At 40.9% G+C, this 288,358-nt stretch overlaps 2 protein-coding genes across 9 annotated transcripts; both read left to right on the top strand.

The window, feature by feature from the left end:
• Positions 1 to 70,268: 70,268 nt before the first annotated feature.
• LRRC8D (leucine rich repeat containing 8 VRAC subunit D) lies at positions 70,269 to 205,572 on the top strand. Of its 6 annotated transcripts, none has more exons than XM_070467792.1 (3): positions 70,269 to 70,357; positions 90,563 to 90,720; positions 195,932 to 205,572. In XM_070467792.1, the coding sequence occupies exon 3, from the start codon at positions 195,934 to 195,936 to the stop codon at positions 198,508 to 198,510; it is 2,577 nt and encodes an 858-aa protein (XP_070323893.1). In that variant the 5' UTR covers positions 70,269 to 70,357; positions 90,563 to 90,720; positions 195,932 to 195,933; the 3' UTR covers positions 198,511 to 205,572. The 6 variants fall into 6 exon arrangements, with proteins under 6 accessions (XP_070323893.1, XP_070323894.1, XP_070323892.1 ...); XM_070467791.1 differs by lacking the exon at positions 70,269 to 70,357 and adding an exon at positions 70,696 to 70,785 and having other exon boundaries at positions 90,567 to 90,720; XM_020907430.2 differs by lacking the exon at positions 70,269 to 70,357 and adding an exon at positions 70,697 to 70,785.
• A 47,803-nt stretch (positions 205,573 to 253,375) lies between these two features.
• ZNF326 (zinc finger protein 326) lies at positions 253,376 to 287,946 on the top strand. Of its 3 annotated transcripts, XM_020907457.2 has the most exons (12): positions 253,376 to 253,771; positions 256,053 to 256,097; positions 263,567 to 263,602; positions 263,699 to 263,810; positions 265,909 to 266,314; positions 268,680 to 268,878; positions 274,563 to 274,674; positions 276,462 to 276,609; positions 277,775 to 277,874; positions 281,586 to 281,716; positions 282,786 to 282,881; positions 286,769 to 287,946. In XM_020907457.2, the coding sequence occupies exons 1-12, from the start codon at positions 253,756 to 253,758 to the stop codon at positions 287,105 to 287,107; spliced, it is 1,740 nt and encodes a 579-aa protein (XP_020763116.1). In that variant the 5' UTR covers positions 253,376 to 253,755; the 3' UTR covers positions 287,108 to 287,946. The 3 variants fall into 3 exon arrangements, with proteins under 3 accessions (XP_020763116.1, XP_020763122.1, XP_020763135.1); XM_020907463.2 differs by lacking the exons at positions 263,699 to 263,810; positions 265,909 to 266,314 and having other exon boundaries at positions 253,754 to 253,771; positions 263,567 to 263,656; XM_020907476.2 differs by lacking the exons at positions 253,376 to 253,771; positions 256,053 to 256,097; positions 263,567 to 263,602; positions 265,909 to 266,314 and having other exon boundaries at positions 263,720 to 263,810.
• The last annotated feature ends 412 nt before the right edge of the window (positions 287,947 to 288,358 follow it).

Genomic DNA, 288,358 nt, shown 5'->3' with positions numbered 1-288,358 from the left:
AAAACCTTTTAAGTTTCATTAGGTCCCATTTATTTTTGCTTTTGTTTCTAATATTCTGGGATGTGGGTCATAGAGGATCCTGCTGTAATTCATGTCGGAGAGTGTTTTGCCTATGTTCTCTAGGAATTTTATAGTTTCTGGTCTTACATTTAGATCTTTAATCCATTTTGAGTTTATTTTTGTGTATGGTGTTAGAAAGTGTTCTAGTTTCATTCTTTTACAGGTGGTTGACCAGTTTTCCCAGCACCACTTGTTAAAGAGGTTGTCTTTTTTCCATTGTATATCTTTGCCTCCTTTGTCAAAGATAAGGTGACCATAGGTTCGTGGATTTCTGGGCTTTCTACTCTGTTCCATTGATCTATATTTCTGTCTTTGTGCCAGTACCATACTGTCTTGATGACTGTGGCTTTGTAGTATAGTCTGAAGTCAGGCAGGTTGATTCCTCCAGTTCCATTCTTCTTTCTCAAGGTTACTTTGGCTATTCGAGGTTTTTTGTGTTTCCATACAAATTGTGAAATTATTTGTTCTAGTTCTGTGAAAAATACCGTTGGTAGCTTGATAGGGATTGCGAATCTATAGATTGCTTTGGGTAGTATAGCCATTTTGACGATATTGATTCTTCCAATCCATGAACACGGTATATTTCTCCATCTGTTTGTCTCCTCTTTGATTTCTTTTATCAGTGTTTTATAGTTTTCTATGTATAGGTCTTTTATTTCTTTAGGTAGATATACTCTTAAGTATTTTATACTTTTTGTTGCAATGGTGAATGGTATTGTTTCCTTAATTTCTCTTTCTGTTTTCTCATTGTTAGTGTATAGGAATGCAAGAGATTTCTGTGTGTTAATTTTATATCCTGCAACTTTACTGTATTCGTTGATTAGCTCTAGTAATTTTCTGGTGGAGTCTTTAGGGTTTTCTATGTAGAGGATCATGTCATCTGCAAACAGAGAGAGTTTCACTGCCTCTTTTCCTATCTGGATTCCTTCTACTTCTTTTTCTGCCCTGATTGCTGTGGCCAACACTTCCAAAACTATGTTAAATAATAGTGGTGAGAGTGGGCACCCTTGTCTTGTTCCTGATTTCAGGGGAAATGCTTTCAATTTTTCACCATTGAGGGTAATGCTTGCTGTGGGTTTGTCATATATAGCTTTTATTATGTTGAGGTATGTTCCTTCTATTCCTGCTTTCTGGAGAGTTTTAATCATAAATGGATGTTGAATTTTGTCAAAGGCTTTTTCTGCATCTATTGAGATAATCATATGGTTTTTATCTTTCAATTTGTTAATGTGGTGTATTACATTGATTGATTTGCGGATATTAAAGGATCCTTGCATTCCTGGGATAAAGCCCACTTGGTCATGGTGTATGATTTTTTTAATATGTTGTTGGATTCTGTTTGCTAGAATTTTGTTAAGGATTTTTGCATCTATGTTCATCAGTGATATTGGCCTGTAGTTTTCTTTTTTTGGGCATCTTTGTCTGGTTTTGGAATTAGGGTGATGATGGCCTCATAGAATGAATTTGGAAGTTTACCTTCTGCAATTTTCTGGAAGAGTTTGAATAAGATAGGTGTTAGCTCTTCTCTAAATTTTTGGTAGAATTCAGCTGTGAAGCCATCTGGTCCTGGGCTTTTGTTTGCTGGAAGATTTCTGATTCCAGTTTCGATTTCCTTGCTTGTGATCGGTTTGTTAAGCTCTTCTATTTCTTCCTGGTTCAGTTTTGGAAAGTTATACTTCTCTAAGAACTTGTCCATTTCTTTCAAGTTGTCCACTTTATTGGCATAGAGCTGCTGGTAGTAGTCTCTTATGATCCTTTCTATTTCAGTGTTGTCTGTTGTGATCTTTCCATTTTCGTTTCTAATTTTGTTAATTTGGTTCTTCTCCCTTTGTTTCTTAATGAGTCTTGCTAATGGTTTGTCAATTTTGTTTATTTTTTCAAAAAACCAGCTTTTAGCTTTGTTGATTTTTGCTATGTTCTCTTTAGTTTCTTTTGCATTTATTTCTGCCCTAATTTTTAAGATTTCTTTCCTTCTACTAACCCTGGGTTCTTCATTTCTTCCTTCTCTAGTTGCTTTAGATGTAGAGTTAGGTTATTTATGACTTTTTTCTTGTTTCGTGAGGTAGGCCTGTAATGCTATGAATCTTCCTCTTAGCACTGCTTTTACAGTGTCCCATAGGTTTTGGGTTGTTGTGTTTTCATTTTCATTCATTTCTATGCATATTTTGATTTCTTCTATGATTTGTTGATTATTCAGAAGCGTGTTGTTTAGCCTCCATATGTTTGAATTTTTAATATTTTTTTTCCTGTAATTGAGATCTAATCTTACTGCACTGTGGTCAGAAAAGATGACTAGAATGATTTCAATTTTTTTGAATTTACCAAGACTAGAGTTATGGCCCAGGATGTGATCTATTCTGGAGAAGGTTCCATGTGCACTTGAGAAAAAAGTGAAGTTGATTGTTTTGGGGTGAAACGTACTATAGATGTCAATTAGGTCTAGCTGGTCCATTGTGTCCTTTAAAGTTTGTGTTTCCTTGTTCATTTTCTGTTTAGTTGATCTATCCACAGTTGTGAGTGGGGTATTAAAGTCTCCTACTATTATTGTGTTACTATTAATTTCCTCTTTCATACTCGTTAGTGTTTGCCTTACATATTGCAGTGCTCCTATGTTGGGTGCGTATATATTTATAATTGTTATATCTTCTTCTTGGATTGATCCTTTGATCATTATGTAGTGTCCACCTTTGTCTCTTTTCACAGCCTTTATTTGAAAGTCTATTTTATCTGATATGAGTATTGTGACTCCTGCTTTCTTTTGGTCTCCGTTTGCGTGAATATTTTTTTCCAGCCCTTCACTTTTAGTCTGTATGTGTCCCTTGTTTTGAGGTGGGTCTCTTGTAGACAGCATATATAGGGGTCTTGCTTTTGTATCCATTCAGCCAGCCTTTGTCTTTTGGTTGGGGCATTCAACCCATTTACATTTAAGGTAATTATTGATAGGTATGGTCCCGTTGCCATTTATTTTGTTGTTTGGGGTTCACGTTTATACCACCTTTCTGTGTTTCCTGTCTAGAGAAGATCCTTTAGTATTTGTTGAAGAGCTGGTTTGGTGGTGCTGAATTCTCTCAGCTTTTGCTTATCTGTAAAGCTTTTGAGTTCTCCTTCATATCTGAATGAGATCCTTGCTGGGTAGAGTGATCTAGGCTGTAGGTTATTCTCTTTCATTACTTTAAGTATGTCCTGCCATTCCCTTCTGGCCTGAAGGGTTTCTATTGATAGATCAGCTGTTATCCTTATGGGAATCCCTTTGTGTGTTATTTGTTGTTTCTCCCTTGCTGCTTTTAATATTTGTTCTTTGTGTTTGATCTTTGTTAATTTGATTAATATGTGTCTTGGGGTGTTTCGCCTTGGGTTTATCCTGTTTGGGACTCTCTGGGTTTCTTGGACTTGGGTGGCTATTTCCTTCTCCATTTTAGGGAAGTTTTCAGCTATTATCTCCTCAAGTAACTTCTCATGGCCTTTATTTTTGTCTTCTTCTTCTGGGACTCCTATGATTCGAATGTTGGGGCGTTTCACATTGTCCCAGAGGTCCCTGATGTTGTCCTCATTTCTTTTGATTCTTTTTTCTTTTTTCCTCTCTGCTTCATTTATTTCCACCATTTCGTCTTCTACCTCACTTATCCTATCTTCTGTCTCCGTTATTCTACTCATGGTTCCCTCCAGAGTGTTTTTGATCTCATTTATTTCATTATTAATTTTTAATTGACTCTTTTTTATTTCTTCTAGGTCCTTGTTAAACATTTCTTGCATCTTCTCAATCTTTGTCTCCAGGCTATTTATTTGTAACTCCATTTTGTTTTCAATATTTTGGATCACTTTTATTATCATTATTTTAAATTCTTTTTCAGGTAGATTCCCTATTTCCTCCTCTTTTGTTTGACTTGGTGGGCATTTTTCATGTTCCTTTACCTGTTGGGTATTTTTCTGCCTTTTCATCTTGTTTAGATTGCTGTGTCTGGAGTGGGCTTTCTGTATTCTGGTGGTCTGTGGTTCCTTTTTATTGTGGAGGTTTCACCCAGTGGGTGGGTTGGACAATTGGTTTGTCAAGGTTTCCTGGTTAGGGAAGCTTGTGTCAGCGTTCTGGTGCATGGAACTGGATTTCTTCTCTCTGGAGTGCAATGGAGTGTCCAGTAATGAGTTTTGCGATGAGTCTATGTGTTAGGCGTGACTTTGGACAGCCTGTATGTTGACACTCACGTCTATGTTCCTGCGTTGCTAAAGAATTTGCATGGTATGTCTTGTTCTGGAGCTTATTGGCTCTTGGGTGGTGGTTGGTTTTGGTGTAGGTATGGAGGCTTTTGGATGGTCTCTTATTCCTTAATGTTCCATGTAGTCAGGAATTTTCTGGTATTCTCAGGTTTTGGGCTTAAGTCTCCTGCCTCTGGATTTCAGTTTTATTCTTCCAATAGTCTCAAGACTTCTCCAACTATACAGCACTGATAATAAAACTTCTAGGTTAATGGTGAAAAGATTCTCCACTGTGAGAGACAACCAGAGAGGTTCACAGAGTTACATGAAGAAGAGGAGAGGGAGGAAGGAGATAGAGGTGAGCAGGAGGAGAAAAAGGGGACTCAAGAGGAGAGAGACAGATCTACGCAGTTATCTGTTCCCAAAGTGTTCTCCGTAGCCCAGACACCCACAAAGATTCACAGAATTGGATTGGGAAGAGAAGGGGAAAGGAGGAAATAGAGGTGTTCTGAGGTAGAAAACAGAGAGTCAAAAGTGGGAGAGAGTAGTCACCACACTCCTGAATAGAAATGGGAACTGAATATTGGATTCTTAAATGTCCAAAATTTATATCACATACTGAAAAACAAAGATTAAAAATCTAGTGTAGAGGTTAGACTCTTTGAAATACAGTATTTAAAAACAAAAACAAAAACACACAAAAAAATTTAGACATGTATATGAAGTTTGGTTTAAAAATAGGGTTTCTCTCTCCCTCTCTTTTTTTTTTTTTGGCAAGGTTATAGTGAAATGAAAATGAAAATTAAGGAATAATAGAGGAGTATTAGAGGACTTTAAAAGGAAATAGGAGAGAAAAACAAGAAAAAGAAAAAAAAAATTTTTTCCCTAATTAAAAAAATCGTAAAAATATATGAAAATGAAAGTTGAGGAGTAATGGGGGAGTAATAGGGAATTTTAAAAGAAAATAAAAGAAAAAATTTTTTTAAAAAAAGGAAAGAAAAAAAATTTTTTTTAATTAAAAAAATATATACATATATATCTAGTAATTTCTCTGGAGTTATTGCAGTCAGTGTAGGTTCAGTTCAATTTCAGATAGCTCCTCTTTCCAGCTTACACTTCTCGATATCTATGGGCCCCTTCCGGTGTAGTCGGTGTTACCTTCAGGGATTTTAATCTGTTGTACCGGTCCTTTCTGAAGCCATTCCCTTTGTTTATCTGGCTTCTGTTTGCCGTCTCTTCGGTGTCTAATTTCCACCCTGACACAGGCGGGCGGAGGTGATCTCTTATTTAGGTTCGCTAGTTCAGTTCAGTCCTGCTACGGGGAGGGTGGGGCGCTGCAGACAGACATCGCTCTGTGTGGCTAGCACTCACCGTGTTCCGGTCACACTGGGTTTGCCCCGCTCACGGGTGTCAGTGCTTTCCCCGTCTACACTGCTCAGGCTCCCGGCTGCTCTATATGGAGCGGGCCCTGTGTTGAGTGCGGTTCCAGTTTTCGGGTACTCCACAAAAGCGCGGATTCGGTTGCGCCTGCGTTTTGTGTCTTCCCCGGCCTGAGCGGTTCAGGCAGCCAGAGGCTTGGGCGTACTCTCCCGGGTGCAGCACGCCTTTTCCCTCCGCGTCCAGCGGCCCAGGCAGCCAGGGGCTTGGGCTCACTCTCCCCGGGTACGGCGCGCCCCGCCGGCCGGGTCTCAGGAAGTCTTTAGATAGGAACCGGGGGCCTGGTTGCAGTGTGGGAGGGGGTGGCTTCTCAGGGGCTGAGTTTGCCCTTTTCCCCTCCCCCCTGCCTCCTACCTCCAGCAGGGATGGGCCTGCTCTTCTCAGGAGTTTCTCAGTCCCTTTGTTTTGCAAACTGCTGACAGTGTGTTCCAGCCGGTTAATTTTGTCCCTTGCTATCCCACAGTTTAAAAAAGTTCCCTCCGATTGCTCTCAGGGTCTTCGGGCCGGTCCTTCCCTAAGCAATGCCTCCCACTCCTCTCCGTTCCGCCGCCGCTTGTTGCTGGCGGGTGCGGGCGTCTGGGGTACTTTTCTGCTGGGAGTTGCTTTTAGGCACGTAATCTGTGGGCCTTATTTAATTTTTCTTCCCAGTTAGATGGCCGAAAACTTCCCCCAGTCCCACCAGTCCTCTATTAAGACTCCCTTCCCGGGACGGGTCTCCGTCCCTAGCTCTTTTGTCTCCCTTTTTATCTTTTATATTTTGTCCTACCTCCCTTCGAAGACAATGGGCTGCTTTTCTGGGCGCCTGATGTCCTCTGCTAGTGATCAGAAGTTGTTTTGTGAAATTTGCTCAGCGTTCAAATGTTCTTTTGATGAATTTGTAGGGGAGGAAGTGGTCTCCCCGTCCTATTCCTCCGCCATCTTGGCTCCTCCCCCTCATTTTGACAATTAAAAAGAGCTCCCATTGTTCCCTTTCGTTACTTCCTGCTTTAGGCTGTACATTCCTAGATTCTTTCAGCTGTTTTGGGATAGCATAATTTCAAGTTGAAAGGGGCTTCAGAAATTCAAGTCCAGATATCTCATTTACCCAGTCACTCAGTGGTAGCTGACTCTTTGCGGCCCCATGGCTCCTTTTGTCCATGAAATTTTCCAGGGAAGAAAATTGGAGCAGGTTGTCATTTCCTACTCCAGGCAATCTTCCTGACCCAGAGTTCGAACCCACATCTCTTGTGTCTCCTGCATTGGCAGGTGGATTATTTACCACTGGTGCCACCTGAGAAACCCTATATTTTATATATATATGTGTGTGTGTGTGTGTGTGTGTGTGTGTGTACACACAAATATACATACAAGAAAATATTGCTGTTCTGTCGCTAAGTTATGTCTGACTTTTAACAACCCCATGGACTGTGACACACCAGGCCTCCCTCTCCCTCACCATCTCCCAGAGTTTGCCCAACTTCATCTCCATTGAGTCAGTGATACTATCCAAACATCTCATCCTCTTCCACCCTCTTCTCCTTTTTCCTTCAATATTTCCCAGCATCAGGGTCTTTTCCAATAAGTCAGCTGCTTGCATCAATAGAGTATTACTCAGCCATAAAAAAGAATGAAATAATGCCATTTACAGCAACATGAATGGAGATAGAGCTTGTCAGACTAAGTAAGTCAGAAAGAGAAGGATGCATACCATATGATATCAATTACATGTGGAACCTAAAATATGACACAAATGAACCTACCTATGAAACAAAAGCACACTCATAGGCATAGAGAACGGGCACGTGGTTCTCAAAGGGGAGTGGGGGTGGAGGAGAGATGGAGTGGGAAGTTGGTGTTAGCAGATGCAGACTATTATATATAGAATGGATAAACAACAAGATACTACTATAAAGCACAGGGAAATATATTTAGTATTAGTGATAAACTGCAGTGGGAAAGAATATGAAAAAGAATGTATATATATGTATAAGTGAGTCACTTTTCTGTACAGCAGAAATTAACACAACACTGTAAATCAATTATACTTAAAAAAAAAAAAAAAACCTCCCCTTTTGTTTTCAGCTCTTCTCCTCAAAGATGACCTACAGTGATTTTTTTTCATTTTCCAAGGTTGTCATTGCTTTAGTGCAGGGATCTACAAACTACAGCCCAGCCCAAATCTGGCTAGCTGCCTGCTTTTATAAATAAAGTCTCATTAGAGCACAGCCACACCTATTCATTTCCAAATTATCAGTGGCTGCTTTCACACTACAAAAGCAGACTTGAGTAACTGCAACCATGACCACATGGCCCACAAAGCCTAAAATATCACCTTTACAGAAAACAATTTGCCAACTCCTGGTCTAGGGTAAATTTCTGAACTCAATTGAGACAGACTATGTGATTTCTTTCTGTCAGCTCATCTATATTTGGATATAGCTTCCTCTTTAGCCATCTTCTGCCTTTACAATTTGATATATATTCTTTCTATTAAAGAATTCAAAACAAAATAGCTGCCTATTATCAACGGTTGACATATATTTTCTGCCCCTTGCAGTGTCTCTTCCACATTTGGAATTTTAATAGTAAAGATCATTTACTTAAGGCAAAAATCACTATTTTTCTCATTTTTTAATTACTCATTTACGTTTTATTTTCTTTTCAGTTTTATTGTGATACATGGCATAGAACATTGTAGAAGTTTAAGGCACCCAACACAATAATTGGATATATGTCTATATAGTGAAATGATTACAGTAAGTTTAGTTACCATCCATCGCCTCTTTAACATTTGTTCTCCCTGCTCTACACCTGTGTAGCAAAGTTCACTGCATCACCTAAGGTTTTTTGGTAGGATACCTTTCACTTTCAGCTTCCTTTTGCAGGTTATATTATTAATTACGTATTCCTCTGCCAACGACCCTTTAAGATACGGACTTACCAAAGAGCTCTCTTTGCAGACACAATAATTCCTTCCTTCATGATTACCTCCACTTGTGTTACCAGAATTCTTTTTGAACATTATTTATCTATCCAGATTAGATCTCTTGATTATACTGTGAGTTTTTCTATTTTTTTCCTGGAAATTTTCGAATGTGATTTTGAGTTTTGAGAGCATGTCAAAGAGCTCTGATGTCCTTCCCAAACAATTCAGATGATTCCTACCCCCCTTCTACTCTTTATCATCCAGTTCCCACCTGATCAAGATTTTGGGTTGAATTATTATCTCTCAAAAAGATGTGTTGAAACCTTAACCGCCAGCACCTCAGAATGCAATCTTCTTTTTGGGTGGGGGGGGAAATAAGTTCTTTATGGAGGTAATCAATTTAAATTAATGTCATAATCCATAATAATGGTATCTTTATCTCCAACAAAGAGGAGAAATTTTGACCCAGAGACAGACACACCATAGAGAGAACACAAGGTGAATTTGCAAGCAGAGATGGGACAATGCATCGCAAGCCTGTAACATCAAAGACTGCAAGCAGAGACCCAGGATCCAAGACAAAGGCATGGGACCTGGTCTTCCTCCAAGCCCTTGGGAAGAACCACAGCTGCCCATAACTTGATCTCAGATTTCTAGCATCCAGAACCGCGAGACAACAAATTTCTATTGCGTAAGTCACCATGTTTGTGGGTCTTTGTTACAGCAGCCCTAGCAAATGAATACAGTCAGAATCAGTCCAAAGACGTGCGAGTTTGCAGGCTGATTCCATTCTGAGCTCCACCTCATTTCCCCTGGCTTTGCTGACTTTAGCTCCTCCTGTCAGAGTCTGGGGTCAGCCCAGGAAAGAGCTGCAAACTCGAGGCCTGACCTCCAGATTTGTTCATCTCAGTTACTCCAAGGTGGAGTCTCAGGTCTGACGCTTATGAAGCCGTAGAAATGATTTTGAGGCAGGAGTAGCAAGGAGGGCCTAACTCACTTTGTGACGTTTAGTCTCCTCCCTGGCCCCAGGGCCTTAGCACAACACCCGAGAATGGACAGAGTCACGTCCGCTGCTAACCCCAGACAGGATCCAGTGCTCCCAGTGGGCTACTGGGTTGCCTGGTGTTCCCAGGTGCCCCTTCCTTAAACAGATCTAGGTAAGAATCTGCTATTTCTTCACCCTTGTCAGTCCTTCTTCTGGAAGACCCCTAACTGCAGACCTTGGTCTGGTGGCTGGGCCACTAAGTTCTGAGGACAGGTATCCCAGAGGAGTGTCCCAAAGGATCCTCAGTTCCCACATGGGGAAACTGAGATATGTTAAGGTTAAGAACCCTGTCCAGGATCACAAAGCTAAGCGATTCCCCTGGGACTTGAACTCATGTAGTCTGCCTCCAGGAGCTACACTTTTCTCCCACTTTTCCAATAAAGGAAAAACAGCTTGCCCACCATGCCAGGCAAGTTTGAAACAGGTCCCTATCATCCACCACTCTATCTACCTGCTTCAAACAGATGGCTGCCAGTAAGTCCCTCTAGAGAAATCCTAGAATGCTCTTGGGGATACATCAGACAAAGGGAGAGAGTGTTGAGCACAGGTAGGGGTCAAGGACTCCCAACCCTGATCCTGTCCCACTAGTAGAGTCTTTCTCAGAAGAGAAGACGGACCAACAGATTACTAACATCAGTCATTTAAGGACACGTCCTCTGTCTAGTGAAGCATCCAAGGTGCCCTTAACGGGTCTGGGTGGATGTGATTTCCCTCAATCTCTCTGCCTTCACCTGCTATCTTCATCGCTCCAGTTTCTGTTCTGCTTGACTTAACCACCTTCACAAGCCACAAAAATAATTTCTTGTTATTGGCCTACAGTTTTTTAGGCGTTGTGAAGCAGCCTCTATAACCTGGTGTAGCTCAAGGCTTAGGCACAGAACACCTTGGCACAGCTCCACCACCCTTCCCCGACCTCTAACCATTCAAGGTGGTCCTGACAGGCAGCCTGTTAAGGAAAATGATTCCTGGCTGGAGTTAAATAATAGAAAGCTTCTAGAAATCTAGATCTGACACTGATAACTGAGAGATTTAAGACTAAGCATAAGACTGGGCGGGAAAGACTCTACTCCATTTTCTGGCATTTGAACTTGCTGTGATGTAACTATTGTCTGCGTGTGTGTTCAATCACTCAGTTGCGTCCAGCTCTTGCAACCCGGTGGACTGTAGCCAGGCTCCTCTGTCCGTGGGATTTCCCAGTCAAGAATACTGGAGTGGGTAGCCATTCCTTTCTCCAGGACATCTTCCTGACCCGTGGAGTAAGTCGGCATTTCTTGTGTCTTCTTCATTGATAGGCAGATGCTTTACCACTGCACAGCCTGAGAAGCCTTGTCTGGTCTAGCTTTTGATAAATGCTCCCTTAGCTGATAGTTTATACCTTCATACCAAAGGGATTATTAATCAGCACAACATGGCAGCTAACATGTAAAATGAATGGTAAAAAGGAAAGGCAATAATTTCCTCACTAAATGAAGAGATACGAATCTGAGAAACACAATCTGACACTGATTGGAAGGAAATTACCAGCTGATTAGTTGGCTGTATTACAGAGAGAGAAGCCTGAGCTTTATAAAGAGGAGGGAAATTATAGAGGGCACAGGCGGTGCTGAGCACAGACAGGGCTGTGCAAGAGGAACGGGAACAGCTCTGTCCCGCCGAGGTTACAGAAGCAGAGAGGAAATTACAGGAAGTGCTCTGCCAGTGGAGCCTGCATGAAAGGGTGGCACCTTAGCTCCCACTCTCTGAGCCCCACCGCCCTAGTGAGCCTGCAGGGGTGAAACTGTGGAACCCCTATCCTGCAGCAGTGAGGAGGGGTGGTTGTTATTGCAACACCAGAAGTATCAAGGATCTCAGTGCACAGGGGGAAACCTGTTTTAGTTTATACCCAATCTGAAAGCTTCTCCCTTCCCGCCAAAAAGTTAGGGATTTAAAACCACTCTCAACCCTGCAGCCTACAGGGACAGAGTCCATGCAGACCTCAGTGGGAGAAGTGAGTGCCCAGTCTCTCAATTGTGTCTGACTCTATGTGACTCCATGGACTGTAGCCCACCAGGCTCCTCTGTCCATGGGATTCTCCAGGCAAGAATACTCGATGGGGTTGTCATTTCCTCCTCCAGGGGATCGTCCCGGCTCAGGGATCAAACCCGTGTCTCCAATGTCTCCTGCATTGGCAGACAGATTCTCTAACACTAGGGCCCCCTGAGAAGCCCCTCAGTGGGAAATGCTATCCCCCAAATAGCAGCTGGGTCAATTTCTACAGAGAGCAGAACTGAAAGAAGGCACCCCTATGAACTGAGAACTCTCTATAGTCAGCAGAAGGAGTTTGGGGCAAGGAAGGACAGAGTAGTGTCACTATAAAACTCAGGACTCCTCTGTGCATCCCAACAGAGACTCCCTCTTCCTCTGGCAAGTCAGGTGAGAGAGTGTGATGTGGTGACTGGGCAGAAATGGTGGGAAAGAAGGATGACCATGGTTTTTGCTCCAGTGATGGAAGTGAGCATAGCAAAGAAGACAAGTGATGGCTAAGTCCCATTGGGTGTTATTGTTTCCATAGCCCCAAGCCCCGTCTCACAAGCATCTGTATCCCAAGCAAGGCAGCTGTGTGCTCTCATGGTCCAAGGAGAGAAAACAAAGAGGACACATAGCTGCTTGTTTAGCTCAGCAACACTCCATCTTTGTTTCCTTGAGTGCCAGCCCTCAGGCCCTGGACATGCCTTTCACCACAGGTAAACTCTTGGGGGACAATGAGCACAATGACCACATCAGCTACAGTCTGCATTCAGAAGGAGCCATTGCTATAGAACATGGCAGAGGACATGTGAGAGGTTGTGTAAGCAATACAGAATAAGGATGATGGGGGAAGGAGTGGGGAAAGAAGTCTTCTTTGAGTTCAGATCAAGTCATTTCTCTAGCCACATCTGATGAAGGCTGTCAAGGTTTCCCAGGTGGCTCAGCAGTAAAGAATCCACCTGCCAACGCAGGAGACATGGGTTCGATCCCTGGGTCGGGAACATCCTCTGGAGGAGAAAACAGCAACCTGTTTCAGTATTTTTGCCAGGATAATCCCATGGACAGAGAAGCCTGGCAGGCTACAGTCCATGGTGTCCCAAAGAGTCGGACACCACTGAGCACATACGCAAGCACCGTGAAGGCTGTCATTAATTCCCTAAGATGTAGGCATTTTAAGTTGCAAGGTACCTAATGCCACTTGAAGCTTACCGTGTTGATATCACATTTAAATGTTAACTGGCTGTTTAGTTAACTGAATACAGTTCTCATTTCACATTAGTTTTGTCATTCTCAACAAATCTTTTGATTGTTTATCTCTATAAAATTCAGAGTTAACACCTTAAAAGCATCTGGGGATGCCCCAAACTGTTGTCCATAGTCAGGATTCCCGCAATCTGTGGGCAAAGTTTGCACTAGTCATTGTTATCAAATGCTTCCCTAGCAATGCTTGCAGTGGTCTGATGTGATGCCCATCACAGACCCAGTATAAATAATGTCACTAAAGGAGCTCACAATACTCAGCCTTGTCCACAGTAAATTTAGAGATTATTTTTTTTAAACTAGTTTGGAATCAACTCATTGATGAAGACAGAAGGGAAACTGAGTTCATTTCATTTGGTGTTAACTAAAATGAAGGTTAGGAACTTCCTGGAGGTCCAAGGGTTAAGATTCCAATCTTCCAATGTAGGAAGTACAGGTTCAATTCCTGGTAAGGGAACTAAGATCCCACATGCTGCCAGGCCAAAAAACAAAACAGAAAAACTCTATGCCTGTTGTGATGGTTAGGCAACTCTGTAAATATATCAAAAGTCATTGATTTGTGCAAGTAAAAGCAAGTGAATTGTATGTAAGTAAGTTATAACAATAAAAATTTTAAAAATCAAATAAAATGAAGGTTAACATGCCATGTATCTGGGTCACTGACTAAAAATAAGATAACAGATTGGAGAACTAAAGTTGTGACAAGGAGGATGTGGTGAAACCCAAGTGAAGGGTATAAAGATAGGAGGATCTGATGCCAGAACTGGTTCCCTCATGGGTAAGAAGCATTAAGAGAATACAGGAGGAGAACAAGAGCGGTGATGGGAAGTTGGAAGGCCTTCAGCAAAATTTCCCTTGACTGCACTACCACCACTTCTTTTTTTTTTTCACCACCACTTCTTACCCTGCCTTCAGAATAGTTCCTGACTGTGCTGGTAAGTCCACACCATCTTCCTTCTCCATCAAAGTGGAGAGGAGAATCAATTCTGCTGAAGGAGACACTTGGTTCTCACAGACTCAAGAAGTATAACTTAAAAAAAAAAAAAAAAAGAAGTATAACTTACTTCTCTTAAGACACCTCTATTTTGTGTTCCTAAGACAATGTATGAATTAAGAAGCTACAATGGGCACGGAAGAAGCCAATTAGAAACACTGAGTCTGTTGAAGAGGAAGAAATCTTTCCTCTGCCCTTCTAGGTTCTTCTGGCTGGTCTAAGAATTAAATTGTCATGAGATATTAACAAAAGAAAATCAAACTTAATTTCATATGTGTGGGAACCCTACACACATGACAGGGTCAGAAACCACACATGCTTTGATTCAAAAACAAATAAAATGAGGTATGCATGCCATCCTGAGCTAAAGAATCGGATAAGGGCCTCTGGCTTCCAAGGGCAGGAGGGTTATTCACAGGACAAGAAGAGCAGATGTTTGGTAATTATATGTTTGTTCAGCCATACAGATGGAGCCATGTCAATAAAATTTATCTCTGGTAATGACTCTTTTCTGAAGAACATCCCCAATTCAAATTCCTCTAGGTAGCTAAGGGAGGAGCAGTAGTTTCTCTTGAACTCCCAGAGTCTCAATTGCCTTTAACTCAAAATAATTTTCACATAAAAGTGACATATTTGGGGGAGGCTTATTCTGAGCCCCTCTGGAGAAGGAAATGGCGGCCCACTGCAGTATTCTTGCCCGGGAAACCCCAGGTTAGGAAGTAAAAATATACCCTTAACTAGGTAAGACTTTAGGGCTGTTTTTTAAAAATCTGCTATAAGAAAAAAAAACCATTATCTTAAAAATGACTTATATTAATGTAATTCCCATCTAAATCTTAGCAAGTTTTCCTCTAGGCCTAGACAAGCTTCTAAAATTTATACAGGAAGAGAAAGGCCCTGGACCAGCCAAAGCCATTTTGAGAAACAAGAATAAAGTGGGAAAATCTCTCTTGTCAAAGTTAAGGTCTAGTATATAACTGCAATTTGAGACTTTGTGTTGCTGGTGAAGGGGACAGGCACATATATTAGTGGAACAGAATAGAGAACCCAGCTACAGATCCACACAAGCATCTCCAATTAATTTTTGGCAAAGGAGTAAAAGCAATCCAGTGGAGGACAAATAGCCTTTTTAGTAAGTGGTACTGGAATGATTGGACTTAAACCTGACACTACACACAAAATTAACTCAAAATGGGCCATGGTCTTAAATATAAAAACAAAACTATAAACCTTCTAGAAAAGAACCCAGGAGAATATCTTCCTGACTTAGGACTAGGAAGAATTTTTGGACTTGACATCATACCATTATCCATAATAGGAAAAGTGTATAAATTGTACTTAATAAAAATTTTAAACTTTTGCTCTGTGAAAGAGCCTGTACAAAGAGTGAAAAGACAAATTACAGCCTGTGGAAAAATCAAATCTGACAAAGGCTTTGGGTCTAGAATCGTAAAGAACTCTCAGAACTCAACATTAAAAATAAATACATCCTTTAGCACCGTATTTTACAGCATATGTTCTGTAGACCACCTGACTTAGGATCTTGGGAGTGGGAAGTGACAAGGGGAGGGCTTGGTAAAATGCAAATTCCTGTGTTGATTCTATAGATTTGGACAGGGCCTGAGAAATCTGCATTTAAAACAAGTTCTGCAGAAGATTTTTTTTTCCCCTTACTAAAATTTGAGAATTCCCACTGCTGTTCATCCTAGCAAACTGTAAAGGAAGAACCACATTAGAAAGAAAAACCAACTGGGACTGGGCCACATGTGCCCTGAAGGGGCAAATGAAGAACAGGGAATATTATTTCAAGATAAACAACAAATAGGAAGTGTTATGAATAAGTTCTAAGAAGAGGCAACTGCTCCCTAGATTTATCAGGGTGTGAACGAAAGGCTGACAGAGACCCTCCCTGACCCCCTTTCCCTTCCACACACGCTCAGGTATACAAGTACGAGGAGAACTTGCTCCGTAGGGAGAGATTTGGAAAACACTCTTGTAGTCCTGCTGCTCAAGGGGCCTGGTGCCCCCTGGTTGTGTTTCCAAGCGGTTATGAGGGTCCAGGAGAAGATCTGTTCTCTGAGGGTGGGGTGGGCCTTCTGCCAACTTGGAAAAGTGCAAGTGTTAGTCGTTCAGATGTGTCAACTCTTTGCCATCCCATGGACTGTAGCCAACCAGGCTCTTTGTTCCATGGGATTCTCCAGGCAAGAATACTGGAGTGGGTAGCCATTCTTCAGGGGAATCTTTCAACCCAGGGAACGAACCCAGGTCTACACTGCGGGCTGCTTCTTTGCCATCTGAGCCACCAGGGAGGCCCTTGCAGTTGCAAGCGAGACACTTACTCCCCAGCTGAACCCTTGTCTTTGAAGCCCATGTGAGTTGGGCCTGTGGGAAACCCACAGACGGGGCCCCAGCTATTGGTGATGGAGGAAGGCTTACCTGGGGGTGGGGGTGGGGGTCTGACATCACCTTCTACCACCATTTTCTCCACCCGTTTCACACAAATACATACGCAGGTCTAGAAATCAAGCAGCAGCCCCTTCTCACAACCCAACAAACAGTCCATGCTTCTGCCTCCACCGTTCTTCTCCCAAACCTCCACAGGGAGCAAAAGGAGAGCCTAAGGGCAGGGCAGCATGACTCAGTGCAGACCCAGGTTGGAGCCAGGGCCCTCTAAGCAACTGGCCAGTAAGAGGGGTGTGACCATACCTCTGGGAAACGTGGACGGGGGCCAGCCTAACAAACAGAAGGAAAAAACCACCCAGGGGAGGGTGAGCTGGGTACCTGTCAGACCATCAAGAAGTGAAACAGTGCTTAGTAAGATCAAAATCAGCCCAAAGAGATGCTGGGCTGGCCCACTCATCTGCACCGAGGGGCAGGAACGGTCACCTGCCTGACCAAGGCACCTGGGCTTCTGAGATGGCCTTGGTGCCCGAGGGGACTGCTGAGTGTCCTCCTGGCTCCCTGTACAACCCAGCTTCCTGGGTTTTCCATCCTTTGCTCATTTGCCACTATTGTCTATCCTCTTCGTCAAAACTGATAGCGGCTAATTAGTGCTGAAGCCCAGACTGGAGTTCACTTCCATTTGTCTCATTATTTGTTTCTCTTTTGGGCTGAAGCCAAGCAAAAAACATTAACATTCCCCCTGCATGGCAGGCACCCACAGACACATGCAAGCATGCTCACACGCACCCAATCTCACAAGCAGGCACACACATACACTAACACACCTGCACCCACATGTGTACACACAAGATCTCACCCACACACGTGCACACATATATGTACACATGTCTTCACTTACATAGGGGCTTCCCTGGTGGCTCAGTGGTAAAGAATCTGCCTGCAATGCAGGAGACCTGGATTCTATCCCTGGGTCGGGAAGATCTGGAGGAGGAAATGGCAACCCACTCCAGTATTCTCACCTGGAAAATCCCATGGATAGAGGAGCCTGGCAGGCTACAGTCCATGGGGTCACGAAAGAGCTGGACACAAGTTAGTGACTAAACAATGCTCACTTATATATACACCTTTATACATACGCATCCATACGTGTACACATTCACACACACTTCAAACCTGGGACAGAGAAAGGAATACAACCACCGCTGGCCCAGCTGAGTGACCATGGAAAGCAGATTCACAATCTCTGGAGTCTCAGGCCCCTGAGGCCAGGACCAGCTGCCTCTGGAGTTTTGCAGGCAGCTGTTTCCTCCTCCCCACCTCCTGGTCCCACACCTGCACTCCCGCCTGCATTCATCGCTTCATCTTAGACTCAGTTTCCAGTCATTGTCAATCAAGCGGGAGACCTTCTAAGTTTCCGTGTCAGTGAAGATCAACCGCTCTAAACCCCGGCTCCCCTGAAGCGTTCCAGGGCCAGCCTGACTTGGATTTTAAACAGCAGAGAAGCCCTCCCTGGGCGCGAGCAGGCGAGGCGCGGAAGCCCTCTAGTGGCCATGGCTGGTGTGACAATAGTCTTTGAAGGCTCAGGGGACTCTGTGCCCAGGTCGGTCAGCTCTCCTGGAAGACTCAGGAAGGAAAAGCACAGTAATAATATATTTAGAGCCTAACTCCTCCCTCTCCATAGCCCCCAGAGGACGCTGCGCACCAAGTCCTACCAATTTGCTCTCTCAACAACTCTCCTGCTGCCCCAGCCTAGCTCTGGCCTCATCACCCATGCTGAGTTATGCTGCCATAGTCTCTTTCCTGCTGCGCTGCCTCCATCTCTTGTGTCTAATCCTTTCCACACCTTGTTGCCAAATTTGTCTTCCAGACATTCATTCTTGCCTTCCTTGTTCGTTGTTTAAGAATCTTCCTTGCTTCCCCGTTACCGAAAATGCTGCTTCTCAAAAGGGAGGTGCCCTTCCTGAGAGGCATATCAGTGTCTCAGGACAAGTGAGCAGCGTGCCCACATGGATGCTGGCAGTATGGATGCTTTTCCCTCAAACCATGCTCATACTGAACCCCTCTTACTGAGGGTCAATTCCTCAAACCTAGAAAAGTGGTGAAAAGACGAAGAATCACAAGTTCTCTGGGTAAAAATTTCAAATATATCAGCCCTCCCAAATCTGACCTCAGATTTCCTTTCTAACATTAATGCTGCTGTGTAATGTCTAAGTTAGGGCTAGAATTAAGATTATCTGGGTTAGAGTCCCAGGTCTGAAGCTTATCAGCTTTGTAATTGTGTGGAAGTTTCTAAATTGTTAGTTTCTTTGCTGTTAAGAAACTAAGATATTTAATGAGCTGGCCCACAGATCAGATTTAGCCCAGTACTTGACACATTGTTCAGTTCAGTTCAGTCACTCAGTCACATATGACTGTTTGTGACCCCGTGGAGTGCAGCATGCCAGGTTTCACCGTCCATCACCAACTTCTGAAGCTTGCTCAAACTCATGTACATAGAGTTGGTGATGCCATCCAACCATCTCATCTTCTGTCATCCCCTTCTCCTTCTGCCTTCACCCTTTCCCAGCATCAGGATCTTTTCCAATGAGTCAGTTCTTCCCATCAGGTGGCCAAAGTATTGGAGTTTCAGCTTCAGCATCAGTCCTTCCAATGAATATTCAGCACTGATTTCCTTTAGGATTGACTGGTTTGATCTCCTTGCAGTCCAAGGGACTCTCAAGAGTCTTCCCTAACACCATAGTTCAAAAGCATCAATTCTTTAGTGCTCAGCTTTCTTTATGTGTGAGTCCAGCTCTCATATCCATACATGACTACTGGAAAAATCATAGCTTTGACTAGATGGACCTTTGTTGGCAAAGTAATGTCTCTGCTTTTTAATATGCTGTCTAGGTTTGTCATTGCCTTTCTTCCAAGGAGCAAGTGTCTTTTAATTTCATGGCTTCAGTCACCATCTGCAGTGATTTTGGAGCCCAAGAAAATGAAGTCTCTCACTGTTTCCACTGTCTCCCCATCTATTTGCCATGAAGTGATGGGACCAGATGCCATGATCTTAGTTTTCTGAATGCTGAGTTTTAAGCTAGCTTTTTCACTCTCCTCTTTCACTTTCATCAAGAGGCTCTTTAGTTCTTCTTCCTTTTCTGCCACAAGGGTGGTGTCATCTGCACATTGTAAGTGCTTAATTATCACTCCGCCATTACAGGTCTGGCACAGGCTTTGAACTTTTTAACTCTGGGCTTTGGCTCTTAACACTTGATTTGCCTGGAATGCCCTCTTCCTCCTCTCTGATATCAAGACTCCACTATTGTCTCAAACCCAGCTCAAATCTTAGGGATTAATATAAAAACATTGGTCCTGTAAATCTCACACAGTATGTATTGGGAGAGGAAACTTAAATACTTATTTCAGTGCACCATATAAATATATATATGGATGTTTAATAGATAAGTATGAATTTTTATTAACTGTATGATCATTTTGAAAAGCTAAATAAATCCTTTAATGCATACAGATGTGTTATGGAAATTAGTTATTTAAAATCTTTTACATTTTCCTTCTCTCCATAGGTAGACTATAAATGTCATGAAGATAAGAGCTCTGTTTTCTAATATAGTTTCCATAGATCATATCTAACATAATACCTTCACTATATTAGTTATTTAGTATACACCGCTTTCACTTAATTAAGTGACTGCATCTTTAACTTAGTGACTGCATCTCTAATTATAATATTAATGTATGTTCTTGTATCTTGAGGCAACTTTCCATTCATTGTCTCATGCCCTTTGATTATCTTCTATAACAACCCTGAAAGAAAAGCAAAGCTTAAGCCTATTTCATAAACAATTTCTTATTGGCCACAAAATCTTGCAAACAAGTTTTGCTATTTATATTTAAGTAACATCACAGTAACACAGTGCCCAAATGGCAAGATTATCTGGGTCAAAATTTGCAGGGGGTCAATTTTTAAGCACAAGTATGCTTATGCTATGTTTGGCCTCCCAGGTGGCGCTAGTGGTAAAGAACCCGCCTGTCAATGCAGGAAACATAAGAGCCCCGGACTAGATCCCTGGGTTGGAAAGATCCCCTGGAGGAGGGAATGGCAACCCACTTCAGTATTCTTGCCTGGAGAATCCCGTGGACAGAGGAATCTGGCAGGCTATAGTCCATAGGGTCACAAAGAATCAGACAAGACTAAAGTGACTTAGCACTCATGTACATACCATGTTTATTCACAATTTACTTGGAGTATGAATTAAATTCTGGAGCCTATGAATTAAATTCTGGAGCCTAAAACATTTTGCTATGAATTTCAAAAATAATTGGTATCCCATGCCTATTAGAATGGCTGAAACAAAAGATGAAGTTGGCCATGTCAAATGCTGACAAGGATGCAGAGCAACTGTAACTCTCATACAATGCTGGTGGACTTGCAAAGCGGTGCAGCTGTTTAGAAAACAGTTTGGTAGTTTCTTATAAAGTTAAACAAACAGTAAGCATATGAACCAACAAATCCATGCTTAGGTTTTTACTCTAGAAAGATGCACACTTATGTGTAACAAAGACCTGTGCACCATAATCTATACACAAAGAACAGATCAGTATTTACCAGGAATTAGGAGTGAGGATAGTATTTGACTAAAATGCAGCATAAGAGAATTTATGGGGAGGTTAATGAAGTATCCTATTGTGGTAGTGGTTGCACAAATCTATTCATGTGTTAAAACTCATAAAACTGTATATCAAAAATGTGAAATTTACTGTACAGAAATATAAAATAAAATGGTACTTTTTAAAAAGCCTCAGAAGCAAACATGTAGTTTAATCTCAGGAAGTACAGAAAAAAGTGAATGGTGTCATTAATTAATTCAATATAAAGATATTGATCACTTTTTATGTATAAGGCACTGAGCGGGCTTGGCAAAAAGGAAACCAGAATCCGGTGATAAAGCAGTTTTAAGAACTTTGAAATCTGCTAGAGCTAAGATTGATCCCCTGGATTATCTCTTATGAAATATGTGTCCTTAGGGATGTTGCTTAATGTCTTTGAGCTTTAGTTTATGAGGATAATAAAACAGAGATTATGGACATAGTAAGAGGGCTGAAAATGATTATTATTATTATCATAGCATTGCTAATACTAAAGCCGGTTATGCCAAGAATAAGGATGGCTCTCCATTAGAAATACATCCAGAATTAACTAGTTCTGACATGTCTCTGTCAACATCTGGCCCAGGCCATGATCACCTCCTGCAATAGTTTACGACACACACCCTGCAGTCCATTCTCAACCAAGAAACCAGAACTATCTTTTTCAAATGTAAGTCAGTTATGTCACTCAAGTGCTCAAAACCTTCTCATGGGTCCCCATTTCACTCAAGGTGAGAGCCAAAGTTCTCCCTGTGTCCTACAAGACCCCCTGCTCTGGCTCTATCTACCTCTTGTACGTAATCTTCTACTGCTTTCCCTCTCACTCCTTCGGCTTCTTCCACATTGACCTGTTTCTTTGACTTGAATGCATCAGGAATTTATCTACAGCCTTTGCACTGGCTCTTCCCTCTGCTCAGGACATTTTCCACATGCCTGCACTGATCACTCCCTTACCTCTTTTGTGACTTTTGTCAAATGTAACCTTCCCAAAGAGAAAAAAAGAAAGCTTATCCTAACCACTGTATTTAAAATTTCAACCTGCCCCACTTTCCTCCAGCATTAACAATTCCTTTTGTCTCGCCCAACTTTTCCTCTTACCACTTTCTATATAGCAAAATCAAATACTAACAAATGGTTGTCTCATAAATTGTGGGAGTATAACCTGGTATGACCACTTTGGAAATCCTTTAAAGATTTACTGAGTAGCTACTAAAGCTAAAAATACCCTATGCTACTCCTGGATGTAAACCCAACAGAAAGGAGGGCTTCTATCCACTAAAAGACACGTATTAAGAACATTAATAGCAACTTTATTCAGAATATCTCCAAACTGGAAACAGCCCAAATATCTACCTATGTGATTGCGCGCTAAGTCACTTCAGTTGTGTCCGACTCTTTGCGACGCTGTGGACTGTAGCCAGCCAGGCTCCTCTGTCCATGGGGATTCTCCAGGCAAGAATACTATAGTGGGTTGCTATGCCCTCCTCCAGGGAATTTTCCTAACCCAGGGATCCAACTCATGTCTCTTACATCTCCTGCACTGGGAGGCAGGTTCTTTACTACTAGTGCCATTTGGGAAGCCAAAACTATCTACAGTACAATGGATAAATAGTCATATTTTCAAATGATGGGATAACACATGGTGATAAAAATGAATTACTGATACTCTTTCAAACATGAATGAATCATAGACCTACTATTGAACAAGAAACAAAGGAGAACATTTTATATGATTTAATTCATTTAAAGTTCAAGAAAGGCAAAGACTTTAATGATATAAGACAAACAGAGCTACTTACTTCCTCAATGGGAAGGTAAACTAATCTCTCTGAAAATAATAATAATAATATTCATCTTGAAGGGCTGGGCTAATTGCAGATAGCGTATATCTAACAGCTAGCACCCAATCTGGCACAGAGTATTAAGTAAATAATTGATAGTTTGTATTCATATATATTCTCAATTCATGTCACTTTAATAATTGATAAGTAAAGGATAGTTTTATGATATTCAGTCCAAAAGTTCCAACTGCATGTGACATTAGCTTCTTCCAAATAGCCATTCTCATTTTCTTCCTGACCAGTAGAATCCATGTTTTTATTCAGAAAAATCTATGCTCAGCCCATAAAGATGAAGTATGACTAAGCCAAACCTAGAACTCCCATGACCCTTTGCCAGACCACTACTTTCCCAATTCCCTCTTCTCCTAGAGGTGCCCATGTGCCCAGTTTTGGCCAACGAGACCTACAGAGGAATTCTGATGGAAAACTGTTCAGAAGACTTTTCCTCCTCGCTAAAAGGAGATAGGCAAATACTCTCCCACTGCCTCCTGTTTTTGGCCTCTGGGTAAATGATTCATAGAGCTGTGACAACTGTCTTTTGACCATGAGAATCACAGAGACAAGGACCCAAAGTCCCAAAATAGCCGAATTATAAAGCTTCCTACCTTCAGATGTTTCATTCTAAGAGCTAACTAAGCATCTTGATTATTTAAGCTGCCATTGGTTGAGTATTCTGTTACTTCCAGCTCAAATTGTTCCTGACTATTCCCTTACAGAATATGTGTACAAAAGAGAGTCCTTAAACTGATCATTAAGGGATCTTCTCATGCTCTCTTTAATTTTCCCAATGTCTGAGTACAACCCACTCCTTCCATGAGCCTGCCCCTTGCTAGTTTACCAAATACCTTCATTTCCTAGGTCAAACACTTTCAATGGTATATGATCATCATAACGAGGTCAGTAACTTTCCTCAGGGCTTGAGGCTAGGAAATAAGATTTAGGAAAACACTCATCTGCTGACTCTTGTTGGAGGTTGGCCAACTGCTAAACATAACCTAACTGCTTTTGCCCACAAACACCCCGGTGTGCCAAACTTGTGAATATAAGTGTGATGTGAATAGATGGATCATGCAAACAGGGCTCTCCTTCCTGGTTAGCAAGGCAGATTGACCTTGAAGCTAATGACATCTAGGTCCCTCATGAGCACATGCCCCTTTCATGGCCCTGTTTAGGACCCAAGCATGTGTTCACACTATCATATGCTTTTCTAAAACGTGAAGGCTATTTTAGCCACAGTCAGCTAGGACCTCAGTCTCTTTCCTCTCCAACTTACCCTCTGTTAACACTTGCCTTTCTGTAGACTGGTGTTAGAAACCACAGGCTGCTTGGGATTCAGCTAAGGGGAAGCTGGGTTAAAGACCCACAGAGTTTATGTTAAGAAGGTTATATTTATGGTGTTCACTTTCACATCAAGGTAAGCTATTGTTAGCTATTCTGGTGCAGGAATGGCTTCCGGCAGTGTTCCCATTGTCTGCTTTGGCAATGCCAGAGGAAATGAATGTGACCTATTCACAAGGCATTGGAAGAATGTGGGTATTGAAGGAGAAACAAGTTTTCAAAAGTGTGAAACAGAAGCTGGTCTATGAAAGTTCTGCCAATCTTCAGGTATGTACTATTATAAGCAGGGCATTTGATTCTCACAAATGTCTAGTCAGAAGTTCAGTTCTGTCATGAATATATTTCATAAGCAGTTATAAAATATGTTTGCATATTTATATGCAATTATAAACCCACAATATATTTTTTCTTTTGGGGTGTAAATTGCATAAAATAGAATATATCATATTTCCTGAGTTTGTAAGGGACAAATCAGTACCAGTTCCATTGTGACTCTTACGGGAAGCACACTGATTGAAACCGCCCACCCTGGCCAGGCACCATAGTAACCATTTGCATGAGTTGTTTTATGACAGGAGATCCTGATAAGGAATACAGAACTAATAAGCCACCACCAACTGGAAGATTTTGGGAAAGGTCGAAAGGAGACGCCGTGTGTCCGTCCACTTCCCAGAATGCCTCTCGCTAGCATCCATCTGAGCGATGCGTGCGCCACCAGGAAAGAGTCTGAATTAGAATGATTGGCCAAAGACCACCCAGAAACTAATCCATCACCATAAAACCTGCCATGCGGCTGAGCAGTTCTCTTGGGTTCCCTTACCCCACTGCTCTCTGCCTGGGTGCCCTTACCAATAAAATTTCTTGCTTTGTCAGCACATGTGTCTCCTCAGACAATTCATTTCTGAGTGTTAGACAAGAGCCCAGTTTCGGGCCCTGGAAGGGGTCTCCCTTCCTGCAACATGACCAGGCCTATTTGTTTGGTTACATATTTTATACATCCAGCATGTTGTTGTTCAGTCACCACCAAGTCGTGTCCAACTCTGAGACCTCATGGACTGCAGCACATCAGGCTTCCCTGTCCTTCACCATCTCCTGGACTTTGCCCAAGTTCATGTCCATTGAATCGGTGATACCATCCAACCATCTCATCCATCCAACATAATGGATCACATTACGTGCTGAAGAAAATCAGCAGTTTTAGACAAAAAGATGAGAAGTTATCCATCAATGGAGCATAACAGCTTAAAGAGATAACCCAGGGAAAGAATCACTATACGTATTTATAAATAAATCAATGTATATAAAACCAATATGATTTTATAATTAATTAGCTTAATACAATGTAAGAGTGTTTTAACACATTTTAATTATTCCTGCACATGCCTTAATTTCAGATAATTTTCTATATTTATTCAGAATTCTTTTTTTTGTCATTTTATTTTATTTTTAAAAATTATTTATTTATTTTACTTTACAACATTGTATTGGTTTTGCCATACATTGACTTGAATCCGCCATGGGTGTACATGTGTTCCCCATCCTGAACCCCCCTCCCAACTCCCTCCCCATCCCATCCCTCTGGGTCATCCCAGTGCACCAGCCCCGAGCATCCTGTATCATGTATCGAACCTGGACTGGCAATTCATTTCATATATGATAATTTACAAGTTTCAATGCCATTCTCCCATATCATCCTGCCCTCACCCTCTCCCACAGAGTCCAAAAGACTGTTCTGTACATCTGTGTCTCTCTTGCTGTCTCACATATAGGGTTACTGTTACCATCTTTCTAAATTCCATATATATGTGTTAGTATACTGTATTGATGTTTTTCTTTCTGGCTTACTTCACTCTGTATAATAGGCTCCAGTTTCATCCACCTCATTAGAACTGATTCAAATGTATTCTTTTTAATGGCTGAGTAATAGTCCATTGTGAATATGTACCATAGCTTTCTTATCCATTTGTCTGCTGATGGGCATCTAGGTAGCTTCCATGTCCTGGCTATTATATATATATAATATATATATATATATATAATATATATATATATATATTATATATATATATATATATATATATATATATACAGTGCTGCAATGAACTTTGGGGCAGAATTCTTAAATTATATCAAAATTCAAAAGAAATTCTAGAAGTATATATATATATGACAATTTATTCACAAAACATGAAATTTTTTCTGGATTTTTTTATGTTTCTGGTATTAGCCTTTTAAAACTTGTAATTTGCTACAAATTTTCTTCTAAGTAAATATTTGCTTTCCTATCCAGTCTGTGTTCCTAATCCTGCATTTTTTTTCTTAAACAATGCTCCTCAAATTGTGAAATTTTCTACATAACCCAGAGCTGCCTCTGTTGGTCAGGCAGTGGATACAATCAACAGAGATGGCATTTTAAATTTGGACATATGTTAATAAATTACCTTCCAAAACTTTGCATTAGTGTTTACTTCCACTAACAGTTCGTGAAAATTTCTTCATATCTTCACTGTTTTATTCTACTTTTTAATATTTATTAACCTGTCAGATGAAAAGTGGAACCCTATTATGCTTTTAATTTTTATGCTTAATAGGTTAGTCAACTATGAATGAAAAAAGATTTCTACTATTATTTACCAATCTGTCTGGGAACTTTGGAAATTCTTTTAGCTTCAAGCTTTGAGAGGACATGAATATTAAGTGAGAGAAATTGAAGCTGCTATATAGAATGCCCTACTTAGAATTTCAGTGAGTATAACTTGATATTAAATAGAACATTTTTCACCTCAATATCTTCAGAAGGACTGATGTTACAGCTCTCACGTACCAAATATATGACATGGAGGGCCACGAGAGACACTTCAAAACAATCTGGAGGTTTCAAAGGTTTAGTTTCAAAACTCCAGGATATTTATGCAGGGACTTCTTTTGAATTCCAAAAGTATAACATGTTTTGACAGAATGGGAAGGATGTCAAACAATTCAAGAGAGAAGAACTTTTTTTGGAGAAATTTGTCCTAAGAACCTCAAAATCTCTCACCCCATGAGGAAATGAAGGCGGTCAAGGCTTAGAGGTGTTTAACATGGCCACTTTGAGAGTCTGGCAGGTGTTGCCCAGAGATTGGGAGTCATAATGAGCTGAGGGCTAACTCCTGCCCCAGAAAATGTGCCAGGTAGGAGAGAAGCTGTGTTGGAGGTGATGGAGTCAATGCAAGTAGCAGCTTTAAAGTCTGGAAAATTACTTCAAGCTCCTATGTCAGCAGGACACCAAATGTTTTTGCAGTACAGAGCCCCCAGTATCAAGGGTCTGCCATTCTGAGGCTGTTTTAGAATCCCCCTGAAAGTGCAATGGGATTCCAGCAGTGTCTGGGTAGAAGCTCAGAGAAGAGGTGGGGCTGCCAGCTAACAGAGAAGCATCAACAAAAACACTTCCAGAGAATCCCAGAAGTGATTCAAGGGCTCCCAAAAGTGCACTCGGGAAAATGTCAGCTTTAAACACGAGTCTAATGGTGCCCTGGTAAAGAATCCACCTCTCAGTGCCGGAGACACAAGAGACACATATTTGATCCCTGTGTTGGGAAGATCCCCTGGAGGAGGAAATGGCCACCCACTCCAGTATTCTTGCCTGGGAAATCCCATGGACAGAGAGGCCTGGCAGGCTACAGTCTGTGGAGTCCCAAAGAGTCAGACATGACTGAGCACATATGCACAATGGACTCATTCAACACAAAGCCAAGGAATGGCAAATAAAGCAGGAGTAAGATCATTTCATGCTCCCATTTTTCCTTTCTCTGTGAGGGAGGAGCAAAAAGCAATAGATAAGGAGAGATGTGGGGCCAGAGAAAGTGAGATTCGTCATTAAATGGAATTCAGGGTTTTAATTGTTTCCAGGGTTGTGTTTCAACGTGTCTTAGGCTGTGTTTGCAACTTAAAATGACTACAGGGCTGACCGTCCATTGTTGTTGTTGTTGCTGTCATGTCTGACTCTTTGCGACCCCGTGGACTGCAGCACACAGGCTTCCCTGTCCTTCGCCATCTCCTGGAGCTTGCTCAAACTCATGTCCATTGAGTCGGTGATGCCATCCAACCATCTCATCCTCTGTCACCCCTTTCTCCTCCTGCCTTCAATCTTTCCCAGCATTAGGGTCTTTTCCAATGAGTTGGCTCTTTGCATCAGGTGGCCAAAGTACTGCAGCTTCAGCTTCAGCATCAGTCCTTCCAGTGAATATTAAGGATTGATTTTCTTTAGAATTGACTGATTTGATCTCCTTGCAGTCCAAGGGATTCAGGCCACTACTTATGAGTGAATCATATTTATCCAGGACAAGCAAGGAGTGCCACACAAATCTCATCAATAAAAACAAAAATAGAGCTATGTCTTATCACATTGGTAAGTCAAATCTGTCTAATTATCTTGTATTAAGAATAAACAATTAGAACACTGTAAATAGCCTAAAGCTATGATAGTGATTGGATATTATTTTCTAATCTTCTTTTCTAAAATCTTTATGGAAATCCATATTCAGAAGTAGCCAAATTCATTTCTCTGTCTTGGTCTTGGGCTTCCCAGGTGGTGCTAATGGTAAAGAATCCGCCTGCCAATGCAGGAGACACAGAGACTCAGGTTCAGTCCCTGGGTAGAGCTTCCCTGGAGGAGGGCTTGGCAATCCACTCCAGTATTCTGGCCTGGACAATCTATGGACAGAGGAGCCTGGTGGGTTACAGTCCATAGAGTTGCATATGAATCATTCATGTCACTAATTCACTAAAAAAATATTTATTCAGCTTTTTAAATGCTACTTTGGTCCTGCCCCTTCCCTACTCAAGAATCTTCTGTAACTCCCCCTTGCAGTGATTTTTCAAGGGAGGAACACTCCTCTGGGGAATAAAATCACTAAGGTAGGCCCTCAAGCCACGCTCACCTTCTTCTCTTTTCACACGTTCAGAGACTTGCCTTTGGGGTGGGGCGGGGAATGCCCTTCCCTCCCTCTCCAACCCACCCTGCTCACCACCTTAAAAGCCACTGTGTGATATATCCCAGGACTCATTTAATTTGCTCTCTGCAGAGCCACTATCCTTTGTCCATTGAAATCACTTGGATAAAAAGCAGATAGAATTATATTTCATTTGGATTCAACTTCCATTTTCTTTTTTTTTCTATTAATAAACTGGGAATACAATATTCTCTGTTGGCAGCAGCCCAGTGATAATCATTTTAGCTCAAATCACTTCTCTAATGCTGTGTCCTAGGGAAGGAAAGCTTATGGGGCTTTCATGACAGTTTATCCCTGGAGACTCTGTGGTCTCTTGCCTCTTGCTCCTGGTCTGACAGAAGGTTTAGAGGCTTGGGGCAGGGGGTGTGGGTGGGGGGTCAATCAGTTTAGTTGGGAGGGGAAGGACTGGGACAGTAGGTATAAATGTCTGACCCGTACATAGCTGGTAAGGTATTTCTGTTAAGCCTTCATTTTTGTATTAAGCCTTCATACACTTAATATGTACACACTGCTATATTTAAAATGGATAACCAACAAGGACCTACTGTATAGCACAGGGAACTCTGTTCAATATTGTGTGGCAGCCTGGATGGGAGGGGAGTTTAGGGGAGAATGGATACATGTGTATGTATGGCTGAATCCCTTTGCTGTTCCCCTGAAACTATCACAACATTTTTAATAGACTGTAGTCCAATATAAAATTAAAAGTTTTAAAAAATAATATTTAAATGTTAAATTTAAATATTTTGAGACAGTATTCCTCTCTACTCTCCTCTGTGGTCTCCAGTCTATCCTGCTGGAGATGGCATTAAAATGAATTTTTTAAATTAAGTATGATTTATCCTGTTGCAGGTTCTTATTTATCACATTAAAAATGTTAAAAATAACTAATAATGAGAAACACATTCAAAATATAGGTATTAGGAAATAAGATGAATACTTGTATAAGTATACTTTTAAAAAATTACTTCTTTATTCTCAGTGTTTAAACTCAAGGCAACAATTACTTAGTACATGCTAAATAGTGAGGATTTAAGAAATCTAAAGAAAAGACTGGTGGTTGAGGGGGGTGGTCTGTGGTACCTGTAGGGGCAGCAGGAGTTGGCTTGACTCAGATTTTTAGCAGCCACCCCAAAGGCACCCAGTAACATGATGGTGATGATAGTAAATAAAAAGTGTGAAATCGAATGAAAATGTAATTTTTATTCATGTAAATAAAACTTGTAGTCTCAAAACATATACTTATAATTGGGCTTCCCCAGTGGCTCAGTCAGTAATGAATCCGTCTGCAATGCAGGAGACCTGGGTTCGATCCCTGGGTTGGGAAGATCCCCTGAAGGAAGGCATGGCAACCTACTCCAATATTCTTGCCTAGAGTATCCCCATGGACAGAGGAGCCTGGCAGGCTGCAGTCCATGGGGTCGCAAAGAGTCGGACACGACTGAGCAACAAAGTACACCCATGCTTATAATGAAAATACAGCTTCAAGCCAAGGCTGACCCCTTCTTGCTGTCAGCCGTTTTGTCAAAGAGATGCTTATGGTCTACTGGAGTGAGAGACTGATGTGCACACAATTAAACAAAGTACCAGAGGGTAAATGCTTTAATTGGGTATTGTGTTTTCTCAATGAACCTTTCCAGGGTGGGCCAAGAGTGACCATCTTCTTCTGGTAAATAGCCATCTGGCCCTGAGAGATAATCCTTACCCAAACACGCAATCAGCCACCATCAGCAGCTTGATAATTTCAGGAGATATCCTCCTGTGGTTTGACCTCCTGGATAAGGCTGTGAAGAAAGTTCTCCTTGCATCCCTGAACCTGTTGCCACTTTTTACTAAGCACCTTCCTAGAATATCTGCCATTTATGGAATGATGTCTAAAGATCACTGGAGACTGCTGTATTTTCTTCTACCTAGAACAAAAGAAAGAACTTTTTGCAGCGTCAGTTGGTTTTTCCATGAACTATTACTTTTGGAACATTTTCTGTATGCACACTGCTGTATACTGGACACAATATGATAAACAAGATGGATGTCCCTTACTAAGTTTCTCACAAGATAAATTGCCCTGGCATTTTAAGTTTTCATTTTCCTCCCTTACAGGGAAGACTAACACAGCTTTCTCCTCTAGAAGCTGCCCTAAAAAAGGCTGGTTCAGTGTTATTCTACACTTGCAGACAATTGCCCATTTACACATATCTCAGTGCATAAGAAATAACACGCTTTCGCCATAATTCTCTATCACAGAACTTATTAGCTGCCGTCCTAATACCTATAGTCCGAGGATATTTCATTAATCATTTCGTTCCCTTGTTCATGACTGTACCTTCTCCCTAGTACATAAAATCAAGAACCACTCTGTCATTCCCAGCTGAATAATTAATCCCTTGCACACTATTAAAAGTGAAAGGGTTAGTTGCTCAGTCACTTATGACTCTTTGTGACCCCGTGGAATGTAGCCCACCAAGCTCCTGGGTCCATGGAATTCTCCAGGCAAGAATACTGGAGTTGGTTGCCATTCCCTTCTCCAGGAAAGCTTCCCGACTGAGGGATCAAACCTGGGTCTCCTGCATTACAAGCAGATTCTGTACTGTCTAAACCACCAGGTGCTCAATAATAGCTACTGAATTAATAAATAAGTGGAAGGAAGGAGATAGATGGAAAAAAGAAAGAGAAAGTGATATAAAATGTTACTCCAGACCTAAGCAAAGATGGGGCATCTACTTTCCTGAGGACGTCACACATCCTTGAACCCATTCCATTTATAATGGGGTCACGAGTCTGGGGTATCACCTTGGCTGTGTCTAGAGATTTACAAGCAACTACCCCAGACAGTCTCTCAGGGCAAACAGTGAAGTACTTTGGGCCTCGCAGACCTTGGTCCCCCAGCTGAAAGTGATTATTATTACTATTCCTTTGTGTCACTGAGTAGAGAAGAGAAGGGGAACTCTTGGGCTCCAAGCAGCCAACCTTATCCGGTGGTTCAGATGTCACGCTGGAGCAGGACAAAAGCAAGACCCAGTAATGTTTTCCTTTAACCAAGGCACAAGTGCTAATAAAAATGTTCCTTATTTTTAGAAAACAACCTTTAAATATATTTTTTCTAATATCCTTAAATGTGTTTTTCTTGGTAGAGTTCACACAGAGTGGCAACAAGTCTCTTAAATTGACCAAACAAGGGTGTGTGTAGACATGAGGTCATTGCAAAGAAATGGGTGTGATCACAGAGGTATAATCCTTTAAAACCACAACCTAGACCTGGGTTAAGATTTTCAGGTACCTGAAGTCATTTGTTTTTTCCTATTTCATGCGTTTATTAAGCACTTACTGAGCACATATTGTACTTTCAGTGGATTAATCTATTCAATGACAAAAATGGAGGACAAAACTGAAACACACTGGTTGGTGAGCTATACCATGGTGGCATTGCTGGACATGCCTGGATGCTTAGCGGAGTTGTTCTGTGATGCTGGTATTAGAGGTAAAAAACGCAACACTTCTGCATTCACCTCTCCATCTACCTGGAGAGAAGTGTATCCCAGTTCACATTTTTGTGAGGTTAAAGTGCCTTTTGGTACTGCTGAAGATACAAAGATGTCACTTTTAAAAAATCTTACAGCAAAAGATGTAGTGAGTCTTGCTGCTTTTATTAGCAGCCCATTTACATGAAAATGCTGGTGAGGTTATTTCTTGGCTAAATCAGAGCAACTGCAAACACAGGTGCTTGTGTGGGTACTAAGTTGCTTCAGTGGTTTCTGACTCTTTGAGACACAACAGACTGTAGCCCACCAGGCTCTTCTGTCCATAGGATTCTCCAGACAAGCATACTGAAGTGGATTGCCATGCCCTCTTCCAGGGGATCTTCCCTATCCAGGGATTGAACCTATGTCTCATTGGTGGATGGATTCTTTACCACTAGCGCCACCTGCAAACACTGGTACACAACCCAACTTGTAGCCACACTGCATTGTGTGTGTAAGAGAATCACAGGGCCAGGCTGAGGTTATTCCTAGGTCTCTCAAGCTCACTTTTTTATTTTGAGATATAAAGCATCTGGTTAGGTTGGCCTACTTAACCTAGCCTTACATTGTAATTGAAGTATAGTTGATCCACAATATTGTGTTAATTTCTGTTGTACAGCAAAGTGATTCATTTATACATTTATATAACATGTATATAAAAATATAAATTATGTAAAACATATATGCAAATGTGTATAAAATGTTTTTTAAATATTCTTTTCTATAATGGTTTATCACAGGATATTGAATATAGTTCTCTGTGATATGGTGCTGCTAAGTCACTTCAGTCGTGTCCGACGCTGTGCGACCCCACAGACGGCAGCCCACCAGGCTCCCCCGTCTCTGGGATTCTCCAGGCAAGAGTGCTGGAGTGGGGTGCCATTGCCTCTCTGGTGTTATACGGTAGGCCCTTGTTATTTAGCCATTCTATATATAATGGTTTGAATCTACAATCCCAAACTCCCTCCCCACCCCTCCCCCAGCCCCCCCCACCATTGGCAACCACAGGTCTCTTCTCAGTGCCTGTCTCATACTCATTTTTTATGCTAGTGCCAGAATTCACATTTATCTGGGTTTCTGATTTGCCAGCAGGTACTCGGCACAGAGTCACCTGTGGATTACCCTGAGATGTAATGGTCCTGGCAGCCTTGCTTGTCGAGCAGCGAGAGCACAGCGGTCCTGTCCCCCAGCTGACCCACGTGGATCCTGTCTCTGGGCAGCCACTGTGGATCATTCTCTGACACTGATGGATCAGCTGCTTTCTGGTGATCCTACCTGGCCATTAGATACAGAATGCAGCTCACATGGGCCATGAAGCTGTGAGAACCCCAAAGTCCTTGACACAGAGGTCATTGTATTATTATTTGACTGTATTATTATTTGATTATTATTATTTGACTTGTATTATTTTTTGACTGATTTCATTATGGTCTCAAGAAGAATCCCTTGATTCTCACTCTCATCTGAAATAATCTTTCTCAAGCTAAATTCACAACACGTCAGCTGCACCGTTCATGACTTATTTTATTGTTGTATCTCTCCTGCTAATCTTTGAAGTCAAGAAGGTATTAATATGTGTGGTAAACAGAATAATGGCCTCCCAGAGATGACGATGTCCAAGTCCCTGGAATCTGTGACTATATGATAGGCTACATGGAAAGGGAGAATTTAAAGTTGCAGACGGAACTAAGGTTGTTAATCAGCTGTAGATATGGGGAGATTATCTGGATCACCCAGGCAGGCCCAATGTCATCACATAGGTCTATATAAATGAAAGAGGGAGGCAGGACAATCAAAGATAAAGAAGGCATAATAACAAAAGGGTTGAAGTGTTGTGATTGTTTTTCACTGAAGCTCAAGGTGTGGTCCTAAGCTAAGGAATGCAGATAGCTTCCAAGGAAATGGCAAGGGAACTGGTTCTTGACTAGAGCCTTCAGCAGGAACACAGCCCTGCTGTACCTTGATTTTTTTTTTCCAGTGAGACTCATTTTGAACTTCTGACCTTCAGGACTATAAGATAATAAATGAACATTGCTTAAGCCACTAACTTTGTGGCAATTTGTTACAACAGCAATAGGAAGCTAATACATTATGTCTGATTCATCTTTTTGTAAGTATCTAAGACTAATATTCTCCAATATTCAGTAAGTGTGTGTTGAATGATTGAATACCAAGGAAACACTGTTTATACTTACAGTTGGTTAATTTATTGTGGTAAAATATACATAATACATTATTTATCATTTTAACCATTTGTAAGTATACAGTTCAGTAGAGTTAAATTCATTCAGAATGTACAATATAACCACCCACCACTCTTTACACTCGAAAACTTTTAATCATCTCCCCACCCAAAACCTTTCTATTCATTAAACAGTAACTTATCCTTTCTTTCTAACCTATTAGAAGTTATTAGTAACCTCTAATAATACTTTTTGTCTCTATGAATTTGCCCATTCTAGGTACCTCATAAGGGGAATCAAACAATAGATGCCCTTCTGTGTCTGGCTTATTTCATTAATCATAATGTTTTCAAGTTTCATTCATGTTGTAGTATATGTGAAAAGTTAGTTCTTTTTATGGCTGAACAATATACCATTTTATGTATAACGCCGCATTTGTTTATTCATTTATCTGTTGATGGACACTTCAGTTATTTTCACCTTTTGCCTGTTGTCAATAATGCTCTTACTAACATCGTTGTACAGATATCTGTTCAAGTCTCTACTTTAAATTCTTTGGAACATTTACCTAGGACTGAAATTACTGGATCATATGATAGCTCTGTGTTCAAACTTTCTTAAGAAACTGCCACGGCATTTGCCACAGCTGCCACCCCATTTTACCTTTGTACCAGTAATGCATGAGGTTTCCAGTTTCTTCACATCCTGGCCAACATTTATTTTCCATTTTTTCCTTTTTTAATAAAATTATACTTATCCAAGTAATTCTGAAGTGGTATCTCATTAGGGTTTTGATTTGCATTGCTTTAGTGAATAATGATAGGGACTTCCCAGGTGGCTTAGTAGTAAAGAATCCACCTGCCAAGCAGGAGACAAGGGTTCAATCCCTGGGTGGGGAAGATCCCTGGAGAAGTAAATGGCAACCCACTCCAGTATTCTTGCCTGGGCAATCCCATGGACAGAGGAGCCTGGCCGGCTATAGTCCATGGGGTCAAAAAAGAGTTGGGCATGACTGAGTGACTAAACAAAACGTAACAACAATTACTAATGACACTCAACATTTCTCACGGGCTTGTTGGTCATTTCTATATCTTCTATGGGGAAACGTCTAGTCAAAAATTTTTGCTCATTTTTTAAAAATTCAGTTATTTATTTGTTGTTGTTTTCCATGCTCTTTATGTATTCTAGATAATAATCTCATCAGATAAGTGATGTGCTAATATTTTCTCCCATTCAGTAGGCTGTATTTTTGCTTTCTTGATTGTATCCTTTGGTGCACAAATCTCCATAAAACTGATAAAGTCCTATTGTACCTTTTTTTCTCTTTTGTTGCCTGTGCTCCTAGAGTTGATTTCAACCTGAATGACACATGGATTCTGAGTGTCTTACAGACACTAACAGAAAGTCTTACAGAAAGCATCCTAGGGTTCTTGATCTGGTTTTCTACTCAGTCTATCATGATATAAAGAATTGCCCGAATACCAGAATATTTGTGGAGCTACGACTTTATTTTACAGATGAAAATCTCTGACTAAGCAGTTTTATTCAAAATAGTCCAAAGTTATAAACAATCCAAACATCCATCATTAATAGAATGGAAAAATAAACTATGGAACATTGATAGAGTAAGACACAACAGTAGGGAAAAAAGGAGAAAGAAAGAATGTAGTCCCACTGCAAATGCAAACATAAATAATCTCACTGATATACTAATGAGGAAGAGGCCAGACATGGAAGTACACGTACTATGTGGCTCCATCATTATGAAGTTAGAGAACAGACAAAGCCAACCTATGCTGATGGAAGTCAGATTCCCAGTTAATGGGTGGGGAATTAACTGAGAAGAGGGAGAGCTAAAGAAGGCAAGAAAACCTTCTGGAATGTTGAAAATAATGAATGTCTTGATTTAGGCAGTGATTACATTGTGTGTGCGTGTGTGTGTATATAATTATCAAGTTTATACAAGATTTGTACACTTACTATTTATATGCTATAACAATAAAAAAAAATTGGAATCTCTGGCTAACAGTGAGGTTCACAGGATTCATATGAATACAAGATTTTGGTGGTGTTTTCCACCAGGACATGGTCTGAATTAACCCTCAAAAATGCTTGGCCTTCCTTTGGAAGCTTAAAAACAATAGCTGATGGAGTATTAGCAGCGAACAGAAGCTTCTTAAGCTGTCAGAGTCTTAGAAATATGCTTGCAACAGTAAGTGTTACCTTGAAGACGGAAAGGCAATAAATCATTAGCTTCTAGATTCATGTTAGATTCCTAAAATAAAAAGAGGTTGACTGGAAAACATCAACACATAACTAAGTAGGATGCTTTGAATGCTGTAGTTTTGGGAAACTATGCCCTTGATTGTTGCTTGAAGATGTTGCTAAGATACATTAGATTAGGTACCAAGAAACAAGACTGAAAAGGATGATGCAGAATTTTTGAAAACATACCAGTGTAAGTTCAAGCATGTGTCATGTTAATGCAGACTCAGAGGTGATCTTGAGAATGCAGGAAGTGAGAACACTTGACTGCAATTTGCCCACTGACATTTCCTTTCAACGAGGTATCTGAAGATTCAGACACAACCCTGTAATACATGATGTTTGAAGAAACTTATACTTAAAAAATCATTTTGATGAAGACTAAGGTGGCTAGAAATATCAGTCATCAATCCATGTCAACAGAGCAGGGACAAGGTGATCCATGATTACAAGGGTGAGGTGTGAAGGGCTGGCAGAATGAGTAGGCAGCTCTGGACAAGACTATCACACCTTAGAAGATTAGACTATTGTTCAAAATTAGGTTAATAATGTGGTCCACTAAAACAAAGATGAAATACATACAGGAAGAATGAAGGTATGAGGTTGAGTATTTGGTCCAATTCATCTTGTCCTAGGACAAAATGAAAAATAATAAAAGTGCAATGAAAGAAGAATTATGCCTTTCTAAGCAAAAACCTTACTTCAGTAATGTGTGTTATTTCAAAAGTTTTTAAGACAAGGATGGGACTTCCCTCATGGTCCAGTGGTTAAGAATCTGCCTGCCAGTGCAGGGGACGCAGGTTCAATCCCTGGTCCAGGAAGATCCCACATGCATCAGGGAAACTAAACCCACAAGCTACAACTACTGAGCCCACATGCTCCAATCACTGAAGCCCACACACCTAGAGCCCGTGCTCCACAACGAGAGAAGCCCTCACACAGCAACTAGAGAATAGCCCCTGTTCACCGCAACTAGAGAAAGTCTGTGCACAGCAACAAAGACTCAGCAAAGCCATACATAAATAAATGACTTTTTCTAAAGACACAGAAATGTGAGCTAGAGCTCATACTTCCCATCAGCAGAAATACGACAAAGACGTATATTATTCAAGACCTGAAACAAGTCCTCCTTGTATATGCTGTTGTCTATATTGTATTTTACTCATTGACTATTTAGAAGAGATATTTAAAGATGGGTTAATTCTTAAAGAAATTAGGGATTCAACATTTACAAAGCAAACACTGCATGATAGGCGTGGAAGCCTAGAGACCCTCTGACATGATCTGGGCACTACACAAGTTTCAGGAAAGCTCTTCCATCCCATCTCTTTAAAAGGAACTGTCAAAGAATTAGGAAATGACCTTACTTGGGGGAAAAAAAGTACAAGAGTTACTTCATATATATCTCAAGTATGCAACTTCCAGGATTAGCATCTGATTAGGGGCTACCATCATCAATTGGGGTCAAAACAGAACCGAGATTAAGTGTTATAAAGACATTCCAAGACATTCTAATTTGGGATGGAACCAGTAGCAGAAATTATCAATTCTATCTCAAAAGATCTTTGAAATAGGACAAACCCGGTCCTGTCCTTAACAGTTTGAAAGTGAAAGTGAAGTCGCTCAGTCGTGTCCGACTCTTTGCAACCCCATGGACTGTAGTCTACCAGGCTTCTCAGTCCATTGGATTTTCCAGGCAAGAGTACTGGAGTGGGTTGCCATTTCCTTCTCCACCTTAACAATTTAGGCATTATCTATATTTTGGAGTCAGGGACTCAATGATTTTAAGTACCTCATACACCAGAGCTTGTTTTCAAAAGCTCCCACAACCAACAGATGGCAGAATTGGCTATGCTGTTCTTCTATGATTTAATACAAATCTATATATGAAGCAGAACAGATATTTCTTAAAGATGCATGTGTATTTCCCTAGGAATCATGATATCTTACAAATTTACATGCATATACTCTTGCTCCTTCCCATCTCAAAGTACATTTCTGAGCCTCTTTCACCAGAACTTACGAAAAGATAGAACCTCGACTTTGGCTAGTATCCCAGGTCAATAGCACAGTCAATTCAAGAAAGGATAGTGCTCATGAACATGGATATGAAAGAGACCTCTAGACTTTTTCTTCACAGAAATCCCATTAAGACAGAACAGTCCTTCTAATAAATAAAGAGTTTAGACTCAGTATAAACTTCCATCAGAGGCTTCCCTGGCAGCTCAATGGTAAAGAATCCACCTACCAATGCAGGAGACATGGGTTCAATCCCTGGTCCAAGGAGATCCCACATGCCTCTGAGTGACTAAGGCCCTGGGCCACAACTGTTAAGCCTGTGCACTGGACCCTACACGCTGCAACTACTGAAGCCCAAGTACCCATGTCCCACAGCAAGAGAAGCCACCACAATGAGAAGCCTGTGCATTGCAACTAGAGAGTAGCCTGGCTCGCCACAACTAGAGAAAAGCCTGTACAGTGGCAGAGACCCAGCACAGTCAAAAATAAATAAATAAATGAAATTATAAAAACACGTAAATAAACTGCCATCGACCTTCCTGTCTCAGAATAACTGCTGAACTGTCACCATTTCCCAAAGAGGTCCTGGGATGAATCAGACCTGACCTCAAGCCAGACCAGACTTCTCCTAACCTCTGTTCCCTGGGCCCAGATTGCAATTCCCAAAAGAGTTCCAGCCCACATCCTTCTCTTGTGCCCTTGATCACCCCCTCAGTCCATGTGAGAGACTCAGACTTCTGCTTGTAAGTCTATTCTAAGGGGAATTCAGCTCATCCCTGAGGTTAGATCACACACATAAAAGCAAGGAAATGAGGGTCCTGATCTGATGTGCATGTGATTCATCTTCCTTTTCCTGCAGGATAATAGGGCCAAACACCAGTATACGTAGTCTCTGAAATGCCGGGAATTTCATGACCCCTTCTCCACGACCAAAGAGCAATAGTTCACACTCATTAAGTATGTGCTATGTGTCAGACACTAAATACTGCAACTGAATTTGTTTATTCATTTATTCATTGAACAAATTTTTATTGAGCAACCACTATTTTTCAGGCATAGTCCTAAGCACCGGGAATATAGCAGTAAATAAGCATCTTCATAGAGGGCATAATCTAGTGGAAGTACAAAAGCAATAAACAAAAATAAATAAATTATATAATATAATAGGAAGCTCTAGGGCCCATAGAGAAAATAATGCAGATGAGAGGGATAGGGAGTAGCAGTGTAGGATGAAGGACAATTGCTATTTTAAATAGAGTGATCGGGGACCCCACTGGAAAGGGGGCATTGAAAAGAGAAAAGAGAATGCAGAGGTCCCGGGGCAGGAGTTTGCATGGCAGGTTCAAGAAAAGCAAGAATACTGTGTATGGAGCAGAGATGAGGAAGGGGAGGTACCGGCAGGATGGCTGGGAAGATTATGAAAGGGCCTTTAGGTTAATTTAAGGAATTTGAACTCTGAATGAAAAGCAAAGTTTTGGCTGTTTTGATCTAAATTATACTTTCACAGAGTCACTGCGTCTACTATTAACATGTTGAGAAGAATCTGCAGAAAGTCCAGGGTATAGCATGGAAACAATTCAGGGCGCTATTCCAACAATTCAAGTGAGAGACTGCCTGTGTTTGGGTTCCCTGGCAATGAATTCTGAGATGGGAATTTGCATGCAGAAGGCTTTCGGGGCATGTGTTTGGAAATACACCTGTAAAGACATGAAGAAGGCAGATGAGGGCAGAGAGAAGCCAGCCTGCAAGATGGTAGCAACTGAGGCCTCAGCCACTCCTGGGGAAGCCCTTGGAGCTGGCATGGCCCTTCAGAGTTGTCCAAAATCACATGAATTTCCTGTGCCTGCTGTAACAAAATACCACAAACTTAGCGACTTAAGACAAACGTCTTGTCTCATAGCCTGCCGTCCTCCTGGAGGTTCTACAGGAAAATCCAATTCAGGGAATCCATCACTTCTAGCTGTATTCTCCTTTTCCCATCTCCTTCACTGACTTCTACCCCCTCTTTCATATATAGGGACCCTTGTGATCACATTCACTTGGTCCACCTTAATGATCAGGGTAAGCTCCCCATTTGAATGGCAGTTCACTTGCCACCAGGGTTCCCCCTTGCCATGTGTCCCTAACATGTTCACAGGGCTGCTCCTGTGAAGAGTGTGTACACTCTGAGTGAAGTAGGTTGTGCATTCAACACCCAATACCCAGCGGGTGTAGGATGGGAACACTGGGACATCTGCGAAAAACAGGCACAACATAACCACTGCAGAAATGAAGGTGCCATGAGCAGATGACAGCAGTGAATGTCCTACAAAGCAGTGAGATTCTGGAGATATTTTTAAGGTTAAATCCAACAGGATTTGCTGATGTGAGGAGTCAGGGGTACTACATGATTGGGGGCCAGAACAGTGGGAAGTTAGAACAGCCATTAGACAGGGAGCACTGTCAGTCCTGCAGCAAGTACTTTTATCAGATGCATAAGGCAACTGAGGCCAGAGTTATAAGGTAACAAAGCCAGGGTTTGAGCTGAGCCAGTCCCACTCAAAACACTCCATGTTTTATTATTTAAAAAAAGGAATAATGGGATCCCTTTTCCAAAATGTTTGTTTATGGACCCAGACATTGAACTTATATCATCTTACAGAAACTTGATCTCTCACCTGGGCTTAGAACGGTGACAGGCACACAGAAGAACATCCAAAAATATCTGTGGACCGACTACAGGATGATCCAGTAGCATTTACAGAACATTTGTATGCAGGCTTTTTAATATCATGTCCTTGCCCCAAACTCTTCGTTGTCTCCCACCTCTGTATTCATAAGTCCCAAACTCTTAATTACAAACCCATGATGTGGCCCAAGGCTCATCTCTCAGTGAGTCTCAGCCCTTTCCACACTGTTTCACACATCACCTTTTACCTTGCTCATCTTCAGGTACTAAAGAGATGTGTTAACCATGGTCTTCCCAGACCTGCTGGTTCCCCACCTTCCCCTGAACCCACTCTGTGGGTTCTGCTTCTGGTCATCCGGCCAGATGCACTCCATACTTGGTATGCTTCTCTTTTCCCAACCTAGCTGGATATGCCTGCCCTTCAAAGCTTACAAAAAGACTATTCCGTGAAGTTTTCTGCATAAGTTAAGATTTCGTTCAGTTACTTATAACAGGAACTTGACTGTATTACTTTAACCGTATAAAGGTTTATTTTTTCTCACACATCAGGAAGTCCAGAGGTCAGCAGTCCAGGATTGCTACAGCTGCTTAAAGAAATCATCAAGGACAAGGCTGCTTTTAACTTTCTTGTCTGCCATTCTTAGTGTTTGGCTTCAGTCCCTGTGGTTGTAGAATAGTTGCTCCACTCCAGGTATTGCGTCTGTGCATGTATGTTCAGTTGCTCAGTCGTGTCTGACTCTTTGTGACCCTTACAGACCATGGCCCACCAGGCTCCTCTGTCCATGGGATTCTCCAGGCAAGAATATTGGAGTGGGTTGCCTTTCCTCCTCCAGGGGATCTTTCCAACCTATGGATTAAACTCGCATCTCCTGCATTGCAAGCAGATTGTTTTACCACTGAGCCACTATTGTGTCTGGATCCCAGGTAAAAACAAAGGGCAAGGACAAGGGCAAAGGGTCAAAGGTACATGCCGACTGAATCTGTGCCTTTGTATTAGGAAAAGAATCGCTTTCCAGGAAGCCCCATCCAGCAGACTTCCTCTGTCATCTCCTTGGCCAGAACTTGATTGCATGGCCACCTCTTACTGGGCACATTGCTATCCTGAACAAAACTGGCATATGTTTAAAAGGAAGAGGAAGAGCCTGAAGATGACACAGACAACCATCAGTGTCTGCCGCACCTTCGGAGCCTGATTCAACTTTACCTTTCTCTGGGCAACTATTTAGTATTGTAGTTTGTGTGCAAATGAAGGGTAGCGTCCTTGTCTATATCTCCCTAATTGAGTGCCGAGGAAGTATACCTCTGCATTGTTATCACAAATGAAGAGGCAATATGGACTATCCCCTGGAGAAGGGAAAGGCTACCCACTCCAGTATTCTGGCCTGGAGAATTCCACGGACTGTACAGTCCAGAGGGTCACAAGGAGTCAGACATGACTGAGTGACTTTCACTTCACTTCACTTCAGGGGCAATATGGCATTGCAGGTAGCCTGGGTTTGAGTCCTGGCTCTGCCATTTACTATTCATTAGTTCTGCAACTTCAGTCAAGTCATTTCTCTGTTCTTCAGTTGTTTCATGGATAAAATGGAGGTGACATGGTAACGCATAGTTTACACAATTGTGATAAGGATTAAGTTAATTTTAACAGCATTTAGATTAGTAAGCACAATGCAAGTGTCTGTTTCATAAATACGTGGTTGCCACCTACGTTAAAATTTTACCTGAAAATGGGACACACAATTCAACAAGTTAGAACATTTTCATAAACTAAAGGAACAGAATAACTGAAGCCAAGACTGTTGAAGACAATTTGAATTCATGGTGATCACTGTGGTTAAGACACCAATTAGGAGGGTAGCAAGTTGCTCAGAGTTCAGGCTCTAAGGTCAGGTTGCCCAGCTGTTGTTGCATAGTCACTAAGTCATGTCCAGCTCTTTGCAACCCCATGGACTGTAGCCCACCAGGCTCCTCTGTCCATGGAATTCTCCAGGCAAGCATACTGAAGTGGGTAGCCATTCCCTTCTCCAGGAGATTGTCCCAACCCAGGGATCGAACCTGAGTCTCCTGCATTGACAGGCAAATTCTTTACTACTGAGCCACCTGGGAAGCCAGGCTGTCCAGATTGGTTACTATCTTTCCCCCACTTGTTACATGTGTACCCTTGGGCAAAAAACTGATCCATTTTGTCTATGATGTTGTCATTACATGACTGCAAAAACAAAATAAAATCCTAAATTGTTTATTTAAAAACTTGACTACATACTAAGTTGATTCTACATTAAGAAAATCTCCCTCAATTAGAATAACAGAGAAATCTTAGGTCAAAAATCACTAATGTCTATTCGTAGAATGAAAGCACACAATGTGGGAAATATTCTTTGTGAAGTGTTTTTAATACTTTTAGGTAAAATATGTATAATTTACATCAGCATAATGTAATAAATTAAATGAGATTAACTACATTACAAAAGTTACAGTTTAAAATAGAAGAGTATCAGGACCATACAATTATTTGAATAGAAGAAGTAATTGCTGATTCCCAAAACAGACTGCATAGTGAAAAACATAAGCTTTTTACCCATTGCTTTGAAAATAACAGAATGCTATGAATTTATAAATTAGTCTTGGAAAATACTCAGAAGAAATAACCTCAAAATTTTAAATTCAGTAAAATGTATTTGAACTACCATAGAATTTCAAGAAGTATTTACCAAGCACCTACTATTTGTATAAGTATACATGATAGCTCATTTACCACTAACTCTCCTATAAGCTGTATATATGACACAGACCCTTTCAAGAAGCCAGAGATCAAACATCTTAGCCAATATCACAGGGTGGGATTTTAATCTGTTTTCTAACTTTACATTTGTGATATTTCAAAACAATCTCCATTTTTATAAAATCAAACTTAGAACAGTCTGAATTACTGTGCATTTTCCATGTTCTCTAATGTAAAATCCCCCTCTTAAATAACTTAGGACATAATGTTGCAAACAAAAATAGATGGCCTGGATAGAAGATCAGAACCCTTCAATCTCATGCTCCCCTTGCTCCTAACCCTCTGAGAAATTCCGGAGGCCGACATGTATATGGAAGACTGTGCTGTGCCAAGGGAAACTTTGCAACTTGGGCTTTGGCCTCCAATGCCACTGTACTCCACTAGCAAGTAATGCTAAGCCAGTTAAAGTGGTCCAGAGCCTAGAAATAAAACTGGTCCCACAGCCTATTTAACCCTCCTAGTCTAGGCCCTACTCGTCTCGGCCCCTCATCCCAGCACTGGATGGCCGGGCAAAACCAAGTCAACGACAGTCAGGAATGGGGGCCAAGAAAAGAAAAGCAGTGAGCCTGTGTGAGTACTAGTCTCCAGGGCAGCCAAGCCCAGCCCTCAGATGAACTAGTCCTGCCTTTCTGATGTATCCAGAGAGATGGGAAAGAGGGCGAGGGAAGAAAGAATCATGAGATTCAAGAAAGAGAATCGTGAATTAGCCGGGACTCGGCCTTCTTCCTTCCCCTTGGGAGGAAAATCATCTGCAAGACGGAAGTCTTATTTAAGCTCCGCCTCCCATACCCCACGTCTTAGAAAGCATGAGTCAGCAATATCTCTGCACATCGAATGGGAACATGACCAATCTGTAGAAACATCCCTCCTCTTGGGATTGACCTCAGAGGTAGATGAGGGAAGTACCAGGAGCTTCCTTTCCCTAAAAGCCAACATATTTAGTTTCATAGTTTTGATTAAACATTTTAGAACTTCATAACCTTATACAGCATAAAATAATAAATTTGGGGTTTATGAAGAGCCTTGGAAATCCCCACCCAGCTATTGGGGATTTGCCATATTGTCTCCTAATTTTACCCTCAGAAGCAGAGATAATCCCTGTTCCTGAATGCATTTATAATGCAAAACCTTCAAAGAATGGAGTGTAAGTTTCATGTACTTCATTTATACAAAAGGGGAAGATTATTTGCAGGAAGGGATTTTGAAGATGTGAATACTAAGGGAGCAGTGCCATTATATGTATGTGAAACGGAAAAGTCTCCCCGTGTTTAGGAACTGATGCAGTGGACCAGAGCTGGTTTTAATTATGTAGAAGTGATTGGTTGCAGTAAAACTCAAACTGGAAAATTGCCTCAGAGTTAAAGTAAAGAATTCATAAGATTTTAGAGTTGGCAGAAACCAAAGTGATCATCTTATTCAGTGGTGTCCTACATTTGATTTAATCCAGTCAAACATATATTTACTGAACACCTATTATGTGCCAAGAACTGAAGTACAAATGTTCTTTTTAATGTTAAAAAAAAAAGTCACAGTCTCCTGTATGACAATAATTCTAGCCTTTAGGAAAGAAAAGTACCTAGTGGGATAAAATTATGTGTACAAACATAATATGTAGTATGTAAATATTACATTTTAATCATTACAATGGGCCTCCAGTCAGTAACCAGCTAGCAACTGAGGTGAGCATGGAAGTAAATCCACCTGTAAATCTCAGTTAGACCTCCAGGTGACTGCAGCCCTGGAAGACATCACGTCTGCCTCATGAGACATGACATGCGCCAGAATCACCTACAGAGTCACTTCCAGCTCCCTACCTATGGAAACTGAGATAATAAATGTTCGTTGCTTTGAGTTACTAAATTTGGGGTTTGCAGTCCAGATAACTGGTACACTCATTGGATATGTTAAGTGTGCTACCTTATACAGGGCTTGGGAGGTGCTATAGCATCCTAGAATAGTCAGCCTGTCTCTCCTGGTTAATAGGCTAATTCCATGGAAATTTGTTAATGCTCCCTAGTTTACTACAGGATTAGAGGTGATGATGCCTATAAACATATCTCTTCTTAGTGAATTTTGAATGTGTGATTTCTGGAGATGAGGGGAGAAATAGGTACTCTCACCAAGCATTACCCTAGACAAAAGAGGCAAATTGGCATCAAGCTTTACAACTGACTTACACTTAGATTTTTTTCCTGATATTTTAGTGAAATAAATTTATACATCTAGAAGGCAGTTCTCTCATTAATCATTTAAATGGTCGTCCAATGCATTGGGACTAATACCTGGCACGGTTTACAAAATAATTGTAATAGTCATGGATTGCACCCTTTCCCTCACTAAACATGCAGTCAGCACTCTGCCCAGTAGACACCAACTGCTGAATGTCCCAAGGTCCCTCCTGCTGTCTGAGGTCCAGGTTTTCCTGACACATTACTTTCCAAGGTTGGCGGGTGGTACCTTCCACCCGAGGACTCAAAGAGCATCCGAACTGAGCATGTCCCTTCCTGAAATAGTCACCATAATTTCTAAATTCCAAATCTGGAATATTTTGATTAGGAACTGTTCTAAAAATATCCAGGACTCGGGAAGGACCATCAACACAGAGAAATGGGCTGACCCGGCCACCAGCTTTCCTGGTCATTCCTTCCCCAGATGTTCCATGGACATCCATGTGGGCCAGACAGGCCACTGGCACCATGAAGGGGACGGGTCCACTCCCTGCCCTTGGGGCTCTTATAATCTAAATTTCAAAGCTGCTGCCCACCCTGCCCAGGGCTCCCTCAGCTTCTACCAAGCTGGAAGTGAGTGGAGTCACACAGTCTGTGCTTTCCTCCACCCCCTGGCATGGAGCTCTTTTGTACTGTTGCAGGGGTATGGGGTGGGGTGGGTAATATCAGGATGGTAGGCTTGCTGGGAAGCTGGACCTGTCATTCTCTGCTACGTCAAATTGCTGGAGAAGAACTCGAACAAAATTTTTTTTCAAACACCCGAGGAGCTTAGGGAGCAAGGGCTGCATTTTACTCTCAGTCAAAAGCAATTTTTGTGATTCCAAACCCTGCTTCCTTGTCCGTTAGTGTATCTAAGGCCACAGTGGCAGAGAATCCTGGGATGGCCTTTGAGGACACAGGACAGCAGGTGGCAAGTGCTCCCCTTTCCCAGAGTGGGCTGCTAGCTCTCTTTTGCAGGAATTGCAAAGGAGGAGCTAAGAATGGTTGGAAACCTTGGCTAACTATCCTGTCCCAGCCTAAGAGAGCTTGACGAGTCTGAGAGCTAGACTGGAAAATGCAGAAGAAAGAGCTGGTCAGTGGATGATGGGTGGTTCACCCCAAAACCTCACAATGCAGACCTTCTGAAGCAATTGAAATATGTCCCTCGAGGTGGGATGTGGACCATATCAGCCCCAGGCCTGAGAAACCTAAAGGTCAGGAGTCTGACTGAAGCAGCCTGTGACAACAGTGCAGAGAGTGTCAATTAGGAAGTAAGTTCACGCCACTGACAACGGAGCAAAGGTGCGTGTTTACCGTGAAACAGAAGCGCAGTTTGGGAGTGTGCAATGGTCAGTTGACCTGGAACCTCCTTAAAGAGATTTTGCCCCAAAGAGCCGTTCCTAAAGGAATTTCAACAGAGAGCGTTGAGCTCCCAAGAAGAGCGGCTAAAAGGGGCGTTTCAAGCAGCCAGTTTGTGAGTAGATCATGGAATTTGGGATGTGCAAGTGAGCGACCCCAGGGTCTGGGTGTCCAAAGAGTCTCAGAGCAGCCTGTGTGCGCAAGAGTCCACTCTGAACACTTGCCCATGGCAGAGAGCACTAGCCACTGCCCTGGAGGAGAAGGAACCCCAGCAGAGCATGGGGCTGAAATCACGGCGTGGGCTGGGTCAACCACAGCAAACAGGAATGTGAGGCAGTCTGGGCGCCAGTTCCTGACCCAGACCATCTGGATCTGGTGCACATTTTACAAGCTCGCCAGGCAGTTCCATGCACATTTGAGCAGCTCTGTTCTTGAATTCAGTGGGCTTCCCAGGTGGTACAGTGGTAAAAAATCCACCTACCAATGCAGAAGACATGGGTTTAATCCCTGGGCCAGGGAGATCCCCTGGAGAAGAGCATGGCAACCCACTCCAGTGTTCTCGCCTGGAGAATTCCATGGATGGAGGAGCCTGGCAGACTACCGTCTTTGGGGTCACAAGGGGTCAGACACAACTGAGCAACTGATCACGGCACTCTTCAGTTCAATAAACATAATTCAGCTGTGGCCTAGAAGGGACCCAGCGAGGTGATTATACACTTCTGGATTCTCTTTTCCTTTAGGTCTACAGGAGTCTGACTCACTGGGCTCCTGTTATATGGAGATAGATGTTATGTGGCATCACAGATGAGCCATCGGGCACACGGTCAGTCACATGTGGGTGGGCCCAGGATGCTGTGATGGTCTTGGAGAATCAGGCCCACCGTGTACCCTTTATGGAGGGCAGTTTGGTGGGGATAGTGTAGCCAAAGAGAACTGAAGCCATTTCCATGTATGGACAGATGAAATAAACGATTGAAAGTGAAAAGAAGGTGAAAGTGAAAGTCTCTCAGTCGTGTCTGACTCTTTGAGACCCCATGGACTATACAGTTCATGGAACTCTCCAGGCAAGAATACTGGAATGGGTAGCCTTTCCCTTCTTCGGGAGATCTTCCCAACCCAGGGATCAAACCCAGGTCTCCCGCATTACAGGCAGATTCTTAACCAGTTGAGCCACAGGGGAAGCTCAAATGATTGAAGGGAGTAGCCAAGACAAAACCCTAGATACCTTCCCATCAGTTTTGCTTATTTCATGCCAGACATCCCACACAGCTCTTGCCAGCAGATACTTGCTGGGTATGAACCAGCAGCCAGGCAGGCATGTCTAAATACCCCTTCTCATTGCCAGAGGCTTCGCATAAACCTTATCACATTTTAATTTTCATTCTTATAACCATTCTGAGCTAGATAGGGAAGATAGGGTACATTTTATTTATTTATAGCCCTTGAGGATAAGTGACTGAGTTGGGATTTAATCTAGGTTTTATGATTTCAGTCTGTCTCTGCAGAAAAGATGTACTTCCTTAATGAAGGGGCTTCTTTCTTATTCCTTAGACATAAGAGTTTGGCAGGCCCTGAATTGTTATAAAGTATTTGATTTCATAATTGTATGAGCAAGGGACTTAGAAATGCAGAGAGTGGACCCTTTCAGTGACAGTCTCCTTTTCCCCATTCTCCCCAACCCATCTCCTGGGATATTGCAAACAAAGTGAGGAGCGCTGCAGAAAGCAGACATGCCCACTTCAACTGCCTGATTTGGGGCAGTGTGCAAGGAAGCCCTGATTTCCTTTGTGGAGGGAGGTCACAGAAGAGGGTGAGGGAAACCTAGCCATGGCTTTTCTTGCTTCCTCACCCCACGGTGTCAGCTTTATAGCTGCGTGGTTATTAAACATTACTGTCACTGATTCTAAGATGAATGCCCATCATGCTAACTATGCTGCTGGCAGGAATCTTTTTAAAATAAGAGCAGGGAGGACGGAGCCGGCTCCCTCGGCACTCCCAGACTCTCCGCACCTGTCTGCCCACATGTTCCCTGCCCACTGCCCTCCTTGGTCCGTAGTCAGGGAGACTGGGCTCCAAAAGAAGTGGAGGGCGGCGCCTAGCCTCTTTTATCATTATTGTTTTGCAACCTGGCCTCTCCCTTTCAGTCACACAGCCTGAAAACAGAAATTGTTTTTCAAAAAACAGGGAAATATTGCTGATAGAAGCTGCCTCATTGTTGTGGAAGGGGCCTTTCTCCCTTCAGCCCTCAGAATACTGTTGACAAATAAGTCCAGCCAGCTCCCATGTGGTATTTTCCTAGACTGTTTACAAAAACCTTCTCTACTCAAGATGGCTGGAAGCATGATAGGGAAGCCTCTGGGTGAAGAAACTGTATCTTTGGTTCTATCTTCAACTCCTCAGTATTTGCTAAGAGATTTTGTTTTGAGTAGAAAATCCTTAATCCTTGATTGATGTTATAGCTATAAAATTACAAAGTAATTTTTCTTTGGTGTCAGTGTACAGCATTCTACTAAAGATGTATTTTTATGTAGGCTATATTAGGTTTTTTTAAAAAAATTATTTTATTGAAATATAGTTGATTTACAATGTTGTGTTAATTTCTACTGTACATGTAAATCACCTATACTCCAATAAAACTTAAAAAAACTTTTCTACTGTACAACAAAGTGATACAGTTATACATATACAGACATTTTTCATTCTTCCCTTTTATCACAGAAGATTGAATAGAGTTACCAGTGCAATACAGCGGGACTTTGTTGTTTATCCACTCTATACAGTAGTTTGTATCTGCGAAACTTAAACTCCTGATTTAAGTTGCTGTGCTGTGCTTAGTCGCTCAGCTGTGTCTGACTCTGTGACCCCATGGACTGCAGCCCCCCAGGCTCCTCTGTCCATGGGGATTCTCTAGGCAAGAATACTGGAGTGGGTTGCCATGCCCTCCTCCAGGGAATCTTCCCAACCCAGGTATCAAACCTAGGTCTCCCACGCTGCAGGCAGATTGTTTACCATTTGAGCCACCAGGGTTACATGAGCTTTAAAGAACAATTTCTTGTGAGATTAGAAAACCTGATCCTCAATTCCTAGACTGAATGAGTCATTACAGTATCTGGCACTAGAGGGTGCACCATGAGAAGGCTGGCTCCAGGGACTCCCAGGAAGCGCTGAGCAGCTAGACACAAGCATGCAGCAGACAAGAGAGATCGAGTTAACCTGCATGCATGCTCGGTAGCTTGGTTGTGTCTGACTCTTTGCAACCCCGCGGATTGGGGCCCACAAGGTTCCTCTGTCCATGGGATTTCCCAGGCAAGAATATTGGACTGGGTTTGCCATTTCCTCCTCCAAGGGATCTTCCCTACTCAGGGGTCGAACCCGTGTCCCCTGGACCTGCTACTTGGCAGGCGGATTCTTTACCACTGTGCCATCTGGGAAGTCCATAAACAGTGAACAGGTACACTCATTATCATGGGAGCAGATGTCACAAGTGACAACAATGTATTAAGAAAAGTTTGTATTTTGTTTTAGTTTTTGTTACTGTTTCAGTATACCGGTTGTCCAGAATAAATTTAACTTTTCACATGTATACCATTTAATCCTCACAAGTCTGAAAAGTAGGTATTATTATCTCCACTTTAAAGGTGAAGAAATCAAGTTGCAGTGAAAGTGAGATGTCCAAAGTCATAAATGCAAAAATATTCTATATTAACGACCTGTGAAGTAGCATTTCCACCACATAGGGTGTTTTCCTGCTGAAGACCGTTTAATAATGTCCTACATTCTAATTAAATATCTTTCATTTGTGGGATTCCTTAGGAATTGTTTAGCTAAATCTTGGTTACAATCTACAATCTCGCTCTTTCACTCCAGCCAGTCCAATATTTTTGCTGTTCCATGTACACATCTTTTTGGACTCTCTAGTGACTTTCTTCCAACCTCATCTACTCCATCCTCCCTTTTCTTTATTCAACTCTGAGACCACCATGCTTTCAGAGAATCTCCTCTGGCCCTTAGACCCCTGCTCTCTGATCCTGACTACTGGAGTTTGTTGAGGCCGTAGAGTTGCCCAGCAAATGCTGGTTCAGAGTCATTCTCAAACCTTAAGAGGCACCACGGTGCTTGCTGAACTTGCAGAGACCCCACCCCTACCTCAGACACTGTGACTCCTGAGGTCTGAGATGGTGTCCTTGCATAATTAACAAGCAGCCCAGGTGACTCCGATGCAGGCAGCCTGTGAATTTCACTTTGACAAAATGGCTCTTACTGTATTCTTCTGGATGAATTCACACTCATATATTCGTCATCGGATATGATTTGCCATATTTTGCTATTACTTTAGACATTTTCCCAGGTTGCCTCATTTCTATACCTTTTGTTTCTCAAGAGTAAAAGCTCTATTCTCCCCTTTCATACCCACTAGGTCCCTACTGGGTTTCCCAGCGCTTCTCCCTGCCAAAAACACTTCCCCTTGTTTCCCTTACCTGTGGCAGCACCCACTCCCCTGCAAGACTCAGTTCCCACTGCTTCTCAGGAACTGATCACAAGTCCAGGTGAGGTGCTCTGGCCACATATGCTCATGGCAGCCCATAGCTCTCACACCAGGGCATGGATACAGGACACACCTCTTTCTGTTTCAGGTACATGTTGTTATGTATTTCATTGCTAACTTTATTCCAACATCACCCACTGAGTACCTCCTGGATTCCTGTGTGAGGGCAGGAACTTTGGTTTTCTTGCCCATTATTATATCTCAGCACCAAGCTCAGAGCCTCATGTATACTAGGCACTTCATGATTATCTGTAGATAAGTGAATGAATAAACTGACAAGAATGACTAATGAGAAAGAAACATAGGAGAAGAAACTTAAATATATATATGTCTTACTTCACAATAGACTGAGAAATGTGGAGACAATAACCTTTGGGGTCAAACAGGGCACCTAGGGAATGGTCAAGGGGAGTTGTGACCCCCTAGTTACTTCACCAGCTTCATTTTCCCTCTGGATCCTAGTCAGTTCAACTCAGTACATATGGAGTAGGTGCCTTTGATGTGACAGGCACTCTGCTAAACCCCAGAGAAGCAAAAATGTGTGAGACACAGCTCCTGAACTTGCAGGTGTAATATTTAAAGTGAAATCATCTTGTGATCTATATGTCAGTGTGTTTAACTATTAATAGGAAACCAAAAATGACACTGTTCCACTCGCAAGAGAGTTCAAATGACTCTGAGTCTTATAATTGCCACAACATTTAAGAGAAGTCTTAAAAAGCAATGAGGCAGACTGGGAAAAAAGCCAAGCTTTAAAGTCCAGTGAGCCCAGGTTGGAGAGCCTTGGCTGCATGTATAAAATAGATCTGATAATAATAATGACACGCCTGGCAAATAATAACATTACAAAGCACTGTGTCAGGCACTCTGTTAAGCTCTTTGCATACACTGACTTATTTAATCTTCTCACTTATCTCGATGTTTTCATTAGTCACATTTTGCTACTTGAAACACTAGCCCAGAGAGGCTAAGTAGTTTGCCTAAAGTGACACCTAATAACAAATGGCCCAGTTGGGACTTGAATCTGGGACTGGCTGATGAATAAGTAAGATAATGTAGGTATAAGCCTGGTGTGGTTCCTGGCAGATGATAAGTCTTCAATCAAAGGCTTCCAATATACCTATTACACACTTGAGAAGTCTGGGCCCACAGAATTATTGCCTCCAGGGTGAATTAGTATGTGGACAGTTCAGCATTTAGGGAAGAGGCCTGGGTTCCTGAGTCCATGGCACAAACTGGAGACAAAAAAAGGTGCCAATTAGCCTCCCAGGGCTGCTGCAACTCCGGACTCAGGTGCCATCCCCATTCCTGGGGAGCCACTGCATCTTAGGATTACAAAGACCTCACGGGTCACCCAGTCAGGGTCCCCATCTGGTACATGCCTCCCCCTACCCCATCACTAAATGGCTGTCTCCACTTTCATCCCTGTCTCAGCCTTAACCCTCCTCTGAATGCCACCTTTTCATTCCTCTCCTGCAAGGATCACAGGGCACAGAGCCCCAGCACCAGAAGTCATTGCAGGACAACATTTCAGGATCTTCTAAGTCAACCCTGGGTGTCCTGCCTATGCCCTGCCTGGAGTGGGGACCAGTAGGGACAGAACCTTAAAGAGTTTAGAGCTCCCCGCTCCCTCCTGCGGGATGAGTCACGCTTTGCTGCCTCCCACTTCCGCCCTTGTCCCTCCAGGAGGCAGGGACCTCGTGTGTGCATGAGTCCAGATGAACGCTGGTCAGCAACAAGGTCCCACTGTCTAGTACAGGGGACTCCATTCGATATCCTGTGATAAGCCATAATGGAAAAGAATATAAACAATATATAGAGATATATAACTGAATCTTTTCATAGTAGAGCAGAAATTAGCACAACATTGTAAATCAGCTAGACTTCAATTTTTAAAATGGTACAGGCTAGAGAGTTCTTCAGTCCTTCAGTTCAAAGTCCCGGGAGGCTTTGGCAGAGGAGAGCGGCTCAGACTCCAATACTCAGAAGGGCAGGGCCACACCCCTGGGGGTGCTGGGTCCAGAAGCCAGCACGCACAGGCCCCTTTTAAAGCTGTTGGGCTTCCCTTCTCCAGGAGATCTTCCCAACCCAGGGATCAAACCCAGGTGCCCTGCATTGCAGGCGTTTTCTTTACCAGCTGAGCCCCCAGGGAAGCCCACAGAGTTCTCACTGACTACGTGAGTTTTCACTGAAAGGCTCTCCTCACCTTTCCTTTCACTGACAAGAAAGCCTGGGGAGGGTGGTGTCAGGACTGAATGTGCTGCCCCTGGAAGCCTCCTCACTCAGCTGTCAGCACCGGGGCTCATCAATGAGGGGCAGTAACTGAAACCCCACTTCTGGCCACACTCACCCACCACTTACCTGTTTGTCTGCCTGCTCTTGGCTCACGGTAGCCAAGGCTAGGCCTTGTCAGCCATTATGAATCAGGACAGCTGTCTTCCTCAAAGGGCTGGGGGCAGTCCTTCAGTTTTCCTGGTCCCAACTTTCTCACGAAAATGTACCAGGATCCTGACTTCAGAGACAGACATGAGTCAGGAACTTTGATTATTACCATTTGGTAACCTGTATGTTTACAGGTACTGGAAAATGTGAAATCGAATTAAATCTGAGAGTGAGCCTGGGCTTCCATGGTGGCTCAGATGGTAAAGAATCTGCCTGCAAGGCAGGAAACCCAGATATGATACTGGGGTCAGGAAGATCCACTGGAGACAGGAATGGCAATCCACTCCAGTATTCTTGCCTGGAGAATTCCATGGACAGAGGAGCCTAGCGGGCTACAGTCCATAGGGTCACAGAGTTGGGACACAAGTGAAGTGACTTAGCCTGCAAGCAAGTGAGCCAGGCCTCTCTCACTCAGCCCTCTAGCCTTTCCCTCCTGTGGGGTGGGGGCGCAGCCCCGGGGGAGATTTGAATTTCAAATGTGAAAACCTTCCCTGGACCTTATCACCAGTTCTTCCTAACAACCAAAGCTTTCATTGTCTCTGAGACTTGTTCTTAGGATATTTTTAACTTGTCCTTTTAAAAAAAAAAAAAAATTACACCAAGAGGAGCTTAATAAGCCCCATTTAGCTTTTTGTCGGAAAAGAAAATTTGCAGACATTAACCAGTGAGTGCTGCTGAACACCGTGGCTGGCTGGCCTGCCTCTTCAAACCAGCCTCTCCTCTCCTGAATACAGGAGTTTATTTTTGGACAGCAGCCTCCACATGACATCACAAACATGCCACACAGGGTTCATCATGAACTTAAAAGAAGTGGAGATTTGGGTGAGAGGTTCAGGAAAAGAACTCAGGGCTGCAGAGGATGGGCTGGGGGAAGGAGGGGAGAGTTCCTGATTAAACCTGCTTTCAGCACCTCTTGCTGACATGACTGCTTCTCACAGCCAGCAGTACAAAGGATAGGAAACACAGTGAGATTTCAGATCTTTGTTCACGAACATGTAAAACCAATACACACACATCTCCCTCACCACCGCCACCACCCCCAACTAGGGTTTCCCTAGCAGCTCAGTGGTAAAGAATCTGCCTGCCAATGCAGGAGACATGGGTTCGATCCTTGGTCCGGGAAGATCCCACATGCTGCAGCGCAACAAAGCCTGTGTATGATAACTCCTGAAGCTATGCTCGGAGCCTGCAACTACTGAAGCCTGTGTGCCGCAGCGACTGTGCTCCACGAGAGCAGCCACCACAATGGGAAGCCCTCACACTGTGACCAGAGGGAAAACAGCGCAGCAACAAAAGCCCGACACAGCCCAAAATAAATAAATACAACTATTTTTAAAAACAACCATTAAAACAACAAAAAAGAGCGCAGGTGTTCTTTCATAGCCTAAGATGCTATGGCAATAAACATCTCAGCTGTCCACCCACCTAAACCCAGGAGTCCATCTGGGTCAAAGCTGGTTTTTGGCAAAGGTTCTCAGCTGTTCTGCAGGATGAAAATAACAAATAACTGACAAATTACAGTGTTGCCCCCAGCAGGGTCAACAAAGTCAGGACATAGCCATTTGCTCTTTGGACTTTCAAGTTAAAGTATCATGGAGGCCTTTCCAGGCATGTGAGGACAGCTCCCATCTCCTGGATGCTCACACCTAGTCATGCAGTTGATCCAAAGTCCACTGATGACCCTCTCAGTTCCGGCACTTGCATTCTTAATTCGTTCAGCCATGGCTTTATTGAGTGGACTCACAGTAAGTGGCCTAGTGGCCGGAACTTTCTGTATGCTGTTATATGCATAATAAGTTGAGTCTGTAATTGCTGCTGGTGATTTGAAAGCATGGGCAGAAGAGAGGAAAATACTTGCCTCCAGCAGAGAAAGAACTCTCTCCTTGGATAAAGAGCCCACCTCCCTGAACTGTGTACAATGTACCAGTCTTTAGAATCCAGGTTATTTCAGGCATTCCATGGAATCTCAGAAGATAAAAGTGCTCACTCAGAGCTGGGTAAAGTTCTCTTGGACCATCTCAGCTAAGTGAAAAGATTTTTAGGATGCTGAGAAATAATGGAGAAATTTGTAGATAATGGGAGTCACTTTAAAATTTATTACTGAATGTTTGTAGTCGAAATGAACATAGACTATTTATTCATGCTGTATACAACATCAATTAATTAATCAAAAGCAGACAAGAGGAAAAGAGTACCTCTTTTGAGTTGCCACTCAAGTCTAGTGCTCATAATGAAAAAGGCTAAGAATCTCGTGTTTAGCCTTTAAATTGTGTGTTTAAAATTGATGAGCAATTTAAAAAACTCAACAGGCCCATCAGAAAAGCAATTGGCTGAGGACTTCAGTTGTATGTTTGCTAGTGAGGCTGAAGACTAAAGCCACAGATTCACTTCATGCATGGTATAAGAATAAATTTTGTGTTTTTTCTTATTCAAGGACTCCAACTTAGGTGTTGAAGGACTTGTCCTATTGCTACAGAATAGAGTGAAGATGAAGAGCACACCTCTGTCTATGCTCATACTATTCCCTCTGCCCGTGGAAGTCTCCCTGTCTATCAAGAGAACTTTTATCCATCCTTTGGGACCCAGCAAAATGATCACCTCTACTATGAAGCTTCCCTTGATACACTAGGCAGAGTAAAATGTTTCTGTTTGCATTTCTTTCTCTTCCCCATCAGACTGTGAGCTCTTCAGGGATTCAGAATATGTCCCATGTCCCACTGATGGATGAGCACAATGTTTGATTCATAGCTAATAAGTACTCAATAAATATTGTTATTATTTATAATGTATAAAAATGAATTCCTGTTGAAGGAATGCATGTCTGGCAGTGGCAAGAAGAACAGATAACAAAAAGGACTAATGATAGATAATAGTTTATAAATGAATAACCGTTAGCTCATCACTGTGCAAGACGGGGAGAGACTGAAGAAAAAGAAGACAGAGGCTAGATCCTGGTTGAGACTCAGAGAAACAAACTTGAAACAGCAGGGGAAATATGACACAATCTGTAATTTCATCTTTCAGTCAATGGTTCAGAGCGGTAGGAGGGGGGTTTCAGAGCTTGATAACATCAAGTTACTCCCGTACCCAAGAGAATTACCCCAGACCAATGTTTACAAGTCAAATAGCTGTCTGAGTCCCGTTTCTGGGTTGTTCCTGACCCCACTCTACACTCACACCTTGTTTTACTTTGCTTTTCTGAACAGTCCAGCCCCTTTCTCTTCTCCCCAGCCTCCACCCCACTTCCTGTTTTTGCCCTTGAATAGTCTGCAAGTCCAACCCCCCTCACCACCCCCTAGCCTGTGACTTCTCTCCTCCTTCCTTGCTTCCCTTGCTCAGACTGACACCCACCAGAACCCTCACTCTTGAGTCAGGGCAGACCCGAGGGGGTTGGCCCACTGGCTAGTGTGCAGCCTCTCCTCGGCACTAGAGGTCTTCTATGAGGACCAAAGTGGTTATGGAAGATCTTTGAAGAAGGAGCTGCCCCACCCCACCATGCCCTCTAGGTTCCACACCGGGAAAGGTTCTGCCTCAAGCCCAGAATTTGTAGACCTGGCACTTCAGTTGCTAATCATCACTTCATCCTTGCTCTCACTTTTCTTTTGTCCTTTTCTGGCTAGTTATTCCGCTTGATGCCCATAGCTTAATGCCACTGTTGGCTTAAGCGTGTGTTAGTTGCTCATTCATGTCTGACACTTTGTGACCACATGGACTGTAGTCCACCAGGCTCCTCTATCCAAGGGGATTGTCCAGACAAAAATGCTGGAGTAGGTGGCCATTCCCTTTTCCAGGGGATCTTCCCGACCCAGGGATTGAACCCAGGTCTCCCGCACTGTAGGCAGATTCTTCACTGTCTGGGCCACTAGGGAAGCCCTACTGTTGGCTTTCTGATGCTCAGTTCTGTGTCCCTGGCTTCTGACCCTAATTTGTCTCTGGAAATGTCTGAACATCCCCTTGCCTCCTTCATGCAGCCTTGGACTACAGCACTCCTGAGACAATTACCTTAGGGTTTCACCAGACCTCTGGCTCCACACTGCTATATTATGTCTCCCCAGGACTCTTTCCCAACATCTATTCAGGCAACCTGAGAATGCTGTTACCAAACTAAGGGCACTAGAGTGTGCAAAAACTGGCGCCAAGGCAGCAGCTAGAGTACAAGAAATGACAGAAACCACCTAAGTGTGAGCAAGTCGTTGGGCACTTTATTTACACATCTCTAAGAAACAAGTTGTGGATTCGGAAGCTTGCAACCTATGTGCAATCCCGAATAGCCAAACATTTAAGAGCTCTGTCTGATTAGTGTACCATCCATTTGGTATTAAGGGTCAGATTGTATGATCATACTATTGTGCATATTAGCAGAATATCTACCAGGTTCTAATTTCCTCCTGCCCTGCTCTAGAGAACTTGGACTAATTCAGCAATCTCTATCTTAAGCACATCTTTGGGGACCAAGTTGATACCAAGGAAAATGATAGTTCCAGTTAAGTGGCTCTAATTCAGTGAGAACTAGAAAATCTGTGAACAACCCCAGCAAGAGCCCTGGGAAAGCAGCTCTCAGTGTGTGGGGTCAAGCAAACGACTGCTCATGGAGGCTGTTATCATTTTCTTTCTCTGGCCACCCTGTGATAAACAACTTCAAACTCTCAAACAACAGCAGAGGTTGATTTCTTGCTCATGTTAGGTGAATATGTTACATAAACAGGAGTCTTCCAGTAAGTGTGCAATGCACTGCCCCAGGCTCAGCCTTCTGCTGGTGGTAACTCTGTACCATGTTTTTTTTTAGTTGAAGAGCCAGGCTGAAAGAGCAGCTCTAATCTGGCGTGTTAATATCCTCCAGAAAAAAACAAAAAGAGAGATGGTGAGCAGCCACAACAGCCATTAAACCTCTTGCTCAGAAACGGTCCACGTCACTTTCACTCACATTTCACTGGCAAAGCAAGTCAGGTGGCCAAGCCTGGGGTCGCTGGTTGGGAAAGCATAAATTTCCCACAGAGGAGAACAGCAGATATTGGAAACAATGTCACAGCTACCACAACCATAGACCTTGAACATCAGGCCAGTGGTTTCTAGCTAATGCATAGGAAACCACTGTAAGTTTCTGAGGCAGGCAATAGCACCAGAAAGCTGTGTTACAAGGCCATCTTCTTTGCTTGTAAATACAGATTCTTAGGGACTCAAGGAACAGAGAGTGCTATGTGAAGGCCTGAGCTGGAGACCGTTACAGTCATTCAAGAGTGAGTCAATGGATTTGGGTTAGGGATTGTGTAGAAAGAATAGAAAGAAACATTTTGGCATTTTAAAAGCAAAATAGACAGGACCATTCACCTGGATAGATATGGGCGCTGGAGGGGTATAAGTCAAAGATGATTCCAGGATTTTTCCTCACTTGTTGGGCTTGAGGCATTGAAACATGTTATTGAGTTGATGGTAAAGAGCATCCTAAAGACTTCTCACAATCAAAGCACATTGATCTTCAGTGGTGATGTGCAGGAGCCATGAGGCAGCAGCTGTAAAGAGCACTGAGTCTGCCTTACAAATCCGGGCTGGGCTCCTAGCACTTAGGAGCTGTGTGGTTAGGGAAAACCCCTTTACTTTTCTATGCCTTGGTTTTCGCATTTATTAAAAGGGGGATAGTGATTCATACTTCATGGAATTGCTTCAGGACCACATTCCTATGAAAAATTTCTACTTTCTTTATGACTATCAGAGATCTGGTTGAAAGCGTGTCCTCAGCCTAGCCACCCAATGAATACATACTGCCTTGGATTGTCTGGGGCTTAAGGCATGCCATCACCTCATTCTTGAATTCTATTTAGAGGTCTCCTAGTTGAATACCTGGGCGTATAGCCAGATAATGTAAACTATGGATCATAGCCTCGAGAGACTAGAGTAACCAGATAGGTACTTTAAATGTAGGTCTGGTATAAGGTACATGAAGCACTTTCGGAGAAAACAGTAAGATGTGGTACAGAGAACTTTGGGCTTTCCAGGTGGCACTAGCGGTAAAGCACCTGCCTGCCAATGCAAGAGACTCTGGTTCGATCCCTGGGTCAGGAAGATCCCCTAGAGGAGGGTATGGCAATCCATCCACTCCAGTATTCTTGCCTGGAGAATCCCATGGACAGGGGAGCCTGGTGGGCTACAGTCCATAGGGTCACAAAGAGTTGGACATGACTGAAGCAACTTAGCACGCACACACACACAGAGAACTTTCCCTCTGTTACAGAGAAAACAACATGCACCAAATAATAAAGGGCAACAGCACCCTTCCCCCTCTGCCCATCCCCACACCATCACCCAAGACCATCAGGAATGGCCTGGATGCTTGTGAACTGCAGAGTGAGGAGCAGCTGGAAGGGGACAGCAGCTCAGCCCAGCACAAGCTTGCTGTGTAGGAATTAAGCAAAGTTTGGTTGTTTGAGTTGTCAAAAGTGTTGGAAATCTGGATATTTATGTGACATTTCCTGATTATTAAATATTGGAAATTGAAAAAAAAATTTAGAAAACATTCTGCAGTTAAAATATCTGCATGCTATGGGTCCATAGGTTATCACCCAGGCATCACAAAAAGAGAAGGGGGACAAACATGGTTACACACAGAACTCTCACTGCATGAAAGAGAGATTTTAGGTGCTGGTGGTCGTTCAGTCACTAAGTCATGTCCAACTCCTCGAGACCCCATGGACTGTATTCCACCAGGCTCCTCTGTCCATGGGCTTTCTCAGGCAAGAATACTGGAGTGGGTTGTAATTTCCTCCTCCAGGGGATCTTCCCGACCCAGGGATGGAACCTGAGTCTCCTGCATTGCAAGTGGATTCTTTACTGTTAACCCACCAGGGAAGCCCAGAGATTTTAGGAGATGAGGCAAAAACCAGGGAGGGAAGTGGCGAGAGGAACTGTTAGCACCCTGGAGATAGACTTCCAGGGGAGATGAGGGAATGGGAGGTCCCTAGTCACCTAGTCTCAGGGATTCAGGCACAGATTTAGACTTAGGCTCAAGGTCTCAGCTTGTCTTTGACTCATGTGTCCTGCCTGGGTTGGGAGAGTGATCAGGACAGGAGCCAGGATGGTTGCCTCCTCTGCCGCACTGCCAGGGAGCCCCTCACCATAGGATAGAGGGGACTTTCAGTTTTGTGACTACCTGCATCCCCTACTTTAAGTCATCTCCGGGCCATACTGTTTTGAAGAGCTGTCAGATGAAGTTTCAGATGTAATCAGACATAATAACCTTTCAAACCCAGAATGTTAGCATTTCACCCTTGAGTAAGAAAACCCCCAAGCTGGCTTCTCTGTTCCTGAGCTCACATTCCTCTCTCCAGCCTGAGCCCTGCTCAGCCTCATCTTGACAGGTCAGGTCTCTTGCTATGTTCATTGTCTCTTCCTGCAGACACAGCTCTAAGCAGACATCCCGGGTGGGGGCAGGGTCCTGGTGGGGTAGTTTCGTGTGGGTTTTTAAACATTCAACTCACCACTTGGAATTAGCAATCATTCTTCCTTCCTCTTTTCAAATGACCATATAAATCAGTTTGCTCTGGGAACTGGTTCTGTTTTGTTTTTCAGTCTTGCCTGATTCCTTTTTACAGGGCTCTTTCTCAGGATTTTTGTGTCATTTCAACTTTCAACTGCCAGAACTGTCACGAAGGTCCCCACTTGTTAGTTTATGTCACATCAATGTTCTTTTCTTTCACTTAAACTTTTTCTTTTAGCCAGATTAGACTACACAGCCACTTTCCTACGGAACAGGATAGATTTGAAGTAATATGTTAGGAGGAAGTGAATGTTTAATCTTCTCTAATGTTCTTTTCACTACTGTGTTACTTCACTTAAATATTTTCCTTAGTAAGACTATAATTTAGGACTTTGGAATTATTATTTTGCAATTTTTTTTTGTTGTTGAATCAGATCAGCTTGTCTTCCTCTTCCTGTTTGCTAGAGAACTAACAAAAAGGTAATGTTTTCTACTAAGTTTCTTCTTTTGCCACACACACTACAAGGTTCAGTTTTAGTAAAAGATTTGGATTTGGAGACTCTGAATACTAATGCCTTTCATTAATATTAACAAATTAACAAATACTTAGAGAACAGCATGATATGAAAAGACTCTCTTCCTAGAAAAATTCTTCCCATACTTATATTGATTAAAAATCTGTAATAAATTCATTCATTTATTAAAACTACCTACTATGTGTCAGACACTATTCTAAATATCTGGGATATGTCAGTGAGCACGATAAATAAAATTTTCTGTCTTTAAAGGGCTTATATTCTAGGAAATTCCCTGGTGGTTCAGTGGTTAGGACTCCATGCTTTCATTGCAAGAGCAAAGGTTTAACCCCTGGTGGAAGAACTAAGATCACACATGCCATGAAGCATTGCCAACTAAAAATAAACTAGCAAATAAAGTTGACCATAAAAAGGGCTTATAGTCTAGAAGAGACAGACATTAAATATATATATAAATGTATATATAATATATATACATGATAAGTGCTCAGAGGAACATAATAAAGCAAGGGAAGAGGAATGAAGTAGGAAAGGAATTTTAATTTTTAGATGTGGTTGTGTTTAGGGGATGCAGATCAAGTAAGAACCTTGCAAAGCACTGCGAGGATTTGGGCTTTACTGTGAGTAAAATGGAGAGCTATCACAGGGCCTGGGCAGAGGAATGAGGTGACTAGACTTACATGTTAAAAGGATTACTTTGGCTGCCATGGAGAAGAGCCTGTAAGGGAGGGATGGGCCAGAAGAGTGAAATGGAAGCACTAAGACTAGTGAAGGGGCTCTTGAGTTAGACCAGGAGAGTGATGATGGTGGATGAAACCAAAGTGCAGCATTGAAGGCTGTGTATTCAGAAGGTAAAGTCAACAGGACTTCCTACACTTTTGATATTGTGAGAGATGAGTCAAAGATGACTTGGAGGCTTTTAGCCCGAGGAAGTGGAAAGGCGGACTTGCCATTTACTCAGAGTGGGAAATTTGTGTGGGTTTCACAGGTTCTAGGGGGAAATCAGAGTTTGGTTTTGAACTCAAATTTAAGCGCTATTAGAGGCCTAATGGGAAAGTCAAGTAAGCAGAAACACAATGTGGTGTGAAGGAGAGAAAACTAGGCTGGATGTGAAGTTCTTGGCATAGAGAGGGAATCCAAAGCTCTAAAACTAGATGAACTCCTTGGAGGGAGTGCAGTTTTCTGGGAGGAAGGAGGAGGCAGGTAACCAAAGAGGACGGAGTAGTCAATGGTGTCCACTGATGCTGAGACGTCAATTACGGACCAAGAATTGGTCACTGTATTTAGCAAAATGACAGTTGTCAGCGTCCTTTGCAAAATCAATTTCAATGATGCAATAATGGGAGTAAACTCCTGATTAGACTGAGCTGAAGAGAAAATGGAAAGAATTAGAGATAATAAGTATAAATAATTATTTTGAGATGTTTAGATGCAAAGGAGGAACAAGAATTGGAGTGGGGAAAGGGTCAAGAGAAATTTTATTCCTAATGATGGGAGAGATGGTGAGGGCAGTCATTCAGTAGCGAGAGAAAGTCAGTGCTACAGGAGACAGGGGTCAATTGCTACCATTATCATTTGAGATTGAATGAGATTTAGTGCAAAATGAAGGGACTGGCTTTTTGAAAGAACATGGGTAAACTCATCTGTAGCAGTAGTAGGCAGAAAGGCAGAGGATATGGGCGCAGATTCTCAAGTGGTTGATTTTGGTGTTTCTTTCTACTGGGATAACCGAGAGGGATGGGATGGGGAGGGAGGTGGGAGGGGGGTTCAGGTTGGAGAACACATGTACACCCATGGTGGATTCAAGCCAATGTATCGCAAAACCAATACAGTGTTGTAAAGTAAAATAAATTAATTAAATAATTAAAAAAAATTTTTTCCCCAGTGAAGGGAGCACTCAGTCCCGGGCTGCTAATTAAGAAACTGGCTTACCAGACAGGCAATCCTGATTCAATCTGCCTATGAGTGCATTTAAAAAGGCAGAGGTCCATTTCTTTCTTCTTATTGTGGTTGATTAAGACACGTACCCTTAGTTTTTCTAGCTTCAATTTCACCATGTTATTTCTAACTATAGCAGTCCGGCAATTCCCCTTCCCCTTTGGACCTTATGTTACGTCAGGACCCATGGAGAGTTACCCCACACACCCTAACTGGTTCCATTTTCTCTATACTGTTCTACACCCTTTACCTGCTGGTTTCTAGTCTGGTCTCCAGCATTTCTATTTCCTTAGCTGTGAAGAAGGGAGACAGTTTGCCTCCTACCTTCAAATAGGCTGACAGTTTAAATAATCCCAGAAGTGAAATGGTTTTAACCCATGTAAAACATAGAAGAGGATAGTGGGAGGTAGCACAGTAGAAGAAAGATGAGAAGTCTACTGCTTCTAATGTGCTTAGGTTGAGCACAGACTATGTATTTTTAAAATTTTACTTTATTTTTATTTTTTTCCTCCCCCCCCCCCCACTTTATTGTTATTTATTTGGTTACTTCAGGTTTTAGATGCCGCACATTGCATCATGCAGGATCTTTTGTTGCAGAGCATGGACCTTCTAGTCGTGGCCCTGTGGGCTTAGTTGCTCCCAGGCATGTGGGATTTGTTATCTGATCAGGGATGGAACCCAAATCCCCTGTAATGCAAGGAAGATTCTTAACCAGTGGACCATTAGGAATGTCCTCTATGTAATTTCTAAGCCTTATATGTATGTGAGCTTCCAGGTGTAATCACAGGTTATGTAAGCTGTAGTTTTTACAGAAATCACCATAGACTCAGAAATCTGATCACACTTACAGTGTGTGGACACACTTATAGTAGGTAACATCTGCTGAACAATGCCTGTGTTCTAAGCACTTGGCTAAGCCTTTTCCATATGTGAATGAATTCTTGGTCTCACACTATCTGGATATAGGTGTTATTATCTCCTTCAGAAACTAAGAGAGGCAAGAGAAAGACAGAGAGACTCACATAACTTGAAATTCCGTAGCTCTCCAGCGTTACTGCCACTTTCCAAGCAAATATATTCCCCATTTATTTGTGTATGGTTATACAGGTACAAGCAGATTTAGCTCTATCCCTTCAGGGCTATTCTTCACTCTATGAGGAATTCATCATGATATGATTCATAAGCTGCTCTGGTGTATTTGGGATCAATTTATAAAGGTTGATTTCTGCACAACGTTTCAAAAACATGTTTACAGATTACTGAAATTCATATCGCTTACCACATGTTGGGCACTCTACTAGGTGACACACACGGAAACAATGCAAAATCACTCCTCCAAGGAGTTCTAATTCTTCTTTAGTAGGAAACTCATTCATTCACTCATTCAATCAGTATTATTGAGTGCCTTAGGGCATTCCAAATACTGCTGCTACTGCTAAGTCACTTCAGTCATGTCCGACTCAGTGCGACCCCATCCCTGGGATTCTCTAGGCAAGAACACTGGAGTGGGTTGCCATTTCCTTCTCCAATGCATAAAAGTGAAAAGTGAAAGTGAAGTCGCTCAGTCATGTCTGACTCTTCTCCACCCAGTGGACTGTAGCCTACCAGGCTCCTCCGTCCGTGGAATTTTCCAGGCAAGAGTACTGGAGTGAGGTGCCATTGCCTTCTCTGTTCCAAATACTACTAAACTCAAATCAACTTAGAATTACATCACTTGGTAGAATAAGGCACACATATAAATACCTTTATCTTATGTGGTCTTCAGTATCGTGTTTGTATCTCTAGAGTCAGGCCAATGGGCTTAAAAATCTAGCAAGGTCACTTGAAGGCTGTGTGATCTCGAACTGCTTATAAACTCCTCCAGGCCTCTCTAAAAAATGAGGATGCGTGCTTCGTCGCTTCAGTTGTGTCGGACTCTATGGGGCCCTATGGGCTGTTCATGGGATTCTCCAGGCGAGAATACTAAAGTGGGTTGCTGTGCACTCCTCCAGGCGATCTTCCCAACCCAGGGATGGAACCCACATGTCTTATGTCTACCTGCATTGGCAGGCAGGTTCTTTACCACTAACGCCACCTGGGAAGTCCCCCTTCCTAGAGGAAAAAAAAAAAATGAGGATAGTATTTCTCTCATAAGGTTTCTGCAAGGACTAAAAGTGGACATATGCACAGTACTCAGAGCAGAGCCTGGCCCATCACAAGCACTATGTTGGCTGTAGTCATGATTTGTATGATTTGGATTTAACAAGTGTTGAAACAGTTGCCAATTTGTGACCATAACTCAACAAAGGACAGTAAGTGTTCTTAAGTCTCTGTTGACTAGAACTTCCTTGAAGCCTTATTATGTTTCTCCCACTTGATCCCTGTTGACAGGCCTTGAACAGCCTCAGATGCCTCTTCTATCATATTTCTTCATTTTCAATCCAAAGTCAAGTCAGTTAGCATCCTTTGCTGCGTCCTACTTGTTTTTCTTGGGGAGTAGGGGAAGTCAACACTTTTTGCTTCCTAGATCCTCAGAGTGATCCTTATTGTCATTGGTACAGCTCTTAGCAATTTTATCTTAATTTTTTTTATTATTTTCTTATTAGAGTAATAGGTACTCAACATAAAAACAATTCAAGCATGCAGAAACTTGTAACAGAAAGCAATGACCCTAATAATCTCACATCCAGAGAAAACCACTGTTAACTGCTTGTTATATATGCTTCCCGATTTTCCCTAAGCATACATTTAATAACATGTATATTTTTGACAAAATATGCTTATAAATGGTATCATACTATTCATATTGTTCTGCAACTTGCTTTTTTCATGTATAGATTTTGGGCATTCTTTCAGTTTAGTACAAATAGGTCTCCAATTTTTATAAAACAGGTTAAAACTGCTTAACCAGTCCCCTACTGGGATTTTGTTATTAAACTTACTCACCCTTCTATGTTTCCTGTCATAAACAATACTGCAATAAATACACCTGTACATACAACTTTCTACATGCTTGTAAATGCTTCTGCAATACATGGTTTTTGCACACATATGGCCAAAGCAGAAATTCCTAGAGGTGAAACTGCCTGGTCAAAAAAATCCCTCACATACTAATTCCATCCAAAATTGCTAAATTGTCCTCTAAATTGATTTACCCAATTAACACTCACATTCATGAGAACATGTGCCTGTTTCTCTACATTTGTTTTTTGAGTACTACTTTTTTCCTTTCTCAATTGATCCCATTCTTGAAATCACAGTTCTCTCAAGTCTAAAATCAAACTTTAAAACTCAGGGAAAATCAGAACGTGGAAAAGAGTTTTTACAAACAGCAAAACATTCCAAATTAATCATAGTAGTGAGGTGTTTTCCATCAAAATATCACACCACTAGATGTTAACAATTTTAAAACAGCACCAATCTCCCAGATCAGCGAATCTGGTACTGTAATTAGATCACGGGACACACAGCTCCTGCCTACACACCTCCTTCTTGGCTGGGTGTGTGGACAGGAGAGGCTGTTGGCACATAGGACAGAACAAGGGAAGTGAGCGAGCAAGAGGTGAGAAAGGCTCAAAATCTAGTGTCATCTTGTAAGTAGTCTAGGACTGTCTCTTGAGTGTGTGCTGGAACTCTGTTCACACTCAGCCTCAGGGCTGCTCTTCTTTACTTCCAGGGTCAGGGGAACAAGTGCTCACTCTCTGAGGGTCAGTTCTACTCCCTTGTCTCTGAAGTCTTCCCTGAAACTCTAAAAACGAATCTCTACTTTCTCACTGTATCTGAACCCACACCTTCCTGAGTACCTGTAACATTTTTGCAGCATGCTTATGAAGAACGTTTAGATGCTTAGCAAATGTTGATTGAATATTCACTGACAATGGAGATATCTTGGTAGAAGAGATGAGATTTCCCATTTTTCATGGGGCTCAGCCGGTAAAGAATCTGCCTGCAATGCGGGAGACACAGGTGTGATCCCTGGGTCAGGAAGATACCCTGGAGAAGGAAACGGCAATCCACTCCAGTATTCTTGCCTGTAGAAGCCCATAGACAGAGCCTGGTGGGCTACAGTCCGGTGTGTTGCACAGAGTCAAACACGACTGCGCAGACTCACGTTCATGGAAACCGGTAGATTCAGATAAAAGGAGATATTGTAACACTGGGCTGGAACTATCTGCCATGTTAAAAACCAACACTTCCAAACATCCCTTGTGACGTTATTTCTTGACTCCTGCTTCTCCCCACCCATGAAAAAAGACTTCAAATATACTTTGATCTTACAACAAAAACAAGAGGAAAAACTATCAGGTTGGGAAACACAGTTTAGTGAAGGACAAACTTTCATCTGCCTCTTCAGATACAAGACATTTTTGGCAAAAAAGAATGGGGTGGGGGGAGTCGGGGAGATCAGACTCAAGATAAAAAACAATAAGTGACTCTCTCTTGCATCTTCAATAGAAGAGACAGAACAAATTAGGCAGGAAAGCTATTCGAGCCAAGATTAAGTTGTGTGTGCCCTATATCCCAGGTAAGGACAGTTGGAAGCCGCTGAAATGACTTTTCAGCGAATTTCCCCCTATCATTTCATGGCATACCCCAGCCCCACACCCGTCTTACTATCAGAGGTCCAGCTGACAGGATAGCCCCAGGAAGGGTGAAGGTTCCTGAGATGGACTCTCGCCCGCTTGGCGACATTGGGCGCGGGCATCGTGCCCGGCCCAGGTGGGCATTTCACTGATGAGCAGCTGGGGGGACGGCGGGCTTCGGGGGCCGCCCCCACCCCGCCGGGTGCACCTGCGCGCGGCGCCGCGGCCTCCCGCCGCCAGTGCCCGACCCCGGGCCCCCGAACTCGCCGCCCCTCCCCTCCGGTCAGCCCGCCCGGCGGCGGAAGCGTCCCGACCCCCGGCAGGCACCGGAGAGCCGCGGGGGAAGAGAGCTCGCCATCACATGGAGGCCCGGGCCCGCCCCCATTGGCTGCGGCCGAGCCAGTGGCGGCGCTCGCCGGCTGCGGTTGGTCCCGAAGCTGCAGCGCCTGCACGGGCCCGGAGTCCATGTTACGCTTTGTCTAATTCCCCCCGTAACAGAGTCATGTGCTGCTGCTCCCGTCGCCGCCGCTGCCGCCGCCCGTGGTGCCCCGGCTCCTCCGCCGCGCTTCGAGGTGGCAGCCGCGGGCGGGGCCGCGGGAGCAGGGTGCAGGGCGCCGCGCGCCTCCGCCGCCCCGGCGCGTCCGGGAGCAGCAGTAGCCGCACGCCGCAGGTGATGCCGCCACCTCCCGCCTCCGCCTAAGCCGGGGCTAGGCGGCCAAAGCTGCCCGGGCTGCCCCCCAAGGTTGGTGCGCTCCTCTCCCGGGCAGGGGCCGGGGACTGTGCCGGTGGAGCCGCGCCGCAGCCGACACGCGCCACCCCGGCGCCGGCGACCTGCCCCGCGGCGCCGCGGCCCGAGCGGAGGCTGTGGCTGGGACCTCGCGGGCTGGGGGACGCGGGCGGCCAGCGGGCCGGGCCGAGCGCTAGCCTCGGTCCCCGAAGATCGTTCCGCTTTCGGCAATCTGAGCGGCGGGCTCCGGGGCCGCGGAGTGGGCCCCAAAGGAGGACCGTGCCGGCCTGCGACCGCCTCTGTCCGGCTCCCCGCCACGCGCGCTCCCTTCTCTCGCCTCCCTCCGCCCCATCGGAAGGGCGGGGAGACCCGGTTACGGCTCCGCTGATTCTTCCCGGAGGTGGGTGTTTGGTGTCTGGCCTCGCTGGCCCGCTGCCCAGAAGGTGAGCCCTTCAACTTCTCCAGAAACGCCTCCCCTCCCGCCTCCTTCCCGCGCGGGGTGGGCTGGGCTGGGAAGTGTTGGCGCGCCCCGCCCCCAGCGCGAGGGGGAGGGAGCCGGGGGCCCGCAGGTGCACCCAGCCCGCCGCGGGCCATCTCCGGGTTGGGTACCGGTATAATCCGCTTCTAGCTTGTTTGGAAGCGTGGGCAGTTGGGAGCCGGACTTCTGCGCGAATCCCTTGCAGGGGCTTGGAAAGGAGGAGGATTGGGGGTGGCTGCTCAGAGAAGCACACCTCCGCTGCCTGGAGGGTTCATAGGGGCCTTCCTGTTTCTCTCCCCCCTTTATTTGGGGGTATCCCTCGCGGATAAAGGGATGAGTTTTTTTAGTTTCTTAAAAAGCAAGCTGCAGTAAAGAAGAGCTGCCCCAGGTCGAGGGGAGGAGAGGTAGGTCCCTGCTGAAGTGGTGGGGTGTGCGGCCCCACTTGGATCCGCAGTTGGGGTGTCTGTGTCAGAAGGTGGGGAGGTGGGGTTTCAGGAAAGAAAAAGTGCAGAGGTGAGAGGTTGGAGTGCTCAGGAGCTGGGCAGAAGGAGGGCGAATAGGTGCTGGGGAGCCCTAGCCGACCATGAGGCCCAACTTGAGCCCCTTGGACTCATATATCCCTTCTGTTTCGCAGATTTCCTCCTTTCCTTCTCCTTGACTTAGGAAAAAAAATATATTTCTTGTTGGGCAAAGAAAGCTTTGAGGACATATTTTGAAAGAGATTCAGGAGTAAAGAGAGAGCTGACTTCTGGAAACTTTCTTTAGCAGCTTTGCTAGTCAGGCTGCCTTTATTGAGCACCTATTATGTGTTCTGTGCTGGAGGTTGGAAGTCTGGGCAGCCAGGGAATTCCCGTCTGCAGTTCTGGGGAGGGCTGTTTACCTCGTAAACAACCAAAGGGCGCTTCCAAGTGCCAAGAATGACTGTGATTCAGATCTTCCCCTCCTGGGCCATGGTACAGACCTGTGGGAAGAACTCTGCACCATACCCAATAAATGGGGTCTTCAGGCAGCATTTATTTTTACAGCTGGTTAATACTGACCAGACACCTCCCATCAGCTAGCGCAGGGTGAGAATCCTCTCTTTTCCTGCCTTCTACACCCACTGACTAAAACGCTGTTAGAATACAAGAACGAGATAGGAAAGATCTGGAGATAACCATCAGGTAGAATAAGGTGCCGACAAAGTGTTTGGTCTCTGTCGGCTAGTAAGGGAGCAGCCCATGAAATGATTAGGTAATCATGGAACTGGGAAAAAAGCAATCCAAAATCTTGAATTGGCATGGTTTATTTATATATCTGAACATTTTATCTTAGATTTGTCTCATTTTTATTGAGGGCGTCTGAGTGTATACTTTGTTGATTAAAACCTAACACATTAGAAAGTTGGAGAGGAAGCTGTCCTTACATGACCCAGTCCCCCGTTCTCTTAATGATCCTGTGGAGTGGTGTATGATGCAACAGTGAAAGTATTGAGCCATATTCCTATCTTTTTCTTTCAGCCAAGGTTTACAGAATTTTAAAAACTTGGTCAAAACTTGACCTTCTCCCCCTAGTTTTTACATTGTTCAGAACTTTTTTTGATTTTTAAAAAGTTTGCTGTGTCTTTAATATCCCAATAGTTAAATTATTTTGATAGCTGTATTTTGGAAGTCAGACTTGATTCAATCTCAGTACTGTAGGTATTAAATTGGTACTAACTGAAAACATGAAAGTTTTGTCAAACCCCTGTACTCCTGATCACATGTGTTCTTGAAATGGCAGTCGGTAAGGGATTTCATGTGTTTTCATGTATCATTGGAGCTGATATTGACATTCTGAAAAGTCCAGCCAATATTTATTGAGTACCAGCAGGAAGCAGAGAACCTGAGTGGGTGTTGGGGTGCCTTAGTCAAGGAGAGGATTCTTGTACTAATAGAAAGCAAGTAAGACGGTCCATGTGAGACCACCACCAGAAGCAAGGGATTGCATTTGTCTAGAAGGCCAAGGAATACAGAGATGGAAAGGATGTTTGGAGCCAGCTGGGAGTGTTTGTGTCTTCTGGAAGAGGGAGGGCACACGTGTTAGGGGAAGCTTTGAGGCGTGTCATGGGTCAAAAATAGGTTTGCCTGGCTGGAACAGAGAACATGTCTGATGAAGGGAGGTCGAGGGGATATAGTTAGTGGAAGACTTGAACCACAAGTCAGTGGTGTTAATTATTTGCTTCAAGAAGCATGGTTCTCGACACGGGGTTACTTTGCCTCCCAGCAGACATTTGGGATATCCAGACACAGTTGTATTTTTGCTTGTCCTAGCTAGGAGGCAAGCGTTACTGACACCTAGTGATCAGAGACTCTGAATCTTGCTAAACATCCTGCAGTGTGCAGGATGTTCCCCACTACAAGGAATGATCCCATCCAAAATGTCAGTAGTGCCAAAGCCGAGAAACTCTGCCTTGATAGGGAAGGTAGAAGCCACTGCGAAGTGAAGTTATATCTCAGAACAGGCCTCGGGGGAGGTGGTTTTGAAAGGTGAGGAAGGACTGTGAGTTGGGAAGCCAATCGAGGGGACTTCTGCTACACTCAGGCCTGAACGGATTAGGATCTGGGCAACTTCTATTCAGAGAAAAAGGCATTTTTGAGAGATCCTGGCAGATGGGGAAGTCTCAGAATTAGACTGGGCATTTTAGAGAAGTCTTGGTCTAACTTATTTAGTAAACTCTTATACTTGTGAGGCAGCATCTGTTTAAACACCCCCAGATACAGGGACCTCTCTACTTACAGACATGCCATCATGCCTTTGGACTGTGTGTATGATCATTAGCTGATGACTGCTTCCCTGAAACTTTGTTCTGTTGATTCTATTCCTTTGGAATGACCCACCTCCTCAGATAGTCCTGCGAAGGCGCAAAGACAGAATAATGTTTCCTTCTTGCCACTCCAGCCGATTAAATTTTCTCAAAGCAAAATAGTCCTAATTCTTTTCACAGTTCTACATGGGACATGGTTTCTGCCTCCTGAGTTTGTCAGCATCTTTTATGGAGAGTTATGGTGACTGAAATTGAATATAGTCATGGAGACCTGACCTGGTCCACAAAGAGTACAGTAGGACAGCTGTTTTCTGAGACCAAGGCACAAACATCTACTTTTTGCAGCTTAAGCTTACAGAACAGCCCAGCACAGACTAATGTTTAGGGTCTGGACAGTCAGAACTCCCAGGTATTTGTCATATTAGCTGTTGCATCCTGTGTTCATTGTGTGAGTGTGTGTGAGTGTGTGTGTGTGTGAGTGTGTGTGTGTGAGAGAGAGAGAGAGAGCTGAGTGGGTGTTTTTTGTTTTGTTTTTGTCCCTGTTCAGTACTGTCCTATTTATTTTGGTCCAGTCTTCCAGTCTTTTGAGATTTTAAAATCTTACTTCTGCTTTCTAATCATATGAGAGAGGAGTGGAGGATGACTTTGCCAAAAGCTTTGTAGTCACTTAATATTAATACTTCATGAAACCCAGTACTTTGTTTGGCGCTGCTTGTCCTATTTGAAAGCTGGGAGTTCTGGGTGATGGAGGGGAATTCCAGGGGTTGATGAACCCCGAGCTTAGGGCATCTGAGAAATTTGTGTTTGTGGGCAAGCTACAGTGAGTTCAGTTGTTGCTAATGTTTGCACCTGAAGTGCCCTTTCAATATTATTTGAGTCTGTTGCAAGCTTCTGAAATCCATACTCCATCCTCTGGGGTCTTTGTAATTCTATTTAGACATCTGGAAGAGAATTGCTAATGTTCTGTGCAAATCTGAAGCTTGCCAAATCAGAGTTGCTTTTGAAATTTGTGAAGAGGTAAATAGGGTAATAACTGGTATTAGCATAAACCATGTATGAGGTTTGTTCCCACTTAAGCTAAGTTTTTTTTTTCTTCTTCTTCTTTTTTTTTTTTTGCTAGAATGCCTGAAATACTTAATTAGTGACAGATTTACTTTTGGGGAAGGAGAGAGAGGTGGGGTCTTAGAGACAGGCCTTTCTCCTAGAAGTGAGCTTTAGTATGTCATCGGTGTGGTGTCACACTTACCAGATTTCACATATCTTCAACGAGAAGACGTTAGGAAACAACCATCCTTGGATGTCTTTTGAAGCAGATAGGACAGAAGTCCTTGGTAACTTAATGCTAGGTTATCCAAATGTTCTAGATCTGCCCAGCACACTAGATTTAAGTAAATTACTTGGTTCAGGTGGTCACCATCCAGTAGTGTTGAGAGGGCTAAAACAAAATTGCAGATTTCGTAGCCAACACACGTAACCTCCTTTGTTAGGAATGTCCATTGTGCCCAGTCCATTGCAGGCGTGTTGCCTGTCTGGATGGTGCAGTCTGCTTGCTCTCACTTCTGTGCGTGGCCGACATGGGAAACCTGTCTGTATTCTCTGGATGAAAATATTCCTGTAAAAACTGGTGTTTTGTGAATTTAAGAGATTTCGTGCATGGGGACATATTTGAAAATCCTTAGAAATTGTCCTTTTACACTTTCAAAGGCTGTATCAGAGTTGAAGTCACCTTGGAATTAAGTGTGCAGTGTATCAGTTTTGAGTAGAAGGAGAGAATTTTTAATAGATGGGAATGATCAGTGCTTGAATTTGGTAGAAGAGGAAATTGAGGCCTAAGGAGGTGATGTGGTTAGTGGCAGCTTACACACATAATCATAGAGCAGGCATTAGAATCTACCTGCATGAAAGACCACAGATACAGGCTAAAGATAAAGATTACTCTGCTTGAAGGTGAGTAAACACTAGGGTCCCTTAGGACTTATTTACATAATTGATCCAAAAGAAGGAATACACAGTGGAATTTCTAGGTTTACAGATGATAGTGCACTCTTCTGCATTATGAAATAGTTAACCAACGGGGATTTATTCCAGGGAAACTGCACCAGGATATGTTAGTCATCAGAAGATTTGCAGGTGTGTTTCTTTGTGGGCAAATATGAGGTCAGGTATTAGGGGGGGAATTACAGAGTTGTCATAAGATGGTTTTTGGTGGGAAAATCCAGGAAAGGGCTTCAAAAATATTTTTACAGTGTTTTCCCAACTTGTTGCAGATTAAAAAGGACAGGAAGTGCTAAGCTTCATCAAAAAGATTTTGGCAATAAAACAGAAAACATAGTCATAATTGAGTTTCTACTGTGCTTTGTTCAAAGCATGGGCACCTGACTTTAGGTGAGACACCAGAGCTGGAATGACCAATGTAATGTACCTAGAGAGGGTAGACAGTCCTGCCAGAATGTAAGCTCCATGAGGACAGAGCCTTGCCCATCTGTTTTTCTGATAAAAATATAGTTTCTAGTATCTGGAAAGAAGACAGCCAGGAGATGATTCTGACGCCCATGAAACCACTAGGATAGGGACAGAGGAAACTTGGATTGTTCTCCTTAGACCCATGTACCATTTCAGCCACCAGCTTCCTTGTCTGCCTGCTCCTGTGCCCTGTCAGTGTGGCGAAGGCAGAGATGTATCTATCTTCTAGGCCACTGATTTCCTGGTCTCCCCACCCCCCCCACAGCAGGCCCTGCGTTGATATTTGACACCTGAAGGCGTACATGAAGAGGTGCATTCCTTAAAGCCTTATAAAACATAAATTCAGGAAATAATGTAAATAGTTTTGCTTAGCCCTGGCTGGCATCAGAATCAGTCTGGGAAATGTTTTAAAGTTACATGAGCCTAGACCTTTCCCCGCATCTTTTGGGTCAGAGTCTCTGGGAGTGAAGTTTCATTTGGATAACCTGGCATTAAGTAACCTAGGATTTCTGTCCTATCGGCTTCAAAAGACATCTAAGAATGGTAATTTCTTAATGTCTTCTTGTTGAAGATATGTGAAATCTGCTAAGTGTGACACTACACCAATGACATACTCCAAATCACTCCAAAGTGATTCTGGTGTGTAGTCAAGACTGAGAGCCACCGTCTTGCATAGTTGTACCGAAAGGGTGGGTATTGACACCTTAGAGAAGTTTTGAAACATTAGTGGCTGACAACTCACACTTGGTAGTTAAGATTAACAAGGAGCTTTAAGGATACGTTTGTGTCCTTGGGAGATGATGACCAAGACAGCAGATGGTCCACTTTGTGACCCTTGGTGCTCCATGAGATACTGCATCCTGGACTGGATGGCGTGAGGGGACCATCCTGTGGTCCATTGTGAATGCATAGTGACAGTTACACCAGCCTGTGGAAAAGAATAAAGAGAATGCAGCAGGCTTTTCAGTTTTAATTTTAGTGCTAAGTTTATTCAATTGAAAGGATTTAAAAAAAAATCTTGGTTGGGATATCTTGCTTACTTTGATAGGTTATGAAATACTGGTGATGGTTTGTCTTTGGTAAGATTTCTTCTAAAATCTGGCAATATTATGACAGTCTTCTTTTGAAATTTTGCTAGTCTGTGATATCAAAAGTCTGGGAATTATTGCCTTCCTGAGATGTTTGAGATGTCCGTTTCCTCCTCTTGACACCTGCTGTTGGGAAAAGAGCACACATATTGATGTTCAGTTCTATCGTAAACATTTCTTTTCTTAAAAAGCTTTTTTTACTTTCCTTCTCGGCTTGCTGGTAATAGTTAGGAACTTTGCCAGAGAAGACTTCACTTCCACAGCAACCCATAAATCCCATTGCTAAATCTCAGCATCAACAGATCACCAAGACTGCAGTGAAGTCTACAAAGCAGGGAGGAGGAAGGAGAAGTGTAAGACGGCCCTTCCGTCAAGGGTGTCAGCCTCCAGGAAGCTGCCTCTGCCGAGCTCACTCAACGGAGACCAGACAGATTCATGCCCTTCACACTGGGCGTGAAGTACTATCAGTCACATTCTCTTTACAGGTTGTTCCCAATCCAGTTCTAAGAAATGTTTGAATATTCAAATTCTTTCGAAAATGACCCCCGTGATTCTTGCAATGCTACCCTACTTCATAAGCTTTTAAGATCAGTTTACTATCATCTATAACTAGTTTTTTAAACTTAGGTCAAGAAGTAATTGGACAGTTTATGGAATACTTATAGGTAATAACAGCCATCATTTATTAGGCATTTACTGATAATTCCAAACCCGTGCCCTGGAATTTACATATATTCTCATTTGATCTGCAAAACAGTCCTAAGTGGAAGATGGACTTATTTCCACTTTAGAGATGATGTAACTGAGGCCTGAGAGGTTATGTGATTTTCCAAAAAAAAAAAAATCACAAGGAAGTGGTGGAAGTGGAATTTGAAACTAGTCTTTATTTCAAAGCTCATTCTCTTATGTACAGCATTCCTCTCATTTCTCTTAGGTTTGTTTTTCTTCATTTTATAATACTATTAATGTTTCTGTTAAAAAAGAGAATCTGATTTTGAGTCGTAAAGAGACCTCACAGCTCGTCTGGTTCCTGCTCCTTGTTTACGAACCATATCTGAAGAATGGGCACACAGCTGAGAAGAGGGGAGCTGGGGGCCCCCGGCTCTGCAGGCCAGAGCTCTCATCAACGCAGTGGTTTAGAAATACCAGCCTGTCGGTAAAATCACTTGAATGCAAGTTGATCCTGGAATTGAGAGGGTAATTTAAAATCACGTGTTTTGGTGCTTTCTCTAGCCCTGTTCTCTTTTATCATCCATATTGGTGATAGAATGCCACTTGTAATAGCACACACTAAGTGCCCTCCTCCTAATTAGATCTGACTCTACAACACTACTGTGCATAAACATAAAAGGATGTGGCTACTGTTGGGAAAGTGTTTTGTGCAAATGTTTGCTGAATAAATGCTATCACAAGTATATGCAATTAAAGACAATCATACCTATATCCTCTGAGTTAATAATGAATCAATAAATATCCATATATTTATGTGATATATATAGTCTGTTTCATTTATAGATTTATTATGTTCAAGTATAGTCATTTCAGTGGAGTGAATTCACTCTGAGTTTCTACTTTAACGGTTTTATTTTTCATATTAATATTTAGCCAATGATAAATTACAAATTGTAAAATGGTCTGCAGTGTTACACAGCTTACCCAGTGAATCCTCTTCCTACATGCACACACCACACATACAGTCTTTCTTTTTAACTTGGTGCTTTACAAATATTTCTTTACTATGGGACATTTTCCTTTTTACTTAGTTGTAAGTTCTTTTCCTTATGAATTGTACCTGGAAAATTCTGTACCAAGGAGAAGCTTTCTGATTACCCCTGTAAGTTCTGCACTAACCAGAGAGAGAGTTGGAGTTGGATACTAGCCATGGTCTTAGGCATATGCCCAACACTGCGTGAAGTGGGCCTCACGTGTGGGGACTTATGGCACCTGGTACTCACCTCGGTAGAGTGATGGGGGTGGGGGGGTGGGGGGCAGGCCTGGACTCAACCAGAAAATGCAGGTCCTGTCAAGGGGGTCCTGTTCAGCCAGTCTATTCAGCCGCCAACTGTTGCCATATGGGAATGTGGGCCAGTCTTGACAGATCTTCACTGTAAGCCAGGAATCTGGATTACTTAAAAACCTCCTGATTTTGAAAGATGGGCTAAGCTCAACATTTGAAAAAGAACTTCCTGCAGACCAAATAAAATAGCTTTGTGGGTTGGATAGAGCCTGTGATCTTAGGCCTTAGAGATAGATAGCTCTTTAGTGGCTGGGTAAATGGAAGCAGAGCATTCAACAAAAAGCATAATAGACTTTGAGAACGTTGAAACAAATGAAAACGTGATGTCATTGCTTTGTGTAACCCCCCTCCCCTACAATACACACAGAAAACAACAAAGCAAACCAAAATCCCCATACTTGTCAATGTGGTAATTTCTGCTCTTTAAATCTGATTTATTATATCCAGAGTAGATGTATTTGACGGGGTTTTCCTTCCTAGGAGTAATGATTGAGGGAGAAATACGTAGAGTACGGGAGCGAAGCAGGTGGAAGATACGGCTGAGGGAGGCAAGTGGGCCCAGAAATACAGAACATGGGGTACGAGCCGCTGGAGGTGAAGAAAGATCATCTATCCCGGAAGCGAAGAGGGAGCTTTCTTTATATCTTAGAATTGATTCAGGGGGTAATAGGAGAGAAAGCAAAAAGAGGAGTCCTCACTGAGAAGGGAAAATTGTGATCTGATGCACATTTAGACGTAGAGCACAACCTCTGTGGGTGGGCGGAGGGCTGTTGTCTTGCCATCTCTGGTTTGCTGTCAGCGTGTGGCTTCTGCAGAAGAACTGGAGTGTGACAGGAAGGAGAAGACAGCAAAGGGAGGGCGGCGGAGCAGCTGGCGTCATCAAGTCAACCAGAAAAGCTGAACATGTCTCGTTGTACAAACCAAGACTCTTCCCCGCCCCTCTCCGGAGCACAGCATCGTATCGAGGGGGTATGCACGATGGCCTCCAGCTCCCAGATGGTTCTGGACACCAGCTTGCATTGCTCTGGGGCATCGGAGTGCTTGGCACCACTTGACGCTGCCCCCGCAACCCTTCCCTGTGAGGTTAGTGGCAGCGGGGGCCACGTCTGCTCCACCAGGCACGCTGCTTGAAGACCAGTGCGGGCTGACTTTTAGCCTCTCTCCCCGGCCGGGTGCCCCTGGGCAGGACACCACCCCAGCCCAGTGTTGTGACCCTTCCTTCTAGTGCTGCTGTCTTTAGTTTTATCTGCTCTTTTGGGGAAAAATCTTTCCACTGTTTAATCTGTTGTACATACACCCTCTCTGAAAGAGAAGAGAGGTGATTTTTAGCAGAGCTCTGTGTCAGTTGAGTCTAGACTTTTAGCCTGAGAGGGGATTTTTAAAAACCATTTTTTCTCTTAATCATCCCAGGGATAGCCCATTGTTCCTGGAATTCCAACATTTTATGGGGAAGATATCTTTTGATTCATCAGGTTTTATCCCAGTCCTTAGGATTGTCATCCCAACATGATCTGGACCATGTCTTTCTCAACTGGTATAACTTTAAATTTTTAACTCTTCAGTTGCTTTCAGATATAAAGTGAATTTAAAAATTTTCCCCTGCGTTAGTTAGCTTAATGCTATAAGTTTCTTGTTTTTTTTTTTCTCAGTGTGGAAGCCTGTTTGTAGTATTGAGAAAATGGGTGCAGATTTACTTGCACTGTTGCTGAGAAGAAGGAAAATTCTTCACATTCCACTGTTTGTTCTTCCAGGGACTCTAGTCCACAGATGGAAATCCTGGAGGATCCTGTCAGGAAGTGAAACTAAATCTTTGTGCTGTTTGGGGACATTATGGATTAACAACTTATCTAAGAAATCTTCTTTAACCTTCTAAAACACACTTAAAAAAAAGAACACAATCATGGAGACTAATCTGTTCTGGGAATAATAATAGGAAGCACTTGCTTTGTACTTACACGTGCCTGGCACTGTTGGAGCACTTTATGTGTTTTCAGCTCATGTACTGCTCACAACAGCCCATTTTCTAGCAGAGGACGGCAAGGCACCGTTCCCCATCTGGCTGCGCTTCCCCATCTCTGGGAGCAGCCAAGGGACTCAAGACCTCAGAGCTGGAGGTGGCAGAGCTGTGATTGGAACGCAGGCATTCGTGGTCTGAGGACTGCATTTCAGCCTCTTGTACTCTTCTCGTGGGCTTCCCTGGTAGTTCAGCTGGTAAAGAATCTGCCTGCAATGCAGGAGACCCCGGTTTGATCCCTGGGTCGGGAAGATCTGCTGGAGAAGGGACAGGCCACCCACTCCAGTATTCTTGGGCTTCCCTGGTGGCTCAGCTGGTACAGAATGCTCCTGCAATTGGGAGACCTGGGTTCAATCCCTGAGTTGGGAAGATTCCCTGGAGAAGGGAAAGGCTACCCACTCCAGTACTCTTCTCTCATCAAGGATCACAAATAGGCCTTAGAATCTTCTTTTGCTTTCCTCCTCACTTCACCTTTATCAAGACCAGGGTTTGATTTAGAAAAAAATTATACTCCTTCCCTAACACTTCACCCCCAAACCAAATGAACAAACAGCGTCGTCAGGAGACATTTTCCATCTCGTCACAGAACCTAGACTGTCTTCCTTCAGCACGGCCCTGAAACACCGGATTGATCCCTCTAAGGGCTGTAGGTGGGGCCTCCTTGCTGTGACAGTCCTCACTCTTTGCACCAGAATTGTTTTTAAGAGGACAAAAACTACCTTACCTTTACAACTTAGGGATTTGGTGAGCTTCTGAGAATGTTTTAAAAATTGTTTTTCAGACTTCATAAAGGACAGGGGGAAGGGCCAAGCCTTTGGAGCCTGGAGGACATGAATATTGGTCCTGTCACTCTTCTCTACTGACTTTGTGACTTTGAACTTCTCGAGACTTGGGTTTCATCCCCTGTAATTGGTGGAGAGGTTGATAACAGCAACAGGATTGATTGTGTGGGATAAGCTGCATACTACAGCTGATGATATTTTACTGACAACAGTGGCCGTGTGTGTTGGGCATTTGGGAACCAGTGTGTTCTTTGGAAGTCTCGGAGTCTCTCTCATGGGTGGGTGTTGATGAGCTGGATGCCTGGGAGTTACTGGGAAGGTTGGCATTGATCTGAGCTTCTCTCCTTTCCCGTTCCCTCCTTACCTGTGTTACAGAATGACGATAATGTGGGTGTCGACTCAGTTTCTGGCCCAAACTCCTTTTCCTTGGTTTTCCCCCCTCCTACTTTGGGCTCGCCTCCAGTTTGCCTACAAAGTGCTGTTTGTTGTGAGGGTGAAGCAGGCATTTCTCTGGGCAGCGACACTGGCTGCAGGCAGTTACTGTAGTTCAAAGCAGAAAGCCAAGCTGGAGTAGGAGGGACAGGCAGGGCTTGTTCGTTCGAATTTTGTACATTGATTTTTGAAGGAAAGAAAGGGGATTAAGAGATGACTTCTCAATAGAAATATTATGAAATGCCCTTCATAACAGAACAAAATTGGGCAAGGAGAAAGGGCTTTAAGAAATTTTAAGAAATCACTGTTTATCACTTTGAAAGCAAATGCTTTTTATTTATTTATTTTTGAGTGGGAGCACATGCTTTTGGAGCTCTTACTTCTGTGATGTGTCTGTGATGTATTCTCGTAGGGAGGGAAACAAAAGTTGATAGAGAACACTGACAGCTATCACCTTGGTACATTTTATGTGGTCTGCATTGGGCCGAACACATTTTCTGTTTTACGCTCAAATCAGTCATAAAGGTAGGGCTCCTTCTTTGTGGGTCCCATTTCAAAGATCATAAGATTGAGGCTCACAGTGTTTAAATAACCTCCTGAGGGTTACAGTGCTTATAACTGAGAAAGGACACTTTGAACCTGTCTGACTCTCATCCATGGTATGAGAAGTGAGAGACCGTGGCCCCGCGCTCTGGGGGAGACCGGTCCACAGCAGTTCAGTGTCATTCAGTGAGCACGCAGTATATGCTGTCATTTCTGCGTGAGCTCATTTTTTGGACATTTGCTCAGAGGAAGGGGAGACTGATTTTAGCTGGAAAGATCAGAAAAGGTTTCACAGAGAAAAATAACTTGAGCAGCCCAGACTTGAACGATGAGAAAGATGGTGACTGGTGGGGAAAGGGTGGGTGAGCTGAGGGAACGTTGGGGCAGTGAGTGCCAAAGACATAAAAGAAGCGTGTGATGTGTTTGGGGAATGGTGCAGTGACAGAGTGAGGGATGGGGGAGCCAAGGAGGGCAGAAAAGTAGTTTGGGACACATCATAGAGGGCCTCGAGTGTCCTGCTAAGGAATTTGGACTTCATTCCATTGCCTTTGAAGGTTATTCCATTAAAGGTTCTTGAGAAAGGAAATCATTTATTCTAGTCTCTGTCATGACTGGTTCTAGTGGCAGAGTCTAGAAGGGAGTGGAATGTCTGCAGCAAAAGTTCCCCAGCCAGACTGCAACATAGGGTCGCCTGCGAGTTTCTTAAATGTACAGATAATGGGAACACCGCATGCTACTGGCAATCCCCCCTGCCCAGACATAGTATTTAAAAGCCTGCAGGTGATTCTGAGTGCAGTCAGATAAGGGACCTCTAACCTTTAGCTATTCAGAGGCCAATTGGGAGTTTGTCATCATATCATCATATGTCATCAATCTGATTTTTAAACCTTAGGAGGGGGCCAGCAATCAAACCTTGGAGAAGATCTATTTCGGTTTCATCATTTGCTTGTTATTCTGTATATACATTAAATAATCTCAGACTATCATCATTTTCACATAAATTTCCCACCCATATCGAGAATGCACTATGGCTTTAATCTTTATGCCTTTGTGTTAAGTCCCCTACCCCACCCCACCCCACCCCTTTTTTTAATTTCGAAGGAAATGGATCATGCAGCATTTCCTTGGTGACTGTCCCTTCGTCAACAGTCTCTCATGAGCTGTGGAGTCCACTCTGTGGGGCATGGTTTCTACAGAGCTAATAGTTCAGTTCTTCAGTCTCTTAGGAGTTGAATGAAATGATGCTCACTTGTGCATTTCCTGGGACCTAGCCTGAATTAGACCTTTTTTTTTTTTTCCCCCAAATGTCTTGGACCTCTCCTACTTCCGTTTCTTGAGTTCTAAATCTACCGGGAAGGCAAACAGTTCTACCAAGGGAAAAGCAATGTCTCAACATTAAAAAAAATTAGAAATGATAATTTATGCTTAAAAAAATAATGTTAGTCCAAGTTTTTTGCTCTCTTCCCTCTTCCTTCTCTGCTGTTCTTTATCCTGCCGTGTGTTTGCAAACCATTCTCATGACCTTCTGCTGGAGCGGCATATTTGTAGCAGGGCCAGATTATACATACACTACTGACTTTTTCATCTGACCTCTGAATTCAGCCTCTGAGCCCCTTCATTTCTTTGAGTTTTGCTAACAAAGTCTTCTTGTTGAAAGGAATATCATTTCCCATGGAACTTTACTGATGGTCCATGCAATAATAGGATCATGCTTTTTGAAGTTCAGATGGAAGGTCCTAAAATCTTAAACATATCCAATACTTACTTTACTTAGTTCAGTCTTGGCATTTCAGGTTTAGAGGCGGTTACTACCCAATGGGCACTCTCAGCCCCTCCCTGAAAATTAAAGGGAGCACAAAAATAAAACCAAACTTCTTGTTTTTCTTCACCCCTCTGTTAATTTAACTGAGTCAGTTGGCTTGCCCTCATTTGCCCTTTTCACAGCTCCCAAATTAATGGTATGTGCAAATTTGATTATAACAGTGTGAACAATTCCTAAGTTACTTTTGAATACAAATTGAATACTGTTCTTTGTGGTTCTTTTCTACATCGCACTGGTAGATGTATCCGGTGTTTTTCTTTCCAGCCTGCTTAACTCCTGTGTGGATCTTGTAGCCACTTAAGTTTCAGTTGATTTGGGATCCTGCTTGTAGGGGACACTGCATCAAATGATTCATCAAGATCAAACCAGGGGGATCACACGACATTCCCTCCCCTTGCTCATTCAGTTGTGCTGGAGGCAGGCAATCCTGGAGCCTTAAAATCCAGGATTCTGGTCAAGGTAAGGAAGCAGCCCTTCTTCCCAACTTTACTGTTCTGCAAATATCTTTTCTTTCTTTCCAGGATTCATTTATTCAGCAACATGTAGCAGGTGCTCTATCCCTGACCCTGTATAACCAGCGGTTACATTCTTGCTGCAGAAAAGGAAACCTCTGAGCCTTTCACTTCTCTCCTTCTGCCTTATCATGGGAGTATTCCCCATGAACTTTAATGCTGAAAAAGGCAAGTTCAAGCCAGTTGTGTCTCCTTGGTAGTAAAACGTCTTAGTTAAAGGTAGATTCTCTGGCTGGCTAGACTGCCCATGGTCTGGTATTTGCTAGGTGGTATTACTTTATGCAAATGATTTAATAGCTCTGTGTCTGTTTCCTGGTTTGTAATATGGAGGTAATGGTAGTTCTTGCCCCAAAGTGGTGTTGTCAGGAATAATTGAGTCAGTACATGTAAAGTGGTCAGAATTTGTTTAGCTAGGTTTAGTTTAAAACTTGATGAATAATCTTTCAAAAGTTTATAATAACGTTTCTGGATTTTCCAGGCACTTTGTTTCTCTTTCCTGCTGTTGGCCTTAGTCACGCCACTACAGGCAAAGGAAGGGAAATGAAGATGAAACTGTCCAACTTTGCCACCTCCATTTTAATAGATAGTTGAGAATTGATATATCAGTAGACAGTGATGTGTGTGACTTCCCTGTCAACTCACCTAGTGCTACTTCCCAATGTGTAATTGTGCAGATATTTAGGTATTTTTAAAATCCTTTTAAGAACGTTGTTGTCTTAGTAATAAGTACTATATTCATTTGACCTCTTAAGACAAATTATTTTAAGTTGTTGGATTCTTTAATATATTATTTTTAAAGGATGCCCAAAGAGAATTTTTAAAATATTTTTTTAATAAGGAGGCAGAAATACCCACTCCAAAAGATGAATAGACAAAACATGCTTTTCAAAGAAAAATGTCTTACAGGACACTGTTTAGTCTACACAATACTCATCATCATCAACAGTCAGTAAATAACTCAAGGCTGTTCATGCCTGCAGTCTGTGTCAGGAGCAGTTTGACTACTTTAACTTACATACAAGTATTTGCATCTGAACTTAGCCTTCATGGTTCCTTGCTAATCTTTCATATTTACACTCACTAAATCACAGTACATCAGTCATTGTGACCCACTTTACATATATATTTGCATTCTAAAATTGGAAAAAATGTATGAAGATTTTGTCCATTACAATTTGACTGACCAGTGGATCTGTTTTATTATCTTATTAAACACTTGTCAGCTGCAACCCAAGATCAGATTCAACCTAATTTATATTGACATATTGCTAAAAATCAGTTGCCCATTGCAGAATACATTTATAGTTTACACTTTCAAAAAACTTGGCAAGGGGATGAAGTCACAGGATGTAGTTGAGAGAGAACATTCCACGTTGTGTTTTAAAAGTGAGAGTCTTCTGAGGAAAGGATGTGTAGCACAGAATAATAAATCCACAGCCAAAATGCACCTACTCATGTCTTCTCGAGAGGAAGAACAGACCCAGGGTGAATTTTAGCTCCATTACCTGCTGCTTTGAGAAAGTGACTTAACACCTATGAGCTCTGCTGCTTACAACGCAGTGGTAATGAGTCCTCCTTGCAAAGGCAGTTCTGAGAATCTAGTGAGGCAGTGCATCTGTGGGTCCTATGTAAATAGGACTAATTCTGCCCCAAACGTGTGTGTGTTGAACTACACTTACCAGCTCAGGCCTGTAGCCATCCTGGCCTGTGTTTCTGACTTGCAGCTGGGTCTCCCAAGTCAGGCTGCAGGCGTTCTAAGTAATGCTTTCCTTAGCTTTCTTAAAACCAGGGAACTCTGTGTCCAAAAGGGAGCCTAAACCATCTTGCAGGCAGACTTTTTTTTTTAAATGTGATTTGCATCCATCCCTTTGCTACATTTTTGCCATGGGAAATGATACTCTGGCTCCTTAAAAATGGCTAATAACCCTCTGTGGGTAAATACCAATCAAGCCAGCCAGTTGGCTCTGAAGACATCTTTCTTGAAAACCATGGTCTTGGTCTTGCAGAGGCCCGGAAGTGAGTGTGAGTGCCAGAGAACTCCTTCCCAGAAGAGCCTGTTCATGTGCTATCCTGGAGGTGGAGACACAGACAGGGATGCCACTGTGAAGGCTACTGGTGCAGAGAGGCAATCTCTTAGGTAACCAGATGGCTTGTCGCGTTTCTTTTTTTGTTTGCAGAAAATCCTGTAATAATGGCCAGGGATCCTCACACAGAGAAATTGCATGGCAGACATTTTTAATCGTCAAAGTAAGGAGTTTCTCTTTGAAGATGAAGAAAGATAAGGAACATCATTTTTGGATATGAGTTTATCATCTCCTCTTCCACACCCATTAGTCCTGAGGAAAGCGGTCTCTTGTCATTTAATTTGGAGCTTCAAAAATTGCTTTCACACCCTTGCTGTATTCATCCATGGATTGTGGTACTTAGGGAGTGGAGACTTGAAAAATTAACCTCCAGTAATCTTCCAGAATCAGTTTTATTTTTTGTGGTGTCATTTGTGCCTACCCAGGAGTAGGAGTAGTTTCCCTCTTTTTATGGGGTTGTCATTTTAATTTTTTTTTTCCTACTTAACAGTGGCAAGAAACAATTTCCATGAAATACAGAAGAGGCAGGAGAATAGCTGAGCCATGGGAATGTGTGATATGATGCTTAGGCCTTGTGATGGTTAGGATACATATATGTCAGGAACAGATGCAATCTTAGGAGTCTTGCATTATCCAGACTATGAACGTTAGGATCCATCCAGCTTAACTTGAGCATGTTTCCTTTGCTTTGTCTCAAGAATTTAATTTTTCTTTAGAGGTTTTTCCTTCAAGGCTCTTGGATTAATAAGTAACAGCAATGAAGGCAGGGATACCAAAAAGTATTTCAAAATAGAATTGTATCCAAAACATGGTAATTATCATTTTTTTTTCTAAATGAGAGAGAATTGAGAGAAATTTTGAGTTAACTGCTCTCTGTCCCCCTTCCCTCCCAGCGGGTACTTTGTGGGAAAGAAATGGCAGGGCTTTGGGACGAAGCATTAAGTTTGTGAAGAGAAATGGAAAGTGGACAGGTCCAGGATAAACAGGGGACTTCGAGAAGGAAAATGACAGCATCAGAGGCAGAGCGGGACCCTAGAAGGATGCTAAGCGACCCTAGAAGGATGCTAAGCGCCCCCAGGAGGTTTTTTAGTAATAAGCCCTCATGTCACCGTGCAGACCCGAAGGATGGGAATGCATTTGCTTCTGCTCAGCCCCGACTGGCGCACTTGAACTGCCCTTGCCCTTGACTTACCTGCTCTGGAGCTCCCAGAGGCTGTGCTGCTGAGTAAGGTGGCAGGGCAGGGCAAGTGAGACACAGTTCACGGGAGACAAGACATGAGCGCTCACATTCCCCCTCACTGTCCCCCTCGTTGCCATGATTCTTAATCTCCTTTCAATACATACTCTTTCTTGGCTTGTCAAGAGGCTAATAGCAGCATGCTATTGACAGGTGAGCGTGAACTAAGTGCTAAAACAGAAGGAAATGAAAAGTGAGAGAATTTCAAATTTCATCAAGAGAGGAGTCCATGCGTGTTTCGTTCATTTTGTGTGGGTGTGGTTTTTGTTTGTGTGTGTGTTTGTTTGCCTTCTTCTTAAAAGAGCCCAGTTAGAGTAAAGGAATTCAGGGAACAAATATTCGTCAGCAGATTAGGTTCTGAACTGAACAGACTTTGTACCTTGGCATATAAGTGGCTGTCCCATAACCTTCTGAACTTTTGCCACTGAGTGACTGAAAAGGCTGACAGAGCCAGTGGCAGATAATGGTAAAGAGCACGGTGTCCTCTGCTTGAGTCTCAAGGTACATATAATTCAGGTGGGTAAGGAGCCCAGCTAGTGTGATGGAGTGATAGTATGGAATTGCAGGCTCATTGGGAGACAAAGGGATGGATCACGGATAGTCACTGGGCTTGATTATTCCCTGAGAATTCATGATCGTTTTGAGAATTAGAGTGTAGAGGAAGTGGTGCAGACTTTATACTTAGAAAAGACCTCTCCACTTTACTTTTTAGCTAAGACATCGGGATAGATACTTAACTTTTCTGACCCAGTTTCCTCAATTGGGAATGTGAGAATAGGACTTTTGCAGACCTATTGGGAAATATTAAGATTTAAGGGAGTTTAAAATGAGATGCTAACACTGAGCAGGAGCTTAATGTCCATCAGTTTCTACTTCAGTCAAAATTGAACTTTTCATGTAGAATAATCATTCATTATATACTATTCTCCATGTTGAGTTTTGAAGCGGGAATAACTTTTATTTAAGCCATCACCTTGATGATAAAAGAAGCTGTTGATCAGAGACAGTGCTTTAAGTGCCTGGCAACCTGATAGATTCTTGGGCAAGGGCAGGCACAGTAGGGATGAAATTGTTCTCACTTGCAAGCCCAGAAACTGGGCACTGAACACTCCTAGAGCTGGTACACTCTGCTTATGGCAGATTTTTAAACCATTTGTTAGCAGGACCCTGAGGTTCACCTGAGTCGGACAGTGACAAAATGGACATAAACCCAGAATTTGGGAACTGTTGAGTGATTTGTACGCCCAGAGAAATACTTGTATTTTGGAAGAATGCACTATATGCATTCTTCAATCTTTCATGTGGAATTGGTATATATAAATATTAGGGCACTGTGCAGCTAAGGGTCTCAGTAGAGAGGGAGCCTAGGAACCCAGAATACTTTTTTTCTTCTTTTTCTGGCAGTTCGTGTCTGCCAGTTTCTGGCAGTTTGAGTCAGCCAGGCGCAAGACAAGTCTTTTCCCATCCTGAAGCTCTTTAGGCTGCTGAGCTGGAATGGGTATACGGGGATGTGGCTCTTAAACTTTAAAATTGTGCGTAAATCCAGCTTCCTCTTCCTTGGTAAGGATTGTCTAGTCTTTATATCGTCCCCTCGTCAGATTTCCACCCCCTCCCCACCCCCCGGGGGCGGGGAGGAGAGGAGAGGAAAGGAGGAACCCCTAGGCAGGCAGGCGGACAGCGTGGAGTTGACTTAGGTAGCGCGGGGAGGGGAACCCAGGCGGGGGCTGGAAACGGAAGGGCTGCCAGCGTGCCGCGGGCCAGGCGGCCGGCAGGGGGAGGCCGGGCCGCGGGGCGGCCACCTCGCGGGCCGCCGGGGTGGCGGGTCTCCCGCCGAGGAGAGTGCTGGGGGCCGCCGACCGTGGTTATGCAACCCGCAGCCCCCTCGGCCGCCCTCCCCGCCTGCCTGCCTCCGCTCGGCTGGCGCTCGATCTCTCCCGTTCTTTCTCTCCCCTGTGTGTTTCAGACAGGAAGTGCACGGCCGTCGGTAACGTGCTGCCGGGTCCCAGGATGGAAGAGTGAAGCCCCCGCCGCATCGCGCCGGTCCCAGCTCGCGGAGCCCGCCAGCAGCCAGTCCCCGGAGAGGAGAGCGCCCTGAGGGTGCAGGGTGGCCGCCTGGTCCAGGTGCGAGGCCGGGTGGTGAGCCCGCGGGCTGGGCGCTGGGCTGTCACTCAGCCGATCTGCAGCTCCGCGCTGCAGCCTCGCTCGCGTGCATTTTCTACCTTGCGCGCCCCTGGCTGCTTGCTTTCTCGGAGGGTCTCTCTAAACTCTGGATGTGCTGCCGGCGGGGTGCAATGGACCCGGGTGCAAACGCGCGCGGCGGCACGCGGCGCCCGGGGACCTGCCCTGCTTCCTCACCCACTCACTCTAGGCGGGAGCTTTCCAGGCAGGACTGACTGCCAGGGAGGCTGCCTGAGTCCTCAGCTGCCCTCTCCACCTTCGCCTGTCTTCCTCCTGCCGCCTGAAGCAGCGGCTCTTTGTTCTTCACTTTGTTCCCTGGGCCGGGGGTTATCTACAGAAATGGCTGGCTAGGGTGTTATTAACAGTGTTGTGGGGTGGGGTGGGGACCTCGGGGAGAAAGAGGAGTTGAGGGTGATGTGTAAGGTGGAAAAGGAAGCAAGAGCCCTGGTGTCCAGACTCAGAAATCCCACTTCTTCAGCCGGTGTAACAGAGGAGTCCAGGCTCTCTGCTTTCCGTTCTGGGAGAGGCAGACTGTCAGGGCCTGAGGGAATTGGTGATGCACACACACACACACACACCGGAAAGGTAGCGACCAGGAATGAGGGGCAGCTAGTTGTGAGATGTTTAGTCTGGTGTCTGGTTTGTTAACTCCAGTCGTGGTTTCTTAGCCAGGCTCCCTTACTGAGACAGAAGTACTTTTAAAGGTAGGAGCCTGACATCTTTATTCATTAAATGCCATTTTTCAGCAGAGTAAAACTGAGAATGAGTTTTCTCAAATTCACTAGGTAGATTACAATTCACATGCTTGCCTTGCTCCGTCTCAGAAGTGCAGAGGTGAAGAACAAAATGCTGGAGCAAAGGTTGGTTTTATGCACATACTTTCTGCTTCTTCATTTCTCTTGCAGCTCCTCTCTCTCCAGGGACTAAATCAGATGGACACTCCCCCCCCCCACCCGCCACCCCAACCAGTGAAAGCCCAACTTTGTTTTCCTGCTTTTATTTATCTGTCTGGTTGAATTCCAGCCTTGCAGAGGGACACCAGGGGAGGTGTGATGGTTGAGGAGAGTCAGTTTGGTAGGAAGATTATAGCCTCAAATTAAATGTTTGAATGATGCTAAGCCAGTGACATCGTCTTTCAGTTTCTTTTGGAAGAAGGGATCCAAACAAATGACTGGAGGGAGAAAAAGGAGATTCCGCAAATAGGGGTCTCTTTTTGTAATAGGGAGGGAAAATGCACAATTGCAGTACTGTGTACACTTAGCGCTTTCATCATATTGGGCACTTGTGATTCCTCGGGAAGCAGAGCCTAAATTCATGATGTTCTATGTTCATCATACCCACCCCCCCATGCTGAATTTTTTATAGTAAAATATATTTACTACATAATTGATTTTGCTTCGAAAGGAAAATCTTTGGTAGTTTCTCAGCCTGTTAAATTTGTACTTTCCCCTCCCTTCCCCTTTCTTTTACTTTCTAGCAGCATGGAGGTAATTTGAATTATAAGATCCCATTATTCCAATAATCCTTCAGAACTTTAATCTCTTAAAATGCAGCTGCTTTAAGCATTATGATATTATCAGTAATTGGTATAACTGTGTTAGCATTAAGTAACCAAGATACACTATGAGCACTGAGCAATTAATTTTCTAGATAGATGTGGACTTCTTAAATTTGATTTTCATATGTCTGTGTTTGTGCCTCTTCTTGCCAAATGCATCATGAGATTAAAAGTGAAACAAGTCATTAACAGAGACTCTTGAAAGGGAAGACCTGTTCAACTGTTTGCCTCTTTTTTTTTTTATACCCAAGTATACTCCTGGCCCTCTGGTTCATTAATTTACTTGAGGACTTTCCTCAGCATCTGTCATTCTGTTTCAGGTAAAATAGAACAGCCTCAAACTTATCCCCTACTTAGGAACAGGATTTATTCCCATTCTAGTGGAATTTAATAATAGCTAAATAATAACCCAGGAATATTAATACGTGACCTTTAGATCCTCATTTTCTGTTTGTTGTTGTTTAGTCAATAAGTCGTGTCCAGTTCTTGTGACCCCATGTACTGTAGCCCACCAGGTTCCTCTGTCCATGGGATTTCCCAGGCAAGAATACTGGAGTGGGTTACCATTTCCTCCAGGGGATCTTCCCCACCCAGGAATCAAACCTGGGTCTCTTGCATTGGCAGGTGGAGTCTTTACTGCTGAGTCACCAGGGAAGCCCCCTGTTTTCTGTTTACAGAGAGCATTTTCTCTATCTTATTTATAATGTATTTTTTTCTTTTGACAGTCTGAAACAGGATTCATTTTTTCCATTTGATGGAGAGAAAAAACTGAGGCTGATAAAATGTGACTTGTCAATGGTCATAGAAGTAAATGGACATGCTGGAACTTGAACAGGGGTATTAACAATTTATAATGCTTGGCTCTCTTGAAATCTGGAAAGTTGCTTAAGGCAGAGATGGCAGGGATGATTCAGATGACCTTTCACCTTTCTAAAGGAGAGCTGATAAACACTGACTTGAGATTAACTTTACCTAAATCTGTAGGTCTTTTCCCATTCCTCTCTACCCAGAGCTTAAGGGGTTTTATTGTTTTGTTTTTTTCCATCTTTTAAATTTACACTTCCTCTGTGTTAATAACTAGATTTAGCTGTGTTTACATCATGGTGACTTGTTTTCTGCTGCCAAAATTCTAATGGCATGTTTTAATTTACAGATATCTTGTCCGGTCCTAGTGAACAGTATTTTTGAAAGGTCAGATTAGCATATTTTAACTTCTTAGAATAAAAAAACACTTCTGGTTTACCCTTAGAACACAGTTTACATCCCAGAAAAGAAATGATAAATTAATAAACTATGTATATGACTCTCTCCACACCCCATTACCCTGCATACTATATGACCACCTCACATAGCCCCCCCAACTTCCCTATCCCAGTTCAGGATAAGTTACTGAAAAGCTTATATTATAGAAAGACATGGCCAAATCCATATACACTTTATATATTAAATATTTTTGTAATACTCCCTAGACAGAAATGTTTATTTTTCTTATTTTTGTAGTGTTTAATGTTGAGGCTGTCTTTAGCTAGGATATTTATGTTGTGCTGAGAAGAATATAAATTAAAATTTGGAGTACATTTTCATTGGGAAATGCTGGATAAAATATTTTTTTTTTCTCTTGAACATTTTGAGTATCTTTATAGAATTGTGTCAGAGCATCAGGAGAAGGAAGAGAAGGTGGAAGAGTGGGGAGAAGAAATAAACTGAGTGATCTTTTCTGTTTTAAAGGAGGAATGGAATGTTACATGTATATTTTCTTAATACACAATGCATTGCCATTTCTGTCTTTGAACGGTTGTAATGGCTTGTGAACTAAGAATGAAAGGGTAACTACCTTTGATGTTAAATGCCAAGGGAAAGTTTATGGTCAGGAGAGGACTGGGAATGGAGATAAATGTACATTAGGATTTTCAGTTTTTTGAAACCCTCTCTCTTTTTCTTTCATGTCTATTATAAATACAAACTGTCTTCAGTTAGAAATCGTGAACTTTAAAGCAGTGGTTCTCAACCCTTATAAAAATTGGGACAGTTTTATTTAATGCTAAAAGATTTCAAAGATTTTTGCTTCTTTAGAGTTTTCTTCTCATTTCTGATGATTGCTAATATTTAGTGACAAAGATACTATTTAGTATTACTTAACTGGATATGTATTATAAAGAATGACCACAGCATCTTCCATATTTGTAAAATAGTAGTCCATGTATGAGTGAGACAGGGTTCAGTATATAAACCTCTGCCGGAATCCTAGAGTCTATAGGTTGGGAACTGAGGACCACAGTGAAACAACTAGTCCAGGCTGAAAATGCCAAAATGGTGACATATACAGCATGTTAGCCATCAGGTTATAAAGATTCCAGAGTAGAATTCTTCCTCTTTGTTGAACGTTCAGTAGCTGATGTGTAAAATCCTGACTTTCGATCTGATCTTGTTTCCAGGTTAATTGTTTTCATGGTCAGGCTTTGAGGGTCTGCAGTTACTCAGTCATGGATAGCTAGAGTTCTTCTAAGCGTTCTCCTGCCATTGTCTGACATGTGCGTGTATGCTAGGTTGCTTCAGTCTTGTCTGACTCTGTGCAACTCCATGGAACTGTAGCCCGCCAGGCTCCTTTGTCCATGGGATGCTCCAGGCAGGAATACTGGAGTGGACGTCCTTGTGTTTGTGGAGTCAGGACTCTGACACCCGTCCCAGGGTCACGACTGTCATAACTGCCACCAGAAGCAGCCTTATATTCATTTCCCAGAAGCTAAAAGAGACTTCCTAACCTTAACCTTTCCAGTTTTCAGTAAGTATATGGAAGAAGAGAGATCATTTACCCTGTTCTGTAGTGGGAAAAACTGACATCTAAGTTCATATTGAGTCTGTCTCTGGTTTCCATGCCTGTTGCTGACGTTTTGGTGTTCTACGATGGATTAGGCAGGAACCACGATCTGTTAGGGTTAGTGCATGATGTATTTGTTTCTGGTTTAAAAAGGTCACTTTCTATTTATTGAATGCTTTACATGAATTATCTCTAATCATCCTAGTGTGGTGCAGGGTGGGTATTACTGATGTTTTATATGTAAAGAAACTGAGGCAAGTGGAGACTGTAACTTGCCCAGGTCTCATGGACAAGCTTAGGCCTGGCCTTGGATCCAGGTTTGTCCATGGGGTCACAAAGAGTTGGACATGACTGAGCAAGTCACACACAAACACATACACACGCTAAAACATCTGTGTCATTGGATCCGCTTCTTTCTCTGTCCTTAACCTCATCTGTGAAGAGAAATGAGAACATTTTAGTCTTACCTACCTTTTTAGCTGTAAAGAAAGCTGAGCGCTGAAGAATTGATGCTTTTGAACTATGGTGTTGGAGAAGACTCTTGAGAGTCACTTGGACTGCAAGGAGATCCAGTCAGTCCATCCTAAAGGAAATCAGTCCTGAATATTCATTGGAAGGATGTTGAAGCTGAAACTCCAATACTTGGCCACCTGATGTGAAGAACTGATTCATTTGAAAAGCCCCTGATAATGGGAAAGATTGAGCCAGGAGGAGAAGGGGACAACAGAGGATGAGATGGTTGGATGGCATCACTGACTTGAGGGGCATGAGTTTGAGTAAACTCCAGGAGTTGGTGATGGACAGGGAGGCCTGGTGTGCTGCAGTCCATGGGGTCTCAAAGAGTTGGACACAACTGAGCGACTGAACTGACTGACCTTTTTAGCAAAGGTTCCATTAAAATCCTACCACATATTCAGACTGTAGAAATAGGGACATGAAAGGGTCAGCATTTTTATAAGTGTTTTTGGCTTCCTTGCAGTATGTATGTGCTATTTTCCCCCCAAGGTACATAAGTATATTGAATCGATTGGTGACTGTTTCTTGAGGTAGTATTGTCCCCAAGGAGTATTAGGACATAAATGTACTGATTTTACAGCGAACTGCACAGAATATTGTCAGTTTTATATCTCCGCTGGTACTACATGTGATTCCTTTTTTTAAAATTAATTTCCTGAATTTGCTATCCATTAGCTGTTCATTGTGGCTCATGGTTCATTTCTGCCTTGTTTTGATTATAAGTGAGGTTGAGTATTCATTTACTTAATTTAATTTCCCTTTTCTGTGAATTGGGTCTCTTGCCCTTTTCTTGTAAGAAGTTCCTTGAAAGAATTCTTGTGGAGTTCCTTGTAGATTCTAGAAATGAATCCCTTGTTAGCTATGGATATTGTGAATACTTTTCTTCCAGTAAGTCACTTGTCTGATAACTTTGTCTGTGGTGCCCTTCATTAACATCGACTACAGAGTCTTTAATTATAATGTAGTTGAACTCAAATTTTTTTTTTCAAAATTTTTAATATTAATTGTGATTATACATTTTGAGTCATTTAAGAAACCCTTCCGTATTCTGGGCTCACATGGTATCTCTTCACTTTTTTAGCTTTATAGGTTTACTCTTGGGTTTTTAAATGATTTGGAGCTTAAGATATGAGGTGTAAATTCATTTAAAAAAAAATGTTCATACTGTGGGCTAGCCATCAACACTGCTTACCAAATAATCCACTCTTTCTCCACATTTTTGGTGCCACCTCTAGCATGAACATCAGTATTTATACCAATAACTTTCTGAGATCGCTATCTTGTTCAGGTGGCTTATTTGTGTGTTCCTGGGTCATTGATTTTTAAATTACTAGCGCTTTGAAATATGCCTTATCTTGTTATATGTACATTTATAACTTGATCTTAGTGTAATTGATATAACTTTAAAAGTTCAAAAGTAGTTGAGATTATTTTAGGTATCTTTCTTGTCTGTATTTGCATGTGTGTTACCCGGTGGCTCAGACAGTAAAGAATCTGCCTGTGGTGCAGGAGACCTGGGTTTGATCCCTGGATCAGAAGGATCCCCTGGAGAAGGGAATGGCTTCCCACTCCAGTATTCTTGGATGGAGAATCCCATGGACAGAGGAGCCTGGTGGGCTGCAGACCATGTGGTTGCAAAGACTTGGTACAGGACTGAGCGACTAACAAGTTCACTGTAACCCTTGACATCTACAGACATATTTTCTAGAAATATGTTTACTCTTTTGGAAACATTATTTAGTAACGATTTAATTTAGTCCTAACATTCCCAACATTCCAATTTCTTTTCAGTTTTATTATTATTGTTGTTTAGCACTCATGGCTCCCTTTCATGCTTGGGCATCTGTGTAGGGCAGTGGGTATCTCACTTCCAAGTCCCCTCTTTCTTCTTCAGTGCCCTGCACATGCTCATAGAGCTGGGATGTGCATTCCCGATATGGCTTTTGAATGAATGTTTTATGAGGTGTGATGCCGTAAGACATGGCTGAACACTCTTGAAAGCCCATTAATTATAGATGTTCCTTTATTATTGGGAAGACACTGCCAGTTGCAGCTCAGGTTTTTTCCAAGTTTACTTTACTTCACTCTGTTCCCAGTTCATGGGGTCTCATTCCTCCTCCAGTATCCTATATATGTCACACCAGATGCTAGGTTGCTTTGTTGGATAAGCGGGCATTTACATGCCTTTGAAGAGTACAGTGTACTTTTTCCTTAGTATACATGGGATGAAACCATGTTGTGCATACCACGGCTTATTATAAATAAGTTGGAAATTACTGTAAGGGACAAACTGTGGTCTCAAAATAGATAGTATATGACATGGTTCATCTAGGCCCTCTGGTCCACGAATGGGTGATAGGTGTATTTTATTTTTCTTTTGTCTGCTGTTCTTAAGGTGCTTTATGTATATAGGAGAGGGATACAGTCTTAACAACTGATATGTATTAGGCTTGCACAAAGTCTGATAAAATGATAATATAGAGTGTTCTAGAGTCCAAAAGCTGCTTATAAAATCAGTGTCCTTGGATTGTTGGACTTGTTCTCCTATTGTGCTTTAAGCCTGCTCTATTCACCTGAATTTGGTGATAACAGCCCCAGCAACTGACCTGACCTTACATCCTCAGGAGAGGCCTTCATCCAAGTGGACCTTTTCCGTTTCTCATTCAGGCTCCTCTGTGCTCACCTCACCAGCCGGCAGACCCACCTGTCTGCCTAGCCTCCTCGCTATTCAATTATCTGATACAGTTGACAGCTACACTGCTTCATTTGTTTAACAGACATTTGCTGAGCTCCAAACTATTACATCTTCGTTCCTTTACCTCTTTTCCTCCTTTCTTCTGTGTACCAGTTATCGTGCTAAAATCTTTTTTTTAAAAACTTTTCAATGTTTTAATTGGAGCATGATTGCTTTACAGTGTTGGGTTGGGTTCCGCTGGGCAGCAGTGTGAATCAGCCGGAAGAATACACATCCTCTCCCCCTTGAGACCCCTTCCTCACCCCACCCCACCCCTCTAGGTCATCACGGCTGAGCTGAGCCCCTTGCGCTTCGCGGCAGCTCCTCACTAGCCATCCTCTTCGCACATGGTGGTGGTCACACGTCAGGGTACACAGTGTATATATGTCACTCGGTCAGTTCGTCCCACCCTCTCCTTTCCCTCCGTGTCCACAAGTCTGTTCTCTGTGTCTCTATTTCTGCTCTGCAGATAGGTTACAATGTGAGTGTGACACAGTGCCTGACCTCAGAAAGATACACAAATCATTAATCAGAACTTAGAATATGAAACACTTTACAGTACTCCATTGTGATAAATAATCATGGAGAGTGGGGAAACAAGGCGGGAGTAATTTGTTCTCTCTCTCTGTTTTTGTTCTTTCTTGTTTGGGAGGAAAGAAATCATGCAGGAGGTGATTTTGGTGCTAAACATTGGAGGGACAGGATTGTTTACTAGGCTCAACAGGAGGGGAAAAAAACCAGAAGAAAGCCCAGGTTCCGAACCCAGAGCTCAGTTTGTGAGGAACACCCAGTGTGCGGGACTGAAATAGAGAGGTCACGGTGCAGAGGGGCGGAGAGCAGACGGTGCATCTTGGTTCAGATTCTCGGCCCAGCCCTGTCTAGGATCATACATACTGGCATTGTGGAATCCAAAGTGAAGTAAATGCAGAAATCAGTGTCCTAAGGTGTGTGAAAAGAAAGCAGAGAGAAGTCCCATGGCTGTTGAAATAGTCCAGGTAGAAATAATGAGGACCAGAACTCATAAGGTGATGATGGTGGGAAAGGAAAGGAGAGGATGGATTTGAGAATCATTTAGGAGAAAGAATTGGTTGCCAAGTTGGTGAAAAATTGAAGAGTAAGAGGAAAGAAGAAGAAAATAACTCAGTGTTTCTGGTTGGGAAAATTCACTGGCTCAACGTGTCATTCATCAGGATGGAAAACAGAAAGGAAGCAAGTTTGGAGAGAGAATAGTGAGTTCAGTTTGAAGTAAAGTTGGGGTGTCTCTGGGGTATTCAGCTGATCTTGAGAAGCCTAGACCCCTGGAGAGAAGTCAGGGCCAGAGATGTGTATTGGGGAGTGACTGGAACTGATGGTTCTAGCCATGCGTACAGTTGAGATCCCCATGCAAGGACCAAAGACTGAATAGATGAAAGAAGGGGAGAGAGAAAAAGGACTGGGAAAATTCACAAATACAGAAGATAGTAGTACTAAGCACCAGGGTTTTTTGGTGTAGTTTCCATATATTGTGTCAGAGAATCCTTCTAGTACCCCCTGAAATAATTATTGTTATTATCCTTTACAAATAAATTATCTTGAAAGCTCGGGTGAGCAGCTTGCCAAATCGCCCAGGTATTAAACAGGGAAAACTGTCAGGTGTGACCAAGGCCACAGGAAGGTCAGGTGAAGATTGAAAATGGGAGATTGGGTTTGGCGATCAGGTAATAGGTGGAGGTTCTAAAGTCTAAATCTAGATTGTCATGGATGAAGAAAGAGTAGGAGTTGAGAAGTGGGGGCACTGTGTGTGTGTATGTGTGCATGTGTGTCTGTGTGTACACATTTGTCCATGAGGAATATTTTTTGTGTGGCGTGGTAGCTAGAGCTTGTATTTTTGTTGAGAAGAGTGGAGAAGTGACTGAGGTAGAATGGAGTAAAGTTCCAGAAAAGATAGGGTGGCCCAGGGTCTGGAGCACAAGCTTGTCTCAGGAGGGAATAGGGACCTTCATACCTTGGAGACAGGAGAGGAAATGGGAAAGATACGCGCCACTATGGATGGGTGGGCACGTGGAGGCAGGGAGGAAGTTGAGAAAGTTCCTTCCTGATGGCTTAGGTGTTCGCAGAGAGGTAGGAGCAAATGAGATCTGCTGAATGAGGAGGCTTTGAGAAGACAGTTGAAAGTCAGTAACAGTTAACCTGGAAAAAGGAGCTCATTGATTTAGAACAAGTATGATAATAGTCCTGTATCACTGAGGGCCTTGTTGGGATTTTGTTAGTGGGGATTAAATGCCGGTAGTAAGTTTTGTTTTCTTTTTTCTTTTCTGGTTGATACCCTAAAATGAATACCATGAATGACCTTCACAAATAAAACACACAGGCCTTGCCTGAAATGTTAAGTTTAGGTGGTGATTTAAGGAAGCTTAAGGATGTTGTAGGGGGAAGGAAAAATAAGAGAGGGAACAAAAATTGAGTTTCAGGAACTTGTGTTCTAGTCTTCAGTTCTTCCATTAACAGAGGATGGGCTTAGGGAAGTCCGCTAATCCCTCTGAGCCTCAGTTTCCTCATCTTTCACTGGAGGAAGTTACTCTTCATGTCCCCCAAGTCTCTTGTAACTCTCAGAACTTCTGTGAGACTTGTACGTCATTGGACAAAATCAGAGTAGTTATCACTGATGAGTCCTTCTGATAACGGCTCTAATGCCTGTGCCTTTGGAGTACTGACAGCAGGAAACCAGGGCAGCTGCCAGGTGATCGGGCCCAGGCCTCTGCCTCTGGGCTGCACTTGACGATGGCAGAGAGGTAGCAAGTCAGGAAGTGGGGATCAGAGCCTGGGGGAGTTGGGCAAGGCTGGACAGGAAGGTGGGTTTGCTGTGGGCCACAGCTCCCTGAAACACGACAGGTCATCTCGTAAGGGTTGTCCTAGTCTCTGCATTCGTCTGTGTTATTTCTTTCCCTATATGATTGCATTTTATTTTCACTGCATTTGTTTCTCCTTCTTGAAAATGTTCTACGTAGGGGAGAATTCAACCGTTTCAGAAGGTTGAGCATTATTTGTAGCATCTTCGCTATACAGCCTGTCTCCTTTCCGTCTCCTTCACTGTACCTTGCTTGTCTTTGCCCGTAGAGAAGTCTGAAACAATTGGAAGCGTTTCATCATTCTCAGTTAGCTGTGTTCATCCCCTGAAAGATTTATTTTTCAAAGCCATGAACTGTTTCTGCCCCCTATTAAGAGCAGTGATGGTCTCCAAAAGCCCAGGAGTGTGTGGCTAGCATGAAAAGGTGAGTCCAGATGAGTTGAGTGACTCAGAGATTATTGTGATGCTTTCACAAGCCTAATAAGCAGGTGATAGGGCACTTTAAAATTAAGCCTCTAATTTCTTTATGCTATTACATATTTGAGAGAAACTTGAGCATTTCCTTTTTTCTTCTTTAAGCTATTGCACAACTTAATGCTTGGAAAATTCTTCACAGGAAGAAACAGGGTGTAACAGTTTGTGTGAGGCATTTTTTGAAAAGTCACTCTTTAGCTTAAGTTTCTAAGAATACTCTTCTCTCCACCGCCCACCCTCCCCCACCTCGCTTTAGCTTCTTTTTGAAAGTGTTAATATCTCCGCATAATTAAATATTCTTCAAAGTGAGACATAGTTAAAAAACTAAAACCATTGAAACATAAAGTTAAAACATAGTCTATAAATGTGTTCTTCCATTTCCTGAGAAACAGCAGGAAGGATTTGCTCTCTCAAAATAAACTAAGTAGCCTGACTGTGAACTCAGAGTAGTAATCAGAGATTCCAGCATCATCATACAATGGGAAATTTTCAGTCATTTTTTCTAACCTCAGAAAATCAAATCTAATACTTTTTGTTGAAACACAAGGAACCAAGATGAGTATGTACCATTTAGGAATATACCTTTGGCATACACAAAGTTGTGGTATCTAAAGTGACTATCCAATATGTCTCGGAGAGTCTATTTCCAAGATATATTTGGTTAGTATGGGTGTGTTAGACCTGCAACAATAGAAAGTATCCTTCAGCATTAAACTTAGAATAGACACCAACCAACTGAGTTTCTATATATCCATATAGCGTCTAAACTTGAACTTAAAACTTGCTCAGTCAGTGAATTATTTCATAGCTTTGCTAGTAAGAAAAGTTTAGCAGCTCATGTTGAACATGGAACTACACTGAAAAAGGAAGCTGCTAGTAATCTGAATTCTCAGGCAAGAATAGGGACATTTATTAGTATTTGTCTACTTCTCGAAACAAGGAATGGGAGCACGTTATAAAGAGAGGAAATTAGTTGTGTAATGTTGCCAGATTTTTCTTTCTGAGCTAATTGGAAAGGTTAGGAAAGCAAGATTAGGGAGAAATATATGTGTTAAGTATTCATCTACCATTCATTTCTGAGCTGATAGAATTTTATATTTCTCAAATAGTATAAAATAGGTCAACATTTTGAAATATTGAATAGTTTTTATATATATTGGAGAAATTATGTTTACATTGAGAACTTTATAGAATTTCTCAATAGACTAGTTTTTTTTTCCTTTGTCTTTCAAGAAAAAGTAGAAATCTACTCAGTACTCTGTAGCCTAAAAGAACCTAATAGAGTGGACATATGTATTTGTGTAACTGATTCACTGTGTTGTACACTTGAAACTAACACAGCATTGTAAGTCAACTATACTCCAAAAGAAAAATAGTAAAAAGGTAAATCTCAAAGTAGTAGACAGCCCATGATCTCAGTTTCTTTCTGTTTATTTTTAACCTAGGTCTTTACATTTACAGTGGATCTCTTATAGATAACAAATATGGGGTCTTTTTTAAAATCTCTGACAATCTGTCTTTTAGTTGGTATGTTTAGATGATTCACGTGATTATTGATAAAGTTGGATTAATGTCTGAAGAAGGAATGTCCAGCTGTTTTCTGTTCATTGTATTTGTTCTTTGTTTTTTTACCCTTCTTTTGCCTTCTGTGGTTTTAAGTAAACATTTTATATAGTTGTGTTTTATCTCCTCTTTAAGCATATATTTCCTTTATACAATTTTTTTAGTCCTGACCCTGGAGCTTACAATTGATCCCACTTTATTAAAAACAAAAACACAATAGCAACAACGAAACCCCCATTTTTGTGTGTATAGATAGGAAACAATTTGGAAACATCTATACCCAGACATTAAGCGTGGTTATCTCTGAGTGGTAGGCTTCCCCCGTGGTTCAGTGATTAAAAAAAATCCACCTGCAGGAGACACAGGTTTGATCCCTGCGTGGGGAAGATCCCCCGAAGGCGGAAATGGCTACCCACTCCAGTATTCTTGCCTGGGAAATCCCGTGAACATAGGAGCCTGGTGGGCTACAGTCCACGGGGTAGCAAAAAGTCAGACACGACTTAGCGACTAAATGACAACAACAATCTCTGAGAAGTAGGATTATAGATGATTTTCTTCTTTCTTTTTTAGAGTTTTGTGTATTATCTGATTTTCTTTTAAGTAACAAGTAGGTATTGTTATAATCAGAAACAACAGGGCTCTTTTCATTTTGAAGAAAAGGAAGAGGCAAATCACAGCAAAACAAGCTGAAAAATCTCCCATGGTTCTGAAATTTAAATCCTTTCTCTGCTTCTGACTTGAGGGAAGCACTCTGTCCCACTCCACCAGCACTCCTTGGGTAGGAAATGGGAAAGACCTTGCCCTGGGAAGGTCGTCAACTCCTGGTCTGTACCTTCTGTGCCTATACAGTGAGATCGAAGCCTCCAAATGCCTAAGCATCAGTTCCCCCTGTACTGTGACATAAGACAGGTTTCCATTTAATACACAATGAACCAAAAACCTCTGTTTCTACATAATTAGGTTTTCTTCTACTTGGAATGTCTTTATGCCTCTTAACTGTCTTTCTTTCAAAAAATAATGAGGGAGTAAGAGCACTCAAAAACTGGTTTAAAGTATAGCCTTCCATGTAAAACTTGTAAAATAGTTCTTTGGTTCTGGTATCTGTGGTAATAGGTGAAGATAGTGTAACAAATGTGAGGCTGTTGTTCTGTCTGGATTTGGGGGGGTCAGTCCCCCCTGTGAAGTTTTAGAGAAAATTATCATTACTGTTTTAAAAATGTTAATTACATCCTCTGAATTTACCTGTGCCTGTGAACCAAACCCAATTAAGGTTGCATGGCTCAGTGCAAACAGATGAAATGTAGATTTTTTTTTTTTTTTTAATGATTTTTAGTACTAAGTTACCTGCCGGGTGTTTTCAAGAAAGTCATAAATTTTGTAAATACTGCAGTTTGTTAGTCTGTGTAATTGAGACTGTTATCTTTTGCTGCTTGACTGCTGCATTCAAAAGACAAGTGAAGCTTTTCATGTCTTCTGAAAGAGAAGGGCCTAAAAAAACAAACACTTTTTTTTCTCTTTTTCCAAAAAAAGTGTAATTCTCCATTTTTATGTATTTTATTACTAGTCAGGAAATTTTATTTAAGGTTAGAAATGAAGTAGCAGTTGTATTTTGTTTAAAGCTAGTAGAATTATACATTTAGATATATACAGAAAATTAGAAACATTATGAAATAAGTGTAAAAAAATTCATTCACAGTACATTTATTATTGCAACTGTTAAAATATATACACATTTTAAAGGAAATGTAAAGATGAAGTATTGCTATTTGAGGAATTATGAGTAAAATTTAGCAAACTTTCTTTGTAATATTCTCATGTTAGATATTTTATAGGAAGTAGAGAAGTCAGAAGTCAAGTTTCTGGGGTGCTTACTAAGATTAGTTGGAAAAGTTACTGAGTTTTTATGTTTGCAGTATAAAGTATATTAGCAGACTATTTAATAGATGTGGGGAGTAGGGAAGTAATTTGCCTCTTTTTAAAATTCAGTTCTGAATGAAAGACTTGATACATGGAAATATTAGTGGAGGAACAACAATGACAAATCCAGGGCTTGCTACTACGTTAGCTCATTTATCTAAGCATTACCTGTGCTGGCTTGGTGCCTTTGACCTGCTGCTGCTGGTCCCTTCACTCTGGTGTTAATTTGTCAAAGTCTACGTTGTAACAGTCTCTCTGCCTTTTTGTTCCTGTGGTACAGCTGTGAAAATTACTTAAGTGAGAAATGGTTTGGGGGTAAGAACTGTGAATGGAAAAAAGAAATAATCCACTCATTATTTAAATACAAGGAAAGAGGATTATCTGCAATCCTGAGCTTTTACCCCAGAAGAACTGATAGTATAAATAGGTCGTCTTAGCTTTTATAAATGTAAACCATAATGCTTTAATAACTACTCTTAGGAAAAAGTCAAGAGGCACTAATTTTGAGGTACCTTTTCATCCTTTTACTTTATGATGATTCCTCTATATGATTCCTAAATTATTTGCTGTTTGAAAGAAGTATGAGGTTGTGATCAGCCCTGCCAGAGATGCCCAGTATGGGATCTAGACACTAGAGCAGTGCATTGACAAAGAGACTGACTCCCATTTTGTGCTTTTAGGAGGTGGTTGTAAACAGTGAAGTGAAAATGTAAAAATTGCAAAAATGACTGTGGCTGTAACTGGCAAAAATACTGAGCATTAAAATAATCCTTATATAATTGCCAGATTGATACACGCACATTTTATAAATACATATAGTGAATAAAATATATTAAAATATTTTATATATTTGCTAAAATGAAGTTACCTGCCTTTTTTAGTGTTTAATTCTAGATGAGTAATTCTTACATTTTAGGACACAGTAACAAAGCAGCATTTTTACAACAGTCTTAAAATACGATTTACCAAGTAGTATTCTCACTTATCGGATGGAACCTAAAAACCAAGCAGTAAGTTGAAGTTGAAGGTCACACAGTAGATGAGCTGTTCATTCCTAAGTAAGCTCTCATCAGTGCTGGGAAAGAGAGCTTATAAATCTCCAACTTAAGGAGTAAGTAGATTTATCTGAACCATTACAAAATTAAGGGAATGTACATTTTCAGCTTTTCTGGAAGAAATAAACACCACTGTACTCTGATCTCTTTCAAATTCATCATAGTTTAAGCTAAATATTATGCTAAAACTTAAAGCAACTGATTTCTTTCTTAACAGAAATAAATTTACATCTTCCTCTGTGAATGTGAAGATAACTAACCAAAGATAAGCCCACCTTCAACTGTCCGTAAGTTTACTTCTCTGTAGTAAGTTTACTAATCCCAGAGCTTGCTTAGTTCAGTTCAGTTCATTTCAGGTGCTCAGTCGTGTCCAACTCTTTGTGACCCCATGAATCGCAGCACGCCAGGCCTCCCTGTCCATCACCAACTCCCGGAGTTTACCCAAACTCTTGTCCATCGGGTTGGTGATGCCATCCAGCCATCTCATCCGATGTCGTCCCCTTCTCCTCCTGCACCCAATCCCTCCCAGCATCAGGGTCTTTTCCAATGAGTCAACTCTTTGCATGAGGTGGCCAAAGTATTGGAGTTTCAGCTTCAGCATCAGTCCTTCCAATGAACACCGAGGACTGATCTCCTTTAGGATGGACTGGTTGGATCTCCTTGCAGTCCAAGGGACTCTCAAGAGTCTTCTCCAACACCACAGTTCAAAAGCATCAATTCTTTGGCACTCAGCTTTCTTTACAGTCCATCTCTCACATCCATACATGACCACTGGAAAAACCATAGCCTTGACTAGACGGACCTTTGTTGGCAAAGTGATATCTCTGCTTTTTAATATGCTATCTAGGTACCATCAAGTGCTATTTTTAGAAAAAAATTATATATATTTTTGAGATTTTCCTTGAAAGTTTTCTAACATTTTCCCTCCCTCTGTTTAGTTATGGATGGGGGCTTTGACAGGCAGCCTCATCTCCTGGGAAAAAGACAGGTGGAAATTGGTGGGAGAGAGATTTCAGCTTAATATAAAGGACAGATCTCCTTTAAAGCCATCTCCTTTAAAGCCATGCAGAGCCAGACTCAACCCCTGGCACTGTTGAGGGCCCCGCCCTGAGGGCGCCTTGTAGAGTCTGTCCATCGTTGGCCGAGGGTGTAGAGAGACCTGAAGCCTCCCATGGGAGGCGGGAGATCAGAGATGTCCTCTGAGGTCGCAAAGTGCATCTTCAGTCAGAAGCTTTGTGCTGGAAGAACTTCGCTCAGGTACCAGCTCTGCTGTGGACTAGCTGTGCAACTCTAGGAAAGTAATCTAGATCACTTTCTCTAAGCCTCAGTTTGCCCTTAAAATGAGAACAAAATGATGTGAGGCTTATGTGAACCTAATGAGTGTAAAGCACTTGGTGTAGTTATTCCTTCCGATTCTATAGCTTTTCACTCTCTGCCCCTTTCCTGTTCTTTTCCTGCCCTCACATTCATTCTTTTGCAATCCCTGTTTCCTCTCCAGTTCTCTACCTGTGTCCTCGGGCCTGCCCACGGGCCAGGGATGCCCTGAGCTCCTTCGGCAGTCTTACCATCGTGTCTGATTCCTAGGCAGCTCAGTGAACACCTGGTGATCCTCTGTGTCCTTGAGATTTGGCATGAGGGACGGCACTGAAGATCTTAATGAAGCCAAGACACATTGCTGCGTTAGCTTTTACTGTGGCACGTGCAGCTTCACAGTTGATGGCCATGAAAGCACTGAATGGAGTTGGATGTGGACAGAGAAAAATGTTTCTATACAAAGTGTTATGAAAGTAAAAATGTGCTGGCAGCGTTTAATTTTTCCTCTATTTAAGTCTCTTTTGGGGGTTGTGCTCCTAATTGTGAGTATTATATTTTAGAGAGAAGAAGAATATCAGGACCACAGAGCCAGAAAGTGTTCTTTTTAACAGGAACATTTAACATAACCTTAGGGAATTGCTGTGGGTAGTTAAGAGGCCATATAAAAATTTTATTTATTACGTGCTATTTGAAGACCACTTGCTTGACAGAGTGATAGCCCTTAGAAATGTGGTGGAAACTCTTTAGTACATCTTGACTAAAAGAGATGTGGCTATACCCTTAAAAAAATACAGGTTACTAGGGCTGGAAAGCAACTTTGTGGACACTCAGTTCAATGATTTTCTCATAAATAATGAAATGGAGAATCAGAGACATAAAGTAACCTGTTCCTTGAAATATAACTCTTCATATTAAACAAAGGCACACTGGAAGATGTGGCCCCTATCACTGTAGTTATTTTCTTACATTCCCCTGCAGTATCATAACTCTGGCCTCTGGATCTAGGAGTAGTATCTCTGTGGCTCAAAGATGTTCTTTACTCTGTTAGCCCTGGTTGCTAAGTAATGAGATGATAAAAAGCTTCCCATGTTCTTACTCAGATTCTTTCTTTTGTTCATGTTTGATGATTTTATGAAATCTTTGATTTATTTGGGGATTCCCTGGTAGCTCAGCTGGTAAAGAATCCACCTGCAATGCAGGAGACCCTGGTTCAATCCCTGGGTTGGGAAGATGCCCTGGAGAAGGGAAAGGCTACCCACTCCAGTATTCTGACCTAGAGAATTCCATGGACTGTATAGTCCATGGTGTTGCAAAGAGTCAGACACAACTGAGCAACTTTCACTTTATTTGGTTTATTTGATTGCTCTGGCCCAGGAATAATCTACATAGGCAAATATCTGGACAGTTTAGTTTTCCTCTGTTAGACAATTTTTTGATCTCGTACTCCATGCCAGGTACATTTATATTTTTAAGTAGTTTACATGAGCTAACTCTGGCAGACAGGTATAGTTATCTATACTTAGTTATCAGATCAGAAAACTGAAGTTTACAGGGCTTAAGCATTTATTCCAGATTCTATAGTTTGCAAACTGGAACTAGGTCTCAGATCAGTTTTCTAGACCATGTGTTCATAATCGCTGCCTTGTCTACATTTTCTGCTGCCCTTCCTGCCTGTGTAATGGAAAACAGGGCATAGAATTGTGGCAGATGATCCAAAGAGGATCATCTGAACTAACCTCTTGGCTTCTGACAGATGAGGTGTGATTTCATGTATGAGATATTCAAAGCCTTGTTTTTATTTATTTTTTTGGTTTGATACTTCAAAGTAAAAATGACATTTTAGTTTCTCATTTGTATAAAAGTAGTAAATCTTCATTGCAGGGAAAATGTGAAAATATAAGAAATAAAGAAGAAAATTACAATAATCTCTATAGCTTTTTGTAGCTCAGATGATTAAAAGTGGATTCAGATCTCAGCTGTATCACTTACCTTGAGCAAATTTTATAGCTGATAATTCCATGCCTCAGTTCCCTGTGTGTAAAGCAGAAAAACTCAGGGTGCCTAACTTGTGCAGTAGTTACGATTAAGTAGGTTCTTATTTGTGAGGCATTTAGAATAGTACCTGACACATAATAAGTGTGATATAAGTGTTGATGAAATAAATGATCATCCATGTCAATAGTCTTCCCGTCTTTGGCCCCTGGAGAAAGAACTGGAGGCAGACACAGAATGTAGATCGTGCGTTGCAGTGAACAGATAATGGACTGAGGCGTGTGGAGACGGAGGCAGGGGACTCTCTGTGTCTATTTGCCTCCTTAATGATCCTAGAAATCCTTGAAAATCTCACCTTCAAGACTAAAATGATTCTGCTCTCTCTGCTCTTTGCTTTCAGGGAGCCCACAGAAACCAAGCCTGTTTATTTGAATTTCTTCTTTTGTAGGCTAGGCCAGATGTGAATTTCCTTTCATGTGATATTTTCTGTGGTCTGTGTTAGTTTAGTTTTTCCTTTGTTTTCTTGTGCTTTGGTGTGAAGAAGATGCCCTGTTTATAGAGCCTTGGTGTCTTTCATGTATAATGCATTCTTCAGCTAATTCTAGTTGTTCTGACCCTTTGAGAGTTTTAAATTGCTTTGTTCTAGATTCTAAGCATTTTTGAAATATTAAAAATGTTCATGAGGGAGTGGGTCATGGGAAAACTTTTCCCAGAGTTGTTTGTCCTTAGCAAATTGTGAATTTGCATGGAGTGGCTTAATGCTGGGTTAAATTCTGCCAGGTGCAATGGTCACTTGAACTTGAATTCCCATTTCTTTTGATATTTAAATCCCTGTTTCTCAGGCATGAAGTGGAGAGTGGGAGCCTCTTAAACCTAAGTGCCTGTGTTGAGCTGTTGCTCTTTGTCCCATCAAAGGAAGGTCTTAAGTAGTTCGGGTTTGCATTGAAGCACCGTGTCAATGGTAAGGATCAAAAGATTTGTCTGTTCTCAGATTTTGTCTTTGAACCAAGACTTTCCCAAAAGAACACAGGCTTGTTTTGGATATTGCCGCCTCTGGGTGTGAGTGATTATGCAAGTCAGTAGTATTTTTTAAAGATATTCATAATGGATGCAGAGGTATGAAATTGCAAGAAAAACAGAAGTATTTTTTTCCAACAACTTGTACAAAGCAGCCTTTGAATGCAGGTGGTCCTCAACTTACAAGGATTTGCGATTCTTCCTCCATCTGGTGAAAGACACCATCCACCAGTTACCACTTGGCCATTTTCCATAATATTGGGTTGGCCAAAAAGTTCATTCAGGTTTTTCTGTAACAGCTTACTGAAAAACCGGAGTGAACTTTTTGATCAACCCAATATATCCTTCTCATTTAACTCCCACCTGCACTGAGTTGTCAAGCTATCTCAATTCTGCCTTAAACTTAAGTTCCTAACTTTTATCCAATGCCTTAAAACTCTCCAGTATGCTGCTCTAGTGCAGGCTTCCCAGGTGGCCACCTTCCTGTCTTGCCCGGCCTGCTGAAGCTGCCTCTAGCCGTCCTTTCTTGACCTCCAGTGCTCTGTACACGTGAAGTCTGAGGGGTTTTTACAAAATAAAACTCAACGTGCGTGACGTGACCTGTGTAAAACCCTCCAGTGATTTCTCATCACCCTCAGAAGTCCTCCCTGAGGAGTTAAAAGTCAGACCCTTTAAGAAGTCTTCAGGACCTTGCAAGAGGAAGTCCCTGCCTCTATCTAGAATCAACAGCTCTTACCCTACCCCCACCACAGCCAGCCCCCCACCCCCACCGACATACACCAGACTCACACTCCACTTACAGCCTTGCAGGACTTCTTTCTGTTCCTCTAATCTGTGCTTTCCTGATAAGTCTGCAGGGTGTGTCTGATGCTCTCCCTCTCTGTGGCTTCACTTTTCTCTGAAGTTGTGTTAGTCACTCATTAGTGTCCGACTCTTTGTGACCCCATGGACTGTAGCCCACCAGGTTCCTCTGTCCATAGGATTCTCCAGACAAGAATACTGGAGTGGGTTGCCATCCCCTTTTCCAGGGAGTTCCCAACCTGGGGATTGAATCTGGGTCTCCTGTATTGCAGTCAGATTCTTTACTGTCTCAGCTACTACTAGCTCCTATTCCTTCTTTTTTTCTTAGCTTAAATGTAATTTAAGGGGGACTAAATAAAGTCCCCTTGCCATTTTTTTCTGTAATACTTCCTATCTCTTTGGCATTTCACTTGTTACATTTGCATGCCTTTTTAAATAAATTCTAAGCCCCAGGAAGGTATAGATGTGTCTGTCTTGTTCTACACTGTATTGTAATTACCAGGCCCACAGTAGGATCTTGATTGTTTTTTGAATGAACGAACATGTTCAAATCAACCCCATATTAGTGTTTGCCAGCCACACATGCATTTCAGCCATCCCCTTTTGTTGACTTAAATTAGCTTTGCTTAATTGTACTAACTATATATAAACATGAAATAAAATACATACTCTTTATGCTTATAGCTTTTATATAGCTGTTAAAACATTTTTAAAAATCACCAATAAATGCAAAAACTATTCAACAATTAAAATTTAAATTAATGAATGCTTTTTTGCTGAGTCTTAATTACTTATGTTTATTTATTTTAAATAATATAAAGTTGTTGCCTTGGGTCCTAATAAATACTTAATGCATAACTGCCTTTTGATTTTGATAATAGTAATTCAGAAAATACCTGTTGGCAATAAATATATTAGTCAAAATCACATTATGAACTTGAAGGCCTTGCTTGCTATCTCGGGCCCATCAGACTGCAGCTGTGTCAGTGAGCAGTCCTTGAATTACAGTTTTAATGATTTCCAATTTCTTTGCTAGTATACTTAGTGTCTTGTACATTCGAAGATAAGACTAGTATTCCAGAGGTACTGAAGTTGACATCAAACATACATCCAGTTCAATGATTACTAGAGTCAGGAAAAGGAGCACAATGTTTGTGAAATTTAGTTCTTACAGATTTTTACAGTTTCAGCATACAGCCAAGTGTCAGACTGTTGAAGGAAGTCAATAGATAGTGGAAATGACTCATTTACACTGTTTTGAAAACAACTGGAACCTAATAATTCCTTTTCTTATTATTGCTTTCTCTTTGTAAATTTTTGAACCACCAAAACAAAACCTTTGTTCTACAATACCTTCATGCCATTATGAAGATATTGTTATGAATGCCTTAGTGTCGTTTGATCTTCATTTGGTGTGATCCTATTGATTATGTATCCAGTCTGCCTCTGTCCTGCCCTTGTTCGGCTGTAGCAGTGAATATAGCACAGAACCTCAGTGCCTGTCATTCTGGTGTCAGGCAATCAAAGTCTTAGTGATCAATAAATGTCTTAAAATTGACCTTTGTCACTGTCATGTGCCTGCCTGCCTGCACACTGTGTGTTTGTGATGCAGATCACTCGGTACCAATGTAATAATGAATGTTCACCTGGGCACTGTGTTGGTAAAGGGGTGGTTAAAATGATCTGGTCTGGATTTATATCACTTTCTTTCAGATGAACACTCTGATGAAAATACAGAATTGAAAGATTGTTTTGGAGAAGTCACAGATTCTTGAGTGTATCTGTGTGTCTCTAGAGATCCTGAGACCCCCAACTGAGGATATTTGCTGAGAGCATTTGCAGCAGACCATGTACAAACCACAGCCAGATCACTGTGTTTATGAAAATATTCTGGTTCCTGGGGGTCATTCCCTTGGTTCTCTACCTCTCTTTAGCCTGTTAGCCTGACCCTGCATCTTCACAAAGCCCCTTCTTGATGAAGGATGGAGAAGCCTTATTTTCTGGTTTCTCCAAGGCCTCAGAGGCTCTCTGTTGGAGTCTCTCTCTGGCTCTTTGTGGTTCCCTAGGTAACTCTGCAGGCCTATCACTCAGAAGCACGGAGCACATGTTGAGCAGAGAGCATAGAAGAACATAGCAGGGCAGGTAGGGAAGGCAATGAGGATTTCAAGTATATCAGATTCTTACTCTTAATATGAAAGGGAAAAATTGATGCAGATCTTGCTGATACAGACCCCAAAGTTGAAGGCACTTTATTACATTATGGCTTTAGCCTAAGGACCTAGAAGTAACTTTTTTGCATATATAATTTTAATAGCATTATTGAGATACCATTTCATACACATACAGTTGGCCCAATAAAAGTGTACTATTCACTGGTGTTAAGTACATTCACGGATTTGTGCAAACCATCATCACAGTCAATTTTAGAATATTTCATCACCCCAAGAGAAACCCTGTACCCATTATAAGTCATTCGCATTCTTCCCAAGTCCCCTAGCCCCTGGCAACCATCTTTCTACTTTCTGTCTCTGTAGATTTTGCCTATTCTGGACCTTTAATATAAATAATATCATGTATTATGAGGTCCTTTGTTTCTGGCTTCTTTCATGGAGTATAATGTTTTCAAGGTCAGCCATGTTATAGCATGTGTCAGTATTTCATTTCTTTTTATCACCAAATATTTCATTATGTAGATTTGCCAGCAAAATTTCAAGTGTGTTGTTCAGTAGTGTTATAATCACATTGTTGTGAAACAGATATCCAGAAATTTTTCATCTTGCAAATCTGAAACTAGGTATACTTCATCATTTTATTTATCCATTCTCATTTGTTGATGGACATTAGAATTTTTTTCCACTTTGCCTATTTGTGTACAAGTTTTTGTGTGGACATATGTTTTCATTTTTCTTGGTGTATCCCTAGGAACAGAATTGATGTCATATTGTAATTCTGTATTTAATATTTTGAGGAAATGCCCAACTGTTTTCCAAAGTGGCTGCACCATTTTACATTTCCATCAGCAACATATGAAGATTCAAGCCCTCCACATTCTGGCCAACACTTGTTATTTTCTGTGTTTTGATTATAACCATCTTAGTAGGTGTGAAATAGTATCCCATTGTGATCTTTATTTGTATTTCTCCTATGATTAATGGTGTAGAACATCTTTTTATGTGAAGTTTAAAAAATTTAGTTAAAACATTTTTTTCTTAAAGTTTTCCTCTATTCCTGGGGTTACAATTTAAGAAGCAAGTACACCTTTGGGGATTGGAAGATTGAGAGAAAATAACTGCCCTTCGTGTTAAGGACTGACTATTCAGAACTTAAGTAGAAGCAGCTGAACCGTCACATTGTCAGGGACCTCCATGTGGAATCCTTGTCCATAACAGGCAAAGGAAGGAGAAGTTGTAAAATGGGCCCAAGTGTGGGAGAGTCCCTTTCAAGGTCCTAAGTTATCAACACAACCGAGCCAAAGAACGGCCTTCAAATTGTGGGAAAATACAGAAGTCATCTCTATATTCTCTAGTATCTTGTTTGGTGTTTGGTACAAAATATTTATTCTTGGCATTGGAGAAGGTTTATCCTTAAGTATAGCAGGCAGACAAAGAGTTTAGAATTATAAAATATGAGAAATGGAAGTTTTATACTGTGTAATGTAGGGTTGTGACTTGAAGTAACCATAGAGTAAATTCTACCAGGTCTCCTCAGATTATGCGGAAGATTCCTTCAAAAATACCTGCCTAATATCTTCCATGACTATTACCACACACACTTGAAAGTATTTATGGAGTCCATGATACCAGTGAGATTTGTGTATGTCTCTATGTCTCACTTTATTTCCCCCTCACGTAGACAGATCAATTCTTGCAGAAATAAAGAGCTAATAATAACCACGGTGCCAATAATAACCACGGTGCCTGGCATATTCTATGATCTCAGGGTATGCCAGGCACTGTGCTAAAACCACATACAGTCATTGTGCCATTTAATTGACACAGAACTTGAGTGAGGTCTGTCCTACTTTTATTCCTATATTATACAAAAAAAAAAGAAAAAAATTTAGGCTCAGCATCATTAAGTAACTTGACCAGTATCACACCAGCCCTAAAGAGACAGGCCAGGAGGATTGTAGGCTTCTGGCCAATGCTCTCAGTATGTTGTCAGTTCAGTCGCTTAGTCGTGTCCGACTTTGCAACCCCATGGACTGCAACATGCCAGGCCTCCCTGTCCATCACCAACTCCTGGAGTTTACTCAAACTCATGTCCATTGAGTTGGTGATGCCATCTAACAATCTCATCCTCTGTCGTCCCCGTCTCCTCCCGAGTTCAATCTTTCCCAGCATCAGGGTCTTTTCAAATGAGTCAGTTCTTCGAGTCAGGTGGCCAAAGTATTGGAGTTTCACCTTCATAAGTTCTTCCAATGAGCACCCAGGACTGATCTCCTTTAGGATTGACTGGTTGGATCTCCTTGCAGTCCAAGGGACTCTCAAGAGTCTTCTCCAACACCACAGTTCAAAAGCATCAATTTTTTAGCACACAGCTTTCTTAATAGTCCAACTCTCACATCCATACATGACTACTAGGAATACCATAGCCTTGACTAGATGGACCTTTGCTGGCAAAGTAATGTCTCTGCATTTTAGTATGCTGTCTAGGTTGGTCATAACTTTTCTTCCAAGGAGTAAGCGTCTTTTAATTTCATGGCTGCAGTCACCATCTGCAGTGATTTTGGAGTCCAAAAAATAAAGTCTGCCAGTGTTTCCCCATCTATTTGCCATGAAGTGATGGGACCGGATGCCAGGGTCTTAGTTTTCTGAATGTTGAGCTTTAACCCTACTTTTTCACTCTCCTCTTTCATTTTCATCAAGAGGCTCTTTAGTTCTTCTTCACTTTCTGCCATAAGGGTGGTGTCATCTGCATATCTGAGGTTATTAGTATTTCTCCCAGCAATCTTGATTCCAGCTTGTGCTTCATCCAGCTAAGCGTTTCTCATGATGTACTCTGCATATAAGTTAAATAATCACAGTGACAATATATGACCTTGATGTACTCCTTTACCTATTTGGAACCAGTCTGTTGTTCCATGTCCAGCTCTAACTGTTGCTTCCTGACCTGCATACAGATTTCTCAAGACGCAGGTCAGGGGTTCTGATATTCCCATCTCTTTCAGAATTTTCCACAGTTTATTGTGATCCACACAGTCAAAGGCTTTGGCATAGTCAATAAAGCAGAAATAGATGTTTTTCTGGAACTCTCTTGTTTTTTCAGTGATCCAGCAGATGTTGGCAATTTGCTCTCTGGTTCCTCTGCCTTTTCTAAAACCAACTTGAACATCTGGAAGTTCATGGTTCATATATTGTTGCAGCCTGGCTTGGAGAATTTTGAGCATTATTTTACTAGCGTGTGAGATGAGTGCAATTGTGCTGTAGTTTGAGCATTCTTTGGCATTGCCTTTCTTAGGTATTGGAATGAAAATTGACCTTTTCCAGTCCCGTGGCCACTGCTGAGTTTTCCAGATTTGCTGGTATACTTGTGTAGAACTTTCACAGCATCATCTTTCAGGATTTGAAATGGCTCAACTGGAATTCCATCACCTCTACTAGCTTTGTTCATAGTGATGCTTTCTAAGGCCCACTTGACTTCACATTCCAGGATGTCTGGCTCTAGGTGAGTGATCACACCATCGTGATTATCTGGGTCATGAAGATCTTTTTTGTATAGTTCTTCTGTGTATTCTTGCCACCTCTTCTTAATATCTTCTGCTTCTGTTAGGTCCATCCCATTTCTGTCCTTTATTGAGCCCATCTTTGCATGAAATGTTCCCTTGCTATCTCTAATTTTCTTGAAGAGATCTCTAGTCTTTCCTATTCTATTATTTTCCTCTGTTTCTTTGCACTGATCACTGTGGAAGGCTTTCTTATCTCTCCTTGCTATTCCTTGGAACTCTGCATTCAAACGGGCATATCTTTCCTTTTCTCCTTTGCTTTTTGCTTTTATTCTTTTCACAGCTATTTGTAAGGCCTCCTCAGACAACCATTTTGCCTTTTTGCATTTCTTTTTCTTGGGGATGGTCTTGATCCCTGTCTCCTGTACAACGTCATGAACCTCCATCCATAGTTCACCAGGCACTCTGTCTATCAGATCTAGTCCCTTAAATTTATTCATCACTTCCACTCTATAATCATAAGGGATTTGATTTAGGTCATACCTGAATGGTCAAGTGTTTTCCCTACTTTCTTCAATTTAAGACTGAATTTGGCAATAAGTAGTTTGTGATCTGAGCCATAGTCAGCTCCTGGTCTTGTTTTTGCTGACTGTGTAGAGCTTTTCCACCTTTGGCTGCGAAGAATATAATCAATCGATTTCAGGGTTGACCATCTGGTGATGTCCATGTGTAGAGTCTTCTCTTGTGTTGTTAGAAGAGGGTGTTTGCTATGACCAGTGCGTCCTCTTGGCAAAATATTAGCCTTTGCCCTGCTTCATTCTGTACTTCAACACCAAATTTGCCTGTTACTCTAGGTGTTTCTTGACTTCCTACTTTTGCATTCCAGTTCCCTATAATGAAAAGGACATCTTTTTTAGGTGTTAGTTCTAGAAGGTCTTGTAGGTCTTCACAGAACCATTCAGCTTCAGCTTCTTCAGCATTACTGGTCGGGGCATAGACTTGGATTACCATGATATGAATGGTTTGCCTTGTAAACAAATAGAGATCATTCTGTCATTTTTGAGATTGCATCCAAGAACTTCATTTCGGACTCTTGTAGACTATGATGCCTACTCCATTTCTTCTAAGGGATTCTTGCCCACAGTAGTAGATATAATGGTCATCTGAGTTAAATTCACCCATTCCAGTCCATTTTCGTTCACTGATTCCTAAAATGTTGACATTCACTCTTGCCATCTTCTGTTTGACCACTTCCAATGGACCTAACATTCCAGGTTCCTATGCAATATTTCTCTTTACAGCATTGGACCTTGCTTCTATCACCAATCATGTCCACAACTGGGTGTTGTTTTTGCTTTGGCTCCGTCTCTTCATTCTTTCTGGAGTTATTTCTCCACTGATATCCAGTAGCATATTGGGCACCTACCGACCTGGGGAGCTCATCTTTCAGTGTCCTATCTTTTTGCCTTTTCATACCATTCATGAGGTTCTCAAGGCAAGAATACTGAAGTGGTTTGCCATTCCCTTCTCCAGTGGACCACATTTTGTCTCCAGCATGACCCATCCGTCTTGGGTGGCCCTACACGGCATGGCTCAGTTTCATTGACTTAGACAAGTCTGTGGTCCATATGATTAGATTTGTTAGTTTTCTGTGATTGTGTTTCATTCTATTGCCCTCTGATGGAGAAGGATCAGAGGCTTATGGAAGCTTCCTGATGGGAGAGACTGACTCAAGGGGAAACTGGGTCTTATATTGATGGGCGGGGCCAGGCTCAGTAAATCTTTAATCCAGTTTTCTGTTGATGGGTGGAGCTGTGACCCCTCCCTGCTATTTACCTGGGGCCCAACTATGGTGGAGGTAATGAAGATAATGGCAGCCTCTTTCAAAAGATCCCATGTATGCACTGCTACACTCAGTGCCCCAACCCTGCAGCAGGCCACCACTGACCCACGCCTCTGCTGGAGACTCCTGGACCCTCACAGGCAAGTCTGGTATGTTCACAAGTCACAGTATGTTGAACTCCATACAAACGTCTTCCTTACTGAGTCTTTGCAGCAGGAATTGGGAAGATGTAGAATGAGAATTTTATGTACATACCTACGCCATGTTATTTGGAGGGATATTTGTCATTGCTTCCCTGGCCTGCTCACTGCAGGTGCAGTTGAGTGTGGCAGGAACCTTGCAGAGTGTGTGGCCATGGCTGCACCTGAAGCAGATAGTGAAGCTTTGTGCACACTTAAGAAGTTTGGATTTGGTTCTTGAGACAGCAGGGGATTTTTAACCTGGGAGAGTAATGATTAGGTTTCTCTTTTCTTTTCTAAAGAAATATAATTGGTGGTGTTGTGGAGGATAGGGTGAAGAAGGTGGAGATGAGTGGCGGGGACTTTGGGTTAAAGCTTAAATGTAGGCCGTGAGAAAGAAAGGACTAATGTGAAAGTCTTCTAAGGTGAAACCATTAGTACCTGGTAACCTTGTGGATGTGAGAGTTGAGAGATAGAGGACTTGAAGATGCTTCAAGAATTCTAGCTTAGAAAACCTGGGCAAGGTGCCATATAGATGCAGAATTGTAGGATTGGGTGATCGATGAGGTCAGGAATATCAAAGCCAGTGGTAGACTTAAGTTCAAGGCTCTACTCTTGATGGTCTGAGAACCTTTGTGGTTCTCTTGATCTTGGGTACTTTAGTCAACTTAATTAGAAGATAGAAGTTCAATTGTGTTTGTTTGCCTTTTAGTTTATCTAGAAAATTGATGAACATCAACATTTCTCCGGATATCAAATAGTTCTTTAAGTCAAGAAAAGCATTTAGTTAAGCTGTTAGTGCTCCTACTAAAGATTTTCCTAGTTTTTTGCAAAATTTTCTTTTAAGTAGAAGTATTTAGAAGGAAACTCAAGAAACAACTTTTTGTTACTAAGCTGGTTAAAGGCATTTTAAACTCTGCTCCACCCCAAAGGAATTCCATCTGATAATGAAGGTGTTTTCCCAGTTATCTGTCCCACATCCATCCCATCCTTAGCTACAAGATTCCTCAGATAAATCCTGAGTTTAAGGAAAATAGACCCTGTATGGAGCAGGGACAAGGTGGAACTAGGTACCCTTTCCAAATCAGCCTTATGAATATTTGATCATTTTTAAGTGAACCAGTAGTAATTGCAACCTTCTATTCTTAGTACAATTAAATTCAGACTTGTGCCTTCAGTTAAAGCAAAGAATTGAACCTTAATAGTTTGCTTCAAAATCTGTTTCTGAGATGAGATACTTGGTAATATTGCATTGTAGTGATAGATGATGAAGTTGCTTCTGGTGTTTAGTGCCTCAGAGTTGCAAAGTTATGTAAGGTGTTTATAGATAAAATAGTAGTAAAGAAAAGTTCATTTGCTCCTGCCAGAAGTACAGACCCCAAGCATTTAGTATGGTAAATGTCTGATCTTCTCTTGCAGCTGTCCTGTGTTTACAGAGTGAAATTATGTGTCTAGGCTTAAGTGTCAGTTTCATGGGTTATACAATAAAATGAAGTTTCTATTTTGTATTTTGTTTAAGAAAGTGAGTAGATGATTACCTGAGGTTGAGTTGGTATTTAGAGCCTCATTAATGATTAATTAAAAATACACAGAAAGTGTTAGTCACTCATTTGTGTCCGACTCTTGTGACCCCATGGACTGTATAGCCCACCAGGCTCCTCTGTTCATGGGATTCTCCAGGTAAGAATATTGGAGTGGGTTGCCATTTCCTTCTCCAGGGGATCTTCTCGACCCAGGAATCAAACCCAGGTCTCCTGCATTCCAGCCAGATTCCTTACCATCTTAGCCATCAGGGAAGCCCTAAAAATATGCAGAAGCACAATTTTTTTCTGAGTGCCTATACATAATGGTCTTTCAGTTCAGTTTAGTCGCTCAGTTGTGTCCAACTCTTTGCGACCCCATGAATCACAGCACGCCAGGCCTCCCTGTCCATCACCAACTCCCAGAATTAGGGGCTAAGATGTTCAGAAGCGATCCTCTTACCACTCCTAAAAAATAGACTGACTTTTAGACTTAAAATATATTTGAACAGAATTTAAAACTTAGAGTTAGGCTATTTGTATTAATTTACATAGGGCATAATTACCTTTAGTAATTTAAGTTTCTGACAGCACTGGAATTCTAGTTTTCACTAACACTCTTGCTTCTTTCTGCTACTTACAGGAATACTAATAAGATACCTTAACTATCATCTTGAGAACTAATGGTTTATGTCAGTTGGCTTCACTTTAAAGTTTTCTGGTGACTTGCAGTTGGAACATGTCAGTGATTCATAATATCTGGTTACCTGTGGCTTGGTACAGTTGGTGGGCAGATTTATTTCAGTACCCTCAGTGGCTCTTTTCTGTAGTAAAAGTCCATTGAAAACTATCATGAGTTTTTTTTTTTAATAGTTTCATTTAGTTATTTACCTTTGCTTATTTGTTTGGATGCTATCTCATATTTCTCCAGTTTTGCTCTTGGGCATCTATAGCTTTTGCATTCATTTGGCTTTGGGACTGTTATACCTCTGTTTATCTAGTATAGCTCAGTTCCTTGAGTGATCTCTTCCTCAGTATGTGACAATCTCTTGTAGAGTTTCAAACTTATGTTTTATAAATTAGAAGGTGGCTTTGGTAATCATAAACATAAGGTATACACAATCATTTTTCTAGGAGTATATTGTCTCTAGTTTAAATAATAACTGTTTAGTGACATCGACTCTAATTGAAATATAGATTACCACTGACAGCACCCAGTATGCTGCTAACTGTGTGGTACTTTCCTGGTAATATCTGGTTGAATGGAGTTGCCCTGAGTGCGCGATGGATGGCTTATTACCTGGAAGCAGAACATGGAATATTCTGTTAGCTGCTTTCAGAGATGTTGCATATCCTTACCAAACCAAATGATTCATCACTAAGACAGGAGGTCTGAAACTGCCCAGAGGCGGTCAGTCTCCTTTCTCTATTCTTTGTGGGGGTCCTTCTACAATAGTGATCAGAACTTTGTTCAGTTGTTTGTTATAGAAGAGGCAAGACATGAGCCAACCCAAACATATTCTGTACCAAACACATTCACAGTCTGTTCTCCTTTCCCCAGCTTTAATTTCTTCATTCCACATTTTCAAGATAATTTCTGTAAGGGTGGCCATATTGTTAGAAATTGATGTTCAAAGACCTCTCTGCTCGCCTTTGGAGGAAACTGGACGGTGTCTGTGTGTAACGATTGAAGTTTTCTCTGGGTTCTGTCTGCTTATTTAATACAACTGGGTTTCCCTGTAGTGAATACTGGTGTGTTTCGTCATCTTCCCCAACTGTGTGCCTCCCCTTCCAGGTGAACGTAAATAACTAAAGGCCCCATCACTCTCACTATGCCGGGTATATAATAAGTGCTTGTGATGCCTACTCAAAGCTTGCATGAATGAACACTTCAAGTGGCTTAACTCTTAAGTAACAATATTTTGCTTGTTAATTTCCACAGGTTGGGAGAGGATTAGTGTAGAGTTGAATTTGGGGTCAAATCTTGGAAATTCTAGGTGGAAATAGTTTGTGACCTTAGATGAATAAAGGTGTTTTTAAGCCATACTAAAACGAGGCTCCTAGTGCCGAAGATTGGCTTATTCTTTCCAGACTGTGAACAGTTGTCTTGTTCTCACCAAAGGCAATTTTGTTGAAGTGTTCTTAGAAACAGTGTGTACAGGCTTCTGTAATTGCATCATAGAGATGCAGGGAACATCAAGATACTGATTCAACCTGTCCTCTTTGGGGAATGTTTGACCCCTTCCCTCTAACTCAGCACCCCTGAAAGCTGTCAACACAAAGTTGCCAAATAAGGAAATAGAATCAGTTTGTGTATTACAACCTTCTGGAAGATGATGTTGGGGGGAAAAAAGTATAATTACACATATACCCTTTTTAGGTTTCTCTTGTATTTTTAATGATCTGATATCCGGAACATTTTTGATAAGTTTAGTTCTTGCAGAACTACCCCTCGTAATAGGCAGCTGAAGGCAGTGAAGGATTCAGTTGAAGCTCATGGTTCCTTTCCATGGCTTCTCCTTTGAACATCACCCCGTGTTTACATCCAGAATGGACTGACCGCGTTGTTATGTACCAAATATGCCAGATATAGCAGAAGAAGGATGTCACCATTATGTAAAATAGAACCCTCTATAAAGCTGAAACTGATGGTTGAACCACTAAAATATGAAATACATCTTTGTCATTGTGTAGGATTAAAAACTATTGAATTTATGGTGTGATTCTTACAGTCCTAAATTTTATAATCCTGTCTGTTAAGTTTGCTAATAAAGGCCAAATGTTTACCCTTACATTCTTAAAACTAATTTATGAGGACAGCATATCAGCTGTATCATAGCAGACTTAGAATACCTTTCAATGTCAGATGACCTAATCAGTTATTAATCTTTTCTATGGGGAACGTTTTTCCTTCATCAGCTGTCTAAAATATTTGGGCAACTATATCATGTGGGAGTTGCCATTCATTAGGAAATGCTTGTTCATAGATGCAAGCCAGACCACATGGAGCAGTAAATGTTACTTATCACTGTGGAAACCAAAAATCACAAATGGGTATAGCCTTAAAATCACAAACATTCTGCATCTTATGAGGATAAATCATATCCAGATTGGGTTCAGTTCACTCAAATATTTATAGGGCATTTAATGTTCAGAAAGTCTGGGGGACTTTGTTTCGTGACTAATTTTCCTCTGCACAAAACCTAAAAGATCATTCAAGCGGGAAATAAGAGGAAAAAGTCGAGTTTGTATGGATTATTGTAGATGTAAAAGTCTGGACTGGGAGTTAGGAGGCTAGGGTTTTAGCTATGGCTCTTTCAAAAAGTAGCTGTATGGGTTTAGACAACTTTCTTAACTTATTTGGATCTCTGTTTTCTTATCTATAACAAGATGAAATTGGGCCATATGCCCCTCAGTGATAAATCTGTTTTCTTTTGTTGTTCCTCTAGATGTACAAAACTTTTTTTTTTAATTGAGAAGAGGTGTTCTGCTTGGATGTGCCTCACTATGTCAAGAGGACTGAGGATTGTTGTTCCACAGCAGTGGCTTTATTACCTGAAAAACACTTTGTTCAGTCAGCACTGGGGCCACATGTCTACATGTTACCATTCGTTTATGGATCCTGCCTCCTCCTCCATTCAGCATGTACTGACGTGGGATGTCAGTATTGTCTAGTAGTGATGAAGTGTGCAAGTGTGATTTGTGGAAGTTTAATTTGTGGAATTTTGTGGAATCTGAATGTGGAAGTTTAATTTGTTTTACAGCCAAAAGGTGGCATTTAAAGAGTATCTATGAGGTCCACAGATAGACATAAGGATAATGCCTTAAGAAATAGGCTGAAGATGTTGAGAAGCTGGTAGTAGAGGAGGCTGGCTGAATTAGTTAATGAGAGTGTTTGTTCACATATCCATTTAATTCCTGGTTCTACTAAGACTTTGTCGTGACTGTCATTTCAGTAGTTTCCGTGAAACCACTGGGCTATCTCCTAAGTGGAATTTGAATCATTTGCTCTAATGACTCAGCAGAGGCTGTGAGGAGGAAAAGTTATCTTTGTTTCCAGCTCTGCTGCTGTTCTGGGTGTGTGTGACAAGGCAACTTCTCTTGGCTATTTTCCCATTATTAAGTGGTGGAAATATCTACCCCATCTTTATCCCTTCAGAATGTTACAAAGATAAACAAAATACCTAAATAAAGCTATAAACCAATGTCTGTTTGTGTGTTAAGTAACCAGGTAGAATCTTTTGGACTTGATTCGAAATTCAAACGTCCTTTTGGGTGTTGGTGGTGGTGGTCGTGGTTTAGTCTCTAGGTCGTCTCTGACTCTTGCGACCCCATGGACTGCCAGGCTCCTCTGTTCCTGGGATCCTCCAGGCAATAATACTGAAGTAGGTTGCCATTTCCTTCTCCATTTGAGTGTTAGATATTGCTATTTGATTTCTTTAATATGAGAGGAGTTTGCTAGATTATAATTTTTAAAATATGCTAGTGATTAAAAGTGAGACTCCAAGACATTTGAGTACCTGGCTTTTACAAAAAATACCATAATGTAAGAGTCCGTTAAGTGCTTCTCATATTCTTATTATTTCATGTCATAAATAGTTTTTGATCATCTGCTGAACACCACACACTGTTTTGGGGAGCTGAAGAAATGTAGTGAGGATAACAAAGTCCTGATCCTTCCAGGGACCGTAGAGTGTGGAAACCTGTTACATCTCCTCTAGTAAGTGCTGGCAAGAAAAATTAGGCGTGATAAAGGAGATAGAGAAGGGGGAGAAGTGGGTGCTGGTGGTCACGGAGGGCCCTTCTGTTTAGATGGCACTTGAGCAGACAGCTGGAGGAAGTGAAGGTACAAGCCAGGTGCGATGTCGGGAACATTCTGGTTAGAGGAAGCCCAGGTGTAGAAGCCGTCCAGCAGCTGTGTAGTTGGAGAAGGGCACCCTGGTGGCTGAGTCCACTACGGGGCGGAGAGAGGATGCAGTTCAGAGGGTGCAGGCCCGTGTGCAGGTGGTCTGAGGCCTTCTGGGCCACTGACTACACTCTTGACATTTAGGTGGTGCTGGTTTGTTTGTTAGAATAGTGATGAGATTTTTATTTTTCCATAAGATGACAAATTCTCATTTCCAGGAAGATAGCACATTATCACAAAATATACCAGTCACATAAATCTACATTGGAAATCATTACTAAAGAGTGTTTCTGAAACCATTTTATCCTGGAAACAAAATGGGAAGGCCGAACACTCAAGTTCCTTTTAAGGAAAAAAAGGCACCAATTTTCTGATTGATAGTATTTTTATATTGAGATATAATTGACATATGATATTAGTTTCACGTGTAAGACATTATGATTTGCTATTTCTGTATATTCAAACTTGTCACCTCAATAAGTTTAGTTAACATTCCTCACCACACAGAGTTACATTTGTTTTCCTTGTGATGAAAACTTTTAAGATCTTCTCTTAACAAATTTCAAATATGCATTAGTGTGTTATTAACTATATATAAAGAAGGCTAAGTGTCAAAGAATTGATGCTTTCAAATTGTGCTGGAGAAGACTCTTGAGACTCCCTTGGACTACAAGGAGATCAAACCAGTCAATCCTAAAGGAAATCAACCCTCAATATTCTTTGGAAGGACTGATGCTGAAGTTCTAATACTTTGGCCACCTAATGTGAAGAGCCAACTCATTGGAAAAGACCCTGATCCTGGGAAAGTTTGAAGGCAAGAGGCGAAGGGGACAGGAGAGGATGAGATGATTAGATAGCATCACTGACCCAATGGACATAAATTTAAACAAACTCCAGGAGACAGTGCAGGACAGGGAAGTCTGACTTGTTGCAATCCTTGGGATTGCAAAGAGTCAGACACAACGTAATGACTAAACAAAAGCAAATAGTTTTTTACATATATACACACACACACACACACACACACACACACTGTCTCAGATCACTAGCCTAACTCCTAGGCACATCTCTGGGCTCCATCCTCAGTGCATGAAATTCAGTCTTCCGCTTAGAAACTGGGTCTTCTCTTCCACCCCCAGTGCATCCTTCTGCTTCTGTGCAGCCCTAAACTATCCCAGTCGACTTCCTTTCCCCTGTCTCCTCACATTCTCTCCTTAATTTTCATTTGTGATGTTTCTACTACTGTGGTAAAAAAACACATGATGTGAATTTGCCAGTTTAATCCAGTGTACAGTGTAGCGCATGAGCGCTCAGTCCTGTGTCCCAATTCTTTGTGACATCATGGACTGGAGCCTGCCAGGCTCTTCTGTGCATGTGATTTTCCAGGCAAGAATATTGGAGTGGGTTGCCATTTCCTCCTCCAGGGGATCTTTCTGACCCAGGGGTCAAACCCACGTCTTCTGCAGGGCCTGCATTGGCAGGCAGATTCTTTAGCGTTGCGGCCCTGGGGGACGCCCCGAACTCCGTGCGGTGGTATAGCCGGGCTCCAGAACTGCATCTTTTCAGTCCGCACAGCCCTGTGTGCTTTATAAATGCGGTGTCCGACAGTGTTTCCACTTCCACCTCCTCTGAGGTGCTCTTTACTTGTGTATCTTTACATCTAACCCTACACCTGACACACAGGAGGTGATAATAAAATGTTAAATGGCATTTGTATTTCTTTAATGAACACTTATAAAGCCACTTAACTCTGTGCCAAGCCGTGTCCCAAGTGCTTTGCAAGTGTTGGTTCGTTTGATTTGCACAAGAACCCTTTGTATGCTTTGTTTCATTTTATGAGAAAACAGAGGCACCAAGATGTTGAGAAACTTGCACATGGTTGCAGCTAATAGTGAATGAATCCATTTATAAAGGAAGAAAAAATAAAGATAGGTTCTTGAAGATTACTTGTGCTGCCTCAGCGCTCCAGGAACACCAGACAGGGTGGGTCCCCAGCAGCTGGGAACATGGTGGCATGGAGCATGTCGGTGCCTGAGGTCCTTTTGAAGAGCTTCTTTGTCCCCTGCCTTCCACGCCCGGCAGACACCTGTCTTCCCCAGGCCTCCTCCTACCCCGAGCTCTTTCCTGCCAGAGATACTTGAGGCCTCCTTTGCCCTCTACTCTGACTCTTAGACACTCCTGGAACTTCTGAGGTTAAGTGATAGATTTCTCTCCGTGGTTGCGGGTTACACCTCCTGGAGGGGAATTTAGCAGCTAACTTCTGCATCCCTTCTCCCACCTAGTGTTTGAAAAACCAGCAGGGTTTTTCATATTGTGGCCCATAGACCACCAAGATTAAAACCACCGCGGGGGTCTCATTTAACATGCCATTCTCTGGACTCTACCTTCAGTTCAGTTCAGTTCAGTTCAGTCACTCAGTCATGTCTGACTCTTTGCGACCCCATGGACTGCAGCACTCCAGGCCTCCCTGTCCATCACCAACTCCTGGAGTCTACCCAAACTCATGTCCCTTGAGTCGGTGATGCCATCCAACCATCTCATCCTCTGTTGTCCCCTTCTCTGCCTGCCCTCAATCTTCCCAGCATCAGGGTCTTTTCAAATGAGTCAGTTCTTCACATCAGGTGGCCAAAGTAATGGAGTTTCAGCTTCAACATCAGTCCTTCCAATGAATATTCAGGACTGGTTTCCTTTAGGATGGACGTCAGTTCTTCACATCAGGTGGCCAAAGTAATGGAGTTTCAGCTTCAACATCAGTCCTTCCAATGAATATTCAGGACTGGTTTCCTTTAGGATGGACTGGTTGGATCTCCTTGCAGTCCAAGGGACTCTCAAGAGTCTTCTCCAACACCAGAGTTCAAAAGCATCAATTCTTCCGCGCTCAGCTTTCTTTAGAGTCCAACTCTCACATCCATACATGACTACTGGAAAAACCATAGCCTTGACGAGACAGACCTTTGTTGGCAGAGTAATGTCTCTGGTTTTTAATATGCTGGCTAGGTTGGTCATAACTTTCCTTCCAAGAAGTAAGCGTTTTTTAATTTCATGGCTGCAATCACCATCTGCAGTGATTTTGGAGTCCAAAAAAATAAAGTCAGTCACTGTTTCCACTGTTTCCCCATCTATTTGCCATGAAGTGATGGGACCGGATGCCATGATCTTAGTTTTCTGAATGTTGAGCTTTAAGCCAACTTTTCACTCTCCTCTTTCATCAAGAGGCTCCTTAGTTCTTCTTCACTTTCTGCCATAAGGGTGGTATCATCTGCATATCTGAGGTTATTGATATTTCTCCCAGCAATCTTGATTCCATCTTGTGCTTCCTCCAGCCCAGTGTTTATCATGATGGCCTCTGCATATAAGTTAAATAAGCATGGTGACAATATATGACCTTGACATACTGCTTTTCCTATTTGGAACCAGTCTGTTGTTCCATGTCCAGTTCTTTTGCTTCCTGACCTGCATACAGATTTCTCAAGATGCAGGTCAGGGGGTCTGATACTCCCATCTCTTTCAGAATTTTCCACAGTTTATTGTAATCCACACAGTCAAAGGCTTTGGCATAGTCAATAAAGCAGAAATAGATTTTTTCTGGAACTCTCTTGCTTTTTCGATGATCCAGAGGATGTTGGCAAATTGCTGTCTGGTTCCTCTGCCTTTTCTAAAACCAGCTTGAACATCTGGAAGTTCATGGCTCATGTATTGCTGAAGCCTGGCTTGGAGAATTTTGAGCATTACTTTGCTAGTGTGTGAGATGAGTGCAATTGTGTGGTAGTTTGAGCATTCTTTGGCATTGCCTTTCTTTGGGATTGGAATGAAAACTGACCTTTTCCAGTCCTGTGGGCACTGCTGAGTTTTCCAGATTTGCTGGTATACTGAGTGCAGCACTTTCACAGCATCATCTTTTAGGATTTGAAATCGCTCAACTGGAATTCCATTACCTTCACTAGCTTTGTTCATAGTGATGCTTTAAGGCCCACTTGACTTCACATTCCAGGATGTCTGGCTCTAGGTGAGTGATCACACCATCGTGATTATCTGGGTCATGAAGATCTTTCTTGTACAGTTCTTGTGTATTCTTGCCACCTCTTCTTAATATCTTCTGCTTCTGTTAGGTCCATCCCATTTCTGTCCTTTATTGAGCCCATCTTTGCATGAAATGTTCCCTTGCTATCTCTAATTTTCTTGAGGAGATCTCTAGTCTTTCCTGTTCTATCATTTCCCTCTATTTCTTTGCACTGATCGCTGTGGAAAGCTTTCTTATCTCTCCTTGCTATTCTTTGGAACTCTGCATTCAAATGGGCATATCCTTTTCTCCTTTGCTTTTGGCTTCTCTTCTTTTCACAGCTGTTTGTAAGACCTCCTCAGACAGCCATTTTCACCTTAAACCTGCTAAATCAACCTTCACAGATGGGGTCCCCAAATCTGATTTTCAGCTTCTTAAGAACTATTGGGCTGGAGAACGTGCAGTTGTACCTTGTGAGGGGAAAGAGATGAGATGACAAAGAGACAGTGTGATGCATGCTTTTCTCCACTGAGAGAGAAGGAGAATCTATAATCCTACTACCATTCTTTTTTCACTTGGTTAGGGAAGAGAAGTTGCAGATCAAAAAGGAGGGTGGGGTGGGAGAGAGATCCAAGAGGGAGGGGATATATGTGAATGTATAGCTTATTCAGTTCATTGTTCAGCAGAAACCAACAAAGCATTGTAATACATATATACTCCAATTAAAAAAAAAAACTAAGAGGAAATATACATGTATGCTCCAGTTAATCACAAGAAGGGTTGGTAAATTGTGACCCACGAGGCAGCTGTCTATTTGGAAAACATAGCCACGTTTATTTGTTTATGTTTTGTCTATGACTGCACTATACTGGTGGAATTGAGTAATTGCTACAAAGACTATATAGCCTGCAAAGCCTAAAATATTTACTATTTGGCCCTTTATGGAAAAAGTTTGTCAGGCAACTGAATACCCAGTAGAACTTCCTGAAAAAAATAGAAGCATTTTATCTGCTCTCCAGTAGGATTGCCACTAGAACTTAAAGAGTAGCTCATGTGATCAAGTAATGGAGATTTTCATTTTATTTAGTTTTAATTTAGCTAATAGCTACTGTAACAGATTTTGCAGGATGAGTGGGAAGATTTCAAACTGGAGTTGGCTGTGAGGTGTCTTAGATACTGTTTACTTCAAGCCCCTGGGAAGAGGGAGTCTGGAGAAAGGAACATGCCAAAAGAGTGCATTTTAGAACTTTTCATTTTTTTTCCATTGTCAGTTTTAAGTGTTAGCTGTGTGAGGATTCCCCTTTGCTGCTTATCAGTTTTTTGACCTTGGTCAAACCTTGGTCAAGTTTCTTAGCTTCTCTCTGTCTCAGTTTCTGCATTTGTAAATGGAGAGTGACAGTACCTACCTTGCAAGATTGTTGTGCAGTTTAAAGGCTTTAACAGTGCCTTGTATATAGTAAAAACATTGTAAATGTTTTCTGCTTTCACCAGTATTTCATACATTTTTACAGCTTAGTCTAGGAAAGTAATTTTTATTATCCCCCCCCATCCCCAGCCCGCCACCTTTTTTTTTTTGTTTAAGGAAAGTAGATTTTGAATTCCAGGATAACTTGACACTAACCTGGCTAGGATAGTCTGTTCCTAACCTGGGGAGACCAGCTCTGCTTCATGTCCTTCCATGTATCAGTAGTTTCACTACAGTTAACCTGATTGGGTCCAGCATGTGGCATATGTGACATGGTATTGCCAGAGTTTTACTGGTGGTCACTGCAGACGTTGAAAGATGGCCACATTATTTTGCAGAAACTTTTCACAAGTAAATGAGGAATACTTAATTAGAAGCAGGACGTTTCATAGTGTTGGTGCTTGTTCTAGGCTGAAGAAATCCTAGTGATATTTGAAAGGAAATATGTTTCCATTTTATCTTAAGACATGTGGGAGTCTCCTCACATGAGTAAGCTTGACATCACCCCTTTTATAGAAGTGTGAGCAGGGCTGGCAGGAACACATGGGGAGGTGGGAGTTGCTTTTGTGTAAATGACAACAGTAGCAGGAATCCAAAAGTGAAGAAAGTATTTAGAATGATAGCGCTGTAGGTTTTTAAATTGCATGTTCATTTGTTAACTTTCTCATCTTCAATGTCATCTATGTCATCAATGTCATCCAGCGCTGTGTACTTGCTATGACTAAACAATAACACTTTGTAAAACTTCTCAGAGACCAATGAATGTGGCCTCTTGAAAATCAAGTTTTAGGTTTTCTGAGACAGTAACAGTCCTTAGATCCATTCTCCAAGGCTGGAACAACAGAGTGTTCAGCGGATTTTATGTGCTCAGCAGTTGCTCCCCAAGGCTGCCTTTTTGATCTGTCAGGTCATGTTGCAACACCCCTCGATAAGCAAATAATATGAGAAGAAAGCTAGATCCAGACAGCAGGGGCTATTTCATTATGCACAGAGTATTAGCCCATAGTATTCTGCTTGTTTCCTATTTTCAAATTCTAGGTTGTGTTTGAATGTGTCTGAGATGCATTGAACCTACTGAGAGTTTTCCTGGGCTCACTGGACAGAACAGAAAGAATGAGAAAATGCTTATCTCTTAATATCCTCTAGCTTGTACAGCCTCAAACTGTGGTCAGTGTAGGATGGGAGGATTGGAAGCATGGAAGTCTGATGAGATGTGGCCCATAATGGGTTAGGTTGTCCAGTAAGCAATGAAAATTTTTCTTCTACTGTCCTAAGTTTGATAGTTTTTCTTCTCCTTTTGTTTGAACTGTAGAGAAAGGGTACAGCTTGCAATTTACAAGGCTATGGTTCCAATTATAGATTTCCTTGGGGTAGAAACCCTATTAATATAAACTGCAGAGCTAGAATTAATGAGTAGAAGTTATGAGAAGACTGACTTAAACTCAGCATAAGGGAACATTTGTTAAGCACTAGAGCTGACCAGCAGTCTGCTAGGATTCTGTTAGGATGTGCACACGGATAAGAAGCTGGATGAGATAGTGTTGTATGCTGTGATGTCATATATTTCAAAGATAGTTTAACAAAAATTGCGTTAAACCCTTGATGTTATTAATACTTTATTTATAATGTTGTGTTCAAAGAATTATTTCTTTTTTCCAAAGTTGTAGGTGAATGAGACTAGCTTACTGAATGTGGCACTAATAGATACATTTGTTTTAATTATGTGTGTTGTATAACCGTCTTCTGTGCAGATTTATTTTAAAATTAATTAGCCATCCACTAATGAGAGTATACATGAATAAATTCAACAGTTACTTACTTGGGACCGACTCTACCCATCACACTGTGCTAGCCTCATTGAGGATAAAAATATAAATGAGACACTGCCTTTGCATTCTAATTGGAGAAATAGGCTTGTGTACTTGAGTCAAGACATAAATTTCAAAACTGAGACTGTGAAGACTATTTAAATCACCAAAGTTGAAGAGAAAGCCATTAACTCTTCTGGGGTAATCCAGGGAGTTGAGGTGGACTGAACTTTAAAAGACAAGTAAAGTTGGAGGGGGTGGGTACAATTAATTAGCATGTATTTGGTATCTGCTGTATATGAGACATTATTCTATGTGCTTTGCTTGTCTCTATATTGCTTTGTGCTATTAACCCTCGTTTTACAGATGGAGAAATTGCTTAGGGGCAAGGAGAGAGTTATTTAGGGTCTGTGAAGGAGGAGATGTTGAGTAGCTGAAAGTAGGGTGTGTGGGGACAGAGAACTGGGTAAGAGAGAAAGTGAAAGTGAATGTCAGCCGTGTCCAACTCTTTGTGACCTCATGGAATATACAGTCCGTGGAATTCTCCAGGCCAGAATACTGGCGTGGGTAGGCTTTCCCTTCTCCAGGGGATCTTCTCAGCCTGGGGATTGAACCCAGGTCTTGTGCATTACAGGTGGATTCTTTACCAGCTGAGCCCAAGAATACTGGAGTGGGTAGCCTATCCCTTTCCCTGTGGTCCTTCCTGACCCAGGAATCAAACCGGGACCTCTGCATGCAGGCAGATTCTTTACCAGCTGAGCTGTCAGGGAAGCCCAGATAAGCGAGGGGAAAGGTATATTGGGTCAAAGTAACTAGTCCTAATGAAAAGCTGACTGACTCTCCAGAGTCATGTCTAGGACCTTATTAAGAGACAAAGTGTTCCAGGCTGACGTATTGACTTTGGAGTGAAGAGCATTAGATTCCAGTTCTAGATTGTATAATGCACAGAAATCTCATTAGGTTGAGCATTCATCATAAACCAAGAACACTGTAGTTAAGAGAGCTGGGTTTGATTTTTTTTTTTTCCCTCCCACTGCTTATTTGCTGAGTATCTTGTGAAGACTTAGTCTCTTCATCCATAATATGGAGGGCAGAAGTACTGTTCCTTGAGTATATGACGGTTCTGGCCTGGGTGTCATATGTGTATGTGTGCATGCTAAGTCACTTCAGTCGTGTCTGACTCTGTGTGACCCGCGGACTGTAGCCTGCCAGGCTCCTCTGTCCATGGGTTCTCCAGGCAAGAATACCAATGGAGTGGGTTGCCATTCCCTTCTCTAGGGGATCTTCCTGACCCAGGATCAAACCTGTGTGTCTTATGTTTGCTGCATTGGCCGGCGGGTTCTTTACCACTGGGGCCACCTGGGAAGCCTGTCATTTGTGTACAGGAGGAACTTCGTGTTAGTTGATTCTAAATATAAAATGGTATTTAAAGCAGCTGCTCTTGCCCAGTTAGCCACATACCCTGCATCTATTTCCTTTCTATCCTCCTCAACCTCCTGAGTTTAGCACCTTATTTTTTCTTGCATGGACTGTTGAAGTAGCCAGCAATAGCCTCTGAACCAAGTTCCACACTTGCTATCCTAAATGTAGAAGGTCAGATTCATGTTTTCAAGTATAATATATATCATGGTACTTTCCTGTTTAAAGGCCCTCAGTCACACTCCACATCCCTTAGAATGAAAAGCATGTTCTTACCTCCTGGCTCCAACTGTTCCAACATTATTCTCACCTTCTCACCTGCCTATCTTAGGCCTTTTCTCATTTCTGCCTCCAACTCTATCCCTAGTTCTGTTGGTTCAGTGGATTTCTTCTTCCTTTATTGCTCTTTATAATTTCTTGTGACATTTTTCCTTCAGTCGTCAATTCAGCCAGCATTTATTGAGCACCTGATAATGGTGACACACTCGGCGTTTTCATCACCTGGGGGATAAATAAGATGGAGTTACATCCCAATTTAATCACCTACTGATGTTACCAGGTGTGCATGCCACTCTTTCCAGACCATAAGCACCCTGAGAACTTGAACTACATATTTTTACATTTCTATATAGCACTAGGCACCTAACACTGCTGCTGCTGCTGCTAAGTCACTTCAGTCGTGTCCGACTCTGCGCAACCCCTTAGACAGCAGCCCACCAGACTCCCCCGTCCCTGGGATTCTCCAGGCAAGAACACTGGAGTGGGCTGCCATTTCCTTCTCCAGTGCATGAAAGTGGAAAGTGAAAGTGAAGTCGCTCAGTCGTGTCTGACTCTTCGTGACCCCATGGACTACAGCCTACCAGGCTCCTCCGTCCATGGGATTTTCCAGGCAAGAGTACTGGAGTGGGGTGCCATTGCCTTCTCCAAGGCACCTAACATTAGAGACATCTAAATATTGGTTGCATAAATTATTAAATATTAGTTTGACAAAATTATTCCAACTTCTTGTATAAAATTCTTGAGGCACTGTGGAATTTTTAATGGGACAATAGCTGCTTACTTTGTTTCTTTGTCTTAGCATTTATAAAATAAGTATATCATCCCTTCATAATTAAAAATATGGGTAATAAAGGAAATAGTTATTTCAAAAAAGTGATATTGATACATATTATATAACTCCATCTGTTAAAAGAGATAACATTTTAAGGTATCTGTTACTTTCTGTATACATTTTTCTGTTCTATATTTTTTAAGTTGTAACTTTTATAGAAGTCTAAACTACTTAGAAATTAAAACAGCACTATCAAGTAGAGAAGATTGTCTGAAACTATTTAACGAGGAAGTTAGGAATGAGTGGGGACTTGAAACAGGATGTGAACTCAAGTCTCAAGACCCAGTAGTCAGAAAATAACATGTGCCCTTAAGCTTTTTCTAGTTATTACATGTGTGTCAAAAGTGCCTATACTTTCTTAATTTTAAAATTTAGTTACACTGTTAAAACAGTAATATGATAGATTTGGGGAAATAAAAGAAAAAAGTAACCTTCACACAATCACTCTTAATATCTCCCTGTCTTTCCTTTTAGTGTTTCTAAAAACATTAAGTTGTGATATACAGAGCATTTGAGATACCTTTTTTCATATTAATATAGAGTTATTGCTATTCTATGACTGTATGTCACTATGGTTGAAAATCAGGTTGTTTGCAGTGTTTTACAGTAATGCCAAGTGCTATATAATCTATATTACTGATTGTTGTGTGCCTGTAGTATTTCCTAGATTTTGGCATAGTTCCTTAGGTGAGATTTCCAAAATGGCTCTTCTTGTCTTTCTAATATTAAAAGTAACCAGAACCATTTGATGGAATAGTTTTTCAAAGTACAGTGTGTGCTTGTTTTACTTGCCCTCTCCCTGGACATGAAGAAATCACAGCATCTTTTTAACCAAACATCAGTTTGAACATATTACACTGACCCCAGCTTTAAGTGATTTGGACAAAGGAAATTTCATACCTATAAAATTTTATGCTGACTGACTTTAGCCTCTGACGGATTATGCAGTAATCTTGAAAACACTGTTGACAAGCATATGATTGAATAGAGTTTTACGCTCAGTACATACTTGTATGTGGTTTAGTAAGTGGCAAGTTTATGCGTAACCCATCCCATCAGGATGTCTAAAGACTCACAGTGAATTATAGCTGTTTACCATTGGATGACGCACCTTAAGTGTTTCCTAGCAGTCTTCCCAGGCACCCATCCCAGAGGTGCAGACACGTTTCCCTGAGAAACGGACACTGCTAAAGAGGGTACCTTATGGACTTTGAATTATCAGACTCCAGATAACCCAAGGAGTATTCTGTGACCTCAGAATATCCACAGGTCTTATAGAATAAAAGCTTGCACACGTTGTCATATTGAAAACTTTAATAGCAAGAAAGCCAATGAGAGGGGAGTGAGATGGGTAACAGCTGAACAAATTTAGGATATGTCATGTGGCAGTAAGGGCTGTGGAGAAGAACAAAACCCAGGAAGGGGGGGTGGGTGGCTAAACAGTGTCAAGATGTGTGTGTGAGAGGGCCGCAGTCAAGAAAGCCTGGAGGAAGTGAACTCAGGAGCCGTGTGGCTACATCTGGAGCAGGAGTGCCAAGCAGAAGGCCAACCTGGGCCGAGCCTCTAGCGCAGAAGAATGTTTGGGGGCTGGGGAGCTCGCCTGATGTTTCTGGTGAAGTGGAAGAGATGAAAGCCTGATGAGATGGCTTTTACAGAGAGTAGGAATGAGTGGACAAACCTAGACACCATATTAAAAAGCAGAGATACTACTTTGGTGACAAAGGTCCATATAGTCAAAGTTATGGTTTTTCCAGTAATCATGCACAGATAAGAGAGTTGGACTGTAAAGAAGGCTGAGCACTGAAGAACTGATGCCTTCAAACTGTGTTGCTGGAGAAGACTCTGAGAGTAACTTGGATTGAAAGATTAAGCCAGTCAATCCTGAAGGAAATCAACCCTGAATATTCACTGGAAGGACTGATGCTGAAGCTGAAGCTCCAATACTTTGGCTATCTAATGCAAAGAGCCGACTTATTGGAAAAAAACCTGATGCTGGGAAAGATTAATGGCAGGAGGGGACAGAAAGGGGAGACAGAGGATAAGATGATTGGATGGCATCATGGACTCAATGAATATGAGTTTGAGCGAACTCCAGGAGATAGTGAAGGACAGGGAAGCCTGGCGTGCTGCAGTTCATGGGGTCTCAAAGAGTCAGACACGACTAAGCAACTGAACAGCAGCAAAGGAATGAGTGCAGTCATCTCTTTTGGGAGTTTTCCTACAAAGGGGATCAGAGGAGTAAAATAGAACCCAGAGGAAGATGGGGGGTGGTGGAAGGTTTTTGTTTGTTTGTTTGTTTAACATGAGCAAACTCTAGTGTGCCGTTTGCTGACAGGTAATACCCAGTGTCGAGGGGAAGCTGGGTGATGAAGGAGAGGAAGAGACAGCTGCTGGGGGGATGGTGCAGAAGTTAGACAAAGTGGGGTCTAGGAGACAGATGTAGGAGTTGCTGTAAATAGGGGCAGATAGTTCCTCCACAGAAACAGAAGGACTGAGAGTTGGGGCATCAGTGCAGGGAGGTTGGGGAAAGTGGAAATTCTCCTGTCACTTCTGTTCCTCGGTGAAACACAAAGCGCATGGTTTTTCAGCTGCGGATGGGCAGGAGACTACTAAAGAGAGGGCAGCATATGTATGGAGTAGTCACCTAGGGTGGGGAAGTGGGATGGACTGACACATCTCGTCAGATTGCTGAGGCTGACCCAAGGATCCACCTGAGATAAATGGTCATGAGTATAAAACAGATCGTGTTGGTCTCCGTGAGTATCTTTTTCTCCAGCCACATTTAGCAGCCTGGGTACAGGTGCAGAATGAGCAGAGATTAAGATTTGTCATGGGAGCTGTGGTTTTTCAGCTGGGCAGGATGAAGAAAGAGGGATGAGGGGAGCAGAGGTGGAAATGAGGAAGGAAGGCAGTGTTTATAAATAGCAGGTGTGTGGAAAGAGAGGCTATGAGCGGCTGAGTGACAGTGAGAAAGTGTAGGATCCATGGAATTTAGTCCCAGTGGCATTAACAGATTATTAGAGTGAAATCAAAGGGATTGCTTTGGAAAATTCAGTTTCAAAAGTGTCTAAAAAGCTGAGTAGAACTTTGTGATTGATACAATGTAGGGAGTGAGGGAAAGAGTGAAGTCAGAGATGATGCTCAGGGCTTAGCTTGGGTTGACTTGATAAATGTGGTTTCCAAGCTCAGGTGTTCACAACGCCAGGCAGGTAAGAATATAAAAAAATAAGGAGTGGATGGAGACTGTGGGCACCCGGCAGGCACGTGGTCCTTCTGAAGGGGGGCAGGTCAGCTGTAGTTATTATTACCCTGGGTGTGTGGATCCCAGACTACTAGACCTTTCAGTTTCGAAAAGGTAGAGTCAGGATTTTGCTCTGCCATTTCCCAATTTGTAAATGCTGACTGCTTTTTGTTGTTGTTGTTAACTAAACAACAGTGGCAAATTATATTTAGACCTCCAGACCACCACTTTTTCCCTTGAGGATATTCTTGTCAGAGAAATAAAGTTTTTACACATGGAATTGCATCTGTGCTTCACCTTATTCAAGAAAGAATTTGAAGCCACAGTGGGTGGAGGCAAATGAAGTACTGAGTTGTGCCCTGCAGGCCCCGGCCACTAGTGCAGTTCTGAGAAGGGGCCTGGAGAGGTTGCAGGGGGCTGACCCGCCTCTTGCTGATCTTGTGCTATCACCCCAGGCCACAGGCCTTGCCCTCAGGCATGAATTCTTTGTGGTTTCCATCCCATTAACCTTGAACAGTTCCTCTAAACATTATATTTAGCTTCTGCTTTTCATTTCCAGACTGATAACTGAGCAAAGTGGTCATTGGTCCTAATGAGCCTTAGCCAAGAGAGGCAAGGCCACGCAGGGGTAGCCGCAGCTGTGAACTGGCTCTGGTCACTTCAAGCCTCTCTACGAGCTGTTCTCAAGTCTTGGGCCGTGCCCTGCTTAGGTGGTGGAGTAATGTCGTGGGAGGGTTGGGTGCTAAGTTCTGCCCAGTGGAGCAGCTGCCAGGGAGGGCAAAGCGAGGCTAAGGTCTCACTCCCACTGGGAGTTGGGACCAGGACTTTTGTTTGCGATAGGAGAGAATAGAAACCCAACAGTTGGTTGAGAGACAGGTTCTTCGAGGATAGTGGAGGTGGTCATTGGCTCAGTGTGTGTTATATTCCCATGATGTGCCAAGCTCGGGCCTGAGCCCCAGGGACACAAAGGTGAACAGGGCAGACATCCCTGCTGGCACGGTGATTTGTCTCTTGCTTCTTTCTTTCCCTTCATTCATTCATCCTCAGAATTACTGAGTGACTGCTGCATGCCAGGCACTGAGTTGGCCTATTGGGAATGTAAAATATCAATGTCAGTCTGCTCAAGGGTAAGCAGACAAATGACAGTACATTTACATTTACTCTGTGCTTGAGATGGCTTGAGAGTTCTGTGCATCCACATATGGTGTTCAGTGATGAGGAAGGTGCTGAAGAGAAGGGCACATCCCCTGCCCTCAGGCAGTATACAATCAACTCAGGAGAAGAGAAGCCACTGTCTTGTACTTCCAAAAGCACATACTGCTATTTAAGTTGTTCAGTATTTGATCATTTGTATCTCAGACTCTAGGTATCTTTGTATTCCCAGCAGATTACCTGGTGCTCAAGTGCTAAATAAATGTTGGTTGAATTAACAAACAATGAAGTGTGTTGCAAGACAGAAATTAACGTCAGTTTAGCAGAGAACAGATTCATTTGACCCAGACCTGGGACAGTAGGTGACAGTTCCACAGGAGAAGAAAGGTGATGGTCAAAGGCATTCCAAGCACAAGAAATGGCCCAAGCCACTCACTAAACTGGGGAAACCACAGGGAATTCTGTTTGGTGATGAGCACCAGGCTTGTGGGGGAAATGTGTGGTTGTGAAAAAAGGTGGAGGGGCTATGTCAGCTGAATTTAGACTTCAGTTAGTAATCAACAGAGTTCTTAAAGAGAATTCTCTTTACGATGTTCCAGTGGGTACTTTCACAAATTACCTTTGATGGCAGTGGGATGGGTGGATTTGGGGGGGTTTATAGGACTTCCCTGGTGGCTCAGATGGTAAAGTGTCTGCCTACAATGCAGGAGACCTGGGTTCAATCCCTGGGTCAGGAAGATCTCCTGGAGAAGCAAATGGCAACCCACTCCAGTATTCTTGCTTAGAAAATCCCATGGACGGAGGAGCCTGGTGGGCTACAGCCTATGGGGTTGCAAAGAGTCAGACACGACTAAGCGACTTCACTTTCACGGGATCAAGATAGGGATTTTTTTTTTTTTCCAAGCGTCACTGAGATATGAGTTTTTTGTTGGTTGTTTTTTTTTTTTTTTTAAATAACAGAGAGACCCAAACATGACTGGAGTTTAGGGAAAAGGGACCAGTAGGAGAAGGGGGAGGCTTTCTGAGGTGCACGGTCACTCTGAGATGGTGAGACGAGTAGCATGTCTTTCGGAAACGTGGTCGGTGCGGGGGTGGGGCACCCGCAGCAAAGCCCCTGCTGGAGAGACGTGCTCCTGGAGGAACTGGCCAAGGCTGCAGATTCTGGGCCTTCCGGGCCACTGTTAAAATGGTTCCTTGGGGTTTCAGCTGGGCAGGGGGACAAGAGAGGAAAACCAGAAGAGCTCATGCTACCTTAACCTCCGTCCCCACCACCCTCCGCCCTTGTATGTTTCAGCGTCTTAACTTGTTGCACCAGTAGTGTAACTGGGGTACTGACAACTGAGCAGAAAATGTGGGACACTGAGCATTCATCTCTTAGGGCTTTAATTACCTCCTTTGTCAAATCAGCCCGTCAGATCCTGGTCAGCACTAGCAGTCTGTGAATCCATCATTGGAGACGTCAGGGACTCTGGAAGACCTGGGTGCTTTCTGAAAGCCGGGCCAGCCACCCTCCGCCAGCATCCGGCTCAGGGAGGACATCTGGGTCTGGCAGAGTGTGGCTACTTTGATCTATTGCTTGCTTACTCGTTGTTACTAATACTTCGCAGGTAAAGTTTATAGGGAAGCACGTCGGCTAGTGTAGAGTGTGTTTCATGCTAACCCTTTCCCCCCTGTCAGTGTTGAAGAAAGTAGGGCATGCTGTCTCAACAGCAGCTGGTCATGCTGCAGCCTGTACCTAATATTGCAGGTGGACTTTTCTGTAAGACTCCCAAACCCATGAATGCATATTCTTGTATGTTCTGTATATCTTGCTATAAAGGAAAATGATCTCACAGTAAGCCTTAATAAGTGAGTCTTCAGGGTGGGCTGTAGACGAGATAGACTATGTAATGGAACCCTTTCTATTTCCTGCCATTAGTCACTGAAGGAAAACACCCACATAATAATAAAAATAATACCTAACATCTGTTCAGCGCTTGAGAGCTCCCTGATGCTGTGTATATTCACATCCAAATATCAGAAATCATATACGTGATGTTCTACTGTAAACTGAAGAAAGAAAAGAGAGGAACTGGATATATAGGGGACTGTGTTAATTGAGGTAAGAATTTTGGTGGAGGGCAGGCTGCTTCTTTCGTCTTTTATTTTCCCCCAAGCCTTGACAGGGGAAGCAGTAGTGTGGATAAGAATCATGGAATTAGACAAACAAGGGTTCACTTCCCAAGCTACTGAGTGTCTCTAAATCCCAACTTCCTCTTGGTAAACTAGAATGAGAATTCCTCTCAGAGTTGGTATCACAGTGAAAAGGAAATGGGTTTATAAAGCTTGCAAACACAACCTGAGCCAGAGAGGTGCAGAGACTGATAATAAATACCAAGAACCCCTTACTTAGGTTGTATACTGCTAGAGCTGGGCGTCACTGAACATCCCTCACTTTGTCCTCTCTATTCAAACGGTCACAGTTCCCACCTACCTCCCTGGTCCCTCTCACTTATGTGCGCTTTCTGCCTGGGTCCCCTTGGTACTATCTTTGACCTCGTCTCCCCCTGAGTGATGGCAGGAACCTCCCAGCCTCTTGTTCTCCCCCTCCCCGCCCACCACGATGTGCTCACCACGTATCTCATGTACCATGGTGTGACTGCTTTCTAAAGCTCTGTTTCATGTTACTGTGAATTTGTGTTCTCTCTCCATTGCCTGCTAAGTAAAACCAAATTCCCTTTGGAATTCAGCATCCTTGGAAATCTAGCTCAACCATAACCTTTGACTTTATTTTGCATGACTGTTGAGTATGAGCTTTTTGCTATAGTCACATCAGGCAGCCTAAGCTTAGATGTTCGATGAACTCAGACCTACCATTGTGCCTTTGCTCAGGCCATTTCTCCTGCCTGAAAAGCTGCATACAGCATTGTCTGCATTTTAAAACACATGTGTATGTATGCATGTATCATTAGTCATGATAGAAACATGAGGGCTTAGAAACTCATCTTTCATCTAAAACCTCATGAGGAACTTCGTATCTTGACACACATCCCTCAGCTTTCCTTGGCCTTGATAATTTTCTGACAGCATTGGGATACATTAGCTTCATAATGGTATCACTACATCCTTATAAGGATGGTACGAAAGTATTGAACTGCAGAGGAAGAGGTCTTTGAGTTAGGGCATTGGAAAAACAAAAAGACAGTAAGTTTCTGGTTTATGTGCACTAAACAATATTTTTTCTCAGCTCCTCAGAGAATCCTTATTTTGCTGTTGTTGGTATTTACTGTCTCCCTTTATTTGTTGTTGTTTTTGTCTAGTCCCTAAGTTGTGCCCGACTCTTTTGCGACCCCGTGGACTGTAGCCCACCAGGATCCTCTGTCCATGCGATTCTCCAGGCAAGAATACTGGAGTAGCTTGCCATTGCCTCTCCAGGGAACCTTCCCTACCCAGGGATCGAACTCACATCTCCTGCATTGCAGGCAGATTCTTTATCACTGAGCCACCTGGGAAGACCTTTAACCCTTTTCTTAGATGGAATAAGCACATCGTTCTCAGACATCAGTGAAGACTGTGTGGGGCCCAGTGCAGGTCCTTGTCTTGTCTCTGCCAGGACCCTCAGCCACTCAAACCATAGCTTTCGACCACAACCTCTGGTGCTGAAATAGGTAAAAAGGCATTTAAGTTCACTCCCCAGGTTGCTTCCCCTCGTTTTTCTTTAGGCATAAACAGGTATTTCTTGGACATATAGACAAGTGCTATTTTGCTTGGTCTTTACGATTGAAATTATTCTGGTTTGTTGGGACACTTAACCTCACTTTATAAGGAGAAGCTGAGAGGGGCATTAATGGGAGAATCTCTCCCATGTCACACCTCATCCGTGATGAATTCCATTAATCTTTGAAATCTTTGAAAGTCCCATCTTCTAGAGTCTAGTTGCCTCATCCATGGCAGGTGATAGGAACTTAAATACCCAAGATTTTTTCCTTTTGCCGATTCATTTCATCTGTTAAGAGTGGAAGAGACACACTAAGATGGAAAACACTGTTCTTAAGAGGCACAGGCCAAGTAATAATTTGTAGCTACCTAAGAGATAGCAGTCGCAGTTAGAATTTTCTTTTTTTTGGTCCAGATTTCTTCTTAAAGGTATATGAAATGGGGTAGGATCTGGTAGCTCTTGTAGTGTAGCCCACTCAGTAAAATTGCCTCTTGTCTAGTTAGATAAGTGCCCTTAAGTCATAGTAACAATTAAGAGACTGCCTTCATTTCTAAGGACATCTCTTTTGAAACCGTAAAGTCATCACTTGGTAATAAGTGATTTAAAATGGGGCGTAGGAGGAAACATTTTCTCTAGTTTTTATCTCAGAACATATGGTATATTCACAGCCCATAAATTCACAGTAACACAGCTCATTTAGTAAAAGGGAAAATGCTGATCAGGTTAACCAGGTCAAATACAAATATGCATATACAGTATAGCTTCAGTGTAAAATGAAAACCATACTTGTATTTATAGTAAAAAGCAGAGGGGAACACCACAGATGTATATAGTGATCAGAAAATTATCTGATTTCTTTTACTTCTTTTTCTGTGTCTATATTGTCTAGCTTCTCTTTGGTGAGTGTTATTAACTTTATAAAGTCACTTTTTAAAGGTTATGCCAAGTAATGACAGCTATGTACCAATTTGGTGTTTAATTAAATTTTTTTAAAAGAAGAAAAATGAAGGGAAACGTGACATAAAATGTGGAAGAATAAGGGATTAAATACAACCTGTTGGATATAGTGGTTGTTCACGGGGACAGATTTAGAAGCCTCAGTTACCTGGACAAGTTACCAAGAAGCAAAGTCAGTCATCTGGGTAAATTAATTAATATATAAAAAGTGCTTAGAGCAATTCTTGGAGTATGGTTGTTTTCACTGTTGTTATTTTCATCATGATCACCCCTGAACATTAGCACATCTTATAACAACTCGAATAAGTTGTTGTCATCGTTGTTTAGTCGCTAAGTCGTATCTGACTCGTTTGTGACTCCATGGACTGTAGGCTACCAGGCTTCTCTGTCCATGGGATTTCCCAAGCAAGAATATTGGTGTGGATTGCCATTTCCTTCTCCAGGAGATCTTCCCAACCCAGGGATCAAACCCACATCTTCTGCATTGCAGGTGGATTTTTTTACCACTGAGCTACCAGGGAAGCCCTTGAATAAGTCACTGTTCCCGTGCTTAGTTGCTCAGTCATGTCTGACTCTTTGCAACCCCATGGACTGTAGCCTGCCAGGCTACTCTGTCCATAGGATTCTCCAGGCAAGAATACTAGCTGCTGCTGCTGCTAAGTCACTTAAGTTGTGTCTGACTCTGTGCGACCCCATAGATGGCAGCCCACCAGGCTCCTCTGTCCCTGGGATTCTCCAGGCAAGAACATTGGAGTGGGTTGTCATTTCCTTCTCCAATGCACGAAAGTGAAAAGTGAAAGTGAAGTCTCAGTTGTGTCCGACTCTTAGCAACCCCATGGACTAAAGCCTACCAGGCTCCTCCATCCGTGGTATTTTCTAGGCAAAAGAGTACTGGAGTGGGGTGCCATTGCCTTCTGTAGGGAATCTTCCCGCCCCAGGGGTCGAACCCAGGTCTCCTGCATTGCTGGTGGATTCTTTACTGTCTGAGCCACCAGTACTCACTAAATGATCATTGGGTTAATCTTCCAAGACCTTTCACAACCCTGGCTCATCTAATAGTTTTGCCAATTTGGCAGAACACGGCATGGGAGATGTGATCTGACAAGTGCAAAGATTAGAGGAACCATATCCTCCTCTGTCCTAATCATTGTCCTTCTGGTAATGTTTGTTTGGGGCCATGTCTCATCTTTGCTCATTTTGAGCCCATTTATGAAAATATCACAGTGCTTCTCATGGATGCAGTAGCTATTAAACCAGTTCTCTAACCTTAATCTATGCTCTTCAATTACTTGAATTAAATATTTAACTTGATCCCTGCTAAATCTAACCTATTTTGTTTTGACCCAAGGTTCAGACTGTTGATATGTTTTTGTTGCTAATTCTTTTTCTGTTCTGTTCTCTGTCCTCTTTAGCTTTGTGCAATCAAAACTTTCTCTGCAACTATATTATTGATTTAAAATGTGAGACAGGACAGAAACAGGACATAGAGCCCTGGGCACTGGCATTCAAGACTTCCCTGTAGAAAAAGTATAGGTTGGCATAGATGGACATCTAAGCCTCTCATTCTCTGCTGTCTTTTTCTTGTATTGTTTTTAATGCTAACAGAATTCATCTATTTGATTTTTTGGCTAATGACAGATAAGGAGTCACAAGTTGAAGAGGGAGAGAGAGTTCTTAGAGATGAGTGGGCTGACCATAGCCAGAAATAGTGGTCTGATGCCTCCAGAGGAGACAGAAAGATGAGGCCTGAGGGATACATGACATTTAGGGGGTTGGAGGATCTCAGGATGGAATATAAACTATGACAGAAGGATCCAACTGTGTTACACATTACGCAGTGAAGTCACTGAAGGGAGTAGATGATAAGGGGACTGATCTACACTGATTGGGATCTGAGTGGAGACTGCAAGACTAAAGGCAAAGGAAATGCACGAAAGCACTTCATCAACTCAACTTGAAGAACATTTCCCATGAGGGTGAGGGTACAGGTTAATGAATCTGAAACCACTCTCTATATATTATATATACATATGTATATGCAGAGGGATGTGGTAGGCGCTCAATCATGTCCAATGCTTTGTGGCCCCATGGACTGTAGCCCACCAGACTCCTCTGTCTGTGAGATTTTTCCAAGCAAGAATGCTGGAGTGGGTAGATGTTCTCCACCCTCAAGGAGGTGGGTCATCCTTGCCACTCCCCTAGTGTGGGATTTGCAGGGTAGCATCCACCAAAGAGTACAGTGTGGGAAAGAGGGAAAGAACTGACCAACACCATCTGAGCCAGCTGGGCACGCTTGATAACGACACAGTGACAAGTCACTGTAGTAATTCTACTGGATACAGCATGACGAAGATGGCACTTTACCTCTGGGGTGTTCCTCCCCCAAACCCACAATTCCAGTGCAATCCCGTAATCCCGAGAAAAATGAGACAAATCCCAACTGAGGGATGTTCTACAAATCTGTGACCAGCACTCCTCAAAACTATCTAGGTCATCAAAAACCAGAGGAGTCTGAGCAACAGTTACCACCAAGAGGAGCCTAAGGAGACAATGCTACTATCCAGGATCAGAGAAAGAACATGATGTGAAAAACAGGAAATCTGCAAAAAGCATAGCCTTTAATGAATAATAATGTATTAATGTTGGTTCATTCGTTGTGACAAATATAATACTAATGTAAGATATTTAAGTGTGAGTTATATTCTCACTCTTGGTAGTAGCCTCACAACATTTCTGTAAATCTGAAACTATTTTAAAATAAAGGGTTTATTTAAAGAAAGAAAAAGGTGGCAGGACTGCAGAAGCATTGCAAGAGTTCTTGCACGCCACACCCCATGAGCCTTGGGGCCTTCCTGTTACAAAATCCCTGTGTTGATTGATGTTCTTTAGGTTAGAGCTGAGTCACCAAGCAGAGGGTTCAACTGTTCTCCACACACCACTGTAACTCAGAGTGGTTCTCACTACATTTTCTTGGTCAGAGCCAACGTTTTGATATTTCTAGCCCTGGGCTCTGTATGCAGTCTGTCATCCATTCAATCTTCCTGTGATGATGTTTGGCCTAGTAGTCCCAAAGTCAAAATTCAGGTCTTTGGGAGCCTTTCCTCACTCCTTTTACCTCCTGGCAGAATCTCTGGCTTATCCACTTTTTCTTAACATTTTATTGTGAAGTATTTTTAGAGTTAAGAGACTCACAGGGACTTCCCTGGCGGTCCAGTGGTTAGGACTCTGAGCTTCCATTGCAGGGGGCGTGGGCTCCATCCCTGATTAGGGAACTAGGATCCCACATGCCGCACGGTACGGCCAAGAAATTAAAAAAAAAAGAAAAGGTCACAAAAACAATACAGAAATTTCCCAAATACCCTGTACCCAACTTCCCCTAATGTCAGTCTTATGGAATGCAGAACAATTGAAGAAGCCAGGAAATTAGCACTTATGCCGTACGATTAACCTATAGACCTTACTTGAATGTTGCCAGTTTTTCTGTTGATGTTCTTTCTCTATTTCAGGATCTAACCCTGTATCCCACATGGCACTCCTCACCCTCCTTCTGTGATAGCTTCTCAGTTTTCCTTTGTCTTTCATGACCTTGACACTTTTGAAGCATATCAGCTGTGTTATTTTGTATGTTATCCTTCAGTTGGGTTTTCAGCTCTTATGATTGGATTGAAGTTATGCATTGTTGGCCAGAAAATCACAGGAGTGTGTGCTTCTCAGCCCATCATACCCAGGGGCTATGTGATGTTGACACATCTCATCACTGCAAATGTTAACTTCAATCTCTTGGTCAGAGTGGTGTCTACCAGGACTCTCCACTATAAAATTACTACTTTTCTGTTTGTAATAAGCATCTTATAGATACTTTGACACCATGCAGATATTCCGTTCCTCATCATACTTTTGCATATTTGCCATCCAGTCCATGATCCTTGCCTGCAACTGTTAATTAGGTGGGGTTAGTCACAGTGCCCAGCCTTCTTGTTATGAACTGCTATATGCCTGGTGCTGTGCTACGCTCTTGAGTTCACCTTTTCACAATACCCTCTGAATTAGATAGTTTGTCCCCAAGTGTTGTCTTTTCTGCTGAATCTTATCCAGCCTCTCTGTGTAGACTGACTAACTCTCTTTTTCCTATAACTTAACAGTTTGCCCATCTGCCACCATCCTTCCCCACCCTCTCTGCTAATTCTGGGCTTTCTCTCTCTTGCACTAGACCCTTGGTCTCTTATCCCTGCATCCCCAGTTGTGTAATGCGTGTAATACCAGTCACATTGTAAGTGCTCAGAAACTTGAATGAAATAATATGGTTTTAGAGCCTTTATAACTCTGGTTCATCCTCCCTGGCATGTTACATTGTTCTGTTTCACATCCTTGTAGTGACTTGTTTAGTAGCTAAGCCATATAAAGTTCACAATCGATTAAAAACTGGACCTTTTTTTACAGGCACTGCTGCTGTTAAGCCAGGTATACTGAACTCCATCGTGCTACTCTTGAATTTTTAAATTAAGTTCAAGGCTTTGGGCTGATCCCTATAAATACCATCTTGTTTGTTTAGCCTGTCTTTTCACCACTGGAGATCTTTCTGATACCTGATTCTGTTCTCCAGCCCATTTGCTATCTTTTCAGCTTTGTGCAGTCTAAGCATTTTTCTCCTTCTGAATGATTGATAGCAGTGTGAGATGAGATCGGACCAAGTATACAGAGATATTGACATAGCACTCTTCAGGTACACTGGAAGACTTCTCTGAAAATAAAGTAGACTGTCTCTGGTGTTCCTTACTACAGAAAGGTAAAATTTGATGAGACAAAGTTGATTTTAAGTACATGTCTTTTATGATCTTTCCATGATGTCTATTTAATTTTTTCTTTCATTCATTCATTAATGAAACATATACTTATTGAATATCTACTATATGACAGACACTGCTCTAACTTATAAGCCTTTGATGTGAACAAAATATATGAGTTCCTGGTTTATGGATAAAAAGCAAACAAAAATGTAAGCAAGAACACATTTCAAATAGTTATCAAAGCTATGAAGATGATAAAGTAGGCTGGGACCTAGTCAGGAAAGGCCTCAGTGTAGAGCTGATAGTTGAACCAGGATCTAAATGGTAAGAAAGGAGCTATGAGAAGATCTGGGGGAAAAATAGTTTTGTAGAGGGAAGAGCAAGTGCAGAAGTCCTGAGGCATGTGTGATTTTGTCCTACTCAAAGAACAGGTCAGTCAGTAAGCTAGAACAATGTTATAACTTCCAGTTACTTGACTCCTCTCCCCCCCCCCCCCCCCCGAAATCATCTAATTGTATGCTTAAAATTTGATCTTGTTTGCTCAGCTAGACCGGAAAAAAGTTCGAACAGAATTGCAAGAAGAGAATTAGTGCCTTTCCCCAGGAACAGAGTATCATCTGAAAATAAAAACACAACAAAATGTTGGAAATTATAGATGTTTGAGAGTTGGGAAGAATGCTCCTATCTCTGTAAGTGTACATTTCTCCCTAGGGTAGATACAATGACATTTCCTAAACAGAAAACCCACTGGACTATAATGGGTTGTTGTTTTAGATGTATTAATATCTGTTGTAAAATACTGCCTAGAAATATGCACTTGGCTTTTAGACTGGATGTTTTGATGATTGCAGACTTGATAAAAATCAGGCAATATAAGTTGTTTTCTTAGTCTTTTCAGTAGAACATAATGGAAAAAAAATTTTTATTGGATATATATCTGGAATAATTTCTTGGTTTGGATTGTTGTGTTTTGATATTTGCAAATAATCAGTTTTTTGAGTTTTTGATAAATTCTTTCCAAATGAACTTCAGATTAATATGTGCTTAATGTTCCTTCATAACTCTCAGCAGAGCAGTATATGCGGGGAGCAGAGGGTTCCGTATCTTCGTGTCATCTCACCACTTACCTGCTCTCTGTCCCAGAGTAAGCCAAGTATATAGCATTCTCAGCACTGACGGCTCAAGAGTATGAGAGGAAGCCCTGAGACAATGAATGGGGTGTGGGGTCCAAAATGTCTGGGTCTTGTTTATCTCTGAGTGTTAACTTTCAGAACATAGGAAATTCAGATCGTCCCTTATCTTGAACATTCTTTTAGATAGAAATTTAAAGAGATGTAAGTTAAATGCTTTTAGTCAGTTGGACAGAGTCAGATTCTTTGGGGTTCAGAGGTAGTTAGTACAATTAATGATGCTTCCCTGGTAGCTCAGTAAAGAATCCACCTGCAGTGTGGGAGACCCAGGTTCAATCCCTGGGTTGGGAAGATCCACTGGAGAAGAAAATGGCAATCCACTCCAGTATTCTCACCTGGAGAATCCTCAGGACAGAGGAGCCTGGTGGGCTATAGCCCATGGGGGTCACAAAGAGTAGGACACTACTGAGCAACTAAGCACATGGCATAGATGGGCTGAAAGTGAATTGAAAACAAGGTAAACCAAGTCAAAAAAGTTCATCTACATCATCAGTACAATATTAAGTAAGCTAAATGAGAGAAACATTGTTTACACTTAATCATTATTTGGATGCGAGTGACTTAAGTGTATTTTCACAAAGGCAGTCACAAGTCACTGCTTAAATAGTTGTCTCTTACCTTCCTCGAGGATACAAGGTGTTCTGTGTATTATAGCTGAGGAAGCTCTTTGGTTACATGTTAGGGAAGGTTCTGTTGAGCTCAGAAAGAACCCTGCAAGGACTTCCCTGGTGGTCCAGTGGTTTAAGACAGCATGCTTCCAATGCAGGGAACGTGGGTTTGATCCCTGATCCATGAACTAAGATCCCATATGCTGCATAGCACAACAAAAAAAAAGAACCCTGCAGTTGGCAAAAACAGCAGCCTTGCTCTCTGCTACAAGCTCAGGTTCTTTCTCTGTGAGCCCCAGGACCCAAATATGTCCTCCTCGCTGCCCACCCATCCTCGGTGAGCGCATCGGTGAGTGTTTCGGTGAAGAGTGTCAACTGACTCCTGCACCTGCTTTGTCTGAGGACAGATAGGCATGCTGCATAATTAATAGCTCCATGTGTGATAGTACAGTGAAAATGTTTAAGGAACCAAATTATTGCATATATTGACAAGAGTTTTAAATCTGTTTGTTTACCTGCTTGACAGACTTGGTATATTTTCTTCAAGTGATTATTACAGGCAGACAGCTTAGAAAAAATTCATGGCCACATGGTTGTATCCCAGATATCTTTTAAATTTTGAAGGCAGCTTAGGTTAGCCATGAGCAAGCTCAGAAGACTATATATAAATATATGATTATATAGAAAGTTTTTTTATGTAGTACATGTAACTTCTAAGAAGCATATATGCTGGCTTGAAATTTTTATGTAAAGCTGTATCTCTTCATTGTTTCATTGACTTATTTTTAGTTTCTATCTTTTATTTTACTTTGATGTGAACAGGTTTGAACTGCATAGTCTTAGATCAGGTTGTCTAATGCCATCATTAGAAGGGAAAGCAGAGATCTAAAAGATTTGTGTGACTAGCCTGAGTCACATGGCTAGTGGCCGAGCAGGACCTAAAGTCCAGGTCTCCTGATTCCCCTCTTGCTTCATGCAGGCTGATAGGAAAGTCACACCCTGGGGCTTGGAGAGAGAGCTATGAAAAAGGACACGGGGTGGGGGAAGCTCCTGTATGAGGATCAGGTTTTACCTCTCCAGGAGGCCAGAGATGGCAGGAACTAAGCAGAGTGGTCAAGACCCTCACGAGGTATTAATAGATTAGCATATAGGACTGAGTCCAGTCTAAGAATGGAAAATTGCCATACCACGGTAGTGGTGATAATAATTACTCTTTTACTTTTTGGATATCTGTTATGCACTGTTGGGCTGTGCTTTTTATTGTAACATATTATTTAATTTTCATAGTAACTTCTGTAGAAAGGCACTATGTTCCCGTTTTCACAGAGGAGGGTGCTGATACTCCGAGTTAAATGACATGTGCAAGGTCACATAACTTGTCTGAGAGAGAATGCCATGATTTGAACCTGTCAACCTTAGCCAGATCACTTGGATTTCTGCAGTTTAATTCTGCTAAGCCAGAATCACAAATAAAAAAGGGCTGGGTGGGGCTTCCCCGATGGCTCAGTGGGAAAGAATCCTCCTGCCTGTGCAGGAGACGCAGGTTCGATCCCTGATCTGGGAGGATCCCACGTGCGGCGGAGCAGCCGAGCCCCTGTCTCACAGCTGTTGAGCCTGTGCTCCAGAGCCTGGAGCCGCAACTGCTGAGCCCATGTGTTGCTGCTGAAGCCCTTATGCCCCAGAGCCAGAGCTCTGCAACAAGAGAAGCCACTGCAACGAGAAGCCTACACACCACAACTAGAAAGAGTAGCCCCCACTCGCCACAACTAGAGAAAAACCTGGCAGCAAAGAAGACCCAGCACAGCCAAAAATAAATAACTAAATGATTTTCTTAAAAGGGGCTTGGCAAATGTGACAGGTTAGACATGGAGTCAGTACAGTGTGGTGTGTGCCCAGGCCTGAAGGCTTACTGCAAAGGAAAAGCATTTCTGGGGTGGATGTCATAAATGAAGGTCACCTCTGCTTGCATGGTGGCTAACAGAAGGAATTCCTACCTAGGTCTCACACTTACCCTGAGGAGCTAAATAAAAATGACTCATTGCCTCTGAAGTGTGACTGAACCTCTGTATATGGTTTAGTGCCCATAGGCAACTGTCCATTGGGAGGGAAAATCTTGGGCTCCTGAAACTCGTAAAACATTTCACATGAGCCAGTAAGCAGTTGATGGTTTGCCACATTCACTGTACCATAATCCACTGGTGCTATGGAAGTGAGGTGACCACAAGCATTGCCAAATTTTAAATTGTTCAGAGGAGGAGAGCTGAGATGGTGAAGAATGGAAAAACCATACCCTGATGAGGACTCACTAAATATTTGTGGGTTACTAAATCTCATGGATGTTTAGCCTGAAAAAGGAGAATTTGGGGGGAAGACCTGTAGTCTCCTTTTATGGGGAAGGGAAGGAAAGAATTCACTGAGCATCTTACAGTGATCCAGATATTAGGTGCTTTCTGATCCTCACCAGTCCCACAAAGGTAACACTCCCATTTCCTATTAATAAGGAAATTGAAGCTTGGAGGGAGATCATTTGCTGTGGGTCACCTAGCTAGTTGCTATTGTTGTTTAGTCGCTAAGTCATATCTGACTCTTTTATGATGCTAGGACTGTAGCCCACCAGGCTCCTCTGTCCATGAGATTTCCCAGGTGGGAATACTGGAATGGGTTGCCATTTCTTTCTCCAGGAGATCTTCCCGACCCAGGGATCGAACCTGCATCTCCCGCATTGCAGGCAGTTCTTTACCACTGAGCCACCTAGGAAGCCCCACTCAGCTAGTAATGAATTCAAACCCTGTTATCTTTGAATCCAAAGTCAAGCAGAAGAGGTGTGTGTACATGCTAAGTCACTTCAGTCGTGTCCAGCTCTTTGCGACCCTATGGACCATAGTCCTCCAGACTCCTCTGTCCATGGGCGTCTCCAGGCAAGAATACTGGAGTGGGTTGCCATTTCCTCCTCCAAATGAAAGAGGAGTTAGACTAAACCTGAGTGGCCTCAGTAACAAAACTAGAACTAGTAGGTGTATACCATAATGTGGTCAATTTTGTGGGCTTCCCAGGTGGTGCTAATGGCAAAGAATCCACTTGCTCATGCTGGAGATGCCAGAGATGTGGGTTTGATTCATGAGTTGGGAAGAACCCCTGGAGGAGGGCATGGCAACCCACTCCAGTATTCTTGCCTGGAGAATCAAGCCTGGAGGGCTATAGTCTATGGGGTCACCAAGAGTCAGACACAACTGAAGCAACTTGGCATGCACGGATGAGGTTAATTTCACAGGTTAATCCAAAACACTTTCTCATAACAAGCACTGTTCCTTCCCAAAATAAAACAAAGTGCCTTAAACACACACACACAAAAGAACTTTACTGAGATATAATTTATGAACTATAACATTCACATATTCTAAGTATACAATTCCTAAGTGCCTTTTAAGGTTGCCAGTTTCCTGTTGGAACTGCGTGAGTAGAAGAGACTGGGAAATCTCTTAGTCAAGGATAGAGTAAGAGGAACGTCCTGCTTTCATCTCTAGAAAAGTTGGTTTTAAATAACTTAAAAGTGGTGCCGCTACCCCCAGAGTCCTGAGCAGCTGTTCACTTAGGTGTTTTAAACTTTGATGAACACATGTCAGTGAAAGGGCCCAGAAGATGCTCCAGCTGCGCCTGTCACTGTAACTTTGGCTGCATGCTAGAATTACAGGGAGGTTTTGAACATTCCAGGTGCAAATTGGAGGGCCACACCCCAGGGCCAGCTAAGTGAGCACCTCCGGGGTGTGGCCCGGCGTCGGATACCTGCTAGAGGCAGCTGTGCTGAAAGCTGCTTTCCTCAGCGAGAGGCTCAAGCGCTCCCAGAGGGTCATGAAGTCAAAGAGCCAAACCAACCCCATCCTGCCAGCTGCCCCCGGTCTCTGCATGTTGTTCCTTCTCTGTGCCCTGATGGTGAATCAGCCACATCCGAGTCACTTCTTGTTGGGCAACAGCTGCTGCTGTCCCACGTCCAGCTCTTTCAAGACATCCAAGGCAGTGTTGGCAGTTTAACCGGAGACAGTCTGTTTCATGACCTGTCACCAGCCCAGCGAAACCTTTGTTTGTATCTAAAGTCATGTCCACAGACATTTCTGCAGAGCTTTAGGATGGAAAGGTCCTTGAGAAAAGAATCAGTGTCAGCTGCATCCCCAAACCTGATCAGGGGCCCTGCTTTCAGAACAGTGGTTTTTACCTATATTTGAAAGCTTTTGTGTATCTTTTCTTCAGTTGCTTATGACCCCATATATGTGGGTCACTACATATATGCCTCTATCAGAACATCAGTACTTTCTGTTTTATCTTTATATGGAGCTTGTATAGTTAACTGATTATAATGTGGTCCACTGAAAATCTAGTCGGAGCCAGATGGTATGGAAATTGGTGGCCTTGGAGAGCCTTAACACCCCTCCGAGCCTCGTTGTAAAATGAGACTGATAGTTCCTGCCTATGTGTCCCTTTAAGAAGCCACTTGAGAAACGTGTGTGATCATGCCTTACAACTTATATTTGTTGCACTCCTGCTGTGTGCCAAGTGTTGTACTGACCCTGGGGAAACTTGACATGAATAAGTTTTGATTCCTGCTCTGGAGAACTTTACAGCTTAGTGAAAGAATAGGCTCAAAACCAGGTGGCTGTTTAAAAAGAGTGTGGAGGGGCAGAAATGCCCAGGATATTCCAGGGGCATTAAGGAAGGACTAGAGGGACTGGGTTATTGAGATGGGGATTTCAGGAAGGGCTTCCCATGGATGCTAGTGGAGGACAAAGTGAAGGTTAACAGGGCGAATTAGAGAACGAGGGAACACAGTGGGCACAAGCTTGTGGGTAAGAACACCGAAGGAGGGATATTGTGATGCTCGTGCTAAGAGGTGTTTTATTCAATGTTCGCTTGCTTTCCCTTGAGAGAAATGACTTCTCATTCAGTAGGGTGCATTGGCAAGTATTCAGAGAAGGAAAGGCAAGGGTTGTAGGTTAAAACAGTCATCTGTTTTCCTCTTCATTTGCCTGATTTTGTGTAGGCGTTAGGGATATGGAACAGGAAGGAGGCTGAGTGATTTATATACATCGCCAAAATCCCATGATTAAAAAGAACACTTCACTCAGGTCAGGCTTAGTATATGTTGAACACTTGAGGGAAGCAATGAAGCTTAGTGGACTGGAAGACTTTCTTTTATAAAAAAAGCCTTTATAGCTCAGGAGATCTTAATTGTAATTAAACCCAGAGATGGTCCCCAAACCATGCAGAGCACTGAGCCGGGGCTTCTGTTGAGTAATACCATGTCTGCCCTGATTTTACAGCCAGCAAAATCGCGGTGTCATCCCCTCAAGAGTGCTCTTAAAGTAGCCGCCTCGGTTAGTTACGTGTCTTATCCCCAGCCTTTGTGTTCTCCACAGTTGTGATCTCTTCAGAATCAAGAAATCACAGAAAGCAAGAAAGTCAGCCACCCGGGGGTGATTTCTTTTCTCCTGCAACCGTCAGTGGGGGGAAGAGGGGGGCAGGGAAGGTAAGAGGTAGGTAATTCTTGTACGCTTTCATGCCACAAACCATCAAGCCTGATCCAGCCAGACTTCCTCCTGCCTGGGAAACAGACTGTCCCCATGCATTTCTAGTCCAGTGACTCCTCCGAGAAGGCCAAATGGCTTCATCAAAAGCAGTGTGGTGACGAGGGGCCTAATCTCTCCCATCTCTTCTGTTGACTCTGCCAGCGTGTGGTGTTGAGGTTGGGGAGGCTGCAAGGGCTTTTTCATGGCTACTTGAATTCTGAGCTATCTGCATGAACCCTGGTCTCCCCAGGCCCTGGGAGTGTAAAGCAGGGATGTGCTGAGTAGAAAGAGCTCTGAGCGGGCAGTCACGAGACCCAGATTTCAGTTCTGGCCTCAGAGCAGCAGTTTGGCCTTGAGTGAGTCATCATCCATGAGTTATAATTTCTCCCCTGTGAAAGGAGGAGATTGGGTTTAGATCATCTCTGAACTTCCCTCTGGACTTAAGCTGGCAGGAATCAAAGGCACTAACCTTACTCCAACTGCGTCACTGCCTGGCCTCCATCTCTCCTCATCTTGGCCCCTGCCCTTGGTTCCCACCACCTCCTTCACTCTTCACTCTCCACCTGCTGCCCCCTCCTGACTCCGTTCTTTCATGCTTGCCTGTTTCTACCTAGAGGGAATCCTTTGGTGCCCAAGTAGGGCTAGATTACCAGATAGACAGACCAAATGTGTGCTTAGGGCACCTGCAAAGCAAAGCCACCCCAAGAAAATGGTTTCAGGAGAATTCATTCTTCACTGCTTTAGAAAATATCCAAGCAATCATCATGGGGGGAAAAAATTGCAGACTTTTAATGGACTTCCTTATTATTTTGTGGTTTGTTAATTTAATTTCTGTTCGGAGGAATTGTATCAACTAGTCAGTACTTGGGGCTGCCCAAGGCTTCATCTTCTACTTATAAACTTCTTGGACTCTGCCCTTTCATTACAGCCTCATAGAGACATGGACAAGCACATTGCTTTGCTTTGCGCCCTCTTCTCTGTACAAGCCAAGTGTGCTTATTTTAGTACAGTGGTGTGTATTAATATTCTATAGCCCTGGCTTACTCAGAGCTTTCCATTTGATTGTGTACTTTCTGGTTGAACCTTTCCATGGGGGGAGTTCAGCTTTGGGACAGAGAGGGGCCAGGAAGAGAGACATCTGACAGTAAGATGCGCCCTCCAAAATTTTCCATCAAATTGAGACATAAGTTATTCTCTGCAACAATTAAATGCTGCACATGCTTGTAAATATTTGAAGGAGTGCTACAGAAATTCAAAGGCAGAGCAGTTTTTGAAAGATGTTCCCTGCTGGAGGGATCTTGAAGGAAAAGTGGTGGAGAGTTTTACCATAATACCAACATGTGCGTATCTGAATGGCCTGTTACTTTATTTCTAAATTCTGAATCCCATGATTGTGGACTGTTGGCTGCTACCCATTCTCAGAACTGCTCCAAACTGGTTTCTCCCAGACTCGGACTGTCTGTCCCTTCATCATATCTCTCCTGGCCTTTCTTTGGTCCTTTGAGCCTGTCCCTTGAGATAAGCTGCTGTAGCCACTGAGAAGAATAGCCAAGCTGAGTCCCTTGGGCCCACAGGGTGAGAGAGAGCTTTTTTCTAGTAGACTCTGTGTCATTGCTTAGGAGAACATTTGGCTTTTTCATAGACCCTAAGTGATCCCCGGGCTTCCCTTGTGGCTCAGCTGGTAAAGAATCTGCCTGCAATGCATGAGACCTGGGTTCAATCCCTGGGTTGGGAAGATCCCCTGGAGAAGGAAAAAGGCTACCCACTCCAGTATTCTGGCCTAGAGAATTCCATGGACTATATAGTCCATGGGGTTGCAAAGAGTCAGACACAACTGAAAGACTTTCACTTCACTAAGCGGTCCCCAGTCCCTTATTTTTACCACAGTCTGGTTAAGCCCATGTCACGGTCATTGTCATTATTAAGTTCAATGTTTTGTGGGATTGTGTACCAGGCACCCGATGCTCAAGGCAGTCCACGTGTGGATTCGTTAAATCCTCACCACAGCCTCTTAAATGAGTGCTGCCTTTTCTGTCTTACTGATCTGGAAAGAAAGCGATGCTGTTGATACACCTGAAGGTCATATGGCTGACGGCAGAGCCAGGATTCTTAGTCTAACACTGATTCTGAGCCCCTGCTCTCAACCATTACATTGTGCTACGTGTTCAGGGGACAAGGAACTGGGCGGTAGGGTGGGCTGGGGAATGTGTGGATGAAGGTGGAAAAACTCATTCTGAGCTTCTTTCCATCAAAGTGAAAGTCGTTTGAATTGTTCAAAAAGAGGAAATTCCAGAAAGTGCCTCCTCTAAATATGTTAGATATCTTTAGTATCTGTAATGCCATCTTCTTTATTCTCATCTTTTTTTTATACTAGTATTTGATCAAAATAAAAGTTATCTGATATAGATGCCTTTTCAATGAGGTCTGCAGGATCACATTGCCAAGCGTAATTTCCATTAGGTGACACTTTTCTCACCACTGAGAGAAACAGCATCTTTAGCCAGAAAGAGTGGCGTTTGGTGTCTTATCTCTCTCTGAACAAGCAAGCACAGTTTCATACATGGAGATGTGTCTTTTCAGGATCCTGGTGATGTTGATTGGTTTGTTTTTCCTCTGCTCCTTTATTTTCATAATACATTTTGATTTATTTATTTCCTAACATATAATTGGCAACATTGTAAGATATTTAAAGTGTACAATGTGATGACTTGATATATGTTATATTGTGAAGGGATTCTTCCCATCAAATTAATGAACACATCCATTACCTCATATATTCAGTTTTTCTTTTTAGTGAGAATATTTAACTTCTACTTTCTTATCAAATTTCAATTATACTATACAGTGTTATGAATCATCCTCACCATGTTATACAATAGAGACTCAGAACATATTCATTTTTTGTACCTTTTTACCAATATCTCCCTATTTCTTCCATCCCTCAGACCCTGGTAACTGTTTTTCTATGAGTTCAACTTTTATTTAGATCCCACATATTGTGATACCCTGTGTTTCTCTTTCTGTGTTTGGCTAATTGTAGAATAATGCCTCTGCTTCTTTTTTTTTTTTTTTTCCATTTATTTTTATTAGTTGGAGGCTAATTACTTTACATCATTACAGTAGTTTTTGTCATACACTGAAATGAATTAGCCATGGATTTACATGTATTCCCCATCCCAGTCCCCCCTCCCACCTCCCTCTCCACCCGATCCCTCTGGGTCTTCCCAGTGCACCAGGCCCTAGCACTTGTCTCATGTACCCAACCTGGGCTGGTTATCTGTTTCACCCTAGATAATATACATGTTTCAATGCTGTTCTCTTGAAACATCCCAACCTCGCCTTCTCCCAGAGTCCACAAGTCTGTTCTATACATCTGAGTCTCTTTTTCTGTTTTGCATATAGGGTTATCGTTACCATATTTCTAAAGTCCATATATATGTGTTAGTATACTGTAATGGTCTTTATCTTTCTGGCTTACTTCGCTCTGTATAATGGGCTCCAGTTTCATCCATCTCATTAGAACTGATTCAAATGAATTCTTTTTAATGGCTGAGTAATATTCCATGGTGTATATGTACCACAGCTTCCTCATCCATTCGTCTGCTGATGGGCATCTGGGTTGCTTCCATGTCCTGGCTATTATAAACAGTGCTGAGATGAACATTGGGGTGCACGTGTCTCTTTCAGATCTGGTTTCCTCGGTGTGTATGCCCAGAAGTGGGATTGCTGGGTCATATGGCAGTTCTATTTCCAGCTTTTTAAGAAATCTCCACACTGTTTTCCATAGTGGCTGTACTAATTTGCATTCCCACCAACAGTGTAAGAGGGTCCCCTTTTCTCCACACCCTCTCCAACATTTATTGCTTGTAGACTTTTGGATAGCAGCCATCCTGACTGGCGTGTAATGGTACCTCATTGTGGTTTTGATTTGCATTTCTCTGATAATGAGTGATGTTGAGCATCTTTTCATGTGTTTGTTAGCCATCTGTATGTCTTCCTTGGAGAAATGTCTGTTGAGTTCTTTGGCCCATTTTTTGATTGGGTCATTTATTTTTCTGGAGTTGAGCTGGAGGAGTTGCTTGTATATTTTTGAGATTAATCCTTTGTCTGTTGCTTCATTTGCTATTATTTTCTCCCAATCTGAGGACTATCTTTTCACCTTGCTTATAGTTTCCTTTGTTGTGCAAAAGCTTTTAAGTTGCCTCTGCTTCTTTACCACATTGATTTTGGGGAATGTTTAATGATGTTCCTAAATGCGGTGATAACCATGGTTCATAAAAAGGTGTGTCTCTCGTTTTATGAACATTTCAGTCAGCTACTTCCCTTGAATAGAGTTCTTAAGACTAATTTGATGCCTTGAGTTGAGCCCAGAAACTTTGAATTGATTTCTTCCAAAGCATAAGTACACTTTTAAGATTCTTCTCATAATTCTGATTTCTACTGCCCACTTGACACTTTTTTTAAATGGTTCTAGTGGCCTGAGGGAGTCCAGTTATTTATTGTTTTCACCCCAAAGAGTAATAATCATTATGGAATTCCCAGTTTATTCTGAGACTACCCAGATTCCCCCTACTCAGACCTCAAGACTGTTGCTGTACTCCAAGGACAAACCAGAGAAAATAGAGTCTAAAGAATTAAAATGAGGAGGTGGGATGAAAACTTAACAATAAAGACATCATTCTGAGCACTCTGGCAAGATCTCTACTGCCCGCCTACCACCTGCTTCCAGCAAAGCCAAAGACCTTTGACCCTTAGGTTGGCCTCATTAGGAGTCCTCAGCCTCAGCTGTGCATTGAAGCTGTAAATGACCATCTGACCACTGGGGATTCAGGGAAGTTGGATCTTCAGGTTCTCTTTGGAATTAATGGAGCATCTATAGTTTAACAGATGTGAAACTGTTTTTAGAGATGCCAGCTGCCCCTGGGCTGATTCCTAGGCTGTGTCTATGGGTCAGGCCCCAGGGAAGGAAGGAAGGAAGGAAATAAAATGGAACAAGTTCACTCCCTTTTCTTCCTTAAAAGGATTCTGCAGGGATGCAAAAGGGGAATCTGAACTCAGTGAGCTAGCTTGCCCTTCTCTCTACTCTAGTTTGTTTTTGCTGGCATGCTCTACCAGAGCTTTGTTTACCATCCTGCAGTGCCCATCCCAGTTCCAATCAAGATGGCATGGAAGGCACTTATATTCTTTTATCACAAGACCTGTGTTTGAGTCCTGTGCTACCATTGCTAAGTGGCCGAGTAAACTTGGGCAAGGAGTTGAACCTCTTGAACACAGTTTTCTCCCCTATTGAGGTTGATAATAGCACTTATTTCAGGATAAGTTATTTAAGGATAAATTATTTAAGGATAGCACCCTTATTTAAGGATAAATTAAATGATGAAACATATTAAAGTCACTTTGTTAGCTGCCTGGTATCCTTGCTATTAAATTCACCCATTCCAGTCCACTTTAGTTCGCTGATTCCCAAAATGTCAGTGTTCACTCTTGCCATATCCTGCTGACTACTTCCAATTTGCCTTGATTCATGGACCTAACATTCCAGGTTCCTATGCAGTATTGCTCTTTATAGCATTGGACTTTACTTCCATCACCAGTCACATCCACAATGGGTGTTGTTTTTGCTTTGACACCATCTCTTCATTCTTCCTGGAGTTATTTCTCCACTGATCTGCAGTAGCACATTGGGCACTTATGGTGTGATCACTCACCTAGAGCCAGACATCCTGGAATTCGAAGTCAAGTGGGCCTTAGGAAGCATCACTACGAACAAAGCTAGTGGAGGTGATGGAATTCCAGTTGAGCTATTTCAAATCCTAAAAGATGATGCTGTGAAAGTGCTGCATTCAATATGCCAGAAAATTTGGAAAATGCAGCAGTGGCCACAGGCGTGGAAAAGGTCAGTTTTCATTCCATTCCCAAATATAGATAATGCCAAAGAATGCTCAAACTACGGCACAATTGCACTCATCTCACACGCTAGCAAAGTAATGCTCAAAATTCTCCAAGCCAGGCTTCAGCAGTACGTGAATCGTGAACTTCCAGATGTTCAAGCTGGTTTTAGAAAAGGCAGAGGAACCAGAAATCAAATTGCCAGCATCTGTTGGATCATCGGAAAAGCAAGAGAGTTCCAAAAAAACATCTACTTCTGCTTTATTGACTATGCCAAAGCCTTTGACTGTGTGGATCACCACAAACTGTGGAGAATTCTTTAAGAGATGGGAATAGCAGACCACCTGACCTGTGTCCTGAGAAATCTGTATGCAGGTCAAGAAGCAACAGTTAGAACTGGACATGGAACAACAGACTGGTTCCAAATCGGGAAAGGAGCACGTCAAGGCTGTATATTCTTACCCTGGTTATTTAACTTATCTGCAGAGTACATCATGAGAAACGCTGGACTGGATAAAGCACAAGCTGGAATCAAGATTGCTGGGAGAAATATCAATAACCTCAGATATGCAGATGACGCCACCCTTATGGCAGAAAGCAAAGAAGAACTAAAGACCCTTTTGATGCTAGTGAAAGAGGAGAGTAAAAAGTTGGCTTAAAACTCAATATTCAGAAAACTTAAGATCCTGCCATCTGGCCCCATCATTTCATGGCAAATAGATGGGGAAAAAATGGAAACAGTGACAGACTTTATTTTTTGGTCTCCAAAATCACTGTAGATGGTGACTACAGCCATGAAATTTAAAGACGCTTGCTCTTTAGAAGAAAAGTTATGACCAACATAGACAGCATGTTAAAAAGCAGAGACTTTGCCAACGAAGGTCTGTCTAGTCAAAGCTATGGTTTTTCTAGTAGTCATGTATGGATGTGAGAGTTGGACAATAAAGAAAGCTGAGCACTGAAGAATTGATGCTTTTGAACTGTGGTGTTGGGAAAGACTCTTGAGAGTCCCTTGGACAGCAAGGAGATCCAATCAATCTATCCTAAAGGAAATCAGTCCTGAATATTCATCGCAAGGACTGATGCTGAAGCTGAAACTCAAATACTGTGGCCACCTGATGTGAAGAGCCAACTCATTGGAAAAGACCCTGATGCTGGGAAAGATTGAAGGCAGGAGAAGAAGGGAACGACAGAGGATGAGGTGGTTGGATGGCATCACCAACTCAATGGACATGAATTTGAGTAAACTCCGGGAGCTGGTGATGGACAGGGGGGCCTGGCGTGCTGCGGTCCATGGGGTCATGCATGAGTTGGACACGACTGAGCGACTGAACTGTTGATCCTTACTGTTATGTTTCCTACTCATAACTGGCTTTTCTAGTTGCAGGCAGGCTCACTACTTGAATTTTTACATGGAAACATTTATTTTGAAGGTTTTAAATAACACTTTTTATAAAGGATGGATAGTGTAAGATAGCTGGCTGGAAAAATGAGGAAGAATTTGTGAAGACATTTCATGGTGCTCTTCAGATTTATTTCAGCACACACAAAGAAATCATCCTAAGAGTTCAGTATTCACCTATGTCATTTGGCTTACAAAACATTTGAAAGAAACTTCCCAGATGGTTAACACTTCTCATAGGTCAGAAAAGTGTTTCCATGTGCTAAGCCATCAGTAAGCGTCCCTGGTAGCTCAGATGGTAAAGAGTTTGCCTGCAGTATTTTGGATAGGATTATTTCTCTTTTGAGTATATTTTAGATTAATTATTTCCCTCTCAGAATTCACACAGAAATTGGCTACCATGTTTAGACTATCTTGCCCAGCTTTTGGTGGTTTGGGGTATAGTCCCGTACCCACCCAAGAACAAGTAAGATTAATCAGATTATTTAGTTTCTTTCTCACCACATTTTTGCATTCAGTAAATACTTATTAAAAACTGTCAGACATCCAAGGCAAGGAGACCCACCCTGTCTTGAGATGAGGAGGCCCATAAATAAGCCCTCCTCCATTCCTGAACTAAAAAGCATTTGAAGGAGCTAAAGGAGCCAGGCAAGTGGACAGCAAAATGCCATCTTTATTACTGAAAATGCTTTTTGGAGAATGTGACTTTGGATCTGCAGCCAAGTGAGCCTTCTGAAATTTCATCCTCGAATTAGATAGATTACCCACTCTTTCCCTGGCACTTCAGAACAACGGAAGTTGGCAACCAGCAACAAAAACCTCCTACCACCCAGCAGGAGAAAAGTCTAGAATGTACCATTTCTGCAGGCAGGCGGAGGGAGGGAGGAGGAGGTGGAGAGAGAGGCCAGGTCTGTTATTGTAGCGGATTCTCGCCAGGGGATGGTTGGAAGAAAGGGAATAAAATGTCTTCTCGTAATACCGGCAATGGGGTCTTCAAAGGTGGATTGGTCCTGGTCTTTCTCTCCAGGGACATTCAGTAAGGAAAGGAGATAGGGGAGACAGGGCATCTGTTCAGCTGTGATGGAACCCGAGATGGCTCTGTGCCATTCTGCACAGCTCTGGCTGAAGTTTTATATGTGTAGTAAGGACACATTTTATGTGGCTGCCACCTTTCTCCCTGGCATGTTAACCAGCCCCCTTTTGACATCTGAGGCTTCTTTCAATCACCACTTGAGGATTTAAAAAAATTAATCATTACTTGACTAAAAAAATGATGAGAGGAACAGATCCTCTTTATAAGGTACTGCCTTTCAAACATCTGGTGGTGTATATAACAGCCCAAAGGTGAATTTTACCCTAAATGTAAGCAGGATAGAGAGTCTTTGCCTGATGACACTGGGCTCAAACAGAAGCAAGTGTGTTAAATCTGCTGAAGAACAGAAAAAAGAAGTCACTATTATTGCTGAAGGGAATTCATCATCATCATTATTATCGCCATGATTCTTTTCCTAGCTTGGGAATTGAATTGGTAGTACTGAACTGAACAGAATCCCACAGTCACACCTGGCTTTTCTTCTTTCCCCAACTTCGGTGCCCTTTCTAAAGAACAGAATTTTTACAGAATTTAAGGTAGACCAGGATATTTTTTGTTGGTGTTAGCCAAAGCCGGTTGTCATCCAGGACCTGGGACTGCCTTTCAGCGAAAAAACCTGCCTGTGGATTGTGCCAGCTAGGTAGTCACTCCGTGATATCCTCAGATGGACTCTGGAGTAAGACCGATCCATGCGTGTGCATTTGTAGTAACTGAATAAGAACCAGAATAATGACTCAGAAGACAAGGGTCATGGCTCTAGCCTGCTGAGTCATCAGGCTCAGCCTGGCTGGCAAGGGCTCCCCAGCTGCATTGGTCTGCTTTGCTGCTCACTGCAACTCCAACCTGCCAAGAATTCTTTTGCAGATCAGTGGGGGCTCCTATAGAAAGATTAGGTCCAGGTGGATCTTTGTTGTTGTTGTTTAGTTGCTAGGTCATGTCTGACTCTTGTGACCCCGTGGACTGTAGCCACGGGGTCTGCCAGGCTCCTTCTGTCTGAGAGTTTTCCCAGGCAGGAATACTGGAGTGGGCTGCCATTTCCTTCTCCAGGGGATCTTCTCAATCCAGGCATTGAACCTGTGTCTCCCGCGTTAGGAGGCAGGTTCTTTACTGCTGAGCCACCAGGGAAGCCCCAGGTGGAGCGTAAGGAATCTAAATTTATAACAGCTCATCTTGATTCAGGTGTTACTTTAGAAGAAACACAAAGGAGTGGGTAACTCCAGTTCCTCAGTACAAACCTGTCAGCATTTACTCATGCAGATAGGCTACTATGATTGGTCATTCAGAGCACAAAGGGTCCCCAAGGGCTTCTTGGCCACCATTCATGTGTTGGACTTCCTGCCTTCCACTGAGCCTTTATGCACAGGTGCCAGCAGCCTTCAATCCCTTTGTTACTAATCGCCAGGGATGTGCATGAACAAGAAAAATAAATACCAAAGAACAGACAAGTACTGCATGAAATTTTCTCCTGGAACTTGAAAGCTAAACACTCTCAGGCCAAAAAATATATGTCTGTCTTCTTTTTATTCCCCTTGCCCTGGCCTGATGTAACCTCACTCTTAACTTGCACCACCCCATGAAAAATTTTTGTTAACCTGTTTTTCCTCTTGCTGATCTTTAAGTGTTTTAGCCTTTTCTACCTCTGAATCAGCCTTTCTCCTTTTGAGATCACTTTCTTCTCCATAAACTGAGTCATTAAAAATAAGCATGGAACAGATTCATGCTGCTAACATGGGGGAGGAAAAATTGTAAAGCCCTGCAAGCCGGTCACAAAATGGTAAAGCCTCAAAGATCTTAGAGATCTTAAATGCCACGAGAATGTTTTTTCCTGTAGAGCTCAAAAATGAATTAAAATGCGCAGAATTTGTATTATTATTCATCATCACATGTGATTGACATGTTTCTAAATTGCAAATACTTTAAAAGGGAGGGAACTTTGGTATATCTGCAGGGTGTGCTTTAGGTACAAGCAAAGTACCCAATGACTGTTTGATAGGCTAATTCGAAAAACTTATTCTAAAAACATTTATTGCATTTCTTTTGTATAGCAGGCAATTAGGATCTATCTGTTAAATGACAAATATAGAAAGATCATTAAGACAGTCTCTCCTCTGAAATAACTTACAGTCTATTCAGATCAGTTAAGTTCAGTCACTCAGTCATCTACAACTCTTTGTGACCCCATGGACTGCAGCATGTCAGGCTTCCCTGTCCATCACCAACTCCCAGAGCTTGCTCAAACTCATGTCCATCGAGTGAGTGATGCCATCCAACCATCTCATCCTCTGTTGTCCCCTTCTTCTCCTGCCTTCAATCTTTCCCAGCATCAGGGTCTTTTCCAATGAGTTAGTCAGTTTTTCGCATCAGGTGGCCAAAGTATTGGAGTTTCAGCTTCAGCATCAGTCCTTCCAATGAATCTTCAGGACTGATTTCCTTTAGGATGACTGGCTTAATCTCCTTGCTGTCCAAGGGACTGTCAAGAGTCTTCTCCAGCCCCACAGTTCAAACGTATCAATTCCTTGGTGCTCAGCTGTCTTTATAGTCCAGCTGTCACATCCACACGTGACTACTGGAGAAACCATAGCTTTGACTAGATGGACCTTTGTTGGTAAAGACCTTTATCTATGCTTTTTAATATGCTGTCTAGGTTGGTCATAGCTTTTCTTCCAGGGAGCAAGTATCTTTTAATTTCATGGCTGCAGTCACCATCTGCAGTGATTTTGGAGCCTAAAAAAATAAAGTCTGTCACTGTTTCCATTGTTTCTCCATCTGTTTGCCATGGAGTGATGGGACCAGATGCCATGATCTTAGTATTTTCAATGTTGAGTTTTAAGCCAGCCTTTTCACTCTCCTCTTTCACTTTCACTTTCATCAAGGAGCTCTTTAGTTCCTCTTCACTTTCTGTTATCTGCGTATCTGAGGTTATTGATATTTCTCCTGGCAATCTTGATTCCAGCTTGTGCTTCATCCAGCCTGGCATTTCGCATGATGTACTCTACGTATAAGTTAAATAAGCAGGGTGACAATGTACAGCCTTGACCTATTCGGGATTTGCTTGCAGAACTTACACAGGACTGGGGAAACAAATTCTTGGAGGGCACAAAAGAAACCTTATATGCACCAAGACCCAGGAGAAAGGAGTAGTGACCCCACGAGAGACTGACCTAGACTTGCCTGTGAGTGTCCAGGAGTCTCCAGTGGAGGCATGAGTCGGCAGTGGTCTACTTCATGGTCAGGGGTAGTGAGTGCAGCAGTGCGTGCATGGGACCTTTTGAAAGAGGTCACCATTATCTTCATTACCTCCACCATAGTTTGGTCTCAGGTGAAACAACAGGGAGGGAACACAGCCCTGGCCATCAACAGAAAATTGGATTAAATATTTGCTGAGCGTGGCCCTGCCCATCAGAACAAGACCCAGTTCCCACCCTCCCCCTTCTCCCCCTCCCACCCCAGTCAATCTCTCCCATCAGGAAACTTCCATAAGCCTCTTATCCTTATCTGTCAGAGGGTGACAGAATGAAAACCACAATCACAGAAAACTAATCAAACTGATCACATGGACCCACTCAATGAAACTATGAGCCACGTCTTGTAGGGCCACCCAGGACAGATGGGTCATGGTGGAGAGTTCTGACAAAACGTGGTCCACTGGAGAAGGGAATGGCAAACCACTTCAGTATTCTTGCCTTGAGAACCCCATGAACAGTATGAACAGTAATCTATTAGGTAGACAAATAATTATATCCTAATGATTACTGTAACAACTGTGAATAAAGTTGCATGGGGACTCAGCTACTCTGAGTAGCTTCTACAGCCTTGAATTACGGATGGGAGACAAATGGCTTTCACTGAAGGATGTAATGGAGCTTGGATTTTAAGTGTGAACTGAATCTTACAATTTTACATCAGGCTGGAAGAGACAGTCTAATACCGTCTTCTCATTTTACAGATAAGGAACTGGAGACCTAGAGATTTTAATTGCCACGGCTATGGTACAATAGCTAGTCAGTGTCAAACTAGAGTTTCACTAGAACTTTACTATTTTTTCTAGAAACAGAACTCAAGGTATTCAAGGAAATCATTGTTATGGGAAAATGGGATTGATTTTGAGTATAGTTTCTCCCAGAACAACCTGTTGTTTTTAGAGTCACGTTTATCATAAAGCTACCTTAGAAGGATTGATTAAGTAACTGTATAAATCTGAAATAATAGTTTTTCTTGTACATGGACTTAGGTGCATTATTTTAATATTTTATTACAAAAACAGTAAAAAGCAAGGAAGTCTGGAAACTTCCTAATAGGAATAATCTGTGGCCCCCAGGTAATCTAGAAGCTATAAATCATTGCACCAAATATACCAGAAACTTAATGAATTACACAGGTTATTTGGCTGTTGAAACCTATCTTAAATAAACCATTTCTATAAAATTATTAAAATATCACTATTTTTCTTTTTGTTTTTAATTGATTCTGATTATAAGGATTGACTAGATGAGAGTTCGAGTGGCTTTTTGACCTTCAGGGCTGCCTAAAATTTCTGTTCCTGTAAAGTTGATTTCTAAATTGTTGACTATATATCCACAAAGCACTTATAAGTTTATTTTTCATATCATTTGCAATTCCTGACTAGTAGAATTAAATAGACTAGTATAATACCCTCATCAAGAATCATTTGAACACCTTCCTTCCTTTTATTTCTGTAAAATGATTACCTAGACAACCTGCATAAGAGTATGTATGTGTTTAGTTTTGCCTCCTGGTTTTTAAATCTGTGACTTTTGAACTTTATGAGGGATGTTAACTAATGTTTCTAAACTTTTTTTTTTTAACCTGTAAAATTAGGGAAATAATTTGTCTCAAGGAGTTGTATTAATGAAATTAAATGGTCTTTGTAAAACCTGTCCCCCACTGTCCCTGGCACATACTTGAATCTTGATAAACTATGGCTTCAATTATTTTGCTTCATTTCCTATGACTATAATAGAGCAAACTTGTTTTGTATTAAGAAAAATTATCCTACTCTTTTCAGAACATTAATAAGAATATGATAAATGTCCTGCCTCTCTCTATTCTTTTGGGTTTCTGGGGAACATTTTTTTGCAGCAGCAGATTTTAATGATTAATTTTAAGACCTGAACCCCTAAGCATTAATGACTGAGATAAAAACCATAGGTCACAAGAGTCAGTAAGTATTGATGTTGGTTGAGAGCCAATGGATGAATGATGTTTAATATATTAAATATTAAAGGCAGAATCTTTGTGTTTGGTGAGTGTTGCTAATGCCACCAATTAAAACATACAATTTGATTTACAGAAGTTTGATTTTATCTGGATACAATCCATTTCACTTGACAGTTACTATAGGATGATTCTAAAATACTGTTAACAAACCAAATCATTTCCTAAAATTCTATGGGAATTCAATGAGATAAGTAAAAATAATTTTGTTGTTTAAATGCTTATGATTTTCAGTGGGTGACTAAGTTTGCATCTTTAGTATTACTTCAATTGCTGATAATTTTAAGGTACTATAAATTATATTTTAAATATAAATCTAAAAACAATAGGAAAAATTTGTGAAAATATGGGCTTTCCTCCTTCTTTACTTCTGCTTTTCTGAACTTTCCAAAATATCATTCAAAATCATACTTCAAGTACATCCCCCCAAATTCTGCTTAAGTCTGTTTCTGAAGCAGATAGCCTACATTGAGTCATTGAATCTTCCATACAGTTCTAAAAGATGAAAAATGTGGATTGAGATCAAAGTGGAAATTTTCGGGCTTATGAGATTGTTTTTAGAGAAGCAGTCAAAAATGCTGGCTATTACGCTTTTGCAAATCACAATAGCGGCTAACTCAAGTAGCCCTTATTTTGTGCCAAGAACAATTCTCAGTACTTATATATATTAGCTCATTTAATCCTCACAACAATGAGGAAGGCAGTGACATCATCACCATCATCACTGTCATCATCATTATTATTACTTTTCCTCCTCTCAGCATACTACTTCTACCAGCAGTTCCATTTCTTAACTGAGAAAACTGAAGCTCAGAGAAATCCAGTAACTTGCCTAGTAGCACAGCTATCAGTATCAGTTCAGTTGCTCAGTCATGTCTGACTCTTTGTGACCCCATGTAGCACAGCTAGTACCTAATAAAGTCAAGAGTTTAACCCACATAGTCTGACTCTAGGATATAGTCTACATGTAGGGCCTACTGTAGACCCAGTTTTCACAAGTGTCCACAGACTTACAAGTGTGATTTGTGTTTAATATTCTGAAAAATCTTTTTTTCCCTCATTTTCTAGAACACAGTTATCTAGTGCTTAAGTTATCTAGTGCTTAAGCTGTCCAACTTATTTTCACTGACCTGTTGGCTGAGTGGACGTGTAAGAGGAGTCGCGATGTGTATATATGGCAGTCTCCCAATTTGTCCTGCCGTCCCCTTCCTCACCGTGTCCACTTTGTTGTACAGCAGAAGCTAATGCAACTTTATAAAGCAGTTATATTCCAATACAAAACTGAACAGGAGTTGTGCTGTGTATTTTTTTTGCTGACAATCTCTCTAGGCCTAGTTTTTTCAGAGTTTCAGCCACAAAAGGGACGTTGATAAATATGTCATCTGATTTCCTTCTTTTCCCAGTTTATAAATGAGAGGAATTCTTCCATGAGCCCTCCAGACAAAGTTAGTCATTTCCTGCTTTGTGATCCTGAGGCACTTTGTTCATGCTCTATATTTTAAGTAAATCCTATTTTGTAATTAATCTGTTTATATGTCACTTCTTTCCACCCCCCACCCTTGTATCCAAGTGAGTGCTTCAAGTGCTGGAACCAGGTCTAATTAATTTTCGTCTCCCATCCGCCTGGTGACAAACGGATGAATCAGGCTGCCTGGAGAGGCTAAAGGGACTTGCCCAGTGGACGTGCAATGTGAAGGATTTTCGTGACTCCTCATCTAGGACTTACCACTCACGTGCTGCCAGAAATGTTTTCCGATGATTCTCATGCTCCCTCGGAGTGAGGGAGGACACAGTTTTCCCATTGTGCTTCTCTGGACTAGCTCATGTATAAAACAATAGTGGTAGTGTCAGTGAGGATGCCTCCACTGCTGCTGTCTCTTCGTGTATCATTTTGACGATGAAACAAAACGATAATGTCTGTGAAAGCTTTGGAACCCATAAAACCCCTCCTACAACCGCTCCTACAAGAATTTAGAGGAGCGAGGACTCTATTATTATGCATGTGTGATTTACAAAGTACCTTCACAAGCACAGTCTCCTTTATTGTTCACCACGCCCCTGTGAACTACTGCAGGGGGTGTCTCCTTGCTGTTTCACACGTGAGAGAATAAAGCTGAGGACGGTGAAGTCCTTGGGCTACAATCACAGGTGGCTGGAGGATGCCTGAACCCAACCCTCTTGCTCTTTCCAGCACAGCCACCTGCAGAAGGCTCGGAGTCCCTCAGAGGGTGGTGTCCCCCCTCCGAAAGCCTCCGTGAGTGAGCCCAAAAGAGGTGAGAGCCAGACTCTTCTAGGATTAGTACCGTTATCTACGTCTGCTTAAATTCCCATCAGATTTCTTGTCTTCTCAAAAGGCAGGGCTGGGGCAGAGAAAGCCTCATGAGATGCAGTGAGCAGAGTGATTCTGAGATGATCAGCCAGCACTGGAGCCAGTGGCCCAGGCTTGTGAGTTGGGCAGGAGGAGGCTCAACCCCGCCATCGCTTTGGTCTCGAGGGGGAGTTCCTCACTACCACTCTCAGGAAATGAAGGACGATAAATCCAGCTGCCGCTTCCTGTTCCTATAATTCTGAGGTTTATTTATTATTTATTTATTTACGGGTAGAATGCTTTATTTTTAAACCAGTGGAAAATACCCTCAACCTGTTCCTTGTTAGTATTTCCTTAAACACTAGATGTACTCACTTGGGCTTTAAAGGGTATGCTTGTGTGTGTGTGTCTGAAATTCCCATGATGCTGCCTGAGCTGGCTCACTCTGTTTCTCAACAACAACAGAAAGAAAACCAATTAAGGCAGATTTTGCTGGGCAGGAAGCTCGATGTGAGAATGATGACAGTCTGATTTAGAGGAGGCCTGTAATTTGTATCAGTGGTATTACTATCTCTCAGTCATGCTTGTGCAATTTAGGTCTTGTTTTTCTTCTGCTTGTGCTTGTATTATTAGAGAATGAAGGCTGGAGTCATTTAAGAAATACACTGCCTCTTCATATGCCATAGTTTATGGAAAGCTGACATTAGATTGGTATAGATTATCAGGCAACTTGGTGGATTTGATTGTGTAACTAGTGACTCCATAACTAAAAATAATAGGTAGAAATATTTTCTCTAATGTCTCTTTTTTTAATTTAGGAGAAAGAGAATATGCATAGGAGCAACAGTGGTGCATCTTTTGAGAAAGAAATTTATTTGGCAAAGTAGAATTATAAGAATAAATAAATATAACCAGTCCCCTTATGAGTAAGGTTATTGCCACTTATTTAAACCCTTAGCCCCCTCCATTAATAGTCCTAAAATCATAGCTATGGCTGCACTCTGTTCATGATGGGTAATGACTACATATTGCATTTAGGAATCGGCTGGCCAACTCACTTCTTTATACCTTTAGAGTCACAGTTTATATTAAATGAATCTTCATGAGTTAAATTTAAAGATAAGTTGATACAGAATATTTGGTCTGACTTTGTTAACGTCTCCTTCTGAAGATAAATTGTGAGAAAAAACTGTTAAGCTGTTAGTTGCTAAGTCATAGCTGATTCTTTGTGACCTCAGGGACTGAAGCCCTCCAAGCTCCTCTGTCCATGGAATTCTCCAGGCAAGAATACTGGAGTGGGTTGCCATTCTCTTCTCCTTGGGGATCTTCCCAACTCAGGGATTGAACCTGGGTCTCCTGCATTGCAGGCAGACTCTTTACCATCTGAGCCACCAGGGAAGCCTGTAACACTTGCTAGGGGCCCATTCGAGTACACTTGATTCTCTGGAACCCTCCAGTTCTAATCTCAGCTATGTTTCCTTGTTGCAACGGTTTCTTGGCCCAAAAAATGAAATTGACAGTATTTCTTCATCTCTTAGTAGTTTGTAAAGATCAGATTAGTTAGAATCCATGCAAATGCTTTTAAAAACTGAGTTGATGATAAGGACAGGTAATACTCTTATTAAATGTCACTTGGATTGTAAATTGTAATTTCACATTTCAGACTTTGCTCCTTGTGTCCTGAGGCAGCCTCTGAACACCAGGGTTTTGTCTCTTTCACTTAAGAGTTCCTTCTAATAACTTGTGAATGGGGAAAGGGAGTTAATTTAATTTGAGCTAATATTGAATTTCTTCCCTCGTGGCTCAGTGGTAGAGTCCACCTGCAATGCAGGACTTGAGTTCAATCCCTGGGTTGGGAAGATTCCCTAGAGGAGGAAATGGCAACCCACTCCAGTGTGCTTGCCTGGGAAATTCCATGGATAGAGGAGCCTGACGGGCTATAGTTCATGGGGTCAAAAGAATCAGACACAACTTAGCAACTATAAACGACAGCAATCTTGAATTTAAAACATGCTGAAGTGGGCAGGTGTGGGCTTGGTAGAGTCAGTCAGGTCCAGGTTTGAATCCTGACTGACAACATTTTAACTCCACATTCTTGGAAAAGCTCGGCTTTTCTAAACCTCAGTTTTCTCTCAATAAAACTAGAACAGTAATGCTGCTGCTCAGAAAGGACATGACAGTTTCATGAGGTCTGGTGTGTGAGTGCTTGGTCGTTCAGTCAGGTTGGTGTTCTCATCTCCTCTCAGACGTTTGCACAAGTCTCAGTGTTGCATGATGAGATGTGGCCTAAGGGTCCCACCTCCAAACGGCCCCCTCACCTCATATTTTCCCCTCCACACTGCAGCCAGGAAAAGAAGAAAATGAAGCCACTTTAGGTCACTGACTCTCTCCTTAGGAATAATAAATATTTGTTTTCCCACCTTCTTCCTTTCAGTGTAATCTGACTTGGGTTCTTTCAATGCTTGACCTTCAAAGAGAGTTTCAGTGGGTGAGAAAGTTTGACACTGTTTGGCTTCCTTGAACATATACAGAGCTACTCAGTCCTATGTCCACAGGCTGTGTTTTCTTTTCAGAGTTATATGAGTTGTGGAATTATTTTTGTGAGACACCTTTTTTTTTTTCCTTTAGACTTTCCCCAAAAAGGACCTTTTAAAGTTTTACAACCGGATAAATAATATGGTGGTTAGCAAGGTTAATGTTTACCAGCTCGCTGAAGGGAAAAGAAAAGCAAACAATATATATGCAAACTCTGTTTAGGAATGTCCATAGAATTATGAATTCTTTTATCTTGACACCCTTATGTAGTCATAACAGCATGCTACCTACTTGGGTGACAGCTCCCAAGTGGAAATGTGTTTACTGTATATGATTTAACTTTATGCTTGAAATAAGAAACAGACATGTGAAAACGTCTCTGTACTTTCTTGCTCTGTTATTTTTAACTTCTATCTCCCAGTTCCTCTTCATTCTAAAAAATACATGCTTCCATCAAGCCAGCCTCCCCTTCTTGCTGTTTTCCCAGCCTGTTGTTTTTCTCCCCAACTTTTGAGAAGTGAATGTTCCTTTCCCACTTACTGCTTGACTGCGGTGGGCCAGACTTCTTCATGGAGAGCGCTTGGGCTGAGGTCTCAGGGGACTCTGAGCTGCCAGATCCAGTAGTCTATTCCTGAACTTCCTTGACTAGCTTGTGATAAGTTATACTGCTTCCCATTCTCTGAGTGTTTGCCTCCTTCAGCTTCCAGGACAGAGTTCTCTTCTTCTCTGAGCCTTTCTTCTCACTCTCCTTTGCTAAATTCTTTTGTTCTACCTGTTGTCTAAATATTATTCATCTCCAGTGTTCTTTGACCTTTTGCTCTAAATGGACTCTGCTAAGGTAGTCTCATCTACCATATACTGATTAATCATAAAATATAATTTCATCCCAGGTCCTTCTCTTGAGATGCAGGCCTACTGACTACTAGTCATGTCTACTTAAATATATTATACTAATGCTAACTCTTCAATGAAATTCTTCATGAAATTAAAAGATGCTTGCTCCTTGGAAGAAAAGTTATGACAAACCTAGAAAACTTATTAAAAAGCTGAGACATCACTTTGCTGACAAAGGTCTATATAGTCAAAGCTGTGGTTTTTCCAGCAGTCATGTATAGATGTGAGAGTTAGACCATAAATAAGGCTGAGCACCGAAGAATTGATGCTTTTGAACTGTGGTGATGGAGAAGACTCTTGAGTGTCCCTTGGACAGCACGGAGATCAAATCAGTCAATCTTAAAGGAAATCAACCCTAAATATTCATTGGAAAGACTGATGCTGAAGCTAAAGCTCCAATACTTTGGCCACCTTATGTGAGGGGCCCATTCATTGGAAAAGACCCTGATGCTGGGAAGGATTGAGGGCAGGAGAAGGGGACAACAGAGGATGAGATGGTTGGATGGCATCATTGACTCAATGGACATGAGTTTGAGTGAACTCTGGGAGATAGTAAAGGACAGGGAAGCCTGGTGAGCTATAGTCCATGGGGTAACAAAGAATCAGACATGACTGAGCAACTGAACAATGACAAACTCTTCAGGCTGGAAAATTGAATTTATCTGGAAATCATCTTGACTAGTAAAATTTCTAATACATTTCCTTCCTGAGTCTTTCCTCCCTCTGGTTCCCCTTCCTTACTCTGGATAGAATTCTTTCTAAACTTGAGTGCTGATCTCATTGCTCGCCTGTTCAAACCCTTCAGGGATTCCTTATGGTCCCTTTCTAATTTGGATCTGATGACATTTCCCTGAGCCCTGGTCCTGCAGACTCCCCCACACTTTTGTGATCTGGGCAATAGCAAAGGTGGGTGCTCACAAGTGAGTCTATCCAAATCTTTCTAGATGCTTTTATTTAAGAGGTAGTTTTTAATAATTTGAAATTTATTAATTGTGTTACCTGCTAAATTGCTGTAACAGAGATCACACATAGAATGGCTTAAATAAGATAACATATTTCCTTCTCATTATAACAGCCCAGGTGCCAACTGCCAAAGGCTGGCAGGACAGCTCTGCCATGAAATATGTGGGTTCTAAGACTGTGCCCAGTTTCCTGTTTCCTAGCCTGCAGGAATGGGGAAAAGGAAGGCCAAGTCCAGTAGCCTTGTCTTTGTGGAGGTGACCAGGAACTGCACAGTCATTTCTCAAAGCATGTTTGCCCAGCTTAGTCACATGGCCATCGCTGGTTGCAGATGAGGTTAGGAAATGTTGTAGTTGGGCAGCCCTGCACCCATCTAAGCTGCCTGTCTACTGCCAAAAAGTGGAAAGGAAAAATGGTTTTTCTGGAAGATACTTAGTTGCCTCTATCACAGGAACAAAAAAAACTATGTTAATTAAAAAGTCAAACGGGCAGAAAAGGAGTGGTATTTTGAAAAGCTCAGCTGGATCTACTCTGGAAGGTTTCAGTAGCTGCAGTATGCAAGTTACAGGATTCACTCAACACTTTTTACTTTTTTTTTCTTCCCCTTCCAAAAAAAATATATTACTCAAGGTTAAGAATATATGAACAAAAAGAACAGGTGTCAGCTGCTCATATCTTCAACTAATTCTTCAACTAATGCATTTGTGGTAAAAATTTGTGGCACTTGATAAATGAGCATACATACAAAGTAATGTTTGTGGCTTGGAATTTCTTTCCATACTCACCATTTATATTTCTGCATTCAGTACAGCTTTTGGTAGCATTTTATCATTATCTTCAAAACATTTTATGAAAAGTAATGTTGACAAGTTCTCTTTCTCAGTGGAGTTATTGTTTGTCCTGCCATCTTGTATTCTTCACTCTCAGATCTGTCGATAAACATCCCCTGTCAGTTGCAACATTGGACCAGTTTCTCGGCTGGTGTGACATAGCACACAGGTAACAGCTTAAGTACCTGTTTGTCAAAATACAAATCCTCTTAGCCCACAGTTCGGGGCACTCCAGTAAGGAGCAACTTCAGCACCTTTCCACTTTGTACAGTACAAATATTATCATTCTCTATGTATATCCTGTTGGGGCAAAGTGTAAGAAATGCTGTTTAGATGGTTTCAGACTATTTCTTCTCTTAAAAATTTTTTTTGTTGTTTCTAGATTTCTTACTAGAAAATATTGCATTGGCCAGAAAATTCATTTGGGTCTTTAGAAAAATTCAAATGAACCTTTTGGCCAACTCAGTATTTGTAATATATAACATGCTACCGTGATACAAGGTGTCTCCGTTCATAAAGTAGTAAAGACTACTGTGAGACATCAGCTACTTTGAATTGGCTGTAGTGTGAAATGCCTAAGATAGAATGTGTCTACAGATTATTTGTCTAAAACATTTAGACTTGTTTATACATCAGCCTTACATTGTGGCATCATATATTTCTAGCCATGTGGCCCATACTTAGGGTGACAACAACTTCTGGTTTTCCTGGAAAAATCCCAGTTATACCTTATCCTGGCATCTCACCTTGTTTAGCATTTGTCACTATCAAGAGTTTTCCAGTTCAGAGAGTATATTATATGTTTACTTTCGTTGCCTATAGTTGGTCTGAGTTATTGGCAGTTTCCTTGATGGTCATGTACTTAACTTTGATGTCATTTTTAAGACTGTTTACCCTACATAATTGTGGACAGAATGGTGTAGAGGTTCATGATTCATCTTTTGCAGAATACTTAAGGTAGGCATGGACAGATCTTTAAGCTCTAGGAACACAGGACTGTATCTATCTTATTTCATTATGTATATATTCTCAGCAACTGTCATATCACCTAAGCCAAATATTTATTAAAAATATAAATGGTATAGGCCTAATGACTTCATGACAACAGAGGTTTCCTAAGGTCTCTGATGGGTAAGATAAGTTATCTTCAACTACAAATCCCTATTACCTAACACAATCTCTGCTGTTTGAGAATGAATTGTTAAGTGATTGACAGTTACTCTCAGTCTTAACATTGGCACACTCTCCCTTATGATATTGGCCCATCAAGACAGAAGGCATTGTGATTATAGTTCTAATGTGTTGCATGTAAATTATACAAATGATCCAATTGTTTCTTGGTTATTATGATTTGTTTTTACTGTTCTGGCCTCTCCTGAGAAAGAAAGGGGAAAATGATACTTAATCACTCCTGAAATGACCATACCTCAGAATGATAAGTTCTATCATTAGAAGATTTAGACCTTAGTTTACATCCAGTGGGAATTCCCTGGTGGTCCAGTGGCTAAGACTGCGCTCCTGATACAGGGGGGCTGGGTTCCATCCCTGGTCAGGGAACTAGATCCCACGTGCCACAACTAAGACTCTATGCAGCCAAAGGCTTTCCTGGTAGCTCAGAGAGTAAAGCGTCTGCCTACAATGCAGGGGTTTAATCCCTGGATCGGGAAGATCCCCTGGAGAAGGAAATGGCAACCCATTCCAGTATTCTTGCCTGGAAAATGCCATGGACCAAGGAGCCTGGTAGGCTGTAGTCCATGGTGTCGCAAACGGTGGGACACGACTGAGCGACTTCATTTTCACTTACATCCAATATCTGATATTTTAGTCTGGAATTCCCAGTGGGTGTTCTAGGAATGGGTACCAGATGGGTTAAATGTAAGTTCATTCAGGCAGAGCCAAAAGCCTTGGGCCTGATTGTGTTCACCCTCTTTAGTTTACCCAAAGGCATGTAAAAACATCATCTTCTCTTGGCCCACTAGGCCAAGACATTAACTAGGTTGGGAAACGCCATTAGTGATCTCTACAATGGAATTGCAGATACTTAACGTTGGTACTCAAGCATGTAACACAGTTTTTCAAAAGTGTTACCTTGCGCCATTTTTTTCAGAGTTAAGTAGATGTCATGTTTAGCAGAAAGTAAATATCCCCACATCTCCAAAGTCAAAGATCTTCATGTAGTCTTCAAAGAAGCATCTCATCTGAGGTAATTTACAGCATACTGATTTAGAAACTATTTTTTATAATTAAAGTGATTATGTATAAGTAAAGTAACTATGTACCTTCCCAATTCGAAAGATTTAGGGATTTTTACAAATGGTGGGCTACTCAATTGTGATTTCATTTTATAGCTCCACTAATATTTTATGACTGGGGGAAATAGATATTATAACTTATGACATCATAGTGCTTCCCTAGTGGCTCAGATGGTAAAGATTCTGCTTGCAATATGGGAGACCTGGGTTCGATCCCTGGGTCGGGTAGGTCCTCTGGAGAAGGGAATGGCAATCCACTCCAGTATTCCTGCCTGGAGAATTCCATGGACATAGGAGCCTGTCAGGCTACAGTCCATGGGGTTGCAAAGAGTTGGACATGACTGAGCAGCTAACACTTTCATTTTCATAACCTCATGACTGTGGCTCTCTGTTAAAGCTCCACTAGTTTGTATAATTGGGGGCAAAAGAGAGGAGCATGAACTCCATGTACATTTTAGCTAGTGAAAGGACTTTCCAGTTAAATGTCCTATCCTACCTGCTTTTCTAAATATTATTTATAATTTTCACAAGAGCTGCACAAATAGATGGTAAGTCCTTAGAAACAAGATTCAGCAAACTGAAGATGACTAAAGCGTTTCTTTGAAAGAAGAAAAAAGTGGTATTTTGCCAAACTTACCAGTTTATCACAACTGATTCTAACATAAGGCTTTGCATTTCTCTAAAAGGCTAACCCTTTGGGGTAATTTTTAGTCAACTCTAAGATGGTTTCTAGTGTTGATAATGAATTCCACTATAACACAGATTATGTTATCAAAGGAAGTAGGGCTGAATTTGCTCATTAAGGTTTCTCCAGGAATGTGCATCACGTTAACACTTGAGTTTACAGTATGTTTTTAATGGATGGAGGTATGAGTAAACGAGTAATTAAGTGAAAGCTCAGGCTAAGAGTTAGTGTGTATAATGCATATAAAAATTTAGCCGAATTGCTTGGAAGCCAAAGCTAAGTGGAGAAATATAGATTCCACAGCTCTCTTTCTTTTTTGGGGGGTGCTGCGCTGGGTCTTAATTGCAGCACATGGGATCTTCAATCTTAGTGCACTGTGGCATGTGGAATCTAATTCCCTGATCAGGGATCGAATCCAGGGCCCCTGCATTGGGAATGCAGAGTCTTAGTCACTGGATCATCATGGAAGTCCCTCCATAGCTCTTTATATCAGTAATCATGAGAGACAATCTTTTTGCACCTAGTAGCAAAGATGTATTTTTATAGGGTTCTTTCTATAAAGCAGCTTATTCAACACAGTGAATAATAACAAAGGCTAATTTTATTAAGCACTTATTACTCTGTTCTGGGCGCTTGCTCAGTGCTGTGACACAGTTTTTTGATTTAAATGTTTATTGACCCTAGTAAACACATAGTGCTCACATAGTCGGAACCTCTGCGTCCATTGCCTGTGGGGAAGGACAGCGAACCCGCATAAGGACAAGGAGAAGGAAGGCCTGAGGCTCTGGCAGCTTCATTATTGCAGGGAGTCTGCCTGTCTGGTGCTTCTTCCTCCCTGACCTTTGACATCACCTGGCTGAGTGTTTAGCTCACGCCTCTTTGCCTCTGCCCAGAGTTCACACTGACTTATCCCACTCCATCAGGGTGTGCCCAGACTTACCTTTGTCTTTTTGTTTTCCTGTAAAATGTTTAATTATGAACCAAACTGCCTGCAGATGGTCTTCAGAATAACTTGTTCCAAAGAATTGTGTTGTGCCATCCATCTAGACATTGAAGACCGCCTGTCAGAGCTGATCGCTTTGACTTTGGCATCCTTACCTTGCATGTCACTGTAATTAATAGTGACAGCATTGGCTCCCAGGTTCAGGGCCTTCTGAGCCCTCTCTTAGAAATGCTGTTACGGGCTGGATGATTCATTCAGTTATAGACCTTTATCAGGTGGCTCTCCTGTGCCATGCCCCTGGGGACGTGCAGATGAAAGAAACTCTCCTCCCTTTAGGTTAGGGATTCAAACCCAGATGGAGGAAGAAAGAGAGCTGGACAGACAGATGGAGCTCACAGTTTAAAAGGTTTGAGTGCATATTGAAATGTCTCCATGAGCAACCATTGTCTTAAGTCTGTGTGTGTTTTTAGTACTGATGGTAAGATCGCCTGATAAACTGCAGAGTAGCCTTTTTCAACTAAATAAGCTACCTATCCAAGGTACACTGTATCAACATCTGAGTATATTTTCCTGACTTCGAGAAGTGTTTGACAGTAAGTAGAGCGAGGTACTCAGATGCTTTCTAGCAGTCCTTATTACCAAACCAGGAGTTAAAAACCGCTAGGCTCCTAGGTGTCCACATCCAGAGCAGATACCCATGGTTTGTCATCAGCAGGGCTTTCTGTCTCAAGCACAGCTAGAAGAGAATGTGGCAGATTTCCCGGGACCATGGAAAGCTGCTGGTTTCAGGGAGCTCCTGGTTCACTTTACTTAGCCCAGTTTCAGGCATGTGCCAGCCATACTCTAGAGAAACAAGATTGAAAGTGAGTGACCTTAAAAGGAAAAAGATAGTTTTGGGTCTGTTTCCATCTTACAGATGGAAAGAAGCAGTGGAAGTGCAAATAAAGCTCCCTTTAGGAGTCCCACTGGCTGCCTAGTAAACTGGGTGGGAGTTATGATTTTCAAGGTTTGACCAAATGCTTAATTCTGAGCTTGGGATAGCTTTCAGTGGATCCCTTATACACATTATTATCTGGGAGGTTTTTGCCCAAGCTGATGCCTGTGGCAGGCAATTTGTTATGTGAGTGTATATTGAAATGTCTCTGGTCAATAGTGATCAGATAACAAGATGTATTAATGTATCTCTGGTCAATAAGTTATTAATGTCCTGCTGGCTCTTTTTTTAGGGGCTAATCAGACTGTTTTTTCCATTATCTCTTTTTCTGTTTGTGTTTCTCCAGGCTGCTTTCTCAGGCAGGAAAGCTGCTTTATTATTATTATTTCCCTTTTTATCTCTAGGACTTGTATCCAGCATGCAGAGTGTATTCCATAAATATTTGTAGAATGAAATGAAGATTCTAGTAAAAGGTACATTAAGGGAGTCCTGTAGGTCCTGAAGCATTTCTGAAATTCTACTGGCCTGAGTTTGTGGTTTAGGGAACACTAATGATAACTTGTAGAAGAGACTCTGATGCTGTGTGGAGTAAATGTGAAAGCCATTGATTTAGAGGCTTTTTTTTTTTGTATTGTCCCATGAATAAGATATAAGATCGCAAACACGGGCCTTGACTTTTAGAATTAAAAGCTAAAAGAGAAAGCAAAATAATTCACAACAGTGTATTAACACTTTTTAAATTTTGCTGTAGATCTACTAAAATGTATTTTGAGTTATATTTCTCAGCTTAAGAGCTTTGAAGTAAACTTTCTCTGTGAATAGCAGTACTCTAGAGAAAAAAACCCCAGTAGATACTAAAATATACTTTGTGTAAAGTTTTTTTATAGTTCACAAGTTCTTAATTTTCTCTAGTCCTCTTCTTTCAGGTGTTCAATGGATGGGTTTTGCCCAGTGTGAATCTGATTTTGATAGGGTTTATATAAGAAGTTTTCTGAAAAATCTAGAATTATTTTCTTTTGAGTACTCTTTTCAGTTATTTTTCAGGCATCTAATCCAAGGTAGTATTAGAAGAAAAATATTCTTAAAAGCATAATTTCTTTTCATAATCTTTGAGGGAGTAACACTGGTGATTTGTTTTATTTGTATATAGAATTGTATCAGCTATAGAGTTATCTTGTATCATTGTAATCTGTATCTGTTAAACTTATGTAATCTTGAAAGATGATACCGAAGAATTTATTTGCAGGGCAGAAATGGAGAAACAGACATAGAGAACAGACTTATGGACATGGGGGAAGGGGAGGAGAAGGTGAGATGTATGGAGATAGTAACATGGAAACTTACATTACCATGTGTAAAGTAGAGAGCCAATGGGAATTTGCTGTATGTCTCAGGGAACTGAAGCAGGGGCTCTGTATCAACCTAGAGGGGTGGGATGGGGTGCGGGAGGGAGATGGTTTGACAGAAAACAACAAAATTCTTTACAGAATTCTTTGTAAAAAATTGTAAAGAATTCTTTGTAAAGAAAACAATGAAATTCTGAAAAGCAATTATCCTTCGATTAAAAAATAAAATAAATAAAATTTCAAGCAACATTTCTGTCATACCAGTCATACAGAGCTCTGTTGGAAAAAAACGGAATCATTCCTTCTCATTCTGTATCTGAAGCATTTATTTTCTTTAACTGTATGAATTTTAGGGATCTGAATTGGGTATGGTGTGTGTGTCCATGCACAAGTATATATTGGGTGTTGAAGAAGGGTAATCAGTAATGATAGTTATAGTTTATTACCTCTTATGAACTTTAATTTGTTCTCCTTTGACTTATTTCAGTGAATGGTTTGAGAATTTTATCCTCAACAGTCTCTTGGGTATTTTCTCATTTTCCTAGTTTGACTAAGAAGGCTGATTGTTTTTCTTTTTATTCATGTCCCACTTCTTATTTTATTTTTTTGTAATTTCATTTTATTCTAATTAATTTATTTTTTAATTGAAGGATAATTGATTTACAGAATTTTGTTGTTTTCTGTCAAACCTCAACATGAATCCCAGCTGAGCCACAGGGGGAGCCTCACAGAACATTGTAGAAAGAAAATGAAAGTTGGTATTTGATTGGGTAGTGCACTCGTGCCTAAGTGAAAAGTATATGAATTAGGTTGAGTAATTAAGCTATTTGCTTCTTCATACATTAAACTCTTTCATTAAATGACAGTTCAAGGCTATTTGACTGTTTTTTTTTTTTTTTAAGATCTTTCTTTTTTATTATTATTATTTTTTATTGAAGGATAATTGCTTTACAGAATTTTGCTGTTTTCTGTCAAACCTCAACATGAATCAGCCATAGGTATATATATATATCCCCTCCCTTTTGAAACTCCCTCCCATCTCCCTCCCCATCCCACTCCTCTAGGTTGATACAGAGCCCCTGTTTGAGTTTCCTGAGCCATATAGCTAATTCCCATTGGCTATCTCTTTTACATATGGTAATGTAAGTTTCCATGCTACTCTTTCCATACATCTCACCCTCTCCTCCCCCCTCCCCATGTCCATAAGTCTATTCTGTATGTCTGTTTCTCCACTGTTGCCCTGTAAGTAAATTCATCAGTACCAATTTTCTATATTCTGTATATATGTATTAGAATACGGTATTTATCTTTCTCTTTCTGACTCACTTCACTCTGTTTAATAGGTTCTAGGTTCATCCACCTCATTAGAACTGACTCAAATGTGTTCCTTTTTATGGCTGAGTAACATTCCGTTGTGTATATATACCACAACTTCTTTATCCATTCATCTGTCGCTGGCCATCTAGGTCGCTTCCAGGTTCTAGCTATTGTAAATAGTGCTGCAGTGAACAATGGGATACATGTGTCTTGTTTGGTTTCTGCAGGGTATATGCCTAGGAGTGGGATTGCTGGGTCATATGGTGGCTTTATTCCTAGTTTTTTAAGGAATCTCCATACCTTCTTCCATAGTGGCTGTGTCAATTTATATTCCCACCAACAGTGCAAGAGTGTTCCCTTTTCTCCACGCCCTTTCCAGCGTTTATTGTTTGTAGACTTTTTGATGAGGGCCATTTTGAGCAGTGTGAGGTGGTATCTCATTGTAGTTTTGAATTGCATTTCTCTAATAATGAGTGATGTTGAGCATCTTTTCCTGTGTTTGTTACCTTTCTGTAGGTCTTTGGAGAAACATCTGTTTAGGTCTTTTTCCCTCTTTTTGATTGGGTTGTTTGTTTTTCTGGTATTGCATTGTATGAGCTGCTTATATATTTTGGAAATTAATCCTTTGTCAGTTGTTTCATTTGCTACTATTTTCTCCCATTCTGAGGTTTGTCTTTTCACCTTGCCTATAGTTTCCTTTGCTGAGCAAAAATCTTTTAAGTTTAATCAGGTCCCACTTGTTTCCTTTTGTTTTTATTTCCGTTACTCTAGGAGGTGGGTCATAGAGGATCTTGCTTTGGTTTATGTCATTGGGTGTTCTGCCTGTTTTCCTCTAAGAGTTTCATAGTTTCTGGTCTTACATGTAGGTCTTTAATCCATTTTGAGTTTATCTTTTTGTATGGTGTTAGGAAGTGTTCTAATTTCATTCTTTTACATGTGGCTGTCCAGTTTTCCCAGCACCATTTATTGAAGAGGCTGTCTTTGCCCCATTGTATATTCTTGCCTCCTTTGTCAAAAATAATAAGATACCCATAGGTGCATGGGTTTATTTCTGGGCTTTCTATCTTGTTCCATTGGTCTATATTTCTGTTTTTGTGCCAGTACAATGCTGCCTTGATGACTGTAGCTTTGTAGTATAGCCTGAAGTCAGGAAGCTTGATTCCTCCAGCTCCATTCTTTGTCAAGACTGCTTTGGCTATTCAGGGTCTTTTGTGTTTCCATATGAATTGTGAAATTTTTTGTTCTAGTTCTGTGAAAAATGCCATTGGTAATTTGAAAGGGATTGCATCAAATCTGTAGACTGCATTTGGTAGTATAGTCATTTTCACATTATTGATTCTTTCTTCCCAGGAACATGGAATATCTCTCTGTTTATGTCATCTTTGATTTCTTTCATTACTGTCTTATCATTTTCTGTGTACAGTTCTTTTGTCTCCTTAGGTAAGTTTACTCCTAGATATTTAATTCTTTTTGTTGCAATGGTGAATGGAATTGATTCCTTCCTTTCTCTTTCTGATTTTTCATTGTTAGTATATAGAAATGCAAGTGATTTCTGTGTATTGATTTTGTATCCTGCAGCTTTGCTAAATTCACTGATTAGCTCTAGTAATTTTCTGATACTATTTTTAGGGTTTTCTATGTACAGTATCATGTCATCTGCACACAATGAGAACTTTACTTCTTCTTTTCTGATCTGGATTCCTTTATTTCTTTTTCTTCTCCGATTGCTGTAGCTAGGACTTCCAGAACTATGTTGAATAATAGTGGCAAAAGTGGCCACCCTTGTCTTGTTTCTGATTTAGGGGGAATGCTTTCAGTTTTTCACCATTGAGAATAATGTTTGCTGTAGGCTTATCATATATGGCTTTTACTATATTGAGGTAGGCTCCTTCTGTGCCCATTTTTTGAATAGTTTTAATCACAAATGGGTGCTGAATTCTGTCAAAGGCTTTTTCTGCATCTATTGAGATGATCATATGGTTTTTATCTTTCAGTTTGTTAATATGGTGTATCACATTGATTGATTTGCACATACTGAAGAATCCTTGCATCCCTGGAATAAACCCAACTTGATCATGGTGTATGAGCTTTTTGATGTGTTGCTGAATTCTGTTTGCTAAAATTTTGTTGAGGATTTTTGCATCTATGTTCATCAGTGATATTGGCCTGTAGTTTTCTTTTTTTTGTGTTGTCTTTGTCTGGTTTTGGTATCAGGGTGATGGTGGCCTCATAGAATGAGTTTGGAAATGTTCCTTCCTCTGCAATTTTTTGAAAGAGTTTTAGAAGGGTAGGTATTAGCTCTTCTCTGAATGTTTGATAGAATTCTCCTGTGAAGCTATCTGGTCCTGGGCTTTTTTTGGGGGGGAGATTTTTGATCACAGCTTCAATTTCAGTGCTTGTAGTTGGGTTGTTCATAATTTCTATTTCTTCCTGGTTCAGTCTTGGAAGAAGATTGAACTTTTCTAAGAATCTGTCCATTTCTTCCAGGTTATCTATTTTATTGCCATATAATTGTTCATAATAGTCTCTTATAATCCTTTGTATTTCTGCATTGTCTATTGTAACCTCTCCTTTTTCATTTCTAATTTTGTTGATTTGATTCTTCTCTCTTTTTTTCTTCATGTTGTTTAAGGGTTTGTCAATTTTGCTTATCTTCTCAAAGAACCAGCTTTTAGTTTTATTAATCTTCACTATTGTTTCTTAGATTTCTTTTTTCATTTATTTCTGCTCAGATCTTTATGAGTTCTTTCCTTCTACTAATTTCAGGTTTTTTTTCTTCTTTTCTCAGTTGCAGTTGCGTTAGGTGTTAAGTTAGGTTGTCTATTTGATGTTTTTCTTGTTTCTTGAGGTAGGATTGTAATGCTGTAAAATTCCCTCTTAGAACTGCTTTTGCTGCATCCCATAGGTTTTGAGTTGTCGTGTTTTCGTTGTCATTTGTTTCTAGAAATTTTTTGATGTCCCTTTTGATTTCTTCAGTAACCTGTTGGTTATTTAGAACCGTGTTGTTTAATCTCTATGTGTTTGTATTTCTTATAGTTTTTTTCTTGTAATTGATATCTAGTCTCATAGCATTGTGGTCGGAGAAGATGCTTGATACAGTTTCAATTTTCTTATATTTACTGAGGTTTGATTTGTGACCCAACATGTGGTCTATCCTGGAGAATGTTCCATGTGCACTTGAGAAGAAGGTGTATTCTACATTTGGATGGAAGGTCCTAAAGATGTCAATGAGATCCATCTCATCTAATGTGTCATTTAGACTTGTGTTTCCTTATTAATTTTCTCTTTTGATGATCTGTCCATTGGTTGAGTGGGGTGTTAAAGTCTCCTACTATTATTGTGTTACTGTCAATTTCTCCTTTTATGTCTGTTAGTTTTGTCTTATGTATTGACAAATGTCCTATGTTGGGTGCATAGATATTTACAATTGTTATGTCTTCCTCTTGGATTGATCCCTTGATCATTATGTAGTGTCCTTCCTTACCTCTTATAATCTTCTTTATTTTAAGGTCTATGTTGTCTGATATGAGGATTGCCACCCCAGCTTTTTTTCACTTCTCATTTGCATGGAATATATTTTTCCATACTCTCGCTTTCAGTCTTTATGTGTTTTGAGGTCTGAAGTGGGTTTCTTGTAGATAGCATATATATGAGTCTTGTTTTTTTTATCCATTCAGCCCATATATAAGCCTAAATGACTATATAAGTCCATTTAACATTTCTTGTGAAGCTGGTTTGGTGGTACTGAATTCTCTTAACTTTTGCTTGTCTGAAAAGCTTTTTATTTCTGCATCAATTTTGAATGAGGTCCTTGCTGGGTACAGTAATCTTGGTTGTAGAGTTTTCCCTTTCAGTACTTTAAATAGATCCTGCCATTCCCTTCTGGCCTGCAGAGCTTCTGCTGAAAGATTAGCTGTTAATCGTATGGGGTTTCCCTTGTATGTTACTTGTTGCCTCTCCCTTGCTGCTTTTAATATTCTTTCTTTGTGTTTAGTCTTTGTTAGTTTGATTGGTATGTGTCTTGGCATGTTTCTCCTTGGGTTTATCTTGTATGGGACTCCTTGTCCCTCTTGGACTCGATTGGCTGTTTCCTTTTCCATGTTGGGGAAATTTTCAACTATAATCTCTTCAAAAATTTTCTCATACCCTTTCTGTCTCTCTTCTTCTTCTGGGACCCCTATAATTTGAATATTGGTGCATTTGATATGGTCCCAGAAGTCTCTGAGCCTATCCTCAGCTCTTTTCATTCTTTTTACTTTATTCTGCTCTTCAGAAGTTATTTCCACCATTTTATCTTCCTGCTCACTGATTCCTTCTTCTGCTTCAGATATTCTGCTATTGATTCTTTCTAGAGTATTTTTAATTTCAGTAATTGTGTTGTCTCTGCGTGCTTATTCTTTCTCTCTTTTAGGTCTTTATTAATTGGTTCTTGCACTTTCTCCATTTTATTTTCAAGGTTTTTGATAAGCTTTACTGTTTTTATTCTGAATTCTTTTTTCAGGTAATTTTCCTATTTCCTCTTCATTTATTTGGACTTCTATGTTTCTAGTTTGTTCCTTCATTTGTGCAGTATTTCTCTGCCTTTTCATTTTTTTTTTAAGTTATTGTGTTTGAGGTCTTTTCCCAGGCTTCACGGAAAGTTGAATTCTTTCCTTGAAGAAGGTTGAATTCTTTCTTCCTTTTGGTATCTGCCCTCCTAAGGTTGGTCCAGTGGTTTGTAGGCGCTTTGTAGAGTGAGATTTGTGCTGAGTTTTTGTTTGTTTGTTTTTCCTCTGATGGGCAAGGCTGAGTGAGGTGGTACTCCTGTCTGCTGATGATTGGGTTTGCATTTTTGTTCTGTTTGTTTTTTAGAGGAGGCGTCCTGCACAGGGTGCTACTGGTGGTTGGGTGATGCAGGGTCTTGTATTCGAGTGGTTTCCTTTGTGTGAGTTCTCACTATTTGATACCCCCTAGGGTTAGTTCTCTCCTAGTCTAGGGTCTTGGAGCCAGTGTTCCCACTCCAAAGGCTCGGGGTTTGATCTCTGGTCAGGAATGAAGATTCCACAAGTGGTTTGTTTTGGCATTAAGGGAAAGTAAAACAAATATCCAAAAATGAGAAACCAAAGATGAACCTTTTCTTTTTAATGGGGTGGTTGATGATTATATTTTTTCTGTTTTAATGCCAGACTTTTTCTTTATACTAAGAATAATCTCATTAATATAAGTTTTCCAGCAAATACTGCCACATTTACATGCTAATAAAAAGGAAAAAAGAGCAGGATTTGAATCCTGGTCTCTTTGGATAAAAGTTGTGTTCTTTCTAGGATAATTTGCCACGTCCTAATATAAATAATTTTAATTGAAATGTTTTTGAATGAATAAGTGAAATTGAATGCAAAATTTTATCTTTTTTTTTTTAAGAATGAATTCTGTGTACATAGTGCTACATGCTAAGCTCAAAATTCAAGAATTTGGCCTAATCATTTTCATTAAAGACTGATTAAGATGGCCTCGCTTTCTGCTCTGCATTCTGATCCAGCAGACGTCTTTGGGTCTTACTTTGTGTCAGACCCTGAATTAGGCATTTCCAATACCTGGCCCACATGACCCTGAGAGGTAGATGTTGATAGCAAGATTTTATAGGTGAGGCTTGGATGCTCAGAGAAGATGAGTAAAATGCTAAAGATTTGTCTCCAGAACCAGTGTTGTTCAATCATAATAGCATAGCAGTCATTTAAAAACATATTTGCACTTAGAATATATGTAGTCCAGCCAACAATGAGGCTCTACTCCTATTTACTTTCACTCTCCTGTTTCTGCTGAGAATTAGTTTAGGCAATAAAATAACAAAGATTGAGGTCTAGCTTCTAAGTTTTAATAGTTTTACTGGGATATAGTTCATATACTATAAATTTTACCCATTTAAGGTGTACAGTGATAGTCAGTCAGCCATGTCTGACTCTTTGTGACCCCAGGGACTGGAGCCCACCAGGCTCCTCAGTCCATGGGATTTCCCAGGCAAGAATACTGGAGCGGGTTGCCATTTCTTTCTCCAGGGGATCTTCCCAACCCGGGGCTTGAACCCAGGTCTCTTACATTGGAGGCAAATTATTTACTGTCTGAGGCAACAGGGAAGCCCTTTAAGGTATACAGTTCAGTGCTTAATTTAATATAGTCACAGGGTTGTCAAAACATCGTAATTTCTAATTTCTGAATCTGACTGTTAGTTGTTGGTTTATTCCACTATCATTGGCCGTAAGATAAGAAATAGAATCATATATCATAAAATAATATAGACCCACTCTCTATAATTTTCTGATTCATCTTTGTCCAACCAAAGTCCAGTAACTTCCCCCTTTCAACTTTAGTACAAAAAGCTTCCTCACCATCCATGAGAAATATTTGCTTATGGGATATTAAGCTGATTTTCATATGTGCCATAGAGAAGTCTTAGAATGTGAAATCTACTTACTTATAATGTAATTCTTGAAGATATATAAAAGGGAACTCTAAAGCATGTATGCAATCAGTATTTATTAATGTGCCTTCTTCAGGTTAAAAAAAAAAATCCCCTAATAACCAGTGATAGCCATTTCTGACTAATGGGTAAGGAGATCAAGCTTCAAGATATCTAAATACAGTCTCTTCCCTCATTAACTTGACTTTTAGATTAGAAAAAAGTCACCTGAGTATCATAAGAGACTTAATAAACTATGTTATATGAATATGTAGTTAATGTACTTTGTACACACACATGTATACTATATATGAAGAGCAATTTTTATTTTCAAAGTGCCACTACATCTTTAATTCAGGTAGTGGTTGAAACACTCCCAGTTTTCCACCCCGTTTTTGATAGGTGAAATTGAAGAACAGACACATTAGTTGAAGTCCTGTGTTCAAGATAAGACCTAGTCAATGGTCGACATTGCAAAAAAACTACTGGTTTCCTGCCTATGGCCCAGGCACTTCTTTATAACTTCACTGAAACCATCTTTGGTTTCCATCTCTTGACTTACCCATTAAATGTGATATCTATACAGAGACATACTAGACTAATAATAGAATAACATTAGAATGTACAGATCTGAGAACTGGACCTTAAAGAAGGCTTAGCACCAAAGAATTGATGCTTTTGAACTGTGGTGATAGAGAAGATTCTTGAGAGCCTCTTGGACAGCAAGGAGATCAACCCAGTCAATCCTAAAGGAAATCAACCCTGAATATTCATTGGAAGGACTGATGCTGAAGCTCCAGTTATTTGGCCACCTGATGTGAAGAGCTGACTGTGGGAAAGACCCTGATGCTGGGAAAAATAGAGGGCAAGAAAAGAGGGCAACAGAGAGTGAGATGGTTGGATGGCATCACTGACTCAGTGGACATGAGTTTGAGCAAACTCAGGGAGATAGTGAAGGACAGAGAAGCCTGATGTACTGCTGTTCATAGGGTCACAAAGAGTTGGACACGACTTAGCAACTGAACAACAAGAATTCCTTATACTTTCTGTAACATAATTTCTCCCATGTGTCTGTGCCATTGACTTGCTATTTGTTCTGCCAAAATGTATTCCTCTACTCCCCACAACCCCATGGAAGTTCTTATCCTTCTAGTCTCATCTGAAAAACCAGATCTCTGCAGTCCTCCCATTTACCCAGTGTGGCTCTAAGTTTGCCCTGTTCTCTGCCTCCCCTATACTTTGCATTAACCAGGTAAGAGCAATTTTCTTGCCATGTCATAATAATACACTTATTGCTTGTCATCTCCCATTTGAGCAGGAGCTCCTTGAGGGACCATTTCTATCTTCTGCTCCATGGTGCCTGACGCATGTTTTTTTTTGAATTCTGAGTGAATGTCATGAAAGGTTGTTCTAGGGAAGTTGTTGATTACATAATTTCATTCCTCTGTCTCCTCAAAGCCAAGGACAACAGTGAGAAGGTCCTTCCTTCAACAGCCAAGCCTTAACCAAGAGCACAGTCACTGAATAAGAGTGTGATAGAAAAGAGATTTGAAGATGAAAGATTCTGTTAGCTCTGTCACTTAATTGGCTCAGGAAGGTCACTTAAGATTTTTGTGCCTCAGGTTTCCTCATATCCTTGGGCAATAGTAATGGGCAAAAAAGAGTTGTTGTGAGAATCAGTTGAGACATTTAATGGAAAAGTAGCTTGCAAACTTAAAGCACTGCAAACATGGGAAGAGACCTTAGAATCTGGAAGAAAGAACAGGTGGTTTGGCCTTAAATCAGATTTTAAGCCCAGACTCCACTCCACTAATTATTTGACTTGCACAACTTGACTCCTGAGAGCCTATGTCTTTGCTTGTCAAAGGAAAGCAATAACACTTAGGCAGCTTAGAGTAATGTTGTGAAGGTTAGATGGAATCCAGGCAATGTTCCATCTGTGTACGTTCAACTGTTAGCAACCAGAGCTTTTGCGCATTGTATATTCATACCTCTGCACCCTCTTTTCTGTGGCAGATTTTACCCCAGGGAGAGCAGGCCCTTCCTCTCAGGCCAGGGAGAGGACAGTAAGGGCAGACTGCTGGAGGAAGTTCCTGACTCTCCCGGCCTGTGACCCCAGCTGGCCTGGGTGTGCCTTGGGACAGGGGTGAGGCAAAGCCTCAATGTGGTGTCCCAGCACATTCCTAGGAAAGCTGTTTCTGCTGTAGCTTCTTTTACCATTTCTTTTTGAAGCTCCTTATTAAAGTTAAAGCATGCATACCAAAAAAGGTACATAGCCTAAGTGTATAGATCACATTTTATAAACTGAACACACCCACATAACCAGACCATTCATTCTCGTTACTGCCTGATGGTCCACTTTGTAAATGCACCACATCTGAGTTTTCTGTTCTAGTGCTGATGGACGTTTGGATAATCCAGTTTAGGGGTGTTGCAGAGTGCTGCTGTGATTGCTTATTCATGTCTTTTGATGGGTATATGTATTTCTCACGGGTGTATACTTAGCAGTGGGAATGCTGGGCCGTAGAGTATGCATATATTCAGTTTGGGTAGATATTAAAAAAAATTTCCCAGCATATTTGTATAAATTCATACTCCCACCAGAAGTGTTTGAGTTCTAATTGCTCCACATCCTCACATCTTCAGTATTATCTGTATTTTTAATTTTAGGAGTTCTGGTGGATTTTATAAGACTGTGTAGCATTTTGGAAGTGGAATCATTCCCTCAGCCCCCAAAGCTTCAAATTTAATACGTTCATTTCAGGAATGTGCTGTGTACAGAAGCGGGGGATTATGAAGATACAGAGCTCCTGGTATGGTACTTGGTATACGGAAGGAAGATGACAAATGATAGCTGCTATCATTATCACCTCCTCCTCCTCATCATCATCAGTACTCACTGCCTTCTCTGCTCTTAAGGGGAGAGAGTAGGACACGGTAGATCCAAGGGTGAATAAGACACAGTCTCTACCCAGTAGGAGCTCAAGAGCTAGTTGGAGAGGCCAACACTGGAAATAGATTATTTTTAGAGGGTACAATAGGAACTTGAGAAAGAGGCAGTGCTTGAGCTGGGACTTGAAAAATAAGTCAGGGTTCAACAGAAAAAAAAAAAAAAAAGGAAATGGGCTGGAGAAAATGGCAGGGGCACAAAACCCTTGGTGGGGAGTGGCTGCTGTGGGCAGCATGCTAAGAGAGAAGAGCCACCTGAGGCTGGAATCATTGCGCGCTGGTGTTGGTTTTTCGGGTGTTATCACCCTTGCTAGGATGCATGGGGCAGAGCTGGTGACCATTCGGGGTCAGTGTGACCTTACAGTACCCTGCTGCTGTGTTCTCCACCCTCCATCTTTTATTTTCTACCTCCTCTAGGAAAACAATCAGCCTTCTCTTCTCTCTCTCGGGATCAAAACCTGTCCCAAGTGTAAAGTGCTTGAAAACCACCACTGAAGCTTTGATAGCTGCAAAATGTCAGTGGTTACAAGGATCCCACAGCTTCTTTGCCATGTGTTCCTTTAGCTATGTTTATGTTGAGGACTGGCTAATAGTTTTTATTCTCGTGTGGGTCCAGGTTGCTTGTGGTGGCAATTAAGTTTAATAAAATGCTCTTCTTCCCAGTACCATATGTAGACCATGGATAAATCTTCTTGAGGAATTTTGATGATTATGATGGTGGTGATAAAGGTGATGATCAAGAACTAATACAATGTCTCATTGATTGAGCATCAACTGTGTGTCAAGCATTGGCTGTATAACAGTAAGGAAGATGGAATTGATCCCTATGCGCGTGGAACTGAGAATCTTAGGGAGGATCAGACAAGTAAACAGTTGAGCTGGGACTTGAAGAATAAGTCAGGGTTCAACAGGAAAAAAAAAAAGGAAATGGGCTGGAGGAAATGGCAGGGGCACAAAACCCTTGGTGGGGAGTGGCTGCTGTGGGCAGCATGCTAGAAGAGAAGAGCCACCTGAGGCTGGCTACTAGTGTAATAAGGGCTGTGATGGATAGAGGTACGTAGTTCTGTGAGGTGCATCAAAGAAGCACCTCACCCAGACTAGGCATCAGGGAGGGCTTCCTGGGAAAGGCACCATAAACCTGATAGCCTCTAATTCATTTCAATGTATGACAAAAACCACTGCAATGTTGTAAAGTAATTAGCCTCCAACTAATAAAAATAAATGGAAAAAAAAACAAAACAAAACGAAAAAAACAAAAAACCTGATAGCCTAGTGAAGGGAAGCGGGGAGGAAGTATTCCAGGAAGAGGAAACAGTGCGTAGGAGGAGTAGAGTGCAAGGGAGATTGGCTGACTGGAGAAGCTGTAAGAAGAGGCTAGAAATAGAAAGCATTTTGCCACTTAATGTTTCCATTTGCATCTGTGTCATAATATCTTTTGTTTGCCTGTTTTCTAGGAATGTTTACCCTTGCGGAAGTTGCTTCACTTAATGACATTCAGCCAACTTACCGAATCCTGAAACCATGGTGGGACGTGTTTATGGATTACCTGGCTGTCGTTATGCTGATGGTAGCCATCTTTGCAGGAACCATGCAACTTACCAAAGATCAGGTGGTCTGCTTGCCAGTATTGCCAGCTCCTGTAAGTTCAAAGGCACATGCTACACCAGGAAATGCCGACGTTACCACCAACATCCCGAAGATGGAATCAGCCACAGACCAAGACCAAGATGGGCGGATGACAAATGAGATTTCCTTTGGCGCATCTGCTGTGACACCTGACATACCTCTCAGAGCCGCATATCCTCGTGCAGATTCCACGGTTCCAAATCAGGAGGCCAAGAAAGAGAAGAAAGACCCAACTGGCCGAAAGACAAACTTGGATTTTCAGCAATATGTGTTTATTAATCAGATGTGTTACCACCTGGCCCTTCCGTGGTATTCCAAGTACTTTCCATATCTTGCTCTTATACATACTATTATTCTCATGGTCAGTAGCAACTTTTGGTTCAAATATCCCAAAACATGCTCAAAAGTAGAGCATTTCGTTTCGATCTTAGGAAAGTGCTTTGAATCTCCTTGGACTACTAAAGCGTTGTCTGAGACAGCGTGTGAAGACTCGGAGGAAAACAAGCAGAGAATAACAGGTGCCCAGACTCTACCAAAGCATGTGTCTACAAGCAGTGATGAAGGGAGCCCCAGCGCCAGCACCCCGATGATCAACAAGACTGGATTCAAATTTTCAGCCGAGAAGCCCGTGATTGAAGTCCCCAGCATGACCATCCTGGATAAAAAGGATGGTGAACAGGCCAAAGCCCTGTTCGAGAAAGTGCGGAAGTTTCGTGCTCACGTGGAAGACAGTGACCTGATCTATAAACTCTATGTGGTCCAAACAGTTATCAAAACAGCCAAATTCATTTTCATTCTCTGCTACACAGCAAATTTTGTCAACGCAATCAGCTTTGAACACGTCTGCAAGCCCAAAGTGGAGCACCTGACCGGTTACGAGGTGTTCGAGTGCACCCACAACATGGCGTACATGCTGAAAAAGCTGCTCATCAGTTACATATCCATCATTTGTGTGTATGGTTTTATCTGCCTCTACACTCTCTTCTGGTTATTCAGGATTCCTTTGAAGGAATACTCTTTTGAAAAAGTCAGAGAAGAGAGCAGTTTCAGTGACATTCCAGATGTCAAAAATGATTTTGCGTTCCTTCTCCACATGGTAGACCAGTATGACCAGCTCTATTCCAAGCGTTTTGGGGTGTTCTTGTCAGAAGTCAGTGAAAATAAACTTCGGGAAATTAGTTTGAACCATGAGTGGACATTTGAAAAACTGAGGCAGCACGTGTCACGCAATGCCCAGGACAAGCAGGAGCTGCATTTGTTTATGCTGTCAGGCGTGCCTGATGCTGTCTTTGACCTCACAGACCTGGATGTGCTAAAACTCGAGCTGATTCCAGAAGCTAAACTTCCTGCTAAGATTTCTCAGATGACTAATCTCCAAGAGCTTCACCTGTGCCACTGCCCTGCAAAAGTGGAGCAGACTGCTTTCAGCTTTCTCCGCGATCACTTGAGATGCCTTCACGTGAAGTTCACTGATGTGGCAGAAATTCCTGCCTGGGTGTATCTGCTCAAAAACCTTCGCGAACTGTACTTGATAGGCAATTTGAACTCTGAAAACAATAAGATGATAGGCCTCGAATCTCTCCGAGAGTTGCGGCACCTTAAGATCCTCCACGTGAAGAGCAATTTGACCAAAGTCCCCTCCAACATTACTGATGTGGCCCCACATCTCACCAAGTTAGTCATTCATAATGACGGCACTAAACTCCTGGTACTGAACAGCCTTAAGAAAATGATGAATGTTGCCGAGCTTGAACTCCAGAACTGTGAGCTAGAGAGAATTCCACATGCTATTTTCAGCCTCTCTAACTTACAGGAACTGGATTTAAAGTCAAATAACATCCGCACAATTGAAGAAATCATCAGTTTCCAGCATTTAAAACGACTGACTTGTTTAAAATTATGGCATAATAAAATTGTCACCATTCCACCCTCCATCACCCACGTCAAAAACTTGGAGTCACTTTATTTCTCTAACAACAAGCTGGAATCCCTACCAGTGGCAGTGTTTAGTTTACAGAAACTCAGATGCTTAGATGTGAGTTACAACAACATTTCCATGATCCCAATAGAAATAGGATTGCTTCAGAACCTGCAGCATTTGCATATCACGGGGAACAAAGTGGACGTTCTGCCGAAACAGCTGTTTAAATGTGTTAAGTTGAGGACTTTGAATCTGGGGCAAAACTGCATCACATCCCTCCCAGAGAAAATCGGTCAGCTGTCACAGCTCACCCAGCTGGAGCTAAAGGGGAATTGCTTGGACCGCCTGCCAGCCCAGCTGGGCCAGTGTCGCCTGCTCAAGAAAAGTGGGCTTGTGGTGGAAGATCACCTTTTTGACACCCTGCCCCTCGAAGTCAAAGAAGCGTTGAATCAAGATATAAATATTCCTTTTGCAAATGGGATTTAAACTGAGATCCTGCCTGCACATACATGTGCAGGAACCACTTCCTAGATTGCAGATGTTCACGTACCAGTTATTGCAAGATGATGCATTTTAGGAGTAGATACACCTTTAAAAATACAACACAGGGAGAGGACGCATAGAAGGCTGATAGAAAACATAACTGAATGTTCAGCGTTTGTAGTGTTTTAAGTCATTTACTTCCAAATCTTTTCTCTCTTTTTCTTTTTTCTGGGGAAAGGGAAGGAAAAATTATAATCACTAATCTTGGTTTCTTTTTAAATTGTTTGTAACTTGGATGCTGCCGCTACTGAATGTTTACAAATTGCTTGCCTGCTAAAGTAAATGATTAAATTGACATTTTCTTACTATGCCACCTTTTTTTGAGGTGTCTTGATTTACTTTGCATAATTGGTATAATAATGCTTTAATTCAGACCACTGAAGGCACATCAGGTAAATTTAGATTTGCTGAAATACTGATTTCTTTTTTGTTTTAATTTCAAGCACCTAAAATAAGCACTTCTTATAATATTTAACTGGTGCTACTGCTTCTGAGAATCCCGTTTTATAGATTTTACACTCTTGAAGGCCTGAATTGCAGCAAAAGAGTGTGGATCATTGAGGGAGTTTTGTTTGTTTGTTTTTTAAGAATAAATATCAAAGAAAAAATAAAAGAACTCTTTCCTTACTAATAGTTGTTTTCCATAGTCTGGAGTTCTGCTTATATGATATGCTTTTCTATCACTACTATAGAGCTGCCAATAAATAGAAAATGTTAGTTTAAAATAAATTTAATTACAACCAAAATAAAATTTTAATGTTTAATGACTAACATCCTTCCAGTTTATCACCATTTGGAAGATAACACAAATTCAAAGCAAATATCATTAAATTACTTACCCTTTCCACCGTTGTGGGGAAAAAAGTAGGATTTGTAGTTCACTAAGTTGGAAACTATTTCTATTCATTTTAGTGACAGGCTGTACTTCCTGTGTTTGTCTGCAGCTCGGAAGGGTCATGTTCAGGGAAATGCTAGCAGAATGTATTTTTTGGGTGATGATTTTTCCTTTTTTATCTACTTAGAAAGTAGCTAAATCGATCTCAGAAAATCAAAAAACTTACTGCCACCTGTCTGTGTATAGCTTGGCAGGTATTTCACAGGCTTTTCTACACTCGGATAGTCTCTCATCACACCTTAGCATGGCTTGAAAGATTTTGCAGAGAATGTGAAAAGATGGACTCGCGTGCATGCTTTTCCTCCCCCAAATTGATCTCTGGGGCTGCTGGCCTGTTGCAAGTGGTGGTGGTCTTTGCCTACTATATAGCTTCTGAATATTTACCTTCAGAGGCGTTATCACTGATGGGAGAATCTGCGGCCACCGTGGCCAAATGAGCAACCGACCCCAGCATCAGCATCCTGGCCACTCCCTCTCTTCCCAGAAGACTTCAGGTAGAAGAGTAACATAAAAGGCCAGGTTTAGAAAATCAGAGGATCGTGACTGAGTTTTGGTGTAAGCAACTTCTCTCTGGTGCAGGCATCTTCCATTTCTCTCAGCATTCATTGATATATTCACTGGTATTGATCATGTACCTACTTTGTGCCTTGGAAATTCAAGGAACTGAGGATTTGCTGTTGGAATAAGTCACAGCCTTGGGTTTATAACAGACTATGCGAGATCATATCAATTAGGCAACAAATACAAATAATTGGTTACAGTTGTCATGTGGAAGGCGTACAGAATCTGTGCATGAATAACAGCTGGGAGGGCGCACATTTGGTTCAAGTGGAGGTTCAGGGAAGTTTGCATTTAGAAACTCTGCCTGTCAACACTTGTGGACATTCCTCCCCACCAGCCCAGCAGGGCACTGTTCTCCCTAGAGTAAGGCCACCACCCAAAATTGGTATAACATCTTTAGAAGGATGCCTCACTTGTGAGATAAACAGGCCAGATCTTAGGATCCTTGCTTTATGGACTAGGAAGCTTGTCTTCCTCTCTAAAAAGTGCATGTTGTTCTTGTAGGCACAGGTGACAGCCTTCCTGCAGCTCACCTTGCTTGTCAGAGGAGAGGCCTGGAGGAACCCAGAGTCTGGCCCTCCCACAGCTTAACCACTGGCAGCTGCCCTTAGGCACCTGTTTCTTTATCAATATTTGGGGTTCAGTCACTTAGAACTGATTGGTATTACATGCCTTCAAACAATATCAAGGGGTATTTTTACTCTTACCCAAACTTCTATTGACTTTATCAGCCCTTAATGATTTCCTTGAACTTTGAAGAGTTCACGGTCAATTGATTTAAATGCCCGCATTCCTTGCCACTGTTTGCAAATAGCCATATTTTAAAAGAGGCTTCCTAAGAAATGCTGATTCATCCAACAGATTTTAAATGCACTGGGTCTGGGAGTCTCAGTAAAACAGCAGATGAGATTATGGGCCCAAATATACTATCAACCCATATGTCTTCACAAATTTATGTTGGCACTGCACACTCTAGACACGGGGAAGGCACAAGTTAAAATGTACAAGTTTGGCTTACTAGCATTTTCGTATCTTCTAAAGTTCCTTGAGCACCACTTGAGGAAAATTATTTTGAAGTATCTTTAAATGTTCCATGTATAAGCGAATCCCTGAGAACCTGGCTTACTTTCAAATGTTTGACTTTTCCCCCATCAACATTCAGTTTTGGCTTAGCGGAGAGGATTGACTTTTACAGGGGTTCAGAAAGATGAGCTGAGATTGTTACTGGGGCCCCATTTGTAGTAGTGATTTGTTGTTGTTTAGTCTGTAAGTCGCGTCTGACTCCTTGCAACCCCATGGACTGTAGCCCACCAGGCTCCTTTGTCCATGGGATTCTCCAGGGAAGATACTGGAGTGGGTTGCCATTTCCTCCTCCAAGGGATCTTCCCGACCCAGGGATTGAACCCACATCTCCTGTGTCTCCTGCACTGCAGGTGATTCTTAACAATTTGATAATAGATAGAAAGAGTTCATTCTCTGTAAGCCCTGGACAGCATTCCTGATCATTTGACATTTTTCATGTGCAAAGGAAAAGGTCTTATGTTTTATTAGTATTATTGCTAGTACTTTGTCTGACTGCCTCTCCTGGACTCAGCTTCAGCCAGCAGCTAAACTCAAAACTGCTGATGGAGCAAGCTCCCAAGTGCCCTTGAGACCAGCGACCACTGGTTGTTTCCCTTCACCTGCTGAAGTGAAGCCAGAGGGCTGTCCTCTCCCTCAGACCTCTGGCAGCACTTGCGTCAGTAATTCATTCCAATAAAATGGTCCCTTTATCATCCTTAAACAAAGACTGTACTAACAAAAAGCCCCTTTCATGAAAAGAAGAAGGAGGAAAAAAAAACCTGGAAAACAGTTTTCAAATGTCCTCTAACTTGTGACTGTGACACAAAGAAGTGGCCCCATCTGGCCCGGCCAGCTGTGGCCCTTCTGGGACAGGACGTTAGACATTTAGAGCAGTGCCTGCTGGTGGGGAGGAGGCAGAAGGCCAGAGCCCTCGCCCCGCAAGTCTGGCCTAGGCTGGGAGATGGTTGTACTACCAACATCGGGGAAAAGCCCCTTAACTCTCCAGTCTTAAAACTCCAAAGAGGAATAGTGGTCCAATCTTCATCCTTGCTACTTCTGGAAATACAGTAGAAAATTGCCCCACGTAAGCACACTCGCTGGTGAAACTGAGCAAGCTGTTCTGCTTGGTCAGTCCCACAGGGCTTCATCTCTGATTCATGACTTGCCACTCTCCCACAGTGCAGGACCCTCTGATAAAAACTGCCCCCGTCCTGCTTGCCTTCTCTATCATTAGTTCTTTCTTTACTCCCAAGATATCAAGCTCTTGAGTGAGAGGGTCTGGATTGAATCCTGCCTCGGCCTCAGGTGTATGACCATAGTAAGTAACTTAACCTCTCTAAGCCTCAGCTGCTTTATCTGTAAATAGGAATAATGATGTGTGTCCATGTGTGCTCAGTCGCTTCAGTCGTGACTCAGAGTCACGTATTGGGACCCCTTGGATTGTAGCCTGCCAGGCTTCTCTGTCCATGGGATTCTCCAGGCAAGAATACTGGAGTGAGTTACCATGTCCTCCTCCAGGGGATCTTCTCGACCCAGGGATGGAAACTGAGTATCTTGCATCTCCTGCATTGACAGTGGGATTCTGTCGCCACCTGGGAAGCCTGGAAATAATGCCTTCCAATGGCATTTTTTTGTGAAGACTGAATGATTTAAGGGACACTGCCTGGCTGAGAGTAAGTACTCAATAACATTCAGCTAGCATTATTTTTATCCCCAACTGTGACAGAGACAATTAGCCTTCCCTAATATATATTCTCAACTTTCTTAGTCATGGGACTTTCAGTGAACACCTGGAAACATATGTGTAAAATAATTTCCCAACCTTACTTGAGACTACATGTGGCCAAATGGGTTAATTCTAGCCCAGAAGGTGGGAATCAAAGTGGAACATACAATTTCTGAATCAGGCCCTTAAGTAGAAAGGCAACCATACCTGTCATTCACCATGGCAACCAGAGAAAGGAAGAGTGATAGTTGACTGCTTATAATTATAATTAATTATATATCATTCTCCCAAGAACCTGAGGTTTTGAAGGTCCTACAACTGCTCTAATGACATACACACTCGTGCTCAACACATAGACACCCTTCACAGGCTCAGGTAGCTAAACCCATTTCATTGTTTAACCTACAGACTGGGTCTGGGTTAGCTGCTTGAAGCTCACCCAGCCATGGGATAACCTGCTCAGAGCCTTTTCTTGAATGTCCCTGGAAAACTGCCAAGTAGCCTGTCATGAAAATTGGCTGGAGTCGTTTCAAGGGTAGACCTGCCCAAAGGAATCACCCAGGTGTTAAGCCAAACTGTGTAGATACTGTAAAGAAATACATTTTTCACTTTGCCACTGGAAAACTGTAAATAGAAGCCACATGATTCAGTACTTTGAAATGAAGTACTGCCTGAGTGGAACTCTTTAAGACGTATCTTGAAGGGTTTAACTCAGATCTTTACAGCAACTTAGGACTGCTGGCTCTTTATCTGGCTTTGGTTGTGGTGAAAACAGCTGGTCACCAGCCAGATGATAACCCTCCATCTTCTTGAAGATGGTGATTAAATCACTCATCCTCTCTTCCCCAGGATGTTGTGAAGATTGTGTCAGCACAATGACTAGAGCTCCCTAGAGATAAACGGTGCCTAAATAGTTCGCTATTAATTTATCATCACGGTCGGCAGGAAATTCATTTGAAGACAGTGCTTTCATCTCTGCCTAACAAGTAGCTGATGCATAATCAGGCTTCTACCTTCCACTTTTCACTTCTAAGTAACTTCTGTTATTTTAGGAGATTCTTTGGAGATTATATGTTTCAAGTTTCCATTTCTGAAAGTGGAAAAAGACAGGAAGTAGATTGGACAATATAAGTAGGAATAACCATAGCTCAGATTCTATGCTAGATGAACACAACTCACTCTGATTTATTGACTACTTGTCACACAGACCTGGGAGGTGTGGATTATCCCTATGATAGAGATGAAGAAGACCCTGGTGCTGGGAAAAGATTGAGAGCAGGAGGAGAAGGAGGCGACAGAGGATAAGATGGTTGGATGGCATCACTGACTCAATGGACATGAGTTCGAGCAAATCCAAGAGGTAGTGAAGGTCAGGAAAGCCTGGCATGCTGCAGTCCATGGGGCGCAGAGAGTCATGACAATGACTGAAGAATAACAACAGGAGATGAAGAAACTGTGAAGACAGGTGATCTGCCCAAGGTCACCTAGCCAGCAGGCGACAGGAATACTAAGTCAGACAATGACTTGTCTGATTTCATTTAATCCTCTCAAGACCACCACAACAAAGGCATTATCCCCAGTTAGGAGATGAAGAAACTGTATCAGGCAGATTAGTCTCTGGTCCCACCTCATAAGTAGCAGATACTGGGCACTAACCAGAGCTCGGCTCTTCCACCCAACTACACGGCGGATGTCTGGGGCTTTGTCAGCAATTCCAAAAGAGGTTTTGAAATGTGTTGACATCCGGTTACATAAATCTGCCCCAGGCTAGGATTTTCCTTCATTCTTTAGTACTAGACAAAAGTTTTTGATGTGTCTCTGCATCTGCCCTTAGCGTTGTGACTTGTTTCCTCTGTTAGGCTGCCTGACAGTTGTGAAAGGGCACTCCACCCAAGGTAATGGAATTAGTTACCTTCACTAAATGTTCAAGGCATGACTGTCTTTACTCATGGTCATTTACTCTGAAATGAGAAAGCTCTGTCTGGGCTATGTGATGCAGAGTAAACGTGGTAGTGACATTCAACAGGTCCAGGAAGGTGCGTGCACAAAACACAGTAATGTGTGCCAGGCCTCTGGGCAGATGTGCTTTCCTGTCCAGCCTGGCATTTCAGACACAGATTCTCAAGCTGTTACTAACCCAGGAGGCACCCAGTGCCTGCATCATCCTGACATTTACATTTATTTTTACTGGATCTCTTCTGTTAGTCACTATACTCCACTATCTGGGCTGGAAGAGAAATGGGATATCTGTGGTCCATGTAGAGAAAGAACCTGGTTTCACACAGAAGTATCTAAGGAGAAGAAATCAGGTACTGCCCACCCCACCCCACCCCCCGCCCCGGCTTCACTGCTGGTATCTCTGTATCTACAACTGCCACCTCCAGATTTGTATTTTGATTTTTTTTTTGCCTTCCTTCCTTATTAATTTAAATTTGTTCTAATATCTTACCTAAAGTCAGCTCAGTTTGATGGAACAAATTTTCACCAAAACATGAACTGCCATTTGAGAAACACTAATGTATGTTTTATAACTTGGACCTCTTGTAAAAAGTGAGTAGAGCTTTTACAAGCTAACATAACTCACAGATAACCAATACAAGCAGAATCTTGTCATTCACTAGGACTAAATTTCAAGTCTGTAATGACCAAGAAACTCTGTGTCTGGAGCAATAAGTCTGTGGGCCTGGGAAAAGGTGGAGATGTTTTTAAGTATTGTAAACAGTTATTCTATTATTTACAGAATAAAATTAGCCCAATGACACATTCTAAGTATGGCCTCAGTTCTTCCACCAGCCAGAGCTGAAGACATAGTAAATAACATGTGTGCTCAATTGCAGTGAATCAGACCTGTTGCAGATGCTTAGGGAAGCTTACAGAGTGAGTTAACCCTACTGATACTAACTTCTTAGTTGCTAAAATCTCATTGTGTGAATTTAATTTTCTTGGCCTCAGACAGAGCCTCATGCCAACAGTTCAGATGATCTGCTCTTTGTCACTGAAATGGGAAAACTGCAGCCTAGTGGCCAGGGTTCAAGCGACCGGAACTGTCTCACAGGCAAGTTACTTGACAGGGGTTTGCTTTGCTTCCTCATCTGTGAAATGGGGTTAATGATATATTTATCTCATAGCATAGTTGTGTGGAATCAGTGAGTTAACACACATGAAGTACTTAGGACAATGTCTAGCATGTTGAATGCTTAATATATTTTAGTGGTTTTTATTAATAATGTTTCTAAAATATTTGGAGGATCTGTCCATAAGGGAAAAAAAAAATCTGGAAAATAAAGCTATTTAAATTATACTAGAACTCAGGAAGTGGACACTTCCCAAGTAGAAACTAATCATGACTTTCTCTCCTTTCAAAAGCCAGCAAAGACAAGTCACTGGGGACTTTATGTCTCACAAGAAGCTTTTCATACATTTATTAATATGTTTATTTTACTTAGCAAGTCAGAGGAACCAGACTTTGTATTAATAAGAACCCTCTTCGGTTGGTTATGAATGTTTCTAAGTAGTTCTCTAAACTTGGGTCAGACCCAATGACCCATCTGGCCAAAGGCCTAAAGACTGATTTCCAAAGAACAGCTGCAGGGAACTCTTGTCTTGGGTTAATTTGTTGGGTCCTTGTAAGGCATGTTGACTATTTTAGTTGTCCAGGGGATGTGGAATTGGTTGCTGGTATAAGGGAGGAAAAAACGTATTTTCCCTCTACTTATCTTAGGTTTGTTGGCAGGGCCCTGTAAATCAGACTGAGAAAAGATATCAATAAGAGAAAATCAAACAGAAGTTTATTAATACGTGCATCATGGATACACCTAAAGATGAGTAATTCAAAGGAGTGGTTAGAGCTTGGGCTTATATAGCATTGTAACAAAAGAACAATAAAGTTTTAGAGAGGTGACAAGACAATGAAAAAAGACTTTGAGCTCCTAAGGTGGCAAATTGTGGGAAGGCAAATATATAGGGAACCTAATGGTAAATAAGGGCTAGCGTGCTACTGCGTGTGTGGTTAGTCATGTCCAGTTCTTTGGAAACCCATGGACTCTAGCCCGCCAGGCTCCTCTGTCCATGGGATTATCCCAACAATACTGGAGTGGGTTGCTGTTTCCTCCTCCAGGGGATCTTCCCCACCCAGGGACCAAACCCATATCTCCTGCATTGGCAGGTGGATTCTTTACCACTGAACCACCTAGGAAGTCCATGAAATAAGGACTAGTTTAGGCCAGACTTGTTGTATAGATCATCTGGTGCCATCTCTGAGCTGGTAGAGGTCTAGAGTTGTCTCCAGGGATTAGCTTCTGTCCTTAGTAGAGATGAGGAACAGGAAACCTTTGCAAATGTAGTCTCATTTTTAGGCAAATAGAGATGCGAAGAGAGCTTTTCTTGTATTTGCTTCTTCTCAGTTTCCTTTAGCTCAAAATAATCCTCAGGCCAAAGTAGCATATTTGGGGATGGCATATTCTGTCACCCTTCACTAAGCTGATCAGTATTTTGTATTTCTTTTCGTTAACTTAAAACTTGTGCCTAAGACTGTGGTCACTGGGGCTGAAACTATTCAACCTTTTCTCATTTATTCAAGAGGGTGAAAAAATCATCTCTGTGATCACAAATAGCTGGTCATTGCTTCCTTTAAAGAATTCATTTCAATATATGTATGTGTGTGTCTTATTTTTAATATTTGATGACTGCATTTTTAACACTACCAGTCTCAATCCACACTTAGAAATAAATGATTTAATGTAAAGAGTTATCTGAGAACCTCTGAGATCCTGAAAGTTCAGTCCAATTTATTACATTTTTTAAACTAGAAACAGTCATGATGTATACAGGACTTAAATACTGTTTTATTATGTTAAAGATCAACCCTCCACTATATCCATTCTTTGTTTTAAAGATCCCTTTTAGGATTCAGTTTTACCAACAAAGAAGGGGGAAAATGGGGAAAGCGGGGTGCAGAATAATTTAGGGAGTCTTCTCAGGTCTGTTCATTCATTTCTTCAAGAAATAACCTAGGTCCTACCCTCACAGGCTGGGTAATATGCTCAATGCTGGGATGATTGGATGTACTTGATTCCTCTCAAGAAAAATTCAACCCAGTCTTTGTTTTCTCTTCTTGCCCCATCGTCTGCCCCTATCTCTTGCCAGGCGCCGATTGCACAGGCATGCAGTTACCAGTGGGCAGACAGAGAACACACAGGTCCTCAGAGAATCCACGGGCAGTGGCTCAGCAAGACAAGCATTTTAATCAGCTGCGATCTCTGCCTCCTACCCTTTTCTTCCTCTTTCTCCCTCCCGTTTTTCCTCTGTACCCATAAGTTGGCAGTAAAGCACACAGCTCGTACTTGTCTGTTTATTCTTATGTAGCCTTCTAAGTGTTCTAATGTCTTTTTTTTCCTGATTACAAAAGTAGCACGTGTTCATCATTACATAAAAGTCAAATATTTCAGAAATGCGTGTCCTTTGAAAACATATCACACCCCCCCCCAAAAAAAAACTGCACAGACTTTCCTTTTAACCAAGGGTAAAAGGCCAAGCTTTGCAATGGTCTGCTGATTTGCACGCCTTGCTCTCTGATCTCGTGTCCTCTGGTCCTGCCCCAGTTTCCTGTGCTCAGCATCAACACTTGAGCGGGCCGTCACATCAGGGCCTTTGCACCAGCTGTTCCTTCTGGGGCCCTGCTCTCCCCCAGATACCTGCCTGGCTTCTGTCTTAGTCTGCTCGGGTTACCATGACAGGATACCCCAGACAGGACAGTTTAAACAACAGACGTTTATTTTCTCACAGGTCCTGGAAGACAGAAGCACATATCAAGGTTTGAGCCAATTTGATTTCTGGTGAGAACTCTGCCTGGTATGCAGACAACCATCTTCTTGCTATGTCCACGCATGGCCTTTCCTCCATGCAACCTCATGACCTGGTTTAACCTCAAATACATCCTGAAAGGGCCCATCTTTGAGTACAGTCACACAAGGGTTAGGGCCTCAACATAGGGATTTGGGGAAGACACATACATTCAGGCCATAACAGCTTCTTCCTTCTTCTCTTCTTATTTACATTTCACCTTCTCAGAGATGCTTTCTCTGAGAAGCGTCTCCTTTCTCTGGCCTGCTCGTAAAAACACTGATTTATTATTTCTCTCAATTCTGTAGATCAGCTGGGTTCATCAGGATAATCCTGAGGTGCAGTCATCTGGCAGCTCAGCTGGGACCAGAACATATAAATTGCCTCACCTGCGCAGCTGGGCCTCAGTGCTGCTGAAGGCAGGGTTTTGCTCTTCATGGACTATCTTATTCTTTTCTGGTCTAGTCCAGGCTTCCTCACACAACAGCATGAAGGGTTCAAAAAGGCAAGAGTGGAAGCTTCCAGGCTCCTTAGGGCACAGGCTCCTGATGAGCAAGTCTGGAACAGTAGAGTCCATTGCAAGGGGATGTGGATCCAGGATGGCCTGATTTGTCAGTGGTCATAATTATTGCAAACTGCCACATGATCTGATTTAAAATTGAAATTCCACTCTCCTTTTGCACAGTTACTATTGTTGGATAACAAACTACAAATTCTCCACAAAAAGTCTTTCTTCAGTGATGTATCTCCATCACCTACAATGGAACCTAGCGTGGTGGGAACTTAAACATTGGTTGAGCTCACTGAAGACATTAATTTGAAGCTGTTTTCTGGAACACTTCATCCTTTTTTTTTTTTTTCTTTTTTCACTTCATCCTTAATAATAACTTTGGTTGTGCTTTTGCTGTTAAAAAGAACTTTCTGATAAAATTATCCTATTTTACTTTTCACAACAACTTCAAGAAACAGGCAGGATCAGTATCATTGCTCCCACTTTGAAAATGAGGAATCTGAGGCATAGACAGAAAGAGAACCTTGCCCAAAGTCACACAGCTGAAAAGAACAGAGCTTCTGACATCATGTTCCAGGCTTTCCACCAGCTGTCATGCAAACTTGCAGGTGAAAGGTACTTTCTGCCTCTTATATTTCCCTCCTCAGGGCTTCATGCTTGGAGAGCATGAAGAGTAAATAATTTCGGTTACCCAACTGGCTACAAGCCACAGGGCCAAGAGAGGCAGCACTATCTCTCTGAAATCTCTCCTGTAGAAACCAAAACTTAAAGGTCTCGATGGCCCAGAGCCATTAAGGCACTAAAGGAAAGGCTGTTATGGACCTTGCCCTGGGCCGCATGCACTGTTTGTGTCAAGTTAAACTTTAAAGCCACGTGTCCAGCCCATGGTTGCCAGGCTGTTCTGGTCTGGATAAGCCTTGGCTTGAGCCTGTAGGGAGCAGAAAACAATCTCCTCTCAAGCACTGAGTACCTGTTCCACTGAGAGGTTTGATTAATAAGCAAATCTTAATATCACAGGGAAATGATACCAGATGGAGCAAGGATACAACTCTGTATGTTAAAAATGTGTTGAAAGGTTTGTCCCCTTGCAGAAAAGTCCCTTGAGAGATCTCTTGCTGACTGGGGCTAGAAGCAAGTTAGGGGTGAAAGAGGTCATTTTTAAAATAGGAAGTTTTATGCTTTCTGCCTCATTCTTTCAACTTAACGGTATTTTTAATTTGCTATTTAAAATCATTCTAAGTAAAGAAAAAAGTTTTAGATTATTATAAATTTTACCATTCATATTTTTATTGTGCAATATCCATTTTAAATACAAATTTGAAAGTATTAAATGTGTATGGAGAACAATGAAATTACACAATTTGTATTTTGTAGCTCAAAGATACACGCAGATTTTGTGCTTAATAAAACAGTAGAAACACTGGATAAAACTAAATCAACTGCTTTTATTTCATGCGTTGATACACACACATTCTCCCAACCCTTCACCTTTAGTTTACTGGTGAATAAGCAAACGCTTGAAAAGAAACTGCGGGTCACCATTTTGCCCTTTCCTTCTATGTCATAGCTTTCCATGTTAGTGGTTAGCTAATTCAGGGAAGTAACGTGAATAAGAAAGGATCCATAGGGCTCTTTACTCAACGTTTAAATTACATTTACATCTAGAGCACCATAAAAAAAAAGGCTGAGTACTGAAGAACTGATGATTTGGAATTGTGGTATTGGAGAAGACTCTTGAGAATCCCTTGGACTGCAAGGAGATCAAACCAGTCAATCCCAAAGGAAATCAACTCTGAATTTTCACTGGAAGGACTGATGCTAAAGCTGAAGCTCCAATACTCTGGTTACCTGATGCGAAGAGTCAACTCATTGGAAAACACCCTGATGATGGGAAAGATTGAAGGCAGGGGGAGAAGGGAACAACAGAGGACGAGATGGCTGGATGGCATCACTGATTAATGGACATGAGTTTGAGCAAGCTCCAGGAGATGATGAAGGACAGGAAAGCCTGGTGTGTTGCAGTCCATGGGGCAGCAAATAGTTGGACATGACTGAACGACGGAACAACAACAATGTATGTATAAATATATACATATTTATACATGTGTATATATATACATGTGTATATATATATGTATACATGTGTATACATATATATGTATAGATTCACAGACTATTCTTTCCCTTTGCAATATGTATGTCCAACTGTCCATCCATTGATTGAGCCAGCCATCATCAAGCAAACATTTATCTCCACAGATATCTATATGCAGATATAGATATAGATAGCGAGCACCATTGCTCTATATCTGGATATCTAGAGCACCATTTCTTTCTTTCTGCATTCAAATCAAGTTCTGCTTTACACAGCAGGGCCTCTCAAGACTGTGAGTGCCCTGCCTCTCCCTCCCCCTCCAGTAGGTGGAACTCACTTATTGTTCTTGCCTTGAGTCTTGCTGGGCTCCCAGGCATCACAGAATCTGTGGGAGCTCTGTGCTCACAGGACATCCAGAATATTATATGCAAACAGAACAGCAAGAGAGAGCAGAAACTCATACTATACCTCTCTCCTCTTCTCATACAAGTTCCCTTGTCCCATCAGTGTGACTTGCAAAATCCAAGTTCAACGATAAAGTGATTAAAAATTTCAGAATGGGGACTTACCTGGCAGTCTAGTGGGAGCCATTAAGATTCCATTTCCAATGCAGAGGACATGAGTTAGATCCCTGATCAGGGAAAGAAAATCCCACATGGTGCACAGCTCAGGCAAAAAGAAAGAATAATTAAAAATAGCAATTTAAAAATTTCAGAACAGCAACAACAAAGCATTAAATTAAGTGTGGTGTGACCATACAGGTCTCATGACTTTAAAGCAGGACTTGCTCCTTGCTCCATCTCTGGGGGAAAGGGGAGTTTCTTCAGGAGCTGTAATACCCATTCTTCCAATTGAGTTCTCCATGGTTCTCATTATTTTCTCTTTATTTTCTTGGGCTCCAAAATCACTGCAGACAGTGACTGCAGCAATGAAATTAAAAGACACCCCTTGGCAGAAAAATTATGACAAACCTAGACAGAATATTAAAAAGCAGAGACTTTGCTGACAAAGGTCCATATAGTCAAAGCTATGGTTTTCCCAGTACTCATGTACAAATGTGAGAGCTGAACCATTAAAAAGGGTTAAGCACCAAAGAATTGATACTTTCAAACTGTGGTATTGGAGAAGACTCTTGAGAGTCCCTTGAACTGCAAGGAGATCAAACCAGTCAATCCTAAAAGAAATCCATCCTGAATATTCTTTGGAAGGACTGATGCTGAAGCTGAAGCTCCAATACTTTGGCTACCTGATGTGTAGAGCTGACTTCTTAGAATAGACCCTCATGCAGGGAAAGATTGAAGGCAGAAGGAGAAGGAATGACAGAAGATGAGATGGTTGGATGGTATCACCGACTCAAAGGATGAGTTTGACCAAACTCTAAGAGATGGTGAAGGACAGGGAAGCCTGGTGTGCTGCAGCCCCTCGGGTCGCAAAGAGTCGGACATGATGGAGCTACTGAGCCACAGTCCTCTTTACCTGGTCTCTCTCTGTCTTGGGCCAGGAGCGTGTTCATGCTTGTTCATGGAGTTACCTATCTAGAAAGAGAGCAGGACAGGGACCCATCCTCCTTGTAATTCATTCACTGCATAGATATTGATTGCCTACTGTGTACAAAACACAAATTCCTGATGTTCAGTTGTTCAATTTGACTCTCAATAGAAGTCAAGTAGGATGAAGGATTAAGGTTCAGGTCTTATAAAAGTACAGGCAACCTATCCCTAGCATGTTTATTGAACATTCAGATTTTCTTGCAAACACTTGTCCTTTGAATATGTACTGTCTCTTGATAGTGCTTCACCTAAGCCTAATTAGCAGATTTCAATGAACATTTTTGCCCTTAACATTTGTCATGTATAGGCAATGTTTCTTGCTGGTTAACTGCCTTTGTGTATTAATTTGTTTTGTATACACTTTGTTAATTTTTTATTATGAAAAAATTTAAGAATATACCAAAGTAGGAAGCATATTATAATAAATCATAAAAACACTTCATCCAACTTAACTAAATCAACTGATGACCAATATTTTTTCATCTATGATATATTTCTACATATTTTCCCTGATTATATTTTTAATTTTTCCCCAGATGTTCATCTGAAAAAAATGTAAATCTATAGAAAAGTTGCAAGAATAGTGTAATAGTGTAATAATCCACCCATGTATTCTTCCCCTAGGTTGCCCAGTTTTTGTCATTTGCCTCATTTGTTTCTTCCCTCTCTTTCTCTGTCTCTGTCTTTCTATCTATATGTGTGCAAATATGTGTGTGTGTATGCTGATAAAAGTTTAACAACTGGCTCTCGGGCAAGGTTAGGAGGAGGAGTCCTAGTTGTAAAGTTTGTTGGTCTTCTGTGGTGCGTAAATGAATGTGGGATCGTCCCAGGTCAGGGATCAAACCTGTGCCTCCTGCATTTTCTGGCAAATTCCTTACCACTGAGCCACCAATGAAGCCCCAATAGGGTGTTTTAAGTAGCTTTTATTTATGATTAATTTTGCTCAACCATTTGAGAGTGAATTGTTCATATTTTGATATTTCAGCTTAAATAGCTTAGCACATTTCTCTTAAGAACAAGGACATTATAGTGATAATATTCAGGAAATTTAAATTAATATACTGTTTCATCTAATATAAAATCTGTACCAGCCAGTCTCCAAGATGGCACCCAATCTTCATCTCTCTGTATTCACATCTTTATGCAGTTCTCTCCTACTTTGAATCAGGACTGGTTCTTATAACAAATAGAATACAACAGGGTGGAGGTGATGGTTTGTGATTTCTAAATCTAGGGGCATTACAATTTCCACCTTGGTCTCTTGGCTTGCTCATTCTGGGGGAAGCCAGTTGCCATGTAATGAGGATACCCAAGCAGCCACATGAAGGGGAGCCAATTTGGCAGCACTAACTTACACCGTTTGAGTGAATCACCTTGGAAGTGGATCCTGCAACCCAAGTTAAACCTCTTAATACAACCTCAAAATAGAGCCTGAGCCAGATCTGTCCAACCAAGCCACTCTCAAATGCCTAAGTAAAGAAATTGTGAGAAATTAAGTGATTATTGGTCTTTTAAGCCACCACGTTTTGAAATGACTGGTTACACAGCAATAATTAATACACAATTTGTACTCAAACTTTCCCCAAATGTTCCCCAAATGTTCTTTATTTTGACCCAGTATATAATCAAGTGTCATGCATTGCATTAAGTTGTCGGGTGATTATTTTTCTTCATGGGATATTGTGTGATAATAGAAAAGATGTTGGTCTCTGCCTCTGGTCCCTGACACAGGTCTCCTAAATCCCTTATCAGCTCTTACGTGATAAGACCAATAGGAGCATCTTTTAATCTTATGACTCTGGGTGGGCTCTGGTGTAGTAAGAAGTTTGGAATTTTCAGCCCCACCCTCCATTCTCCAGAGGAGAGAGAAGGGCTGGAAATGGAGTTAATCCATGGTGGCTCAGACAGTAAAGAATCTGCCTGTGATACTGGAGACCTAGGCTCAACCCCTGGTTTGGGAAGATCCCCTGGAGAAGGGAATGGCAACCCACTCCAGTATTCTTGCCTGGAAAACTCCATGGGCAGAGGAGCCTGGCATGCTACAGTCCACGGGGCCAAAAAGAGCTGGACACAACTGAGCTTCTGAGCATGCACATGCACTTGAGAAAGTCTCCATAAAATCCCAGTAGCATCGGGTTTGGGGAGCTTCCAAGTTGATCAACACATCCACCTACAGGGAAGATAATGCACCCCAACTCCATGGGGACAGAAGCTCCCTATGCTCAGGACCCTCCCAGAACTTGCCCTGTGTATCTCTTCATCTGGCTGTTGATCTATATTCTTTATCATATCTTTTCATAAACTGGTAAACGTACTAAGTAGTTCCCTGAAGTCTATGAGCTATGCCAGCAAATAATTGAATCCAAGGGGGTAGAGATCATGAGAACCTCCGATTTGTAGCCAAGTCGAACAGAAGTTGTGAGTTACCTGGCAACCTAGAACTTCCAATTGGTATTTGAAGTAGGGTCTTATGGGCTGCTGTTGCTGCTAAGTCACTTCAGTTGTGTCCAACTCTGTGCAACCCCATAGATGGTAGCCCACCAGACTACCCCACCCCTGGGATTCTCCAGGCAAGAACACTGGAGTGGGTTGCCATTTCCTTCTCCAATGCATGAAAGTGAAAAGTGAAAGTGAAGTCACTCAGTCGTGTCCGACTCCTAGCGACCCCATGGACTGCAGCCCACCAGGCTCCTCTGTCCATGGGATTTTCCAGGCAAGAGTACTGGAGTGGGTTGCTGTTGCCTTCTCTGGGGGTCTCATGGGACTGAGCCCTTAACCTGTGGACTCTGATACTATCTCCAGGTGATACTCTCAGAAATGGATAAAACTGCAGGATACCCAGCTGATGTCGTAGAATTCATGGGATGAGAAAAGCCACCAGACAAAGCTCACACATCTGGTATCAGAGATGTTGTGAGCATGGCAGTAGTTTGGAGTAAAGAGGAAACCAGAATTGAGGTTTGTCACTCCACAGATATTGTTAAAATACCTTTCCCTTCTTAATGGCCACTAATTGGTAATGTATTCTAGGCAGAATGATAAGAAATACTGAGCTCCATAATATTCTGTAATAACCTAAATGGGAAAAGCATAGACACTTGTGTTTGTATAACTGAATTGCTTTGCTGTACACATGAGATTAATACAACATGGTAAATCACTATCCTCCAATATAAAATAAAATATTTTAAAAAAGAATTCAGGGACCTCCCTGGTGGCTCAGTGGTAAAGAGTCTGCCTGCCAATGCAGGAGACATGGGTTCAATCCCTGGTCCAGGAAGATTCCACACGCCGCAGAGCAACAAAGCCCACGCACCACAACTACTGAGTCTGTGCTCTAGAGCCCTGGAGTCACAACTACTGAGCCCATGTGCCACAACTACTGAAGCCTGTGAGCCTAGAGCCTGTGCTCCGCTATAAGAGAAGACACGGCAATGAGAAGCCTGCACACCACAACTAGAGAGTAGTCCCTGCCCACTGCACCTAGAGAAAAGCCCGTACAGTAATGAAGACCCAGCACAGCCAAATAAATAAATCATTATAAACAAACAAAAAAAGAGAAAGGAATATAGAACTTCAAGCCTCAGTCTTTTACAAGCTCTAGAAAGTAAGAAGCTAGCATAATTTACACCACGGTGATGGTTTAGTTGCTAAGTTACATCTGACTCTTGTGACCCCACCGACAGTAGCCCACCAGACTCCTCTGTCCATGGGATTCCCCAGGCAAGAATGCTGGAGTGGGTTGCCCTTCCCTTCTCCAGGGGACCTTCCCGACCCAGGAATTGAACCCAGGTCTCCTGCATTGCAGATAGTTTCTTTACCAACTGAGCTACACCATGTAGAGAGCCAAATGGGATCTTCTTTCCCTTATCCGTGCAAGCCTGTCCTAGGCATTCCTGTGCAGTGCATTTCATTCATTACCATGTCACCTTTCAAGGCCAGCCTTCTCTCTTTCCTGCCTTCCTTCAGTTAGGGTATGGCAAGCGATTTATGCTGAAATAACTGATTTGACTCATAGTTTTTCTGGCTGGCAGTTAGGTCAGCAAATCCAGATAAACAGAAATCAAAACATTGTTATATTCCACCATCTCATTGATCACTAAGATGAAGTATGTATTTTAATATTCATTCATCTATCAAATACCTATGGGGCTTCCTGGGACAAGAAGTAACATGATCAAATTTAAGATCTTGAAGATCAAACTGAAAACTGAGAAGAATGAATGTTAGAGGAACAAGAGTGGAAGGAGAAGAAGTTTTAGGAGACCAGAGTAGAACTCCTTGTGCAAGATGTCAGTGGCTTGGACCAACAGAGATAAGAGAAGAAGACTTTGGTTATGATTTAACGGCAGAGCCAACAGAACAAAGGGGTGGATTGAATATAGCGGAGGTGGGAAAGACATGTCAAGGATGTCAACTAGATTTATGTGTTGATCAATAAGGAGCAGATAACACCATTTCCTAAGATATGAAACTAAAAACAACAACAAAAACCCAAACTTGTATTTTTGATAAATGGGAAAAAAAAATTATTAAGAATGACTCTTCCTTCTAAAGTGTATGTGTACTGATGCAATTTCATTTAGAAGCTGACATTAGAATAAAAGTAGAAGGGAAAATGTATCGAGAATTTAGAATAATTTGGTAATTATCATTAAAAAAAGAAGCTATCCTGATAAGTGTTATAAATGGTGGAAGTTCTCTGGCAAATAATATTTTTCATTATGATGCAAGTTTAATAGGCTCTTTTGCCTAAGCCTGGAATTTCCAGGGAAAGGAGATGATTTCTTAGAACAGGGATAGATGGAAAGTTAGGGTATTTCTAAAGACCCACTAGTAAAAGCAGTAGTGTTTCAAGATTGCTTCCTTTTGGATTTCTACAAGTGATTTCTGTCATTTGAAAGAGTTTAAGAAAAAGTTAAATTTTTTTCTCCAGTTGAGCCTCTAACACATTTTTCTGGTACCACTAATATGATTATATTTCCAATAGAAAGGATGGTTCAGTAATAATTCAATATTCAGTAATAATTCAATATTATTGTTCAAGTCCTTTTTTAATTTTAAAGTTGTTTTTCCTTTAATTAGTTTCTTTGTCACTGGAAAGTTCAAGTGAAGTCAGTACTGAAGAAAAGGACAGAAAGAATGCCTTTCCATAAACTCTGAACCTCAGTGACCTAGTCCACAAGAATTCCCGGTAGGGCTCAGGGTTTTTAGGTTAAATCATTTTGGACAAATGTTTTCTTCCTTTGCAGTTAGGTAGACACAGCAAAAGAAATAATACTCTTTGTGTCAGCCTTTGTTCTAGCTTGATTTCTCAAAGGGAGATTGTAGAAACCATGGGAATGCCTCCCTTGATGATACAAAATTGCATTTTTACCACACCGTACTGCACATAGCAGATGCAGCCATTCAGAAGATGTTAATTGAATTACATCTGGGTTCCAAGAATCTTCTAGAAATCTTAGATTGGTCCCTTTCATCTTGCAGATAGGGAGCTAGAAGTAGAGGGGGAGGAAGGGAGAGTAGCTCCTAGGCAAAAAGACACATGTTGGTTAGGAACGTCACTGTTTCCTTTGAAATCGAAACCTTCAGTTTCTTAAGGACACTTTATAGATCAAGGCCCCGAATCCATAAACATTCCATTTGCAGTGATCTTGCCAATTGTACACATGAACTTTAAAGTTTCTATTTACTGCTGTGGTAGGGTAAGCAGAGATCCTTCCCACCTCCCACTCCATCTGGGGAGAGCTTGGGGATCAAAAAATTCTATCCTAGGAAGTAAACATGCTCCACTAATGAAGGACCTTTCTAATGAAATAGATTCAGGAAGGAAACAAAAACTACTTTATCACAACGATGCCAAAATTTTAATAAAAGGGTCAGGCCCAAAACACGTTAATACACTGAAAAATACTTTGCTCCTCTGTTCCTGACCTGCATTGTCTTTGGAAGAAAGGTAATTCTGACCATGGGGAGATATTTATCCTTAGGTAGGTAATTCATGAAGAAACTTGCCCCGCACCAGCAGCCTCCACTGCCTGAGAGGGAAGGTACACCTGTGCTCCGCTACAAAACCAGCCCAGGTTCCCCCCGCTTCAGAGAGAGCTGCAGGCTGGGCAGAGCAAACTTCCATCAACATCCAGCTGAAGCCCACGGCATTAATTTTTGCCCTTAAAAAGAAGGGACAGCGGCGATGCGGGGCCACTTCCTCTAGTGGAGAATAGGGTAGAATGGGGCCATTTTCTGTGGCAGAAGGATGGAGATGTTATCTGGGAAGCTTGAGGGGAGCACATAAGAGGAGGACCGCAGAGGTCTGAGGAGAGAGAACGAGAGAATGACATTTGGGATAGTTCCCGAAGACCTCAATTGTGAATCCTTGTCCCATCTGTTCCTCTCTACCTTTTCCCAGATGCTAGTAGGGAGCAGGTTACTAAGGTAGGATTATAACTACTAGTCTTCCTACTAGGAATGATTTTGCAGTACTTACCTGTGTTGTGCTTAATCACACAGTCGTGTCCAACTCTGGTTGGACCCACCAGGCACCTGTTGTCCATGGGGATTCTCCAGGCAAGAATTCTGGAGTGGGTTACCATGCCCTCCTCCAGGGGGTCTTCCCAACCCAGGGGTTGAACCCAGTCTCCCACACTGCAGGTGGATTCTTTGCTCTCTGAGCCACCAGGGAAGCCCAAGAATACTGGAGTGGGTAGCCTGTCCCTTCTCCAGGGGAATCTTCCCAACCCAGCAATTGGACCGAGGTCTCCTGCATTGCAGGTGGATTCTTTACCAACGGAGCTACCAGGAAAGCCCGTAATACTTACCTAACTTAGCCTTTTTTGGTTATGTTATGGACCTGGATTCTTGGCCTCCTTAATCAATAGAAATTGACAAGAGGCCAGACAAGAAATTCAGGCAAGGATTTATTAGAGCTCCTGCTGCAGCAGGAGGGAGTGAAAACAAGTCAGCTTCCCTTAACCACTCCCCAGGTAGGGTAAGCTGGATCCTTATACAGGGTGAGGGTAGGGGAAAGTCCAGGACTCAGGATGGTGTGGTGGCTGAGGTGGTTTGCCCACCCCTTTGGTGGTGTTGTGTTTATGTGCAGCACCCTGATTTTGCTCTGGATACCCTGTTTTTGCTCCCAGCTCTTCAGAAGTGGCAGTTTTTGGTCTTTTTGTATCTTATTTTTCATAATTTTTCCCAACTGCACATGCTTGTGGTTAGTTTTGGTGCTGTATACCTAGACAGCATATTAAAAAGCAGAGATATCACTTTGCCAACAAAGGTCCATATAGTCAAAGCTGTGGTTTTTCCAATCATCATGTACGGATGTGAGAGCTGAAGAACTGCTGCTTTTGAATTGTGGTGCTGGAGAAGACTCTTACAAGTCCCTTGGACAGCAAGGAGATCAAACCAGTAAATCCTAAAGGATATCAATCCTGAGTATTCATTGGAAGGACTGATGCTAAAGGTGAAGCTCCAACACTTTGGCCACCTTATGTGAAGAGCTGACTCATTGCAAATGACCCTAATGTGGGGAAAGATTGAGGGCAAGAGGAGAAGGGGACAACAGGGGATAAGATGGTTGGATGGCATCACTGACTCAATGGACATGAGTATGAGCAAACTTCAGGAGATAGTGGAGGACAGGGAAACCTGGAGTGCTGCAGTCCATGGGGTCACAGAATCAGAAACGACTGAACAGCAACAATAATAGTTCCTTTGCATGTTGCAATAAAGGGTCTCAGTTTCCACCCTGTCTTGGTTCATCCATCAGTGTTCAGGGGACTCAGGGAAACAGGTGTGGGTGGGTCTGAGAAAGACAGCAAACTCCCTGATCACTTGGTGTGTCCTGATGGAGATGGGTCTAAGAGGGACATGGGTCAGACTCTCTTTCATGATTAAAATAAAGAGAAATTTACAGGCCAGCAGGTGACTCCCTAAAATGGAAGACAACATGCCTACTTTGTCTTGATCCCCCCACAAATGCTAGCAGTTCAGGTACATAGCTGGACAGAAAGGGTTCATGGGATATCTAGGTCACATAACATTTGATTGTTATTATTACAAAGGTTTTCTCCCCTCTAAAGGATTTGTAGATGCTGGGCATAGTATGACACTGAATATTCCTTCACAAATGCTAATTTAATCCCTTTAGATGGCAGACTCTATGTTCTGGGCTAATCAATTCTCTTTGGTCTCTGACCTTAGTGATCTCATAATCTACTGGGGATGTCAACCATGAAGAGATTATTCATTTCAATTCAATTAGGTTGAAGAAAACACTGCAAAGAGAGTCCAATTAGTTCACCTAAGAAATGACAAGGATCTGAAAAGATGCAGTGGCAAGAAGGATGAAATAGGAGAGGGAGGCTGAGTCTGAGAGATATCTCTGAAGTTGTTTCAAGTAGATTTGATAGACAAATTGGAGACAGTAGGAAAGGGGGGGGTGCCAAAACTTAGGCCATCAAAACCAAAGGGAAGACTCTGCATAGTTAGGGTGGGGCAAGGGTCAGGGAGTCACTGCAGTTATGGCATCAAGACACTAAGTATTCTGTGTCATGAAAGGTTGTTTGGCCTTTTTGGATGAGTGTGTGTATATGTTGGAGAGTTTGCAGATTCTGGCAGTCCTAAAGGGGTGGGGTAGGGGACTAACCTCTGAGAAGGGACGGGAACAAAGAACACGGGCAGAGTAAACTTGTCCAACACCAACAGCAGCTACATCACTTTCCCCTGGAAAAATGAGACCACCACCAAAATGAGGAAGATACGTTCAGGAGGACGGTGAAGTGGCTGAGAGTATAGGCTCCTCAGTCAGACAGACTGGGCTGAGGAGGCTCTGGTCTCTTTACCCAGGGTGTCTGAACGCTTAGCAAAAGTCTGGCACATAGCAAGTGCTTAGCAAACATTAGCTTCTACTCTTCTAAGTAATTCAGGGCAGGAAAGGAAAGTCAGAAGTATTTTTTCTAAACATGAACAGGAAGCTAGGAAAAAATAGCTTTCAAAATGGCACTAGAATGTAACTCCAGAGCACAAGCAACAAAAGAAGAAAATAGATAAATTGGAAAGCATCAAAATTTAAAACTTGTGCTTCAAAGGATAGCATCCAGAAAGTGAAAAGACATCTCACAGAATGGGAGAAAAATTTTGCAAACCATGTATATCCAGTAAGAAGCATACATCTAAAAAATTATAAAGAACATTAATAATTCAATAATAAAATCTCATATAACTGAATTCTTTTAATGGGCAAAGGATATTCCAATGACTAACAAACACATGAAAAGATACTCAACATCTTTAGCAAACTTGCAAACCAAAACTACAATGAGATGCTACTTCACACACACTAGGAAAACTATAGTGAAAATGATAAACAGCAAGTGTTGGTGTGGAGGTGGAAAAATTGAAGCAAACACTGCTTTAGTTCAGTTCAGTCGCTCAGTCAAGTCTGACTCTTTGTAACCCCATGAACCACAGCACACCAGGCCTCCCTGTCCATCATCAACTCTCGGAGTGCACCCAAACCCATGTCCATTGAGTCGGTGATGCCATCCAACCATCTCATCCTCTGTTGTCCCCTTCTCCTACTGCCCTCAATCTTTCCCAGCATCAGGGTCTTTTCAAATGAGTCAGCTCTTCACATCAGGTGGCCAAAGTCCTGAAGTTTCAGCTTCAGCATCAGTCCTTCCAATGAACACCCAGGACTGATCTCCTTTAGGATGGACTGGTTGGATCTCCTTGCAGTCCAAGGGACTCTCAAGAGTCTTCTCCAACACCACAGTTCAAAAGCATTCATTCTTTGGCACTCAGCTTTCTTTATAGTCCAACTCTCACATCCATACATGACCACTGGAAAAACCATAGCCTTATAGGGATATAAAATAGTGCAGCCACTTTGGAAAATGGTCTGGAAGTTCCAGAGAAGCTCAAACATAGACTTACCATATGACCCAGCAAATATATTTCTATTACATATGCAAGAGAAATGAAAATTTATGTCCACACAAAAACCCAAACATGAATATTCATAGCTGCATTATATAAAAGAGTCAAAAAGTCCCAAACATCCCAACTATCCATCAAATAATTAATGGATAAAGAGAACATGGTCTATCTCTACAGTGAAATATCATTTGGCAATTAAAAAAAAGATGAAGCACTGATCTATGCTCAACATGGATGAGCCTTGAAAATATTCTACTTGGTGAAAGAAGCAAAACATTAAAAAAATTGTGTATAATTCTACTTATATGAAATATCCAGAATAGGCAAATCCACAGAGACAAAAAGCAAATTAGTGATTTCCAGGGGCTGGAGATGTTTGAGGAGGTATGAAATGTGAAGGATACTGAAAATGGAGTTCCTTTGGGGCGGTAGAAATGTTCTAAAATCAATTATTGTGATGGTTGTATAATTCTGTGAATATACCAAAATATATTTATTTTATACACTGTAAATGGGAGAATTGTATGATGTATGAATTGTATCTCAATAAAGCACACACAGAAAACAGTATATTGAGCATTTTCCTGGGCTTCCCTGGTAGCTCAGTCAGTAAAAAATCTGCCTGCAGTGCAGGAGACCTGGGTTTGATCCCTGGGTCAGGAAGATCCCATGGAGAAGGAAATGGCAATCTGTTTCAGTATTATTGCCTGGATAATCCCATGGACAGAGGAGCCTGGCAGGCTACAGTCCACAGGGTCGCAAGAGTTGGACATGACTTTGGGACTAAACCACCACCACCAAGCATTTTCCTGGTTAGGATATATCACTTGGATGGCATGTTTCAGACTAATGTGTTAGTCAGTCAGTTGTGTCTGACTCTGTGTGACCCTATGGACTATAGCCTGCCAGATTCCTCTGTCTGTGGCAAGAATATATCTCCAGGCAAGAATACCATAGTGGATAGCCATTCCCTTCTCCAGGGGATCTTCCCAACCCAGGAATCAAACCTGGGTCTCCTGCATTGCAGGCAGATTCTTTACTGTGTGAGCCACCAGACTGATAGATTCACATTAAGTGAAAATTTTCCAGTGGCTGTACAAAAGGGAAATTCATGGTCCTCGGATGGTCTACGTTTCTTGGGTTACCCAGTAAAAGACCACTTGTGCTAGATATCTTGCCCTTGCTTCTCCAGATCCGCTCTCCACCCTCCACTCGCAGTAGAGGCTGATTTGTGTGGACCCTCGAATGGACTCCTATGACTTATGTTTGGGTCTATCCATAGGGAGCTATAGCAGGAGACCAAGGAGAGGAAAGAGGGAGGAGTTTTTGGATGCTAACTGAAATATCACCAGTGTATAAGCAATATAAAGCAGGATCCAACAGGACCTGGGCTGGGAAGAACAATGGAGTGATTCTAGCAAGATCATGTTTAATATGAAGTTCAAGTGAAGATGTGGTTACTACAACACAATGTGAAGTTGTGATTATTGTCAACTCACTGTGAATCAGGGGTTGACATGATGTACCCTTCCATGGTAAAATTCTAACTTCATAGTGCTCCAGATAAAGGAATGTTTACATTCACTTCCTTTGTGTTCAGACCACTCTTGGAGTCCTGTGTTCAGTTCTAGGTGGCACATGAAAAAAATCTCTGTGTTCAAACTACTGCAGGCTTTAATGCATCAATTTTATTTCCAGCTCCATCTTTTGGGTACTCAGACATGAGGAAACAGGAACTGGGAAATAATTTGATAGGTAGAAATGGGGCTGTTTTAAAGTTGCCTTCCCTTTCCAATTCTTAAGACATTGTTTTTGAGCAAAACTCTCACTTCCACTAGAGTAAATTCTTTCCCAGGAGGCTTCTGGAATCTTTATACAAATAAACTTAACTCATCCTACAGACCTTAAGCCAACCCAGACCTGTGTATGCATTTTGGCCTCATGCATGTATGCATGCTAAGTTGCTTCAGTAGTGTTTGACTCTGTGCGATCCTATGGACTGTATGCCAGGCTCCTCTGTCCATGGCATTTTCCAGGCAAGAATACTGGAGTGGGTTGCCATGCCCTCCTCCAGGAGACAAACCTGGTGCATACTGAAGAACAATCTAATCAATAAATTTGATCAGAAATAATTTCTTAAAGGCCTGGTTTTAAATGTATGATGAAATTCAAGTTGAGGTCAAACAGTGTCAGAATGTTGATTCCTGAAGTATCTTTGATATCATTTAGTCCAGACCTCTGCTCTTATTAAGTAAGGAGACTGTGGCCCAGAGACATGAAGTGATTTGCCCAGAGTACCAGGACCTAGACAGTGGCAGGACCTAGACAACATCTAAGCTTTCCTGATTTTAACCCAGAGACTATTCACTGGGCTACACTGTTTCTCTGATGAAATCATGCTTCTAAAAGCTGATGCATTTGAGCCATCTTGTAGTGGACTCGATGAGACTTTTTCTTCTTTCAGTGTTTCATATCGACATTGTGATAAGGCACCACAGATCACATATGCAAGGCATTTGTCTGCCTTAATTGAAACTAGAAAAATAGAGTGCTTGTAATGTTTACCAAGACACTTTAAAATAAAAAATGTTTCCCTAATATTTCTTCTTACACAGGCATTCATTATACAAACATTTATTGAGAGTATTTTGTGTTAGGTAATATCCAAAAGTGTAAACACAACAAGTAGGAAAAAATCCTTATCTTCATAGCATTTATCCTGTAATTTTGTTTTTATATTTGTGGTGGACTCCAAGTAAATTGAGAGAATGCTTGCCTTGCTTCCTGTGGCAGCCAGCCTCCAAGCCAGTCTCCAGTGACCCGGTCTCCCAGTATTCACTCCTGTGTATAATGCCCTCTCTGCTATCCTGTATGCACAGTAGAATACTGCAGAAGTGGCAGTGAGTGACTCTGATTTTCAATCATAAAAAACATGGTAGCCTCTGTCTTCATCTCCCTTGGATCACTTGCTCAGGGGGGTCATGTAGAAAAGCCATATGTAGGAAGGAATTAAGGCCTCCTATTAACATCCAGCACCAACTTTTTAGCCATATAAGTGAGTCTTGGAAGTAAGTTGGAAGTGAGTCATTGGTGCTGTCTTGGAAGCAGACCAGCTAACCTCTGTCAAGTCTTCAGATGACTGCAGCCTCATGAAAGACTTTGAGCCCAAACTGCCAACTAAGTTGCTCCAAAATTTCAGACTTTTAGAGACTGTGAAAATATAGATGTCATTGTTCTCTGACATCACTAAGTATTGGGGTAATTTGTTATGCAGCAGTAAGTAATGAATACACTTCCCAAGTTTTAGGAAGGCTCCCTACAGAAAAAAGGTCTTATACATACCCTGTATATTATAAATTGGAAAGGAAGCAACATTTTCCTACACTTCTGAGTCACAAGAAAACAGAACAAACTCATAGTGGGAAAGGCACCTACAAACATTGACTGGTTCAAACTCATGGTTTCTGATAGAGTGTTCCATGTTTTTGGTGCCACCAGAAATCTGGGGTTTCAAAACATGATTAGGAAGAGTGTAACGTAGATATACTTTTATTAATGGGAGAGAAGAGAGATGCATGGGTGAAGAAAAGATAGTCTTCTCCACTACAGTAAAAAGGACTATAGCTATTAATTTAGGGCAGTTAAATTCAGCTGTAGGCATAGCAACAGAAAATTTTGTAAAAAGTGCAACAACTCAGCAAGACTATTAGCTGATAATTTATTTTCATCAAAAAAAGAGAAACATACCTTTGGAAACATGCCAATTCTCAACAAGCTAATTTGTGGCAAGTCTTTCTTTGGGAAAAGAGATAATTAAATCTTTTTGAAGTTTTTGCTCTCTAACTATGATAGTCATTAGGGCTGTTCACCAATATTCCTCTTCTCTTTCTTTCCTGACATATGGTGGGTTGTACTTTCCCGCCCACTTGAAGGTATCACTATGTGACTTGCTTTGACCAATGATGTTGAGCGGAAGCTTTGAAAGTGAGGATGCTTTGCCATTTTATCTTTTTTCCTGTCACGACAGCCAGCATATTCCTGCTGGTGGCTGCTCTGTTAGCCTGGGACCTGGAGTGAAGATGCAGTAGTATGGGGTAGAGCTTCTGGCTATGATAAAGAGTAGGATGAATGAAGAAATAAATCTTAAAATTTAAGTCACTGAAAATTTACAGAGCTACGTGTAACACAGCCTAATGTAACCTGTACTGACTGAAATGCTAAGTTCCTGTTCATCAGTCCTGCTCATCAGTTGCTGACTCAGCTGCTCTCAGCTGGTTGAGAAGAGCTACTATGTTTAAGAGTCTTACTGGGACTCTTGCATCTCAGTACATTCTCACAATAAACCTAAAAGGCAGGTATTATTAACTACATTTACCCTATAAGAACTGAGAAGGGAAACGACTTGCCCCAGCTCCCCAACAAGCCGCAGAGCTGGGAGAGGAAGTCTGGTTTTCTGCATATAAAACCCAAGCAGCCTCACTAAACTGTACTGGGGCCTCCTCTCACTGATTATGAACCAAGGTAATTTTAGCTTACTTGATAGCTCAGCTGTGACCTCTTCCTCTATTAGTCATTTTTGCATCCTCCCCCTTGTCTTTGCTTTTCTATCTTCCTTTAGAAGCTGAGCTGTGGGAAGCTCTCCTTCATCATGTTCCCTCACTTAGAGGTAATTGTCGCCCTCCCACTAAATGGTGAGGAAATAAATCCTTGGTGTGCAGCCCCTGAAAACTATGCTAAGCATTTTACATACCTTGCAATTTTTTTTAGTCCTTATCTGAACCCTGTTGCAGTAGTATTGACTCTATGTTAAAAATGGACAAGTGAGTACAGGCATGTTATGGAAATGGTCTAAGGTTTCAGTTAATAATCACTGATGGGTAGATTTCAAATCTTTGTCCTCCTGACTCCAAACTTCTTGCTCATTCCCAAGCCTTTTCCCACAGTAATATTCCCTGTATCTAAATCCTTAAGGGAAAAAAATAAAAACAGAATTGGAGAGGATTAAGACATCCTGCTTCCTGTTTGGTTGGGCTTTTCTCTACAAGAAGTAGCTTTTTGGTAGCCCAGAGTCTGCAAAGATCCAGAGATCCTACCATCATGAAAGAACAGGGCCCTCCAAGCACCTCAGGGTAAATCCAGGAGTAAGATTGGCTGGAAACAGTAAATTTCTTCTTTGATTTGCATATAGAAACTGCCTTTTTATGTATTTCTTCATAAATTTCAGTTCTCCAGGGGCTTGTCAAAGTTAACGGTAGACAAATGAGGCTTGTTTAGCCCTTGCAGCCTCAGGGTTTTAACTGGTCCTCTGAATGGGCATTTCCAGTCTCTGCCTTTTCCCATCAGCCTTTTAACACTTTTTTTTTTTTTGCACTACCATGATCTAGGTACCAACTTCTTAGCCCTTGGTCCAGTTCTGCTCCTGTTTCACTTCTCTGTACATTAATTATTCAGATTCCTGTAAGGAATGAAAAGATTTTATGTTCCTGGGTATACAAGGCTAAATATGTGAGCAGTTGTTTACCATACTCCTTATGCTCAGCTGCTCATAGGTTGATTTGATGTGGTCAGGTCTTAACTTGTCCATGCTATGAAGGACTCTCCTTCCTTGCCTTATCTGTATCAAGGGGAGATTCCAGAGGCTAAACCAAAGATCTTGAGGGCCACCTTTTACTTCTAAGGTCTTTTCAACTAGATCAGTTTCAACCTGAAGCCATGTCTGTGTTGGCTTAACAATTACACTGGTCACTCATTCAGTCAGTATTTACTGAGGGCTTTGCTTTGAGCCTCGCCCTCTTCTAGATGTTGGTGACAAAGCAGTGAGTGAGACAGACAAACCCCTGGTCTAACCAAATTTATACTTGAGTGGGAAGAAAGAGATGAGAAACGAGTGAATATGGTAATTTCACTGTGATCATCACTGTGAATGAAATAAATAAGGTCATGTGACAGGGTACAAGAAGGGATGGGATCTGTTACTATACACTGGTGGTGATAAAACTCTTCTCTAATAACAGATATTTTTAGCTAAGACTTCAATGATAAGGAACAGATTGAGAAAGATCATTCCAGGCAGAGGGAATAGAAAGCCTCATTGGTTCTCAGAATGGGGTAGGTTTGGGGATATACAAGCACCATAATAAAGTTGCAATATTACCATTCATTGATTCAATTACTATGGGCCTTGTTAGATTTTTTCATATATTATTTCATAATAATTAATTACAATACCCTACAAGGAAGTTGTTATCGGCACTCCTTGGAAGAAAAGCTATGACAAACCTACACAGCATCTTAAAAAGCAGAGACATCACTTTTCCGACAAAGGTCCATCTAGTCAAAGCTATCGCTTTTCTGGTAGTCATGTATGAATGTGAGAGTTGGACTATAAAGAAGGCTGAGCACCAAAGAATCGATGCTTTTGAACTGTGGTGCTGGAGAAGACTGTAGAGAGTCCCTTGGACAGCAAAGAGATCAAACAGTCAATCCTAAAGGAAGTCAACCCTGGATATTCATTGGAAGGACTGAAGCTGAAGCTCCAATTATTTGGCCACCTGATGTGAAGAGCCAACTCATTGGAGAAGACCCCAATGCTGGGAAAGATTTAGGGGAGGTGGGGGAAGGAGGCAACAGAGGATGAGACAGTTGAATGGCATCACCAACTCAAAGGACATGGGTTTGAACAAACTCCAGGAGACAGTGAAGGACAGGGAAGCCTGGAATGCTGCAGTTCCTGGGGTCACAAAGAGTTCGATATGACTTAGCGACTGAATAACAACGTGTAGGTCATCAGTTTTATTAGCACTTGGGGATCCCTCATCTCTGTGATGATGCCCTAGGGAAGTGGTCTCAACTAGGGCTTTTTGGAAATTTGTGATTGGGCTCTACTGGTATTCAGTGGGTGGGGACCAAGGAGGAGAGGCAAGCTTCAATAGGTGAGATGCCTCACACTACAAAGAACTGTCCCTCATCATGGGTAATTCTCTAATGTCCTGCCAGATCAAGGTTCACGTGGTGAAAAGCTGTTTATAACCTCCAAACCTAATACTTAATTCTCTTTATAAATGCATATGAAGCTGTGAAATAATAGCAAATATATAATTGGTTTTAGCTCCTGGCACAGAGCTCCTAAAGCCCTTATAAATTCCTAAATGATAAAAGCACTAGGAGCATTCTTGTTCTAATAATTGGTCTCTGACCCTGATAATTCCTGACACAGAGCTCTCAAGTTCCTTGGGATTTCCTAGGTCCTAGGAGTGTTTTGTTCTAATGAGGTGGTTCTTGATGGGCTTCTGGATAGCTTCAGGATGGTGACTGGTCACCAGAAAGATCGAGCCATGATTAGAGACTTAGAACTTTTGGCCACATCCCCCATCCTTTGAGAAGGGAAGGGAAAATGGAGATTGAATTAATGGCTGATGAGACACATGTGATTAAACTTCCATAAAAATCCCCAACGTACAGAGTTTGGAGAACATCTAGGTTGGTGAACACATGAAGGGGCCATGTAGAGTGATGTACCCCAAGAGTGCATGGAATACTCCACACCCCTTCTCACACAGCTTGCCCTGTATCTCTTCATCTAGATGTTCAACAATATCCTTTATCATATCCTTTATTATAAAGTAAACCAGTAAAAATAAGTATTTTCCTAAATTCTGTGAACAGTTCTAGCAGATGATCTAATCCAAGGAAAGGATCTTGAGGACCTCTGATTTGTAAACAAGTCACACAGAAGTATGGGTAAACTTGGGACCTTCTATTGCAACTGTGGGACCCAATAGTTTCAACTGGCATCTCAAGTTGGGGTCAGGACAGTGTTGTCAGACTGAGCCCTTAACCTGTGGGGTCTGTGCTAACTTCAGTTAGTGCCAGAATTGAGCTGAATTGCAAGGTACCCAGGTGGTGTCAGAGAATTTATTGGTATGGGGGAAGCAACTAGAAATTCAATCACCAACTAAATGGAGGGAATATCATATTCTGTTTTATTTGGAACTTTATCAAGAAATGTTCACAGTTTCAGAAAAATTACAATAGCTACTCTAACACTTGCTGCTCATGGTATTTGAGTCACTGGAATGACACAGCTGTATCAATCTGCCTTTGTAACTGTCATGGGCAAATATGTAAGAGGAGATCAGACATTCCTATCAGCAGACTTAAAATCCAGCATTTCTAACCTAGCAGAGACATATGAAATGCATTCTCTTGTTTCTCAATTCATCCATTGTAAGTAAGTGAAAGCAAATGACTACTTCAGTATGTCTTCAAGTGTAACGTGGTCCAGGCAAAGGTTTCTAATGCACATCACTTATTTTTAATTCTTCACCTTTTATTTTTCCTATATATCATAAACAAGGTTTAGTGCTAAAAATCTAGTGTCCCAGAAAACCCCAATCCCGGATAAACCAGGATTGCTGGTCACCCTAGGGAGTTTTTTTTTTTTTTTTTTCTGCAATTATGTGTAGGTGGGTTTTATCATGTAAGAATTTAATTCCATGTCCACAAAGGACATGTTACAAAATATTTATTATAAGAAAGAAGTGTGGGGTCTGACTGTGTAGAGAAACACTGCCCTAGAGAAAGTCCTGACTCATGGAGTAGTTTAAGTATAGGATTTGTTTCCACAAGCTGTCCAAAATGGGAAACACCCAGCGAGGCCAGCCCTTCCTGCATAGATAAGAGTTGCACCTGTGAAGCTGGGCCAGTGTCTTGGGGCAGGGATGTAAATCACAGGGCGTTTGACATCTATATTCCCAGCCCAAGCAGCCTACAGTACAAAGGCCTAATTGATGCATTCAATTATAATTTTTATTTTTGGAAAATCATAAGGCAGGAGAACTTTGTTTTTGCTGTACTCTTACCTTTTGTTGGCACTCCTATTCTCATGTTCCCTACATTCTCCTGCTGAAAATTGTCCCCAGTCTAAGCACAGAAGTGAAGGTTTTGACCTCAGTCAGACTTGGATTCAGGTCCTTGTTCTGACCTCAACATTCTGTGTCTAAGCTTCCTTTACTGTGAAGTGATGATGATAGTAATCTATCTACTTCACAGAGTTAATGTCAGGAATAAATAGAAGAAATGGGCTAACATCACTAATTCTTAGCATGACACATGGTATATGTCTAATAATTTTAATTTATCACTATTTCTAGGACTCCCCAGCTCTGCCCTTCCCATCCAGTTCTACCCTTCCTACTAGAGGCGCATGAAGCAAAATTACTGGCATCTCCTCTCTCACCTGTGTCACTGATTTTATATTGTTAGTAGGAAACCATTCCACTTAATGAAGGAATTCATATTAAGATGTGAATGATCAGTAGACCACTCTTTCAGCAGGCTGCCTGCATTTTAATCTTATTATCCTTCACCAGAGCACTTCCCTGGTGGCTCAGAGGTAAAGAATCCTCCTGCTAGTGCAGGAGACCTGGGTTCAATCCCTGGGTCAGGAAGATCCCCTGGAGAAGGAAATGGCAACCCACTACATATTCTTACCTAGGAAATCCCATGGACACAGGAGCCTGGCAAGCTAGAGTCCATGGGGTCCCAAGAGTTGGGTACAACTTAGCGACTAAACCCCCACCACCCACCTCCACCAGAGGGTTGTGCATGAGATATTTTTTGAACTGAGAGAAGAGTGGTAGCAGATTTTCCAATGTCCCCTGTTATGGACCAACTGTGTCCTCCCAAAATACATATGTTAAAGCCCAAACCCTCAGTACCTCAGAATGTGAATGTACTTGCATATAGGGTCTTAGAATTGATAATTAAAGTTGAATGAGGTCACTGGGGTGAGCCCTAGTCCGATATAATTGGTGTCCTGTAAGAAGAGGAGGTTAGGTCACAGACATGCACAGAGAGAAAACTATGTGAAGACAGAGAAAGAAGCCAAGGAGAGAAGCTTCAGAAGAAACAAATGCTGCTGACACCTTGATCTTGGAATTCTAACCTCTAGAACTGTGAGAAAATAAATTTCTGCATTTAAGTCACCCAGTCTGTGGTAGGCAGTCCTAGCAAACTAATACACCTCCTTATTTCTGTCACTGACCTTTTGCAGATTAAAGTCACTGGGCCCAAATCCCAGTTAAGTTCCTTGAATTCCCTGTTCTACTTTTTCATCCTTCTGGCAAACCCCAGAGATTCAGTCTATGAATTCAAAACGGGGAGGAAAGGAATGATTACTTTTGAGTTCTACAGATGCCAGGCATTTAATCATCATGGTAATTTACAGGGGTTATCATTAGAGATTAAGAAATTGAGGGTCAGAGAGGTTACCTTTCTTCACAAAAGTAATTGTTCATTCAACAATTTATTAAACATCCAAACCCACATCTATATTTCAGGCAGTATAAAAGATGCTGGCAATATATCAGTGAACCAAACTGACTCACTCCCTGCTCCCATGGGGCTAATAGTTTAGTAGGAAAAACAAATTTTAAACAGATAACCACACAAATAATTATATAATCATAAATGTGATAACTTATAAAGGAGCATAATATTTGTAGAAGAGCCAGATCAGTTTAATTTCATTTAACACAATTTTATTGAGCACTTGTTGCATGCCAGACATTGTGCTCAGTGCTTAGGAAATATTGGCAAACAAGAGAGACATGGACTTTACCCTCTTAAAACTTCCATGTCTAGTGGGAAAAGTCTCAAAAAAGCCTTGCAAATGAAAGACAAAGATACTATGAGAGATAACTTCAAGGTTACCTGGGAGCATTTAGCAAAATCTAAATGATATGATTTAGAGTAAGAAATTAGGGTAGGCCTCTGGAGAAATTGCTATACTTACTGAGACTCGAAGAATCAAGTAACAGTCATCTGAGCAGAGGTATGCAAAGCTCTCTTCAGTCAGGCCATCTCCAGTTCAGATAATGCCTTTCTCCTTGTAGATTCTTTCTCTGAAGGCATATTTTCTCTGCCTGGTCATAAACAAATTGTTCAGCTTAGAACTCTGAGCACTAACCAGAGAGCCACTTCCACACTGTCTCCTCTAGAATGGGACTTGTACATTTGAGAGGATAAGCCTGAAAATTTCCTATCTCAGTGGTGAGTTAGGGCACTTCCTCTTCCCTGCTACTCTGTGGCAGACACTGCAGGTTGGCTTATCCAAAGCCTCTTTCCTTATTGCCCTCTACTACTAAAGCCATAAAAATCACACTATGTTTTTACCCAGACTCCTTTGCAGGGATGGTTGTTCACATGGTCCAGTTCTGGCCAATAAGCAGACATCACTGGGTGGGCTTTCCTGAAGAACATTTTTAAAGGGACAGATTGATTTTTTCCCCTTCCCCATGTCGTCTTCTTCTTTCTTGCCTTGAATCAAAATGAATGAACTGGAAGCACAGTGGCAATGTTGTGAGTACAGGAAGAAAAGTCTTCTGCTGCACGTGTGCCTGCTAAGTCACTTCAGTTGTGTCTGATTCTTTGCCAGACTATAGCCGGCCAGGTTCTTTGGCCCATGGGATTCTCCAGGCAGGAATACTGGAGTGAGTTGCCATGCCCTTCTCCAGGGAATCTTCCCAACCCAGGGAATAAACCTTCCTCTCCTCTGTCTCCTGCATTGGTAGGCGGGTTTTTCCCACTAGTGCCGCCTGGGAACCCCGAGTCCCTTCCTTGTACTTGTGTTAGTCACTTAGCTGTGTCCAGCTCTTTGCGACTCCATGGACTGTAGCCTGCCAGGCTCCTCTGTTCTTGGAATTCTCCAGGCAAGAACACTGGAGTGGGTTGCCATTCCTTTCTCCAAAGAAACTTCCCAATCCAGGGATTGAACACGGGTCTCCTGCATTGCAGGCAAACTTTTTTACCATCTGAGGCACCTGGGAAATCCCAGTCACTTGCTAGGGATGCGGAATTGTGAAGTAAGGGCCTGTTTCCTCTCATGGCTCATGTCAAGCTGCTATACTGGCCCTGCCGGTGCCCTGACTTAACTGTTCTGAGAGGCTAGGGACTCTCTCAGACTAAGGTGTTTCAGGTATTTCTCCTCTTTAGCGTGCTACTAACCACATCCCTGAAATGTGTTTAAGCTGTGATTGAAGCTGAATCATATTTGTTTGGACTATGATTCTTGGGATTGCAGAGCCAGCTGCCTTTTGAAATGTCTTAATTTAAGCACCTGGGGCTCTGGTATTCCAGGGCTTCAGGTTAAAACAGGTAAAAAGTATTCAGGGAGTGGCTCCACCCCGAAGTCTGAACACAATAAAGATGATGCAGATTAACTTTAGAAAATAATAGCAGAAGGAAAAGTAGAGGGAAAAAAAGTGAAGAGGATAAAAAGGTGAGGGTACAAAAACAAGTTTTAGGTAATGCGTCAGATTATACTTCCTTTTGTAAGATCTCCAGAAGTGGGAAACATATCCTTCTGAGGGAAGTCTTTCTTTAAGACAAAAGACTCCTCCAGATATCTCCTTTTGTCCAAATATTACATCTTTTAATTACAGGGAAGTATTTACAAAGCAGATTTTCCAAGGCGATCACATTCCTCTGCAGTATAATTTCAAAAGGATTTTCTTACTGGAAAAAATCTGCCCTTTTATTTGCCCGCTGGAATACAATCCCAGAGTTTGTACATCAAAGCTACATATCGACCTTATCATAGATTACTTTCTCTGATTCAGAAATGTTGATCTCTGTGAAGGTGATCTTCAAAGAGCCAGACTAGCCTGGATTCAGTAGTGTGTTGTGTATGTTGTCTGCCTCACCAGCTGGACTGGAGAGACTGCAGTGAACTGAATTTATTTGTTTGGCTGGATCTGGACTTGTGAACAGCAGTCTGGAAATAAGGACAGCCACCTTCATAGGGGGATTTGAAAGACTCACTTGCCCCTCTTCTCCTCCTTTTGGGTACATTATAAGGGCCACTGCTTTGGGATAAGACAGCGAAGATCAGTGCAGGGTGCGAAGTGGAAAGGCTCCCTTGGTTTTCAGGAGCAGAGAAACATGGAGGACAACTTGGAAAGAGAGGATTTATCACATTCGTGAAACTGGAACCAGAAAGCTGATCAAGGGTTGAGTCAGCTACAGGAACTGGCTGTTCTTTTTGTCTCTCTCATGATTTGTCCCATCTATCTCTCGTGATTTCTCTCCCTTTCTTCCAAGATATGTCTGCTCTATTTTTCTCTCTTTATTAACAGGCCAATTCCTCAATCCAAATGCCAGAAAGAGCAGTCCAAATGACTCTGCTCATTGACATCGCCCCTTTGGGTAGAGTTCTTTGCCAAAGGCATCACCACAAGCCATTGGGCAGCTAATGAACAGGCGGCCTCAGGCCCGGGGCCCACCCCAGTCCACTCCGTGGCCACTGATGCACAGACACCAGCCTCATACAATCTGCCTGATCCGGGGGGGGCCTATGGCCAGGGTCGTTTAAACCAGAATCGCCTGTTAGCCAACATAGACCCTGGGACTTGCGTTTAGACTGAGTCCAGTGCATCATGTGATGCTTAGCCCAACCAGCAGCACTCAGGTTTCTTTGTCTGTAAATAGAAGGATAATACTGAAACCTATTTCACAGGGTTGTGGTGAGGCTTAACCAGAATAATGTGTAGGAGAAAGGGCTTTGTAAACTTAAATATTATACTAACGATATTATTATCAGGAAGGGATAGCCTCAAGACATTTTGACTCATTTAGCTTCTTAGAAAGGCTAGTCATTTAAAAAGAGAACAGTGACAGGGAACAAATAATGGATGGAGAGTGCCAGGGGACAGGAATCTCCTGCTCCCCACTGTGTGAAGGGGTGACTGGGATGGCTAGCCAGGAGTCCTACATTCAGGTCTCATAAGACTCTGGGTGCTTCATGAGTGTGTGTGTGTGTGTGTGTGTGTGTGTGTGTGCATGCGCGTGCACATGTGTGTAAAATGAGTAACTGAGAGCACAGGAACGCTTTTCTTCTACATGTTCGGAGTCTCTCCTCCTGTCTACTGATGGCCCCCTTTTTACCACTAACCTCTTTACCTTTCTTTAAAGACAAAGAGAAAAGTAGACAGGAACGTTTTTTAGAAAAAAGTTGATTTGCTCAATGTTCTGCATCAGCCTGGGTGGGAGGGGAGTTTGGGGGAGAACTGATACATGTTTACATATGGGTGAGTCTCTTTGCTGTTCACTTGAACTATGGTAACATTGTTAATTGGCTATATCCCAGTACAATATAAAAAGTTAAAAAAAAGACAACACATAACATGCACACAAAACATAACATAATGTGTGAGTGCTCAGTCACTTCTGTCCTGTCCGACTCTTTGTGACCCCATGGACTATAGGCCTCCAGGCTCCTCTGTCCGTGGGATTTTCCAGTCAAGAATACCGGAGTGGGTTGCTATGCCCTCCTTCAGGGGATCTTCCTGACCCAGGGATTGAACCAGTGTCTCCTGTGTTACAGACGATTCTTTACCACTGAGCCACCGGGGAAGCCCAAAACATAATACAATTATAAGTAAAAATAAATAAAATGAAAAAAAGACTTGAAAAGAGAAGGTGGCAGTGAGTAAGCAGAAGTAATGAGATATTGGGTGTGAGTTGCCTAGAAGGGCTGGACAGTTCAGGCAACAAAACTGAACTGCTGGGAATTTCGGCTCCTAACTAAACATCCTGTGGCTGTGGGTAAATATCAGGCTCTTTGTGTGAAACACGGCCCTGACCTTGGGCAGAGCCTCCTGAGGGCACTCCTGGAACTCCCTGACTCACTGCGGAGGTAGCTGAACGAGGGCGGGGTGCTGGGCCAAGGACAGCAGTCTGCCGCTGAGCTCACCAGGTGCCTCGCAGGAGCAGGAGGAGAGGGCAAGAGTGGCTGCAAAGATGCCTCTTTTCCTGGGCCTTCTGTCCTAGATTGGACACTGGGGGCCCTGTTTGAGTAGGGTCAGGTTGCTCACATTTAGGTTGTCAAGAAAGAAATATCCTGAAGTATACTGGAAAAGAAAATGCATAAGATAGTCATAAAGATAAAGTTTTCCAAAACATACCTCAAAGTGGAATGTTCCGGTCCAGCAGAATTCTATAGTATGTGCAAAGCCACGGGGAGTAAGAAGATTATACAGGGGAGCAGCAGAAGTAGAAGCAAAGTTTTGACATAATCTTTCAAGAAGAATACAGGAAGGATAATCAAGGGGAGATATGGAAGAGAAGAAACAGATGAATCATTCTGTTCTCTACTTGACTAATTCCCTCATTGGCATTGGGGATATGACTGCTCAATCGAAGTCCTGGGGTCCTGGCTTTCTTCTTCCAGGGTTTGTGGTTCTCTGTTAATTAGGACATTGGAGAAACTGTCATGGTAATTATAGTATCTAGACTTGGGGAACTATGGAGAGCAGCAAGAATATATTTAATTGCAGAGCTGAGAAGACACATGAAGACGGTAGGGTTTTAAAATCCTGTTCTGAGCACACTGCTATGCTGAGTTGTATTTTTTGGGATTGCCGTGACATTGTCTGTTATGTAAGGGGAATCTTGGATGTTTTGTCTGAGCATTTAGAGTTGTTAAAATGTTCATTTTCTCAAGAGGAGTCCAAGGATCAGCAGAGAAAGTTGTGCTTCAGTGTTCAGCTCTTTTTCAGTTTTACTGTCAGAGTGAGCCATCATGAAGGGTGGCAGAGGCAGATGCTCTTATGCATAGCTGATTGATTCCTTTGGAGCAATAGGAAAGTGATTAGGATGGAAACCTTTTACTTTGCCAAGTTTGGTCATCATATTTTCCCTTCGATAAATTCAATGACATGTTTTATTTGGCTTATTGGTGGAAGAACAGAGCAGAATATTTCGCTTCCTAACATATAGTAAAATCCATGCTTATTGGTATCTGGTTATCTAGAAACCTCCCTTTAGCCAGCATTTCCTTACTTGGAGGAGACAGTATGATTAGTGTTCATAATGATGCCCTGAAAGTTCCAGGCCATCCCCAAATGCCTTTTGCTTTTCCCAATGGAAGTATCACTATTGTTTCTGCTGATTATGCATGTAAAACTAGCTTACTATAAAGATTCAACATTGAAAAATGGGAAAGTGGAAAATCCCCTTGTAAATGTTTCATCCCATAGTTAACCTCCTAGTAAAACACTCAATAGTGTAACTCCCTAGGAAATTTTCATACATACAAATACACGTGTGTATATAGAATATATTTGTGTAAATTAGATCATACTCTGCATACTATTGAGTAACCTACTTTTTCACTTTTAGTCATAAATGTCCATATCAAAAATACAGCACTATCTCAATATTTTAATGCTTGCACAGTTCCTATACTATAGTTTCTTTTGATTTTTATTAAATATCTGCTGATTAATGTTTAGTTTCTTCCTTTTCTTTGTAATTATAAATTCTGCAATGACATCTTAGTAGTTCTCTGATTATTTTTTAGAGATTAACTGTATTACCCTTTCTTTCTAAAATTAACTTTATTGAAATACAATTTGTATACAATAAACTCATTAAAAGTGGACAATTCTGTGAATTTTTACAAAAGAATCCACCTATGTAACCAAAACTACAATCAAACTATAGAGCACTTCTATCACCTCAAAAGATTTCCTTACATTCCACCTCCACCCTGGCTCTGGGCAATTGTTGCTCTGCCTCCTGTTGCTATAGATTATATGGCCTTATATGTTATGTATTTTTTTGAATCTGGCTTCTTTCATTTAGCATAATATTTTTGAGTTTCATTCATGTAGTTGCCTGCATCATGAGTTCTTCTCTTTATATTGCTGAGTATTATTTCATTATATGAATATACCACAATCTGCTTTTCCATTCATATGCTGATGAACGAATTGTTTCCAATGTTTGGATATTATGAACAAAGTTATATGAACTAGGTAAAAGTTCTAGTGTAGTCATTTGTTTTCATTTTTTAGGGTACGAACTTTATTAAAAAAAAGTGCAAACTGTTTTTCAAAGTGGTTGTACCATTTTACATTCTTACCATCAGTGTAGTAGGGTTTCAGCTACATATATTTTTGCCAATATTTAACTTGTTATTTTTTCTAATTTTAGCCATTCTACTGGAAGTGTCATAGTATATCATTGTGGTCTTGACCTGCATTTCTCTGATTTCTAATGGTGTTGAGTATCTTTTCACAAGCATTAATCATTTATAGATCTTATTTTATGTTACAACTCTTGAAATATGTTGCCCATTTAAAATAATTAGGTTGTCTTCTTACTTCATTGTAAGAGTTACTTATATATTCTAAATACATGTCCTTTGTTAGATATGTGCTTCAGAAATTTTTTTATTCCCAGCCTGTGGCTTGCCTTTTTTATTTTCTTAATGGTGTTTTCCAAAGAGCAAAAGTTTTTAACTTTACATAAAGTTCACGAATTACAAATTATTTTTTTAACATCAGAGAGAGAGAGTGAGAGAAATTAAATGGTGGTTAGTGTTGTTTTTGTATTGAGTGCATACAATATTTCAATTCCTTGGAAATGGTTAACTATGTTAATCAGAGTATTGTATTAATCAAAACACCCCTTTTTCTTATTGTTTTGGGTAACAGAATTTGCTGTATTTATGTGCCCTCATGCAGTGACTCTGAAATTTAAATGCCATCTTAAATTCTTTTTTTTAAAAAGGGACTTAACTGAGAAATGCAAGGAAAAAGGAATGTATCAGATATCTGATGAACATTTATATCAGAATTATTTTTTCCTTCAATGAATAGTCTACAAAAGTACGCCAAGAGCAATAATGAAAACATATACTGAGTACTTACTATGTCAGACACTGTGCTAAATGGCTTATTTAATTTAATACTCACAACCATGACCCTATGAATTGGTCATAATTTTTATTCCCTCTTTGTAGATGAATAAACAATTCAAGTTCAACTTACTACAGATCCAAATCCCAGATGATATGTGCCTGTATACCTTGACTACTGCCCATGCTTCACTCATTCTCTGTGTTTCCTTCTGTGCATTAAGAGATGTGTTGTACACCATCAATAACATTAACTTTACCATGTATCTAAATTGTTGCACCCTAATATTATTCACTACCCAATCTATGCTCTGATTTCCTAATATGTCACCCAATATTTTTAATGCCAATATTTAACACATAGAACATTAATGTTCCATGCTATTTGTGGGTTTATAATAACCAGCTATTGCATCTCAAACATACAGTCTTTATTTTTAAATAGCTTTTATATAATGTCATATAAAAGCTTTTATATATGACAATGATCTGTGTCATCATCCTTATTTAGGTATTCATTAGTTTTGAGGGCAAACTTTTGAGATTTTTTAAATATTTCATTTTAGCCTCAAAAATAACTTTTTCAATGTAGAAGCTTAATTTTTGAAGTCACATTTGCCAATATTCTTAAGCAAAAAATTAGAAGATTCTAGTATTGACCGTTCTGTGTCTCTGGCAAGGTACAGCTCAAAAGACAAGAATCTGGAAGGAAAGAGACGTTGCTATGGGAGACAAGAGCCGTACCTCATAAATAAGAGAGTTTGCTGAGTCAAAGCTGTTGTCCTTCATTTTCAGATAAGTTAATGAGAATCAGTGGAGGCATGTGGAGGGGAGGTCTCAGTGCCTCCCAGAGCTGGCTCCAGCTGAGGAGCAATGCACTTTCAATGTGGAATTCAGAGGGATGGTGATAGTACATCAGTGTCATGGCTTTTGATGGTCCAATCTGGCTTTGCTATTAGGCTCTCCAGTTCCATCCTCCTGAGGTTCTCTAACAGTTACCCTGGGGGGAGATGTCTGAGTAGAGTTACAGTAGACAGCTGTAGGACCTCTTTCTCAGCACTTTGTGCTTTAAAAATTAAGTAAACAGTCAAATGTACTAAGAACATTTTTTTCTCCTCTCCAGTTTCCTGAATCAAAAAAGATCAAAGAAAGGAAAGGGTATGAAAAAATTCCTTTTACCTCATATTAATTACCAAACTAAATGTCATACCATATGACCTTTCTCCCCTTAGTCATTCATATCGGCAAGAACACAGACAAATAAGAAAACTTTGGGGAGAATAGTGTACTGTGTAAATAGGAACATTCATTACCTCTGTGAGAGTGATCATTCATTCTCAGGCCTAGGGCACATGTTTTGTTAAAACAGTGAGAGCCAGATCATGCCATCTGTACTTTCTCTCTCCCAGGCAGTTTTGGGGTAAGGAAAGGAGTGGAGGGGGAAGAAAATATACCCAGAGTTTTGCTCACTGATCCCAGCCAGGGCAAGTAGATTTCTGGGAAAAAAGTAGGAACAGATCCCCTTCCCAGCTGTAATCCTCTTCTCCTCCCACTCCATCCTGCCCTTCTCTCTGTACCTCTTTTTAGAGTTCCTGAAAGGATGTGGTTGGAGGGGGGGGAGATTGTAGAGAAACAATCGGAAAACAGCTATTCAAGACTCAGGGTAAGGGGTGTGTCAGAAAGCTCCTTGGATTAGATTTACTCATTTTCTAGTCTTATTACTTCTATTTATTAGCTGAGTGACCTTGGATAAGTACCTGAACTTCATTAGGCCTCCTTGTCCTCATCTGAAAAGTCAGGGGTTTGGACTGGAGCTAGATGATCTCCAATCCTTTTCAAGATTTGACCATCATGAGTCTCTTCTGTAATTCTTTTAGTACCACATGCCCCATTTAAGACAGTGCAAAGCAGCATGTGCTTTTTCTAGGGGTCTGCTAAAAAAAGACCCTGGCACCCTTCTTTTTAAAAGAATTCATTTTCTTACAGTCACATGTTTCTTTAAAAACAAATATAAGAGGACTGGATTGATCATAGCAATATTCTTCTAGAAATATCTTCTGAAGGGAAGGCTACTTATTTCTCCTAAAGGACTGCATATTGGCCAGAGTACCATTTCACATGCTTTTCATTTCTTTGAGCCAGAGCTTAGCTAGTATGCTCTTAGTAAGGACTGATGAAACTGTATGAAAGGTAACTTTCTTTAAAAGTAAGTTTTTTTTTAAAGACAGGAGAATGAGCCTATATGTACCTACTTCCCACCATTACTCTGCTGAAATAAAATTAAACAAGTACTGCCCCAAAGTAGGTGTTTGGAATCAGTAGAAACTCATGGACTGGAGATTTCAACAAATTTCTAAAAGATAAAAAGAGAAAGGGGGAAGATTAATGGCTGAATTGGCTGAAAATCCCACAGTCTAGAATATATAAAATAAAATGACAATTAGAAACTTGAGAGATAAGGAAATTCAGAACAACAAAGACCACATATGAAGTAAAATGCAACTAGGCATGAATCTAAGCAGTTAATAGACTGTAAGAAAAAGCAATCTATTTTTCCTTGATGCTGGAAATAAGCTTCATTTGAGAGACCCAAGGGTTATAACACTGGGTCCATGGAAAATATCATCCTAGCATATTAACATTGAACAATGTTTATATTGATTACAATAAAATACATGCAGTATATTGGCTTGCTTCCAGTGTTTATTATATTTTAATAAAATTTATTTTTTAGAACAGTTTTAGATTTACAGAAACATTGTAAAGACACTTCAGAGTTCCCCTATTATTAACATCTTATATACCATCAATTTGTTACAATTAATAAATGAGTATTGATACATCATCATTAGCTAAAATCCATATCTTGTGCAGATTTCTTTAGTTTTGATCTAACGTCTTCTTCTGTTCCAAGATCCAATCCAGAATACCACATTACATTTAGTCATCAAGTCTCTTTAGGCTCCTCTAGGCTGTAATAGTTTTTCAGACTTTCCTTATTCTTGATGACCTTGACAAGTTTGAAAAATACTGGACAGGTATTTTGTACAATGTCCTTTATTTGGGATTTGTGTGGTGTTTTTCTTATGATTAGACTGGGGTTATGGGCTTTGTAGTGAAGACCACAAAGGTCAAGTGCTGTTTTTGTCACATCAAATCACTGGTATATACTATCAACACGACATCACTATTACTGACCTTGATAACCCGTTTGAGGTAACGCTGGCCAGGTTTCTCCAATGTAAAGTTTCCCCTTGCCCCCACTGTTTCATGCTGTCCCTTTGGGAAGGAAGAATATAGACTATTAACTTCTAAAGTCAACCAATAGATAAAGTAGGAAAGAATTTTTTGTGGTTGAAGTAAAGACTTGTAAGTATTAACAGTTTTGTTATTGGTAAATTGTTGCTGACAAAAATAGAAGGGAGAAGAAAAATGGAGGAATGGGAAGGGGGATCAATACCTACATTAAGAAATTATTCACTTACGGCTGCACTGGATCTTTGTTGCTGTGCAGACTTTCTCTAGTTGCAGCAAGCAGGGGCTATTATTCCTTGTGATGCACAAGCCTCTCATTGTGGTGGCTCCTCTTGCTGCAGAGCATGGGCTTCAGTACTTGCATTGCATGGGCTTAGTTGCCCCATGGCAAGTAGAATCCTCCTAGATCAGGGATTGAACCTGTGTCCCCTGCACTGGCAAGTGGATTCTTAACCACTGGACCGCCAGGGAAGTCTAGTACCTGCATTTTTATAGAGGAAATCCATTTTGTTGTTGTCGTTCAGTTGCTCAGTCATGTTCAACTGTTTGCAACCTCAAGGACTGAAGCATGCCAGGCGTCTCTGTCCTTCACTGTCTCCCAGAATTTGCTCAAACGTATGTCCCTTGAGTCAGTGATGTCATCCAACCATCCCATCCTCTGTTGCCTGCTTCTCCTCTTGCCCTCAATCTTTCCCAGATTCAGTCTTTTCCAATGATTTGGTTCTTCAATCAGGTGGCCAGAGTATTGGAGCTTCAGCTTCAGGATCAGTCCTTCCAATGAATATTCAGTCAATTCCAATGAATTGACTGGTTTGATTTTCTTGCAGTCCAAGAGACCCTCAAGAATCACACCACAGTTTGAAAGCATCAGTTCTTTGGCTCTCAGGCTTCCTTATGGTCCAATTCTCACATCTGCACATGACTACTGGAAAAGCTATAGCTTTGACCACATGGAACTTTGTCAGCAAAGTGATGGTTCTGCTTTTTAATATACTGTCTAGGTTTGTTCTAGCTTTTCTTCCAAGATGCAAGCATCTTTTAATTTCATGGCTGCAGTCACCATCTGCAGTGATTTTGGAGCCCGAGAAAATGAAGTCTGTCACTGTTTCCATTGTCTCCCCATCTATTTGCCATGAAGTGATGGGAACAGAGGAAATCCATAGATACATTATAAAAAATAGAAATTTGAGTCTTTGTTTAAAAATGTAAACATTTAGTTTCAGTAGAGGATATAAAACACTATCACTGTTAAACATTGTGAAGAGAAGAGTAGTATGAGATACACGCTGATTTCCATACTGTGAAATTGATTGATATTGACTAAAGTTGGTGACCTTACCCATTGGTTCAGAAGTAAAGAATCCACCTGCCAATATAGGATACACAGGAGACGTGGATTTGATCCCTGGGTTGGGAAGATCCCCAGAAGAAGGGCATGGCAACCCACTCCAGTATTCTGACCTGGAGAATCCCAAGGAGAGGAGCCTGGCAGGCTACAGTCCATAGGGTCGCAGAGAGTTGGACACGACTGAAGTGACTAAGCACACGCAAAGTTGGTAATCCAAGAGAGAGAGAAAGAATGCAACGGAAGTAAAGATTGAGTGATCTAACTCCAGGTAAAACCAGTTTTCCTCTGTAGAGAGAACTGAAGCTAACTAAGCAAGAAAAGAAAAGGTTATAGTTTTTCACTGGAATTTTTTTTATACTACTTGATTTATTACCATGTGTACAAATTATTGGCTTTAAAGCCAAAGATAGTGGGCAGGGTGGTGTCAGGACTAATACTAGATCACCCAGTATGATTCCCTTTGCCTTCAATGATAAAGCAAACCTATCAACTGCCTAAACATCACTCACACAAACCATACTACTGTATCATGTTTTGTTGAGGCAGGAACCTTACTTATGAGAGAGCAAAGGGGTAATCTTCTTAGGTCTTTGATTTGTAGGAAAGACACTTTTGAAAAAAGAACTCCTTTTGCTTAGAAACAGATTAGGAAGATGTCAGTTGCAAGAGAAACTTTCTGAAAGATACATCAACTGTTTCTGGTTGTAAAGTATTGGCAGACAGTGGAATCCTTTGTGTGCTTCCTGCGTTTAGCATTATACAACATGTTTCAGTTTAAAAGCCCTGTACAGTCATTAGCTAATTACCTCCCAAGGGCTGCAGGGTAGTTAGAGGGAATACTGGAACCCAGCCAGATTTTAGAGCTGAAGGATGTGTATGTGTCTGTACCAGCCCTGATTCAGGGCGTAGTTGTTATACAGTTTCACATGCAGGGATCAATCAGTTAATGTGTGGCTATTCAATCTATAAAGTTTCTTTTCTACACTCAGCATCTCCTTGAGAAATACAAGTTACTGAAACAGAAGAGAACTTATTCTGATATCATCTCTTGTAAGTGTCTTGAAAATCAACATTGTTGACAGTTTTAGATTCATCATTAAATCAGAATCTTCAAAGTGAGGCCTGGATTATGGAATTCTTTAAAAGTACCCAGATTATTCTAGAGTAAAGCCAGGGTTGAGGACCACTGACTTCAGTGGAAAAGAGCTGCTTCTTTTCCTACCCCCAACACTAACTTAATCTACAATGAGAATGAAATACAATATTTGGTTAGGGAGAAAATTGATTAAAAACACTAATTATTGATACATATTTCATCTTGTATAAAATTTATATTTTACATGATAGAAGTGCTCAAGAAATTTGCATAGTATAGAAGAGTAAATATCTATGTCTATATGCATATAAAAAATCATCACAAAAAGAATCACTGTTCGTGTTTTGGGATTTTTCTTCCCATTTTATTTTCATGCTTTGTATTTTTAAAAAATATTGACATTTCTCTTGTAATTCCACATACAATTTAGTATCTTGGTTTTGAAATATACTAATATAATAAGCTTTTTCTTGATTCATCCTTTAAAAGTCATCTCTAAAAATGAAATCTAGTGAAATGAGGCAAACAGGGAAATTTATATCCACAATTAAACCAAAATAGAAATTCAGGTACCTGTAGAGCACAAGCCCAGAGGAACAGTCTCTTTGTCTATTTAGAACACTCAGACCAGCCCTGTCTAGAACACTGGCTGCATTTCTGCAGCTGAATTTTGACTATATTTGGTGTGTGGTGCCCTCTACTGACTCTCCTAGGGTTGTGCCTTTTTTTCTATTTGTAAACTTTGTGTTTGGGTCCTAGGTGCCTCAGATGGTAAAGAATCTACCTGCAATGCAGGAGACCTGGGTATGACCCTTGGGTTGGAAAGATCCTTTGGAGAAGGGAATGGTTACCCACTCCAGTATTGTTGCCTAGAGAATTCCATGGACAGAGGAGCCTGGCAGGCTACAGTCCATGGGGTCACAAAGAGTCAGACATGACTGAGCGACTACCACTTTCACTACTTTTTCAAGGACTCTAAAGAAGAGTGTTAAATTGTATGTGTGCATGTTTGATTTTCGAATGTCTGTATTTTTATTAATATGTGTTGCCTTAGTGTAGAATTGAAGCTATCTAAATAAATACTGGATTTGATTGTGGGTCTGTTTCATTTTTATTTATTCCACAAACATTTTCGAGTCTACTAGGGGTATTGTACTAGGGGTCTGGAGACAAAGAGCTGAAATCTCCACCTTCAAGTGGCTCATTATCTATCCTAGGCAGGATCACGATCTAACGTGCTTTGGCTATTCCAGCAGAAGAAGCTGACTTCTTAAGGAGCCTTGTCCCCGCTCTGCCTGGGAAAATCAGCCTCTTAAACAGCACGCACAGTTCTGGGAGAGACAGGTGTGGCCCAGCCAGGAAGAAAGAGGACACCTTTCCAGCAAGGCAGATCTACCAAGTCGATTCTGGCAACTGATTGCCAGATGAATAGATGTAACAGAGAGCTTGCTCTCGATTTACTTAGGGAATTAAAATTTATGATGGACCATCACACATTAATAGATAAAGTGAGTAGTAATAATTCGGAGGCTTCACTGAGCCCCTGTAAGGGAATAGACCTCATTTCCTAGAAATGTAAACTTCATGTAATATGTACGGAAGGACGGGAGGTTATTATTACATTTTGAAAGCACTTTTGCATTTAAAATTTTACCTCCATTTGGGGGGAAGGAAATGCCTATGAAAAGAATGGAGTTTTTCTAATCTGAGGAAAGCCAAAAGGATAGAACAAAGTGAGGAATTTCTAAAACATTCATGATCATCTCTTTTGATTTGTAGTTTCTTTGACCACACTATGTACAATGATGCAGATGATACATTAGCAAATCCCTCTCCTCTCTTTTTAACCTGAGAACCCGGATGATGATGTTGGGCCTACAAAGTTGACTCCATACACCAATGGACACAAGCGTGACTATAAAATATTTATGATGAATATTAAACAAGTTTATATAATATATAAGTATATATTATATATATAATGTAAAGAGCTAGATATCCTGGAGTGCAAAGTCAAGTGGGCCTTAGGAAACATCACTACAAACAAAGCTAGTGGAGGTGATGGAATTCCAGTTCAACTGTTTCAAATCCTAAAAGATGATGCTGTTAAAGTGCTACACTCAGTATGCCAGCAAATTTGGAAAACTCAACAGTGGCCACAGGACTGGAAAATGTCAGTTTTCATTCCAATCCCAAAGAAAGGCAATGCCAAAGAATGCTCAAACTACCGCACAATTGCACTCATCTCACAGGCTAGCAAGGTAATTAATACTGAAAATTCTCCAAGCCAGGCTTCAACAGTATGTGAACCATGAACTTCCAGATATTCAAGCTGGATTTAGACAAGGCAGAGGAACCAGAGATCAAACTGCCAACATCTGTTGGATCATCAAAAAAGCAAGAGGGTTCCAGAAAGACATCTATTTCTGTTTTATTGACTACGCCAAAGACTCTATGGATCACAACAAACAGTGGAAAATTTTTCAAGAGATGGGATTACCAGAGCACTTACCTGCCTCCTGAGAAATCTGTATGCAGGTCAAGAAGCAACAGTTAGAACTGGACATAGAACAACAGATTGGTTCCAAACCAGGAAAGGAGTTCATCAAGGCTGTATACTGTCACCTTGCTTATTTAACTTATATGCAGAGTACATCATGTGAGATGCCGGGCCTGATGAAACACAAACTGGAATCAAGATTGCCAGGAGAAATATCAATAACCTCAGATATGCAGATGACACTGCCCTTATGGCAGAAAGTGAAGAGGAACTAAATAGCCTCTTGATGAAAATGGAAGAAGAGAGTGAAAGGGTAGGCTTAAAACTCAACATTCAAAAAACTAAGATCATGGCATCTGGTCCCATCACTTCATGTCAAATAGATGGGGAAACAATGGAAACAGTGAGATACTTTATTTTGGGGGGCTCCAGAATCACTGCAGATGGTGACTGCAGCCATGAAATTAAAAGATGCTTGTTCCTTAGAAGAAAAGTTATAACCAACCTAGATAGCATATTAAAAAGCAGAGACATTACTTTGCCAGTGAAGGTCTGTCTAGTCAAAGCTATGGTTTTTCCAGTAGTCAGGTATGGATGTGAGAGCTGGACTATAAAGAAGGCTGAGCACCTAAGAACCGATGCTTTTGAACTGTGGTGTTGGAGAAGACTCTTGAGAGTCCCTTGGACTGCAAGGAGATCAAACCAGTCAATCCTAAAGGAAATCAGTCCTGAATGTTCACTGGAAGGACTGATGCTGAAGCTGAAACTCCAATACTTTGGCCAAATGATGGGAAGATCTGACTCACTGGAAAAGACCCTGATGCTGGGAAAGATTGAAGGTGGAAGGAGCAGGGGATGACAGAGGATGAGATGGTTTGATTGCATCACCGACTCTATGGACATGAATTTGAGCAAACTCCGGGAGTTGGTGATGGACAGGGAAGCCTGGCATACTGCAGTCCATGGGGTCGCAAAGAGTCAGACGTGGCTGAGGTACTGAACTGAACTGATACCTAAGAGTATGCAAAAGTAGCTGGACAAAGTAGTACCTAATGAATTGCAACTAAAATTCAATGTTACTAACTGCTATTAAGGTAACATAGAGGGAAGGGGATTCTTACTAAGAAGGAGGGATTTAAAAAGAGATAAAACATGGATACTGAACCTTTAGAATGGTGGAGAAGAGGAGACGTAATAGATGCAGAGAGAACAAGATAAGCAAAGGCATAGAAATGTGAAAATACATGACTCTCATGAGGGACAGCAGATGATCCTATGTCACTGGAGCAGAAGGTATGTAGGTGGAGGGTTAGGAGATGAAGAACAAAGGTCCCTGGGTTCTCAGGAAGTCTACTCACCTGGCTTTTCTCAGGTTCTGGGGAGTGTGGGATGGTGGGGCTTCTCTGACAGCTCCGTCAGGATTGAGTCTTAGGTGTGGCCGCTCATTTCCTCCTTCTCCTTGAAGTCTTTCCGTAGTCTCAGCCCACACATCCTTTAACCTCTGCATTTAAAAACCCCTATTCTCTTTCATTTTCCAAGGGACTCTGCTGGTCTGGTCTTTACTAACCTTGTGTCTCTTGTGAAATAGATGGAAGATGAAATGATGTAAGACTTTGTATAAAACACTGGCCCCTCAGGGTTAAAAATCTGAGCCTAATAAAGCCAGAAAAGACCAGGTAGCCTAGCTAGGTTCTGGGGAGCAGGAAAGAGAGAACAAATGGAGAAAACTATGTTTGGCGCATTGTTGGTGCTTAACCAAGATTTGTACAGTAAACAGTTGGTGGTGGTGTCACTTAGGTGCTAAGTTGTGTCCAGCTCTTTGTGATCCCAGGGACTGTAACACGCCAGACCCCTCTGTCCATGGGATTTCCCAGACATGAGTATTGGAGTGGGCTGCTATTTCCCTCTCTAGGGCTCCTCCCAATCCAGGGATCAAACTTGCATCTCCTGCATCGGCAGGCGATTCTTTACCTCCTAATTGCTAGGGAAGCCCAAAAAAATGAATTAGGGAATGACTTGATAGTCTCTTGAGTATTATGGAGTACCTCAGGTATTGCCACCGGCCTCTGCAAGAACAATTTGTATTAGGGAAGGAGGAAGGAAGGAGGGAAAAAATCCACATATTCTGGTATTTCCTGGAGTTATGAGTTTCTTATCTGGCAGTTTTCTCTTTTAGGGGAATAAGGGGTGTGTGTGTGTGTGTGTGTTTGTGTACCCACGTGCATGTGTACACATATGTGCACATGATTCACAAAGTGACCCAATATTTATTTTCTTCCACTCATGCCAAGACCTGAAGACCCTGGATTATAAAATCACTTCTTTGCTATGATAACAAGAAAAAAAGTTAAGAGACTCAGGAGAACTCAGTTTTAATTGTTAAACTTATGTGCTTGGCACTTAGGATACCAACAAGACTTGGGTTTCATCTCAAAGGGCATTAATGTGGAGAGACATAGTATTTTGTGCAAAGGAGATAGTGCTAGAGCACAGGCTGTCCTAGGAAACTCAGAGGAGGGGCTTTTAATAGAGCCCAGGGCCTTGCTACTTATTCCAAGTATAGTTTGACTGCCAGCAGCAGCATCTCCTGGAAAATTGTGAGAAATGCAGACTCTCCAGCTTTAACCCAGACTGACTGAATATGAATCATATGCACATTAATATTTGAGAAGCACTGGTCTAGGGGCAGGGGTGGGATGTGACAGTGTTCTTAGAGGAAATAAGTTTTGAACTGTTTTAAGCATGAGTGGGGTTAACCAGGGGGCTTCCCAAGTGGCTCAGTGGTAAAGAATCCACCAGCCAAAGCAGGAGATGCGAGTTTGATACCTGGGTCAGGAAGATCCCCTGAGAAGATGGCAGGCAACCCACTCCAGTATTCTTGCCTGGGAAAGCCAATGGGCAGAGGAGGTGGCAGGCTACAGTCCATGGGATCACAGAGTCAGACAGGACTGAGCGACAGAGGGAAAGCCTTAAGCAAAAGTTCAGAGTTGTGAAAAAGTATTGGGGAGTTTTGGGAACTGTACGTAGCTTAAAATTGCCAATCAATAGGGAAAGAGTAGGGGAGAGAGGAGGATGGAGAAATGCAGGAAGGTGGCAGGGTAGGCAGAGGCCAGACCCTGCTGGATGTGCTTTATGTTAGAAGCTTTGCCTTCACCTAATCCGTGATAGAGATGCATGATGTGTTCAGATTTGCTTTCATATCACTGAGGCCCTGAGGAGCCTGAGAAGGTCAAGGTGGAAAGACAGAGAAATTACTTAGGAAGCCACGGAAACAGTTTAGGAGAAAGATAATGAGAGTCTAACTCAGGTAGTGCAGTGAATTGGAGATCACGGGCAAACTATTAGTAAGACATTTTAGGAGGTAATAAGCAGATGAAAGACTTCGGTATGGATTGACGATGAGAGAATGGGAGAGGGCTGAGTCTTGAGTGCATTAGTAGTGGGTGGTTGCTCATGACGCCACTCACACAGCGTTATTCACAGCTGAAAGAATAAAAGTAGATGAACAGGTTTGAGGAAGGAAATTATGAGTTCAGTTTTCCACATGTTCTGCTCTGGCGAATAGAAAACGTGCATAGGAGGGAAAAAAAAAGAAGAAAACACTATAAGGGGGGAGAACTGGGTGAATCAATGAGGGTGGAGAAGGAAAGCGATGAAGAAGGAACAGTGCCCTACCCAGATTTGGGGCTGTGCTCAGTCGTGTCCACGAACTATAGCCCCGTGAACTGTAGCCCGCCAGGCTCCTCTGTCCATGGAACTTTCCAGACAAGAATACTGGAGTGCGTTGCCATTTCCTACTCCAGGGGATCTTCCTGGGATCAAACCCGCATTGCTTGTGATTCCTGCATTGGCAGGTGGATTACTTACTTCTGTGCCACTGGGGCTACAGTCATACAGCTTAGTATACCTGTGAGTTTTTCCTTTAGTCGTAGTTCCAGAGACTGTTTTCTTGCAACTTGGTTCTGGAAACTCATTGGACCTCAGAAAAGGGCAAACAGCTTGATACATGCTTTCCTAACCTGCGATCAACTCATCATTGACACAATTTGCTCTATGAAAAAATACTATCTAATCTGGAGTCAAGCTGCTCCAGGATTAGAATGACCAAATAGTTATCTTTTCCCACATTGTCTTATGGGCGAGTGACTGACCACTGTCCTCAACACTATTTCCAAAGTGAGAATAATACAATGCTCAGTGATACTCCCTCAGTCGTGTCTTTGTGACCCCATGGACTGTAGCCTGCCAGGCTCCTCTGTCCACGGAATTTTCCAGGCAAGAATACTGGAGTGGGTTGCCATTTCCTTCTCCAAATACAATGTTAATATGTTAATATATAATGTATCAATATGTGTGTTTGCCCGTGGTTGTTCTTCAAGTTCTGAATCACTCCTTCCAAAAATCTTCCCTCTGTTAACTTTTACAACACTTTCATTTTGCACCTTGAAATTCAGAACTCGACCGTGGTCTGTCTTGGATCACACACGTAACTGTTTCCTATTTAGCAATCTGTTCTCTGCTCACAGGGGTCTAAAAATATCCTGGCCTTCTGAATCTCCACGGCAGAAACTCCAGAAGGTTTTTTTTCTTTTTTTTTTTAAAAACATTTTCCGATCAGTCATTATCAGCCAATAAAAAGGGAAAAGGTCGGCACGTGGTATATTAGTTCGGGCAGGAGGAAGGTATTCCAAGCAGATCCTTTCGCTCTTGCCAGAATCAAACATGGCGGGCTTCAGCCCGACCTCCCAGAAAACCCAGCTTTCTTTCCCTTGAGCCCGGCCAGTCTTTGGGGTCCTTTCTAACCTTCCTTACCCCTCGGCGACTCCGAGAGGGTCAGCACCTGGGAGCGTGACAGCGGACCTGCTTCCCGCCCCCATTCGAGGGCCCGCCCACCAGCCCGCGCCAGCCATTCGCGGGCCGCGCTGCGGCGGCTGGCAGTGCCGGCTGGGCCCGCCCCCCAGCCTCGCTGTGGCCTGCGGCTCCCGGGCCGGTAGCGCCGCTCTTGGTCGCGCTGACTCGTAGTGTGGAACCGCGGGTCACGGGTGCTCTTCTCCGACCACAGATTAGCCAAGCGCCGCCGAGGCCGTCGGCCCCGAGCCTCCGCCATGGACTTCGAGGACGGTAAGCGCGGCCTCTGGCTGGTCACCGCGACGGGCGGCAGGCGGGGTGGCCTGCCCCCGGGGTCTGTTTACCGTCTCAAGATGGCCGTGTGGGCTTTGTTCTGCGGGCCTAGAGGCCGCCCGCCCGCCTGCCCGCCTCGGGCCCGGTGCCTGGAGTCGGCCTCGGTGGGGACCCGCGCGCCCGGATCGCCCCGCCCGGCGCCCTCTGCGGCCCGCGACCCTGAATTCCGCTCCGGCCTCGGCGCGGGGAAGGAAGCTCCCAGAGCGCCGCGGCCTCCCGAGTCCCTAGATCGGCCCCCGCCCCGTTGCGAGCAAATTGCCAGGAAGCCTTCAACTTCCCGTTCTGGGCGAGAGGGCGAGAGGGCGAGCGGGCCAACCCCGCCGCGGCTCGCGCTCGCCCGGTGGGCAGCGACCCAGATCGTCCTTTTAGTAAATCCCGAACTCCAGGTTACTACTCGCCAGATAGAATTTTCTGAGGCTTGTTCATGATCATGTTCCTTGGTTGTCTTAGTTTTTAAGATGAGTTTAAAGGGCGTCTGTAAGTGATTAAGTATAGTAGATCTCTATCCAGAATGGAACGTAAGGTATTTCTGGTTAGCAAAGTGGGATGTTTATCCGCCAACAGACAGTGCCCGGGCGTTAATCCCTAAATTTAAAATGCTTCTGTGAACCAAAGTGTTTTCTCTGGACAGTGTATTAAGTTAGGCAAAATTATGGCACAGCATCACATGACCTTCAAATTCAGACCTGTACACAGCCGCCTGGGGGTGGACTGCTGTTTAATTAAATGAGCAGTACCTTTCGGTCGTCTCTCACGCAAGTTCTTTAAACCGTTTCATACGCTCACGAAATAAAATTAATTCGGTCTTCATATTCAAATCTTGCCCAACTTTTATAGTGATTGGTGTCACGGTAAGATGAGTACGTAATGACAGCATTAGGGAAACATGAAAAGGGATGTGAATAAACTGAATTTAGTCCTGAGTTATTGGGCATTTCTGAATAAAATGGTTTCACTAATTAGTCGTAAGCCTCTAACCCAATCAAAAACATTAACTTTGAATATGCTGAGTCTTTGACCTTTGATTTGATTTCATGCCACGAAGAATTGAAGCTGCCAAGTCTTAAGTATATGAAAGGGGACTGGAATAACCTTTTGTGGATACTTTTAAGTTACTTTGAAATAGGAAGTTCAGATATTAGCAGGAGCACACTCCAGTGTTTGTTTTAGTTGAACTTTGACTCATTTTGATATCGATACCTTTAAACTGGGTATTTGAAATGCCAGAGTTGAGAATGAAATTTTTTTATTATTATTTTTTTTTCTAGAATAAATTTTAAAAATATGTTGCTGTGTTTTCACACCAAACTTTGGTGACAGTACTAACACCCAAGGTGCAGCAGAAACTACCAGTGTGGGAGAAGGGAGTGACGGGAATGGTCCCCTCCCCCTATGAAGGAACCCATTGTCTTAGCATGGTTACTTTTTATTATCACCATCTGCCCACAGTTCTAAACAATGTGAATCATAAAATTCTAAACAATGTCAGTGATAAAATGTTCCCTCTCTCCTGCTCCTTCCTTACCCCTACTGCTTTATTTGAGGGATGGAATTTGCCTGACAATATGTGGGACTCTAATCCTCTGTAGTGTAGTTGGAGTCTGTTTTATCCAAAGGACTGCTCTATTAAATTCCTATTTGTTAGTAGAATTAACTAAAGGATTTAACAATTGCCAAATTAGTTTTGACAAAGAAATTATCAATATGATCTTTGGTGATGATGCCACATCCTGGATAGAAATAGCACACACAGGTATACACATATATGCATGCGCATTTCTCAAATAAGATCTTGAAATCTTATTTAAGAGCAAACTAAGTGCTAAGAGAAATAGTAACTTGGGAAGAAAATATATTGAATTGATTCTCACATGTCCCTGTTTTTTGCACTGTTTGATATATAATTTATCTGCCTTCCCTTTTGTTATGCTGTATAAATCAGTACTGGATCTCCTTTTTGGGCTGCAATTATATATCAGGTTTTATTAACTAATTTTTACATTACCATGATTTGGATGATAAACCTGCCATTTGGGGAGATAGTGAAAAGAAAGGGATATACATTTTCCCATATGAAGTATATATAATTATTAACACCCTGTTTTTGTAGATAGTTGAGTTAATGGCAGTTTAAAAATTGTGTTTGTTTTTAAGTGGGTATATAATTCAAGATTTTTGCTAATATTGTACTAATTCCTTTCTGTTAAATGTGTCTTCATAGATTATACACACTCTGCTTGCAGAAATACTTATCAGAGCTTTAATGGTGAGTATCCTCTTTCATTTGATCTAAAATACATTAAGGGAATGCATCTCCATTTTTTTGGTCACCCATCTGAAGTATCAATGTAAAAAGGAAATTCTGCCTTGTTTCAGTCACTGTTTAGTCTTTTGATGTGTTAATGTTGTCATTACTACTTATAGTATTTGAGTTAGGAAATTTGGAATCAGAAAACCTTAGGGCTATTCAGATTAGTTTGACTATTTGAATTCTGAGTTCTTTATTCCAAAGACCCTGACTGTATTGAGTGATGACTTATAAGAAACTAGCTGAGTTATTTTTGTTGAATTAGAGGCTTTGGTATTGAGTAAATGTATATTAAGTGGATTATTGGCTTGGTTTTATATTGCTTCTTTCATAATTCATTTTGACCTTGTTTTTGAGGTCATTTGCTTTAATGTGTCCAAATATGTTAGTATATTAAGAACTGTCTAGAGCGTATAAAAAAGCCTTATCAATATAAGCATTGACATCAGACTGACTAAAGAGCTAGATAAAATCATGACATATGTAGAATACAATTGGGGTGGAGTTTTGATAGTTTAGATTAGAGTTAAGGCTTTGCCAGATAGGATAAGAACATAAAGAAGAGCATGGAACAGTTGAAGAGGTTATAAAAGCATTATATGAAGGGCCCCAGAGAGTGGAATTAAATTCCCTGATTGCCAGAGAAATGCAACTTTCAACTGTTGTACAGAATGTAATATATTCACAAAATAAAACTGAAGCAAATGTACTACTAAATAAAGAAGACTGTGTCATTTCATGAGAATAATTACCATGCAGTTAATTGCTACTTATCATCTCTAGGAATTTAGAGAAACTTTGAATATGATGTCAGCTAAAAAAGTTAAACATATTGGAATAGTCAATATATATTGAGTGCTGAAAAACATTTTTGAGCAGGAGAGTGATATAATAAAGTTACCAAAAGAAGTTTAATTTTCATCCGCTGTAGGTTATATTGAAAACTGGAGAATTATCAAGTTTCATAAATTCAGGTGTAAGAATTTTACACCTTGGGAGGTGTTGATAGTAATTTTAAAAATATTGAGCCATTTCTTGAGAAAGTTAGCAGAACTTTCCAGGCTGCCTAGTAGTGAGTAGAAAATTGAGAAGGATGCATAAAAATGAATCCAGGATTGGAAACTGGAGTGAGCAGGACTAGTACTTTTACCAAAGAGATTTGGAATGATAGAAGGCCATGATTTCCAGTAGGATGTACCAGAGAGTTGAATTTATGCCTCAGTATAGGACTTTGAAATACAGAATCATAGAGGGTCAGAAGTTTATTTTCTTAACATACAGGATTGTGGAAAAAGAAAAAAGCTTAAAATATTTCTGTCACTGACATTATGACCTTCTTTCGAAAACAAGTGCTTTAATTGAGGTGTAGTGGACATCGAGCATACTAGTTTTAGGTGTACAGCATAGTGATCCCATGTTTGTACATGCTGTGAAATGATCACAGTAGTAAGTCTGGAAACCCTTGATCACCACATATAGTTTTCCTGCAATGAGAACTTTCAAGATTTACTTTTCTTAGCAACTTTCAAATATGCAATACACTATTATTAACTATTGTCACTATGTTGTATATTACATCCCCATGACTTATTTATAACTGGAAGTTGTTACCTTTCAACTCCCTTCACCCATTTCAACCACTCCTACCCCCTTCTCTGGCGATCACCAATCTGTTCATTATGTCTACAAGCTTGGACTTGTTTGCTTTGCTTTGTTTTGATTTTTTTTAAAATTCTACATATAAATGAAATCATACAGTTTTTATTATTCTTACTTCACTTATTTCACTTAGCATATGCCTTCAAGGCCCATCCATGTTGTTGCAAATGGCACGATTCCATTCTTTTTCATGGCAAAAGTAGTATTCCATGTATATACATACATATATATCACATTGCATCATCTTTATCCATCTATTGATGGACACGTAGATTATTGCATATCTTGGCTATTGTAAATAGTGCTGCTGTGAAAACCGGGGTGCATATATCTTTTCAAATTAGATTTTTTTCTAACAGTTAAATGTTAGACTTTTTTTTTTCTCTTAATTTTAGTAGTGGTTTTCATTTAAGGGTGATTGTTAGACTCCCCTGTGGAGCTTTTTCAAAATGTATCTATTTAGGTCATACTGTAGTCTTCTTGAATCTTGATTTTTAGGGTAAATGGTCCCAACTGTGTCAGCTTTAACAACTATCGATACTTTGAATCATTTTAGAATGCACCTCTGGTTAAAGAACACTGCTTGACAACACTTTGAGACCTGAGTTATCTACATTTTATAAATGAGGAACTTAATTTCAGGGATGTAATTTGACTTCATTCAACAGATATTTACTGAGTGTTTTGTATTAGATAGTGTTATTGGAGCTGGCAATACAGCAGTGAACGAAACGGACAAATATTCCTGCCTTTGTAGTGTACCGTCTAGTGGGGTGAAATGGTAAACAGGAAGAATATTTATTGCATTGCAACAATTGCTTGGGAGAATAATAACACAGGACAGCTGTGTATGTGTGTGCTTGTGTGTGTGTATGTGTATTATAATTTTAAAAGAGATTAGCAAGGGAAAGAATCACTGACAGGGTAATTTGAGCATAGAGTTGAGGGAGATGAAGGTGCAAGCCATGCCATTGTTTCCATATTTCCTTCTTATATAAATAGACAAAGGGAAAGCATTTCTGGTAGAGGGAAAACAGGAACATAGGTCGGGCTGAGTGCATTGTGCTTCAGAGTGACTTAAGAAGATGGGCTTGACTGCAGCAGGTGATTTTTGCTGAGTGATCTTAAAATAAGGTTAGAATAGGGAGGATTATGTAGCCAGAAGGCAGTGAAAGTCAAAGACAATTTGCTTAACACACATGAAGTAGTAGAAAGTGAAGACCTGAAAGAACTGAGGGTGTGAGCAACACAGATACAGAGGAAGAGCATTCCAGGCAGAGGGAACAGTAGGAGCAAAAATGGGTGTATACCTGTTGTACTCTAGGAATGGCAAGGGACCTAGTATAGCTAGAGTGGAGTGAATAAGGGGAGATCACAGATGATGAAATTAAGTGGAAATAAATCAAGTTACGAGGTAATGGGAAGGATTTCTTAACTTTGTCTCTATTGACATTTTGGACTAGATAATTCTTTGTTGTGGGAGAATGTCCTATGCATTGTAGAATGTTTTAGGAGCATTCTTGGTCTCTTATCATTTGGTACAAGCAGCACCCATTACTCATTTTGGTGACAACCAACAATGTTTTCATTGTTTGACCCCCTCTGGGGTTCAAAATTGCCCATGGTTAAGAACCAGTGATTAGGGTTTTATAGATTATCTAAAGGTTTGTTTACTTGGAGTAAGTTGGGAAGCCATTGGAAGGTAATGGGCATTGAACATAATTTAACTTACACCTTAACAGAATTCTTCTAGCTATTTTCTTGAGAATGAACAGAAAGGTTGCAGAAATGAAAACAGGAAAATCAGCTGGGGGGCTGTTGCAGTAATGTAGGTGAGATATGCTAGTGGCCTGTACCGTGATGGTAGTAGTGTGGAGATGATAAAAAGTGGTCTCATTCACGACTTAGTGTTACACAACTTGTTATTTTGATCATGTCAGTTGTTTTTTTGTACTACTCCACACCTCTTGTGAGTTAATTATAAGTGAACTTAGCATTTGTTGAGCTTATCATTTATGGAAAGTGAAAGTCGCTCAGTCGCGTCTGACTCTTTGCAACCCCATGGACTGTAGTCCATGGAATTCTCCAGGCCAGAATACTGGAGTGGGTAGTCTTTCCCTTCTCTAGGGGATCTTCCCAAGCCAGGGATTGATTCCAGGTCTATTGCATTGCTATTCTTTACCAGCTGAGCCAGAAGGGTGTAACCAAATCAGTCGAGTAGATTTGATTTAAAATATGTCAGATTAATTTTGAGTGAATAGCTTTCTTATTTAATATATACTTTATTCAGGGATAATAAATATGGAATGCTAAATATGTCAGATATATAACAGTGATTCACAATTTTTAAAGGTTATATATAATATAGTTATTATAAAATACTGGCAATATTTCTTGTGTTGTACAGTATATCCATGTTCTCATTTACTGTTAACAGTAAAGATGTGTTATAGTCTTAATAATTTTATTTTTAGTGAGTTTTAAATTCATTCAGTAACCTGGAAGAATATAGTTTATATGTAAATGGTCATGGTCATCTTATAGACTCTATCCCTATAATCAACACTGATTATATGTAGTATATATAAAGACTTTTACTCTTTTCCTTTTTAACTAACTGAATAGTGACAGTACTATGAACAATAAACCAAAAGACATTGCTGTGTAAAGATAGCTCTATTAATCTTTGTGTACTCTCTAGTGCCTGGGAAAAGGTGAGTGTTCAATAAATGTTAGTAATTTATGACTTTGTAGTGAAGTAAAAATATATAGAATCAAAACCTGAAAGATTTAGTATCCAAAGGCAGCCTCTGCTGATTGAAAATAGAAACTAGCAGAAATAGCAGTTTAAGTTGTTTTATGTACCTAACTGAACCTAACTCTAAAATTACTTTTTAATACTTTTTAGAGGAAAGCTTTTTATTTTGAAGTCTTCATCTTAATGTCAAAATTGTCCTCTGTTTGAGAGATATGAGCAACTTATATTGTATACTTATCAACTCTAAAGACAAATGACTTTTATTAGTCTGGAACTGTGTTATCTGATGTGGGAGACACTAGTAGACACTAACCATGTATGACTGTTGAGTAATTTCAATGTGGATAATCTGAATTGAGGTGTGCTGTCTTAATATGAACTTGATTTGAAGTCTTAGTATAGACAAAAAACATTTGGTATATCTCATTAGTACTTTTTGTATATTGGTAAACTTTTTGTCATTAAAATTATTGGTATGCATTGTACTTTGAATGGATCTTTTTATGATGTGTAATCCTGTAATATCAGGTATTAGTTATTTGAAAAATACTGGTTTATAGAGTTATTCAGATTTTTCAAATATTGGCAGATTTTATTGTAGAAATTAAAAAGTTATATTTAGTAATACCAGTATCAATTTCATCAGAAAAGCCTTTAAGTATTGGGAAACTGTCAAGCTCAAGTTTTAAATTCTAATTTCCACATGAGTGTTTGAATTTTGTCTTTGGCAACAAATACTATCACTTGTTTTCCTTGAAGTGACAGTTTCACTTCATTCATTTTTGAAAGAGTGTCTGCCGGATGCTCAAGCCTGAAAGCCATAGTTTTTGAATGTCAGTCTTTCCTTTTAGTAAAAACAGTATTCCTTGTAAAAAATGGCTAAGTCAGTGGCTTTTCCTAAAGAGAACTATGGCACTTAATGAAACTTTATGCAGTGATATGCAGCAAAATTGCTTTATGTATACGTTCCATTTTACTATCGAGAATATCATAAACTATACACAAAGGTCGTGATTTAATAAAATTGCTAATTTTTACTTCTTCATCAAGGACATTCTTTAAGTGAAGATTATTTTATTATTTTTATTATCTTTTATATTTTATTCTTTTATTGCAAGTGTGCAATACAGCTATCAATACTAGTGTGGTCTGGTGTCACTGCCTTGATTTGTGCTGTAGCACAAACCGTTTTACCCACCAATGGTTTTGCATCTTCAATGCAAAAAAATTTTCATCACTGTGTAAAAGGCAAATAATGTTTCAGTATCAATAATGTTTATAAAAATAGTTTGACCTTGTGGATCCCCTGAAAGGGGCCTGGCAACTTTTAATGGTCAACAGGCTATTGAAACCTGCAAGCTTGGGGTACATAAAAAATTAGTAAAAAAGAGACCCTGACCACAAGACTAGCGTACATTTAAAGTGAGGTCACAGGACTTTCCTGGAGGCCCAGTGGTTTAAGACTACACACACCTACCTAGGGAGCATGGATTTGATCCCTGGTTGTGGAGCTAAGATCCCGCATGCCGAGTGGTGCAGTCAAAAAAAAAAAAAAAGATTAAAAAAATGAGGCCACAGATAGCAGAATACTGTGTAAAGTAGAGTATCATAAACACCATGTAAAAATGACAGACTTTTGTAGGTACTCAAAAGAAAGAGATGATAATCAATTGAGGCAACATCAGTAAGGTGTTCTTAAAAGGGTTAGTATTTGAAATGGCCTTTAAAAAATTAAAGAATTTCAATAAGCTACTATTTGGGCAGTAGAGAGAGCGTTTCTTGTAGAAGCAATAATGCGAAGCTAAAGGGGTGGATATTTATAAGACTTTGGGAAAATCATTTCATCTTTTTGGTTCCAAAGTCTATCAAATGAAAAGGTTAAATTTGATCATTTAGGTTGCTTTCAGGTTTAAAATTGCAAGATTTTGTTGTTAGGACTAGAAATATTTATGTAATTATAATTAAAATTTAGTGTTTTTTAAAAAATACATGTACTTGCTTTGTGTATACTCTTAGTACATAAAACTTAGAGAGGGTGATAAATGAAGACTTTTAAAGGACTTTATAGGAAACACATTGTAAACAGTTTTAAAATTTTTTCAATTTTATAATCATAGTAAATTCATTTTATTACCTTTTTTGTTGTATTTGTTTTTCATGTCAGAGGTGGAGATGTAGGTGAAATTATAGGAATTGTAATAAAATACACTTAGTGCTTTGATTATAATTTTTTTAGTGTTTACATTGCTAGAATTCACATTCATTACCTTTATTCAAAGTTTTTGAGAATTTAAATATTTTTAATATTTAAATTTATATGTTGAGTGATTATTTATATACAGAGTACCACATAATGGCCCCACTCTGATTTAACTTTTTAAAAATATCTATTTCAATTACTGTATGAACTAATTTCAATTGGGCAGATTTAAAATGAGGCTGCCTCTAAATTTTTAGATGTTTTGAGAGGAGTTAGATGCAGAAAACAATACTATGAAAATTTTTTTCCTTTTGACATTATTAAATACCTTATTTTCTTAAGAAGAAGAATTATTATGTACCATTGTAGCACCTGACATAGGAACCTATGGTAGTATCCTAGTCACGTAAATATTGGCTAAATTGAAGATAATTTTAATATAGAACTTTTTAGTTGATAGTTTTTTTTTTAAATCAGGTCTTATCGGCAAATCTGATTTTTCAATAGATTATATGACATAGGACCCTATGGTAGCACCCTTGTGTAAATATTGGCTAAATTGAAGATAATTTTAATGTAGAACTTTGTAGTTATGATATATATTTTTTTTAATTAGGTTTCGTTAGCAGATGTGGTTTTTCAGTAGATTATAATCTGTGTGGGTTTTCCTTCAGTGTCTAGTGTGAATTTGGCTAAAATGTTAGCAATGAATTATCATTTCAGGTGATTGATATGAATATCTTGTGTTTTATACAGAGATTCCTGAAGAGATGGTATTTTACTGACCTTTTGTTATTGACTATCTTTTAGGAATGGATCGTGATTATGGCCCTGGATCTTACGGAGGTCTGACATTCAAGGATATTTATCTAAAAATTCTTCTTTTGAGTGCCAGTAAAGGTGAGCATCATTTAATTTTTTTTCTTTTTAAACTCTTTATAGGGATGGATCGTGACTATGGCCATGGATCCTATGGGGGTCAAAGATCCATGGACTCCTACCTAAACCAGTCATATGGCATGGACAATCACAGTGGTGGTGGTGGGGGTAGCAGGTAAATTGCTTCATCACTTGGCCAAATAAGTAGATGACTATAAGATTCTAGATAATTTAAGTATTCTCTAGGCATGTTATGATACTTAAACTATATTTAGAACTGAATAATCACCTTAAATGTTTGAAGGTGTTAATGGTTATAAAAACTATCTCAACATTATTGGCAGACATTACTTTAGGAAAACCTCAGGAAAACCATTATTTCATTATACTAGAGTAAGATTTTCTGTCTTTAGCAGTGATTTTTTTTTAACTCCTTGTCAGTCAAAATGCCCTAAACAAATGATATAAAAATATTATTGGAAATATTATTTATGAAGCTTTTTCTTATGATTTTTCAAAAATGTATTTACTAATGTGGAATGCTTTATAGAGTAGCAAAGCAGTCTTGGACTAGAATGAAGTTAACTGAACCTGTCTAGCAACACTCAATTTGTAAGAAACATTTAAGATAGTTATTCTTTTAATTTTAGTTCTAAAGTGAGTTACAGGAGCATATTGTAATAATAAAAATATTCTTTAAATCATGTTTAGGTTATTTATTGGCAGGTTCTACTTATGCCAGAAACACTTGTGGTTTAGACTAGGAGCTTTATATTAAAGCTATGAATGAGTACAATATCTTTGTTTATTTTAATGCAGTACAGTTTGATTGTACTTAATGTTTCATTGTTGATGCTGTGTAAAGCTTAAACCTAGCTGAACTGCTATAGACTTTAGGGTTGACCACATTTTAGACCAAGGAGGCACAGAGATTTTTGAGGCGCAGAGATTCCTACTAAATATTGATATAAGTAAAACTAGTTAGGAAACTTTTTGAAAGTATTGTCCTTCATAAATTGAAGGATCTGGTTTCCTTAAGGATGGATTGAATGATGCTTACTTTCCTTTTTTCTGCTAACGTGTGCCATTATGGTTTATAGTAGAGAAAAATCAGGAAAATAGATACAATAATTTTGCTTATGTGATAGATGTTTTGAAAAATGTAGTTGAAAAGAGGAATGATTTTTATGTGGTTACTAGGATTCCGAAGTAAAGTGCCTTCTATTTAGTGATCGATAAATAATTTAAGTAATGTAACACGTTTAAATATTTCACCTTATCAGTTGCTGCCCTGTTACATTGTAAATGTAATGTGTGTGAACTATGTAGATGTTACAATTTATCTCATGTAATTGTGGGCCTTTATAAAACTGTGTTGTAAGATAAGCAACTTTTGTAATCCATGCTTTGGTGAGAAGTATGATTTGTTTCTTCTGTTCACTCTATTAAAACCTTGAGGAGACTGTGTGCTCCCTTTTTTAGAGTATCTTTATGTGATAATTTCATGTGATAATAGGGAACAATTTTTCAAATAATTGACATTATAAAATGTATTCTTTCTAATCTGCCTTGAAAATTCATATGCAAAGGGTATATATTGGTGGTCTTTTATGTTCTGTTTAATGTGCTTATTCTTCTAGATTTGTAGATTTATTAGTATACAAGTGAAAAGTGACTAAGAATTGATTATTAACGTTAACCAAAGTTTAGCAGGTTGTCAAATTTTATAACCAGATAATTCTCCCAATTTTGACTGCTGTAGACATAATGAAGCAGTTTTGTCATATAGATTATTGGGGGTGCGAAAGGATCTCTTCTGTGTCACAAGTAGCCTACAGCTTTGTAGTCTTCAATTTGTGTCCCTATTGAAAGCCAAAATGTTGTAAATATTTTGTATTTTACTATTAGAGATGGGTTCAAAGAAAGTTTGAGTAGTCTGTGAACTTTAACAAATGACTTTTTCCAAGACTAGGGCTGGGCTTAAATAATGACAGACAAATCTTTTCTGATAAAATAGAAAGCTGCCAAAAAGCAGATATTTAAGATAAGGTTACTTAACTCAATTCATATTTAAACACTGACTCAGATAGCTTTCTATCTGGTCTCATATTGAACTGCCCAGCCCTAATCAAGTGTGAATAAAAGTAGAACTGCAAACCAGTATGGTATAAATGAATTTTAGTTGATAAATGTCATCTGATAATTTGTCTTTTGAATTGTCTAACATTAGTAAGCTTACTTTTGTTTTTTCCCTCACTGTGCAACTCTTCCAGGTTTGGACCTTATGAGTCTTACGACTCCAGGTCTTCTCTGGGTGGGCGAGATCTGTACAGATCTGGCTATGGTTTTAATGAACCCGAACAAAGCCGCTTCGGAGGTAGTTATGGTGGTCGATTTGAGAGCTCCTACCGGAATAGCCTTGACTCTTTCGGAGGTAGAAACCAGGGCGGGTCTAGCTGGGAAGCACCTTACTCCCGTTCAAAATTGAGGCCTGGGTTTATGGAGGACAGAGGAAGAGAGAATTACTCTTCCTACAGCAGTTTTTCTTCACCCCATATGAAGCCTGCACCTGTAGGCTCTCGGGGGAGAGGAACGCCTGCTTATCCTGAAAGTACGTTTGGAAGCAGAAACTATGATGCTTTTGGAGGACCATCAACAGGCAGAGGCCGAGGCCGAGGAGTAAGTACAACAGAATCTTTTCAGATTCTTTTCACTAGTCACTCTTTTAAACCCTTTCAAGACCATGGTTTTCAACTAGAATAAACACTGTTCATCCCAGTGTATTTTGAAGCAAAAGCTGAGTCATAAGCATAATTTTTAGGTTGCCTGTGAAAGTTTTCCCAGTACCTCAGAAAATACATGGCAGTGTGAGATGACTGTTCATATAGTTTTGCTAAATCTCCCTTTATTAAAAAGGTGAGGATATTAGGTTTGGTCTAAAAGGGGTTAAAAGGAGTTGCATTTTTCCTTGTAAACACTAGCAGTTTTGCTAGTGGGACAGTTCTTGGATTATTTTAAAGATAATGAACCCTTTTGGAGTTTCTGAGTAGGTTAAAGGTGCAATGTATGATAAAACATATACTTTGTTGCTAAACTCCAGCACATAGAATTTCTTCAAAGCTTCATATTTCACATTAAACACAAGAGAGTCTAACAGTTGGTGATAAGCTGAGGGTACTTTAGCCATGTTTACATGGTGAAGAAGTTGATATGTATAGTAGACTGTAGATGATTTGTGGTCAGTATAATTTTGCTAACTCACTCTCTTACAGTATGTTCTATTGCTGGGTGTTCTGTCTTACCTCTGTCTCTAGTTTTACTATTGAGAAATAACTTCCTTCCTATAGAAACATGTCTATGGCTCCTTCCCAGGAAGTAATATTTTGTAAATTACTGCTTAAATGAATAAATATGCTAGTCTTCAAATATTTAATTTCAGGATATGTAGTATAAAGATTATGCCTTTACATTCTTAGGTAACTTGACTGACAAGAAATTTTACCTAGGAAGTGTACACAGATTGTGGAGTTATTATGTAGTTTGATTTTATAAAGAATATTGTATTTTTGCCACCATGTAAGAATTGTTTGTTTTTTTTTGAAGTCAGTTGCTCTTAATATTCTCTTTGCAGAGGAAGGTGCTTCTGATAAAAAAATGCAGTAGGGCACATGTTTTTGACTGCTCATTAATCTTTGGCACATCAGCATGGTTTGTCATACTTGTGTAGAAATTTTGCATTTATAACAGTTATTCTTTACTTATGTAAAATGCATTGCACCTTTAATGGATAATTAATAAAGATTTTTCTGATGTGACTAAATCACCTGGAAACACTTAATTTATTCAAGGTTAGATAGGTATTCCTAAGCATAGTATACAAATGTAAGCAACTAGTATGTTGCTGTTCTACCATGCTTTATGGTTGTAGATTAATTGAAAATAGTTGGGATAATAGGCTTTGGATTTTGAAATTGAAAATCTTTTCCAGTTTGAAAATTTGGAAAACTCTTAATGTTTTCCATGCTGTATATTACTTTAGGCAAATGATTTTTTCCTCAGAGAGACTTCAAATACCAATTTTGTTTTCATGATAGAAAAACAGGTATTCCTGTACTTTGTTTCCACCATTCTAGTCGAAGTGGACTTTTCTTTCTTTCTTCCTGTTAATGAAATAGATGAACCAATAGGTCTTTCCTTTTTAATCTTCACTTGTACAATTCCCATTGGATTCTTCTCTTCAGATTACTCCTCAATCTTTATCTTCTAAAAGTAAGGTTAGTAGAATAAATTTGTATGAACATGTGGCTTCTTGGTGTAGTGGGTTTTGTTAACGACGAGAAGAGAGGACACAAAGAGTCGTTTGGTTGCATGACTCTTCGTCTATAAACTTTTGCTTCTTGGGCTTCTGGGTGAGAATATGTTTCTCTAGGTAAGAATGTGAATGGAACGTCAGATGCAATTCTTTATCTGAAGTGTGTCTTGGAAGTTGATGCATGGTTATGCTTTAACTCTCCTATTTCATACTAATGTTCCATCTCGCCTTCTCATCCCTTTTTCAACAGGGAGAAATCCTAAATCATTTCTGGATCTTTTTTAACTTCAAACTTCAGATATGGTCTTCTTTGTGTATCTTAGTTTTAAGCCAGGTTTTAGTAAAGTAAAGATTTCTTTTAAGGTCTTTTCATGGGAAAACATCGATTAGGAACTCTGAAGAGGAGTTGTCAGAGAGTTGTACAAGTGGTAATATTCTGACAGGCACATAACGTTGTTCATGATCTCAAGTAATTCTGAATCAGAAGACTCAAACAATAGGAAATAGCCATACTTGTTCTTCTGGAAATAAAAATACTGATTCACTGGATTTGAGTTCATGTAATAATTTACAGAGTTTTTCAGTGTATTTAGAGTGGACTTGTAAAATTTAGTTACATTCTGAGGAATTTTCAGGTGAAAAATTCTAGATAGATAAAATGTAATTTATATATGAATTCATACTTTTTCTTTGGATATTGTGCTAATATTTCTTGATTTCACAAATTTGCAGCATATGAGTGATTTTGGAAGCATTCATAGACCTGGAATTGTTGTTGACTATCAAAACAAACCCACCAATGTGACAGTTGCTGCTGCAAGAGGAATAAAGAGAAAAATGATGCAACCATTTAATAAGCCTGGTGGAACCTTTATCAAGAAACCCAAGCTAGCAAAACCTGTGGAGAAGATGAGCCTCAGCAAATCACCCAGTAAGTTGGAAAACATAGTTGCTGTGTTTCAAGGCAGTTTACATTATTTTTTTTAACTCATGCATTTAAATAATTTTTTCATGTTTATGTAGACAAATTTCTTAATAATTACAGTTGTAGAAATTAGATCCGCAGTTGCCCTAATCAGTCATGGATATCAAAATTACCTAAAGATACTTATAAATTCACATGCCCTAATTCACCCGTTTTCCCTTAATCTTGATTTAGGGTGGAACCAGAACATCTATATTTTTACAAAGATCTTACACATTATTTTGATTTGGATTCCTTTCTTGGGTGTTATATTTATTGTTGGATAATTATTGAGGAAGTGGTATGTTACATTACATAGAATCTCCTGCATGAGGTCAAAGGCAAGAAATTTTTCATCATCCTTGGTGCCACGAAAAGCTATGTATTCTAGAAAATTAATTTGCCTTTTGTCTTCTGGACATTATTCTTAGAGATAATCATACTTCCATTTTTACATTGTTAAAAATTAAGAGCCAGTCTGAAAGTGAAATTAAGAAAACAGTTCATGGTAGCATCAATAATTAAATACTCAGGAATAAATTTAACAAAAGAATAAAAAACTTTGAAAACTATAAAACATTGTTAAAAGAAATTAAATAAGTTCTAAATAAATGGGATACTAAATAAATGTTCACGTATCAGAAGGCTTAATGTTAAGATGGTAATACTCTCTAGACTGCTCTACTGATTCAGCCCAATCCCTGTCAGAATGTCACCTGACTTATTTGCAAAAATTGACAAGTTGATTCAAAAATTAATAGGGAATTGCAAGCAACCTACAATAGCCAAACAATCCTAAAAAAAGAGAAGGGAACAGAAAGACTACTGCTTCATGATTTCAAAACTTAACTACAAAGCCACAGTAATCAAGACAGAATGGTACCGGCACACGGACAGACATGTAGATCAATGGAATAGAATTGAGAGTCTAGAGAGAAACTCATAAATCTATGGTAAAATGTTTTTTTTTTAGTCAGGATGTCAAAATTATTTAGTGAGGAGAGAATAGTCTTTGCAACAAATACTGCTGGAACAATTGGATAGCCACATGCACAAACTAGCATACAGCACCTACATGCAAGGGCTAGAACTATAAAACTCTTGGAAGACAACAAGAGTAAGTCTTCATGACTTTGGATTTGGCAAGACATTCATCTGACACTGAGAGAGCAGTCAAGTGAAAAACAGGTAGCTTGGACTTGGGCTTCCTTGGTGGCTCAGCTGAAGCATCCGCCGGCCAGTGCAGGAGACGCAGGCTTGATCCCTGGGTCAGGAAGAGCCTCTGGAGAAGAACCATGCAGCCCACTCCAGTATTCTTGCCTGGGAAATTCCGTGAACAAAGGAGCCTGATGGGCAGTAGTCCAGAGTTGCAAAAGAGTTGGACACAACTTAGTGAACAAACAACAGTGAAACTGGATTTTATCAAAATTAAAAGCTTTTGTGCTTCAGAGGACACATTAAGAAAGTGAAAAGACAGCTCACAGAGAAGGAGAGAACATTTGCAAATTATACCTCTAAGAGACTTGTATCTAGAATATATAGAATTTTTAAATTCAATAAAAAGACAAATAGCCCATTTGAAAAAGCATCTGAACAGACATTTTTTCCCCCGAAAGATATACAGATAGCCAATAAGCCCATGAAAAAGTGCTCAACAGTTGGTTAGCAGGGAAATAAAATCAAGACCTTGTGAGATTGATGACTTTTACTTATCTGAATGACTAGAATCGAAAAGATAATAACAGGCCTTAGCAAGGATGTGGAGAAATCTTCATATACCATTGGTGGGAATGTAAAATGGTCCAGGCACTTTTGAAACAGTTCCTCAAATGATTAAACAAATTACCATATGATCCAGTAGTTCCACTCTTAGGTATGTATCAAGAAATATGAAAACATGTCTACACAAAAATTTATGTACAGATACACATAACATCATTATTCATAGTAGCCAGAGGTATAAACAACCCAAATGCTCATCAGTGGATGAATGTTTAAACAAAATGTGGTTCATCCATACAGTAGAATATTTTCCAGCCCTAAGATGAACTACTGTTACACGGTACAACTTTAATGAACCTTGAAAAGGTTAATGAAATGGAAGAAACTAGTCACAAAAGTCCACATATATGATTCTTTTCATTTGAAAGTCTAGAATACAGAAATCTATAGGGTTAGAAAGTAGACTAGTGGTTGCTTTGGGCTGTGGGGGTGTATAGGGAGTAATAAATAACAGGATACCAGATTTCTTTGTGAGGTGATGAAAATGTTTTAGAGTTGATTAAGGTGATGTTTGCACATATCTGTGAATGTTCTGAAAAGCATTGGATTACATACTTCAAAAGAGTGAATCATATGATATGAGAATTATGTCTTAATAAATCTTTTTTTTTTGTCTTAATAAATCTTAAACATTTGAGCCGAATTATTGTTACATTCTCTGTTACTGTATTTTATTTAACTTTGTAATATATTTCTAAATGAAATCAAGTGCATTTGATCAAAATAGATTGTCAAGAATATATATAAATAAAAGGTAAGGAAATGTCTTTTTCAGCATTCTTTGTGAAAACGTTATAGCAAATATGATACAACAGATACTATACCTATTTTTAACTGTACACTGAATTATGTTTTGTTTTTTATATTTATTTTATATTTGCCTTGATGATTGAAAAGTATTTTATCTTTCCAAATTAGGTGACATTACAAGGGATTAAAAATTTCTCTCTTTAGAATTAATGTTGAATTACCTATTATTGTTGGGACTGGGCAAGGTGAAGATCATCGTAATGAATGAATATTTCAAATTTTTGTGATCTAATTTTTAAAAATCTTTGCATCCAGTTTAAAAAATAAGATACATTAATTGTTAAGATGAATTTACTACTTCCTTTGATGTTGGAGGTACTAAACAAGTCATGATAGCCTTCAAATAATTATTTAAGAAAGAGGGTGGAAGGGAAGAAGCAAGGAGGCCTAGATAAGTCCTACTTTAAAACAGGTTTTTTATATATTTTTGGATACTGACAGTATATTTGTTTTGTTCTTTGAATTTCATTTCTATTTAAATCGCTTCAGGATGAATAGATGTATCCAACTTGACAAAAGGATTGTACCAATTGTTAGTAAACTAGCATTTAACTGCATGCTTATTGCACACTAGGCAGCGGTGTGTTAAAGGGCATAACAGGCATTGTTTATGCAATTCTCACATCAGCCTGCTCAGGTGCAGGTACCAGAGCCTCTGCAGCTGAAAAAACAGGAACAGAGCATAAATTTGCTGCCTGGGTCAAACAACTGGCAAAGCCAGGATTTATTCAGGGCAACTCTTACTCTGGAGACCCTTCAGGTAAAGCTCCATGTGATTGTAATGGAAAATTACTTTGTATTACTTTGTATTATATTATCCTTATTTAAAATGACTTTTTAAAAATAATTACATTACAAACATTATATCTTATCAAAAATATGGCATTTGAAATTGCAAATATTGGATTTTTTCCTCAAAATTATGAATTATTATTTAAAACTCAGTAACACTTTAAGTACTATTTTTAAATTTACTTTCCTGCCATGCTTTGCATTGGACATCTATATTTTTTAGTAAAAAAATAGCAATATTCTGAAATTCTAGAAACCTGATTACAGTGTGTGTTAGTAGGAATAAGTTTTATACTGTTACTTGATGGATTGTTATTTACTGAATTGTGTACTCTAAATATTACTAGAATAGGCAATTCAGTTGATCTTGGGATAGATTTTTGCAGGTTTAGTTAAATAATACAAAGTTTGATATAGATACTTATTTGTCATTAAAGTGACTTAACTTTTTTTTTCTTTTTAACAAAACTTGAGAGTAGTGTAGTATTTAAGAATGAAACCAAAATTCTGTAGTCAAATCAGGCTTTCACTGTCAGGCATGAGGTGGGCATTCTGAATGATAACCGCTGAGTATTCAGGGATAAGAAATCTTGCTATGCTATAATATATAGACTGTATGATTTGTTGAAATGCAGTAGGAAAGGAATCATATTCAGTCATTTGGATAGAGGTACAGTGTATGTCAGCTTTAGCATGTGAAAGGAAAATGAAATTGCTTCTAGTTTAAGGTCATATGCGACCAATTTTTTCCATAGAGTGAGGGTTTAATGGAAACTGAAAGAGGATATTGAAAATGGTTAATAGGAATGTATGTTTAACCTCTTATAAAATGATGAAAAATAATCTAGATATTGAATTTTAAGGTATCGATTTTATACGGTTTTGAAACATCCTGCTGTATGCATAGCAGATACTTAATATTTGTTTATTGTTAAGTTCGTGAATCCCCAGGTGTTCATGATTTGTATTAGATATTTTGCCAAAGGTAATCCAAAAGGATAAACAGTGTATAAAAGGAAAAGTTTGAGGGCAGATGAGTTTATTAAGTCTAAAATTAACTATATTATAAGAAAGAACCTTTTTTTTTTAATACAATGAAATATCACTTCCTATCACATGTGAAGTTGATGGTCTTAAAAAAAAAAAAAATAACAAGTGATGACTATGTGGGGAGATTAGAACCCTTGTACATTACTATGAGAATGTAAAATGGTGTGGCTGTTGTAGGGAACAGTTTGATGGTTCCTCTAATGATTATATGTAGAATGACCATTTGAACCAACAATTCCATTTCTAGATGTGTACTTCAAAGAATTGAAAAGAAGTATGCAAACAAAAACTTGTATACAAATGTTCATAGCAGCATTATTCACAGTTGTCAAAAGGTTGAAACAATCCAGACGCTCATCAGTAGATGAATGGATGAAAAGGCAATGTGATGTATTTGCACAGTGAAATATTATTGAGCTTTAAAAAGGAAGGAGGTACTGATACATGGTCAACACATGGAAGAGCTTTGAAAACATTATGCTAAATAAAAGAAACCAGACAAAAAAGGCCACATATTGTATCCTTTTATATGCAATATCCAGGATATTAAAATCTGTAGAGACAGAAAGCAGATTAGTAGTTTTACCAGGTGCTTTAGTGACTTCTCTTTGGAGTGATTAAAAAGTTCTGGAGCTAAATAGTGGTGATGGTTGCATGATCTTGTGATAAACTTAATGTCACTAAATTGTACACTTTGAAATGGCTAAAATAGTACATTTTGTGTGTTCACATTAAGATATGTTTTGAGAAAAAGAGGAAGAACCTGCTTTTAGTTTATTTATTTTAAGAAATTTTAAGAGAGCTTTATAATAAATGAGTTTTTGCATCCAAGGCTCTCTTTCTAGTGCTCATTGTTTTTCCACTTAAGGTTGGGTTATTTGTCAAATGTTTCCCAAGGTGTGATAATTCAAAATTATTTTAAGTAATATGGATATTATTGCTTAAAATGAGGATAAGAAAAAATGAGTGGATCTAGAGAAAAATAATGTAGCAAATAGGAAACATAGTTGAGAAGTAAATAGACAAAATTTATGGTGATGGTATTCATGTGAATGAAGTTTCAGAAATACTGAGTAATCTCAAACTCTGATTTTTCTGGTGAGTTCAGTTTAGATAATGACCACCAAATAAATCATCTATCTGTAGTTTATGAATGGGGACTGGAAAAGGAGAATGGAGAAGTGATTCTTAGTTTTAACTTTTGTCTGATCCTCTAGCAAAAACTGATCCTAAAAATGAAGAAGAAGAAAAGCGGCGAATTGAAGCTCGGCGAGAGAAACAAAGACGCAGAAGAGAGAAAAACAGTGAGAAGTACGGAGATGGATACAGGTTTGTGCTTAGTAGAGTCAGAAAATTGGACTCATTAAGAAACTGTTTCCAGGATTTGAGGGTGGGAAAATTGAGTAAAGATGGCCAAAAGGTACAAACTTCCATTATATGATAAATAAGTTCTGGGGATATATTGTACAGATGATGACTATTGTTAACAATACTGTATTATATATTTGAAATTGCTAAGAGAGTAGATCTTCAAGGTTCTCATCACAAGAAAAAAATTACAACTAGTGAGGTGCTGAACATTAACTAAACTTATCATGCTCATCATTTCATAATATATACATACATCAAATAATTATGTTGTACATCTTAAACTTATACAATGTTATATTTTTTAAAAGATTTTATAAATAAAATTTTAAAAAAGATTGTATTTAAAAAAAAACTATTGTTGGTATTTTAACCTGGTATTACAGTTACTCTACAGTTACGTAGAGTTAGCCTATGTTTGATACCTGTCTCAAGGATATTGACAGATATATTCAGTTTGCTACTGTCCACCTCTTCCATAACTGTTTGCTCCTCAAGGTCTAAAAGAAAGCTTTATCATTGTCCTTGAGACTCAAGCCACTGACAATCACTCTATATAGACTTTACAACTAGAATTCCTGGTTTTTCTATGTGCACAAGCAATAATCTATCTGGCTAAAAGAGATTGTGATGTTTCATTAATTTTATGATAAATAGACTGATTTCAGAAATGGAATCAGGAAAAATATGTCTTAGAATCAATACAATACTATGTTTAAGCATCAAATAAAACAAAAAAATACCTAAACATGTTTGCTAGAAAAGGCAGATAAATTAATTGGGATGTGAAAAAATTCCTGAGAGTCAAATGAAAAGGATTGATCAAAGATATATAGGAATGATTTTGATTTTTTGATATTTACAGTCATCCCTTGATATTAACAGTGAATTGGTTCTAGGATCATCACCCCCTCTACCCAGCCTCCACATCCCCAACCACTTGGAAGACCAAAATATGAGGATGGTCTATGAGAGTTCTCACGTTGTTAAGATTAGAAAACTAAGGCCCAGGGAATTTAAGTTGCCTAAAGTCACTTAAGTGTGCTAAGAAATAAACCCAGCAGTAGATTTCAGATTCTATACTCTTACTCAGGAAAATAAATATAATAGTGCTGTAAGGAATTAGTTGGAAAATGGAGACTCAAAGAAACCCATTAGGAGACTATTGTCATAATTTGAAGAAAAGGAAGTAACAGGGATACATGAGGTAAGAATAATTAAATTCATTCTGGAGTGACTCTTAAGCTTTTCAATGAGTACTTATGTCCAGGCCTGTTAGACATCTGAAGTGATTTTTGATCATCTAAGAGTTCTAATAGAGTGAATTATGGTTTTCTGGTGTCCTACCTACCTTTGTTTCTACTTCAGTGATTTGGAAGCTTGAAGATAGAAGAGTGTAACATTAGTGGCACTTTGGAACTTGATACTGCTTGAAGTTTGCTTTGACTTTCTGATCTAGACTTGAAGTGGATAGTTAGGGTTAGATGAAATAGATCCACTGATTCTGTTTTTCATACTCAGTAGCTCCAGTGTGGTCCAGAAATGCCAATTAGTATGATGACAGTGTTGTTCAGACAGGTACTTAAATGCTATTTTTTTTCTGACTTGAGCTAAGTTTAAATCAACCATTACTTGGAAGAGAGGAAATCATTTATGCTGGTAAAATTGATTTCATTGGTGTAGTCTTATGAATGCTTTCTAAGTAAATAAGGTAATATTTAAAGAAAAAAATTTTTTTCCCTTTACAGAATGGCATTCACATGTTCATTTTGTAAATTTCGAACATTTGAAGAAAAAGATATTGAACTTCATCTGGAAAGTCCTTCACACCAGGAAACATTAGATCATATTCAAAAACAAACCAAATTTGATAAAGTAGTTATGGAGTTTTTGCATGTAAGTAATTTTTGGAGAGGCACTTGATCAGACATTTGAATTTCTTATATTTTCATCATTACCCATATTTCTCCTGTTTTATGTTTCTAAGAATTTAATTTACTGTTTGCTTAAAAAATGTTGTCTTAAAATTAGCTTAGAAGTAGATGTGAATTCCTCTTTCATAGACTGTAGATTTGTGATTTGAGAGTACATTTTACATTTTTTACTGAAGTTTTTGACAGCCGTGTCAGGGAAATTCCTTTAACAGCTGTTTATTGATACTGAATCAGCTATCGGTCTATTAACAGTCTTCTATGTACCTGGTGGTGTGCTGGGTAATTTTCTTCATATTTCATTTCAACCTTATACCAATTTGTCTTTATCCTAAAAGATTATGCTCAGAGCAGTTTAGTGACTTTCAATAAATGGAAGTCTGAATTGAATTCAGAGCCAGAGAGCCTGATGTTTGTTTAGCGTCCTTTATCAGAATGTGGTCACCAGTTCAATAGTTTTTCTTGAATACTTAAGAGTAGGTGCTATGCAGGCACAGCACCTGAAGACACTGAAGACACAGACATTCCCTTTAGTGAACTAACAGTAATTGGAAATCACACACGCACACACACACACACACACACACACTTACTTAGGTGACACTATTAAGTAGAAGAGCCCTGAGTGATAGTGTAAGTAGAAGTGACTTGGAGAAGGGGAGGATAGTTTGGGCCAGGGCTGGAGCTGGACTGCTAACTGTACTTGCAATTAATTTGGGCAAAAGAGATGGAATTGTTAGAAGGTTAGAAGTACAGAGATCCTATATCCTCTGTATCCTTGGAGAATTGTGTACCTTAATTAAATTTCTTTCTGTAATTTTGTTTAACTGGTTCCTGTCATTTAGGACTTAAGTATTCACTTGCTCTGAGATCTCTTGCCTATTCCAGCTGTCTTTGATCTCTCTCTATATATATATGCCTAAAATATTAATACATCTTGAAAAGTAAATACTTTTTGTAGTTTCCTGGTACTTCATTATAATCTTTTCAATTAGATTATAAGCTCCTTGAAAACATTTACCAGTTCTTATATAAGAGATAATATTATTTTTCATAGGCCAAGCATGGTGCTGGGCCTATACTACGCACTCACTAAAAACTTTTTGGATTCTTTCTATTTTGTTTTCTAGGAATGTATGGTAAATAAATTTAAGAAAACATCTATTCGTAAGCAACAGACAAACAATCAAACAGAGGCGGTCAAAATAATAGAGAAGGATGTTATGGAAGGTAAGTTAACAAATTAGAAATTTGCATGTATATTTTATATACCATAAACTATGTCAGTGTAAATGATGTCCGTTAGAGTGATACAGTACGTAGTCATGTATGGTAGGCCTGAGTGGGTTATCAGAAATGAACTTCTTTGATTCCTGTTCTCATGCTTACAAGTTTATCACTACCTTCTCTTAACGTCTTTCGCTTCATTTCCTTCGTAGAGGAAGTATCAGCTTTGCCTCTACTGAAAGTCATCCCTAGGTATCTGAGAGAGAGAGGTTTCAGGACCTGCTTGAGGTATCAGAATATACAGATACTCAAGGCCCATTGTTGGTTTTCCACTATGTATAGATGGAGAAGCCATGGATACAGAGGGCTGCCTGTACTTGTATATGTCATGTATCTCTCCTATTCCTTCTCATCTCCTTAAAGACTTCTGCTCAAATTGTGAATTCTTCTCTTCTGTTTTTCGATCTTTCTTTGTCTTTTGATTCTGTCTCTGAAGCCTATACACTTACTTAAACAAACAAACAAATTAAAAAAGACCTAAAGAAAAAAAATAGAAAAACATAGACACTAATTCCTCTAGAACTGCTTTTCTTTTTAGACAACCTCACTTCTCTAAGCATAGTCCACACTGGTTTCTGTTTCTTCATTCTCACTTACTGCTTTACCCACAGTGGACAAGTTTCTGCTATCATTAGTGTACTGGAACTGCTATGATGGAGGATACCAACACCAACTTCAGTTTTATTCAGCAGCATTTCCCACTGATAACTCTGTTATTTATGAATCTGTTTCCTCCCTTGGTTTCTGTGGTGCCCACTGCCTCTCTTTACTCCCTTGTCGTTTTTCCTCTTTGTGCTTTTCTTTCTCTGCTAAGCTTTTAGAAGTTGATATTTTTCAGTATTCTGTCAGTCCCATTAACTTCTCTCTTTATATTTCTTCCTGATGAATTAATTTATATACAGGATTTAAATCAACATCTATATGTTGATTACTTACAGATCTATATCTTCAGCACAGATCTCTCTTCTGAACTTCAGTCTCCTACATCTAACTGCCTACTGACATCTCTCTTTAGCAGTCTCACAAATTGAACATACTAAAAAAATTTATCCTTCCCTTGAACATCCCCCACCCCATGAAGAAAACAAGACAAAACTTAACAGGTATCTTCTTCATTTATCTTGGAAAGTGGCCCCATCAATGCCAGAACTGTGAAGTTAATGTTAGTACTTATATTTGCTTTATGTAAATGTATGTAGTCATACTACTATGTCTGTAGTATTTTGTTCTGTAGACTCTATCTTTTGAATATGTACTAAGTCTGTTTTCTTTACGTCTTTATTAAATACTGAATTTGTTAAAATCTTTATGTATTCTATTTTTCTAACTAGTGTCCTTTCTTTCAGTCTTATCTCTTATTTTACTACATGATTTTATTACTTGAAGAATTCAAGTAATAAAGTGGCTTCCGCATCCTCCACAGAATGAAGTTCAAATTCCTAGGCATGGCATACAAAGCTCTTCAAGATCTTGGCCCTGTTTTTTTTCCTTTTGTTCCTTCTTTAGTCTGTGCCCCAGCCATATTGAGTTACTTGTAGCTCCCAGAAAGTGCCATTTTCTCTTAGATCTTTCCTTTGCATAGACAGCTGTCTCTCTGGGTCTGATGGAGGCTGGTTCTAGGATCTTCCTGCAGATACCAAAATCTGTGATGCTCAAGTCCCTTATATAAAATGGGTGTAGTATTTGCATATAAACCATGCATATCTTATATACTTAATTTTTTGGATATTTTCTTCAATTTTATTTTAAATTTATTTACGTTTGATTGGAGAGTAATTACAGTGTTGTGTTGTTTCTGCCATATTTCTTATATCATCTCTAGATTACTTATGATACTTAATGTAAATAATTGTCAGGGTGGAGTTTTGATTTTTTGGAACTTTTTAGAAGTGTTTTTTTTTTTTTTTAATATTTTCTGTCCATGGTTTGTTGAATCTGCAGACCTGGAACCAGGAGATACAGACGATCACCGTATAGTACCTTACAGTATTACTTCAGGAATGAAATGTGAAAGATCATGCAGATCTTTTTATTTAGTTGAAGCTGCATGTTATCTATTGTTTTCTTAATCAAATGTCATGATAAATTCAATTGCCGGCGGAAGAGCCAAATCAGTTTTTCTCAACATAAAAAAATACATGATTCTTTAAAAATGATATGATTCTAAGGAAACTGGTGTGTTAGTTTTTCATATGCAGCATTTAAAGAAAATTCCTGTGAACATACATGTAACTTACTAATTTAACATATTTACTAAAGTCCTGTTATGTGGCTGGCACTGTTCTAAGGAACCAGAGATACAGTGACAAGCCTGGGAGCCAAAGCTGTTATTTTTTTTCTATTGAGTTGTGTAGAAATCAATAAATAAAATAGGTTTTAAAAACATATAAAGTAACCTTCACTTGTAATAACCCTCAATCACCGTTTTAAGATCTAACATATATATTTGGCCTTTATGAATCCAATTTGACTTATTTTTCCTGTTTCTACCCACCCACATTCATAAGCCTGAAAATTCTTATTTTACTACAGAATCAACATTTTTATATTATATTTTTGGGGGTTGAACTTAACAGGCCTCAGAACATCATTGTATGAGATGAGTAGGAAATATAATGTAATTATACTTTGTAATTTTAATCTTTTATCCATATAGTTTTTAACTTTATTTTTTAAATTATAAAAGTATAATACACATTTACAGGAGACTTGTAAAATACAGAGCAAAATTATACATAGTTCACTATATATTACAATTATTTTTTTTTAAGATTTTTTGGTTGGTGTTTCTATGTCAAGCTCTCAAATATTAATAGAATGAGTAGGTAGAAAATTAGAATGATGTAGTAGACTTGAAAAGCCCACTGAACCAATTCAACGTAATTAAGATTTAGGCAATTTTCACATAACAGCAGGACACAAATTCTTTTCAAGTTCCCGTAGACTGTAAACCAGGAGACACTGAAACATATCCAAGGACATAAAACAAGGTGTAAAAATGTCATGGTCTAAAGGTATTGAAATCCTAGTCTGTTCTCCTATCACTGTGGAGTTATGTTAGAATCACTGTGGAGTTATGTTAGAAATCAATATCAAAAGACACTTGAAAACTAACCCACATATTTTAAAGTGCAATGTGACATTTACCAAGAGATCTTTGACTTAGCTATTGAAAGCCTCAATAAAGTTCACAGACTGAAAAAAACACAGGTGATGATTGTAGAGAAGAAAGCATTTAAATGAGAAATTAATGTCAAAATGAGAGAATATCAAAGATATTTTAAAAACCTCATGTATTTAGAAATGTCCACTTTTAATTGATGTGTATATCTAAGCAGCCATAACAAGGAAAATATTTGTAACAAAAACGAAGAGAGAATTTATCAGGTTTTGTTGCATGCATTCTGAAGCTGCTCAGTGCAACTAAATACCATGTGGAATCTTGAATAAAGTATGAAAACAAATAATTATCCATATCATTTTTAATCTATGTTTGCAGATTTATAAGATTCGGTAGAAGAACTCAACCTATATACTCTGATCAGTTTTTTTGGAAGGAATATAAATCATAATGGAAATGAAATAGTGAAAACTTATTTGTCAGAAGTATATGAATCATTGCTTTTCTTGTTAATAGTTGCATTTCTTTTGTAGGTGTTACTGCAGATGATCACATGATGAAAGTAGAGACTGTTCACTGCAGTGCCTGCAGTGTGTATATCCCTGCTTTACATAGTTCAGTTCAGCAGCACTTAAAATCTCCTGATCATATCAAAGGAAAGCAGGTCAGTTTTAATCTACCTTAATGAAGTCATTGAATTATTTATTTAATCCCTTATTGCCTTTTAAGGGCTATTGTTTCACACCTACCTACTTGTGTGCAATCCAATTAATCTCATGAGTGACTTACTATAAAGATGCTTAGAGAGTTAGTGTAGTATAGTGGTTAAGTGTAGTATAGTGGTTAAGTGTAGTATTGTGGGCTCCAGAGCAAGACTTCTGTGAATCCTGGTTCAGTACATACATATGTTAAGCAAGTAATAAACTTTTCTTTGTCTGAGTTTCCTTATCTATAAAATGAGGATGGATAAATCTTGTGTGATCCGTTAAGGATTAGTTTAATTAAAATGTAAAAGGCATCTAAAGTAGTATGTGGCACATAGTATATATTCACGAAATCATAGCTGTTATTGAAGTGCTTTTTTTATTGTTAACATTTTTTAAAGGTGGTGCAAAATTGTGTTATGAGTGTGTGTTTGTGTATTTTAAAACAAAAAAGAAGGACTTGTTTTTTGATGACTGGGAAAAATAAAAAGCCAGTTACTTTCTGTTGTTACATTTTTAGTAGAATTTACTCAGAAATTCTAGGAAACTTACTCTTTTCTTCTTGATTAGTGTTATTTTGCTCCTGTGTTGGTTAGTTATTTATTTAGTCAAATTTATTTCAAATAGAAATATTTATTTTGTGAGAAATTTATTTGAAAAGCAAATTTAAAAATTCAAGTATTAAAGACTTAAGTTTGATAGCATGAAAATTAATAGTTGGAGTAGCTGGGGCTGGGGAAGTTAACTTCAGAATAGATAGGAGAGAAAGCAACTGTTTATTAGACCTAGACTTAAAGAGCATTTAGTGATTGGGTGTTTTTTGTTGAAGTTCACTGGCTTTTTGAATCTTCATTGTTTTAATTCATAGATCATTTGGATTATAATCACAATAGCTTTTGTTGTTCTATTGCTTTACTTGACAGAAATTAGTATTTAATTCTAAGAATTTGAGCATGCAGTCATTTTAATTAAGGAAAATTTTTTCATGGTATCGTTTGCAAGTGTCTCAGTGTGTTCTGTTTTTCATAGGCTTATAAAGAACAAATAAAAAGAGAGAGTGTCTTGACTGCTACAAGCATTTTAAATAATCCAATAGTGAAAGCACGATACGAACGTTTTATTAAGGTAAGACTTTAGAGCAAAAACTGGGTTAAATTGTAATGTTGTAACAGTTAAATATAGCATGGTAACTCTTTGTGATATTTAATATAGTACAAAATTAGGAGAATTTTACTTGATATCGTACATACAGGTAAAATGTCTGTTTTCCTAATTATTGGGATTTGTTGGGGGAGGGAACAAGACACCATTCCTTTCTCTTTCCCTTTCTAACTCTGGGTCATTTGAGAGATACCCAAGAGTCTTGATAGAAGACCCAAATGTCAGCTTTATCTTGATTTTTTTTAAAAAGCATGACTTGGATGATATGTCTTAGATAGTTATTGTGGACTTTCTAGTATTTCACTCCTAGTATTTCACTTACCTCTCTCTAGCTTCTGTGACCACTTCAGCTGGACAGCAGTAGGATTCACCTAGTCGACCCCATGACAGAGCAGACTAGAATGCACCCTTTCTGTTGCTTAGAAGACAAAAAAGAGGGTCTTGATGCCCAAGTGAATCCCTTCTGTCCCCTCTTTTGGGTGTTCCTAGTGAAGGGGAATTCCAAAGAGGAATGACCTATCCAATTGGTATTTCTTCTTCTGAGCATACCAATTGGATAAGCCATTCCTGGGTAACACTTGGAGGGGAAGCAGGAAGTTCAGATATTTTGCTTCAGAAACAAAGCTCCTGCTCATAGCATAACAAGACCAGAAGAAAGGAGGTTTGCTTCTGTTAGGAAACTCAGAGCTGAACAATTAGGTAGGTATACCTGGCCTACTGCTTCTCAGGATTTTTACCATATATTATTCCAGTGATCCTTCTTTACATATTATTCCTCAACCAGATGACTTCCAAGCTGAATAAATCTCAGTTCTTTCTGCTTGTTCTAGAAGGCCCTATTTTCTGATTATTCTATTTGGCACTATTTACCGCACTCTTGACACCATTTTTAAAAGGTGAATACAGCCCTAATTTGAAATCATATTTTGTTGGAGATATGGTGTCAAAAAGATATAAGCATCATAGCTAAATTAGGAAAGATTAGATTTTTATTATCCTTGCTGTATCAAACTTGAGAGGTTAATTGTTTCTAATGATGTATGAAGGTAATTTGTAATGAGAAAAGAATACAAAGTAGAATTTCTGTGTAAGGTTTTCAAGCTACACTTTAGAGTCACTTCATGGAATGGGAGATGTTGGAATATCTTGCCTCACGTGCATACTGTGAAGAAAGTACCTTAACTGAGAATCTTCTAGAACCTTGTTACTCCATGCAATCCAAGGATCAGCAGCATTGAAATCACCCTGGCAGCTCTTTAGACATGCAGAATATTAATTCATACCCAGGCCTATTGAATAAGAATCTTCATTTTAAAAAAAGGCCATAGCTGATTTATATGCATGTTAAAATTCAAGAAGCATTGGTGTCTCATTACTTGGAAATGCTCTTTGTCTGGCTTTTTTGTCCAGCAGTCCTGTCTGCTCTGTTTCTTGCTGTTCTAGAGTCCACAGAAAACTTCTGCTCATAATCAGCTCTGGTCATGGCTTTAAAACACTTCCATCTTTAAGTGCTTAGAATGACAAAATGCCTTTTAAAATCTTTGTCCTGTGAAATAATCAGTTCATCAGTTTCTCTCAGGTCTCCACTTATATATGTTGTTCTGCCTTCACTCTGGCCTGGACACTCACAGTCAGCCCTTACAGCAGTGCAGTGCTGCCATTCTAAAACTCTTTTCTTAGTTTTTCTACTGCTTACTAGTTCTCAACTCTGCCATTTATGGTTAGCTTTACTGTCTTTCCTGCTAAAAATATCATGGAATTGTGCCAGTACTATGTTTGCCAGATTTCACTGCAGTTCACAGTAATTTTAGTTGCTATCAATCAATGTAATGTGCTTCCTGTAGTGATCATTTCAAACTTTTCACTCTTCACATATCCAGATTTTACTCTTACTCCCTTCACTTACCATATTCTTATCTCTTCTCTCGCTCTAGGGAGATTGAAGACCACTGGATGTGAACTCTAACTTTTCTCCTTTCTACTTTAGAATCATGTATTTTTTTTCTCATTGTTATATGTGAAGGAAAATACTCTTTTTTGCTTCATCTCTGTTCTTGTTTCATCACTTATCTCCTTATTTTCATCTGATTTTTTCCCCATTTATTATCTTACTACTTCTTCCCAAAGAGACATGTTTATGAGTTCTTAAACTAAAAATGACTGAACTTTTCCTAGACTTTAGCCCTTCTTATCTCTTCTCTTACCATCATACTTGAAAAGGTAGCTTACCCTGCATTGTGCTCTTTACTTCCTATATATTATTCACTCTTTAATCTAGTATTTCCTGATAGGAGGTATATGATTAGAATCCCCTGTGAAGCTAAAATCAATTAAAAGCTACCCAGACCCCTTATAAGACCTTTTGAATTAGGGCTTCTCAAACTTTTCTGATAAAGATCTCTCTAAATGCTTCTTAAATATGCAGATTACCAAACTTCTTTCCTGGACACTTGATTCAAGATTAGGTCTGAAATTATTTCATTTGTGCTTTGAGCAAGAGCTTCAGTACTTGATTAAATCGATATCTCAGAGTATGGGGTCTGGGCCAGTGTGATTTGAGTGCTTAAGAGGGAATTGTGAAGATGCATTTATGGGCAGTCATAGCTATCCAACTTCCATTTACATTATACTTTTGAAACTGTTCTTTCTAAGATTACCAGTGACTTAATTTTCAAATAAAAATTTGTAACATTTTATTGTTTGTTATTTTAAGCATACAGAAGTTAAGGGGATAGTACAATAAATCCCTCAGGTACCTTTCCTCAGGTTTAATTATTATCAGCGTTGGTGAACTTTTTCGGTTGTTTTCTACTGTTACCTATTTGCATCATATAACACTGTTGATCTATTAATTCATTCTTGAAACTGTTTTGCTAGATGATATTCTATAATCCTAGGTTTCTACATTGAGTATTCCTTTTCTAACTTCTGTCCCCAGGTACAGGCTTTTTCAGTAGGCTTTATTCTCAGCCATTTTTTTTTTTTCCTCATTCCTTCAGCTCTGCCCTGGGCTATCCTTTTTAAGACCTGGTTTCACTATTCACTCTGTGCAAGCAATTCACAAATCTAAATATCTTACTTTGAAGTCTTTCCTCTTCTGAGTTGCAAATTTATAGTTGCCCTTTAAACATTTAGACATCTTAAATTCAAATTATATATAGTATATACCTGCTTCTTTTCCCCATCTTAATTTACCCATTCTGCCAATGGTGTCACTTTTACCCTTTCGTTTCCTGGGCTATTAGAGTAGCGCAGTACTAATATTTTTTCTCTTGCTACAGCCACTCACCCTGCATCTTCCTACCTAGTGTATCTTAAAGTGTAGGACCAGTCTTATACTTCCCTGTTTTAATAACCTTCATTGCCTCTTTATTTCTTATATTATTAATATAGCCTTCTGATAGGTGTATCTGGACATAATCCAGATACATAATTATTTAGGTAAAATACTAAAGTTGTGAATGTTTAGTGAATTACACATTTATCTTTTTTAAAGTAAAACTAAGGCATGATACTTAATTTGTTTCTGATTTTCATTTGAGTTTTCAAGCATACTGATTTTCATTTGAATTTTTTGAAGAGAACTTGCAACAGTAGTGCATTGAATACTGATACAATTAAGTAGAACATAAATCTTCATCTGCTTTGTTTTATGGAGTATAAAGTACTGACTTCAGGAATATATATACCCACATTGGTATGAAATAGATACTCAAAAAATACTAAATAGATTTAATATAAGTTGAAGTTAAGTTTCAAATAGTATTTATTTTTCATGATATAGCAAATAAAAGTTTCACTGATTAAAAAATAATTGCGCTCTTTTAAAAGCTTTTTTTTCATGTTTTTAGGGTGAGAATCCCTTTGAAATTCAAGATCATTCTCAAGATCAACAAATAGAAGGCGATGAGGAGGAAGAGGAAAAGATTGATGAACCCGTGGAAGAAGAGGAGGAAGAGGAGGAAGAGGAGGAGGAAGTGGGGGAGGTGGAGGAAGTGGGCGAAGTGGGGGAAGGCGGAGGCGGGGAGGGAGTGGGGGACACCGAGGAAGGAGGGGACACAGAAGGAGAGGGCGGTGTGGGGGCCGAGGGGGAAGGAGAGGGAGAGGGGGAGGGAGTAGGGGAAGGGGAGGGAGAAGAAGCAAAGGAAGAGCCTGTCAGCTTTTCTGTTGACCAAGCAGAAGAAAATTAAATATAAGGTATTAGTTTTAAAAGAAGCTTTAAATCTTTGTCCCAATGTGGAAAAGGGTAAGAATTTCAGTAGTTTAAAATACGAGAGTTAACACCCATGTTGCATGCATTCCACGCATTAACAATTTGTTTTATATAATTTCTAAATGTTTGGCATTTGTTTACTAAAATGAAGGTAAGACTATTTTAGTTTAGTTTTTATAGCTACCTAACTTAGTTTTGAGAAATTGTTTGTATAATTTTTAAGCTTAATTTTTATTACTTTATTGGTGTTGAGGATAACAGATGTGTATTGTTAGTATGTCTGTTCTAATCATTTGAACTTAAATGCTGCTCTTGGGAGTATATATTCAAGTGTGCATTAATGTTTTGAATACTTACCCTAGAAGAGATAAGTTGGGCAAGTATTTTGTGCTCTGTGTATTTTTTTACCGCATTGGACACTGAATATAGTAATTTGCGTTAAGATACGCTTAAAGGCTTTTTGTGACCATGTTTCCCTTTGTAGCAATAAAATGTTTTTTTACAAAATTTCTCTCCCTGGACTAGCCATTTAAAATGAAACAGAATTAATTGATCAAATGACTATATAAAATTGGAATTTGCCTTAATATATGAGTTCATCTTGGTATATGAGTGTTTTAAGATAATTAAATTGACTTGAATTAAAGAAAAAAATTATTTCACGTTTTTTAAAGTATGATTAAAATATTTTTAAACATATTTGAAATAGAGATCAGCCTGTAACTGACCTGTTTATACTTGTTTTAATTCACTCATTTTCTCTGTACCTGTGTCAGACCTTGAAATCTTCTTGGAAATACATTTGAATACAAATAATTTTTCATAGTGATGTTAATTCTTTCGTCATGCCTGCTTTTGGCTGAAGAACCAAGAAGCAAACGATCACTTTTTAAAAAAGAATTATTTCTCTCTTGAATATGTCTCTCCTTTTTATAGCTCACATGCTTCATACTCAAAAGAGAATATGAGATTGATAGATTATGTGCTCAGTCACTTCAGTCGATTCAGTAATGTCTGACTTTTTGTGACCCCCATGGACTGTAGCCCACCAAGCTCCTTAGTCCATGGGATTCTCCAGGCCAGGATACTGGAGTGTTTGCTATGCCCTCCTCCAGGGAATCTTCCAGACCCGGTGATCATACCCGGGTCTGCTGCACTGCGGGCATATTCTTTACCGCTGAGCCACTGGGGAAGGTAGAGTGATTGTCTCTCTTCAGATGACTGTCTG

This window comes from Odocoileus virginianus, chromosome 5, assembly GCF_023699985.2.
Source record: "Odocoileus virginianus isolate 20LAN1187 ecotype Illinois chromosome 5, Ovbor_1.2, whole genome shotgun sequence".
NCBI classification, from domain to species: domain Eukaryota; kingdom Metazoa; phylum Chordata; class Mammalia; order Artiodactyla; family Cervidae; genus Odocoileus; species Odocoileus virginianus.
The sequence above is the reverse complement of the archived record's forward strand: the minus strand, read 5'-3'. Positions and strand labels throughout refer to the sequence as shown.

Coding starts and splice junctions, on each gene's coding strand:
- LRRC8D (XM_070467792.1), top strand. CDS start 195,934: ATGTTTACCCTTGCGGAAGTTGCTTCACTTAATGACATTCAGCCAACT.
- ZNF326 (XM_020907457.2), top strand. Junction 277,875..281,585: donor AGAGAAGGATGTTATGGAAG/GTAAGTTAACAA, acceptor TTTCTTTTGTAG/GTGTTACTGCAGATGATCAC. Junction 282,882..286,768: donor GATACGAACGTTTTATTAAG/GTAAGACTTTAG, acceptor TCATGTTTTTAG/GGTGAGAATCCCTTTGAAAT.